Source organism: Coregonus clupeaformis, chromosome 20 (genome assembly GCF_020615455.1).
Source record: "Coregonus clupeaformis isolate EN_2021a chromosome 20, ASM2061545v1, whole genome shotgun sequence".
Taxonomy (NCBI): Eukaryota; Metazoa; Chordata; class Actinopteri; order Salmoniformes; family Salmonidae; genus Coregonus; species Coregonus clupeaformis.
In genome coordinates this window covers 4,818,575-5,068,484 of record NC_059211.1, presented here as the reverse complement: position 1 = coordinate 5,068,484, position 249,910 = coordinate 4,818,575, and the positions used below count along the sequence as shown (strand labels likewise).

Genomic DNA, 249,910 nt, shown 5'->3' with positions numbered 1-249,910 from the left:
GCTCAGTCCCATCCTATACTCCCTGTTCACCCATGACTGCATGGCCAGGCATGACTCCAACACCATCATTAAGTTTGCCGACGACTCAACAGTGGTAGGCCTGATCACCAAAAATGATGAGACAGCCTATAGGGAGGAGGTCAGAGACCTGGCCATGTGATGCCAGGATAACAACCTCTCCGTCAACGTGATCAAGACAAAGGAGCTGATTGTGGTCTACAGGAAAAAAAGTGGACTGAGCACGGCCCCATTCTCATCGACGGGCTGTAGTGGAACAGGTTGAGAGCTTCAAGTTCCTTGGTGTCAACATCACCAACAAACTATCATGGTCCAAACATACCAAGACAGTCGTGAAGAGGGCACGACAAAGCCTATTCCACCTCAGGAGACTGAAACGATTTGGCATGGGTCCTCAGATCCTCAAAAACTTCTACAGTTGCACCACCGAGAGCATCCTGACTGATTGCATCACTGCCTGGTTTGGCAACTGCTCGCCTCCGACCGCAAGGCACTACAGAGGGTAGTGCGTACGGCCCAATACATCACTGGGGCCAAGCTTCCTGCCATCCAGGTCCTCTATACCAGGCGGTGTCAGAGGAAGGCCCTAAAAATTGTTAGCCATCCTAGTCATAGACTGTTCTCTCTGCTACCGTACGGCAAGCGGTACCGGAGCGCCAAGTCTAGGTCCAAAAGGCTTCTTAACAGCTTCTACCCCCAAGCCATAAGACTCCTGAACAGCTAATCAATGCTACCCAGACTATTTCCATTGTCCCCCCCACCCCACCCCCTCTTTTATGCTGTTGCTACTCTCTGTTTATTATTTATGCATAGTCACTTTAACTCTACCCACATGTACATATTACCTCAATTATCTCGACTGACTTGTGCCCCCGCACATTGACTCTGTAGTCCCGTGTAGCTCAGTTGGTAGAGCATGGCACTTGCAACGCCAGGGTTGTGGGTTCGATCCCCACGGGGGACCAGTATGAAAAAATGTATGCACTCACTAACTGTGAGTCGCTCTGGATAAGAGCGTCTGCTAAAATGTAAAAATGTACCAGGAACCCCTATATATAGCCTCCCTACTGTTACTTTATTTTTTACTTATCTATTTTTAAAACTGCATTGTTGGTTAAGGGCTTGTAAGTAAGCATTTCACTGTAAGGTCTACACCTGTTGTATTTGGCGCATGTGGCAAATAAGATACAATTTGATTTGGGGAATTTCTCCCATTCTTCTCTGCTGATCCCCTCAAACTATGTCAGGTTGGATGGCAGAGCTTGCACAGCTATTTTCAGGTCTCTCCAGAGATGTACGATCAGGTTCAAGTCCAGGCTCTGGCTGGGCCACTCAAGGACATTCAGAGACTTGTCCCGAAGCCACTCCTGCGTTCTCTTGGTGTGTGCTTAGGGTCACTGTCCTGTTGGAAGGTAAACCTGACTGCTCTGGAGCAGGTTCTCATCAAGGATCTCCCTTTACTTTGCTCCGTTCATCTTTCCCTCAATCCTGACTAGTCTCCCAGTCCCTGCCGCTGAAAAACATCCCCACTGCATGATGCTGCCACCACCATGCTTCACCGTAGGGATGGTGCCAGGTTTCCTACAGACGTGACGCTTGGCATTCAGGCCAAAAAGTTCAATCTCGGTTTCATCAGACCAGAGAATCTTGTTTCTCATGGTCTGAGAGTCTTTAGGTGCCTTTTGGCAAACTCCAAGCGGGCTGTCATGTGCCTTTTACTGAGTAGTTGTCACGCCTGCTCCCGCTCCCCCTCCCTGGTGCTCGAGGGCACCAGGCTGCCTATCATTACGCACACCTGTCACCATCCTTCCCCAGATCTGTGCCTCGACACAATCCTGTCTCAGAGTTCTACAGACAATTCCTTCGACCTCATGGCTTAGTTTTAGCTCTGACATGCGCTGTCAACTGTGGGACCTTATATAGACAGGTGTGTGCCATTTTTACTTATTTAATCAATTTTAGAATAAGGCTGTAATGTAACAAAATGTGGGAAAAGTAAAGGGGTCTGAATACTTTACGAGTGCACTGTATAGATTTACTCTACTACTGGTGTCTATGTATATATTCTAATGCTGGTGTCTATAGATATACTCTACTACTGGTGTCTATGTATATATTCTAATGCTGGTGTCTATAGATATACTCTACTACTGGTGTCTATAGGTATATTATAATGCTGGTGTCTATAGATATACCAGCATTAGAATATATACATAGACACCAGTAGTAGAGTATATCTATAGACACCAGCATTAGAATATATACATAGACACCAGTAGTAGAGTAAATCTATAGACACCAGTAGTAGAGTATATCTATAGACACCAGCAGTAGAGTATATCTAGACATCAGTAGTAGAGTATATCTATAGGCACCAGTAGTAGAGTATATCTATAGGCACCAGTAGTAGAGTATATCTATAGGCACCAGTAGTAGAGTATATCTATAGACACCAGTAGTAGAGTATATCTATAGACACCAGTAGTAGAGTATATCTATAGGCACCAGTAGTAGAGTATATCTATAGGCACCAGTAGTAGAGTATATCTATAGACACCAGTAGTAGAGTATATCTATAGACATCAGTAGTAGAGTATATCTATAGACACCAGTAGTAGAGTATATCTATAGACATCAGTAGTAGAGTATATCTATAGACAGCAGTAGTAGAGTATATCTATAGACACCAGTAGTAGAGTATATCTATAGACACCAGTAGTAGAGTATATATATAGACATCAGTAGTAGAGTATATCTATAGGCACCAGTAGTAGAGTATATCTATAGGCACCAGTAGTAGAGTATATCTATAGGCACCAGTAGTAGAGTATATCTATAGACACCAGTAGTAGAGTATATATATAGACATCAGTAGTAGAGTATATCTATAGGCACCAGTAGTAGAGTATATCTATAGGCACCAGTAGTAGAGTATATCTATAGGCACCAGTAGTAGAGTATACCTATAGACACCAGTAGTAGAGTATACCTATAGACACCAGTAGTATCCAACATTCAGCCAACATCAGCCAACTCAAAAGGTTATCAAGGTTATCCAGGTTCCCTATCTCACTAGATTATTAGTGATCAAGTTTAGCTGTTTGAGTATTTCAGTCTGGTTTAGTTCTTTCTCCTCATTTCCTATTCTGGTCACTTCCGAAATGAAGACACGCCATCCAGTGTGGATAAAGCTACTGTAATGTTCCTTGGCGAAGTCACAATCCATTGTGAATGCTAAGGCGCTGTTGTAACTCACCATAGCCCTGCTTCCATAGATAAGAATTATCTCACCGTCTAAAGCTTTGATGTGATGAATATCTCCATCTAGAGATGTGTCACACCCCATTGAGGAAGTCACCCTAGAAAGTTTCTCTCTATCACTTTCAAGATAGCTAACTCTCATATTTGAGGCCTGAAGTATTCTATGGTGTGTGTGTTTTTCCTTTACTAGCTTACAGGCATGACATTGGTGCTATGGTATTGTTGCTATGGGATTATGTGGATGGTATTGCCTTTGTTGAAAATGGACTACAATCTCAAATCTCTGATGAGCTACAAATGGAGTGTTTAAAGTTGCCACCGGGCATCTTAGTAAGATAACTTTTAATGTTCACACACTGTGGCATATCTTCTTTGCTCAAGGGCACACACACATGCGTGATCGCACACACACACACACACACACACACACACACACAGTGTCCTTGATGAGTACTGTTTGCCTGCATAGCTTTTTGATAGGGCCTATTAAAAATATGAAATATGGCTGCTGAAAATCCCCCTGTCTGAGTCCTAAATGGCACACTATTCCTTATTTAGTGTACTACTTTTGACCAGGGCCCATAGGTCTTTTGTCAAAAGTAGTGCACTATATAGAGAATAGGGTGCCATTTGGGATGCAGGCCCTGTCTGAAGAGATGACCCCACTGTATAAACTTTGAAAGGAGGAGAGAGTCTAGGGAGAAGGTCTGAGTGTCCATCATCCATTGTCAAAGCACAACGCCGAAGAGAGGCGGTGACAGGAGAAGGTGATTGACCCAAAGGTGGCATTCCACTCAAAGGTCATGTTTTCTAGGAGTTTGACACATGAAGTGTCACCTGTTATCTCCCCCAGGTCGATTTCTCTATTAACTCCCTGGTCTTGGTGGGTTAAAGTCAAATTGTTTAGATATGAATTATCTTCCGGTGGGTTATTTCCACTAGCTAAGAGTTAGGTAGCAAACATTCAAGTGTGATATCATCTTGACCTTGTCTGCTCTGACTTCCTGCTGGAGTAGCAGGACCACATGGTGAACGGGCATCCTTGTTTCAGAACAGTCTCTCTTTGGCAATTTTGAGGAACCTTGAGGAAACTATCAGCAACTCAGTCCAATTAGAGCAGATGACCCCACTGTATAAACTTTGAAAGTCACCCTATGAGATGGAGGGAGAGAAAGAGACGGGGATAGAGAGAAAAAGAAAGAGTGAACGTGTGTTTATTTTCTCAGATGAATAAATAACGATCGTGATAAATCTCTCTGGCCCATCCTGTTTCAGGGACTCACGTCACGCTCAGAAGTGTGTGTGTGTACCTCCCAAACTAATCCACTCACACACAGTCCTTACACACACACACATTCATTTATGCACACACACACACACACACACACACACAGAGACAAAATAGTTAATTAACCTTTCGTTGTCGGGGGAATAAATCACTGTACTAATTATATAATGACTTAATCACAAGTAATGCTAATAAAATTACATTATAACAGTTCTGTCTGTTGAGCAATGGTGTTATGACCCCTTGGAACAGTGGGATTTAATTCAAATACCTATCTTTCCCCAAAGTACAGATAATTGATTTTGTTATTATTCTTGTATATATCGAGCTCCAAGAGATGAACGCCTGGATAACAATTATTCATTGGCCTATGGGTTATATGAAATTGAAAACACTGAGAGCTTTAAATAATGCTATCTTATTCCCTTTCAGGCCAATGGGGAATTCTGCATGGTCTTCACTCTTATGATGTATATTATTCATTATATTCTACTTCATTCACTGGGATACTGACCAGGAGCAGAAACTGAGCTGTTAACTAATGCTTCAAGCCAATGCTTCAATAGATGTACTGTACACAACAATCAATATTCACTATGAAGATTACACCCACTACTACACACAGTACATCTAGCAGTACATCCAATACCATAGACATCCACAGTTATGGACCACTATCGTCACTACCATAGACGTCCACCTCATAGACGTATCAGAGGAAAACTATTGCACTCTCCCAAAGGATTCCTACTTGGTGTAAAAACAATTAGCCCCAAGACTTGAAAAGTATAATTGTATCTATGTTGCATATTCTGTTTCTTAGTAAAGGCCAGCTACTTTCCTACTATGAGCATTGGACTGGTACATTAAGGGTTATGTTGGATCACCCACTCACTTCCCAAGGTAAGATCCAGTGTTGTGAACGCTGGCCTCAGAAGTGCATGTCTCATCTGGAAATCCAGAAAGCAGAACGGATATCTGATTTCCTCCCCCCTCCAACGCAACATATCGACAGTCTCATCCCTTGCTTCTGGCTCTGGAGGAGTGGAAGATCAAACATCTCTCATATCTCTCATCTCTCATGGATGGATGGGCAGGGGAAGACAGGAGGGAAATGAAAAATGAGCAGCCAGAGATGAAAGAAACCATTAATCCAGAAAGAAAAGAAAATACATTTATGAGTCATGACAAGACCGACAACAAAACGACAGCGATGCTTTGATCTCTTTTTAACTTTCCATTTTTATTTTTTTATTTTCATCACAAAACAGCCGAAAGGTTCTTAAAAATCCTCTGTTCTCACAGTAGCAGAGCTCAAAACGGTCGCTTTATTAAAAAATAATCTTTAATCTTTTTTAGTCCATTTTAGCGCAACAGAGATGATTGCATTGACTCTGTTGGTAGTCAGGGTTATCTTAGTCGCACAAAATAATCAGTTCATCTTTAGAAGGAGGAGAGAGTCTAGGGAGAGTGTCTGAGTGTCCATCATCCATTGTCAAAGCACAGCGCCAAAGAGATAAGGGGAGAGGAGATTGGTTATTGACCCGAAGTTGGCATTCCACTCAAAGGTCACGTTTTCTAGGACTTCTCCCCCGGGTCGATAACTCTCCTGACTCCCTGGTCTTGGAGGGTTAAAGTCAGATTATTTATATTGTAGCAGCAAATCAATGATCTTCCGGTCAGTGGGTCTCCTCTAGGTATTAGTTAGGTAGCTAGCTAGATGGCGATATAGCCGTTTCCCTATTGTGGATTACTGTGTTTTCCTGTGGGCACACTCGTTGGTTACACTCGTTGCAGTATAGTCCAGCATATCTCTCTTGGGAGGGGGGCATCATAACCAGGGCCGGTTAAGCTCATAGTCCATAGTTTATAGTCTACAGTTCATAGGCTATAACTAGAGGGCCTGGAGTTTTTCCTAGCCACCTAGCCAGGTCAGGCGTTCATTGTAAAAACTCTGGGTCCCTCCTCATAAGCAGTCTCGGCAGAGAGCAACCTGGCCGCGGCGGTAGTCCCGGCAGGGGCAGAGGCGGCGGTACTTGGGGCTGTGGCCGGCGCAGCTGTAGAGGAGGGGGTCCTTCTGGAGGCCGCACTCCCGGCGTAGGACGGAGAAGGCCGGGAACACGTGGTTGACCTCCGCCTCCACCACCTCACACTGCACCTCTAACCTGTTTGATGGAGGGAGGGAGATGGGGTGATGCATAGAGGTTGTTTGATTGAGCAATACAGAGAGAAAGAGATAGAAGGAGAGAGTGCGTGAGGGGAGAGGGAGGATAAATAAGGAGGAAGAGATGGAGGGGAAAACCGAGGGAGAAATGTGTAAAAAAAGGAGAGAGAGAGAGAGAGAGAGAGAGAGAGAGAGAGAGAGAGAGAGAGAGAGAGAGAGAGAGAGACACACAGAGAGAGAGACACAGAGAGAGAGAGAGAGAGAGACACACACAGAGAGAGAGACACAGAGAGAGAGACACAGAGAGAGAGACACACACAGAGAGAGACACAGAGAGAGACACAGAGAGAGACACACACACAGAGAGACACACACAGAGAGAGACACAGAGAAAGACACACACACAGAGAGACACACACACAGAGAGACACACACAGAGAGAGACACACACAGAGAGAGACACACACAGAGAGAGACACAGGGAGAGACACAGAGAGAGACACACACAGAGAGAGACACACACAGAGAGAGACACAGAGAGAGACACAGGGAGAGACACAGAGAGAGACACACACAGAGAGAGACACACACACACAGAGAGACACACACAGAGAGAGACACAGAGAGAGAGAGACACAGAGAGACACAGAGAGAGAGAGACACAGAGAAAGACACACACAGAGAGACACACACAGAGAGAGACACAGAGAGAGACACACACAGAGAGACACACACAGAGAGAGACACACACAGAGAGAGACACACACAGAGAGAGACACAGAGAGAGGCATGAAGTAAAACAGTTATATGTCGAGCAGGAGGGGTGATGAAGAGAAATTCAAGGAGAAAGGGAACGATAAAAGAGGAGGAAGACAGTAAGATGAGTTGGCATTGCTATGACACTCTTATCAGCTTCTGCTGTCACTATAGATCTCACCGACAAGACACCTTACATCACTGAGAAGACTTTGAACCTGACATCCTTGCTATAGCTGTTTGATTATTACAACCACAGACATCCCTTAGGGAACTAACCACCATATGGTACCATTTGAGAGAACAGAGAGCATTGTACGTGTTTGTATGATTGTTAGTGACATGTAGTGATTGTGTGTTTCGAATGTGTGTATATGTGTGTCTAGCTGTTTGAAACATATGTCCAATGTGTGTGTGTGTGTGTGCATGAGCACGGCTTCATGTGTGCCAAGGTGCCACTCACCCACGGAGGGCCTCCTTGTTATTGACGAAGCGGAACAGCGCGGGCTCACACACCAGGTTGGCACGCTGGCACGCCTCCACACATGACTTGCCCTCCTGGGATGCCAGCAGCCTCAGGGAGCTGAGAGGGGGCCAGGCAGTGGGGGCGCTGGTGTTGGGGGCCCAGGTTAGGGCACTGGAGTTGGGCAGCAGGACAAATTGAGGCCCAGGGCTAGCCGGACTACTAGACCCCAGCTTGGAGGAGGAGGAGTTGGCCGGAGGGAAGGGGGCCTCGGGGGTGCAGAAGTCCTGGAGGGATGGAGGGAGAGGAGAGAGAGGGGAAGGGGATGTTGAACAACACAACACATAGGTAGTGCCTATTTGTTTCTGGGTGCCGAGATTACATTATACAGCATGTGGTATTCTTTTTGACAGTGCAAACGCACACACAGACACCAAGTAGATACGCACACCCACATGCACACATGGTCACTCCCACACTATACCACAGGAGGTTGGTGGCACCTTAATTGGGGAGGACAGGCTCGTGGTAATGGCCGGAGCGGAATTGGTGGAATGGTATCAAATACATGGTTGTCATGTGTCCGATGCCATTCCATTTGCTCCGTTCCAGCCATTATTATGTGCCGTCCTCCCCTCAGCAGCCTCCACTGCACTATACACACATGAAAGCCAACATTAATCAAAGCCCGCTGACACTTTTGCCTTTAGCTGTAAATAAATCTACATTTCCAAACACTTCAGGGCATCGTGGGACACAAATACAAATAAACAGCCATTTCTCTAACCTCCCCTATACTGCACATCCCTCTAAATAATCTCCCATCAATCCTTTACCTATTCCCTGACAAAACTCATCTGGGTCCAACAGCACCAGAGAGATAACTCGTTTTAAACATGAAAGAGAACCGATTTGACATATCGGTCTATCAAGTCAGCCAGACCATTTTAATAGCAGTTCTGATAGCATTTTTCAGACACATTAAACAGATTAGAGCAGAAATATCAGTTCAGTCTGATAGTGACAATTCAGTTCAGTCTCTGTCTGCCACCCAATAGGAGATGGAGGTAGCAGTGGTTTCCAAGGTCTGAGATGTGTGGAGATGTGTCAGTGATTCTGTAACAGCCAGTCTAGATCACAGATCAACAATTGAGTTGAGTTTGGGGATTATTCTGAATGATTGATCCGGGTGCCCCATTCCTCTCTCCTCAAGTCCTCTCATCCATCCCCCGTCCCCTCATCCTTCCATCCATCCTAAGGCTGGAGTGGTATCTACTAGTCCAGGGTTTCCTAAACCCCCAGGTACACGTTTTGGGTTTGCCCTAGCACTTCACAGCTGTTTCAAATGACGAACTCATCATCATGCTTTGATTATTTGAATCAGCTGTGTAGTGCTAGGGCGAAAACAAAATGTGGGTGGGGGGTCCAGGACCGGGTTTGGGAAACCCTGGTCTAGTTACCTCTCCAGGTTGAGGTGAGTGGTAGGAGGTGAGTGGTAGGAGGTGAGTGAGTGAGTGAGTGAGTGTGTGGTAGGAAGGTAGCATGGGAGGAAGACCTTATGATAATATGTTTTGGGAAAAACAGACACGGTTGAGTGCCTGCATGTACAGTGGGGAGAACAAGTATTTGATACACTGCCGATTTTGCAGGTTTTCCTACTTACAAAGCATGTAGAGGTCTGTACTTTTTATCATAGGTACACTTCAACTGTGAGAGACGGAATCTAAAACAAAAATCCAGAAAATCACATTGTATGATTTTTAAGTAATTAATTTGCATTTTATTGCATGACATAAGTATTTGATACATCAGAAAAGCATAACTTAATATTTGGTACAGAAACCTTTGTTTGCAATTACAGAGATCATATGTTTCCTGTAGGTCTTGACCAGGTTTGCACACACTGCAGCAGGGATTTTGGCCCACTCCTCCATACAAACCTTCTCCAGATCCTTCAGGTTTTGGGGCTGTCGCTGGGCAATATGGACTTTCAGCTCCCTCCAAAGATTTTCTATTGGGTTCAGGTCTGGAGACTGGCTAGGCCACTCCAGGACCTTGAGATGCTTCTTACGGAGCCACTCCTTAGTTGCCCTGGCTGTGTGTTTCGGGTCGTTGTCATGCTGGAAGACCCAGCCACGACCCATCTTCAATGCTCTTACTGAGGGAAGGAAGTTGTTGGCCAAGATCTTGCGATACATGGCCCAATCCATCCTCCCCTCAATACGGTGCAGCCGTCCTGTCCCCTTTGCAGAAAAGCATCCCCAAAGAATGATGTTTTCACCTCCATGCTTCACGGTTGGGATGGTGTTCTTGGGGTTGTACTCATCCTTCTTCTTCCTCCAAACACGGCGAGTGGAGTTTAGACCAAAAAGCTCTATTTTTGTCTCATCAGACCACATGACCTTCTCCCATTCCTCCTCTGGATCATCCAGATGGTCATTGGCAAACTTCAGACGGGCCTGGACATGCGCTGGCTTGAGCAGGGGGACCTTTGCGTGCGCTGCAGGATTTTAATCCATGACGGCGTAGTGTGTTACTAATGGTTTTCTTTGAGACTGTGGTCCCAGCTCTCTTCAGCTCATTGACCAGGTCCTGCCGTGTAGTTCTGGGCTGATCCCTCACCTTCCTCATGATCATTGATGCCCCACAAGGGGAGATCTTGCATGGAGCCCCAGACTGAGGGTGATTGACCGTCATCTTGAACTTCTTCCATTTTCTAATAATTGCGCCAACAGTTGTTGCCTTCTCACCAAGCTGCTTGCCTATTGTTCTGTAGCCCATCCCAGCCTTGTGCAGGTCTACAATTTTATCCCTGATGTCCTTACACAGCTCTCTGGTCTTGGCCATTGTGGAGAGGTTGGAGTCTGTTTGATTGAGTGTGTGGACAGATGTCTTTTATACAGGTAACGAGTTCAAACAGGTGCAGTTAATACAGGTAATGAGTGGAGAACAGGAGGGCTTCTTAAAGAAAAACTAACAGGTCTGTGAGAGCCAGAATTCTTACTGGTTGGTAGGTGATCAAATACTTATGTCATGCAATAACATGCAAATTAATTACTTAAAAATCAAACAATGTGATTTTCTGGATTTTTGTTTTAGATTCTGTCTCTCACAGTTGAAGTGTACCTGTGATAAACATTACAGACCTCTACAAGCTTTGTATGTAGGAAAACCTGCAAAATCTGCAGTGTATCAAATACTTGTTCTCCCCACTGTATGTATGCATGTGTGTGTGTGCACGGTGACCCTACCTGATGCTGTATGTAGGCGTGTACCCTCTCCAGCATTCCCTCGCAGGTGTACTCATACGGTAGGTATGGCTCGACCTGCAAAGACACATACACACAAATTCCCACAGATCAGAACCTTTCCTCAGAATGCGTTGCTAGGCAATCAGCATAAAAATACTAAATTACCATATTTTCCTCATTTAAATATTGTTTTGCCTGTTTCCCCATCGTTCATCCTAATTGCAATAAATAGCCAATTCTACCCATTAATCACAACAAATAAACGTGAGTTGCGTCACAAATGGCACCTAACTCCCTACATAGTGCACTACTTTTGACCAGGGCCTATAGAGCTCTGGTTAAAAGTAGTGCACTATACTGTATAGAGAATAGGGTGCCATTTGGGACGCAACCGTGGCCATTTTGAAGTGGGTTTGGCTTAATTGCAGTGTGTGACTTGTGTGTAAGTAACTTGGCAGCATATTCCCTACATAGTGCACTGTTTTTGACCAGAGCCCTATGGGTCCTTCTGGAGGCATGTAGGGAATAGGATGTAATTTGGGATGCACTCAGGCTTTGATTTAATTTGCATAGCTGTTCAATATGCAACAAACGGCTCACCTTTGATTTGTCTGATTAGAGAATAGCTATATTGCTGTAATTCATCAAAATAAAAAATATTTATCTCTCTAGCCAAGGCAAAACACACCCACATACAGACTGGAAACTGTAAATGAACTGGACAGTTACTTCCTGATCTAAATGGAAATGGAAATGACAAAAATGATCTGAAAACGGAAACAGATTGTCTTAGATTATAGTCCCCCATTGTAATTAATTAGGACCCTGTAACAATGTGGATTCAACGGCTCAGTTGGTTGAAGTATTTTGCTTATAATACCAGAATTGTGTGTTTTCTTTTTAGCATGAGTGACTGAATACATTCTGACTTACAGTATGACACTTGGTTCCCTTTCGAACCAAGTGTCTCTGATAATGTAACAATGTCATATTTCAAGATTAAACACAAATGGTTATGTTAAACTTTTCCATTAGGAATACATGGAGCCTGAACGTACAGACTTCATATTAATTATGGATTCCCTCCAGCTTTAAGAGTAGATCACATATCTAATGTTCTAAATCTCACTTGTAAATGATACATCACTCAGTAAATCATTTTTTAAATACAAAATCATAGCCGGAAAATGTTTAACTGCATGTGAAATCAGACTTTTCCAATTTCAAATAAAGAAAAGCAAATATGTAGAGAGAGGATATACGAAAAAGTTACACATCACAAATCTGATCAAATCATAAAACTTTCTGAATCATGTACAGTATATAAACTAGCACAGAAATATGCCTCACAATATTTGCTTTGGTCTAAGCAGAGAGAGGCACAGTCTCACCCTCCCTCCCTTCCTCCCATTTATTACAGAGGGATAAATATGAAGACAACAGGTCACCTTAATGGGATGGACAGAGTGAGAAAGGGGGAACAGAGTGAGAGTGAATGAGAAAGAGAGAGAACGAGAGAGAAATAGAAAGACAGACAGAGAGAGAGGGAAAGAGAGCAGAGAGCGAGAGAGAGGGAGAGTGAAATAATGAGAGAGACAGAACAAGAGAGAGAAATAGAAAGATAGATGGAGAGGGATTTATGTGAACATGAAGAGGTGTCAGCCAGTAGAGATTTCTTTGGTCTGCATGGCTGAACATGTGGAGCCGCCCAGGACAGAGAGCCAGCCCACAGACACACAGGGGTGAAGTGGCCCATCAGCCATCTATCACTGGAGTGACGGACAGACAGACAGACAGACAGACAGGGCAGCCATCTTTCAGTGGAGTGACAGACAGACAGACAGGGCAGTATCTCACAGTGGAGTGACAGACAGAGAGACAGACAGACAGACAGACAGTGCAGACATCTCTCAGGGGAGTGACAGACAGACAGACAGACAGACAGACAGACAGACAGACAGACAGACAGACAGGGGAGCCATCTTTCAGTGGAGTGACAGACAGGGCAGACAGAGAGTAAGCGCCGGTGCACTGAGCTATGGCATGTCTGACAAGACACAGCAGACAACAGGAGAGTGGAGAGGGGAGAACACACACACACATTTAGAGACACACAGCCATACACACACAGGCATACACATTCAGAGACACAGACACACATGCATGCACGCACACACACACGCGCACACACACGCACACACACACACACACACACACACGCACACACACACGCACACACACACACACACACACACACACAAACAACACAGCTTTATAGAGGCATTTCAATCGGCCTGTTTGACGTCTTACTCAACTTCTTTCAACCTCTCACACTCCCTGCAGCCTCAAGCTGACTGCAGGTTTCCATTAAGCTACATTTACTGCTCATTACTCCTTGGCTGTGCACACACTGCTTCCTAAGGATAGCATAGCATACACCACTAAGTCCTAGGTTAAATCATTGCAGCTAGTGCTTCTCCATACGGAGCTTTCAGAGGTGCATTTGAAGTGCATAGTATTTCCTGGATGGAGCGAGCTGAAACGTCATTTAAAAAAGCAGCGTCACCCGTTCAGTATCAGCGCTGGTTGTACAATCCTTCCCAGATGCAACATAGTGTGTTTGTTCATTATCATGGAAACCAATGAATCAAGAAAGAGATAACTAAAATGTATATAACTGTACCTTGGTACTCATGATCTTTCTGATGGCGGTGTCAAACTCCTGGGAGTTGTTGTAGTCTACTGTCATGACGTGGGGCCGCCCGATGTACTGCTCTGCATACGGGTGCTGGGATGACACCTGAGAGGGATGGAGTATAGAATTAGAATTAGTAGAACATTCCAGTTTAAAGCAATATTCTGTGATGTACAAGTGGCACATTTGGTGTACAATCTGGAATGTAGTTTGTTGAATTTCATTGGTTAATTTTCAATTGAAGAGTGGTACTAGATACGGTGTTGACCAACGGGAGCTCACCTCTCTAGATGTGGGCTTGCCTCTAAAGAACTCGTGATTGAGCGAGCTGTGGGGTGGGTGGAACTTGGGCTGCAGGTAGATGCACCCATTGGCTATGGCCTCCAGAGGGGCGGGCCCTTCGTAGGGGAAACCAAACCCGATGAAGAGCTGTTAGGGGGAGACGAAGATGATACTAGTTAGGATAACCACCAGCTATTTTATTAATGCTTGTCAATTGAAAATCCTGCCATTTACAGATACAGCAGGGACTGGAAGGTAACTGTGTGTTGGCCTTGTGTAGATGCTGTTGTAGTTAGTGCTGGTGCAACAGTACTGTGTGTGGACCTAGTGTGTGAGTGCATGGTGCCTGCATGTGTTTGCGCACGTACAGATGTAGGATCTTAGTTTGAGCCAATTTGCTACAGCAGGAAAATAATCCTGCAGCAACAGAAAATGTGAATTATTATGTGGATTATAATTAATGGACATTGTTTGTAGGGGTTGATACATTTTTCGTAAGGGTAAATCAAGTCTGAATTTCAAAGTGGAAATTACAAACTTCAGAAGCCTTTTTAAACCTCAAATACACTTACATTTCCTTTATTGCAGGAATGTTCTCCTGCAACTGGGTGATCAAATTAAGATCCTACATCTGTAGTGTGTTACCTATTGTGTATGTTGTGTATCATCTAGTGCGTGTGTGTGTTCCAGCACCTTGGCCTTGCGGAGCAGCGTCTGCAGCTCGTGTTGGGGCAGCAGGCCGTGGTTCTTGACGTAGGCAGGCACCTCGGGGGGCCGCTGGGTCTCGTAGTACACTGTCCCGTGGACCTCCATGTACCTGTGGAGGATCTGGAGGAAACCCTCCTTACCCTGCTGATAGACAGGGAGAAGGGAAGAGAGAGAGAGAGAGAAAGCATGTAAGAAAGTGAATGGGGAGTTGGGGATCGAGGGGAGGTGGAAAAATGTCATGAGTGAGGGAGAAAGGAGAGAGGGAAGAGGAGGGAGAGAGGGAAGAGAAGGAGGGAGAGAGGGAAGAGAATGAGGGAGAGAGGGAAGAGAAGGAGGGAGAGAGGGTTGAGTTTGAGGGATAAAGTGGATGAGCAAGTGCGATGGGAGAGGGGGAGGGAGCGGGACGGAGAGGGAAGGAGGGAGAGGGGGAAGAGAAGGAGGGAGAGAGAGATGGAGAGGGAAGGAGGGAGAAAGAGATGGAGAGGGAAGGAGGGAGAGAGAGATGGAGAGGGAAGGAAGGAGGGAGAGAAGGAGAGGGACGGAAGGAGGGAGAGATGGAGAGGGAAGGAAGGAGGGAGAGATGGAGGGAAGGAAGGAAGGAGAGAGAGATGGAGAGGGAAGGAGGGACAGAGGGAATGACGTGATTAGAGGTGATGTGTTAATGGCTGTGTGTGTGTTTATGAGTATACCCATGTGGCAATGAGTGTGTGTGTACGCGTGATAATACAGTATGAGTGTTTGTGTGTGTGTGTATGAGTGGTTGTGCATTCACTGAGTGTGTGTGTGCTGTGTGAACGTCAGCATCTTCACACAGAGCGAGGCAGAGCCATGACCTGTTAGTGAGCGCGGGAAGTTTAATGTGACAGGCCCCTTTAGGAATCCAAAAGAGACACACAGTGTCACACTGCCGTGAGCCATCAATATGAATGAGGTGAGGTGCTAGGGATCTGGCAGGGCTTCCTACACACACGCACGTGCGCACACGCACACACACACGTGCGCACACTGTCATGTGTACGTGTACGCACACAAACACCCTCTCTCTCCATCCCTCTCTTTCTCATTACACACATTTGGCCTCTAGCATTTCTTTCCAGTGCCAGAGAGCGAGGAGCGAGTCATCCATGTAAGGACGCAGGGCAAAAATGCTGGCAGACTGCCAGTGCCACTCCAGGCACCCAGAGGGCAGCAGAAGCAGAGCACAGCATTAGCCAGCCAGCACCACCCAGTTCCACTCATCTCCTTACTGGCTGATATGACATCCCTGTCTCTGACCCATCTATGGAGCTCTCATACTTCTACTTATCTGGTTGGTTTATTCAGTGGTTTAGTCGGATGCCCATTAGCTTTTACCGAAGCATCAGCTACTCTTCCTGGGGTACACATAAAACATGATACAGATACACTGATAGACAAGGACAGTCACACACATTTCAAATACAACAATACGCAAACAACAATACAAAATAAACAATAATAACAGTACGAATGTGTGTGTTAGAGTGTGTCTGTGTGTGTCTGTGTGTTCTCACAGTCCCTGCCGTTCCATCATGCAGTAATGGGGCCTTAGGAGTAAAGATTTTGTAAAACAGCAAGCCTGCCCATACATTGAAATGAATAGATTATGCCCATACATTGAAATGAGTAGATTATGCCCATACTTTGAAATGAATAGATTATGCCCATACATTGAAATGAGTAGATTATGCCCATACTTTGAAATGGATAGATTATGCCCATACATTGAAATGAATAGATTATGCCCATACATTGAAATGAGTAGATCATGCCCATTCATTGAAATTAATAGATTATGCCCATACATTGAAATGAGTAGATTATGTCCATACATTGAAATTAATAGATTATGCCCATACATTGAAATGAGTAGATTATGCCCATACATTGAAATGAATAGATTATGCCCATACATTGAAATGAGTAGATTATGCCCATACTTTGAAATGGATAGATTATGCCCATACATTGAAATGAATAGATTATGCCCATACATTGAAATGAGTAGATCATGCCCATTCATTGAAATTAATAGATTATGCCCATACATTGAAATGAGTAGATTATGTCCATACATTGAAATGGATAGATTATGCCCATACATTGAAATTAATAGATTATGCCCATACATTGAAATGGATAGATTATGCCCATACATTGAAATTAATAGATTATGCCCATACATTGAAATGGATATATTATGCCCATACATTGACATTAATAGATTATGCCCATACATTGAAATTAATAGATTATGCCCATACATTGAAATTAATAGATTATGAATAGGGAGTACACATATCTATTGAGGCATACAAGCAAACCACATCAACACACAATAACAGATGTGCTTTCTGGCTGATTCTATACAGTGCATTCATGTGCCCGAGCAACAGTACATCTTTCTTCTGAGAGGCACAACCTTTCAACACAAAGTGCATCTTCAGTGGATATGGAGGCTTTGTGTTGTTCGTGTGGGTGTGAGAAGTGCAAAGATGTTGATAATAAAGGGGATGCATTTTGAGGTGGGAGATGTGTGAGAGTGTGTGTGAGCGCGCTTGTGTGTGTATATGTGTGTGTGTTCATCCACGCGCTTTGCCTGTGTGTGTGTAAGCATGGGCACCCTTTTATTGCTAGCCTCATAGCTACCCTCCACATCTGAAAAACAAAACAAGCCCCCCAATGTGAACCAACCACAGCTCAGGTCTCCTTATTGACTTCCTGCTTCCTGGATGTTAAGAAGCTTACTGTATCCCTGTTCTATTGTGTGCTCCCCATGTAGGCTGTACTGTAATTGTTAGCCTGCTGCGATCAATGGTTTCCTCTGAGGATTTTCCCAGCCAATTAGGAGATTAGCCAACGCTTGGAGTGCACCAGACACTATGAATTAGAGCCAATGAAACAGAAAGAGAACAACACACACACACACAGATGCACACACACAGATGTAACTCAGGCTTAGCTCAGGCTAGCTAACCCTTGACCTGGCTTGACTGGGCCAGACCCGGGCCACGTTAGTAATGCTAATTATCTAACCTGGACTCTATTCTAAGGAATCAGTTCAAATAGAGCAAGGTTGGGTTACGAGAGTGTGAGAAACGTCCGGGACTCAGGGACGATGAAAGGTTGATTTATACAATATAAGTCAACCTGAACTTTGTGTGGTAGGTTTGAGTTTGTTTGACTGGGTTTGACGGCTCATAATAATGGCTGCAACGGAGCGAATGGAATGGCATCAAACACATAGAAAATATGTGTTTGATACCATTCCACTAATTCTGCTCCAGCCATTACCACGAGCCCGTCCTCCCCAATTAAGGTGCCACAAACCTCATGTGACATACAGGTATGAGCATCTCCCCTGTGGGTTTACCAGGAAAAAGCCCTTGAATCTCATCATCACACTGCAGTGTGTACATAGAGCCAGCAGGTAGCCCACATGCATCAATAAACACAGCAAGCGAGAATTGACACAGGCCAGCATGGGCAAGTGTGTGTGGGGGGGAGGCATGAACATAATGGCTCCAAAAACACACTGCACCTGCAGACCTCTATAACTATCTTACTCTCTAAATACTTCTCTCAATTTCACTCTAACCGTTACCATCTCTCTTTCTACCTCTTCAACTCACTCCCCATCTCTCCGTCTCCAACACTTCTGATTTTGAGGAGGCTGGTTGCCAAGACAAGGAGCGGTATCCTTGACAACAAGCACAAGAAGCCCCCCTATGCCCATTGGAATACAAGATGGAGTCATGACAATATTGTTTATGGCTTTAGCCTGCCTTACAGGCCCGACTCCCGAGGTTAACATTTCAGAAATCAATACTAGTACTATCCTTTAAAACCCAGCACACACCTCTCCTCTACTCATGTCTCCATGATACGACTAAGCCCAATACCACATAGTGCAAGCAAGAACTATCGATTTGTTCAACAAATTGTCTCAAGCGACAGAAAGAGAGCGCTGGAGTCAACGCCCCAAAAAACAACTGTTTAGAGAGCGTTGAGATAGATAGAACCACTACTTCATAAAATGAGCATGTGAAGTCTGGGTACGCTTCAGTATATTTGATTGGACCAGATGTCCTAGTCTCTCGCCCAGTATTCAATATTCAGAAAGACATCTGTGGCACCACACAGCTTCCCAGTCGAATAATTCATTTATCTCTCTCTCTATCTTTTTCTCTCTCTCTCTCATCACAGACAGCTGCAGGCTAAGATTAGCAGTGGAGTATTCAAACCACTTATGTCTTGTCAATTTACCATTATCTCTAAATAAAACATTTCTCGAAGGAAAGGGAAAGGAAGCAACAGTGACATTTTGATAGCAACTTTATGCTAGGTCAAACTGACATTCACAAGAGTCTGTATTGTGTATTAGTAGGTGTGTGATCATGGAGGAAATGATGAACGGAATGTGTGAAAGGAGGTTTAAAAGAGAGGGAACGGGGCTGGTGTGTTCGACTGAGAAGAGTCTTACCTGGAGCTGTAGTAGAATATATGATCCATCAAGATGCAATGGAGAGACGCATGGGGGAAGAGAGGAGGGGATATGAGAGAAGAGAAGTGTTGAAGAAGTGTCAAAGAAGAGAGTAGAGAAGAATACGGAAGGGAATCGAGTTAAGGAAAGACAAGAGAAAGAGAAAATAAACATTCAACTCTGTCATGTATCACATTTCCTCCTTCTGTTCCTATAAAGCGGCAATTGCTCAATATTCACACGCAATTTCTAAAACATCTTCTGTCTCGTCTCGCGATACAAGACTCTACTATTGAATAAAAATCCATGGGAATTGCCGCTCCAAACAGAAGCAGAGAGGAAAAAAAGCTACAGCTAAGCTACGTCTTCATAATGCTTGAAACAAAATCCAGTTCGAGTCTCTCCCTCATCGAATATGCACTGTGAACAACCAGTCTGCCTTTGAAGGGAAAATTGGCTGCGAATTAAAGCTGTATGATTCCGTCAAATGTATCCACATGCGGCTATGTGTGCCAAATGTAATATCCTCTCTAGATAGTAGATACATGGCATGTCGATCGTTTTATCTGTTATGCAGTTAACAGCTCTGTTCTATTGGTTACATCTCTGTAGTGTACACACAGTTAGAAGTGTGTGTGTGTTTATAGGGGTGTGATAACATAGTGTGGATGAGAATGTGAATGTGGATGAGATTGTAACTCCTCTAGTAGTTTATATGAATTGAACCTCTTGTTCTTGACCGTAGCAAATGGAAATGGGCTGGTTTAACAGGGTATGATTCTCATCCATCTTGAGGTGTCTCTATCTATCTATTGGCTGGTCTGTGTGACTTGAATTGCCAAGTGAATTGATTCCCCCAAAAATATGTAACCTTTATCTTGACAGGGAAGACATATTGAGACCTAGGTCTCTTTTCCAAATGTGGCCTTTATAATACAATATAAACACAAAATATAATATATATATATGTGGTCCTCTGTAGCTCAGCTGGTAGAGCACGGCGCTTGTAACGCCAAGGTAGTGGGTTCCATCCCCGGGACCACCCCATACACAAAAAAAAATTATGCACGCACGACTGTAAGTCGTCTGCTAAATGGCATATTATTATATATATATTATTCTGAACAAAAATATAAATGCAACAATTTCAACGATTTTACTGAGTTACAGTTCATATAAGGAAATCAGTCAATTGAAATAAATAAAGCCCTAATCTATGGATTTCACATGAATGGGCACCCACTTGGGAGCCAGGCCCAGCCAATCAGAATGAGTTTTTCCCCACAAAAGGGCTTTATTACAGAAATACTCCTCAGTTTCATAAGCTGTCCGGGTGGCTGATCTCATACGATCCTGCAGGTAAAGAAGACGGATGTGGAGGTCCTGGGCTGACGTGGTTACACGTGGTCTGCAGTTGAGAGGCCGGTTGGACATACTGCCAAATTCTCTAAAACAACGTTGGAGGCGACTTATGGGAGATAAATGAACATTAAATTATCTGGCAACAGCTCTGGTGGTCATTCCTGCAGTCAGCATGCCAATGTCATGCTCCCTCAAAACTTGAGACATCTGTGGAATTGTGTTTTGTGACAACACTACATATTTTAGAGGGGCCTTTTATTGTCGCCAGCACAAGGTGCACCTGTGTAATGATCATGCTGTTTAATCAGCTTCTTGATATGCCACACCTGTTAGGTGAATGGATTATCTTGGCAAAGGAGAAATGCTCACTAATAGGGATGTAAACAAAATTGTGCACAAAATGTGAGAGAAATAAGCTTTTTGTCGTATGGAACATTTCTGTGATCTTTTATTTCAGCTAATAAAACATAGGACCAACACTTTACATGTTGTGTTTATATTTTTGTTCAGTATATATATTGCATATACACACATTAAAATAGAAAAACACAGTCATGCTAAGCACAAATAAAACATCACAAATCACCTAGAAAAACAGTTGCATTCCTCCATAAATAAATCCCCAATACTTTAAATTGCCCGAACGGCACCAGAACATCAAGATGAAATGTATTTAGAATTTTGTTCCAGCAATACAGTGCATTAAAACTAAAAGCAGATTTAGCTAGCTCGGTGGAGACCCTAGGAACCTCAAGAGTTAACCAATCCTGTGAACGGATTAGGCAACTCAGGTGTCTATACTTCACACAGCAAAGTTAGATAAGACGAAAGTTTATGAAGTATGGCCTTGGAAAGAAAAAGGGAGTAATGTAAGATCTACGGGTCTTTAGCAAAGTCCAGCCAACCTTTTGATACAGGATACAGTGACGAGTATCAAAACTGTCACCTGTAACAAAACAAAGGGCACTATGGTAGATGGCAGCCAAAGGTTTAAGAGAAGTAGCAGCTGCTCTTTGATAAATAATACCATCGTATTCAAGAACAGATAAAAAGGTTGACTGAATAATCTGATTCCTACTGCTTAGAGAAAGGCAAAATCTGTTTCTGTAGAAAAAGCCAACTTTAAATCTTAGCTTCTTAACCAGCTCATCTATATGTTTTTTAAACGTCAAATCCATATTAATACAAATGCCTAAGTATTAATTCTAAGAGCACATGGATGTTAAGGGTGCAATTTAAAGTATGAGCTGGACAACATAAAACATCTCTAGATTAAAGATCAGATATGCTTTATTCATGAAGGGAATTTTAATGATTCTACTCAAATCTAAAAAGATTTGACCCCCCGGCACTTTACCCAACTACTTATAACTTTCTATTCGAGTGGGATAATTATCTCTCTGCACGCAGACCTGGGTTCAAATAGTATTGGAAATCTTTCAAGTACGTTAAGTGTTTGCTTGAACCTGCCTGGATCGCCAGGTGGGCGGGGTTTGCACTTTTGGGACTATCCCATTGCATCGGGCAAGCTAAATCAAGTACAGCTAAAGTATTTGAAATAATACATATTATTTGAACCCAGGCCTCTCTGTGAGCGGACTGTGTGTGTGTGTGTGTTTGTGTGTGTGTGTTATGCGTACTTTCCACATGCTGGCCTCCTTGCCGTAAACCACGGCCATGTTGTTGACCTTGTTCTGCATGATGCTCCTCTTCTCCGTGTTGTTCAGCTCCTCAGACACAAAGCCCATGAACGAGTTGTCTGGAGTGTGGGCTGAGGAGAGGAGGAGAGAAGGGCGAGAGAGAGGGAGGAGGGGAAGGGCAGAGTGAGGGGAAGGGCAGAGTGAGGGGGGGGGAAGAGTGAGACAGATACAGCAGGGAGAGAAGAGATAGAAAACCCAGGTATAGACCCTCATCTCATTTGAACTTGAGCTAAACAATATCCTCAGTGAAATGTGAAGAGGTGCCACTGATATTGATATGACCTGTGCCTCGGTCTGATTATAATATGCTAATTCAAAAAGGTAGTGTAAGTGTGGCTATTCAAAAAGCTGTCTGTATGCTAAAGTACTGCATTACAATGGTAAGTGGTTCCATTTCTATAGCAGGTGTGCTAAAGCTAGGTGGATTCGGAAGGTATCCATAGCATTACAATGCTGAGTGTTTTGGCTTGTATTGTGGGTGTATTATAGCCAGGTGGATAGGTACAGATTTGTATACATATTGATGTATACTTACGGAACATAGTCATGTACTGTCTGGAGTTGAGGTTCCAGTAGCCCCAGTTGGTCCTGTAGCCGTGCAGGGTGGCGTAGTCCTCGTGGTTGTAGGCCGGCTCTGTCCCGAAGGTGTCAATCACACGGATGTGGCACCTGAAATGAGGAGCACATTTTAACACCATACCACAGAGCAATTTACACAACTGACATTTCCTGTCAAAAGTGGGTACTGGCATAAAATGTGAGATTAATTTAATCATCATTTAAATATCTGTACATGCTGAAAACTGATGGAACTTGTCAGAACAGCCAAAGCCCGACTTCTGAATGCTTGTTTTTGACATTAATGTTTCGTGTGAATGTAAATAATTAAATAAATTACATATCACAATTGATTTTTGGACAGCATTTATTATTTCAATAATGGCCACAATGCATCACAACCGCTCTTTGTCCCCCAAAGCTTTTGTGTTTTCTCAAAGGCCGTAATCACAAGTGGAGAGACAGGGATAGAAGACGGACTTGGTGTTGGTTAATCGTTTTTTCCTTTCATCCACTGTACCGCACGTCATTCACTCATTCAAAAAGTGTGTGTGTGTATGTGTGTGTGTGTATTTGTCTGTTCGATATGCAGTGTGTGTGTCTGTTTGACAAGCATTGTGTATGTGTCTGTCAAGAGAGAACACAGAAAAGCAACAAAGGTTCAATCCCATCAATACCAGTCTTCAAGACACACAATGCTGAACATACTATCAACACTATGGAGACAAAAGCTCCCTATGGAACAGTAGTTAAGTAGAAGTTAATAGCTAGCTGTGGCTCTGTTGATGGGAGAGGAGTAGCAATCATTTCTGTTGTTCCAAAGGCTACCAAGTGTTCTTTGGGAGCTGAGATGGAAAACCAAGTAAAATAAGCAGAATTAAACCCAGTTTACCCTCTCAGCAATTTAAGGGCAGGTAAATGGTAAGGTAATGGCTATGGGGAATACTGAGAAATGGGGTAATAATGTATACTTGGAAATTTGCACCAAACTATCTCTTGGAATCAAAGAAACATGGTAACATGGTAACTCATGGTAACTCACTGATTCCCTACACACACTCTAAAGCCCTGACAGTTCTACTCTGGGCTTTGCCAGTCTAGTGAGTGTTAAATTATGCCACTGTCTGAGCTCAGGGAGGATTAGTAGAAGACCTGAAGACCTGTGAGAGCCCAGGGCATTTCCATCGAAAAGGACCCACGAGCACCAACATGTGAAGTTCATTAGAGCATATCAAATTGCGTGTCAAATGAAAGCTAAGAGTATATATTTAGGGGAAATTATGGCATAAATTCATTTTTCAACCATTTTCCATCTTAAAAATCAGACATAAGTAAAGGCTTTTATTTATGGATAAACAGATGGAAAAGGGGTCTTAGAAGATATACCAGAAAAAGTCTTAAAAGGTATCCGAAATACATCAAAACACAAACATGTTGACATAAATACCCATGCCAACTGATATCAAAATGTCTATTTAGTTTTGGAGATATTGTTTACCTTCTGCACGTTTAAGAAATATTGCCTTGTGCCTTGTATCATGGCTCAAGCTAAGACCCAGATGCAGACACAGGAGGCGGATAGTACGAGTCTCAGAGTTTATTACAGTACAAGGGGCAGACAATTGGTAGGTCAAGGCAGGCAAAGAGTCATAATCCAAATCAGAGTCAGGCAGGTATAGGACGGCAGGCAGGCAGGATCAGGGTCAGGACAGGCAGAAAGATAAGAACTGGGAAGACTAGAAAAAGTAGGACTTGACGGGAGAAGACGAACTGGCAACAGACAAACAGAAAACGCAGGTATATATACACGAGGTAATGGGAGACACCTGGTGGGGGTTGGGGACAATCACAAGACAGGTGAAATAGATCACCACCTGGCGTCCTACCCTGGGACATACCTGGTTGACCGGGGTGTCGAAGGTAGATGAGGGCTGGGTCCAGGATATTCCTGGCGGGGACCCAAAACCTCTCCTCCGGGCCATAACCCTCCCAGTCAACCAGGTACTGGAATCCCTGCCTTGAGGTTGAACACTCAGGAGGCGCCTCACCGTGTACGCCAGATGGCCGTCGATGAGACGGGGGCTGATATCCCAGGGAACGCTCAAAAGACGAGAGACCAGTAGCAGAACAGGGAAGGGTGTTGCGGGCATATTCCACCCACAGGAGTTGCTGGCTCCAGGTGGTGGGATTGGTGGAGACAAGGCAACGAAGAGGCGTCTCCAGGTCCTGATTGGCTCGCTCCGACTGGGGATGAAAACCAGAGGACAGGCTGGCCTGACGGAGGGAGACCCGAGATTAAGTCCAGGGATATTTGGGTACTCTACTGTACTGTATTGTACTATAATCTACTGTGCTCTACTGTTGTCACGGATTCTGCCGAGGCTGCCCCTCCTCCTTGCTCGGGCAGGTTTTGTCGTTCGTCGTCACCGGAGTACTATGGATGTTCTACCTGTTGTGTCAGATTGTTTCACACCTGTTGCCCATCTTGTGATTACTCCGCCCCTATTTAACCCTGTGGCTCCCATTGTGTTCTGTGCGTGTTTGTTGTTTGTTCGCTGATGTCGTTGGTGAGCGGGTTTATTCCTCCCTGCGTGGAGGCTTCTTGTTTCTTTACGTGTATTAGTAAAGATACGTTTTTTCATTGAGTTCTGTGTCCTGCGCCTGACTTCAGTCTACCACATACACTGACATCGTGACAACTGTGCTCTGCTGTGCTGTGCTGTGCTGTCCAAACTTGTGAAACAGAGAATGACATCATATCCATAATTATGCATTTCGGTGTAGTATAGATCAAGGACCCATGATGTAATTCCGTTACCGTAATTCTGTTACCGGGCGTAAATCCACTTCACTTACTTACCATGTCATAGCTGACACCCATTTTTTCTGCAGACATCTTTGGAGCAGATATTTATTACGGTTGCATCTGCACAGTTCTTCCACTCAATCATTTTTGCATAGTTGTATAGTTTGTTAAACTTTGAAATCAATGGTTTTTGTTTGGCATACATTTGAAAGTGAAAAAACAGAGTCAAAGCGTAATTCCGTTACCGTGGGATTGCCCCCCACTCTATCTGCCCTGAGCCATGAACCTACCAAGCAGTGTGCGCGTGTGGATGGATGGATGGACCCATGGTTTCTCCTAGTTTGAGACAGTGCTGAAATGTTATGCTAGAATCAGTTTCAGTTTTTCAAGTAAACACATTAGCACTTGAAGCAAAGCTGCAGTCTATCGATAACATATTTTCCAGAAAAAGTTAGAATCTTATATTTCCATGTATAGCTCATAACTCATCTGTATTCCTGACTAGTTGTCACCAAGGCCCCCTTGACAGAGTGTGTTTCCCTTGGATTTTTTTCAGCAGCGGTGGCAGAGTTGGTTTTTCTTTCAGTGGTGGTCACGATTTAGCAGCGGCGTGTGTGTGCGTATGTGTGCCTAACTTCCCCTTCTAACACTGTGTTCCAGATTCACTGGCTCCATTTCAAAGTACATAATATTCACTGCGTTAAGACAACAGCCTGCACCGTGGCCACTGTGACTCATACCATGTAATCACTGGGTATTGTTCCGCAACGTTGTTCGGACGTTATTACTGTTTTGTTATTGTGTCAACACGACAGCAAAGCTTGCTAGGCCTATATTCGGAGAGTGTTTACTGTGTGTGTATTCAAGGCGTTGTGATGCTAATTGGCTATTTTCAAGCACATAAACATGATTTATACACATTTCACTGTAGGCATAATATCTTTACCATACTGCACAAGGTGATGCAGGTATTTCTGTGACACAGAGAATTAGATCGTCAGCGATATATCTCGAAGGGAGCGTCTGAAGACGGCACCTCATCTGCACCGGAGTGTCTTAAAAAGTGGCATGCTTATTTGAGCAGCTGTAAATCAAGGGGGCCGCTTTCACAGAGAGAGGGGTGTCATGAAACATTGATGAGAGATGTAACTTTCAGTTCCGCCTCGCTCCCTCCCTCCATCTCTCTCTTTCTCCCTCATCGTCTCCAAAATGGGAGAATTTTCCGGCAACTGATAAGATTACCCTGGAGGTGTGGAGGGATGGAGAGAAGAAGGAGGAGGGAAAGGCTTTGGAGTTACTGGGTGGAATATCTGGTAGCATATCTAGCAGAGGATCAGAGAAGAGACTAATCTTGGTTAAATTGCTGCTTGTAGAGGGAACGGTCCATAGGGGAAGACAGGGTGAGAGGCTGTCACCCACCACTGTTCCCGTTTATGTTTAAAGCACTGACATAGATAAATATGTGTTCTACATCACAAACCACTGACATAGATAAATATGTGTTCTACATCACAAACCACTGACATAGATAAATATAGTGCAAAAACTATTAAGAACACCTGCTCTTTCCATGACAGACTGACTAGGTGGATCCAGGTGAAAGCTATGATCCCTTATTGATGTCACTTGTTAAATCCACTTCAATCAGTGTAGATGAAGGGGAGGAGACAGGTTAAAGAAGGATGTTTACGCCTTGAGACAATTGAGACATGGATTGCGTATGTGTGCCATTCAGACGGTAAATGGGCAAGACCAACGATTTAAATGCCTTTGAACGGGGTATGGTAGTAGGTGTCAGGAGCACCGGTTTGAGTGTGTCAAGAACTACAACGCTGCTGGGTTTTTCACACTCAACAGTTTCCTGTATCAAGAATAATCCACCACCCAAAGGAAATACAGCCAACTTGACACAACTGTGGGAAGCATTGGAGTCAACATGTGCCAGCATCCCTGTGGAAAGCTTTCCATGCCACAACGAATTGAGGCTGTTCTGAGGGCAAAAGAGGATGCAACTCAATATTATGAAAGGTGTTCCTAATGTTTTGTACACTCAGTGGACGTTACACTATCTGGGTCAAAAAGGAGAAAAAGGTAACTGTGGTTTGTAAATACTGTGATCAGTGCTCCCAGTAGCTGTTTATGAGGTGAGTAAGTTTGTGAGGTGAGAAATGGCCTGGGTTGCTGAGTAAGTGTGTGTGCTTACGTAACATTGTGTGTGTGTACACGCACGTGTGTTTGCGTGCATGTATACCCTTGTAGTCCTCTTCTAGCTCTGCTCTATCAGAGCAGTAAATTCACCATGCGTATGTAAAGGACGTCACACTGCTTGCTTAGCGAGTACCACTTCCTCCCGATTCGACCCATACCTGGCGCGAACTCAGGACCTCTGCCTTGCTAGCACACGTGACCGCCCTCCTGAAGCGTCTTACCAAGCTAGCTGGCCCAAGTGGGGACACTTCAGGCTGAGGAGTAAGTTTCACACATCCCCATGTTCTACACGGACATAGTGATCAATAGCGTAGCCCCCGTTATCAGTTGGGTGTGTGTGATTTAAAGCCGCACACTATCAGCTTTCAGCATCTTTACCAGACCTCTGCCCCATTCCTATCATTGAACCTCCTCTTCCTCCCCTGAACGCACACACACACCCACACCTCCCCCTCCCTCCCCCAGGAAATGAGCGTATTGGCTGGCCAGGCATTATTAATGCATCTGGACGTTGGAAGCAATATAAAACTAAAGTAATTAAACAGAGACTGAAGGGCCCAGGAGCTCTGCACTTGATTAATGATATGCCTTTCAGCTGATAGGGCTGATAAAAGGCTCGTATCTCATTCTTGTGCACAAAACCTCTAAGGATTGTGGGAAAAGTACTACATCTGGGGTTAAAGTAGAGGGGAAAATCCAGTGTCTAAAGGCTACTTCATCCTTTAAAGCGTACGAGGCTCCAATAAGGTGTGGACTAGACTGATAAGTTATTAATGTTTGTAGTATAATAGCTTTGTAATATGATGTACCGTGCGGAAGAAAGCTCTGGAGAATGTTCTTCTTACAAATCAATACTGAGCTTTATACAGTACATGTCATGTATCATATAGTGAGTACATTTCATAGTGATGTCCATTTCCTGTGTGTTGCAGAGAGATTTATGATGTGAGCTCACATATCGGTTCTCATTAAATAATAATAAGGTTGTTTACCATAGCTACATCTGAATATGTTTAGGACTTACTTTTCAAAACGTTATGATATAAATTACTTTTCGAAACCTCAAATCACACAGCACTCAAAAATGTAGTTGATTTATACACCACAAACCCTCAATTGATCGGGAGAGATTGACATGTGCTGCATTGCCTCACAACACTAAAACTCACATCCGATTAGGGCAGGCAGAAATCAACATGGCTCCATAACCATTGAGCCACTCACTGTCTGGGAGAGCTGCTGCTAGTGCTGACCTCAGCAAACTATTACGACCAGTTGGGCAAAGTTGTTTGGTCACACACACACGCAAGCACGCACGCACACACACACTCACACACACACACACACACACACAGTCTTCTACAACTAACCTTGTGGGGACACACAATTCAGTCCCATTCAAAATCCTATTTTCCCTAACCTTAACCCTAACCCTAACTTTAACCCCAAAACCTAACTTTAACCCTAACCCTAAACCTAACCCTAGCTCCTAACCCTAACACTAAAACTAACCCTAAACCTAAATCTAATTCTAACCTTAACCCTAATCCCCACAAGTATAGTTAAACACGTCCACACACACACACACACACACACACACACACACACACACACACACACACACACACACACACACACACACACACACACACACACACACACACAGCCAGAGAGGCTGCTGGGTGGATTTCAGGGTTCAGTCACTATGCTCTTGCACTCAAACACACACACACACACACACATGCACGTATACATACATATACACACACATACACACACAGAGAGAGCTGCTGGGATAATTTAACTGGAGCATTGGGCCCACTTATCGTGCTCTTACCTCATGCCAAAATGCATACACACACGCACGCATACCAAAACTCTCTCATCCCTCATTCATAATTGGATTTTAAAAATACATGGCATGGGCATCGGCTGTTATCTGGTGCCAGTTTGAGTCAAGAGGCCTGCCACTCTTCCATTTGCACTCTCCCCCTCTCCCTCTATCTTTCTTCCCCTCTAACTCGCTCCATCGTTCTCTCAGCGCCTCGCTACGATCGATAGTTAACCTCACAGCAAAACCCAACCAGTACAACAGTAATAATAAGCTGTTGACAGCTGGGCTGGCTTATACTGTATATAGAAGATGGGCTGGTATGGGTGTTGTGCTGTCAATATGCGTTCTAGTTGGTGCTGTTTGTTGCCGAGCAGAAAAGTCCCTGATAGAAACAGGAAAATCTGCCAATGGTGTGTGTCAGATAGACGGTACTGAACATGTGTGTGTATATCTGTATGTGTCTGTGTCTGTGTGTGTGTGCCTCTAAACGTGTGTGTCAAATCAAATACATGTTTATTTCTCACATGCGCCGAATACAACAAGTGTAGACTTCACTATGAAATGCTTACTTACGAGCCTTTTCCCAACAATGCAGTTAAAAAGTACGAAAAGTACTTGTATGTGTGTTTTTTTGTGTATGTGTATGTGTGTGTGTTTGTGTGTTTCTCTGAATGCATTTATGCGTGTGTGGACTTCAAAAGGAAGACCTGTCATGTAATTCTCAGTGGATGGAGAGAGTGTTTATTGTTACTGCTGTGGTGCTGTCCTTCTGTATTGATGCCTCCCCCTCCCCTTCCATCATAGGAATAGACAGGACTGCCAGTCTGGCCTGAGACAGAGAGGTTTTACTGACCTATAAGGGATGAACTAACTGTGTGAATTACGAGCAGAGACACGCCAGTAGCACTGCACCTAATAAGCAGCCATAATGGACTCATAAACACAGACCGTAAACCTTAGCTATGACAACACACTGACACATGTATATTATACACACTGACACGTACACGCGCATGCACACACACACACACACACACACACACACACACACACACACACACACACACACACACACACACACACACACACACACACAGACAGACACTTACTTGTGTCTCTTGAGCGAGAGCCCCATGTGCTGCTTCATCTGCTGCATGCCGTGGTAGTCCGTGTAGATGAGGTCAAAGGGCAGAGGTCCTGTCAGGGGGCAGCTCCCTCTGCCTGGGGGCACCCCGAGAAACCTATGAGACAGAAACACACAGAGCAGAGGTTACATGAACTACTGTATGGTTCAAACACACAGAGCAGAGGCTACATGAACTACTGTATAGTTAAAACACAGAGCAGAGGTTACATTAACTACTGTATGGTTCAAACACACAGAGCAGAGGTTACATGAACTACTGTGTGGTTCAAACACACAGAGCAGAGGCTACATGAACTACTGTATAGTTAAAACACAGAGCAGAGGTTACATTAACTACTGTATGGTTCAAACACACAGAGCAGAGGTTACATGAACTACTGTGTGGTTCAAACACACAGAGCAGAGGTTACATGAACTACTGTATGGTTCAAACACACAGAGCAGAGTTTACATTAACTACTGTATGGTTCAAACACAGAGCAGAGGTTACATTAACTACTGTATGGTTCAAACACACAGAGCAGAGGTTACATGAACTACTGTGTGGTTCAAACACACAGAGCAGAGGTTACATGAACTACTGTATGGTTCAAACACACAGAGCAGAGTTTACATTAACTACTGTATGGTTCAAACACACATAGCAGAGTTTACATTAACTACTGTATGGTTCAAACACACATAGCAGAGGTTACATGAACTACTGTATGGTTCAAACACACATAGCAGAGGTTACATGAACTACTATATGGTTCAAACACACAGAGCAGAGGTTACATGAACTACTGTATGGTTCAAACACACAGAGCAGAGGTTACATGAATAGTGTATAGTTAAAACACACAGAGCAGAGGTTACATTAACTACTGTATGGTTCAAACACACAGAGCAGAGGTTACATGAACTACTGTATGGTTCAAACACACATAGCAGAGGTTACATGAACTACTGTATGGTTCAAACACACATAGCAGAGGTTACATGAACTACTGTATGGTTCAAACACACATAGCAGAGGTTACATGAACTACTGTATGGTTCAAACACACAGAGCAGAGGTTACATGAACTACTGTATGGTTCAAACACACAGAGCAGAGGTTACATGAACTACTGTATGGTTCAAACACACATAGCAGAGGTTACATGAACTACTATATGGTTCAAACACACATAGCAGAGGTTACATTAACTACTGTATGGTTCAAACACACAGAGCAGAGGTTACATGAACTACTGTGTGGTTCAAACACACAGAGCAGAGGCTACATGAACTACTGTATAGTTAAAACACAGAGCAGAGGTTACATTAACTACTGTATGGTTCAAACACACAGAGCAGAGGTTACATGAACTACTGTGTGGTTCAAACACACAGAGCAGAGGTTACATGAACTACTGTATGGTTCAAACACACAGAGCAGAGTTTACATTAACTACTGTATGGTTCAAACACAGAGCAGAGGTTACATTAACTACTGTATGGTTCAAACACACAGAGCAGAGGTTACATGAACTACTGTGTGGTTCAAACACACAGAGCAGAGGTTACATGAACTACTGTATGGTTCAAACACACAGAGCAGAGTTTACATTAACTACTGTATGGTTCAAACACACATAGCAGAGTTTACATTAACTACTGTATGGTTCAAACACACATAGCAGAGGTTACATGAACTACTGTATGGTTCAAACACACATAGCAGAGGTTACATGAACTACTATATGGTTCAAACACACAGAGCAGAGGTTACATGAACTACTGTATGGTTCAAACACACAGAGCAGAGGTTACATGAATAGTGTATAGTTAAAACACACAGAGCAGAGGTTACATTAACTACTGTATGGTTCAAACACACAGAGCAGAGGTTACATGAACTACTGTATGGTTCAAACACACATAGCAGAGGTTACATGAACTACTGTATGGTTCAAACACACATAGCAGAGGTTACATGAACTACTGTATGGTTCAAACACACATAGCAGAGGTTACATGAACTACTGTATGGTTCAAACACACAGAGCAGAGGTTACATGAACTACTGTATGGTTCAAACACACAGAGCAGAGGTTACATGAACTACTGTATGGTTCAAACACACATAGCAGAGGTTACATGAACTACTATATGGTTCAAACACACATAGCAGAGGTTGCATGAACTACTGTATGGTTCAAACACACATAGCAGAGGTTACATGAACTACTGTATGGTTCAAACACACATAGCAGAGGTTACATGAACTACTGTATGGTTCAAACACACAGAGCAGAGGTTACATGAACTACTGTGTGGTTCAAACACACAGAGCAGAGGTTACATGAACTACTGTATGGTTCAAACACACAGAGCAGAGTTTACATTAACTACTGTATGGTTCAAACACAGAGCAGAGGTTACATTAACTACTGTATGGTTCAAACACACAGAGCAGAGGTTACATGAACTACTGTGTGGTTCAAACACACAGAGCAGAGGTTACATGAACTACTGTATGGTTCAAACACACAGAGCAGAGTTTACATTAACTACTGTATGGTTCAAACACAGAGCAGAGGTTACATTAACTACTGTATGGTTCAAACACACATAGCAGAGGTTACATGAACTACTATATGGTTCAAACACACAGAGCAGAGGTTACATGAACTACTGTATGGTTCAAACACACATAGCAGAGGTTACATGAACTACTGTATGGTTCAAACACACAGAGCAGAGGTTACATGAATAGTGTATAGTTAAAACACACAGAGCAGAGGTTACATTAACTACTGTATGGTTCAAACACACAGAGCAGAGGTTACATGAACTACTGTATGGTTCAAACACACATAGCAGAGGTTACATGAACTACTGTATGGTTCAAACACACATAGCAGAGGTTACATGAACTACTGTATGGTTCAAACACACAGAGCAGAGGTTACATGAACTACTGTATGGTTCAAACACACAGAGCAGAGGTTACATGAACTACTGTATGGTTCAAACACACAGAGCAGAGGTTACATGAACTACTGTATGGTTCAAACACACATAGCAGAGGTTACATTAACTACTGTATGGTTCAAACACACATAGCAGAGGTTACATTAACTACTGTATGGTTCAAACACACAGAGCAGAGGTTACATGAACTACTTTATGGTTCAAACACACAGAGCAGAGGTTACATTAACTACTGTATGGTTCAAACACACAGCACACAGACAGAGCAGAGGTTACATTAACTATGATTTCCATGGATCAGTTGGTTGGAGAAGGTTACGAGATAAAAATGTGTTATTGTCACATACGGATAGGTGCAGTGAAATGTGTTGTTTTACAGGGTCAGCCATAGTAGTACGGCGACCCCTGGAGAAAATTAGAGTGAAGTGCCTTGCTCAAGGGCACATCGACCGATCTTTCACCTTGTCAGCTCAGGGATTCGAACCAGCTTTAACCGCAAGGCTACTTGCTGCCCTGTTTGATGCCTGCATGGGGACCTGTTGTATACTTAGAACCAGGTCACCACAACCCTGACCAGGAAACACTGTGCCCTGGACTGTAGGGTCAAAAGTCAATCCTGGTCAGGTCAAAACACCTTTGGTTCTGTACTGCATTCACTGTAAGTCACTTTGAATAAACCACCATCTCATTAGTGTACTATGACAAGACAAACGTTGAAGCCGCTTGTAAGCCACCGAGCAATAGAGAAACACAATAAAACATCAATCAAACAACTAGATAATTGATGATGAGGGTGAAGCACTGTTCACTAGTGTGATCCAAACTGTATGAGTAGCAGATGGTTAGAACAGTGAGTGGGAAACAGCATCAAAAAAGAGCGAGATCTACACATCAAACGGTCAAAGGGGCACCGACCGGGGAGAAATGTGTCCGTTTCAGAGATGAGAGGAGAGAGGGAGAGGGAGAGGACGAAAGAGGAGTGTGTGTCAGAGAGAGAGAGAGATGCAGAGAGACTCCCTGCCAGTGGATGGTTTCGTGTTTTTGCATTATTAAGGAAGAGTGAGTGATAGCTGGAGCCTGTGAGAGAGAGAATGTGTGTGTGTGTGTGTGTGTGTGTGTGGGTCTACATCTGTGTGTCAGTGTGTGTGTGTGTGTGTGTGTGTGTGTGTGTGTGTGTGTGTGTGTGTGTGTGTGTGTGGTCTACATCTGTGTGTCAGTGTGTGTGTGTGTGCGGTCTACATCTGTGTGTCAGTGTGTGTGTGTGTGTGTGTGTGTGTGTGTGTGTGTGTGTGTGCGGTCTACATCTGTGTGTCAGTGTGTGTGTCTCTCATTACTCTCTCCACAGTAGAGTGATCCTCCCATTGATTCCCCCATGACATTCCAAACTCCTTACCATCTAAAAATAAAAGGAATCTACTGCAACCCAAAACCCTTGCCTTCACTGATTTCTACTATACCCCACTAGGCAGAAGGATTCTCCCTTTCCTATGTTTCTCATGTATTTTCACTCATCAATTTACACTGTATCAATTTCCTCCTACTAGAAGAGGAAGAAGTAGAGACCACTCCTGAGACCACAGGGCTGTGTCTGCTTTCACTCCCCACACTTGACTCCATTTTCTTTCGTATCGATTGGCTAAAACCTTGGAGTTACCGTGCCGACCGAGTCCCTATTGGATACCTGACCTGTGAGTGGTCTGGATGAGCATGTGTGTGTGTTGGCCAACCGTGACAGATGGAGACACAAGGCTAATGGACATGGTGGTAAAGGTGGACTACAGTCAATTTCCTCTCTCTACAGAACACACGTTTTATATTTGATCTGAGCAGACCCTCTTATCCCGAGGGACTTACAATAATGGCATTTGGAAAAGGAAGTTGATATGAATGACCGCATACTGTAATACGAGCAAATAAAACACAAACTAATTTTAAGTAACAATCACAACGCTAGAATGAAGGAGAGAAAGGGAGAGAGAGAGAGAGAGAGAGAGAAAGAGAAAGAGAAAGAGAAAGAGAGAGAGAAAGAGAGAGAGACAGTGTGTCTCCATGCATGTGTGTTTTGGAGCTCAGACAGCGAACACTACACACACACACACTCACACACAGAGACACACACACACACACACACTTATTACCGAAACACACACATGATACAGACACAACATGTTCCTCTGGCTAGCTCATCTATTTCTCTACAGACTAAAAGACACCACTGTTGAATATACTATAAACACTGAAGCCTTCAACAAGCCTCTCACGCAATGCACAGCCTAACAGCATGTCATGTGTTGGGATGAGAGGGACGTTTGTATGGAGTGAGACAGGATGCTGTTCTACTGTCTATAACCTACTATCTCGAGATCCTGTTATACAGTAGATATAGTTCTGAGAGCACTTGTTAGAAAGAGGAGAGGATGTTCGTCTAATACTGTAAGTCTATGTCTGACTCTCATCCTTGAGAGTGAGAGGAGATAAGGTTGGCTGACGTCTGTGTGTGTGTGCGTGTGTGTGTTTGTGTATGCCTCTGCAATTTGATGGGAATTCTGAAGGAGGTTTCACCGTAGACAAGCTGCCACTGACTCCCTCCTCCACCTCTTCACCCACGGCCCTGACTGGCAGGATTGAGCCCTTCTCCCATCAAGAATCCCACTCCCCATCCAACCAACATATCCCCCAACTCTCTCTGTCCTTCACATCACTCACACTCCCATGTAGCCCACTTCACACAACAACCAAAGAAAAACAAACGTACAATTCTTTACTGTGCTGACAATAAAACACAACATTCCTGCAGTACTGCATGTACTGTATGTATAAAAATAAACTGTACTGTATGTATATTCTTTTTTAGAGTATGTGCCTAATGGAAATCTCTAGGGGAGGCTTTTACTGTAAAGTATTAAGACATGAAAGAGCATAAGCTTTAAGCTTTAATAATACATTATATAAGGCTGGTAGTACTGAGTCCAATAGGAGCGTCTGTACGTAGCAAGGTACACTTTGTTGAACATACTGTGTGGTGTGTGTTGGAGGCGGCTGTTTGTGTGGGGGAAGGCTGTGTGTGTGTTTACAGTGTGCGTGTTTACAGTGTGTGTGTGTGTGTGTGTGTGTGTGCAGGTCTCTTCTTGTTATTGGTGTCCTTTAGTAGTGGTTTCTTTGCAGCAATTCGACCATGAAGGCCTGATTCACAAAGTCCCCTCTGAACAGTTGATGTTGAGATGTGTCTGTTACTTGAAATCTGTGAAGCATTTATTTGGGCTGCAATTTCTGAGGCTGGTAACTCTAATGAACGTATCCTCTGCAGCAGAGGTAATTCTGGGTCTTCCATTCCTGTGGCAGTCCTCATGACACCCAGTTTCATCATAGCGCTTGATGGTTTTTGCAACTGCACTTGAAGAAACTTTCAAAGTTCTTGAAAATGTCCGTATTGACTGACCTTCATGTCTTAAAGTAATGATGGACTGTCGTTTCTCTTTGCTTATTTGAGCTGTTCTTGCCATAATATGGACTTTGATCTTTAACCAAATAGGGCTATCTTCTGTATACCTTGTCACAACACAACTGATTGGCTCAAACGCATTGGCTCCACAAATTAACTTTTAAGAAATGCATTCCAGGTGACTACCCAATGAAGCTGGTTGAGAGAATGCCAAGAGTGTGCAAAGCTTTCATCAAAGCAAAGGGTGGCTATTTGAAGAATCTCAAATATTAAATATATTTTGATTTGTTTAACACTTTTTTTTGGTTACTACATGATTCCATTAGTGTTATTTCATAGTTTTGATGTCTTCACTATTATTCTACAATGTAAATGTTTTTGTAAAAATAAAGAAAAGCCCTTGAATGAGTAGGTGTGTCCAAACTTTTCACTGGTAGTGTATAAAATATCTGATGGCTATGGGCTGAGTTAATAAGCATCTGCACCTGTTCTTTTGAGGGAATAAAAGACAAAACATTGCAGAAAACATTTCACTTCGACTGTCTTCAGACGTCACCTTGAAATTGTATGCCTCTCCCTTTGAGTTGTATTGCCTCAACATTAAAGTAATAGGTGAAAACATCGCAGCACATCAGACGCTAAGTAAGTGGCATAGGAAATACAGGGTCTGCATCCCAAATGGCACCGTATTCCTTACATTGTGCACTACTTTTGACCAGAGCCCTATGGGCCCAGGTCAAAAGTAGCGCACTAAAAAGAAAATACGGTGCCATTTGGGACACATACTGGGAGATTTACAGGAAGCAGAGTAGACAGCGTGTGAGGGCGGCGGGCCTCAATCAAACTAGATGATTTATGAATCAAATAAATCCTGCATAACACTCTGATTCCATTTCCTATCGTCTGCATTATTGGAACCTGAACAAACTGTTAATTATGAATATCATATATCATAATATGAATATCATAATATGACACATCCACAATGCATTGAGAAACGGCACCTCTTGGGTCCAGACCTGTGATCCTTTCTCATTGCGCTCCGCAGCACTTCAGTCAAGCTTTTGTTTGCCCTAAGATGGCTATCCGTCTCTGATATCTCCCATGTGTAACCACCTGGGAAACTGGAGACGTGTGACGGAGACAAAATGGCCGCCGTTGCGCTAATCACGCTAACACTAACTGCCCTCAGAACCAATGCAAACCAATGCAATCCAGTCCACGTTGTTAGCCATCACTTTAATACTTGTTTTTCATTTAGAAAGCCTAGCTTTTTTTCTTATTTTATTCCCTCCTTTCTTGGCAGCCGTTCAGCCCGTCAACGCCACTGCTGCGTGACTAGCATTGTCAGAATCGTGCAAGAGAGGAAAACGAGGGAGTAATTTGATTAATTGATCCCCTCCCCCCCTCCTCCCCCCTCCCCCCTCCCCCCTCCCCCCTACCACACCCCTCTGCCCCATCACGACTAAAAAATAACTCCTCCCAGATGAAATTGCATTAGTTACTGGCCCGAGCATGGGTTTTTACAAAGCCCTCTGCTGTCCTCCGTTGGCCAATTTAACCTCTCCTAGCGCAAAGAACTCTTAACTAAATTGGGAAATTGGGTAACCCCCTTACCCATACCCATTATGATTCCAGAACCCCTTACCCATAACCATTATGATTCCAGGGTGGCACAGTGAATGACTGTCATTGCCAGTGTTGTTTGTGTAGAGCGGGCATGTTGGTGGGCATGTGGTTTCAGTTACGACATGCAAGGGAAACAAACGCTCTTGTTTAAAATGAAATGGCAGGGGGCCAGGACACACACGCTCAATGACACACAGGGGCACAAAGGCGCCCAATTCCCCAGCGTTCTCCTTGTCTCTGGGCTGGCGTCCAATCAGCAAGACCCTATGAACGCACACTGTGGCCACATAGTGGACCTATGTGAATAAGGTGAGTTAGGCTTTGGTGAATACAGATATAGGGGTAATATAAAGAAGTGTACTGATGCTGATCATTATTCTGTGAGAAAGTACATGTAACATTTTGGATAATATCTACATTATGTGAATTAAGATGGGGGTCTCTCTCTCTCTCTCTCTCTCTCTCTCTCTCTCTCTCTCTCTCTCTCTCTCTCTCTCTCTCTCTCTCTCTCTCCCTCTCCCCCTCCCTCTCTCTCTCCCTCTCAAAGTGGCCTATTCCCCTCTTCCTCTGTACTCAGAGAAGAAAGGGATACGGGGGATGTGTGTGTGTCCAGCTGTGTGTGTGAGGTTGTCAGCTGGCTAAGCGTCTGTGCAGGGTGAAGGGTCTCCTCCGCAGTGACAGCAGCTCAGGGAGATGAGATGAGTCATGGGTGTGCATGTGTGTGTGTGTGACTGTTTGTGTGAGTGACTGTGTCTGTGTGTGTGCATGTGTGAGTAGCAGCAGGGGCGAGGGGCGAAGGGCGCTCCCATCAGGCCTGTCAGCAGGCTGTCATATCGTCCCCTCGGCTGACTAGAGGACAGGGTCACGAAGAGGGGGAGGAATGGATGAAGTAAAGGGGGGGCAAGAAAGTCTGGCTGTGACAGCACTGTGGTATACAGGGCTTTAATGTATATACTGTGATGTCACGAGAGGCTGTGTCCTGGAGGGACGTTACATCCCCCTGAGGTGGCTGCAAACCCAGACAGCTATGGCTCCATCTGCTGGTATGGTCGGGAACTCCACCCCTCTATGGCCAATCTTCCCACGCAGCTGAAACAAATGAGGAGCTGATGAGCTGAAGGTTTGGGAAGGGAAGAGACAGTCTCCAACCTGGGCTCTCTGGAGGACAAGAGTGCTGCACGTCCACTTCCATGAGGAATATAAGGATTTGGAGATACTTACCTTTGGGAAATACTCACCTTTGGATATATGCACCTGTGGAAATACGTGAGAGACATTTGGAAGGACTTTTTGCTGGGTTGGCCACTAGCTGCAACGTGGACTACAGTAAGGCTGGGGAAAAGTTATCTGAGCGAGTGAGAATTATGATTTTGGATGTGGAAGAGACATCCCTGAACTGTTAACCCTTAAAGAGCCACAAGAGAACAGAATTTTGTTATATTTTCGTTAATTTCCCAAGACCTATAATAAAATCCTTGTTTTGTTTGAACCTTGTCTCCTTGCACTACTTGAGCAATCCCGCTGAAAGCTGTGTAGCCTCTCGTGACGTCACAGATGGTGGAGAATACAGGCACGCTCAAGCGTTAATAGTGCATGTCAGAGGAGGATACCGAAGGTTTGATCACCCAGTTTTCCAAGTTGGCCGTAGGCTCCCCGCCGACTGAAATGGAGGACATATTGAAAGCCCTTGTTGCTGGCCAGCAAGCCCAGATGCAAGCAAACGTGGCTCTCTTGGAGGAGCAAAAGAAAGCCAACCTTCTGAAGGCAGAGGAATTGCAGTTGCAGAGACAGAGGGTGGTCCAAAATACCCGCCCAATAAAGGCAAGTGACTTTATATCTAAGATGGGAGCTACCGATGACATTGAGGCATACCTGCATGCATTTGAGGCCACGGCCACTAGGGAAGCCTGGCCCAAGCAACAGTGGGTTGGTCTGTTAGCCCCTTTTCTAACCGGGGAATCGCTGAATGCTGTCCGGGACCTGGGCCCTGACCAGGTTACTGACTATGATGCCCTGAAGTCTGAGATCCTCAGCAGATATGGACTCACAAAGTTTGGTATGGCCCAAGCGCTTTCACAGCTGGACCTTCCAACCAGACCAACCTCCTCGGGCGCAGATGCATGAACTTGTCCGAATCGCAAGGAAATGGCTGGATCCGCAGAGGAATACAGCAGCGGCGGTGGTGGAGGCCGTTGTGGTGGATCGTTACCTACGCGCCCTGCCTTATGAGGCAAAACGGTTCATCAGTCAACAGGCCTTGACCACGGCTGATCTGACCGTGGAAGCTGTGGAAAAGTACCAGGCCACAGCGGAGATGCTGAATGCTTCCCGAAAAGACCCCAGGAGGGGGCGGCCCCACCACAAATGGGAAGAACCCGTCCAAAGGACCCCAAGGTCTCGAACCCAGCCACGTCAGGACTTATCCCGGCTCCAGGGGGAGCCAGAAACCAGGCGGGTCCAAGAAGAGTACACCAGGAGGGGGGAAACTCGACAGTGTTACCGGTGTGGGGAGATGGGACATATCTCCTGGCAGTGTGGGAAACCAGCCGATGAACCTATGCCCACTGCGGAGTCCTCCAGCTCAGCACCCACACACCGTTTTGCCTCGCTCTTGGGAGTCGTAGATGGCGGCCCAGATCGACCCCCCCACCTGCCCGGTAACTGTGAATCACCATGATGTGGAGGCCTTACTGGATTCTGGTAGCCGGGCCACCCCTGGTGCGTAAGGATTTGGTGGGCCCAACGTGTCTGACCCCGGGGAAAGTCCTCCCAGTTTCCTGTGTCCATGGGGACACCAGAGAATACCCCATTACTGAACTTACAATGACCAGCACACGGGGAACCATACACACGACGGCGGGGGTGGTTGATTCCCTCCCCGTCCCTGTCCCTAATTGGACGAGACTGCCCAGCCTTTACCCACTCTGGAGAGAGTCTCAGGAGAGGATAACCCGAGTACCTCGGAAACGGAGAGGCAAGACTCATCCTGGGAAGGCTCCGGTGCAATCCTCCGAATTACTCACTCCCGCCCGGGCTCTGATAGGGATGGCAGGTGCCCAGACCGACACAGAGACGGAGCTACAGAATCTGGACAAAGAACTGTCTGGTCTGAAGGGGACCGCTGAGAGGTATCGTTTGTTAAAGCAACAGTTAGACATGAAGACAGAAGAGTTAGATATCCTCCAGGCTAAACTCCAACAGAGCTCCTTCCCTAAGCAACAGGAGGAGCTGGAGAGGCTGCGCAGGACCATCGAGGAGTGTGAGGAGACCCTGCGCAGTAGTAAGGAGGTCCAGAAGAAGGCAGAGGAGAAGTACAAGGTGTTGGAGAACAAGATGAAGAATGCGGAGGCAGAGAGAGAGAAGGAACTGAAAGCTGCTCAACAGAAGCTAAACTCTGCTAAAACCAAGGCTGATGCGTTCAGTAAGAAACTCAAGGAGAGACAACAGGAGGCTGAGTCCCTGGTCCTAGAGTTGGAGGAGTTGAAGAGAGAGCAGTCTGGCAAGCACCACGGCAATGCGGACGCCCTCTCCCGGCGTGATGCCTTCTTCGCTGCCTTTACCCGACGAGGACGTCGGTCCCGAGGAGGGGGATGTGTGATGTCACGAGAGGCTGTGTCCTGGAGGGACGTTACATCCCCCTGAGGTGGCTGCAAACCCAGACAGCTATGGCTCCATCTGCTGGTATGGTCGGGAACTCCACCCCTCTATGGCCAATCTTCCCACGCAGCTGAAACAAATGAGGAGCTGATGAGCTGAAGGTTTGGGAAGGGAAGAGACAGTCTCCAACCTGGGCTCTCTGGAGGACAAGAGTGCTGCACGTCCACTTCCATGAGGAATATAAGGATTTGGAGATACTTACCTTTGGGAAATACTCACCTTTGGATATATGCACCTGTGGAAATACGTGAGAGACATTTGGAAGGACTTTTTGCTGGGTTGGCCACTAGCTGCAACGTGGACTACAGTAAGGCTGGGGAAAAGTTATCTGAGCGAGTGAGAATTATGATTTTGGATGTGGAAGAGACATCCCTGAACTGTTAACCCTTAAAGAGCCACAAGAGAACAGAATTTTGTTATATTTTCGTTAATTTCCCAAGACCTATAATAAAATCCTTGTTTTGTTTGAACCTTGTCTCCTTGCACTACTTGAGCAATCCCGCTGAAAGCTGTGTAGCCTCTCGTGACGTCACAATACATACATACATTAAAGCCCTGTCACAGCCAGACTTGTGTGTGTGTGTGTGTGTGTATGTGTGTGCGCTTGCGTATGTTTATCGCGTGTTCCCTCTCTCTCTCACGCACACACACACACGCAGGCCCTATAGGGGCAATCAGGCGTATGCTGGAGCAGATGATTAGATGATTACATAGATGGTTTGAGTGTCTGATTGCTGATTGCTGGGGCGGCAGGTAGCTTAGTGGTTAAGAGCGTTGTGCCAGTAACCGAAAGGTCGCTGGTTCTAATCCCCAAGCCGACTAGGTGAAAAATCTGTCGATGTGCCCTTGAGCAAGGCACTTAACCCTAATTGCTCCTGTAAGTCGCTCTGGATAAGAGCGTCTGCTAAATGACTAAAATGTAAAAAAATGTAAAAATGATTTGCTGTCTTTACTCCCCTGATGGAGGGTGTGATGAAACGGGATGTTGTGTAACAAATCAGTGAAATGACATGCTGCTAATTAGTACTAGTTTATGGTGTGTGTGTGTGTGTGTGTGTGTGTGTGTATGTGTGTGCAGCTGTGCATGCGTGTATGTTTATGTGTGTGAGTGGATGCATGTGTGTGTATTTCTCACACAGCCCCAAACATCCAGTAAATCCCAGCTCTGAGCCATGGCAGTGTGTGTGAGATAGGGAGCTGCTAGAGCCATTAAATCCAGCCAGAGGAGGAAGAGAGGAGCGCTTGATGAATCAAAGAGAGGAAAAGAGGAGAGGAAAGAGAGGGACAACCTACTCCGCCTCCTCTGTCAGAGTGAGTGAAGGGATAAACTGTCTGCCTGGTTCCTAGAGTAACAGAGAGGGGGAGAGAAAGAGGGGGAGGGAGGAGAGAATGAGAATGGTGGAGACAGCAATACAGAGAGAAAGAGAGAAAGAGAGGGGAAAAGGAACGGGGGATACCTAGTCAGTTGCACAACTGAATGCATTCAACTGAAATGTGTCTTCCACATTTAACCCAAACCCTCTGAATCAGAGAGGTGCGGGGGGCTGCCTTAATCGACATCCACGTAATTGAGAAAGAGCGATGGAAATAAGATAAGTTGGATTAATGCTGACGGCAAGTGAGGTGGAGAGAGAGAGAGGTAGAGCGAGGGTGCGATGGAAAGGAAAAAGTTAAAGAGACATCTTTCTCGCCTGCTGGGGTTCCGGTCGGGCCTCTTGGCATGTGATTCTCTCTCGCTTTTCCACACTCTGTCTCACCCCTCCAACACTCCTCCTCCACACACAGACTTCTTCTCTCTCTCCTCTGACAGTTTACTAATGAGAGCCCTGATACACTGAGACAGAGAGAGGGAGACTGTTCTGACTGAGCTCAGCGTTCCTCCTGCATATGCATCTACCTATAATGATCCTGCTTCTGCTTTGTCTCCACTTTGGCTAAGCACTGTTTAACACGTCAGCAAATACAGTTGTATCACTAGAATTCCCCTTAAATGATGATGAATAAGCCTCTCCATTGGTTGTGAAGGGAGCCAAAGAGGAGAGAACACACACACACACACACATTGGTGTATATATGCATGTGCAGATACCACACACACACACACACACACACACACACACACACACACACACACACACACACACACACACACACACACACACACACACACACAGCTCAGCTGCTGACAGGGCAGTGCACAAACACAAGAGTGATAATTACAATATATTGATTGGTGATGTAGAGAGGGTGATGTTTAATAGAGTGGACTGGTTGGGGAGTGGATTTATACTGGCCTGGGGGACCGGGCTGAGGTAAGCCCTCTAGAATCCTCTGTAGACACACAACTGGTGAACAAGCCTAGGGTGAGGATGAAAGATTTGTGGAATGGCTATGTACTTTAGCTAGCAAGTATAGGGATGGTGGTGGAACACAGTTAGGTTTAATACATAAAGAAGTTGAGATCTGGACAGAGATAATAAGGGAGAGCAGAGAGAGAGAGAGCGAGAGAGCGAGAGGGCGCAGAGAGAGAGAGAGAGAGAGAGAGAGAGAGAGAGAGAGAGCGAGAGAGAGAGAGAGAGAGAGTCATAGTACAGTACTTCAAGATTCACACTATGTATTTGGTAATATATTGGTGAAGAACAGACACAACATACAAAACACCTTGGTATTCTATTACTAGGGGGACGGGAGTTATTCCTGAACACGAGCATGAGCAGGAAAAACTCTGGGTCATTAGATATTTCACACAGCACATTCTGACACAGACAGATACATCCAACGTGGTAAACGCGTTAATGTCCCTCTTAGGTTATCTAAAGAGTGGAGAGAGATTACAGCACCAATCTAATACAAAAGCACAAACAACTACCATTATGTTCTGCATCTTCATCTCATATGATTCAATTACAGCCTCCTCAGTTAGCTGCACGAACAAGAGAGAGAAAAAGATTGAGAGCGATAAATAGGGAAATAGAGAGTGAAAGAAAGACAGAGACACACAGACACAGTTTGAAAAAAGAGAGAGAAAGAGAGAGAGATAGAGATAGAGAGAGAGAGAGAGAGAGAGAGAGAGAGAGAGAGAGAGAGAGAGAGAGAGAGAGAGAGAGAGAGAGAGAGAAATAATGGGAAAGCTAGAGAGGGAGATGTATTTCCTCTTAGTAAAATCAACTGCTCATCCCACTCAACTTAATTTCAAGCCTGGCTGCACCAAAATGGGCAAATTTGCCCTTAGTGAGGATATAGAAACCTGATTTTGAGGGACTTTTTCTCTCCAAGCCAATGGAAAAGATGGAACATCGTCTTTGTCCATCATTCGTTTTTAGAAGTCAAAAAAGGTGAAAATGAGATGAGAATATTTCCATTTTCGTGGCGGTGAGCAGAAAGGATGGAACGACCCTCCAGGAGGGACGGGAAGGAACGCAATATTCCAGACGCGGTATTCCGGAGGTAATAGTATGTCAAATTAAGTGCCATTACTCAGTTATTATCTGCCATAGGGCAGTCATCTGAATGGATGGTTATGGGGCTATCATGCTAGCTCACATTGAGGTCTGTGATGGTTTAACATATTCAGAATCAGCTCGAGGTAGAAGTTGTCTATAAGGACATATCTAGGACCAGTTTACACTTCCTAATCCTAACTTTGGCAATTTGGAAGAAAATCTTACCTGATCTCAGATCAGTGTCTATTGGGCAACTTCAGCCAACTCAGAATGAGAGTGTATGTGATGGTGTTGACAGCAAGGCAGCCTTTACTTCTCTGTCCCCAATTAGTGTCTAGAGCCAGCTGTAGCAGCAGTTGCACTGTCTGAGCTTTTAAATGAGTGGGGTTTGATGTAACTAGCCTTTAGGAGGGATCTCTGTTCCCTTTAGCCTTGGCTTTAGATCTAGCACAGCACCACAGGGCTCCACAGAAGCACTTTACACATAACTCACCATTGATTGGGCAGGACTGAAATCTCATCCTTTCTTGCTCTATCTTATTGTATTTCTTTCTCACCAGCTCACCCTTTATGTCCTTCTCGCTATACCTCTGTTTGTCTTCTTCCATCCTCTATTTCTCTCCCTTTTTCTTTTGATCCCCCCTCTCTCTCGTCTACGTTCAGTCTGCATGGCTTTTTCGCTCGCCCTCTCCTTCTTCTCTCTCTCGTGTGCGCTCTCTCTCCTCCCTCCGGCCCCCTCTCTTTTCCGTCAGAGGAGAAATACAGCTCTGTGAGAAGCAGGCGTTTGATGAATGGCACTACTACTGATCTCCCTGGTTTCTGCAGAGCTCGTCATGTCTGCAGGCACCTGGAACCCATTCACCACCAGGCTCTCGCTGCCCCAGTCTGAGAGAGATGAGAAAGAGACAAAGACAGAGCGAGAGAGAGAGAGAGAGAGAGAGAGAGAGAGAGAGAGAGAGAGAGAGAGAGAGAGAGAGAGAGAGAGAGAGAGAGAGAGAGAGAGAGAGAGAGAGGCGCCCCTGCCCAGTCATGTGAAATCCATAGATTAGGGCCTAATTTATTTATTTCAAATGACTGATTTCCTTATATTCCTTATATAAACTGTAACATTGAAATTGTTGCATGTTGCGTTTATAGTTTTGTTCAGTGTAGTTTCTGAACTCTGATAGGAAGGATTATGAGAGAGAGAGAGTGAAAGGAAGAAGGACAAATAAATAATGATAATAATATAATAATATATATCAATCGATCCCAGCCAACAACTAGCCCATGAAACCACAATAAAGCCACCTTACCTTCCCCTAGCGTGACTGCAGCCAGCCAACCACTATAACTTCACCAGCCTGAAGCCAGCCATTAAGCTGCCCCAGCTCTGCCCTCCTCAGCAGTAAGGCCACTCCATCATAGCGTACCATACCTGCCTGCTCTTTCCATTTAAACCCCATGTGTGTCGACTCCGCCGGGCACTCTGACACTCTGACAATGGCATCCAGGGGCTCTGGTTTTATACCTTTCTCCAAATCCATGGCTAGGAGGAGGGAAGTCATTATTGGCTTTCGTAAGGTAGAGTGAAGGTGTGTGGGTGTGTTTGTGTGTGTTTGTGTCAGAAGTCAATGCAGCTGTGGGGTTGGTGGAAGGTGGCTGGCTGATAAAAAGCAGTAAAAAGCTGGGAGGTTGTTAACAAGCGCATTGATTTGAGCATCAAGGTTCTGACAGCAAAGAAGGATGGGGGAGAGAGAGAGAGATACAGAGAGGGAGAGAGAGAGAGATACAGAGAGAGAGAGAGAGAAAGAGATACAGAGCAAGGGAGAGAGAGAGAGAGAGATACACAGAGAGAGAGAGAGAGAGATACAGAGAGAGTGAGAGCGAGAGAGATACAGAGATAGAGAGAGAGAGATACAGAGATAGAGAGAGCGAGAGCGAGAGAGATACAGAGAGAGATACAGAGAGAGAGTTACAGAGACAGATACAGAGAGAGATACAGAGATAGAGAGAAAGAGAGAGAGATACAGAGATAGAGAGAAAGAGAGAGAGAGCGAGAGAGATACAAAGAGAGATACAGAGAGAGAGAGAGATACAGAGAGAGATACAGAGATAGAGAGAAGAGAGATAAAATAGAAGAGAGAGAGAGCGAGAGATACAAAGAGAGATACAGAGAGAGAGAGAGATACAGAGAGAGATACAGAGAGAAATACAGAGAGAGAGAGATACAGAGAGAAAGATACAGAGAGCGATACACAGAGATAGAGATACAGAGAGAGATACAGAGAGAGAGATACAGAGAGAAATATACAGAGAGAGAGCTACAGAGAGAGAGATACAGAGAGAGAGAGATACAGAGAGAGAGATACAGAGAGAGAGATACAGAGAGAGCGATACAGAGAGAGCGATACAGAGAGAGAGATACAGAGCGAGATATACAGAGAGAGAGATGAAGGGAGAGAGATACAGAGAGAGAGATACAGAGAGAGATATACAGAGAGAGAGATGGAGGGAGAGAGATACAGAGAGAGAGATACAGAGAGAGAGATGGAGGGAGAGAGATACAGAGAGAGATACAGAGATAGAGATACAGAGAGAGAGATGGAGGGAGAGAGATACAGAGAGAGAGAGGAGGGAAAGGACATAATCCAGGCACCTTGTTTCTGCTAACTCACACACTTTAACCAGACAGAATGTTGCTTTGCGCTTGAGCGTTCTCCCTCATTAGGTTCAGAAGGCGCACCATACATACATACACACACACACACACACACACACACACACACTGATTAATGTGACAGTGATGTTATTTCAGAGTTTGCAACAAAGATGCCGCAGTCATGAATGATATTCTAAATAATGCAGATTTGCAAACCTTTAATATGCCATGCAAAAAAAAAACACAAATCTCACAAATGGGTATTTTTAAAACAGTCTTTTATATCGCGGTCACAAACAGGTAGTCATCAATTCTACAGTAAGCTGCTTTCCAAGCTCTTTCCCAAAAGTCTTCAAATGAGTTCCCTGTCATCACAAAAGAAAAGTACAGCTGCTGTAGAAACTAGAAATAGTATTGCAAGTGAGGCAATAACAGCTGATTTTTCATGTGTGCATTTATTGAAGTTAGCTAACTCCTCCATTTTGTATCCTGACTCAGTGTGTGTGTGTGTGTGTGTGTGTGTGTGTGTGTGTGTGTGTGTGTGTGTGTCTGTGTGTGTGTGTGTGTGTGTTAACCCCGTAGGGAAGGTGCATTCGAAAAGTATTCAGACCCCTTTACTTTTTGCACATTTTGTTACGTTACAGCCCCATTCTAAAATGGATACAATTATTTGGATACAATTATTTTCCCTCATCAATCTACACACAATACCCCATTATGACAAAGCAAAAACAGGTTTTTAGAAATGTTTGCACATTTATAAAAAATAAAACAGAAATACCTTATTTATATAAGTATACAGACCCTTTGCTATGAGACTCAAAATTGAGCTCAGGTGCATCCTGTTTCCATTGATCATCCTTGAGATGTTTCTACAACTTGATTTGGTCAACTTGGTAAATTAAATTGATTGGACATGATTTGGAAAGACACACAACTGTCTATAAGGTCCGCAGTTGACAGTGCATGTCAGATCAAAAACCAAGCCATGAGGTCGAAGGAATTGTCCATAGAGCTCCGAGACAGGATTGTATCGAGGCACAGATCAGGGTAAGGATACCAAAAAAATTCTGCAGCATTGAAGGTCCCCAAGAACACAGTGGCCTCCATCATTCTTAAATGTAAGAAGTTTGGAACCACCAAGACTCTTTCTAGAGCTGGCTGCCCTGCCAAACTGAGCAATCGGGGGAGAAGTGCCTTGGTCAGGGAGGTGACCAAGAACCTGATGGTCACTCTGACAGAGCTCCAGAGTTCCTCTGTGGAGATGGGAGAACCTTCCAGAGGGACAACCATCTCTGCAGCACTACATCAATCAGGCCTTTATTGTAGTGGCCAGACGGAAGCCACTCCTCAGTAAAAGGCACATGACAGCCCACTTGGAGTTTGCCAAAAGGCACCTAAAGTACTCTCAGACAGGGACGGCTTGTTCAATAGGGCGATATGGGCGACGCACTGCCAAACGGGAAAAGGAAGGGATTTTTTTTCTAATCAATTATATCACGGCAACAGCAGTTATCAGTGTTCACGTCTGATCTGCCAGCCACTAAATGTCAAATCAGGCTAAAGTCGTGCTTCAAATGGCCCCCGCTGATTTTTGGGGCGATTTCAGTCAAGTTGAAAATCGCCCAGAAGTCTCTCATAGCCTGTCATGTAAAATCTATTTTTTCACATTTCAAAGCTTTCAATACATTCTCTATGGGTGTCTGTGGGCTTGCACTTACGCGCTTTCGTCATACGTGACGTAACGTTGAACGTAACTAAGACAATGGCGGCTAGAAGCGTCTCTGTTGCGACCTGCAGTGCGGCGTTATTTTATGTTTTTAATTTGTAGACTTAGTTTACAAACATTCTGCCAACCATGGATTTCCAGTGGTTGGTTTTGGACTGATCTTGTTGATCGTGTACATACCCGCTACGAACGGACTAAATAATGAAAACGCTGCTGGCAGCTGAATCCCAATACAGCTGGGAGACTTGGCTGGATGAGTCCCGGACAGAGAAGTGGAGCCGGCCACCTTCACCCTGGTCAGAGCGGACCGCGATCCTGGTAAGAGAGCGACTCTGTACCCCGACATTGAACTGCTTTCTGTGTCATTGCGACCTTACTATCAATTCAATTCAATTTAAGGGCTTTATTGGCATGGGAAACGTGTGTTAACATTGCCAAAGCAAGGGAAGTAGATAGTAAACAAAAGTGAAATAAACAATAAATATTAACAGTAAACATTACACTCAGAAGTTTCAAAAGAATAAAGACATTTCAAATGTCATATTATGTATATATACAGTGTTGTTACAATGTGCAAATAGTTAAAGTACAAATGGGAAAATAAATAAACATAAATATGGGTTGTATTTACAATGGTGTTTGTTCTTCACTGGTTGCCCTTTTCTTGTGGCAACAGGTCACAAATCTTGCAGCTGTGATGGCACACTGTGGTTTTTCACCCAGTAGATAAGGGAGTTTATCAAAATTGGGTTTGTTTTCGAATTCTTTGTGGATCGCTGTAATCTGAGGGAAATATGTGTCTCTAATATGGTCATACATTTGGCAGGAGGTTAGGAAGTGCAGCTCAGTTTCCACCTCATTTTGTGGGCAGTGTGCACATAGCCTGTCTTCTCTTGAGAGCCAGGTCTGCCTACGGCGGCCTTTCTCAATAGCAAGGCTATGGTCACTGAGTCTGTACATAGTCAAAGCTTTCATTAAGTTTGGGTCAGTCACAGTGGTCAGGTATTCTGCCACTGTGTACTCTCTGTTTAGGGCCAAATAGCATTCTAGTTTGCTCTGTTTTTTTGTTTGTTCTTTCCAATGTGTCAAGTAATTCTCTTTTTTGTTTTCTCATGATTTGGTTGGGTCTAATTGTGTTGTTGTTGTTGTTGTTGTTGTTGTTGTCCTGGGGCTGTGTGGGGTCTGTTTGTGTTTGTGAACAGAGGCCCAGGACAAGCTTACTTAGGGGACTCTTCTCCAAGTTCATCTCTCTGTAGGTGATGGCTTTGTTATGGAAGGTTTGGGAATCGCTTCCTTTTAAGTGGTTACTATCTGCCCCGTGAGTTCCCCCAATTGTTTGTTACCGTTGTGTACTGTTGATAATCACAAGTTTACTGGAGAACTGAGACCAAGTAGAGACTTTGGACAGGGTGGATATGGTATAATAAAGGCAGTTTATTCAGAGGTAAAGATATCTGGAATCGCGTGCACGGACTCGTGCACGTGTGTAGGTCACCTAAATCATCAGAAAAATTGCCCCTCCTGAGAATTTTTTCAGGAGCCGCCACTGCTCTCAGACCATGAGAAACAAGATTCTCTGGTCTGATGAAACCAAGATTGAACTCTTTGGCCTGAATGCCAAGAGTCATGTCTGGAGGAAACCTGGCACCATCTCTACGGTGAAGCATGGTGGTGGCAGCATCATGCTGTGAGTATGTTTTTCAGCGGCAGGGACTGGGAGACTAGTCAGGATCAAGGGAAAGATGAACGGAGCAAAGTACAGACAGATCCTTGATGAAAACCTGCTCCAGAGTGCTCAGGACCACAGACTGGGGTGAAGGTTCACCTTCCAACAGGACAATGACCCTAAACACACAGCCAAGACAACGCAGGAGTGGCTTCGGGACAAGTCTCTGAATGTCCTTGAGTGGCCCAGCCAGAGCCCGGACTTGGAGAGACCTGAAAATAGCTGTGCAGCAACGCTCCCCATCCAACCTGACAGAGCTTGACAGAATCGGCAGAGAATAATGGGAGAAACACCCCAAATACAGGTGTGCCAAGCTTGTAGCATAATACCCAAGAAGACTCGAGGCTGTAATCACTTCCAAAGGTGCTTCAACAAAGTACTGAGTTAAAGGGTCTGAATACTTACGTAAATGTGATATTTCAGTTATTAATTTTTTTAGTTGTGCAAACAATTCTAAAAACCAGTTTTTGCTTTGCCATTATGGGGTATTTTTTTTTATAAGGCTGTAACGTAACAAAATGTGGAAGAAGTCAAGGGGTCTGAATACTTTCCAAAGGTATGTACAGTACCTGTCAAAAGTTTGGACACACCTACTCATTCAAGGGTTTTTCTTTATTTGTACTATTTTCTACATTGTAGAATAATAGCGAAGACATCATAACTATGAAATAACACATATGGAATCATGTAGTAACCATAAAAGTGTTAAACAAATCAAAATATATTTTATATTTGAGATTCTTCAAAGTAGCCACCCTTTGCCTTGATGACAGCTTTGCACACTCTTGGCATTCTTTCAACCAGCTTCACCTGGAATGCTTTTCCAACAGTCTTGAAGGAGTTCCCACATACGCTGAGCACTTGTTGGCTGCTTTTCCTTCACTCTGCGGTCCAACTCATCCCAAACCATCTCAATTGGGTTGAGGTCGGGGGATTGTGGAGGCCAGGTCATCTAATGCAGCACTCCATCACTTTCCTTCTTGGTCAAGTAGCCCTTGCACAGCCTGGAGGTGTGTTGGGTCTTTGTCCTGTTGAAAAACAAATGATAGTCCCACTAAGCGCAAACCAGATGGGATGGCGTATCGCTGCAGAATGCTGTGGTAACCATGCTTGTTAAGTGTGCCTTGAATTCTAAATAAATCACTGACAGTGTCACCAGCAAAGCACCCCCACACCATCACACCTCCTCCTCCATGCTTCACGTTGGGAACCACACATGTGGAGATCATCCGTTCTCCTACTCTGCGTCTCACAAAAACACGGCGGTTGTAACAAAAAATCTCAAATGTGGACTTATCAGACCAAAGGACAGATTTCCACCGGTCTAATGCCCATGCCTCGTGTTTCTTGGCCCAAGCAAATCTCTTCTTCTTATTGGTCTCCTTTAGTAGTGGTTTCTTTGCAGCAATTTGATCATGAAGGCCTGATTCACGCAGTCTCCTCTGAACAGTTGATGTTGAGATGTGTCTGTTACTTGAACTCTGTGAAGCATTTATTTGGGCTGCAATCTGAGGCTGGTAACTCTAATGAACTTATCCTCTGCAGCAGAGGTAACTCTGGGTCATCCTTTCCTGTGGCGGTCCTCATGAGAGCCAGTTTCATCATAGCGATTGATGGTTTTTGTGACTGCACTTGAAGAAACTTTAAAAGTTCTTCAAATTTTACAGATTGACTGACCTTCATGTCTTAAAGCAATGATGGACTGTCGTTTGTCTTTACCTATGTGAACTGTTCTTGTCATAATATGCACTTGGTCTTTTACCAAATAGGGCTATCTTCTGTATACCAACCCTACCTTGTCACAACACAACTGATTGGCTCAAACGTATTAAGAAGGAAATAAATTCCACAAATTAACTTTTAAGAAGGCATACCTGTTAATTTAAATGCATTCCAGGTGACTACCTCATGAAGCTGGTTGAGAGAATGGCAAGAGTGTGCAAAGCTGTCATCAAGGCAAAGGGTGGTTACTTTGAAGAATCTCAATTATAATATAGATTTTGATTTGTTTAACACTTTATTTGGTTACTATATGATTCCATGTGTGTTATTTCATAGTGTTGATGTCTTCACTATTATTCTACAATGTAGAAAATAGTACAAATAAAGAAAAACCCTTGAATGAGTAGGTGTGTCCAAAATTTTGACTGGTGCTGTATATTATTCTGAAAAAAATATAAACGCAACAAGTTACTGAGTTACAGTTCATATAAGGAAATCAGTCAACTGAAATAAATAAATTAGGCCCTAATCTATGGATTTCACGAATGCACTGTACGTAATAGGAATGCTCACAGTGAGGCGTCGAAGCAGAGAGGAGGTGAACCAGGGTCTGAGGAGTCTCTACTCACTGTAGGGAACACATTAACGAATGGAGGATGGAGAGAGAGGGAATGAGAGAGAGCAATCAAAATAAAGTGTGGTAGAGTGAAACAGCAAAAGAAAAGCAGAGAGACTGAGAGAAAGAGAGACAGAAAGGGAGGGAGCGAGTGAGCAAAAGAAAGAGAGATGGCGCCAGATTAACGAAGACATATTGAGAGAACGAAATGGCTAGCTTTATTTACATTAAATCCCTAAATACTTATATAACAGTAAGACCATGGTCCTTAAAATGGAAGTTATTTACAGTAGTAAGAGACTGGGTAAACAGCCTAAGGCTGTTCCTCCTGACTTCCTGTAAAGGTCTCCTCTGCCTTTAAATATTAACACGGAGGACCGAAAGCAATGCTTTCTAACACTGAGGTTTCCTGAGGGAGAAATTGAGATGTTTTCACCCAGACTTGTTCTAAGTCGTATTTAGAGATGGGAGATGATGAGCCTGGATGTCTGGACGGAAGAGGGATGGTAGTGAACACATGTTGCAGTGTGTGGAGGGATAGAGGAGAGGAGAGGAGAGGGGGATGGAGGGATAGAGGGGAGGAGAGGAGAGGGGGACGAGGGATAGAGCAGAGGAGGATGGAGGGATAGAGGAGAGGAGAGGGGAAGAGAGGGGGATGGAGGGATAGAGGAGAGGAGAGGAGAGAGGGATGGAGGAGAGGAGAGGAGGATGGAGGGATGGAGGAGAGGAGAGGAGAGAGGGATGGAGGGATAGAGGAGAGAGGGATGGAGGGATGAGGAGAGGAGAGGAGGATGGAGGGATAGAGGAGAGGAGAGAGGGATGGAGGGATAGAGGAGAGGAGAGGAGAGGAGAGGAGAGAGGGATGGAGGGATAGAGGAGAGGAGAGGAGAGGAGAGAGGGATGGAGGGATAGAGGAGAGGAGAGAGGACATCTAGACAGCAGAGGGGTGTGAGAGTGTGAGTAATGAAAGTGTGTGTGTCAGGTGAACAGGGAATTATCCAGCCACCAGGTCAGCTACCACCACCACCGCCTCAGACACACACACAGCCCAGAACCTAGACCCTATAGGCAGAGGCAGAGCTAGAAGGCACCAATGATTGTAAACAGTTGAAGTCGGAAGTTTACATACACCTTAGCCAAATACATTTAAACTCAGTTTTTCAGTTCTGCCCACAAATGTTCTATAGGATTGAGGTCAGGGCTTTGTGATGGCCACTCCAATACCTTGACTTTGTTGTCCTTAAGCCACTTTGCCACAACTTTGGAAGTATGCTTGGGGTTATTGTCCATTTGGAAGACCATTTGCGAACAAGCTTTAACTTCCTGACTGATGTTTTGAGATGTTGCTTCAATATATCCACACAATTTTCCTTCCGCTTGATGCCATCCATTTTGTGAAGTGCACCAGTCCCTCCTGCAGCAAAGCACCACCACAGCATGATGCTGCCACCCCCGTGCTTCAGGGTTGGGATGGTGTTCTTCGGCTTGCAAGCGTTCCCATTTTTCCTCCAAACATAACGATGGTCATTATGGCCAAACAGTTCTATTTTTGTTTCATCAGACCAGAGGACATTTCTCCAAAAAGTACGACCTTTGACCCCATGTGCAGTTGCAAACCGTAGTCTGGCTTTTTTATGGTGGTTTTGGAGCAGTGGCTTCTTCCTTGCTGAGTGGCCTTTCAGGTTATGTCGATATAGGACTTGTTTTACTGTGGATATAGATACTTTTGTACCTGTTTCCTCCAGCATCTTCACGAGGTCCTTTGCTGTTGTTCTGGGATTGATTTGCACTTTTCGCACCAAAGTACATTCATCTCTAGGAGACAGAACACATCTCCTTCCTGAGCGGTATGACGGCTGCGTGGTCCCATGGTGTTTATACTTGCGTACTATTGTTTGTACAGATGAACGTGGTACCTTCAGGCGTTTGGAAATTGCTCCCAAGGATGAACCAGACTTGTGGAGGTCTACAATTGTTTTTCTGAGGTCTTGGCTGATTTCTTTTGATTCTCCCATGATGTCAAGCAAAGAGGCACTGAGTTTGAAGGTAGGCCTTGAAATACAGCCACAAGTACACCTCCAATTGACTCAAATGATGTCAATTAGCCTATCAGAAGCTTCTAAAGCCATGACATCATTTTCTGGAATTTTCAAAGCTGTTTAAAGGCACAGTCAACTTAGTGTATGTAAACTTCTGACCCACTGGAATTGTGATACAGTGAATTATAAGTTAAATAAACTGCCTGTAAACAATTGTTGGAAAGTTGACTTGTGTCATACACAAAGTAGATATCCTAACGGACTTGCCAAAACTATAGTTTGTTAACAATACATTTGTGGAGTGGTTGAAAAATGAGTTTTAATGACTCCAACCTAAGTGTATGTAAACTTCCGACTTCAACTGTATTGTAATGACCTGACTAGATCATAAAAGAACAACTGTCCAGACAGAGGATTGAGTTTACGAATGGACGGTTTATTAAACCAACTTTACACAGGCTACTGTTTGGCCGTAGCCCACGCCAAATAAATGAAAGATAACCCACAAGCCAATCGTGACCTTCTCTTGTGAAGCCCAGACATAAAAAGAGAGAGAACAAAGGCTAAACCTGGTCTTAACTTCCAATGCTCCATCCCCCTGCCCAACCCCCCTCCACGCCACTCCGCCAACCGCCAGGATGCCCGGCATCAGAACATTCCAGGCATTCCCGTGATTGGCAGATAGCAGGTTGATTGACATGTCGGACCCCGCGAACACTGGTACTGGTAGGTACAACACAACCATCTACTAGCCTAACACATAACACACAGCTGTCTGTGCGGGTCGCTACACAGCCCTCCCACCACAAAGTCCCTCGTCCCCGAGGGAACAAACAAAGTCTCTGAAGCGACCCGGAGGTCTCCTTTGCCTGCGTGGCTGTGATGGCCGCAGAGTGCCCCTCTGGGAACCAGGGGATGAAGGCAAGGACATGGGGGACAAGGAAGCGGGAACGGGTAATACAGTCCGTGGCTCTGGGGAACCACGCGGTGACACAGGGGGAGTGGGCTGTCTGGAGCCTTGTCTGCGGCACCTGGGGTTGGGTGCCTGGAGAATGTCATTGCCAGAGAGGGGAATTGTGGGGGTTCCTGGGGTTTGGGGAGAAGAGGCCCCTCTATATGGGGCTAACCTGTCCCGGTGCAGTGTCACCTTTCTCCCCCTGGGAGGAAGCTGCACCCGGTAAACAACCTCCCCTACCCTCTCCAGGACACTGCAGGGTCCCACCCAGTGACTGTCCAACTTGGGGCATCTGCCTTTTTTTCTTAGCGGGCTGTAGACCCAGCTGCTGTCCAAGCGTTTTGTTGAAGTGCTCCACAAGGCCATCACTTTGAGGATGGAGAGGAGTAGTGCGGGTCTTGTGCATACCCAGCCTCTCACACATGGTGGCGAACACACGGGACTCAAAGTTTCTGCCTTGGTCGCTGTGGATGGACTCTGCAGCTCCAAACCTGCTGAACATCCCCGCTGTCAGGGCATCGACGATGGTCTCTGCCTCCTGGTCAGGCAGAGCATAGGCCTCGGGCCATTTTGTGAAATAGTCCATGGCCGTGAGCACCCAGCGGTTTCCACTGTCTGTGGTGGGGAACGGCCCCACTACATCCACTCCCACCCTCTCCATGGGAGCCCCCCACTGGGAACTGTTGGAGCTGAGCATGAGAGCGGCCTGGGGGCCCTTTCTCGCTGTGCAGTTGTCACAGCGGCGGCAAAAGTCTTCCACATCCCTCTTGTGCTGCCCCCAGTAAAAGCCCTGACGGAGGCGGCGCAGTGTTTTGTGACCCCAAAGTGTCCAGTCCCCACCCCCCATGAGTACTCTGGAGCACAGCCTCCCGCAATGCTTTTGGGACCACCACCTGCCACCTCTCCTCCCCGTAGCTGACTCCTTCCATGCCCGCTGTAACACGCCATCAGCCAGCCGCAGTCGCTCAAACTTTGACCACAACCCTTTGGTCGCGAGTGAGAGCGCTGTCACCTCTTCCCATGGTGGCCTCACCTGCGCCTCTACCCACTGTAGCACTGGCTGTAGGTCTGTGTCCCGTCCCTGCTGCTGCCCCCCATTCAGCCACGTCGACAGTCTGCAGCTCACAGCAGACAGGCCCGCTCGCCCGACACACTGTGGCACAGACCCCCTCCTCTGCACACAGCTCTCTCCCCGTCCCTCTCTCCGTTCAGCAGTGGCGGCAGCCGTCTGCAGTACAGGGCCGACGGGACATGGCGTCGGCGTTGGAGTGGTGTGCCCCTGCCCTGTGCACCACCGTGAAGTCATACGGCTGAAGCTCCTCCAACCAGCGTGCCACCTGCCCCTCTGGCTCTCTGAAAGACATGAGCCACTGGAGATTAGAGTGGTCAGTCCTTACAGTAAAGGGCAGACCACCCAGGTAGTACTTGAAGTGTTTGACGGAAGCCACAACAGCCAAGAGCTCCCGCCGGGTACACAGTAGCTGGCGCTCATGTTTGTCAAATGTTTTGCTGAAGTACGCCACCGCTCTCTCCCCCTCTGGCCCCACCTGGGCCAGCACCCCACCATGCCCACATTGCTCGCGTCTGTGTCCAGGATAAAGGGCAATGTGAGGTCAGGGGGCGAGCACGGGGCCTCGATCAGTGCACGTTTGAGGGTGTTGAACGCCTCCTCCACTCCACTGTCCAAGTGAAAGCCTTGTCCTTCGGCAGCAGGCGGTTCAGTGGAGCAGCAACGCTTGAGAAGCCCCGTACAAACCTCCTGTAGTACGAGGCCAGGCCCAGGAAGCTCTTCAGCTGACGCTGGTTGGTGGGGTGGGCCAGTCTCTGACAGCCGCTACCTTGTCCTCCATGGTGCTGATCCCCTCCTTCCCCACTCGGTGGCCCAAGAAGGACACCTCTCTCCTCATGAAGTGGCACTTCTCGGGGTGGAGCTTCAGACCTGCGGCAGCCACCCTCTCCAGCACACACCGTAGCGCCCCCCAGGGCTGACTGGAAGGAGCTGCCATGGGCCAGGATGTCATCGAGGTATACCAGACACTGCTGTCGGGGATGCCATCCAGCACCCTGTCCATCAAATGCTCAAAAGTAGCTGGAGCGTTGCACAGGCCAAAGCACAGGACCTTGAACTGCCAGTGTCCTCTGTTAGTGGAGAACGCAGTTTTGGCTCTGGCCTCTGGGGAGAGGGGCACCTGCCAGTAGCCACTGCGGAGGTCTAGTGAGGAGAACCAGGAGGACCCCCTAACCAGGTCCAGCGACTCATCGATACGTGGTATGGGGTATGAGTCCTTCCTGGTTACCTCATTCAGCCGCCTGTAGTCCGCACAGAACCTCAGCTTGCCCCCCTTCTTTGGAACCATGACGACTGGCGCCGCCCAGGGGCTGTCTGAGGGCTCAATGAAGTCTGCCCGCTGCATCTCCAACACAGCCTTGTCTGCCGCCTCCTGGCGTGCCAGCGGGATACGGCGGGGACGCATCTTGATAGGTCGAGCATCACCTGTGTCGATCTCATGCTGCACCAGATGAGTCTGACCCACCTCTTCCTCACTCAGCGCAAAGCTGTCTCTGAATTCAAACAGCAACTGCCTCAACCGTTCCTGCTGCTCGGGGTCAAGACCAACACAGTTCCTCCCCCCATATCTCCCTCACTGCAGACAGTGTCCTCTCCCCTCCCATCTGGGGTAGCTGGGCTGGGGGCGCGGCCCGGGCTCACAGAGGGCTGTGTCGTGGAGGTAGCTGGGGGAATGTAACACAACGCCGTAGGTGACAGGGGAGCTGGGGAAAAAGTCACACCCAGAGGTGGGGGAGGGGGGCAGCCATGAGTCTCTGCTGCTTTAACTGTTAGAGTAAAGGGTTTGTTGGGTTGAGTGAATGTGACATTAGGGGCCATGGTGACCTCCGGCCCTCCCTGGAAGCTCAGTGTGCCCCTATTTAGGTCTAACTGGCAGCCTGTGCTCCTAAGAAAGTCCAACCCCAGGATACAAGGGTCCTGCACAGCCGCCACCCACACAGGATGACGCACAGTCCTTCCCCCTACTGTCAGAGTCATTATTCCCTTCCCTTTCATGGGTGCCAGCTCACCTGTGACTGTGCGGAGCTGCACAGTTGTAGGCTCACACTGAGTCCAACCTGGCACAATATCTGGCCTCACCAGGGTTACTGTGGACCCAGTGTCCACCAGGGCGGAGCAGGGCACCCCCTCCACAGTGACAGGGACATGACAAAGTCCCCAACACAGGTCCGGCCCACCACAACAACAGGCTCCATCCGCTTGCCCTCGTCTGCTTCTGGGGAAGTGGAGCCTTGCTTCCCCGTCTGTGCCGGTGGGCTCCTCCTGAAGAAGATGGTGGTTGGGATAGAAAGCCAGGGGTCCGCACTACCCGGTCTATGCGGACCCCGAGCCGTTTCCCTGAGCTCTGGGGGACATGGGGCAATCTCGGCACAGATGGCCTGGCTGGCCACAACCCCAGCAGACCCTGGGACCAGGGCGTGTGTTTCGTGCCGCCTGTAGCGACACAGCACGAATGAGTTCTGTCATTTCAGCCACCCATGCAGGCTTTTCCGGCTCCCGGGCTGCTCTGCCCCCAGCTCGCACAGAGGGTCTGTCTCCCTGCACCCCCACCAAAGCCCCAGCTGAAGCCCCAGCCCACACCAGCTCCCTCTCCAAAGCCATCTCCAAGGCTACCTGCAATGACTCAGGATGAGCCAGCTGGGTCTGTATGCGCAGCTCCGTAGGAGAGAGCGCCTGTATGAACTGGTCCCGTGCTAGCTCGCTCTGCACGGAGGGGGCATGTGAGCATATGCCCGCCGAGAGAGGCTCTCAATGTCATTAGCTAGCACCCGTAGAGGCTCTCCAGGCTGCCTCGTCTATTACTCAGTTCGGAGCGCAGTAGCCGGGCTGTACACACTGTCCATAGCGCCTCCTCAGTGCTCCCACTAAAGCACCATAATCACGTCTGTCCTCGGGGCTAATCAATATCAAACAGGCCAGAGCTTCATCCGTGAGGCATAAAGCCAACTGCAGTGCCCTATCTTCATCCGACCACCCCCTAAAATGAGCTAACAGTTCAAACTGAGCATGAAAAGCTTCCCAATCCGCCTTACCGGAATACTTCGGGGTCTTAACGGATACGGACGCAGCCGGAGAACTGGGCGCCGCCATGTTTGTTTACATCCTGAGCCCCAGATTCCTCGTCCCGCCGCGTCGACGTCACCCCTTCGGTCCGCCCACCAGAATCCGCGCGAAACACAGTCGACGAAGCACTCATGCCCGCTTCAGCCGCCATCACTCTAACGTCCTCCCTCAAGCCGGCCTCTGGGCTCCGGTGCCCTGGCGATCTCCTCAGCCAGAACCCCCGACGTCCATGCACACGCACCTCCTTGGCCATAATCGTCCCCTACCTCCACCTTCACTTTCGGATTCCTCGAAGCATCTTCAACCCCCGTTCTCACCTACGGTAGCTAGCCACAGAAGTCAGCTAGCTAGCTGGCTAACTTTTATCAACGTTTTTACTTCTGACACCAATGTAATGACCTGACTAGATCATAAAAGAACAACTGTCCAGACAGAGGATTGAGTTTACGAATGGACGGTTTATTAAACCAACTTTACACAGGCTACTGTTTGGCCGTAGCCCACGCCAAATAAATGAAAGATAACCCACAAGCCAATCGTGACCTTCTCTTGTGAAGCCCAGACGTAAAAAGAGAGAGAACAAAGGCTAAACCTGGTCTTAACTTCCAATGCTCCATCCCCCTGCCCAACCCCCCTCCACGCCACTCCGCCAACCGCCAGGATGCCCGGCATCAGAACATTCCAGGCATTCCCGTGATTGGCAGATAGCAGGTTGATTGACATGTCGGACCCCGCGAACACTGGTACTGGTAGGTACAACACAACCATCTACTAGCCTAACACATAACACACAGCTGTCTGTGCGGGTCGCTACAGTATGTTCACAGCCATCTTGGTCACATTAGAGGAGCGGAGTTGTGGGAATTGTCAAAGTCTGGTTAGACAAATATAACAAAATGAGGATCAGAACACTTTCATAGGCCCAGCAGCATTATCTAACCCCCAATCCACCTGATGCCATCACTCCCCTTCTGCTTGAAATGATGATCCCCTGTGACCTATCTGGTGACCTGTGTCTGTCTCCATGGAGATGGTAGACCACCAGGTGGTGGTGACAGAAATGCATATCACTGGGCTGACCCCCAAACCACACTGACAGAGAGAGAGAGAGAGAGAGAGAGAGAGAGAGAGAGAGAGAGAGAGAGAGAGAGAGAGAGAGAGAGAGAGAGAGAGAGAGAGGCCTAACAGGGCGTGAGATGTCTTAGACAAATCTGCTGTCACTCAATCTACCAATCTCCATCCCTCACTGAATCTTCCTTTCTCCCTTTCTCACTCCACTCTCCCAGCTTCTCTAGCGTCCTGCCTTACGGCTCAATAGTCCTTCTCTCTCTTTCACCTGACTGCCTTCCTTCATTGGACAGTCTCTGTCTAACAACATCTTTGTTAGAGTAAGCACTGAGCCAATACTGTCAACTCAGATAAGTGCAAACTCAAATCAGTCTTGAATATCAGGAGTTGATTGTATAAGTGATGTAAGTTCACAAGGTTTACCAGGGAAATCAAACATCTCTCCAATTATCTTGTCACGCCCTGGCTCTGGGGACTCTAGTATGTTGAGCCAGGGTGTGAGTTTTCATTTGTTTTCGTTCTAGTTTAGTATTTCTATGTTGGCCAGTGTGGTTCTCAATCAGAGGCAACGTGTATCAGCTGTTGCTTGTTGTCTCTGATTGGGAACCATACTTAAGCAGCCAGTTTTCCCACAGTGTTTGTGGGATCTTGTTCCTGTATAGGTTTGTGTTGTGCACCTTTGGACGTCACGTTATCGGTGGTTGTTTTTTGTTCGTGTAATCATTATTTTAATAAATATGTTCACCTTCCACGCTGCGCCTTGGTCCTCTGTATACGACGAACGTGACAGAAGATCCCACCAACACTGGACCAAGCAGCGTGTCCAGGAGCCAGCGCCAGAGGTATCGCTAAAGGACATCAACCTCGACTGGGCCTGGCCCACGGGGAGGAGAGACCCCCAGAATTTTTAGGGGGGGGCTCACGCCGTGGACGACGGGGCAGCAGGAGGCCGCGATAGAGCAGTCCAGCGGGTTTGCAGAGGAGGCCGCCAGGTTAAGGGGGCCACTGGTCACAGAGGAGAGGGAACGTGTAGAGGCATGGCGAGAGGTACTGGGGTGTGTTACCAGTCCGGTCCGGCCCGTTCCTGATCCCTGCGTAGGGCCAGTGGTGTGTGTCCCCAGTACGGTCCGGCCTGTTCCTGTTCCTCGCATCGAGCCTGTGGTGCGCGCCGTCAGCCCGGCCCGGCCTGTTCCTGCTCCACGCACCAAGCCTATGGTGCGCATCGTCAGCCCGGCCTGTTCCTGCTCCACGCACCAAGCCTATGGTGCGCATCGTCAGCCCGGTTCGGCCCGCTCCTGCTCCCCGCAACAAGTCAGTGGTGCGCTCGTCCAGCCGGTCCGGCCGCTCCTGCTCCCCGCACCAAGTCAGTGGTGCGCTCCGTCAGCCCGGTCCGGCCCGTTCCTGCTCCCGCAACAAGTCAGTGGTGCGCCCGTCAGCCGGTCCGGCGCTCCTGCTCCCGCACCAAGTCGGTGGTGCGCCCGTCCAGCCGGTCCGGCCCGTTCCTGCTCCCGCACCAAGTCAGTGGTGCGCCGTCAGCCGGTCCGGCCCGTTCCTGCTCCCCGCACCAAGTCAGTGGTGCGCTCGTCAACCGGTCCGGCCCGCTCCTGCTCCCGCACCAAGTCAGGGGTGCGTTTCGTCAGCCCGGCTCGGCCCGTTCCTGCTCCCCACACCAAGCCAGTGGTGGGCGTGCCGTCAGTCCGGCACAGCCGTGCCTGTTCCACCGGTGCCTGGTTCGGCACGGGTCAGCTGCTTCACGCCGGAGCTAGAGCAATCCGCTCCACCAGTGTGTAGTCCAGCTCCGGTCAGCAGGGCCAGACCGGACCAGGGGTACTTTGGGGGGGTTAGAGAGGAGTGGGGATCATGCCCGGGCCGGATCCGCCACCAAGGCGGAGTGCCCACCCGGTCCCTCCCCTGTGGTGTTTGGTTGGCGCGGTCGGAGTCCGCGCCTTAGGGGGGGGGTACTGTCACGCCCTGGCTCTGGGGACTCTAGTATGTTGAGCCAGGGTGTGAGTTTTCATTTGTTTTCGTTCTAGTTTAGTATTTCTATGTTGGCCAGTGTGGTTCTCAATCAGAGGCAACGTGTATCAGCTGTTGCTTGTTGTCTCTGATTGGGAACCATACTTAAGCAGCCAGTTTTCCCACAGTGTTTGTGGGATCTTGTTCCTGTATAGGTTTGTGTTGTGCACCTTTGGACGTCACGTTATCGTTTGTTGTTTTTTGTTCGTGTAATCATTATTTTAATAAATATGTTCACCTTCCACGCTGCGCCTTGGTCCTCTATATACGACGAACGTGACATATCTGAGTGAATCTCTAAGGAGAATATCTAGCTTCTGCAAAGTGTCTTAAACTGCTGCTGACTCATACAGGAGATTTAAAGTAGAAATAGAGAGGGGAGAGAGGGAACATGAGGAATAGGGGAAAATACTTATCTGAATAATGTACTGGTCAGTAGAGGAGTGGGAAGTGAATGAACAGATCCAGTGGATGAGAGGAGAGTAGTCCTTCCTCCAATGTGATTGTGAATAAAGGAGGTAGAAAATGAGAGCCTCTCCCTCCTCTGTCCTTCCTCTTTTCATGACCAACAGCTGCCCAAAGGGACCTATAAAGCCTACTTTTCACAGATTGAACCACATGCAGTATGAGTTACAAAACACAGAGTTACAAAACACTGAGTTACAAAACAAAATATGTATGCATCAACAACCATGTAATATGTAGATAGTATTGCTGTGGGCTACCATGGAGACACAACTATGACTCAACTGTTTAATATCAGATTTAGTTTAGAGAGGGGTTATTATGCAGTGTTGTCATCTAATATAAAGACCCCACCCTTTTTCCTCCATACCCAGACACTTATACACTACATGGCCAAAAGTATGTGGACACCTGCTTGTCGAACATCTCATTCCAAAAGCATGGGCATTAATATGGAGTTGGTCCCCCATTTGCTGCTTTAACAGCCTCCACACTTCTGGGAAGGCTTTCCACTAGATGTTGGAACATTGCTGCAGGGACTTCCTTCCATTCAGCCACAAGAGCATTAGTGAGGTCGGGCACTGATGTTGGGCGATTAGGCCTGGCTCGCAGTCGGCGTTCCAATTCATCCCAAAGGTGTTCGATGGGGTTGAGGTCAGGGCTCTGTGCAGGTCAGTCGTTTTCTTCCACCCCGATCTCGACAAACCATTTCTGTATGGACCTCGCTTTGTGCACGGGGGCATTGTCATGCTGAAACAGGAAAGCGCCTTCCCCAAACAGTTGCCACAAAGTTGGAAGTACAGAATCGTCTAGAATGGCTTTGTATGCTGTAGCATTAAGATTTCCCTTCACTGGAACTAAGGGGCCTAGCTCGAACCATGAAAAACAGCCCCAGACTATTATTCCTCCTCCAACAAATTTTGCAATTGGCACATGGCATTGGGGCAGATAGCGATCTCCTGGCATCCGCCAAACCCAGATTCGTCCGTCGGACTGCCAGATGGTGAAGTGTGATTCATCACTCCAGAGAACGCGTTTCCACTGCTCCAGAGTCCAATGGCGGCGAGCTTTATACCACTCCAGCCGACGCTTGGCATTGCGCATGGTGATCTTAGGCTTATGTGCGGCTGCTCGGCCATGGAAACCCATTTCATGAAGCTCCCGACGAACAGTTCTTATGCTGACGTTGCTTCCAGAGGCAGTTTGGAACTCAGTAGTGAGTGTTGCAACCAAGGACAGACCATTTTTCAACGCTTCGCTTCAGAACTCAACGGTCCCGTTCTGTTAGCTTGTGTGGCCTACCACTTCACGGCTGAGCCATTGTTGCTCTTAGACGTTTCCACTTCACAATAACAGCACTTACAGTTGACCGGGGTAGCTCTAGCAGGGCAGAAGTTTGCCGAACTGACTTTTTGGAAAGGTGGCATCATATGACGGTGCCACGTTGAAAGTCACTGAGCTCTTCAGTAAGGCCATTCTACTGCCAATGTTTGTCTATGGAGATTGCATGGCTGTGTGCTTGATTTTATACACCTGTCAGCAACGGGTGTGGCTGAAATAGCCGAATCCACTCATTTGAAGTGGATTGTACATATGTAAATTAGGTGTATAAGATGGACAGCAGCCCTGTCCTCTCCAGTAGTGCTGGTAATCAAATCAAATCAAATTGTCACATGCTTCGTAAATAACAGGTGTAGTCTAACAGTGAAACGCTTACTTACTTCCCAACAATGCATAGAGAAAAATATAAACATTATATAAAAATAATAACGCGAGGAATAAATACACAATGAGTAATGATAACTTGGCTATATACATGGGGTACCAGTACAGAGTAGTTGTGCAGGGGTACGAGGTAATTGAGGTAGATATGTACATATATGTAGAGGTAAGGTAACTAGGCAACAGGATAGATAATAAGCAGTAGCAGCAGTGTATGTGATGAGTCAAAAGAGTTAGTGCAAAAAGGGGTCAAATGCAGGTAGCTATTTGGTTAACAGTCTATGACTTGGGTGGCTGTGACAATTGTTGTTGTAATATATCTGGGCTGTGGTCTATCTAATTGTCTGTAAATTGGGTCTCATCTCCATTGTGCAATTCTTTATAGGCCCATAGAGGAGAATGCAGACTCAGCAGAATACACAGGCACTGGCTATATTCAATGTGTGTGTGTGTGTGTGTGTGTGTGTGTGTGTGTACAGTAGCTACCACAACCAGAATAATGGATTAGTAGTACTAGATAACACTGGACCCTGCTGTGATTCCACATTCATAGCTTTAACAATAGAATGGACAACAGATAGGATTATATTAGCCTCTTTGTTCACAGTAAATACAATCAAAACCCACACACACACACTGGTGCTGAAGCAGTGCTATAGTACCTCCCCCCTCCTCCCTATAGGCTCACCCTGTCCACTTATTCATCTATCAATTCTAATAGAATCATCTATCCATCCATCTACCTCATTGACAGACAGGGACCGTGGGGATATGGCAAAACTTTCAAGCCTTCTTTATGTGGGCTGTTGTTCTATATTTATTTATTTATTTGATTTCACCTTTATTTAACCAGGTAAGCCAGTTGAGAACACGTTCTCATTTACAACTGCAACCTGGCCAAGATAAAGCAAAGCAGTGCGATAAAAACAACAACAACACAGAGTTACATATGGGATAAACACAACGTACAGTCAAAAACACAATAGAAAATCTATATACAGTGTGTGCAAATGTAGTAAGTTATGGAGGTAAGTCAATAAATAGGCCATAGTGCAAAAATAATTACAATTTAGTATTAACACTGGAGTGATAGATGTGCAGAAGATGATGTGCAAATAGAGATACTGGGGTGCAAATGAGCAAAATAAATAACAATATGGGGATGAGGTAGTTGGGTGGGCTAATTACAGATGGGCTGTGTACAGGTGCAGTCATCGGTAAGCTGCTCTGACAACTGATGCTTAAAGTTAGTGAGGGAGATAAGAGTATATAGTGTACATTGTTTATCTGAGCTGATTTCAAAACCAGATGATGTGCTAAATGTAATGCAATCAAATCTGTAAAAGTAGTATCTGAAAGACAAATTATTTGTTGTTTTCTCTGCCTCATTTGATTACTGACAAAAGCGCTGATTGCAATTTGTCAGCAGAAAAACAGTGAGATACGTGCAAAACAAACATTTCAGATGAGCCTCAATGATAAGTGGCTTTTGTTTTCTTCTGGGATAGAAGAAAAATAAATAAACAAGAAAAGCTGTTCAAAACAATGCCTTGGGATGTTTGCGACTTGACGGCGAAACGAAACATCTTTCATGTCGTTGTGTCGCACTTGGCTGCCAACAAAAATCAATAGTTACTCTTCAAACAGCAAATCTGCCATCTTAAAGGGGCACGCTTGTCTGTGTCCTCACTTAGGCAGAGAGAGCTACAGCAAACATGTGTAAAGGGGCAACAACACCTTTAAATAAAATGACCCCATACTAATAAAGGACGACCCTTCACGCTCTGTTGCGCTGACATCGTGAGAGCGTTCTCTCCTTCTTCTTGATGTCAACCTCTTGTACGTCCCAATTATTTTGTCCAGTGATGTGTTAACCAAAAAATGATCGATAGAACCATTTCTGTTTATCAAAGCCAAATCAAAAGACAGACCGATAGAGGGGGAATAACAAAAATTATTGCTTTTCCCCCAGTGACAGCTAAATTGCTTGTAATATCACATCTGTCGAATCGAAAAGGCCAATGTTCTTTGTCCTGGTGAAAGCAGGGGGTCATGGGAAATAAGGGAGTAGGTGCAGAGTTTCAAGTCAACAATGGTAAACTGGTTTATAGAAAACAACTTCGTTCGATAGCACTTGAAGCGAGAAAGGTGGAGAATGCAATGAAAGATAGATAGAGAGAGACAGAGAGAGAGACAGAGAGAGAGACAGAGAGAGAGACAGAGAGAGAGAGAGAGCGAGAGAGAGAGCGAGAGAGCGAGAGAGCGAGAGAGAGAGAGAGAGAGAGAGAGAGAGAGAGAGAGAGAGAGAGGGGTGTAAACAGAGACAGAGAACACAAGATATGAAAGAGAGAAAACAAAAGAGACAGACAAGAGGATATACAAGGACATAGAGAGAAACAAAGGGAATGTTTGGAAATTAGAAGTAGAGAAAGAGACAGACAGAGAGTGGGATTGAGTGGGGCACTTCACTTAGTCAGAAGCTCACAAAACAGTGAAAACATCTCCTTATATCAAAGAAGCGAAAAAAAAGTCCAAGACAACTCAATTCATAATCCCCAACACAGGTTTGGCAGCCAACCACACTACCCAATCCATCTCCATATGACTAACTCTGGCTGGTGTTGTTTGACGATCTCTTGTGATTTACAGAGTCTTTAGTCCTGCTTTTAGTAGCCAAACACTGGACACCGGCCCTGGAGCGTCTTAATCAATGAGACAGATTTACATCTAGTCCACCCAGAGACCGCAAGGAGACGGCGACTACTGTATCCATCATCACATAAAGGGAATACATGAAGAGGTGCTGACTGGACGAGGGGAGCGGAAAGAGACACAGCATTGCACCATTGACAGGAGACTGGAGAGGAGGTTGATGGCGATCGATGGGGTCACTAAATAACTCAATAAGAAGACTGCAGGGCTGTGTCCCAATCCAAAGGCAGCTGCCTGCTGCCTATCTGCCTCCAAAGGCACCTACCTTAGTAGGTAGCACTTTTCCAGAATGTACTGTTACTGCCATTTGGGACGGGCGTCGAAGGCTGCATCATGTGACAACGCATTCGCATTCCACCGAGCGCGAGACGTTTGTTTACATTGTAGCCATTGGTTTTCCTGTATATGTGCATTAGTCCTTGAAACACAGTCCATTGTACAAAATAGGTCATTCCCAAGTGAGGGAAATCTCAAGGAGATTAACCTCCAACATTCATAAGCTTGTTCAGTATATGAGGGCAAATTTAGTCATGACCGGGACAGGTTTTTTATACACAGGACAGGAGTTTACAAGTTTTTTTCCCAGCCCTTTACTAATACCTAATTTCAACTAATTGTGCTCTAAATTCAAAACTTGCCCACAGTGCAATCCCGTGGGACAGAAAATCATGTCTTTATTTTAGAATGAATCTGCATGATAAACAATAACATGGGTGAATCTATTTATATCTAACATTGTGATGTTTCACACTCCTTAATAAAATCCTGGGATATGGTGATTATCCTGGTGGCTGGGATGTTCCCAACAAGTTCTTTGCATCTGCAGGGTGTCAGGGTGAGATGTCCTTCAAGCTGGAACAAGCAGAGACAAGGGGGGAGAAATGAACCTCACTGCTCAAATTTCAGCTGGTTCAAGTCACTGAAGCCACAACTACCTTTATTAATGTGCAATCGTTTGGTTAACAGTTTTGCATATTTTTAGGCTTGTTCAGTTGTTTACAGTAAGAGTAGAATAACTTAGCCTATCATTTTTACTAGTAACAACAAACCCAATGTGCAACAATAGGGGAAGGGAAAGTGACAAGAGAAAGTTAGCTAATGTTAATGTTAGGTAAACAGACACTGCATGCTGCAAGCTAGCAAGCAAACTTGTTAAACAGACTCATCACCAGAATGCACAAATAACTTGGCTGGCTAGCAAGCCTAGAATGAACAGAACACAGCTGGCTGTATTTCCTATGTTTTTCATCAGATGTTGTTAAAAAAATTGACCTCCAAGTGAGTCGGGCAGGACTGTTTTCTCCTGCCAAGCCAATGCAATGGAGTAATACGCGATCAGGTGCCCACTTTAGTCCCTGAAAACAAATTTGCTACATGTTTTTAGCTGGCTAGCAAGTTCACCAATTAATTGATATAAAATTGACACATTGTTGAATCTACGATTAGGCCTAGTTAGTTTAGTTGTGCATCTCTAAAAAGCCGATAAGCAGGACAAGATCGCCTCCTAACGTTAGCTAGCTATCACGTATGATGTGTTAGCTAGCTAGCTAGCTAGCTTGGCAACGGGCTGATAAACAACAGTTACTCAACATTTGAATTCAAAATTCATATGAAAGTAATTTGTTGAACATTTTAACATAATTTTGTGAATAAATCAACGTTATACTTACATTTCGCCAAGTTATTCCTTATTCTTCTGGGACATCTTCTCCCAAGCGGGGACTTGTGTCCACCATTAATTCAGAATTGTTTTGAATTTTCGATGCGCCGCAAGGGGTTATGAGATAGCCTCCCCAGCGAAGGACACATGGGATGTTGCCTTCAAAACCGCCCAATGAAGGCACCTTAGAAAGCAGCATTTTAAGGTACCTTGGGATTGGGACATACCAATTTTGACGTCCTGCCTAGAAATGCTGCCTCAAAAGGCAGCATCCTTGTCGATTGAGACACAGCCCAGGTCTGTGGTTCTGATCGGCTGATGTATTGGGTTAACTGGGGAGGTAGAGCAGGTATATTGATGTGGTTAAAAAGATATTAACTGTTTAAGGGGAATAGTGGCCAAGTGATAATTCACTTGCTTTCTACAGCTTTCTACCTGAAAATTGGTCCTTTATCTAAAATACAGTGGCTATAGAAAGTCTACAACCCCTTTAACTTTTTTTTCCACATTTTCCTGCCTTCAAATTTAATCTAAAAGGGATTCCATTCGATTTTTGTTCCTACAGATCTACACAACTTACTCCACAAGTGCAAGAAAGTTATAGAAAACTTTTCTGACAGGGACTCGGGAGTTTGTTAGGATCAAAAGAAATATGAAAGGAGCAAAGCCCAGGTAAAACGTTTGAGGAGAACCCACCTCAGTCTTCTGAAAACCTAACCCTGGGATAGGGTTGTATTTTTCTGTGGGACAATTACACAAATGTTTATGCAAAAGACACACCCAATTGGCTGTCCAAGAGCTGTTGAGTGTTCCTGAGTGGTCTAGTCTCAGTCTTGACTTAAATCTGCTTTAAAAAAATCTGAGACAAGGTTTAAATATCGCTGTCCATCAATGATCCCCAAACAAATTAGCTGAGTCTGAGCAATTTTGACAAAAACGATGTATATATGTTGCCCTAAGAGTTGTGCAAAGATGGTAAATCCTTAATGAAAATTATTCACAACTGTAATGGCTGACAAAGGTGCTTCCACCAAGTATTAACTCAGGGGGTAGAGACTTAAAATTTGATCTAAAAAGGTATTCAAATAGATTTTCAAAGTGAAAGAAAGTTATAAAAAATTGCCCAACTAAAACAAAAACAAAAACTGAAATATCATAATTGGATATTTCAGTTTTTGTTTTTGTTTTAGTTGGGCAATTTTTTATAACTTTCTTTCACTTTGAAAATCTATTTGAATAGCGGAAGTGCCATGCAGATGGTGGCCCCTATGTACTTACCACAAATGCCTTGTTTGCGCATTTTGCCGCATTGTACATTGCTCTTAGTTACTCTTTTTTTGTATCATCATTAGCGCAGTATACATGGTCCCAATTGAAGCTCCAAGAAGCAATTTTTTGGGGGCAATTTTTTATAACTTTCTTTCACTTTGAAAATCTATTTGAATACCTTTTTAGATCAAATTTTAAGGCAGCAAAATGTGAAAGTTCAAGGGGGTGTAGACTTTCTATAGGCACTGTAAGTGTTCCCATTGTAATTCTATGGATCAACCTGAGGGATAGGTCAAAGTGCTATAATGGACAGCAATCAAATACAAATGATCACCGTCTGTCTATTGATCACAAAGTGCTTTTTAACACCATCACCTTAGAGGATCTGTTAGTCGCTTTGGATAAAAGCCCCTGCTAATTGCCACACTGTGTATTGGCCAATAGTTGACTCATCAAAATGTCTGTGGTCAGATCAATGAAGTTGCTTCCAATCCACCACACAATAAAACACCCAAACAAATCCAATCAATCAAAAGATGATCAAATCAAGATACAGCCAAAACAAAGTTTATATGCTGACTCACCCCTGCAGTTCTTTAAGAGACATGGAGATCTTGAGGTTGTGTCCCAGGACATGGAGGGCTGTGAGGATGTCTGCCCACTGGACCATCTCCCCCAGGGGACCACCCTTCAGGACCTTGGGGCTGAACACATCCCCTGACTCCTCTGTCAGGAAGCCCACGTGCACCAGGATCTGGGGGAAAATAGAAATGTTTATTTATGTTTATTTACATCATAATTTTTTATTTTCTTAAAGAAGAATAATACATCCTGAGATAATACATAAAGATAATGAATAAAAAATACTGTGTAGGAGAGATCAGTGGTAAAGCCTACATGTTACAGTTGGAGAATTTCCATAATGGTGCATAATGTACACAAAATAGACGCTGAACATCTGCATACATGACATTACATATCATCATGTTGTCATCATTAACAGAGCTTTAGTGCTCATCAGACGTCAAACGTCCAACTCCAGCTGTAATACGGGTTTTTATAAGTATCAGACATGAACACGTGTTCAATCTCACAGTCTACTAGACGTCGCCAGTCAGTCATTGCGAGCATACACAGAATAGACACTGAACATCTGCATACATTAGACCAGTGTTTCCCAACTCCTCGAGTACCCCCAACAGCACACGTTGTTGTAGCCCGGGACAAGCACACCTGATTACACTTTTCAACTAATCATCAAGCCCGCAATGAGTTGAATCAGGTGAGTTTGTCTGGGTTTACAACAAACGTGTACTTTTGGGGTTACTTGAGAGAGAGCTTTAGTGATCATCAGCTATCCAACTAGCCTTAATAATACAGTAGGCATGGTTCTCTAAGTATCAGCCATGAACACATGTTCATCCACCTAGCAGGGTTGGGGTCAATTATGAATAGCGGAAGTGCCATGCAGATGGTGGCCCCTATGTACTTACCACAAATGCCTTGTTTGCGCATTTTGCCGTATTGTACATTGCTCTTAGTTACTCTTTTTTTGTATCATCATTAGCGCAGTATACATGGTCCCAATTGAAGCTCCAAGAAGCAGGCAATTTGAAAAAACGATAAAAGTAGATAGTGCTGATTTATTGGCACATTGAACTATGTAGCGCGCCGTCGTTAAAAAACTCTATGGATAGTGGTAACACCTGAATTATATCTGAATTTCAACATCTTTATGCACCTTCGCCATTTAGTTGCAAATTGTCCTTTAATTCCATTTCAATTGTAGAATTTGAATTTAATTTGAATTGACCACACCCTACAGGAAGCAGAATTTGAATTGAATTTGAATTGACCACACCCCACAGGAATGATAATTTTTATTCCATAAAATTCAAATGGTTTTGGCTATTCAAATGGATATTATTTATGTGAACACAACACTATACAATGTTAATTTTGACATAATGTATGGTAACCAATACTATGTTTAACATATGATTGAAACATTTCATTCTCATAAAACAATAAATATTCTATAATAATTCATATTTCACTAACATGTTATAAAAAACGAAACAGAAAAAGTACATTTCCCAGAATGCATTAGATCAAACCAAACACTCCAGAATGGAAGGGAACAACCTAATATCTCATGACAAAAATAAATAAATAAAATACTGTTTGACATCTATGAGTGATAATCAATTTGATATTTTAAATGGTATCTGTATTTCTTATGTATTAATTGACAGAATATTTTGGTAAAACGTGTCAAAGGAATGACTTTTCATGTTTCACTTCCAGTTGAATTTCTTTGAATTGCTTTGAATTAAATTCGACTTCCTTTCATTCAAATATAATTTAAATTCTGCTTTCGGTGGGGTGTGTCCAATTCAAATTTGAATTTCAATTCCTGGGTTGAATTGAATTAAATTAACCCCAACCCTGCCTCCTAGAAATCAAGAAAACATTTATATCAGTTCAGAATCCAACTGTAGCTGTAATAATACAGTAATTAGCATCAGACACACAAGAGCACATGGTCATCCTCAATCAATCAAATATTTTCCAGATAATTTCTATTGTGTTCCATAGACAATAGACATCTGCCTACATTACTGTTAATCATACATCCGACTCTTGCTGTAATAAAATATGTTTCTGTAACAATACACTATGGAATCAAAGACAGAACACATGTTCATCCCTACTGTGTATTAGACAGAGGCCACATTCCAAATGGCTCCCTATTCCCTGCATAGTGCACTACTTTTGACCAGAACCCTATAGGCCCTGGTCAAAAGTAGTGCACTTTGTAGGGAATAGGGCACCATTTGGGAAGCAAACAGAGTCAGTCATGTCAGAGAGGTACTGTGCAGAGTAATCCTGATGAGCTAACACAGCATGAAAAGCCCCTCTGCCCCAGATAGACACAATGAGACAAACTTTCACTGGCTTTTACATAATGAGGTTATGAGAGTGGTGAGTTTGTGTGTGTGAATGTGTATGTGTGTGTATGTGGTGTGAGAGTGTGTGTGTATATGTGAAACAGAGTGTGTGTGTGTGTGTGTGAGTATGTATGTGCGTGTATGTGTGATAGTGAGAGTGTGTGTGTGTGTGAGAAGAGAGAGTGTGTGTAAGAGTGTGTGTGTGTGTGAGCAGTGTGTCTCGATGAGTGTCTGTGTGTCAGTCTGAACTGTTGTGGAAGTGATTAACAGCCCTTTCTCCACTCAGTGGGGCACACTCATTAAGTTCCTGGAGGCTGTTTTACCCTCTTCTCTCTCTCTCTCTCTCTCTCTCTCTCTCTCTCTCTCTCTCTCTCTCTCTCTCTCTCTCTCTCTCTCTCTCTCTCTCTCTCTCTCTCTCTCTCTCTCTCTCTCTCTCTCTCTCTCTCTCTCTCTCTCTCTCTCTCTCTCTCCTCTATCTCTCTCCCTCTCTCTCTCTCTCTCTCTCTCTCTCTCTCTCTCTCTTCTCTATCTCTCTCTTCTCTCTCTCTCTCCCTCTTTCTCTCCCTCTCCATCTGCCACCCCTCTTTCCCTCCTCTCATCCTCCCTCTCCCTCTCTCTCTGTCCTGTGTGTGATGCCTGAGTCACTGTCTAATCATGTGCTAAAAGTCACAGTCAGCGGCCGGCAGGATGCTAAACAACAACACTGGCACGCACCACCACCTCCTCCTCCTCCTCCTCCTCTAGTCATCTTCCGACAGATTGTACAAGCGCCAGAACGGAGGGAATGAAATTCAAAAGAGTGGAATTTATGATCATGATGAGATTGATTTGTTTCATTAATAAGCAAACTATTTAACACTCCTGGTCGCCCAAATCGAATTAAAAAGTAATGAGGATGAAAACAAGAATACACAGTGGCCCTCAAGGACTGGAGATAGAAATAGATTTGGAAACAGACACACAGAAATACCCAGACCCATAGAAACATCCCTGCCACAGACAAACTTCAAAACCAGCTCATACCAGTTCTCCATGTCTCATCTCTGCTGACTTCTAAGCCCTCTACATGAGTGTGTGTGTGTGTGTGTGTGTATGTGTGTGTGTGTGTCTGTGTATCGAGAGAGTGTCTATGGGATACAGAGTCGAGCGAATCGAGCGCCAGCAAAACGCGACTGGCATGAAATGAAATATCACACTGATTTAATAAGCTTGCTATATTAGACTTGTGCTTCATAAAAAAGATAAGTGAAATTAAATTACAGTTTGGGTGGCAGATGGCTCTGGCCACGAGAACACCTTTGGCCAAAAAGGGGGATATCACGCAAATCTGGAAACCACGCACTAACGCAGAAACACTAGTGTGAGATTGAACACACACAAAAACACGCACGCACACACACACACACACACACACACACACACACACACACACACACACACACACACACACACACACACACACACACACACACACACACACACACACACACAGAGCGGTGGAGTGGAGCGCAGTATGAGGAAGATACGTCATCTGTGAAGCTGCAGAGAGAGGAAATAGGGGAACAGCACTGTGTACCAGTCTTGATCTGCAGCCGATGTGTATCACTGACAGTTGGTGACCTTGATGTTTGTATGTGTGTGTGTGTGTGTGTGTGTGTGTATGTGTGTGTCAAAATAAGTGTGTGTCAAATGAAGTGTGTGTCGCAGTATGTGACTGTCTAAACTAATGGAGGTGTTAAAAGTGTGTGTGTGTGAGTCTAAACTTTGTGTTTTAAGTGTGTGTGTGTGTGTATGTGTATGTGTGTGAGTGTGTGCGTGTGGTAGATGTAGAAGTGACATTCCAGTGAAGAGGTCTCTATAATACTGTGTCTCTCCAGTGCTCACCTCCACTCATCGCTAACGCGCTAACCACAGCAGAATCCTAATGTTTAATCTGGTGCCCGTTAGCAGGGTGGTGTGTAGGGTGGTGTGGTAGCTTGAGTACCTGTGTGAGTGTGTATGTGTGTGTGTAAGGGCATCTGTTGCGCTCTAACAACCCTGCATGCCCACATACTGCCCTTCCGCCAGCCGGTCTGAAGGGCACAGATGTCTGAGTGAGGGGGTTGGGGGGAGTTAGGGTGGCACACAAGCTGGCACTGCCAACTACAGCCTCTGCCCTCCCCTTTACCCCCTTTCCATCACGGCTGCATACTGTTTCTTACCCGCTACTGTAGGTTGTAGGTCAGTCTATTCTCCAAGTAACACCGAGAGTGATGGGGTAATCATCACACGCTCGCAAACACACACACATAATTGGTCTTTAGTTGCTAGGATTGTTTTGAAAAAAACAGCATACATAAACTCAGCCACTGCTCAGCTAATAGCCTGGGATTGAAGGGAGAAATGCAGCTAATGCTGAAGGTCTCCCATAGCTCTCCTATACGCTCCTAGAAAAAGGGTTCAAAAAGGGTTCTTCGGCTGCCCCCAGAGGAGAACCAATTTTTTTGGTTCCAGGCACAACCCTTTTTGGTTCCAGCTAGAACCCTCTGTGGAAAGGGTTCTACATGGAACCCAAAACGGTTCTACTTGGAACCAAAAGGGTTCTACCTGGAACCAACAAGGGTTCTTCAAAGGGTTCTCCTATGGGGACAGCCGAAGAACCCTTTAGGTTCTAGACAGCACATTCTTTGCTAAGAGTGTAGCTCAGGCTGTGACTGCATAGCTGAGATTCCCATTCCTCCATCGTTAGAAACATATTTCTATTCAGTTTGTTTATCACTGCTTTTGAGCTTTAATGCTCTATTTTTTGTCAAGAAATACAAGCTCAATGTTGGACTATGCTTTTGTGTTTGAGTATTTCAGTGGAACTGAACAAAGTGTGTTGCAGTATATGGTGGTGGATGAGGTGAGTTCCTTCTTACAATTCAGATCACTTTGAGACTAAAACTCTGTATAAAAGTAAGTCATTATTATTATTAATAAGGGTTGTTACAATTTGCCTCACAGATGTTCTAGTTTAAAGAACTAGGTTAAGATGGCAGTTTTAAAAACTCCTCAGGTTTTATATAGCTATCAGGAAAGGTTCAAACTGACTTGACAGGGAAATGATTGAAATTCAGTAGGAGGCCTTTGTGGCGTCCCACAGTCAGTCAGTCAGTCAAGATTTCGCTCCTCTCTAACTAACACACATGCACGCACACACACACACATACACACATGCTCTCACACACACACACACACATACACACATGCTCTCACACACACACACACACACACACACACACACACACACACACGCACACACTCTGACTCTGCGGTCTAGAGGTTCGACAGAGCAGGAATGGAACTTTTTTAAACCCCACTCTTTCCAGAGGTAGTGGGTTCAATTCCCTCAGGGATCACATACATGAAATAGAAATATATGCAGTCAATATGCACTCACTCCACTGTAAGTCTCTTTGGATAACAGCCTCTGTTGAGTGGCATATATTATAGAAAATATAAAAAACACAGACAAAGACTCCTCTATTCCATGCTCCCCTGGGATCCGTTCCCTGTCCCTGTTTCTGCCACTGACAGGTAAAATAATGGTTATTCTCTCTCTCTCTATGTCTCTTTCCCTCTCCCTCTCTCTTCCTCTCCCTCTCCCTTTGTCTCTCTCTCCTTCCCTCTCTCTATGTATATTTCTCTCTCTCTCTCTCTCTCTCTCTCTCTCTCTCTCTCTCTCTCTCTCTCTCTCTCTCTCTCTCTCTCTCTCTCTCTCTCTCTCTCTCTCTCTCTCTCTCTCTCTCTCTCTCTCAATTCAATTCAATTCAATTTGCTTTATTGGCATGACGTAACAATGTACATATTGCCAAAGCTTGTTTACAATGTAAAAAAAAAAAAATGAGAATCAAAATTGTCAACGGGACAACAGTAACAACAATAACCAAGGGTCAAAATAACCATACATTCAACAATAACAATAAATATACAGTAAAGGACATGTGCAGGTTGATTGGTCTGTCAGACACTGTCCCTCAACTTATGGCAGGCAGCAATGTAGTGCGCTGCCAACCCACAGCTCTCTGCGTCCTCCCCCAACAGGACGGGTAGCCTATCCTCATCAGAGAGGTCTTTGAAACCTTGAATAAGAGTTTCAAATTTGGGGAAATGACACTCTCTAATTGTTTTATATTTTTGACATTTTGTCAGGAAATGCAGCTCCGTCTCAGGTTCTGCTATTGTGCAGTGGTTGCACAGCCTTTCCTCTACAGGGAGCCAGGTTTTCCTGTGTCTACCCTTCTCAATGGCAAGGCTGTGCTCACTGAGCTCTGTACTTTGTCAAGGTTTTTCTAAAGTTTTGATCAGTAACCATGGTCAAATATTTAGCCACGGTGTACTGTCGATTTAGGGCCAATAGCACTGCATTTGCTCTGTGCTTGTGCTTGTGTTTCCCAATAAGCAATATAGTTTTGTTTTGACTGTGTTGTAATTTGGTTTATCCTGATTGATTGGATGTTCTGGTCCTGAGGCTTCAGTGTGTTAGTAGAACAGGTTTGTGAACTCAGCCCCAGGACCAGCTGGATGAGGGGACTCTTTTTCTTTGTTCAGCTCTTGGTATTGCAGGGCTTGGTAATGATATGAGAGGGGGTCACTGTATTTTTAGATGTTTCCAAAAACTTAATTGCTCTTTTTTTGAGTTTTTTATTATTAGTGGGTATTTGCCTAATTCTGCCCCTGCATGCATTGTTTGTAGTTTTCCTCTGGACATGTAGGAGAATCTTACAGAACTCTGCATGCAGGGTTTCAATGGGATGTTTGTCCCATTTGATGAAATCTTGTTTTGCAAGTGGACCCCACACCTCGCTGCCATAAAGTGCAATTGGTTCAATGACATATTCAATTAGTTTTAGCCAAATTTTAATAGGTATTTCAATTTGAATTTGCTTTTTTAATTGCGTAGGAATGCCCTGCGTGCTTTCTCTCTCAGTTCATTCACTGCTTCATTAAGGTGTCCAGTTGAGCTTATTTTTTAAAACCTAAGTAATTGTAGTGTGTGCAGTGCTCTATATATTTTGTACCAATTGAGAACTTTGGTCTAATTCCCTGAGATCTGGATCTTCTCTGGAAAATCATTATTTTAGTCTTTTTGGGGTTTACTGTCAGGGCCCAGGTCTGGCAGTACTGCTCTAGCAGGTCCAGGCTCTGCTGTAGGCCATGTGCTGTGGGTGACAGCAGGCATAGGTCATCGGCGAAGAGTAGGCATTTAACCTCTGAATTATGGAGACTAACACCAGGGGGCTGAGGATTTTTCTAGAATAGTGGCCAATTCGTTGATGTAAATATTGAAGAGTGCTGGGCTCAGATTACAACCCTGACGAAGGCCCCGCCCCTGGTTAAAGAATTCTGTTCTTTTCTTGTCAATTTTAATGCTGCACGTATTGCCAGTATACATTGATTTAATTATTTCATATGTTTTACCCCCTACACCACTTTCAATAACTTTGTAGAACAGTCCTGTGTGCCAAATAGAATCAAATGCTTTTTGGAAGTCGATAAAGCAAGCGTATATTTTGGTATTATTTTGGTGGACATGTTTATCTATCAGGGTGTGTGGGGTGTAAATATGATCGGTCGTGCGATGTTTTGGTATAAATCCAATTTGGCTTTTACTCAAGACATTGTGCTTATTAAGGAAGTTTAGAACTCTTACATTTATAATACTACAGAAAACCTTCCCCAGGTTACTGTTCACACAAATGCCTCTGTAATTGTTAGGGTCAAATTTGTCTCCGTTTTTAAAGATTGGGGTTATGAGTCCTTGATTCCAGATGTCAGGGAAATAACCTACACTCAGGATCAAATTAAACAGTTTTAATATAGCCAATTGAAATTTTGCACTAGTGAGTTTGAGCATCTCATTTAGGATGCCATCAGGTCCGCATGCCTTTTTAAATTTGAGAGCCTGAAGTTTCTTATAGAGCTCCTGGTCAGTAATTGGGGAGTCCAGTGGATTTTGATTGTCCTTTATAGCTCTTTCTAATCCATTCAACTTCTCATGAATTTGGCGTTGTTCTGCGTTTGTGTCAATTTGAACGGTGTTGTAGAGTGTTTTAAAATGGGTTGTCCAAATGTCACCATTTTGTATCGCTAATTCCTCTTGTTTAGATTTTTTAATTTTTTTCCAATTTTGCCAGAAGTTGTTTGTGTTTATGGACTCCTCAATTAGCGTCAGCTGCTTTCTGTTGTACTGTGCTTTTTTGGTTCTGAGTGTACGTTTATAGAGTTTAAAGTCTCACAGTAATGAAGGCGTAATTCACCATTATTTGGGTCTCTGTGCTTTTGGTTGGATAGTGTTCTAAGTTTTTTCCTTATAATTTTACAATCTGCATCAAACCAGTTGTCATCTGTGAGCTTTTTTGTTTTGTTTTTTATCAATTTCAATTGTGCTTCTTTTGCCGTTTGCCTGAATATATAGTTGATGTTTTGTACTGCTAGATTGATGCCTTCTTTACTGTGAGTGAATGTGGTATCCAGAAAGTTATCTAAGAGTGTTTGGATATTTTGGTTCCAGGTTGCTTTCTGGTATTCTTCTGTGCTGTTTTGGGCCCATCTGTATGAATGTCTGATGTTGTACAGCTTACTGGGCTGTGAATGTGTGGTTGTTTCCATGTCTGTTCTTTTGAGGAACAATGTAATTTGGCTGTGATCAGACAGAGGTGTTAGTGGCTTGACAGTGAATGAGCTGAGAGAGAAGGGGTCAATGTCTGTGATCATATAGTCTACTGTACTGTGGCCAAGAGGTGAGCAGTAGGTGAATCTCCCCAAAGAGTCCCCCCGTAACCTACCATTGACAAAGTACAGACCCAAGCTTCTACAGAGCTGCAACAGATCCCTTCCGTTTTTGTTGACGGTGCTGTCACTGTTGTTTCTATTGGGGGAGATTAAGACAGTTAGAAACATTATGGCCTGTAATAAAGCTGTCCCTCGTGTGCTCGTTAGGATCAGGTAGTGTTCCTGTGCGCGCATTTGTGTCCCCACAGATGAGCACATCTCCCTGGGCCTGGAAATGGCACGTCTCTTCCTCAAGGGTGGGGAAGATCTCCTCTGAGTAATATGGGGATTCTGAGGGGGGATATAAATTGCGCAAAAGGAACACATCTTTTTCTGTCAGTACAAGTTCTTTTTTCAGTTTTAACCAAATGTGATATTTGCCAATTTTGAGGGGGATCAATTAGATGTTGTAGGGTCGGATTTGTACCAAATGATCAGTCCTCCAGAGTCTCTGCCTCTATTGACAGAGCTGTGTTTTTTGTGACGGCACAATTACCTCTCTGTAACCTGTGGGACAGTGAGTGACAATGTCAGCCTTACACCATGTCTCCTGCAGAATGATGACGTCAACATCTTTAAGATTTTTGTTGAACTCCAGTGCTAAACTCTTCAGTCCAAAGGTTGATGAGTTTAGGCCCTGAATGTTCCACATGCTAACTGACAGTGATTTCATAGTCAGAAATACAGTAATTAACTATTAAGTTGTTAAGAGCGAGATAAACAGGATAACAGCTAACATTTTTTCTGTTATATATATAAACATTCCTATTCATTGAACAAGTACATTTTAGTACGATAGGTGTGTGTGTGTGTGTGTGTGTGTGTGTGTGTGTGTGTGTGTGTGTGTGTGTGTGTGTGTTACATGCGTCCGTGTGTGTTTAGTGCAGTTTGGTGCAGATGTATTGGAGGAGCTGTTTAATCTCACCCAATCCCACAGGGTTCTCCTGTCCTCTGACGACCTCTGCGTAGCTGCGCTGGTCCTGCTGTTGGGCCCTGTGGAGTGGAGGGGGCCAGGTCTGGGCCGTGGGGCTTCCTCTCTGGTCTGGTAGGGGTGGTGGTCTGGTGCGGGGTAGTAGGCTGGGCCCGGTCCGGTCTGGCTAAGCCGATGGAAGTGGTGATGGTCTGGTGGTGGGTGGGGCCTGTGGGGGCTGCGCTGGGTCTGGTGTGGCGTTGAAGGGGCCTGGGGCTCCTTGTTGGTGCAGTGGTCTGGTAGGGGTCTCTGGGTGGTCCTCTGTCCAGTGCGGCATGGGGTGTTTGTCTACCAAGTGCCACGTCCTTTAGAGACTTGACAAACATCCCTACTGTCTGCTTCCTCAGGTGGGAGTAGTCGTGCAGATGCTCTGGGGTGATTGTTGTGTGGTGAGCAACGTGTAATCGTTTGGGAGTAGGCCACACCCTCTGGTGATGTCATCGTTGACTTTCTGAATGGTACGGTGATGGAAGTCTTTGCGGGGCAGCAGAGTGGAGATGGTGATGTGGGAGTTGGGGAACCGCTCAGAGGCCCTCTCTCTGCTACTCTGTTGACCAGCCTGCCTACTCTCCCTGCTCCTCTCGTAGGTTGTTGGTGCGGTGTGAATAATAATGTGGCCTGGTGTGCCAAAGTCAGGCTGGGACAGGATGTGGAGTGCATCCCTGTGTTTTTGGGCACCATATTTTGCACCTTGTGTTGGGGGAAGAGTTTATCTTCTTGGATGAATTTCCCATTTGAGTCAATGAGGATGGCCACCTCAGTGGGTTTTACCAGATTAGTGTGTTTACGGTCTGGGGCTGGAGTACACAGGGCCTGTGTACATGGAGGGGTGTGTGGGGGTGTGTCAGGGGGGCCAGAGAGCTTCTCTCTGTCGTAGGTGTCTCCATGTGAGCCTCCTTGTTGACTGGGTGTGTGGGTAAAGTGTTGTCGGTATGGGGGGGTTGTGGGTAAAGGTGGGTCGGTGGGGGTGTTAGGGGTGGTGAGGGGCTGCAGCTTCTCTCTAGGAGTCTCTACAGTCTGTTCTCTGTGCTGCAGCACCCTCTTGATGCCAGACAACTCCTTTGCCATCTCCTCTTTACCTGCACCAGCTCTCTCCTCATGGTGGCCTTTACCTCCTCCAGCGCTGTGGTAAGGCTCTCTCTCAGCTCCTGGACAGAGTTCTTCAGCTGGGTCCTGCACTGGTTGATCTGGTCCTGTAGAAGCTCTGTGTCTGGACTGGTGGTGGTGTAGCTGGGGAGCTGCTCCTTCAGCTCAGTAACCCATACCTCTATCACTGCCAGCCTGTCTCCAACAGGCTGATGGTAGTGGGGTCTTGGCTCTGGTGGTTGTAGGCAGGCAGGGGGAGGATGGTCCTGCTTCTGGGGTGCCTGGGGTGAGGGGAGAGGTCGGGGTGCTGTCCTTTTCTTTTTGCTTTCCGCTATCTTCGTTAGGGTGGGAAGTCCTGCACAACAGAGCTGAGTGCAGCCTCACTGCCCTGGACCATGACAGTGCCGTTCTGATACATATTTACTGTCAGAAACCTGTTTTCCTGGTCCTTATCGCTGTCCTCAAAAATGTGGATTTGCCTTCCCTTGCAGATGCCTTTCTTCGTGGTATAGCTGAAATGCCTGGTTACAGCTGTATGCCAGGCAGTAGTGTGGTCTGTGTAAAATAACAGGTTTGTAACAGTCCTGTTTGTGAGCAGTCGGCAAACAAAGTTTCTGGGTTCTCCCTCAGAATTCTGTGTTTAAAATTGATTCTTCCTTTCTCTGATTTGATTTCTGCTGGGTATTCAAAAAAAAAGCGGGGAAAGTCTCTCAGTTTCTGTCGCTGCTAACGCTGCTAGCGCTGCCTCAGTGGCCATGTTGCTATGGTTACCACCAGTAAACAGTTAGAGCTAGACGTTAAGCTAACTGACCGATTTGAATTTGGCTAGCTACCACGATGAAGATTGGTCTTTTAACTCACTCTCTGTCGATTTTTTTCCTCCTTTGTTGATCTTCAGTTGTACAATTTGATTACCTATACATTTTACTAATTGAATCGTGTCAATCTCGCTCTTAGCAAACAAAAAGTTATAACAAGTCAGGAGCTGTTCCTCTGCATGACCTCTCTCTCTCGCTCTCTCTCTCTCTCTCTCTCTCTCTCTCTCTCTCTCTCTCTCTCTCTCTCTCTCTCTCTCTCTCTCTCTCTCTCCCTTACTCCTTTTCTCTCTCTCTCTCCGCTTCATCAAGTTATTCCTTTTCCGGGAGCACACACAAACCAAACAAACTCAATCAAGGGAAACAGAATTGAATCCCCAGAACATATTGGAATGTTAAAAAGTGAACGGGAGAGTTTGGATTGCATCAGTGGAGAGAGTAAGAGACAGAGGCAGAGAGGGAGGAAGAGACAGAGGCAGAGAGGGAGGAAGAGACAGAGGCAGAGAGGGAGGAAGAGACAGAGGCAGAGAGGGAGGAAGAGACAGAGGCAGAAAGGGAGGAAGAGACAGAGGCAGAGAGGGAGGAAGAGACAGAGGCAGAGAGGGAGGAAGAGACAGAGGCAGAGAGGGAGGAAGAGACAGAGGCAGAGAGGGAGGAAGAGACAGAGGCAGAGAGGGAGGAAGAGACAGAGGCAGAGAGGGAGGAAGAGACAGAGGCAGAGAGGGAGGAAGAGAAGGATAGAGGAAAATATAGGAAGCACAAGGGTCAGAGTTAAATGATGGCAGACTGCTTTTCCTCAGTCCGCTGTAGAGGACTCCCAAGTATATTATTCTTTAGTTCTTGACATGTCGTCTACTGGTGGGGTAGACACACAAGCATACCAGAGAATGACAGTCAATACCTGATCTGAGATCAGATATTATCCACATATTAAGCACTCCCTCACAGGCTGTACACTGATCCCCTATCAGTATTAATTAGGTAATGATAAACAGCATTGGACCGGCTGGTGTAGAGATAGCACAGTATCACACAGCCGGAGAGATGAGAGGACAGATCTAAAATAACAAATCCATTTCATGCGTTTGAGGCACGAGACGGCTCCATCAATCAAGACTGGGGAGGGTCTGTGTGGATGGACAGCCATTTTAGGCCTGTTGGTTTATTTTAGAGAGAGAGAGACGGGCAGAGAGAGATGTGAGGAGAGAAGTATGAGGCCTGTTATTTTATTACTGTTACATTGTATAAAGATTTGAAGACAGGCACAGGAATAAGTCTTAGGGGTTTTATTTACTCCTCCCAACACAAACACGTCTATATATACAAAAGGGATGTAACCCTAACAATGAGTGAGGTGTAACCTCAGCACAATACACGGGACGAGACCCGTAAACAACAAGACCACAATACATGGTACTCACGAAACCAACGGACATGGGACAATAATCGACAAGAACAATTGGGAACAGAGGGCACATACTGTATATACACATACTAATCAGGGGGAATGGGAATCAGGTGTTCGTAATGAGACAAGACAGTCCGGGGTTGGTGGTAATGATCCATGTCAGTGATGCCTATAAAGCCAGTGACGTAGACCTCCGGAACTGGTGACTGGAATGAGCAGCAGTACCAGGAGGATTCGTGACAATTACCTCTTGATCTCTCCATCTTTCGATTTTTCCGGTCCTCCCTCTCTCTCTTATCCCTTCTCTCCATCTCTCCATCTCTCTCTCTACCCCTTCTCTCCATCTCTCCCTCCCTCTCTCTCTCTACCCCTTCTCTCCATCCCTCCATCTCTCTCTCTACCCCTTCTCTCCATCTCTCCCTCCCTCTCTCTCTCTCTACCCCTTCTCTCCATCTCTCCTTCTCTCTCCATCTCTCCATCTCTCCATCTCTCCATCTCTCCATTTCACTTTCGTTTACCTTCACTCTTTACTTCATCATGTTGCTGAGAGTGAATAACACAATAATAGAATCACACAGGAAAAAGCGGCATTCATTGAAGGTTGTAACAATTGGGAGGGAAAGAGAGAACTCACTTTCAGTCTGTCTTTCATGTACTGGGTGGTATTCCCTGACTGAATGTGGAAACAAGCAAAGGCAATAACAAAACAAGACAACCCACCCCCTCCCTCCCTCCCCTCCCTCCCTCCCTCCCTCCCTCCCTCCCTCCCTCCCTCCCTCCTCCCTCCCTCCCTCCCTCCCTCCCTCCCTCCCTCCCTCCCTCCCTCTCCCTCTCCCTCTCCCTCTCCCTCTCCCTCTCCCTCTCCCTCTCCCTCTCCCTCTCTCCCTCTCTCTCTCTCTCTCTCTCTCTCTCTCTCTCTCTCTCTACCTCTCTGTCTTTCTTCCTCTCTCTCTCTCATCTCTACCTTCTTCTGTTCCCTCCAGCGTTGGCGCAGCTTGGCGTGGAGGCGCTGGGCGGCCGTGCCCCACTGTGATGCCAGCCTCCTCATGCGGCGCTTCATGAAGCTCAGGGACTCTTTGCCCGTGCCAACCTGGTCCAGCAGAGATGACAGGTCTGTACGGAACGCAGCCTATAGGGAGGGGGAGGGAGAGAGAGAGAGAGAGAGACAGAGAGAGACAGAGGTCCATTCGTTTTTCCAGTTTTATCTTGTCTTAAAATGTTTTATATGATCTAAAATCCAAAACAATAAAAGCCTATAACTTTACAGAGATGCAGATAGAGTGTAAGTAGTGAAGAAAGACATAAGAAGAGGGTGAGAGATGGAGAGAGTGTGGGAGGAAGGATGAGAAGAGGGGAGGTCAATTGGAGCGAGCCTACAGATATTTATGGCATTAAATGATAGCTACCCATACAGGCTCCTCTCCCACTTTCCCTCTGCAATAGGAACACAGTGGTTCAGAGGAGTGTGTGCAGACTGTGTTCTCTGGGGAGATAGTACTACAAGCTAAGTCTCTAGAGAAACCTGTGCTAGTTAAACGGCTATGACTGTGTAGTCTAAAAGTCTCTCTCTCTGTCCATCACACACACGCACATGCAAACACACACACGACGCACTTACACACACACACACACACACACACACACACACACACACACACACACACACACACACACACACACACACACACACACACATATACAAACATACACACCTATATGCTCACTCAAAGACTTCTTAAAAGAGCTGACCCTGCTACAAATGGCCTAGATTATCTGGCTAACAGAGACACTACTGTAATTAGGAATGTTGCCAAACACTAATAAGCTATTCAATACTAAAGTACAGCAGAGAATTCAAGTAAACATATCCAGCATTCACACTCACACTCACACACACAGATCACACACACAGAGACACATACAGGCACACACACACTCGCACACACACACACTTTGTGATCAGGGATCTCTCTCTGTGTGTAGGTCTCTTTGAACCTGGTCAATAGCTGTGCAGGTATTGTTTTGAAAAAATAGCACACATTGACTCAGCCTTGAACTCCGTTCTGCAAAGAGAATCAGGGACTGAGGTGTGTTTGAGTGTAAAGAATTAATTTGTGCTGCGTGTGGCGTTGGCTATACTGCAGTACAATGAGAGAGGGAGGAAAGAGATGAACACAGTAAAACAATTAGCAGAGAATGGGGTCATGTGTTCATACGAATGTGTTTTCATATCTACCATGCAAGCTTATACAGCGGAAGTATGAAGATTAATTTGTCTACTGGCTGTGCTCTTTTGAGTGTGAATTTGTGTGTGTAAGTGCTTCTACATGTAGGCTTTTGCCCCGCATCTCTTAGCAGGGCTCGTGTGTATATGGGCATCTGCTTTTGTGAGTGTGTGTGTATGTGGGTGTGTCCCTCTTACCAGTCTCTTGACGGTGGTGGTCTGGTGTCTGTGTGTGTATGGATGGTGGAATGGGTTCTGTGTGTCTCACCTGTCTCCTGGGGGTGGTGGTGTGGTGTGTGTGTGTATGGACGGTGGGGGGGCTGCTGTGGTTCCTCCAGGCCAGAGGGGGGCAGAACCACTCCACCTCGCTCAGATAGATGAGGAAGGAGCAGTCGGAGCCGTCCACCCCGTAGAAGGCATAGCACGGGTCTGACGTCCAGCGGGCACGCATCCACTGGTGATACACGGGTCAAAGTTTAATGTTCAGGTTACTTTGACTTTGTTAAACACAAATTAAAATAATAAAATAATTGCCACAGGTCATATGAAAACTATAGGGAGTTCTCTACTCCTTGATCATAGATTAGATGTACTTAAGTTCAAATGTTCAGTTAGATGGAATTGCAGGTGATAAGTAATGTCCCTCTAATCTTTTTCATCACTGAGCTAATTTCAGGTCTGCTGAGCGCAAACTTGAGCACAAACTTGAATGTTGTGAAAATTCTGTGCAACTTCCAGCACGTGTTTACTGTGAACACTGAGGCTGTAACTGCTTTAACTTAGAGTTATTTAGGCTACTGTGGCTATTTGATTATAATGAAGGCCTACCAGAATGGCCTACCATCAAAAACAATGGAGAAAATGCATCCCAAAACAGTTTAACATGGAAATAGCTGTTATATCATTCATCCTACTGTAGTAGTCAATGAGACTTTTGAAAAAAACATGTAGGGCTTGACATTAACCCGTTTATCCACTTGTCCTTCAGACAATTATACTACCCTCTGCCTATTGGCTACTTAGCTTATTCAAGCTCTCAAAATACAAAACTGCCCCTTTAAGACAAAAAAATGCTCTTTACCCAACTCGCTTTTCAAATATGTCTAGAAATGTACACGTTTTGTGCTCTTGTAGGAAACAATCACTCCCTCATTGCTGACTACAAATTATCTATAACTGGGCTAATAACTCACTAACTAGCAAAGGATATGAACAAATGTTCACTCATGGCTATATGCAGCTCTCTCTTTAATCCCAAAACAAGTGCATCTACTCACATTTTACATTTACATTTACGTCATTTAGCAGACGCTCTTATCCAGAGCGACTTACAAATTGGTGCATTCACCTTACAGCCAGTGGGATAACCACTTTACAATATTTTTTAAATATTTTTTTTTGGGGGGGGTGGGGTAAGGGGGGGTAGAAGGATTACTTTATCCTATCCCAGGTATTCCTTAAAGAGGTGGGGTTTCAAGTGTCTCCGGAAGGTGGTGAGTGACTCCGCTGTCCTAGCGTCGTGAGGGAGCTTGTTCCACCATTGGGGTGCCAGAGCAGCGAACAGTTTTGACTGGGCTGAGCGGGAACTGTGCTTCCACAGAGGTAGGGGGGCCAGCAGGCCAGATGTGGATGAACGCAATATCCTCGTTTGGGTGTAGGGACTGATCAGAGACTGAAGGTACGGAGGTGCCGTTCCCCTCACAGCTCCGTAGGCAAGCACCATGGTCTTGTAGCAGATGCGAGCTTCAACTGGAAGCTCACGACCGCTCATGCTGTAAACACAGTCCAGTTTAAAGTGAACGGCACAGATCCATATCTGGCAATGGTCTATTTGCATATAGGCCTACTCCAGCTCTGATTGGTTATGTCTCACAAGTCTGTGTAGAGTACGGGCTGAGTCATGCGTGTCAATGCACTAGAATCCTACTCCGATGCGTTCTACCTAGAACAAAATCTCTTCATTTGTTTTGGTATGTTGCATATAGTGGCTAATATTGTGTTGATTCGATCACAATTCCCACAGTATAGGGAAACGTTGATGGTGTTAACTAAGGGGGAAAACTCTAGAAATTTGAGTGAAGTTCAATCTCTTGCTTCTCTGCGTGGGCTGATATTTATTCTGCACGGCAGTCCTGGGGGAGCTTAGAGGGAAGCTTAGAGGGAATATTGGTTATAAGATATCAGGAGAATCTCTTATAGCCTAGCTAGATAGACAGAGAGAAACTCACATCCACTTTTCCAGGGCAGTCTGGGTAGTGGGGGTCTCTGGGTACCTCACACTGGCCTGACGAGCCATCTCTCACTGTGGAGATATAGAACACACACATCATAGTTACACACTGTGGAGACATAGAACACACACATCATAGTTACACACTGTGGAGATATAGAACACACACATCATAGTTACACACTGTGGAGATATAGAACACACACATCATAGTTACACACTGTGGAGATATAGAACACACACATCATAGTTACACACTGTGGAGATATAGAACACACACATCATAGTTACACACTGTGGAGATATAGAACACACACATCATAGTTACACACTGTGGAGATATAGAACACACACCATAGTCATTCAGACTCTTTAAGCCTTATATCTATGCCTACATCACCTTGAATAGCAACAGAATACTTATTCTGTGAAGAGAATAGAGATCCTTAAAACAGACAATCAACAACATTTTCAGCAAACCATATGTCCCATCAGGCCTGTTTTGGTGCACACTGTTCACCGTGGGGTACAGAAATAGAACCCCTCGCCACTGCTGCCACCCCTCCCGGGCTAACGGTACAATATGTATCCGCTCACTCACGCTGCACTCACTGCATTAATTGGTCCATTGAGTTAGCTAACTGCCTCCCTGCAGCTGGGGGCCTACAGCCAGGAAGAGAGACTGGAGTTGAAACTCGAAGTTCCAGCAGTATGGATGGGAGAAGACGGGAAGTTAGATTGATGAGGTCTTGGACTCTCCCCCCCCCTCTCTCTCTCTCTCTCTCTCTCTCTCTCTCTCTCTCTCTCTCTCTCTCTCTCTCTCTCTCTCTCTCTCTCTCTCTCTCTCTCTCTCTCTCTCTCTCTCTCTCTCTCTCTCTCTCTCTCTCTCTCTCTCTCTCTCACTCTCTCTCTCTCTCTCTCTCTCTCTGACCAAAACATTATCTGACTGCTTCCATGTGTCTAATGAAAGCTTTGTCTCTCTCTATCTCAGTCACTCCATCCCTCAAGCTTCTCTGCTCACTAACACGTCACATATTTCCCAGTGACACAAAAGATTTCAGCGCCTTCCATTTTATTACAATAATAATAACCATCGCCATGGCCACTATTAAATGTGCAGAGGACTAATTAGATAAAAACTCGAGGACCCTGCGAGACAAAAATAAAATAGCGTGTGGTGGCTGGGAGGGAGGCTCGAAAACCAACTTCCGACCACGTCGTCTTGTGTCTCTCTCTCTCAGCCACGAGATGAATCACCGATGCGCTCGAGTCGAAACGCACAATAAAGTCCACCGAGTGTGGTTTGTATTCATCTGTGATTAATAAAAGCGTTTGCGGTTCTGCCATCACGTCTTCACCGTGAAAACAAAGGGAGATAAGACTAATTGCCTCTGATAATGACTTTGCTGTTGGTTGAGGAGAGGGAGACGGAAAGAAAAATTGTTGATTAAGGACTGTCAATTGAGTTCCCTTGATAACCGTCTGTGTGTGTGTGTGTGTGTGTGTGTGTGTGTGTGTGTCTTCCTGTGTGTATGTTTCCAACACAATCGGCATTATTTGTGCCGGTAGCAGAATTATTTATGATTTGATTAAAAAATGTGTGGATGGACAGAAGAGTCAACAGCAGAGAGAGAAAGCAATAAAATGGAGATGGGTATAAAAAATTAAAGACTCTACGGCTGGCTGTACTGTTGATTTTATTTTATTAGAGTAGATCTTGCTTTTATTTCCCACATCAATTCATTTAATATACGAATCACTTGTCATGCTGCACTTTGAATGGCTGCTGTATTTTAGATCTGAGGTGTAAAAGTCTGACGTGTATTGCAGTTCCAAAGTTTTGAATTGATGTTCTGAGTACCTGTCGAGGATTACAATTTTTAGTGTTTTCATAGAGTGGTAAGAACCTTTTCACACTGCTGAGCCACACCGAACAGAGGCAAGCCAAGATGGACTAAGCTGGCCTAGTTAACGCATCCACCATAGTTGCCATCATAGTTGCTGGAACCGCGCTGGAAAGGACAATGTTCATAGAAAGTAAGGTTTGGACCACCCCAATGATGTAAAGAAGGCATGGGCAGTTCCATATGTATTGCACAGCAATAACACAGTGTGTAATGTTAGTGTTATAATATTGTACCTCTGCCGGCGGCCATGCTGTTCTGGAGGATCTGTTCCACTCTGACCGCCATGTTGGACATGTTCTGAGCTATAGCCTGGATCCTCTCTACCAGGCCTGCTGGCTGGAATCTGCACACACACAGACCAAAAAGACACAATCATACAAAGTGAGAAACACACTTTGGACTGCTCTTTAATCCCATACTGTGCAGAGACAGACAGAGAACAACATCAGTGTCACCTCAAACAACCTGAGGGTAAAACTCCTTACCGTAACATCTGACTGGATGATTTAACAATGCTAATAAAAGTCAGAATAACGAGCTTGTACTTATACACTCTCTCTCTCTCTCTCTCTCTCTCTCTCTCTCTTCTCTCTCTCTTCTCTCTCTCGCTCTCGCTCTCGTTCTCTCTGTCTCTCTCTTGTTATCGCTTTCTCGCTCTCTTGCTCTCTCGCTTTCTCTCTCTCTCTCTTGTTCTCTCTGTCTCTCTCTTGTTCTCTCTGTCTCTCTCTTGTTCTCTCTGTCTCAGTCTCTCTCTCACTCACTCGCTCTCTCCTCTCTCTCTCTCTCTCTCTCTCTCTCTCTCTCTCTCTTGTTCTCTCTGTCTCTCTCTTGTTCTCTCTCTCTCTCTCTCTCTCTCCCTCTCTCTCTCTCTCTCTCTCTCTCTCTCTCTCTCTCTCTCTCTCTATCTCTCCTACAGATGTAAGACAGTGTTAACAGGCTGCGGAGAGGCTAATTGTGAGGCACTTGGTTGGAGCGTGAAATAGAAAAAGCCCTATACTGCCTGCTGTAACCACCAATACAATTTCCTCTGTAGGATAAGACGGCTCCCCTGCATATTTAACACCAGTCCCCAGTTCAGATGAGATAGTAAAGGGAGAAGGGAGGGGCGGTTTGAGAAGGAGTTTTAGTGTAATACCCTCTAACTGTGTTGCCTAGTCAGCAGGCAGCATTAACCCCCACTAAAAGATAGTGATCAGAGAGAGGATCAGGGAGACTGAGTGTGTGTGCTTTCTGTAAATGAGGTAGAGGATAGATTGCTGAGCTGCCTAATTGACTAACTATCTGTCCACAGTGATGGGGAGTTAGATACAGAAAGAGAGATGGTCTCAGGGGAGGAAATTAAACTCATTCTAGACTGGTGTTGTCAGACTGTGGCTGGCTTAAAGTACAATCTGTAGACAGCTGTAAAGGATACAAGAAGAAGAGACCTAATTTAGTGTATAATAGTACTAATACGTTTTTGACTTTATTGTGTTTATCCTTGCGCATGTAAAAAAAAATATAAATTGATTTTCATTTTAATGAGGGAAATAAGTATTTGACCACTCTGCAAAACATGACTTAGTACTTGGTGGCAAAACTCTTGTTGGCAATCACAGAGGTCAGACGTTTCTTGTAGTTGGCCACCAGGTTTGCACACATCTCAGGAGGGATTTTGTCCCACTCCTCTTTGCTGATCTTCTCCAAGTCATTAAGTTTTCGAGGCTGACGTTTGGCAACTCGAACCTTCAGCTCCCTCCACAGATTTTCTATGGGATTAAGGTCTGGAGACTGGCTAGAACACTCCAGGACCTTAATGTGCTTCTTCTTGAGCCACTCCTTTGTTGCCTTGGCCGTGTGTTTTCGGTCATTGTCATGCTGGAATACCCATCCACGACCCATTTTCAATGCCCTGGCTGAGGGAAGGAGGTTCTCACCCAAGATTTGACGGTACATGGCCCCGCCCATCGTCCCTTTGATGCGGTGAAGTTGTCCTGTCCCTTAGCAGAAAAAACACCCCAAAGCATAATGTTTCCACCTCCATGTTTGACGGTGGGGATGGTGTTCTTGGGGTCATAGGCAGCATTCCTCCTCCTTCAAACACGGCGAGTTGAGTTGATGCCAAAGAGCTCGATTTTGGTCTCATCTGACCACAACACTTTCACCCAGTTCTCCTCGGAATCATTCAGATGGTCTTGTAGCCCATTCCAGCCTTGTGTATGTCTATAATCTTGTCCCTGACATCCTTGGAGAGCTCTTTGGTCTTGGCCATGGTGGAGTGTTTGGAATCTGATTGATTGATTGCTTCTGTGGACAGGTGTCTTTTATACAGGTAACAAGCTGAGATTAGGAGCACCCCCTTTAAGATTGTGCTCCTAATCTCAGCTCGTTACCTGTATAAAAGACACCTGGGAGCCAGAAATATTTCTGATTGAGAGGGGGTCAAATACTTATTTCCCTCATTAAAATGCAAATCAATTTATAACATTTTTGACATGCGTTTTTCTGGATTTTGTTGTTGTTATTCTGTCTCTCACTGTTCAAATAAACCTACCATTAAAATTATAGACTGATCATTCTTTGTCAGTGGGCAAACGTACAAAATCAGCAGGGGATCAAATACTTTTTTCCCTCACTGTACGTATTGATGTTTCAATGTGGTGACTTCATATACAGTACCAGTCAAAGGTTTGTACACACCTACTCATTCTAGGGTTTTTCTTTATTTGTACTATTTTCTACATTGTAGAATAATAGTGAAGACATCAAAACTATGAAATAACACATATGGAATCATGTAGTAAACAAAAGTGTTAAACAAATCAAAATTGTATATTTTTTATTTGAGATTCTTCAAAGTAGCCATCCTTTGCCTTCAAGACTGTTGGAAAAGCATTCCTCATGAGAGAATGCCAAGAGTGTGCAAAGCTGTCATCAAGGCAAAGGGTGGCTACTTTGAAGAATCTCAAATATAAAATATATTTTGATTTGTTTAACACTTTTTTTGGTTACTACATGATTCCATATGTGTTATTTCATAGTTTTTATGTCTTCACTACTATTCTACAATGTAGAAAATAGTAAAAATACAGACAAACCCATGAATGAGTAGGTGTTTCCAAACTTTTGACTGGTACTGTATATAATATGACGTTATATATACATAACTGTCACGATCGTCGGATACAGAGAACCAAGGCGCAGCGTGGAAGGTGAACATACTTATTTATTAAATGATACACGAACAAAATAACAAATCGATACGTGACGTCCAAAGGTGCAAAACACAAACCTACACAGGAACAAGATCCCGCAAACACTGTGGGAAAACAGCCTGTCTAAATATGGTTCCCAATCAGAGACAACCAGCAACAGCTGACACTCGTTGCCTCTGATTGAGAACCACTCTGGCCAACATAGATAGACACGAACTAGAATAAACAAAGAACACTCACACCCTGGCTCAACATACAAGCGTCCCCAGAGCCAGGGCGTGACAATAACGTCATATTTATTTTTAAATGGCCAAATGAATAAGTCAGTTAATCAATTATGCATTTCCATCTACTGTATAGTCAATGCATCTTTAATTACTAGAGGTAGTGTGAGTACAGTTACTCTGTACAGTTAGTCCCTGTTGAGTTGTCATGGTGACCTTCTAAAGAGCTGAGCTGTCATTGGACCAGATCCCCAGGTGTCCCTATGGCCCCTAGGGCTTAGACCTCTGTGACTTGATGATATGCCCTCTAAAACACTTGACCTGCTGTGTGCTTAGCACACATATACACCGCCCTATGTGTCTGTCACTATGGGACTGTGCTAACAGACATGAGTAAGAAAGGGAGAGAAAGAGAGATATAGGAGAGAGGGGAAGGGAGACTGAAAGAGAAGAAACAGACTGAGGAGACTGAGGAGAGAGAGAGTGGAGGGGGCAGAGAGCAGAGAGAGGAAAGGGGGAAAGAGAGAGGGATTGGGAGAAAGAGAGAGAGAGAGGAGGGTGAAAAAAAAGAAAGAAGAGCAAAACTGTTGTGGGGCAAAAGACGGAGTGAGAGAGGAAGAACCAGAGAGAGTTCTCCTCTATTACGTAACATCACGCTATCAAGCAATATCCCATCGTCTTTGGCCCATGCCTTATGAGGAGGGAAACCAAAATTGTTACAGAGACACATTAAAGGATAATTATGATGAAAGATTACAGGTGTATACATATTTGATGTACTGGGATGGCACGCTCTTCAGAATAACATATTTCTCTGGATTGAACGGAGGCAGGGGCCTCCTTTACTATTAAATGGACAAGCTAGAGAAGAGAGGGAGAAAAGGTGATAAAAAGAGAGAGCCATAGAAAGCAACATGGAGTAGGGTGAGGAAATAGGTTTTGGTGATTCAATCATTCAATTCTGTTTCCCCTGTTTGGGTTTGTTTGTTTTGTTTATTGTGTGTTCCCGGAATAGGAATAACTTGACGGAGTGGAGAGAGAGGGTGAGAGAAAAAGAGAGAGAACTAGAGGGAGAGAGAGAGAGAGAAAGAGACGGGAGAGTGGAATCTGACAGTGAATGATCAAGTAATAGAAAGTAAAATAAGGAAAGACAGGGAGAGGGAGATTAGAAGTAGAGATGAGTGATGTAATAGGAATCACAGTCCACTGGAGCAGAGAGAGACGTGGCTTGTCCCCTCCGCGGCAGTCGCTGACTGTAAATGTGTGTGTTCCTCTGCGTATGTGTGTGTGTACTTTGTGCATTCTATGTGTGTGTGTGAGCGTGCATGTGTGTGTGTGTCCCTCTCCGTGTGCTTTGTGCACAGCCATTAATCCTAGAGTGTGCTCCGTCAGAGGGCTGTGCTCTGTGCTTTGGTCCTGTGCCCAGCCTAGCTGGCTTTAACCAGCTCAGTTGAACCATATAACCCCCTCAATGAGACTGTCCAACAACCCCACTCCCTCCAAAACCACTCTCCAAGACAAAGTGATTCCAAATCATCTCCGCAACCTTTGACCTCCTCCTCCGGGAGAGACTGTCCTGCTGTTGGACGCCAATGTAACTGGGCTTCTGGCTTTAATTATTAAAGACACCTCAGGAAATCCATCTATTCTAGCCCAAGACAAAGACAGCTGTTCAGCCACTAAGGTGGGCCACTAAGCTCCAGCAATTGTATTTTGCCCATAGATAACGAATCATGGCCGTTCTATGCCCTCTGTTTCTTTCTGAATATAGAATATTCCACCTAGCTGATTTGGTCTAGTAAGGCCCTGCTTAGAGCCCCTGGCTGTACCTGTGTTGAACAGAGTCAGTACGAAGATGTAGGATCTTAATTTGATCACTCTTTTGTTGCTGAGAATATTCCTAAATATTGATTTTGGCCTTTACTACTAAAGCACATAGAAATGCATTGAATAACACATTCATAAATGGCAAATAGGACAGTCAAAAAATAAATCATAAGAAACAAGGTTTTGAAGTGTCTGTCCTAAATCTAGGAGATAGTTTTAAAAAATCTGGAAATATATATGTATATACAGTATGTATATATAGAATACCAGTCATAAGTTTGGACACACCTACTCATTCAAGAGTTTTTCTATATTTTTACTATTTTCTACATTGTACAATAATAGTGAACACATCAAAACGATGAAATAACACATATGGAATCATGTAGTAACCAAAAAAGTGTTAAACAAATCAAAATATATTTTAAATTTGAGATTCTTCAAATAGCCACCCTTTGCCTTGATGACAGCTTTGCACACTCTTGGCATTCTCACAACCAGCTTCATGAGGTAGTCACCTGGAATGCATTTCAATTAACAGGTGTACCTTGCTGGTGACACGGTCTGTGATTTATTTAGAATTCAGTTTTTATTGCTATCTATCTATTCTGTTAGAACTTCTATTTCCTTTGTTAGTATGGACTCTTTTGACCTAAATTGCTTTTGTTTAAGAGATGAGTACTGAATTTCATGGCCTCTAAAGGCACATTTAAAAGTGTCCCATACAATAGGGGGTTTGCTGTACCTATGTTATGTCGGAAACATTCAGTAAAAAATTCCTCTTTCCTAGTTAAAAACAAGTTATCATCCAATAGGCTTTGATATCCTCGCCCAATATAGGTCCAATATCCTCGCCCACGTGGAAATTCAGTAAGAGTAATGTATATGCCAATTATCTGATGGTCCGACCGCATTCTGTCCCCTATCAACACTTTTTAAACTTTTGGTGCCAACGAGAATGACACAAGAAAATAGTCAAGACGATTAGCTTGATTGAGCCTCTGCCATGTATATCTCACTAGGTCAGGATATTTAAGCCTCCATATATCCAGCAGTTCCAATATATCCATCACATTCATGATTTCCTTAAGAGCACGAGGGTGATAGTTTGTAGTGTGATTTCCTTAAGAGCACGAGGGTGATAGTTTGTAGTGTGATTTCCTTAAGAGCACGAGGGTGATAGTTTGTAGTCTGATTTCCTTAAGAGCACGAGGGTGATAGTTTGTAGTGTGATTTCCTTAAGAGCACGAGGGTGATAGTTTGTAGTCTGATTTCCTTAAGAGCACGAGGGTGATAGTTTGTAGTCTGATTTCCTTAAGAGCATGAGGGTGATAGTTTGTAGTCTGATTTCCTTAAGAGCATGAGGGTGATAGTTTGTAGTCTGATTTCCTTAAGAGCACGAGGGTGATAGTTTGTAGTCTGATTTCCTTAAGAGCACGAGGGTGATAGTTTGTAGTCTGATTTCCTTAAGAGCATGAGGGTGATAGTTTGTAGTGTGATTTCCTTAAGAGCATGAGGGTGATAGTTTGTAGTGTGATTTCCTTAAGAGCATGAGGTTGATAGTTTGTAGTGTGATTTCCTTTACGGTCCATTGAAGTATTTAAAAAAGTATTAAAATCTCCCACTATAATAATCGAGTTTTGTATTGCTTGCAGGGTTGATAGTATGAAAAATGTATGCACTCACTAACTGTAAGTCGCTCTGTATAAGAGTGTCTGCTAAATGACTAAAATGTAAATGTAAAATATATATTTTCAAAGAAGCGTGGATTATCATTATTTGGTCCGTAAAGGTTAATGAGCCATATCTGTTTATGGTCCAATATCATATTTAAAATCATCCACCTACCTTGCGGATCTGTTTGGACAATTTGCAGATTCGGATCAAAATTACTGTTCATTAATATAATCAACCTTTTGAGTTTCTTTGCCCATGGGAGAAGTATATTTCCACACAACTTTATCTAGAATTGTTGAATGAGTTTCCTGTAAACAATAGATATTATATTCCTTCTCTTTTAGCCAGGTAAATATTGTTCTTCTTTTCTTATTATCTGCTAAGCCATTACAATTATAACTGGCTATACTTATTTCACCATTTACCATAATGAGATACAAGTTTCAAATCTATTTCTTATAATATATGTTTGTAAATGTACCATTAAAAAGTACCATAGTGATCGAGTGTCCATATAGCTGTACCAAGATATTTGCATTGCTACTAAGTAACCCTCCAATTGTTCTCCACTATTCCACCCGCTAAAGTTGGGTTGTCATCCCAGTGACTGGCAGACCACCCCCGTCTCGCCGGATCCCTAGGTCCCCCGAGTGGCCAAGACCCATCCTTCAAAACAGCACACAGTGCCACCCACAGAACAGAAGCAGATCAACCGCTAAAAGTATTTCCAATGCTCTCACCTCCATTTGCTTTATATATAGCTATTAAAAATATTTATCTATTCAAATATCTTGCGTGTCTTGATTTCCATCATTAACAATTTATATGCGTAATAAAGTTGGCAGTACATGCGAAGGATTGTTACCTACAGTATAAGCAGGATTGTCATTGCATTACATTTTATTTTTGTCAAGCAATTATTATTTAAGCAAACAATTATTGTGATTCATCCTATATTGTCCCTAACATCCTTACCCCCTTGCAACAGATGTGGGATACATACACAAACACACACACACACACACACACACTCTTACACACTCAACCCCTTTCCCCCACAATCAACCATAAGCTCAGATGCTCAACGGTTGTTACATCCCAGAGCCCAACTCAAGAAAGGACCTGATTTACGAATGCAAATACAGTTACAGTTGTTTGAGAAAGAATGCAAGTTTGAGCAAAAATTTACACAAATTTGAGATTTGATTAACCAATGTCAAGTCCTAGGTGATGGAGATGAGATCCACCCCCTTCCCCTGAAACACACACACGCTGGTCCCTTGTTGTGACCATTTTCCCAAGCATCTCTGTGCAGTCAGACATTTGATTATTTTGTGCCACCAGGGCCACAGTAATATGCCCCCTCTCTGATTGTCAGAGTGTGATCCCCTCCCCATGGGTTAATACAGCCAGTGTTGCCAGCACTGCCACTACCTGGATGGGGGTACCCCACCAGAATCCCCACCGGCTAGGTACAAGGTCGTCAAGGTTCTCATCAGCAGCTTTGACAATTTCCTTGTATATTATGCTCTCCCATCAGGGGGCTCTGGCTTTGTAGGACCAACCCTGCCGGGCAGGCTCAGAATCTTGAGGGGGCGGTGCTGCTCTAGTAGGTCTCTGACCGCATTTATCTTTCTGTTTTGGCTGCATATAGGCAACTTACAGCAGGAACATAAAACAGATAGGAACTTCTCTTTTGTGTATGGGTCGCTCAGGTGTGTGTCTAGGGTATAGGGTTTGGGACCGTTCCAACATGATAGGACAATAAAAACATTAATTAGATGTATACTTTCTTTTAAAATGTATATCCCTCATCTGCACAAAATTGAAAGCTCTCTCTCACAACCCCTGCTCACAGACACACATTGGTTCTGGGATATGCAACCATTTCCTTTCTCACTCACTTAATGCCACACTTTGTCTTCTGTTTGCTATGTTTTTATCCCCACCATGTTGATAGAGTACTTTTGTGTTCCAATTAGTTATATTTGAAGATGTATAATTTTGCTAGTTATCCTTTCTTCTAATGCCGTCTTATCTATTTATAAAATACTATAAATGGAAAATGGAATACTAATTATTTTACATCATTCCCTATCTTGAACGGTACAGTGTAGTGGAACTATATTTATTTAACAATTGTTTTATTTTATTGTACACTACAGACGTTTACGTGAGAAGATTTGATGTCTCATGGTCTGACAAACACCGCTCTAGCTCTGTCACCTTTCACCGCAGATGTGGAAGTGCGACACTGGCGGATGCGGTGGATTGAGACGCATCCAATGAAAACCCCCCAGATATCTTTAGCTCAAACTGACAGACTTAGATTTTTTTGTTATGTAATTTAGGTTCTGGTGCGTCAATCGACTCTAGGGGGTTAATTATAATCCACATAATAACTCACATTTCTTGTTGCTGCAGGAATATTTTCCTGTTGTAGAAATCTGGCTGAAATGTAAATCCTACATCTGTAGGTAGAGTGACACAGTCTTTATGCCAGAGAAGAACATTACCAGCAATTGATTCAAGTTAACACCTGCGCCAGACAATATTAATCACACCTTCCTCTCCCATTTTCACATGCAGGGCTGAACAGAAGCGTTCGTTTGGCATTATTTAACGAGGCCTGGTTCTGGTGGCTATAGAAATGAGGGATTCTAGTGCCGGAGTCTGATCGAGCGGTAACACTCCCGGCTCCCGGACCACATGCATGCATGACCCATGGCAACAGGGTTCGAGCTTTGGTTCAGCCCACTGTATGTGCCCTTGGCCTTCCAACCTGTCATTCCTCTTTCATTGTCTGTCCTGTCACTGTCCTATCGAAAAACCAATACAAGTATGAAAGGATGTTCAAATCTCCTTTAAAAAAAGAAAATAAATGATCGATTCTTTGCATGTTACGTCTTGTATGTGTATCTTTCTGTATCTTCCACAGAGTTTAACCTGACCCTTAGAAGTTCAATGTGAAATGCAGTACAAGGGATTGAATGGAGAGTACAGACAGTCAAATTGGATATTGGCGGTACGGAGGGACTGAAAGAGGATCTGTGCTGGGAAGATGGTAGAGACAAGGTCAAAAAACCCTGTTTCCTCTATCAAATAGTAAAGCTGCTGAGAGCAGACAGGACTACCTGGCAGCCAAAAGAGGAGAGAAGGAGATATGAGGAGAGCGACAAGAGAGAAGGAAAAATAAAAAAATAAAAGGAGGAAGAAGAGGAGAAAAAACAGATGAGGAAAACAAACAAGAGCATAGAGGAGGATGGGCAAGAAGAGAGGAGGAAAGAGTGAATGACAAAAAGGGTAGACAAGGAAGGTACATGCGAGAAGAGCCCGTCCTACGCCCACCACTCTATCCAGACCGTACCTGTTGATGGCCGAGCTGAGTTCATCCAGGCGGCGGGTGTCGCTGGTGGTGCTGTTGTCCAGTTTGGAGAGGCTGTCCATCCTCTTCAGGATCACCTCCAGCATGTCACTGATCTTCCTAAGCACCCCACGAGACTCCACTCCACCCATCACTACAGAGAGAGAGAGAGAGAGAGAGAGAGAGAGAGAGAGAGAGAGAGAGAGAGAGAGAGAGCGAGCAACCCCCATCTTAATTCACATAATGTAGATATTATCCAAAATGTTACATGTACTTTCTCACAGAATAATGATCAGCATCAGTACACTTCTTTATATTACCCCTATATCTGTGTGTGTAAGGTCAGGCTCTTTATCCTCTTGATGCTTTGATTGTTCCACTTCTCTTTATAGGATTATGTGGTGGTTGCTGGCTAGACAACCCAAGGTCATATACACAATACATCTACTTAGACCACAGCTCTATATACAGCCAGACAATACATTGGGCCAGACTAACTGATAAACCATTTCCAGGATTACAATGCAATGAATATATTCAGAAGATGAGCAAACCTTCACTGACACAATGTGCAATAAAACATCTTGAGGGATTTAAAAGGCTATAGAAATGGGAAATGTATAATAATAATGATTTAGCAGGTGGGTGAAATACAGAAAATATATCATTAATATTCACAGTATGTGGTCCTTGCAGGGAGTCAAACCCACAACCCTGGTGTTGCAAGTGTAAAGGACATCACGCTGCTTGCTTAGCGAGTACCACCTCCTGATTCAGCTCACACAGAGGACCTCTGCCTTGCTAGCACACGTGACCGCCTTGTCTTACTAGTCGGCGCAACGCGAAAAGTTAGCTATTTATACACCATGCTCTAACTAACTGGACCATTGGAACTATATACACTGAACAAAAATATAAATGCAACATGTAAAGTGTTGGTCCTATGTTTCATGAGCTGAAATAAAAAATCCCCTACATTTTCCATACACACAAAAAGCTTATTTCTCGCAAATTTGGTGCACAAATTTGTTTACATCCCTGTTAGTGATAATCCATCCACCTAACAGGTGTGGCATATCAAGAAGCTGATTAAACAGCATGATCATTACACAGGTGCACCTTGTGCTGGGGCCAATAAAAGGCCACTTTAAAATGTGTGGTTTTGTCACACAACACAATACCACAGATGTCTCAAGTTTTGAGGGAGTGTGCAATTGGCATGCTGACTGCAGGAATGTCAATTCTCCAACGTTGTTTTAGAGAATTTGGCAGTACGTCCAACCGACCTCACAACCACAGACCACGTGTAACCACGCCATCCCAGGACCTCCACATCCGGCTTCTTCACCTGCAGGATCGTTTCAGCGGGGGGTTGCTGAGGAGTATTTCTGTCTGTAATAACGCCCTTTTGTGGGGAAAAACTCTTTCTGATTGGCTGGGCCTGGCTCCCCAGTGGGTGGGCCTGGCTGCCAAGTGAAAGGGCCTATGCCCTCCAAGGCCCACCCATGGCTGCACCCCTGCCCAGTCATATGAAATCCATAGACTAGGCCTAATTAATTTATTTGAATTTACTGATTTGCTTATATGAACTGTAACTCAGTAAAATCTTTGAAATTGCTCATTGTTGCATTTATATTTTTGTTCAGTATATATATATACTGAGTGTACAAAACATTAGGAAGACCTTCCTAATATTTAGTTGCACCTCCTTTTGCCCTCAGAACAGCCTCAATTTGTTGGGGAATGGACTCTACAAGGTGCCAAAAACATTACACAGGGATGCTGGCCCATGTTGACTCCAATGCTTCCCACAGTGTCAAGTTGGCTGGATGTCCTTTGGGTGGTGGACAATTCTTGATATACAAGGGAAACTGTTAAGCGTGAAAAACCCAGCAGTGTTGCAGTTACACTCAAACCGGTGCACCTGGCATCTACAACCATACCCCACACGTACACAATCCATGTCTCAATTGTCTCAAGGCTTAAAAATCCTTCTTTAACCTGTCTCCTCCCCTTCATTTACACTGATTGAAGTGGATTTAACAAGTGACATCAATAAGGGATCATAACTTTCATCTGGAGTCACATGGTCAGTTTTTGTCATGGAAAGAGCAGGTGTTCCTAAAGTTTATATACTGTATATATACAGTGGGGGAAAAAAGTATTTAGTCAGCCACCAATTGTGCAAGTTCTCCCACTTAAAAAGATGAGAGAGGCCTGTAATTTTCATCATAGGTACACGTCAACTATGACAGACAAAATGAGGAAAAAAAATCCAGAAAATCACATTGTACGATTTGTAATGAATTTTTTAGCAAATTATGGTGGAAAATAAGTATTTGGTCAATAACAAAAGTTTCTCAATACTTTGTTACATACCCTTTGTTGGCAATGACACAGGTCAAACGTTTTCTGTAAGTCTTCACAAGGTTTTCACACACTGTTGCTGGTATTTTGGCCCATTCCTCCATGCAGATCTCCTCTAGAGCAGTGATGTTTTGGGGCTGTCGCTGGGCAACACAGACTTTCAACTCCCTCCAAAGATTTTCTATGGGGTTGAGATCTGGAGACTGGCTAGGCCACTCCAGGACCTTGAAATGCTTCTTACGAAGCCACTCCTTCGTTGCCCGGGCGGTGTGTTTGGGATCATTGTCATGCTGAAAAGACCCAGCCACGTTTCATCTTCAATGCCCTTGCTGATGGAAGGAGGTTTTCACTCAAAATCTCACGATACATGGCCCCATTCATTCTTTCCTTTACACGGATCAGTCGTCCTGGTCCCTTTGCAGAAAAACAGCCCCAAAGCATGATGTTTCCACCCCCATGCTTCACAGTAGGTATGGTGTTCTTTGGATGCAACTCAGCATTCTTTGTCCTCCAAACACGACGAGTTGAGTTTTTACCAAAAAAGTTCTATTTTGGTTTCATCTGACCATATGACATTCTCCCAATCCTCTTCTGGATCATCCAAATGCACTCTAGCAAACTTCAGACGGGCCTGGACATGTACTGGCTTAAGCAGGGGGACACGTCTGGCACTGCAGGATTTGAGTCCCTGGCGGCGTAGTGTGTTACTGATGGTAGGCTTTATTACTTTGGTCCCAGCTCTCTGCAGGTCATTCACTAGGTCCCCCGTTTGGTTCTGGAATTTTTGCTCACCGTTCTTGTGATCATTTTGACCCCACGGGGTGAGATCTTGCGTGGAGCCCCAGATCGAGGGAGATTATCAGTGGTTTTGTATGTCTTCCATTTCCTAATAATTGCTCCCACAGTTGATTTCTTCAAACCAAGCTGCTTACCTATTGCAGATTCAGTCTTCCCAGCCTGGTGCAGGTCTACAATTTTGTTTCTGGTGTCCTTTGACAGCTCTTTGGTCTTGGCCATAGTGGAGTTTGGAGTGTGACTGTTTGAGGTTGTGGACAGGTGTCTTTTATACTGATAACAAGTTCAAACAGGTGCCATTAATAAAGGTAACGAGTGGAGGACAGAGGAGCCTCTTAAAGAAGAAGTTACAGGTCTGTGAGAGCCAGAAATCTTGCTTGTTTGTAGGTGACCAAATACTTATTTTCCACCATAATTTGCAAATAAATTAATTAAAAATCCTATAATGTGATTTTCTGGAATTTTGTTTCTCATTTTGTCTGTCATAGTTGACGTGTACCTATGATGAAAATTACAGGCCTCTCTCATCTTTTTAAGTGGGAGAACTTGCACAATTGGTGGCTGACTAAATACTTTTTTCCCCCACTGTATGTATATATAAATAAACTAAAATGAACATTGAACTGTTTCCAAGATACCAGACTGTAGCTTTGAAAACCATAAAGGGCTGGTCACTGAAAGGTGAGAGAAAGTCATAGCTCAGATACAGCACTGGACCCTTCCCTTTAAGGCAGAGAGGTCACAGTATATTCTTCTCCATCATAATGTCAGTGGGTATGACGTGTGATTGTCATGGTAATCACCTGGTGTGAGGCCTCTCCTCCATCACACTCCAGTCCGATTGACTTGACAGGTAATTACAGCAGATGAAGTCTGTGGGAGAAGGTCACACGTTTCTCTTTCCATGGCAACCTATTAAACTATTATCTCTCTCTCTCACTTTTCTCTTCGCCGTCTCTCTCTCTTTCTCCCTCTCTCCATACTCTCTCTCTCCTCTCCCTACTCTCCTTTCTCTCTTTCTCCCTACAATCTCTCCCTCTCTCACTCCGTCTCTTCCCAACTCTCTTTGGACTCTCACTACTCTCTTCTATGATCTGTCTCATTGCCTCTGTCTCTTTCTCTACTCTCTTCTCTCTCCCTCTCTCTCCTTCTCTCTCACTCTCTCTCCTTTTCTCTCCCTTTCTCCCCCCACGCAATCTGCTAGTTATCTCCCCCACAGTGACAGATGAGGCCCCTGTGTGACTGTGAGTGACATAGTGTCCTTGGGGTCCTAACGCATCGCCGTGTCAACCCATCACCGTGTGACGGGTTACCTTGACGACCGTCCTAGCTGTCATTGACTCCTGATGAACCCTAATGATCGCGATGGCCATTTGGACACGGAAATGTCTCCCTGCGATCTTACTGGCACATGGAAACACTCCCTTTGATCTCATTGGCTGCTGTGTTAAAAGGGCTGTTATAACAATGTAATTTAGGTAATTTAGGTTGTCTCGTTAACTAATATATTTGTATTAACAAAATGCCAATTAAAAAGGCATTTGTGATCCAGCCAGAAGCTTAGTTCAACGGTCTAGTGGTTAAATAGAAGATGACTGTCAATGGGTAGGCTACCAGTTAACAGTAGCATTAAGAGCAAACCACAAACTGACCCTGGATCAGTTAGTAAAGTGGTGATTAAATGCCTTGTGCCGACGAAGACTGCGGCCTCACGACTAGCTCTTAGGAAACTTTGCAGTATTTTGTTTTTTTATGTATTATTCTTTACATTATTAGCTCAAAAAGTGTTTTGTATCATTACATACAGCCGGGGAAAACTATTGGATATCAGAGCGGCGGTAACTCACCAGCATTACGACCAGGAATACGACTTTTGAGAAGCAGATCCTTTGTTTCAGGGCAACTGAACTGATTTCAGCGGCTGACCCAAAACATCGCCGGTGGAGGAGAGGCACTCAGAACGGCCTGCTGGTTCGACTTAGGAGACGCGCACACCACCCACCGCTTCCAAGTATACTACTCGCTAATGTTCAGTCTTTGGTTAACAAGATCGACGAACTCCTGGCAAGGATTTCTTTCCAGAGACACATCAAGGCCTGTAACATACTTTGTTTCACGGAAACATGGCTCTCTTGGGATATTCTGTCGAAATCGGTCCAGTCAGAGGGGTTCTCAGTTCATCGCACAGACAGGAATAAATATCTCTCCAGGAAGCAGAAGGGCGGAGGTGTGTGTTTCATGATTAACAACTCATGGTGTAATTGTAGTAACATACAGGAACTCAAGTCCTTTTGTTCACCCGACCTAGAATATCTCACAATCAAATGCCGACCGCATTATCTCCCAAGATAATTTTCTCTGGTTATAGTCACGGCCGTGTATATCCCCCCTCAAGCCGATCCCACGACGGCCCTCAAAGAACTTCACTGGACTTTATGTAAACTGGAAACCACATATCCTGAGGCTGCATTTATTGTAGCCGGGGATTTTAACAAAGCAAATTTGAGGACTAGGCTGCCGAAGTTCTATCAACATATCGACTGTTGTACTCGCGCTGCCAAAATCCTCAACCATTGCTATTCGAACTTCTGGGGTGGTTATAAGGCCCTCCCCCGCCCTCCTTTCGGTAAATCTGACCACGACTCAATTTTGCTCCTCCCTTCCTATAGGCAGAAACTCAAACAGGAAATACCCATGCTAAGGACTATTCAACGCTGGTCTGACCAATCGAAATCCACTCTTCAAGATTGTTTTGATCACGCGGACTGGGATGCACAAATACCCTGGTTTTCAGGAAGTGTTAGGTGGATTAAAAAACCAGCATCTGAAACCGCATTCACTGCGCGGCTCATCACGGCTACAAAAGGACCGCCACGTCGCCGACACCGACGTCTCGCTTCCAGACACGCTAAACACATTCTTTGCCCGCTTTGAGGATAACACAGTGCACTGACGAGGCCCACTACCAAGGACTGTGGCCTCTCCTTCTCTGTGGCCGACGTGATTAAGACATTTAAGCATGTTAACCCCCGCTAGGCGGCCGGCCCAGACGCATCCCTAGCCGCGTCCTCAGAGCATGCACATCCCTTTCCCAGTCTGCTGTTCCCACATGCTTCAAGATGGCCACCATTGTTCCTGTACCCAAGAATGCAAAGGTAACTGAACTAAATGACTATCGCCCTGTAGCACTCACCTCTGTCATCATGAAGTGCTTTGAGAGACTAGTCAAGGATCATATCACCTCTACCTTACCTGTCACCCTAGACACACTTCAATTTGCTTACCGCCCCAATAGAACCACAGACGATGCAATCACCATCACACTGCACACTGCCCTATCCCATCTGGACAAGAGGAATACCTATGTAAGAATGCTGTTCATTGACTATAGCTCAGCATTCAACACCATAGTACCCTCCAAGCTCATCATCAAGCTCGAGGCCCTGGGTCTGAACCCCGCCCTGTGCAACTTGGTCCTGGACTTCCTGATGGGCCGCCCCCAGGTGGTGAAGGTAGGAAACAACATTTCCACTTCGCTAATCCTCAACAAGGTTGCGTGCTCAGCCCCCTCCTGTACTCCCTGTTCACCCATGACTGCGTGGCCAAGCACGCCTCCAACTCAATCATCAAGTTTGCAGACAACACAACAGTAGTAGGCTTGATTACCAACAATGACGAGACCGCCTACAGGGAGGAGGTGAGTGCTCTGGGAGTGTGCTGCCAGGAAAATAACCTCTCACTCAACGTCAACAAAACAAAGGAGATGATCGTGGACTTCAGGAAACAGCAGAGGGTGCACCCCCCTATCCACATCGACAGGACCGCAGCGGAGAAGGTGGAAAGCTTCAAGTTCCTTGGCGTACACATCACCGACAAACTGAAATGGTCCACCCACGCAGACAGTGTGGTGAAGAAGGCGCAACAGAGCCTCTTCAACCTCAGGAGGCTGAAGAAATTCGGCTTGGAAACTAAAACCCTCACAAACTTTTACAGATGCACAATTGAGAGCATCCTGTTGGGCTGTTTCACCACCTGGTATGGCAACTGCACCGCCCGCAACCGAAGGGCTCTCCAGAGGGTGGTGCGGTCTGCCGAACGCATTATCGGGGGCAAACTACCTGCCCTCCAAGACACATACAGCACCCGATGTCACAGGAAGGCAAAAAATAAGCACAAGCATTTCGCTACACCCGCTATAACATCTGCTAAACACGTGTATGTGACAAATAAAATTTGATTTGATTTGATTTGGGAGCGGAAAATATTTTTGGTACTGTATCTCAGATTGTTCTGGCAATTCTCACATAGAAACTTCATTGGGAGGAAGGATGTTTAACATGGTTTTTACATTTGTATCACAAACCATTTTTGAAAAAGTCATGATGAAATTGGTAATATAAGCCCTTTTTAGACCTACAGTATACAGTACATATCTCCTGTAAGACCCTATCTTTTTAGACCTACAGTTTATGTTTACATTTACATTTAAGTCATTTAGCAGACACTCTTATCCAGAGCGACTTACAAATAGGTGCATTCAACTTAGGATAGCCAGTGGAACAACCACCCTTTTTATTTTTTTATGGGGTGGTGGTGGGGGGAGGTCAGTGACTCCGCTGTCCTGGCGTCGTGGGGGAGCTTGTTCCACCATTGGGGTGCCAGAGCAGCGAATAGCTTTGACTGGGCTGAGTGGGAACTGTGCTTCCGTAGAGGTAGGGGGGCTAGCAGGCCAGAGGTGGATGAACGTAGTGCCCTCGTTTGGGTGTAGGGTCTGATCAGAGCCTGAAGGTAAGGAGGTGCCGTTCCCCTCACAGCTCCATAGGCAAGCACCATGGTTTTGTAGTAGATGCGAGCTTCAACTGGAAGCCAGTGGAGTGTGCGGAGGAGCAGGGTGACATGAGAGAAGTTGGGAAGGTTGAACACCAGACGGGCTGCAGCGTTCTGGATAAGTTGTAAGGGTTTAATGGCACAGCCAACAGCGAGTTGCAGTAATCCAGACGGGAGATGACAAGTGCCTGGATTAGGACCTGTGCCGCTTACTGTGTACGTGCCTCCTGTAAGACCCTATGATCTGTGAACCATACATGATACAGACAACATATTGGTGTCATTATACTCCTTGTAGTGTTCTCTCAAATATGTATGTCTAGATTCTGAAATACAAATTTCCACATTCATTCATTCAACATAAAAAATATGAATATCTCAAAACTACCCTTTTGGATTTAGCTTAGTTTGAGACACATTGTTTGGAACAATATACTCTTCAAACACGTCAAATTTCCAGAGTGGGCTCTCTGGTACTTTTAATGATATTACCCATTTTATACATAGAAATTGACATTATAGGTAATTAACCAATCACAGCCCTCCTTTAGGATTGGACATTCAGCAAGTCAAGTTTCCCTTTGAATCCATTTTCCCATTTACTGTGTGGTGGTGCTCATAAAATTGATCATACCTTTAGAATTAGCAGAGAGCCCACTATGGGAATGGTATGTACTTGTAGAGTATAGTTTTCCAAACAATATGTCTTAAAGTGAACAAAATCAAAAAGGGTCATTTTGAGATATTAATATTTACAATATTGAATAAATGAATATGACTTTGTTTGTTTTTCAGAATCTAGACATACTTCTTATGTTAGAGCACACTATAAAGGAGTTTAATGACACCAAGACGTTGTCTGTATCATGTACGGTTCACAGATCATAGTGTCTTACAGGAGGCATGTACTGTATAGGTCTAAAAAGGGCCTAAAAAAGCCACTTTCATCATGATTTTCTCAAAAATGGTTTGTGAAACAAATGTAAAAAACATTTCTAACATTCCTCCCAATGAAGTTTCTATGTGAGAATTGCCAGAACAGTCTGAGATACCAAAAATATTTTCCACTCCCGCTGGCGTGGAATCGCCCAAAGGCACAATGTGACCACACAGGCTGAAGGGAATTACCTCACATATTAGAGGTCAAATCATTAACATGAACATGACTCTAGGCAGTCTGAATGCATTAGCTCCACAGTCAACTACAGTATAGGTCATCGACATGATGTAGGGTCAGTTACAAGTCAATCCACTGTACTTGCTGCATCCCCAGACAGACATCAACAATCAGTCAATTCCGTCAGAGTCAGCTACAGGTCAGTCCACTCCACTTCCTATAGCTCTTAGAGCTAGCTGCATGTCAGTGTAGTTGTTATAGCTCTACACTCATAGAAAAAAAGGTGCTATCTAGAACCTTAAAAGGTTCTTCGGCTCTCCCCATAGGAGAACCCTTTGAAGAAACCTATTCGGTTTCAGGTAGAAACCTTTTGGTTCCAGGTAGAAAGCTTTTTCGTTCCATTTACAACCCTTTCCACAGAGGGTTCTACATGGAACCCAAAAGGGTTCTACCTGAATCCAAAAATGGTTATCCTATGGAAACAGCCGAAAACACCTTTTGGAACCCTTTTTTCTAAGAGTGTATCCAGATTCAGCTACAGGCCAGTCTACTGAGCCCTAGGACCATGCCTCAGGACTACCTGGCCTGATAACTCCTGGCTGTCCCTGTCCCCAGTCCACCTGGTCGTGCTGCTGATCCAGTTTCTGCTGTTTTGGCTGCGGCTATGGAACCCAGACCTGTTCACTGGACGTGGTACCTTGTCCCAGACCTGCTGTTTTCGACCCTCTCTCTTCCTCCTTCTCTCTCTCTCTCTACCACACCTGCTGTCTCGACCTCGGAATGCTCGGCTATGAAAAGCCAACTTACATTTACTCCTGAGGTGCTGACCTGTTGCACCCTCTACAACCACTGTGATTATTATTTGACCCTGCTGGTCATCTATGAACGTTTGAACATCTTGAAGACCGATCTGGCCTTAACCTCTTAAGGATCTGACCCTTTTTTTCAATTTTCGCCTAAAATTACATACACAAATCTAACTGCCTGTAGCTCAGGACCTGAAGCAAGGACATGCATATTCTTGATACCATTTGAAAGGAAACACTTTGAAATTTGTGGAAAAGTGAAATTAATGAAGGAGAATATAACACATTATATCTGGTAAAAGATAATACAAACAAAAAAACATGCGTTTTCTATTTATTTTTTTGTTCTATCATCTTTGAAATGCAAGAGAAAGGCCACAATATAATATTGCAGTTTAGGTGCAATTTAGATTTTGGCCACTAGATGACAGCAGTGTGTGTGCAAAGTTTCAGATTGATCCAGTGAAACGTTGCAATACTGAACTATTTTGTATCAAATCTGCCCAAATGTGGCGAATTGGTCAATTGATACATTTTCAAGTACATAATGTCATGATGTGCCCTCATGAGCTGAGGATCAAAGATGCCGGCTAGGCAAAGGTTTGAACACCCCCTTTCCTGGGGGCCAGTTTTATGACCGGTCGTAAATTCCTTGCAGACTTTCTTTTCCGTGCCATGCAGTATTGGGAGAGGGAATTTCCATGTGAGACAAAGGAATTCTTCCCGCCAAGACTCCAACATCCAAAAGTGGATAATGAAACAATATTCCTACTTAAAAGAATGTGGGAAATGGTCGGTGGCAACTTAAAGAACAATCATGTCAAATTCGTTAATATGTTGTGATGTCATTAAAGATGGTGGAACAACATAACTGTATCTCTGGGGGTGTACACTTCCCAGTGATGAGGTTTGCATCTAATTGTTGTATAAAACTAATGATTAAGTATAATAATACATTTGTGAAGATAACAATGTGATTTTAGCATTCTAGATGAGATGTTTGTTTTCCATATTGATTTGTTCTCAGTCAGTGGCCACGCCCAGATGAGCACAAACATGATGAAACGCCCCCTTTTCTACTCAAGTATAAAACCCCTCCTGACAAAATTCACCTCAGACCAAACATACTACGCTAACTGATCAACTCTACAAACTACAGGGTACGCTGAAGTATCCATTCTAACCACCACTACAACCAGAAACTCTACCAAGGACATTGGGATCTCTGGTGGGCAAACCAGAGTCCTACATCATCAACTCAACTATTGAGGACAGCTACACGTAAATACATGTTGCATTTCTAATCCGAATGAGCGATTTTTAGGGTGCATAAGTATTTTGATTACTGTGAGCGTAGTTTCCAAAGTAACTACGATAGTTTGAATCTCTGTCTCTCCCTTCCATTCTGACCCCTCCTTCTACCCAAGCATTCATGCTATTGTTAGTCCAGTCCACTAGGGACCTGTTCTCATTGTATTACGTTAGTAATCAATAACCTGTGTGTGTGTGTTTGTATTCTGTGTTATTATTTAGTTAGTTAGTAAATAAATAATTCAGCCAATTTGTGTATTGATGATTCATCAATAAGGTTAGGGTTCTTGCAGGTTCAAGGATTATGCGATGTTCAGAATGAGACTGATAAGTGGTAATTATTTAATAAGTGACTGTTATCGATATATAACATATATCTTCGAAGAGTTTCATTCGGGAGATGGTAACTCGTTAAACAACTTCTTCCGTGGTGCCCCAAATTACTAATGAGTTAATTGTTACATGAGGGAGGTAGCTCAGTTGGTAGAGCATGGCGTTTGCAACGCCAGGGTAGTGGGTTCGATTCCCACGGGGGGCCAGTATGAATTATTTTATTTTTTTAAATAAAATAATGTATGCACTAACTGTAAGTCACTCTGGATAAGAGCGTCTGCTAAATGACATAAAATGTAAAATGTAATTAATTTAATCGAGTGACAATTAAACATAGTTAGGTGATTCGATAAATAACAGTCATATATTAAAGTAAGTCACGTCACGACAATAACTATAGAGAACATACAAAAAATATATGGTAATACAAAATGTAAGTGTACACACTCCCAGGAATGTCATACATGATGGATCATTAGCTTATACACTAACTTTCACACATCTAGATGGCCGGGCGGGGTGGGTGTGGAGCCAGAGACAGCAAGGGTTCAAACTGTAGAACCCAGTTCCTACATTTGAATATAAAAATGGATTTTATCAAACAGAACTATGCTACATTTTATCTCTGGGACCCTTAGGATGACAAATCAGAGCAAGATTTCTGAATGTAAGTACATTATTTACCTTCAGAGGTGAATGTATCAAACCAGTTGCCGTGATACGTTTTTTGTTGTTGTGCACTCTCCTCAAACAATAGCATGGTATTTTTTTTCACTGTAATAGCTACTGTAAATTGGACAGTGCAGTTAGATGAACAATAATTTAAGCTTTCTGCCCATATAAGACATGTCTATGTCCTGGAAAGTTTGCTGTTACTTACAACAGTCATGCTAATCACATTAGCGCATGTTAGCTCAACCGTCCCGTATACGGGACACCAATCCCGTAGAGGTTAATGGCCATGTACTCTTATAATCTCCACCCGGTACAGCCAGAAGAGGACTGACCATTCCTCAGAGCCTGGTTCCTCTCTAGGTTTCTTCCTAGGTTCCTGCCTTTCTAATGAGTTTTTCCTAGCCACTGTGCTTCTACATCTGCATTGCTTGCTGTTTGGGGTTTTAGGCTGGGTTTCTGTATAAGCACTTTGTGACATCTGCTGATGTAGAAAGGGCTTTATAAATACATTTGATTTGATTCTTGCTGTATCTCTATTGAGCCAGCTACAGGCCAATCTACTTGTTATTGTCATGAGCCCTCTCACTCCACCGGGTTACCACCTTAATGTGTTTCCACTATCTTCCACTCTGCTCATCTCTCTCTCTCTACTCAGCCTAACGAGCTCCACCTGTCCTGCTCTACTCGGCTCTCATTACTCTGCCAGCTGCGCTGCATTACCCACTAACCTCTCCCAGTATTTAAAGTCCCGTCTTTCAGCTCTCCTTTGTCAGATCGTCTGCAAAGCTCACACCCGAACCTGTGTGCTCACGCTTCTGGCTCACCCCTGTTTTGTGACCCCCGGACCTGCCTGATTCTTGGATACTCTTCTGCCCCAGGAAAACCAGACCTGCTTTCTGCCATTACGACTCCTGACTACTCTTCGAGGTAACTCTGACCAGCCTTCTGCCTTGCTACAACGTATTTGGTTTCCCTTGAACTGTACTTCTGCCTGTTTTCATCCGCCCCGTTGTGTCTGTGTTTCCTCCCCCCAGGACTTCTGGACCACCAACCACCGGCGTCATCGACGCACTCGCTGCCACTGGGGGAGGCACAGACCCAGCCCATCGCGGATAACCCCTGGACCTTCACTCACTCCCTACATCCCTTTTCCCCTTAGTTTAAATAAACTTTCTGGTGTACGCAATTGTGGTCCTCTTGTCGTCTGTCTGAACCGTGATAGTACGATCTGACCATCATGGACTCAGCGCACACTTCCCCCGACATGGAAACCAAGAACCTGAGCAACCCACCGCCATGCTACGCCTGGACCACTGAGAGGCTAGCCGCATGAGCGGCGACATCACCTCTCTGTTCAGTCGCTACCAACAGCATCAGCAGTTCCAGCAGCACCAGCAGCAGTCCCAGCAGCAACAACAACACTCGCCAGGATCATCAACTCCTCACCAACCTTACCCCAGCCAGTCTGCCCACCAGCCCTGCCTCCCGAGTTACCTGCCCGGTCATTTCAGCCGCTGCCCAACCCAAGATTGAAACCCCGAGCGGTTCAACGCGATTCTACCCAGGTCCGGCCATTCCTGACTAGCTGCCGACTTCAGTTCTCCTTGCAGCCAAGGACCTTCGCCACGGAGGGGGCTAGGGTCGGGTATGCCATCACTCACCTGACGGGCCGAGCTCGACTCTGGGGAACAGCAGAGTTCGAACGTCAAACCCCCGCATGTGCAACCTTCGACCTGTTTGCTGAGGAGATGCTGAAGGTGTTACCTGGATTCACCAACCGCGGGCGTCTCGTGAACTGTTCAGTATTCGACAAGGCAGACGTAAATGCAACCATTCCATCGACTTCAACCCTGGCAAGGCGAAGTTCTTGGAAACACACCATCGTTGGTGGCCAGCGTTCTTCCATAGCTTGGCAGACTATATCAGGGCGAGTTGGTCTCCCATGAACTGCCTTCCACTCTTGATGAAGCCATCGCGACTGACTGTCCGGATCGACAGAAGGATACAGACCGTCGTCGTGAGAGGCGCCAAGGTCCACCAACTACCGGCATTCGGAGAGATCCGACTGGGCTCCTGTCAGCTACTGCCACTCACCCAAGTCAGCTTGTCAGTCTGAGTATGGAGTTGGGAGCCTCTCTCACTCCTGCAGAGCGCCACGCGCCGCCACCTCAAACCTCTGCCTCTATTGTGGAGGTGATGGACATCGTGTGGTAACCTGCCCTTTAAAGCCGAAGCTCACCGGGCATAGGGAGTCCGGTTGAGCTCAATGACCACCCAGTCCTCCGACCGCAAACCCTTGCTGCAAGTTCACCTCCGCCTCTCTGACTCTACTCACACCCTGGCTGCTCTGGTGGATTCTGGCGCCGAAGCCAACATAATGGACATCAGCTGGCCGCCAACTGGGACTGAGAACCTCCGTTTGACACCTCCTATTCCTGCCCGGGCACTGGACGACACTTACTCGGATCGGTCACTCATGTCACGCCCCGGTCTTGATGGGTCTGTCCGGAAACCATCAGGAAACTATCCAGTTTCACCTGCTCCCCCTCTCAGGCCAACCCCTCATCCTGGGTTACCCATGGCTCCGCCGGCACAACCCCTCAGCTCGACTGGGTGACCGGGGTGATCAGGGGAGTGGGGAGAGGACTGCCACCAACCTGCCTGCTTGCTGCCGCACTACCCCCTCGGCCAGTACCTACTAACTCCGCCCCTGACCTCTCCCATGTCCCAGAATGCTACCATGGTCTCAGAGAAGTGTTTAACAAAGCAAGAGCCACATCTCTGCCCCCTCACCGACTTCTGCGAGCTGTGCCATCGGCCTCCTCCCTGGAACAAGCCCTCCAAGGGCCGTCTTTGTCGTTGTCTGCTCCTGAAAGAAGGTCCATGGAGGACTACATCAATGACTCTCTGTCCACAGGATTGATCCGTTCATCTTCATCTCCGCTGGTGCTGGCTTCTTCTTTGTGGGGAAGAGGGACGGATCTCTTCGCCCCTGCATCGACTACAGGGGACTCAACGACATCACAGTGAAAACCGTTACCCTCTCCCTCTGCTCACCTCTGCTTTTGAGTTGCTCCAGGGAGCCACTGTTTTTGCCAAGTTGGATCTCAGAAACGCTTACCACCTAGTGCGGATCCGGGAGGAGATGAATGGAAGACCGCATTCAATACACCAACAGGCCACTACGAGTATCTGGTTATGCCTTTTGGCCTCACCAATGCTCCTGCTGTATTCCAGGCTCTAGTGAATGATGTACTGCAGGGACATGTTAAACAAGTTTGTCTTCGTTTACCTGGATGACATCTTAATCTACTCCAGAACCTGTCTGAACACACCCGCCATGTCCAGCAAGTCCTTCATCGTCTTCTGGAGAATTCCCTCTCGCCAAGGCAGAGAAATGTGAGTTTCACGTCAAGACAGTGGCCTTCCTGGGGTACATAGTGGCAGAGGGATATCCAAATGGATCCTGCCAAAGTATCAGCAGTCACGTCATGGCCAGTTCCGGAGAACAGAAAGAAGCTGCAACAGTTTCTGGGGTTTGCTAACTTCTATAGAAAGTTTATCCGGAACTACGTACCGTTGCTGCCCCTCTCACTGCTCTAACCAGCACCAAGCAACCCTTCACCTGGACCCCAGCAGCCGACAAGGCCTTCAGTACCCTCAATGGTTCACCTCCGCTCCCATCCTCCAGATGCCTGACGTGGACCGGCAATTCATTGTGGAGGTGGACGCCTCGGATGTGGGAGTTGGTGCTGTGATTTCTCCCAGTGGGCTGCGGAGGATGGGAAGCTCCATCCCTGTGCCTTTTTCTCACGTCGGTTGTCCCCCTCTGAGTGCAATTCGACAAGGAACCGAGAGCTGCTGGCTGTAAGCTTGCCTTGGAGGAGTGGCGTCACTGGCTGGAGGGTCCACCATTCCATTTCTCGTTTGGACCCGATCATAACTTGGAGTCATCCGCGGCCAAGCGGTTGAACTCCAGGCAGTCCCGCTGGGCCCTGTTCTTCACCAGGTTTAATTTCACTCTGTCATACCGGCCTGGATCACGCAACACCGCCAGACGCCCTCTCCCGTCAATTCCAGAAGGATGACAACCCCTCCAAGGATCCTGTGTCGATTCTGCCAAGTCCCTGCATCGTAGCAGCTCTGACCTGGGCTGTTGAGGAACAGGTGCTGGAAGCTCTCCGTAACCAGCCCGGTCCCAGCACTTGCCCAGCTGACCGCCTTTTTGTCCCCAAAACCCTAAGGTCCCAGGTCGTTCAGTGGGGACATGACTCCCGCTCTAGCTTGTCACCCTGGCTCCACCCGCACTTCCAACCTGCTCGCCCAGAGGTTTCTGGTGGCCCGCTCTGAGAGGATGTACGGGAATTCGTCCAAGCCTGCCCCATCTGCAACCAACACAGTCGTCCTGCCAGCCCCCAGCCGGATTGCTGCAGCCCTGCCTGTGCCCGCGTCCCTGGTCTCACATCGCCCTTGACTTTGTCACGGGCTGCCCCCTTCAAGGGGCAAGACCGTCATTCTCACCATAGTTGACCGATTCAGCAAGATGGCACACTTCATTCCCCTCCCCAACTCCCAACCGCCAAGGAGACCGCCCAGGTGGTCCTGGAACACGTCTTCCGGATCCACGGACTGCCAAAGGATGTAGTTTCTGACCGTGGTCCACAATTCTCCTCCGCTTTTTGGAAGGAGTTCTGTCACCTGCTGGGAGCCACAGTCAGTCTGACTTCGGTTCCATCCCCAATCCAATGGGCAGTCAGAGCGGGCAAATCAGGAGCTCGAGAAGGCACTGCGATGCATGACTTCACGCAACCCCCACTCCTGGTCGCAGCAATTGACATGGGTGAGTCGCACACAATTCTCTGACCTGCTCTGCCATCGGTATGTCCCCTTTCCAATGTGTTTATGGATACCAGCCTCCTCCTATTTGCCAGTCAGGAAGGGGAGGTTACTTGCCCATCTGCACTTGCGTTTGCCCGTCGATGTCGCCGCACCTGGTCACAGGCCCGAGCCACACTTCTCTGATCCGTTGCCAGCTACACTACGGGGCCAACCGTCGGAGAATCCCTGCTCCCACCTACCATGTTGGTCAAAGGGTGTGGTTGTCGTCAAGGAACCTGCCACTCAGGGTGGAGTCGCGAAGTTGGCACCTCGGTTCATTGGCCCATTCCCTATCATAAGAGTGATTACCCAACTGCTGTCCGGCTCCAACTGCCTAATTCCATGAGGTGCACCCCACTTTCCATGTGTCTAAGATTAAGCCCATTCATGAGAGTCCGCTGGTCCCTGCTGCGCCTTGTCCTCCTCCTCCACGGCTCGTCGATGGTGGTCTGGTTTACACCGTCCGCCGCCTGCTTCGGTCCAGACGGAGGGTAGGGGTCTCCAGTACCTCATTGACTGGGAGGGCTATGGACCTGAGGGAAAGGACCTGGGTGCCAGCTAGTCGGATTGTGGATAGGACTCTCATCCGCCTTCCACCAACGGCATCCTGATCAACCTGCAATCCGTGGGGGCCGCCCCAGAGGATCCCTAACCGTCCTGCCCGCTCGGCTTCCTGTCCTGTGCCTGATCCTGTCTCGGGACCTGTCCCATCTCCCGACCACGGCCCTCCGGCTTCCTCCGAGGATGGGCGTTCGCTCGACCGTTCGGAGGAGTTCTAGCCCTCCTCCGGCTCCCCTCCTCCCGCCCGGCGTGGTGTTGCTCTTGGACTTCTGGGGCCGTCCCTTCGGAGGGGTTCTGTCATGAGCCCTCTCCACTCCACCGGGTTACCACCTTAATGTGTTTCCACTATCTTCCCTCTGCTCATCTCTCTCTCTCTACTCAGCCTACCGAGCTCCACCTGTCCCTGCTCTGCTCGGCTCTAATTACTCTGCCAGCTGCGCTGCATTACCCACTAACCTCTCCCAGTATTTAAAGTCCCGTCTTTCAGCTCTCCTTTGTCAGATCGTCTGCAAAGCTCACACCCGAACCTGTGCTCGCTTCTGGCTCACCCCTGTTTTGTGACCCCCGGACCTGCCTGATTCTTGGATACTCTTCTGCCCCAGGAAAACCAGACCTGCTTTCCTGCCATTACGACTCCTGACTACTCTTCGACCCGGTAACTCTGACCAGCCTTCTGCCTTGCTACAACGTATTTGGATTTCCCTTGAACTGTACTTCTGCCTGTTTTCATCCGCCCCGTTGTGTCTGTGTTTCCTCCCCCCAGGACTTCTGGACCACCAACCACCGGCGTCATCGGACGCATCGCTGCCACTGGGGGAGGCACAGACCCAGCCCATCGGACGGGATAACCCCTGGAGCCTTCACTCACTCCCTACATCCCTTTCCCCTTAAGTTTAAATAAACTTTCTGGTGTGACGCAATTGTGGTCCTCTTGTCGTCTGTCTGAACCGTGACAGTTATAGCTCTATCTAGAGATGTACTATAGAGCGGTCACTCTACTTCCTATAGCTCTATTGAGCCAGTCAGCCATAGCTTTGTCTCTGTGCTGATTCTCATTAAGCCCTCAGTGATCACAGATTACATCAGTATTAGCATGAGCTCTCCCAGGGGGACCCTAGTATCTCATACGGAGGTTCCTTGTTTGCGAGGGATATTGACATGCTCTGACAAGCTCAATACCAACACAGTACTCCACTAGAAAAGCAGTGTCTTAGTCTTAGTGCTACAACAAGAAAGGGGAAGAACGAGGCTCTGAGAGCTTAAAGGCGTTAAAGTACACCTGTCTGCCCTCCTTCAAGATAAAATAACAGAAGAACGTTGGGCCAGTAAGCGAAAGGTCACTGATTCAAATCACCGAGCCGACTAGGTGAAAAATCTGTCGATGTGCCCTTGAGTCGCTCTGGATAAGAGCGTCTGCTAAATGACTTAAATGTAAATGTAAATGAGCAAGGCACTTAACCCTAATTGCTCCAAGGGCGCTGTCAATAATGGCTGATCCCTGGCTCTGACCCAACTCTCTTAGGGTATGTCTCAGGGGGAGTGGGAAAAATCTAATTTCCAATTCACATGTGTGAAATATGACAAATATAAGCACCCACCTAATTATTATAGATGAATGAACATAGGATAGAAACAGTTGTTTATCCATAAAGCATACAGTACTGTTACCGCTGTAAATATACCTCCTTTCTCTCCAGGAGAAGATGGATAAAACCAAGTGAAAAAGTATGAATAGCAACTATCTAATCTAAAAGTCTAATTGACTATGCACTGTGTGAATCAATACATTCTCAAATACATTCTTCAAAAGTATTTATTAATCGATTCTTGTCATCGTCTTATGAATAACCCTGCATGCTTCTTACACTTAAATCTGAGGTGAAAATAAATATCAGATTCAGTAGTGGGTGAGCGAACAGGACCATCTGTTCTTTCTCTTGGCTGGTAATATGTCACAGTGTGTTGGGGTACTCCAGTTAGTGTGGGGTGGCATGGCATACATCACTGCAACACCACTATCCTCCCCAGCTTCAACCACCATTTTGCCCTGAATATTTAGTGTCACGACACATCGTATTTCACCCCAGGTCTGAGAGCGGGTGAGGCGTGAAAGGAATATTCCTGTTAGTGTCTCTAACCGGGCTACTGAACAGAGTGTGTGGGGTGGGGTGGGGGGGTTGTGTGTGTGTGTGTGTGTGTGTGGATGTGTGTGAGGGTGTTGCTCCAAGGATTATTGACTAGCCCGTATTCCCTCTCAGTATGTAAGAGGCTAACTCTAAGCGGGAGAAAACTTTTGTCTGCTTTTATATTGGTCACAAACTGTGTTTTAGACAGAATGCCAATTCTGTTTCTCTCAGCTAGAGTTCACTTCTACAATACCTGCTGAGATACAAAGGCAGGACTGTGTCGACTTGCCCAGTGTGTGTGTGTGTGTGTGTGTGTGTGTGTGTGTGTGTGTGTGTGTGTGTGTGTTAACTTTCATGGATTGGCCTCTCACTAACCTCTGGCCCTTTTAACCCTCTAACATGTGAACAGTCCAACTACACACCCCTCAAAGCTCAACGTCCCAGTCCTACTGTTATGGACGCACACCCACACCCACACCCACACACACCTCAGGGCACAATGACCCAGTGCCACTGTTCAACAACACACCCTTAATGGAAGGACATGTAATTGAATTCCAGTTTGGAAATGGAGATGAGATGGAGAGGAGATTGCAGGCTTTACCTTCTGGGCAAAAACTGGTTCAATCAACATTGTTTCCACGTAACTTAAACTTTAAAATCTATGTGATGACATTGAATCAACGTGGCAAACTATTTAATTTACAAAAAGTAATAAACGTAAGGGCATTCTGTCTTTTTTTTACACCCCGTCGTTGAATTTACGTTGAATTCACATTAGTTGAAAACTTAACCAAATGTAAATCAATACTAGACGTTGAACTGACGTCTGTGCCCAGTGGGTAGGCACACATCTAGGATCAGAGCATTCTCAGCAAATCCTGACCTTAACCTGGACAGACTATAAACACCCATTGGCCTATAATATACACTGGCCAGAAACCCTGACTCTGTGTCCACATCATCCTATAACACATATGCACACCAGGAGTTGTCAGTTGTGAAGTTCCTCTGTCTCTCCTGCTAGCATGAAAAAATATGAAAATAGAATATAGTGGATTTCTTTCTGATCTATGTCAGTTTTGGATGTTCCACCACTAACAGGTTAAGGTCAGGATTTGCTGAGAATGCTCTGATCCTAGATGTGTGCCTACCCACTGGGCACAGACGTCAGTTCAACGTCTAGTATTGATTTACATTTGGTTAAGTTTTCAACTAATGTGAATTCAACGTAAATTCAATGACGGGGTGTAAAAAAAGACAGAATGTCCCTTACGTTATTACTTTTTGTAAATTAAATAGTTTGCCACGTTGATTCAATGTCATCACATAGATTTTAAAGTTTAAGTTACGTGGAAACAATGTTGATTGAACCAGTTTTTGCCCAGAAGGTAAAGCCTGCAATCTCCTCTCCATCTCATCTCCATTTCCAAACTGGAATTCAAATTACATGTAATTAGATGCAGTTTAATTATCATAGCTACCATGGGGGATTTATACTCATTAGTTGACAGAGTGAAAAAAATGATTGATTGCAAAATGTGGACAGGAAGCCAGCTTTCTCTAGGGTTGCAGATTTTCATGCTACACTGGATCAGGATGGTGGGGGATGTGTGCTTTGAGCCAATCAGAATAAGGTAAATAAGCACTGATTCAGGAAGTAGCAGTAATTGTAGAGGTACACAAGACAATACAGCACAGAGGCCCCATAAATAATGTCATAGTGTGGTAAAAGAGTATGTCAATACACAGTATACTCTTAGAAAAAAAGGTGCTATCTAGAACCTTAAAGGGTTCTTCAGCTGTCTTTGAAGAACCTTTTTAGTTGCAGGTACAACCTTTTTGTTTGTCCTATGGGGACACCCAAAGATCCCTTTTGGAACCCTTTTTTCTAAGAGTGTAGTGCTGATGACATGAAAACAAGCAATAATGCATGAAAATGTTTTCTAAGAACAAACCTAACCTCGTTTGCCAGGCTTATAGCTGTAAGATACACAAAGGCTAAAGACACACAACTGTTAGTGTGAGACAAGTGAAAAACCTGACGATTCCTTTCTCAGTTTCCCTCTTTCAGTTTCACTTTTGACCTTCATTAGTGCCGTCTCCGAAACGGCCATAATGTCCTGACGGGTTTCATTTGGGGATACTCACTATTCGCGAGACAAGATAGTATTCCAAACTCAAAGCTGTAGAGGGGGAGAGAGATGGAGGGAGATAAGCGAGCTCTCAGTCTATTAGAGCTGACAACTTCTGTCACTTCTCCTTTGTGTCTGTCTCTCAAACCGAAGAACGAGGGATGAGAGATAAAATACGACAGAGAGAGAGTGTATGTGTACAGTACTGGCTGTATCTCTCTCTTTGTGGCTCCACTGCATGGCTTCAATTAAAGCTTCTCCACCCCTCCTCTTCCTCCCTCCTCCTCTCTTCATCCCCCATTTCCCCACTTTGTTCCGTTAGCACATCCTTTCAAAACCCATTCTTTGATTTCTACTTCTCTGAAGCTGCGGTGCTCAGTTTGGATCAGCACTCTCCCCCTCTCTCTCCCTTTCTCTCTCTGTTTTTCTCTCTCTCACACAGACACAGACACACTGCCTTCCTCTCTCTCTCTTTCATCCTATGTCTTTCACCAGCAGTAGGGTAATTTTTGCATCGTGTCTTGTATGCTGTTGTGCATGATGTCAGACTCTGAAACTCAGTGGAGCCTTGAAGCCCACTCCCACTCACATGACAGCCAGTCAGCGCTCGGGAGAACAGCCCAATTAGGACGAGAAATGGGCACAGATAAAAACAATGCGTGAATAGGGACCAAATTGCATACAAATATATGAAAAGGTAATGGGTGAATAGGGACCAAATTGCTTACAAATATAATTAATGGAAAAGGGGAAATAATAGGTACAGAAAGATCCAGAAGAGTACATATTTGATCTATTCGTCTATTTTAAAGGACCATGCAAAACTTGAATGTTATACACAAAGCTACCTGTTATTGGCATCTGCAGTCCCTGGGAAGGGTAACATAGCAGTAGATGCATTGTGAGTGACATTTAATGTCAACATTACTTTCTATGCTGTCAATGACAAGGACGACCTAAAGCTAAAGCATAGAGCGCCAATCCCAGCTCAAGGCAAAGCAGCACACTGTGTGAGCAGACAGGGAAGAAGAGAATGACTGAGGCTGCTGTAAGTCAAGCTAGGGCTGCAGCTATGGGAGCCTGGCACTTACCTGGCAGGAGGCGCAGCTACCTCTGTCAATGTCTTTACATTCAGACACACGTGGGTACGCACATGCATGCACTCTCAGTGTCCCCTCTGGGCTGACAGTGTACTGTCCCCTGACACGTATCCCTGTGCATGTACTGGGAAAAGGCTAACAGCCTTACAATGTTAACCCTCCACATCCCATGCCAAGGTTAACAGAGTGTTCTTGGGCACACACGTATGTCCTTAGACTAATAAGTCCATAGTGCCTATAGTCAAGTACGGCGCTTCCTCTTGTCTTAATGACTCCCTTATGTAAACATATCTGTCCCTCAGCCTGCATTCGCTTTGCCGACTGCCATTAGGTCACAGGGCTTAGTGGCTTTGTGGACAACTGAGACAGGGCTTCAGGGGGCACTTTCCACTACGAGGCAGGACCCTGGACGTCACTGTGTCTTAGTGTGACAGGGCACTACGCTGCCCTGGGAGAGAGACGGGGAGACAGAGTATTGGAGGAAAGTAGAGAGGAGATGGAGAGTGAGAGAGAGGGGATGGAGAGTGAGCGAGAGGACGGAGAGTGAGAGAGGGGATGGAGAGTGAGAGAGTGAATGGAGAGTGAGAGAGGGGATGCAGAGTGAGAGAGGGGATGGAGAGTGAGAGAGAGGGGATGGAGACTGAGAGAGGGGATGGAGAGTAAGAGAGAGGGGATGGAAAGTGAGCGAGAGGGGATGGAGAGTGAGAGAGAGGGGATGGAGAGTGAGAGAGAGGGGATGGAGAGTGAGGGAAGGGATGGAGAGTGAGAGAGGGGATGGAGAGTGAAAGTCTGACCGGGGTTTACGCTACCTTGGGAGAGCAGTGGGAGAGACGGAGAGGGAGAGAGGGAAAGCTAGAGAGAGAAGGGTAGAATGTAAGAGAGAGAAATAGAGATGGGGAAGTGTTACTCTTAAAAGACTGAAATATGATGGTATCGCCCCCTATTGGCCAACCCCCACAATAGGCTATTGATATTGTTGGTTCTCTCTTATTATTAGTCCCCTGGCTACCTTATATTTTTAGGCCATTCTAACAACTAAAAAAGTATTAGGCTTAGGCTATAAGGCCAATGCATGAGAGAGAGAGGGAGAGAGAGAGAGAGAGAGAGAGAGAGAGAGAGAGAGAGAGAGAGAGAGAGAGAGAGAGAGAGAGAGAGAGAGAGAGAGAGAGAGAGAGAGAGAGAGAGAGTATTTTCTGACTGGACATTTTGCGCTGCTTTGGTGGTATTCTCTGCTCTGTCTAGCCTACATTCCTCTCTTGTGTTCTGTATAAACATATTTATTGAAATAGGCTATAGCAAATAGGAATAGGAGAATTACTCGGAATGTCACTCGAGAGATGGAGAGCTTGCTGCTAATGACACCGTGGGCTGTGAAATAGAAAACAAAAACTTCATCTCATCTCGCTTTGGAGAGAAAAACCAGTAAACCATCAAAAAGAGAGAGAAAAGAGAGAGGGTTGGAGACTGGAGAATAGCTACTCAACCAGACATCTGGTCTCTCAATGCTCTCTCTCTCTCTCTCTCTCTCTCTCTCTCTCTCTTCCTCTCTCTTTCTCCCCCCTCTCTATTTCTTATTTAATAGCCTCTGTTTTCCCTCCTGCTCTCTCTCTGTCTCCCCCCCTCCTTCTCTCTCTCTGTCACTCTCTCTCTCTCTCTCTCTCTCTCTCTCTCTCTCTCTCTCTCGGTTTGTCTGCATCCGTCTCTATAATTCACCCCTCAGCAGATATATTAGCAGCTGGCAGCCTCCGGTCTACACTAAAAGGCAGAGCCAGGCGCATGATGCTTGATGGCACACTTCATTGGCCTGGCACCATTCATTCATCCTGTTATTTACTCTTGACGTACAGGTAATGAAGCAAGCGACTGGTGAAACAGCAGCGTGGACATATGGGGCAACAGACCTACGCTGAGCCAAAATGGATGCCTGGTGTGGTGAAACTGCAGGAGGTCGTGGTGAAACTGCAGGTAGTCGTGAGGGGCTATATTAATGAGTTGAGCCAAAATGTTCACCGAAATTGGTGAAACTACAAGGGGTCATGGGGGATAAATAATCGTATTGAGCCAAAATAGACGCCTAAATTGGTGAAACCGCAATGGGTCATGGGGGATAAATAAACGTGATGAGCTGAAATGGACGTCTGAACTGGTGAAAATGCAGGGAGTTAGACATTCATACTTATTCATATACAACCTTACTGTGTGTTAGCTGACTGCTAACGAAATAGCTACCGGGTAAAGTGGAGTTCTTTGCTGAGCTAGGCAGAGAATTACAATTCCAGAGCCACCAAACATCACTGCCTTTGCTATGACCTCCAGAATGTTAAAGTAGTTGATGTTTTGTTCGTAGCAGGAAGTCACAGTGGGAAGCAGAAGGCATTGTTAAAATGTTCAGTAAGCACAGCAGTTGCTACTAAACTGAATCCTTCCACAGTACATGTAATGCTTTGCTTCCAAAAGCACAGCACTCACCTCCATACACAGTAACAATGTGACCTGAATGTGCAGATCATTGTGTAAGAATGGCAAGCTGCAACTGAAAATGGCCGGGAGTCATTGTACTGTACAACCATGAAACTCAGTTGAACATGGAAAAACATTTCTGATAGCGCTCAAAAACAAAAATGTTAGCCTGGTTGGCTGTAATCAAAATGTTAGCCTGGTTGACTGTAGTCAAAATGTTAGCCTGGTTGGTTATAGTCTACAACAAATGAGCCAGCATCAACTATGTGAGAAAGCGAGCCATGTGATTCTTTGAATAACTCAAAGGACAGGCCTTGCAATGGCCAGGAACACAGCTAGCTATACACAGCAGTGGAGGCTGCTGAGGGGAGGATGGCTCATAATAATGTCTGGGATGGAGCTAATGTTATTTGATACCATTCCACTCATTCAGCTCCAGCAATTACCATGGGCCAATCCTCCCCAATGAAGGTGCCACCAGTCTCCTGTGATACACAGTATATATGACTGTCATTACAAGACAGGCCTTACTATGGCAGTACTAGATAGTGTGTTTAGCTGGAGTAAGACACAGTTGATATCTACTCCCCTCTCCTCGTCTCTCTAACACACTGAGGGTAATCTGTATGAGGTCCCTCTGGACCAGTCAGTGCTGGCTCTCACCCAGTCTAATCTCACAGCCATGTCGGCTCCAATGAGCTCCCGTCCGGGGCAGAGGCATCGCAGTAGCAGGCAGAGCTTGCTTAATCACATTACCTGAGACTGAACTGGCTGATGATGCGTGTTGTATTCGTTCTAATGATGTAGTGATGGGTTGTAAATTTAGTCTATCGGTCCCTTTGATCAAATAGTTTACCTGTGCTGACAGCATAAGTGAGTCAGAAGATTTAATCACCAGAAGATTTAATCACCAGAAGATTTCATCACCAGAAGATTTCATCACCAGAAGATTTCATCCCAGATAAAGGAGTCGATTTAGAATTTTATTCCATCAAACTTGCACACATGCAAATGTACACACATACTTACAAGTATATGCATTCATACCCTCTCTTGTGCACACACAGTCACACAGTACGCCCGCACACACACACAAGCACACACACACACACACTCAATAGACCTATCTAGAAAATAAACTATTGACTAATTTCTCTCCCCTGCAGAGTGATTGTCTGATTAATGATTAATAACAGCGACTAGACAGGAGACCAGACAGGAGAGATCAGACAGGAGAGACCAGACAGGAGAGATCAGACAGGAGAGATCAGACAGGAGAGATCAGACAGGAGAGATCAGACAGGAGAGATCAGACAAGAGACCAGACAGGAGAGATCAGACAGGAGACCAGACAGGAGACCAGACAGGAGAGATCAGATAGGAGAGACCAGACAGGAGAGATCAGACAGGAGAGATCAGACAGGAGAGATCAGACAGGAGAGACCAGACAGGAGAGATCAGACAGGAGAGATCAGACAAGAGACCAGACAGGAGAGATCAGACAGGAGACCAGACAGGAGACCAGATAGGAGAGATCAGACAGGAGAGACCAGACAGGAGAGACCAGACAGGAGAGATCAGACAGGAGAGATCAGACAGGAGAGATCAGACAGGAGACCAGACAGGAGAGATCAGACAGGAGAGACCAGACAGGAGATCAGACAGGAGAGATCAGACAGGAGAGATCAGACCTGTCTAGCCTGTCCTCTATATATCTGTCTTACTCCTCCACCTCTGGCCAACTCAAGCCCAGTGAGTCTGGAATAACTTGTCCATGTTTTTACTTCGATTAAATGTTGGGCATTTCATTATTTATATTGGATTGCATTTACATTAAGTTGTTTTCTCAGTCACTACTAACAGGAGAGGTTCTTCAGGATGCAAGTATAGAATCCATTTAAAAAACAGTCAACAAGGAAAAGACAATGTGTTTACTGTATGAAAAGACAATGTGTTTACTGTATGAAAAGACAATGTGTTTACTGTATGAAAAGACAATGTGTTTACTGTATGAAAAGACAATGTGTTTACTGTATGAAAAGACAATGTGTTTACTGAATGAGAAGACAATGTGTTTACTGTATGAAAATACAATGTTGTTAATTCATGAAAGGACAATGTGTTTTCTGTATGACTTTTGTAGATCAATAGATCAACCAAGGCAGCTAGCTAACAACATTGGCTAGTTTACCTTACACTGCACTAACAAACCAGTCATCCACTCAGTAGTACGTTGTCAACTAGTCAATAGTCAGTTGATAGTCAATAGTCAACATAGACTAGTCAATAGTCAACATTCTCCCTGTTAATGTCTGTGACTTAGGCCTAGTTATTGGCAGCACCTATTAGTAAGACATTGACTGTACTGTACACTATCAATCTGTTCAACTTGTAGCAGATCTTTGGAGAGCTACTAGGCTTCTGTTTGGTTGTGAGTCATCATGAATATTCCAACTGAAATAACCTTTGAACATGGCTATTGAAAGAATCTAGTTGTTCAAAGCCAAAGCCTGAGTGTAAATATGACAAATATTTATATTTTTTATAATGCAAAGGATTTATAATGCATACATTGCCTAGGCAGAACTGCTCATCTAGACAGGGGAAAAAGGCCTCACAGCAGGATGCATTTCAATATGGATATAAAACACACATTAGTACTCAAAAATGCAATTATCCACATAGAACATAAGTAGTTCTACTATTTTAGAGTAACAGCTGACTGAGTTTAATTAATTAATCATTTAATTGAATGTAATAGAGTGGGGAGCTGGAGGCAACGATCATAAACAGCATCCTGGAGTAAGGTCCAATGTGTCTGTGCTGTGGTGTGTGGGGGTTCAGCTGTTCCTAGTTCCCAATGCTGTGACGTGGAGAGAATGAGTGTGTGTGTGTGTGTGTACATGGGTAACCATGCCCGTGCATGCATCTGGGGCATGTAAGAGTCTGCATGTATCTGTGTGTGTGTCTCAGTCTACTGTAAGCACATGCACATACTGTCTGCATCCAGAGTTGAACAGATTCACTATGAGAAAGTCCAACCAACCACCTCAGTCTCCTCCAACTCCTACTCCTCCGAGCCACTGAGACTGCTGCTGATGTGAAACGACTCCTTTTTACTCCATTAGGAACATTAAACAAATCAGTCAGACAGAAGAATAAAGACGCCAACCCAACACAATCCATCAGATGACGAACGAGTTCTACTGAACCAGGCCTTGGCTGCGTCTCAAGTGGCACCCTATTCCCTATATGGTGCACTACATTTGACCAGGGGCTCTGGGAATAGGGTGCCACTTGGGACACACCCTGGAGATCACCACAGTGAATAATGTGTACATGACACTTCACTTAGTACTGTGTGGTGTAGCTCCAACATTGCCCTGAGTATGAAGAAAGTATGAAAATGTATGCACTCCCTAGTTACTGTAAGTTGCTCTGGATAAGAGCGTCTAATACCTTTTACATTTTACATTTGCATTTTAGTCATTTAGCAGACGCTCTTATCCAGAGCGACTTACAGTTAGTGAGTGCATACATTTTTCATACTGGCCCCCCGTGGGAATCGAACCCACAACCCTGGCGTTGCAAGCGCCATGCTCTACCAACTGAGCTACATGTAAAAAAGAAATGTAAGCTAACCTGGCTACTCTATATCTCTCTATAATCTCTACTACACCATCACCATCAGAAAACACTTAGAGGAATATTTTGACAGTGGTGAAAAAATCACAGCTGCTGTCAAAACAAATATTTTCCCTTTAAATACAGTCAACATTTTTATTTCATAAGGGATTAGGAATATCGTTTCCAGCAACGGTTACACGAATGTACTCTGTGTTTTGAATCTGCATAGTTACATTGTACAGCCATTGAGTATATAAAACATTAAGAGCACCTGCTCTTTCCACAACATAGACTGACCAGGTGAATCCAGGTGAAAGCTATGATCCCTTATTGATGTTACTTGTTAAATCCACTTCAATCAGTGTAGATGAAGTGGAGGAGAACGGTTAAAGAAGGATTTTTAAGCCTTGAGACAACTGAGACATGGATTGTGTGTGTGCCATTCAGAGGGTGAATGGGAAAGACACAACATGTAAGTATTTTTGATCGGGGTATGGTAACAGGTGCCAGGCGCACTGTCAAGAACTGCAATGCTGCTGGGTTTTTCACGCTCAACAGTTTCCCGTGTGTATCAAGAATGGTCCACCACCCAAAGGACATCCAGCCAACTTGACACAACTGTGGGAAGCATTGGAGTCAACATGGGCCAGCATCCCTGTGGAACGCTTTCGACACCTTGTAGAGTCCATGCCCCGACGAATTGAGGCTGTTCTGAGGGTGTTCCTAATGTTTGGTATACTCTGTGTAAATATTGTTATGTACGGTGTCCATGTTAGGACAGCCTCAGTCCTAACAGTTTGTCCTAATATGGACACCGTATCCTATGGATGGATGTTATACAGCGACATGTTTTGAAAAGCATGTTTTGTCCTAATGGGCCATTTTAGAGTAAGAGGGCCACTTTAAAGTATGTGAAGGCTCCCACGTCCAAACCCAAGGCTTGTGCTCCAAGGCCCACAAAGTAGGCAAAATAGAGAAACAGCCTTGGATGAATCAATAAGAATGTATTTTTCCAATACCTTTGCATTATCACAGATTCTTACCTTGCAGACCATTTTGATTGATTGAAGTTATTTTTACTCTGTGTGTGTGTGTGTGTGTGTATTCTACAGTATTCTACAGCTACAGTACTATTGTTATGTTCATGGTTACATTCTTTCATGCTGTTCCGTATCAGAAAATAGTTTCTACAGCATAGCAAGTTGGTAGTGGGAGGTCAAAATGTGTCTGTGTCAAAATACTCTTTAACTAAAAGGCCTAGCCTATCACGCCCTCTTTTCTGGCTCTGCTTCCCCAAGCACTCCAAATTAGGGGGGATAAATTCTTAATGTTGATCTCTCTCATTAATTTCACAAGGGCAAATCAAAGACACAACCATATGGCACCCACTTCAGGCATTCCCTTTGCTTATTCCAAAACTCACACTGCCCATAAGAAGAGAGGACTCCTCTTGAAGAACCAATGAAAGACGCACCTGGTAATTACTGATCAGGGGTAGACTAAAAGTGAAATGCTTACTTAGTGGTCATTTTCCAACAATGCAGAATTAATTATAAAGATTTAAAAAGACTAAATAAATAGTGACACGAGGAATAAATAAGTACACAGTAACGAGTAAAAATAACATGGCTATATACAGGGAGTACCAGGTAATAACATGGCTATATACAGGGAGTACCATGTAATAACATGGCTATATACAGGGAGTACCATGTAATAACATGGCTATATACAGGGAGTACCAGGTAATAACATGGATATATACAGGGAGTACCATGTAATAACATGGCTATATACAGGGAGTACCAGGTAATAACATGGCTATATACAGGGAGTACCATGTAATAAAATGGCTATATACAGGAAGTACCAGGTAATAACATGGCTATATACAGGGAGTACCAGGTAATAACATGGCTATATACAGGGAGTACCAGGTAATAACATGGCTATATACAGAGAGTACCGGGTAATAACATGGCTATATACAAGGAATCCCAGGTAATAACATGGCTATATACAAGGAATCCCAGGTAATAACATGGCTATATACAGGAAGTACCAAGGTCGATGTGCAGGGGTACGAGGTAATTGAGGTAGATATGTACATATAGGTAGGGATAAAGAGACTAGGCAACAGGATAGATAATGGACAGAAGCAGAAGCGTATGTGGTGAGTGTGAAAGTGAGTGTGTGTGTGGCGTCAGTATGCATGTGTGCTCGTGTAATGTGTGCGTGCGCTTATATAGTGTGTGTGTGTGTGTGTGTGTGTGTGTGTGTGTGTGTGTGTGTGTGTATGTGTGTGTGTGTGTTGGGGTGTCAGTGTAAGTATTTGTGAGTGTGTGGGTAGAGTCTAGAGAGTGTGCATAGATTCAGTGCAAGAGACTTAGTGCAAAAAAGGGTCAATGCAGGTAGTCCGGGTAGCCATTTGATTAGCTATTTGGCAGTCTTGTCTAGCAGTCTTATGGCTTGGGGGTAGAAGCTGTTCAGGGTCCTGTTGGTTCCAGACTAGGTGCATCGGTACCGCTTGCCGTGCAGTAGCAGAGAGAACAGTCTATGGCTTGGGTGGCTGGAGTCTTTGAAAATGTTTAGGGCATTCCTCTGATACCACCTGGTATAGAGGTCCTGGATGGCAGGGAGCTTGGCTCCAGTGATGTACTGGGCCGTGCTCACCACCCTCTGTAGTGCCTTGTGATTCGGTGTCTTGTAGTTGCTGTACCAAGCGGTGATGCAGCCAGTCAAGATGCTCTCAGTGGTGCAGCTGTAGAACTTTTGAGGATCTGAGGGCCCATGCCAAATATTTTCAGCCTCCTAGGGGGAAGAGGCGCTGTCGTGCCCACTTCACAACTGTGTGGGTGTGTATGGACCATGTTAATTCCTTAGTGATGTGGACACCAAGAAACTTGAAGCTCTCGACCCGCTCCAACTACAGCCCCATGGATGTGGATGGGGGCGTGCTCGCCCCTCCATTTCCTGTAGTCCACGATCAGCTCCTTTGTCTTGCTGACGTTGACAGTGTTCCAGAAGGGAGGTATGGTGTGTTGTGGAGGCTGGGAGATAAGAGCATTAGGCATTAGGGGCTGTTATTGTTGTGAGTGACAGCTCAACCACAGTGAGACGTTGTAAACACTGGAGGCGACAGCGGGATGCGTTAAGGCGTTATCACGCCGCCGTGAGAAATGCAAAACATGACAGCTAATATTGGCGGTGCATGTGATGAGCGGGGGCGACGCCGATTGTTGGCAGTGGAGGTGTGTGTGTGAGAGAGAAAGAGAGAGAAGAGAGACAGAGAGAGAGAGTGTGTGTGTGCGCATGTTTGTGTGGGAGAGAGACAGAGAGAGATGGAGGGTGTGTGTTCGTGTTTGCACACACTCTCGCCTGCACACTCTCACATGTCCCGTGCACTACTTGAGAACGACCCAGCTGCATATTTCTACTTCTCTCCTCGAAAGCAGGTCTTCCAATTCCCAACAATCGTCCTCTCTCCCCCTGAGAGAAAAGCTTCACAGGAGCTCAGTGACAGTCTCGCCTGGCAAACGCTCCAACTGAGGCCTTGAAACGCATCTCACACCCAAATCAACCTGTCTAACTGCTTCACAAGGCTCAGAGAGACTCATTTTTCCCTCTATTCACAGGTCTGTATTTCTGTCATTCTTTTGCTTTTCTAATTCACGTTGGAATCAGATGTCATGGCTGGGTTTGGTTGTCTGTACATCCTCCAGGTGATAAATGATTCATTGGGAATTAACAGACAATAAACAAAGCCTGACAGAGAGAGCGAGAGAGAGAGAGAGAGAGAGAGAGAGAGAGAGAGAGAGAGAGAGAGAGAGAGAGAGAGAGAGAGAGAGAGAGAGAGAGAGAGAGAGACAGAGGATGAGTCATCAAACTCTCCCTATAGCACTGGGGCTTACCATCTTCTCTAGTTTTTTCATTCGCTCCACTAAATTCAACATTGTTGACTGTCCATCCAGTGACATTACTCTTTGACAGTGTGTATACTGAGGGATGAGTTTGTATGAAATGAGAGGTGGAGAGAGATAGAGAGAGAGAGATGTGAAAGAGATTAGAGAGGTATGGAGGATGGAGAGTGAAGAGACAGCAGAGAGGTGATCGAGTGTGAGATATGGAGCTGAAGGACGCTGAAGGCAAGAGAGAGAGAGAGAGGGGGAGAGGAGAGAGAGGTGCAAATCCTCCAGCTTGAATGTAGTGCATTAAAGATGAAATGGGAAATGAGGGCAGGGAGAGAGGAGAGAGAGGAGTCACAGCTCCAGTAGTAGTTGTCTGGATCATGTCTTCTCTCTCCCTATGCTGCCCTGAGGGGCACCCATGTCATATCCTGTCCTCCTTAGCGCCAGCTTCCTGAAATAGCACTGGAGAGTACTGGGCGAAGCCTCCCAGCAGTGTACTACTGTATGAATGAGCACTGCTTGCTAGTCTCCCGGAGACTAGGCCTACATGCTGTGAATATATCAGGTGCTAACATCTTAGCATACTGTTTATCAGGCGCTAACATCTTAGCATATTGTGTATCAGGTGCTAACATCTTATCATACTGTATATCAGGCGCTAACATCTTAGCATACTGTGTATCAGGCGCTAACATCTTAGCATACTGTATATTAGGCGCTAACATCTTAGCATACCGTGTATCAGGTGCTAACATCTTAGCATACTGTATATCAGGCGCTAACATGTTAGCATACGGTATATCAGGCGCTAACATGTTAGCATATTGTGTATCATGCGCAACTATTTAGCATGCTGTATATCTGCCAATCCCTAGCATTGCAGCATTAGCATCCTCCTATCTACTACTGTATATATATTGGATGTTTCCCAGTGACTAGGCCCAGGCCCGGTTCTGTCCGTTCTACTGCCCTTGGCGAGACCAGTTGTGAGTAAATTGATTGTCCATTCCCTATTGTCCATTTTACTTTGACCTGTCCTGATTTTAGAATATATTGTTTGTTAATATGTCATATTCACATCGAAGCTAATTTTTTATTTGATTGTACCAATGGGGTTAGGCTATATGATCGGAGAAACGTACATGATGTAGCCTAAAAAGTGTTTGTCTCATGACATTGTCATACATTTCTTCTCCAGCCTGTAGGCTACAGAACACGCCACATACTCTTTCTACCAATGCTATAGGCTACATTATTTATTTTAGATATTATTTTTTCCTGAACTTTGGTGGAGCACTGCAGCGGTGCGTCACTCAAACAGCACCCTGGAGAGGCGTGCTGGGCATGGACAAGCTAAATATTTTGCACCCCTGCCTTTGACAAAATGGAAACTGCTTATCACGGGGCAGCATCAGAGCTCACCTAAATAGCCCATATGCCACCGGGTCAGAGAAATTGTCATTGTTTTTGGGCACAATTATGTGAGGTGTTATGTGTTGTTGGATGTGCGTCTTGGTCAGTTTAGCTCGGAAAATGCAGCCCCCGTCAATCTGCCACACCATGCGTTGCCTAATTCTGCATAATGGGCGGGCCAGCCCTGACTAGGCCTACATACTGGCACAACCTAGCGTTAGCAGTAGCATTCCCCGTATCTACTTTAATTGGGAGAGTTCCGCAAAACAGCGAGCGGTTGCAGAGGCTAAATGAGAGGGTTGCTTTTGACACTGCCTCTCGCTGAGTGGGCATATTCTAACCCTTGAAACGGAGAGTCTCCTTTGTTTGGGAGCTGGCTCTGCCGCGTTAAAGATAGCGGGGCCTGGTTAAAACGCTAGCTTTAATATTTTTATTTTCCCTCCTTTTTTCAGTGTCAAATAAATTAATTCCTCTCGCCTCAGAGCGATCATTACTGTCACTTTCAAACAAAGGCAGGGAGCATTCTTCCGGCTGCGAGGGCCCGCGGTGAACAATCTTCGACAACGACAGTGAAAGAAAGAAAGAAAGATAAGAAAGGGAAAAAAGTAATAATAAATACCTCAGCAGTGCTAGCAGCTGTAGCTGTTCGCCTCACAATTAGTATTCAGTCTCACTCCAGGCAATTGATTAATGTATTCATCTCAGAGGGAAAGAGAGGGAGGGAGAGAAGAGAGGGAGGGAGAGAAGAGAGGGAGGGAGAGAAGAGAGGGTGAACAACTAATCTGAGTTATGTCTCAGTAGGTAAGCTCCCGGCCTTTATCAGCCCAGGCCAGTAACGACAACCAAGAATGGATTACTTTTTCTTGAAAACACGATACAGTGTAACTTCCCACCGTCAGCCATCAGAGAAGTCTGTGAAGACTACTAGCGTATCCGTGGTAAGCCCTGTAGTGAATACTACGGGGTATCAGGACTCGGGGGGGGGGGAATAACCGGCTTAGGTTGAGAAGCGATGAGCTAGCAACCTATGGACAAAGCCGGATGCGCGTCGTGCAGTTGACAAGGTTATAGCATTGCAGTCACCTTGCTTGTACAGAACGAATATGAGATAAGGTTTTGCATGGAAATTCCTCATTAAGAGCGTGAATGGTGCTTATGCCACAGGAGCATAAGCCTGTTGAGAGAGGATATATTTTTCCCATTAATATGCACCTTCTGGCATTGTGGATGGGCTGCGGTTTCAGGGAAACAGATTGGGGGCAAATGTTGGCAAGCTGGTGATTGCAAAGAGAGGCAATAGGTTTACTGTAGTTACACAGCGAGGAATTGGTGTACATGTCGAGATAGAAGTGCTCAGCTGAAGTGTAGAACATTTTGCTCTTGGCAGAACGCACTAACTTTCCGGAGTCTACATCCCAATTGTCCACCGAACGGGTTAGTAATAGCTCACAGGATGCAGACATCTGCAGAGTATGGAAGAACTCTAGGTTATCTTCATTATCTATATTACATAGTGCAATCAGACACATACTATGTAGCCTGTGGATCTGCACATTACGAATATAATTAGTATTCAACCAAATGCCTCCAGAGTCTCTATCCAATCTACTTTATTACAATTCACCTGCAAATATATACAGGTATGTACCGTACACTCCATGCAAGCTAAACTGGCCTGAAACAAAGCAGGAAGTGCCCCTGATGGTGCTCTCCCCGTGTGATTGTACTTCCTGTGGAGGCTATAGCACGAGATTGTCATGCTAGATTTGCTCGACACACGCTGATGAGGAAAGGCGTTAGGGGGGATAGGCAATCGCACTGATAAACAACATGTATGAAACATGTAGAGAGCACGGAGGGCGAGTGGAATCGTGGGCAAATGGTGCGTGCCAATCATCACCTTGTCAAGAGTAGAGGATGGCTTTCAAATGGCTCCGCTCACTATTATACATTTACATTTTAGTCATTTAGCAGACGCTCTTATCCAGAGCGACCTACAGTTAGTGAATACATATTTTTTTTATACTGGCCCCCCGTGGGAATTGAACCCACAACCCTGGCGTTGCAAACGCCATGCTCTATCAACTGAGCTACATCCCTGCCGGCCATTCCCTCCCCTACCCTGGACGACACTGGGCCAATTGTGCGCCGCCCATGAGTCTCCCGGTCGCGGCCGGCTGCGACAGAGCCTGGATTCGAACCAGGATCTCTAGTGGCACAGTTAGCACTGCGATGCAATGCCTTAGACCACTGCGCCACTTAGGAGCATTATAATGTACTAATGATGATTATGGTTCTGATAATGGGCTAGAGCTTTACATTTCTAGTGTACTAACACCGACTATGGTTCTGATAATGGGCTAGAGCTTCTATATACTTTTTTTTTATCACAACTGTATTCTCAAATGGTAGAGCAACATTTTCGTGGCCTTCAATTGTCTCTCAATGTGCAATATGGACGACCGGTGATAATGGTTACTGATAATGGACTACAGTATCCTTCCTCACAGTCTTCAAACGTTAAAGCAGCACCTTTTCACTTTTCCATTGACAGTTGACAATGATCTCTCCACCTCCGGGGTGGCGCAGCGGTCTAAAGCACTGCATCTCAGCGCTAGAGGCGCCACTACAGACTGTGGTTCGATTCCAGGCTGTATCACAATCCAGCTGTGATTTGGAGTCCCATAGGGCGGCGTACAATTGGCCCAGCGTCGTCTGGGTTTGGCCGGGGTAGGCTGTCATTGTAAATAAGAATTATTTCTTAACTGACTTGCGTAGTTAAATAAAGGTAAAAAATAAATATTGGTCAGCTCCACAATATGTGTCATCCCCTTGTCCCACATGACAAGCAAATTGCTGGAAGCCCTGTCATAACAATGATACTGAGAAATGATCTTCTACAGTGTGCTGTTCTCAGCAGACTCTTTAGTTAAACAGCTGTGGTTATGGCCTGTGCTGGGACCCGCTCCATCTCCATAGCCACATAGGGAGCTACTACATTAATCTGTCGAGACAGAGTCTGCATCCCAAATGGCACCCTATTCCCTATATAGTCCACTACTTTTGACCAGAGCCGCATATGCCCTGGACAAAAGTAGTGCACTAAATAGGGAATAGGGTGCTATTTGGGACACGGGCAGGAACTCAGGGAGGCGGGCTGTAGCTCTCTGTCCCACTAGGGAGACAATACACACTGAGATAGCTCTTAGACAAATATAGCACTCAAAGTGAAACATAGCGGTTTGGGGCATGAGAGACTGTCGCCTTGCTATCACTGTAAACTGCAGGGCAGAAATGGGTTCTATAGGGAACTGCCTGTGATCCAGTAGTCCCCAAACAGTATCTTACTGAAATTCAGGAAATATTTCTATTTTTTCTTCTTCCTCTCTCTCTGTCATTTGAGTCTAATTATTCCTTTTTCTTTATGCAATCTCCATCCTCTCTTCTATGGTTCTCGTAGAAACTCACTTTAAATGCAGATCTCTCAATTATACCTTCTACTTCCTCTCAATCCTTCCCTCTTACAGTCTACTGTAATTCCACCTTTCTCTATCCCTCCTCCATTCTCTCGTTTTCTCATTCACTTGATTGGCTCCTCCGTCTGTAACACGCAGGGCTGGTTGACTCAGTGCGGAGAGAGCGGATTCCAGCAGAGCCTAGTGAGGCAAGGCCCACAGTGAAAACTGATAATCCATGGAAGGGAGAAGAGGAGAGGAGAAGAGACCCTGTCGGTGTAACAACACAAGGGAATAGGAATTCTACTAATACCCCCATATTGAGAACATTTGATATCAGTGCCGCTAGCTCTTGTAACAAAGCTCTCCTAAGCACAAAAATCGTTTGAGTAGGTAAATATCTGTGTACAACACCTGACTATCAGCATATATGAGGATATACTCGAGGGTTCACAAGGTTTCTCTATGTACTATGTGAAAACCAAAGCTTATTCTGGAGTGAGTACACTTCCATCCTCAGCTCTGGTGTCGAGATAATAGCATCTTCTTACCGCTCTTCCTGAGGGGATTCAAGGTGACAGACTTATGCTAGTCACACTCTGTAATGGTATTTTTGTAGAAAGATCTCGAAGCTCCGATGTTTTGGACTAGCACTTTCTGTCACCTTGAAACCCCTCAGGAACAGCAGTAACAAGGCACTATTTTCTCGACACCAGAGCTGAGGATGGAAGTGTACTCAGTCAAAATTAAGCTTTGAGGTCTTTCAACAAAGATAACATTACAGAGACCACTGACACAAAGTGTGTGTGAGTGCATGTGCCTGTGTGTGAGCGTGTGTTGGTGTGTGAGTGTGTGTTTGTGTGCATGTGTGCATGTGTGCACCAGTGTGTGTGTGTGTGTGTGTGTGTGTGTGTGTGTGTGTGTGTGTGTGTGTGTGTGTGTGTGTGTGTGTGTGTGTGTGTGTGTCTGCGTGCATGTGTGTCTTAGCTAGACCAGTGGTTCTGCAGGTGTTGCTCGCTGGCAGAATGAAAGGGCCACTTGTTTCCAGGGCTGACTTAGAGAGAGCAGATGGAACCAGCTCTCCAGCTCTCTGTTCTCAATCTTGTCCCACATTTCTGCTGTCGCCCCATTCATTTTCTGCCAATTCATCTTACACACACACACACACACACACAGAGACAGGGGTTTCACACGCACAAACACACACACACAAACTCCTGTGGTAAACTTCTAGGTTGGACACTCGGCAGCTCTTAATGAGCTCAGTCCAGATGTCTCCGCAGACATCAGCGCATGAGTGGTTAATTAATCATGTGTGCTCACACACACACTCACACACCACACACACCTCAACACTACAACATCCTCTCTCAGAGTTAGAAGGGCTTTACATCAGATTATCCTCCCTTATGAGTTGTTTATCCTCTGCTAAAGGACCTAAATCGACTCTTGTTTTTTATTCAGGCAGTGGCAGGGACAGCTGCTCGCCAGAGAGGACCCGTCCCTGACTTCACAGTTCACACCTCGTAGAGTAGGAGACAGGGGGGGGATTAGACACAGCTCTTCCCCGTCCCGTCATTGGCCTGCGGCCTCAGTCGAGGTCATGTGATGTCTGCAGTCGGCAAATGTGATAATGAGATTTCTGTGGTGAGATATCAAGCGGCAGTATGCGGCCTTCAGAGCCTCAGCCCCTCACAACAGCCTTCAGAAGACTCTTACCAGACCCCTGATGACTCACCAGGGTTACTGTACATACAGTAAGTATTGATAGAGTCAAACCAGCCAGAGTGAGTCTGCCTTCAATGCTCCTGCAGTGTGTATGCAGACCAATGCCCCCTTAGAAGCTATGCAGTATACTGCACTGCACTCATACAGGGATATGTCTCTTTTCTGTGCAGTGCCACAGGGTAGGAGTAATGGAGTTTCTATGTGACATACTGTGACACCACACACAGCTCCCTCTAGACAACCCCCAATAGACAAACCCCCATAGCTCCACTTAGATAGGGCCAACGACACACACGCGCTCACACACACAAATAATGTTTTCTCTACCTTCTGTCCGGATGGTGAAGGGGGAGTCCCCAAGCCTCTTGGCTGAGAACTGGCCCCCCAGGGAGGTCATTAGAAAACACAGGCTGAAGAAGCCGATCCCCACCACGAATATCCTGGATGGAGGGATGGGAGGGAAGGGAAGAGAGACGGAGAGGAGAGAGAACGCATGGACGAGGAGAGGGAGGAGAAGGAGAGACGGAGTGGGAGAGAAGTGATGAAGAGTTAAGAGGAAGAGAGGAAGAGGAGAAAGTAACAGTCAGAAAACAGATCAAGTACAGCAGCACAGTAAAGAACATACAGTAGGAAACACAGGCAGTTAGACAGGCCCAGCTGAGGAAATTAAAGTCAAAATGTCAGGGGGCATTTTAGTTCCTGTCTCCATCACCCTGCTAACTGGCACCCTATCCAGGTCTCCTCACGTTCCCCAATTAGGTACAAGCAGCTCGTCCCAAAACACCTATAATTTATGTATTCTGTCACGCACACCAGAGATAGAGAGGAGGCTTCCTCCTTCATTCCCCATGGGGCTAAACGACTGCTGCTGGCTGGCTGGCACATTCTATATCGGATTCTGATAGTGAGGAGAGGAGAGGAGAGGAGAGGAGAGGAGAGGAGAGGAGAGGAGAGGAGAGGAGAGGAGAGGAGAGGAGGGAGGGGGAGAGGAGAGGAGAGGAGAGGAGAGGAGAGGGAGAGAGGAAGGGAGGAGAGGAGAGGAGAGAGGAGAGGAGAGAGGAAGGGAGGAGATGGGAGGAGAGGAGAGGAGTATACTTCACCCACGCTTCATTCTACCTTGACTTCCCTGTAGTAGGGTACGCTAAAGTAGATAAACAACGGGCTCTACCCACCACTACTTTACAATTTGCATGCTTACACAGCCAGATACCTCTATAATAATGTATACTCATAGCAAGTGCATTGGACCATTATAGTATGTACAGTAGCAACTTATGCTAGCTATGTATACCTTTGTTATTGTGCCAGCAGTGGAAAGTTAGGGCCCACAATAGCGGGACAAATGACTGAATCATTCATAGCTTGACTCTGAAGCCGAGCGAGTGGAGTTTGCTAGAATGCTGGATTCTGTGAAAGTTTTGACACTCCATGAACAGTAAACAGCTTTGTCATGCGAGTTCAGATTTAACATACTGGGATAATTGCAGGATATTGAATGTAGAACTATGCTGTCAAGCGTGATAAGGAACAGCCGGTTAGATAGAATAGTGACTGACGTTAATGATAGTGACGGTGCTCATAATAATCTCAGAAGGACAGAGCGCGGTGGTTTGGCATGCAGACAAAGTGACTCTATATCCCAACACTGAGACAATAAGATGGGGCTCTAGTCATTACAAGTGTCATTACCGGATCCTTCAGTCATTCGCTGTAAGAGGTGACAGCACATTTACCAACATGAGTCGGGTTGCTGACGATGATCTCTGTAACATTATATAAAATAGGTCTAAATCTCAGAGATTTTTACAAACATGCATTTGTATTGAGTTAGTCATCGGAATGCTCAGCCTTTTGGGTCGCAACATCGATAAAGATATCAGTTTTGAAAACAAGCAAATTGTGTAATCGTCTGAGATGTACTTACAGAAATAGAATTGTCATTATGTGTGCCTATCTTCTACAACATTCTTCAGTCATTTAGAGCAGTGGTTCCCAAACCCGGCTATCAACTTACTCTTGAAAGTTGTAATAGTAGAATGCAAAAGGTATCATTTTGAAATTGGGTATTGCATCATCAGTTTTCCTCGTCATGTCAGTCATTGCATACCTTAGAGAGCTATTTATAACTTGTCAGAAATGCCCAGATCATCTAGCCCATGTCAGCTACATGTTTTTGCTACGTCTTTTAGCCCATAGATTTTGTAGTAATGTTCAAGTCACTCAAATAACACATGAATACACATTAGGCATGGCAAAATGTATAGAATTGAAAGAAAATTAGCTTTAGAAATTCTATATTTTCTCTGCACCCCATGACAAAATGTTCTCTCCGCCAACAAGAGGTGTATGAACAGTTTGTGTCATGAACAGTGCTTGTGCCCATAGAAATAGATGTGGTGCGCGCCCGCAGGGGGGGCTCAGGATGTTCCCCAATGCTGGAAGGGGGGCCTGAGCGAAAAGGTTTAGGAACCCCTGATTTAGACAGAGAGTATAATGAAAGCATAAGAACCTGAGGGAGGGAAACCATTAAAATATCAGCCTATCTAGAAGGAACAGCAGGGCGACATTCATTACTGCCTTAGCTATCTTATTTTTCCAGGAAACTGGAACATTGTGAAATATTGAAATATTACATCCATCTGCTCCAGCATACTTTGCAGTACGTCTGGATAATTCAATCGCTGTCTGGGGGAGCGCAGAGCCGAATCCTGTAACAGATTTGAATCCTATAACATATTTTTTATCTGTCGAGGGGGATGGAGGAACGTTTGATTACAGCAGGGTGTATCTTGGATTATTGTCCAGCAGTCCTAACTGGGATTGGGATTATTTACCTGGCTATGACCATCTGGTCACAAAGCTATTTGATAAAGTCACGGGGTGCATCCTAGTACTGTTGAATGGCTTCCTTTTCTGTTCCCTTTCCTTTGGGCCACTGACCATAGATAGGTACAGTAGTTAAGTAATATTTTAAAAGCATTCCGACCATACTGCTTCTACCAATCCATCTCATTCAGTTCAGTGGGGGAAAATAAGGAAAATAAGGAGATAAGGAAAGCCATGTAAGACTATGTGGACACAGTTAACCTCAGAGGGAACAGGAGCTGATTAAACGGAAAAAGCAAAGGGCTAAAGTCAACTTCTCATTCTAATCCCTCCTTTCCCAAACTTCTCCCTGTGACCTTTGGGCTTCTTTGGGCTCTATAATCCTGAACCAGGCCATATGGAGTGTATGTGTGTTTCTGTGTGTAACGTGTATGTGTGTGCATGTGTGTGTGTGTGTATGCATACGTATGCTTTGCATGGGCGCGTGTACGTGTCCCCAATGCTTCTGTGTAGAGATGCAGTGTTCTTTTCAATGATGTGTGCTTCGGAGTGCATGTTTGTCAAAGCGCAGCGCCCCGGTCCAGTCTCAGGGGGATCGTTTCCACCTTTCCTCCCTTATCGTTCATCCCTATATCAAGGCCCCTCCATGATGGGGATAGAGGGCATTGGGGTGATAGAGGGGTGATAGTAAAGGAGGATTAGACACAGGGCCTGCCTGACTCCTCTCTAATTAAAACGCTTAAAGTAAATGCTTTGGTCGGGTAATTGGATCAGACACACAGATCCGCTATCTCCTAATTGGCTTGCCACACGTACCGGAGCTTATCAGATCTCGCCCCCAGGTTGATTGAAGTGAACCGGCGGTTGGGTTGTTCGGTGCGCAGCAGAATGTTTTCTAATCATTTGGTAGGCTCTGTTTTTTCTGCAGTCTTCCGCTTACACTCATTGGTACTGATGTTAATGGGACAATTAGGATTGCCCTCTGTATAATGATTTTGTAATGATTTGTTTTGAATGTAGACTAGTTCACACAGGCAGACCAATTTGGATATTTCTTCCACTAATGGGGCTTTTGAGGGTCGTGTGTTTCCAATGGTTTATATTCACTCTTCTGCTCGTATTTTGTCTATAACCAATGGCTTAACTTACTTTTGATATTACCCTAATAAAGTTTAGAAACCAAACATTGTGAAGGTTTGGTATGGTGTGGCTATTTTTAAGCTTTAGCTACTGCAGGCCTATGATATGAAGGCAGTGTGCCCCGGCACTCCAACTGACTCCGACAGTTGAACTTGAGGTGAGGAAGACTGTTTCAGGCCTACCAGAGTTACTCCTATAATCTAACAATATATAATGCTTATCTTTATACAAAATATTCGGATCGAAAATGAACTAATTACCCTAACGTTTTGCATATGCTACACAATGAAAGGTGTTTTTGTAATTTGCTATAGGGTGCTTTTAAGGACACATAAATGTGGCTCATTTGGCCAACATCCCTCGTTTATTGATGGTGCTGGCTGCGCCAGGTTGGATCTGAATGCATATGGATGTCCATTACATTTCCGGTAAATTAAAATCTTCCCTGTCATGTTGTTCCTTACGGAAACTTTGAAATGGCATATTGTTTTTATGAAGATTTGAGAATATTCACATGAAAATCTGTCGCCAATTGGATGGAAACCTAGCTATAGACTCCCTAAAGACTCTGGTAAGGGCTCTAGTCCAGTTTCACTTTGATTATGCCTGATTCACCAGCAGCCCCAAACATCTAAAGAATAAGCTACAGACTAGCCAAACAAGCTTGTAAGATTTGTACTTAAACTCCCCCCTCAGACTCATCTGGAGGTTGAGTATTTTTTTGTCTGTATCTCTGTAATGTGTCTGTATCTATGTAAGTATCTATGTATGTGTATGTACTGTATATATCTATGTAAGTATCTATGTATGTGTATGTACTGTATGTATCTATGTAAGTATCTATGTATGTGTATGTACTGTATGTATCTATGTAAGTATCTATGTATGTGTATGTACTGTATGTATCTATGTATGTGTATGTACTGTATGTATCTATGTATGTACTGTATGTATGTATATATTTCTTTATGTATTTATGTTAAAAATAGGGACCACAATGGAAATACATTTTAACTGACAAATCAAATCAATCAATCAATCCAAACTGTGCAGCGGCCAATTGATGAATGGAAAGAGACATCTGTTACAAAACACCAAAAAGTTTAATGACATTCGGAGATTGTCAAACCAAGCCTTCGATACTGGGTAGGCCTACAAGGTAGGGAGGGATGTATTTTCTGTTTGTCGGGATTGACATGGTCTATTTATTGTGGTGTTGAACTGATATTAAAGTGCCCGAAGTCGGTATGCTTTGTTTATTGGTTGTGTGGTGCATTGGCACAAAAACCTGTTGGTGGAAAATTAGTTGCATATATTTTATCTAATTATAACTATAGCATCAAAATGTTGAAAATCAGATTTTCCCCTAGCTGACTATTGTCTGTAGTCGGCTCTGATCGTAGTGTACTGAAACAGGCAGGGAGAGTGAGCTGGTCTGTGGTGGTTGGCGTACCCTCAACCTTCTGGCCAGTAGCCCTGCGTGGCATCGACTGTGCATACTGAATTGGCAAAGTCGATATCCACGTTTATAAACACAGGGTCACTACAGTTATTGTTATTTGTGGTCATATACATACATTTTGAGTTAATTCTATGAGGGGGGAGTTTGTTCAATTTATGTACAGTACAAGGGGAGGGTCATGTGTAACTTTGGGGAGGGGGGGTGCATTTTTTTTATGACACCTTGAGTTGGAAAAGCGTCTCCCCCCCAGTAAATTTAGACCTGTCACTAACATCGAAACTTTTCACATCAGATATTTTTCAGAGCCAATTAGTGAAAAAAAATATCAGAATTGGGTTGCCATATCTAAATGCAGCCTGATTGCACCTCAAATCTGCACACTAGGATTTGAGGTCAACACCTTTGAACCAGAGAAAATTCTAGGGGTTTATAAAAAATACAAAGAAATGTACAGAGTAGAGAATTTAGATCAATGTTAACCCCATGGGGGACAGGTCGAGACAATGAAGAAAATCCGGATGCACTACAGGGGGCCATCAGACCGTGACAGATTGACTTGTTCTTCCAGTGGTTAATGTGTATAAAATCCACCTTCATATCTACAGTGCCTTCAGAAAGTATTCATACCCCTTGACTTATTCCACATTTTTTTGTGCTACAGCCTGAATTCAAAATTGATTAGATATACTTTTTTCACCCATCTACACACAATACCCAATAATGACAAAGTGAAAACATGACCCTCACATGTTTTTAGAAATGTTTGCAAATTAAATACAGAAATGACTCATTTACAAAAGTATTCACACCCCTCAGTCAATACTTTGTAGAAGCATCTTTGGCAATGATTACAGCTGTGAGTCTTTCTGGGTAAGTCTCTAAGAGCGTTCCACACCTGGATTGTGCAACATTTGCCCATTATTCTTTTCAAAATTCTTCAAGCTCTGTCAAATTGGTTGTTGATCATTACTAGACAACCATTTTCTGGTCTTGCCATAGATTTTCAAGTAGATTTAAGTCTAAACTGTAACTCAGCCACTCAGGAACATTCACTGTCTTCTTTTTAAGCAATTTCAGTATAGATTTGGCCTTGTGTTTTAGGTTATTGTCCTTCTGAAAAATTAATTAATCTCCCAGTGTCTGGTGTAAAGCAGACTGAACCAGGTTTTCCTCTAGGATTTTGTCTGTGCTTAGCTCCATTCCGTTTCTTTTTTATCCTGAGAAACTCCCCAGTTCTTAACCATTACGAGCTTTCCCATAATATTACACAGCCACCACTATGCTTGAAAATATGGAGAGTGGTACTCAGTAATGTGTTGTATTGGATTTGCCCCAAACATAACACTTTGTTTTCAGGACAACAAGAAAATTGCTTTGCCAAATGTTTTGCAGTATTACTTTAGTGCCTTGTTGCAAACAGGATACCTTCTTTTCACTCTGTCAATTAGGTTCGTATTGTGGAGTAACTACAATATTGTTGATCCATCCTCCGTTTTCTCCTATCACAGCCATAAACTCTGTAACTGTTTTAAAGTCACCATTGGCCTCATGGTGAAATCCCTGAACGGTTTATTTCCTCTCTCTGGCAACTGAGTTAGGAAAGACGCTTGTGTCTTTGTAGTGACTGGGTGTATTGATACAGCATCCACAGAGTAATTAATAACTTCACCATGCTCAAAGGGATATTCAATGTCTGTTTTTTGTTTTTTTACCCATCTACCAACAGGTGCCCTTCTTTGCGAGGCATTGGAAAACCCTGATCTTCGTGGTTGAATCTGTGTTTGAAATTCACTGCTCGACTGAGGGACCTTACAGATAATTGTATGTGTGGGGTACAGAGATGAGGTAGACATCGAAAAATCATGTTAAACACTATTATTGCACACAGAGTGCAATTTATTATGTGACTTATTATGTTTACTCGTGAACTTATTTAGGCTTGCCATAACAAAGGGGTGAATATTTATTGACTCAATACATTTCAGCTTTTCATTTTCTAATTAATTTGTAAACATTTCGAAAAACATTATTCCACTTTGACATTATGGGGTATTGTGTGTAGGCCCTGGTCAAAAGTAGTGCACTAAATAGGGAATATGGTGCTATGCTAATGAAGCAAATCAAGCAATAAGCATCTCAAACGGTTCGTTAGCTTGCTTGGTTGATAATGCGCTTTACTTTTTTTACTGTTGACATACGGATCCAGCTGGGAACACTGGAATGTAATCTCTAACTTAATCTCGTTTCTCTGTTAGAGGAGAAAAAACAGCTGGTGTTGTCGGTAAACTCGGTCACATATTACCAAACACACTCAAGCGCATGCAGGATGGTGGATGAAAACACACATGCAGGCACACGTACTGGTGCCAGTTTATCTATTTATAGAGGGTGGTGCGGGCTCTCCAGAGGGTGGTGCGGTCTGCCGAACGCATTACCGGGGGCAAACTACCCGCCCTCCAAGACACCTACAGCACCCGATGTCACAGGAAGGCCAAAAAGATAATCAAGGACATCAACCACCCGAGCCACTACCTGTTCACCCCGCTATCATCCAGAAGGCGATGTCAGTACAGGTGCATCAAAGCTGGGACCGAGAGAATGAAAAACAGCTTCTATCTCAAGGCCATCAGACTGTTAAATAGCCATCACTAGCACATTAGAGGCTGCTGCTGCCTATTGCAATGACTGGCCACTTTAAGAAATGGAACACCAGTCACTTTAATAATGTTTACATATCTTGCACTACTCATCTCATATGTATATACTGCATTCTATTCTATAATATTCTACTGTATCTTAGTCCATGCCGCTCTGTCATTGCTTGTCCATATATGTATATATTCTTAAATTCCATTCCTTACTAGATTTATGTGTATTGGGTATATGTTGTGAAATTGTTAGATATTACTGCACTGTCGTAGCTAGAAGCACAAGCATTTCGCTACACCCGTAATAACATCTGCTAAACACGTGTGTGTGACAAATACAATTTTATTTTATTTTATTTTATTTTAATTGTGGTCAGGGATTAGGTGTAGCCTATAGACGTGCTGGTCATTCAAGACATTAAATCTCTGCATTGATTAGGTTAAATGACAAATAGCCTGTAAGTTAAATAACAATTATAGGCTGTGCTTTAAAAAATACATGTGCCATTCCATGACAATCTATTCATTTGTACCACGTGCCGGGTGTTTTAAATGAATACCAAAGCCTAGAGTGGAAATATTAGGCTACACATTTTTTGTCTCTTACCTGAACGGTTTGAACGTCACAAGGCATCTTCTAACCATTATTTTACCGTCGATGTTTCCAGTAATCATTTCCCAAAACACTCAACCAAACAAGCGACCCCCGACATCGTTAACCTCGCAACCTGGGACTCGACTAGGTGCTGAAACTGCTGCATGCCGCTTGCGTCTTAGGGCTGGCCGACAGACCGCGGTTAATACTCCGAGAAAATAGTCAGATGTAAGATTGTATCCATGAGTTTTCGTTGAATTGAATCCACGAACAGTAACTTAAACCAGAGTTCTGACTTTAAATTTGAGCGAAATCTGTGTTTTTATCCTACAATTTAGATTTAATTATGTCACTTTGCAAATTAAATAAATAATCTCGATTTAGTCGCTGCAGGTTGTCCGGATAACTGGAACGATATGGTCCGGTTTTTCGCGTATTAGAATAGCGTTCCTCAAAGCAGATGGGGAAGAAAATATAGACCGAATCAGTTGTTTTCCCTGCAACTTGGCATCCAATATCCCTGTCCCCAATATGTATTGCTGGACTCCCAGAGAACGTCTATTGGGTGCCTTTCCTCTCTGAAGAAAGCAACGAACTAATGCGCGTTAGAGCGTTTGTCATCTCGTATCCAATGGGGGCTCTACTCAACCTCCTCTCCCCACGAGTGCTTTTGGGTGTCTGGCGCGGTAGGGTTGAGCAACTGAATTGCGTTTGTTAGTTAGGCTGCTATCTTAAGCACGCATTTCGTTATAGCGCCATCTACAGTTTTTGTTCAAGCCACATTGTGCCACCAGTGCCATTTATATCAATTAAAGTTTTGCTGACTTAGATAATTATTGTGCAAAAATAGACAATTTAGTTACCATGCCTTGCGTTATCATTGGTCCTTTTATAATATTGCATATTGTAAAAACGATTTGTCCGGTAGCTCTTTCAAACAAATATATTGCAAGCTACTCATATTCCCCTGTCTCTTCAAAGAAATACCACGCTGGCAGCCCATCCAGCGGCTGAGATATTCACCCTCTCCATTATATCTGTCGCTGTCTCTTTCAGGACCATGGACAGCGACCAAACTCTGCATCGATAAGGATGCAACAGTGACACCCAGCGGTCACTTGTTGAACAGTGAATATGGATTCGCTTCATAATGACGACATTCCCTTATATTATACTGCAATGTTGCTTCATTAGTAAAGGCAAGAAGTCAGTGGTTTGATGAACTATAAACCTACAAACCGACACTGAATGTGTGGCATTTCATCTAGGGAAGATACAGCAAGTCATTGAGCTGCTCAAATCGCTGAATGTGAAACTATCATCCCAATTGAATCTGACACACAATAAGCTATAAGACTACTCTGCACATTCCCTGTGGGCCCAGAATGGGCTGAGGTATATAAAAAAAGAAGCACTAAAAAGGAGAGAAAATCATATTCATCACACTTTCCAGCTTTCTGAATCACTGGTGCGGTGGAGCAGAAATCAGCACAGAGCGAGTCAGTGCGAGAGCAGATCTATAGGGGCCCAAATGGAGATGACAGAAAATAGAAATCTCCAGCCCAGTCATGCATGAGAGAGAGACACTGATGTGTCATTTTGACTGACAGGCAGCGCATTGGCCCTCCCAATGAAGGTACAGTATCACTGGTTCAGGGACTCTCTGTCTCGTTCTGTTCTCAGTCTATCGGGAGTAAACACTATTGTGAATTAGGGAGACCTGTTATTATGATTTTACACTCTCTACCGAAACGCACAGGAAGGGAATTTACTTTCCATATTGGGCGGCAAACTCCTGTGGCTGACCATGTGCTGCTTCCAGCCTGTCATAAATGGATACAAATATAATTATATTCTATCATTTTAATGTCCGCTGCAAATTCTCCATGAATGAGAAAAGAGATCAACGCAGTCTAAAGATCCTTCTGTCATAGACAGACCCTTGTTTGCTCTGCAGCGGCATGGGCCTCCACTCCTCACAGTGGGCACAAATAAGCCTTAACACTACTGACGGTTTACTCAGGCACGTAGTGTTATGGCTAAACCTGCTCTATTTACAGATCTGCACCATAGGGGATCCAACCCAAATGTTCCGTACCTGCTGTCAGCATGACTTGTAGTTTATGGATGTTGTAGTGATTAAACTACAGACAATGTCCCACTCATTCTGGTACTCAACGCTCAATGGCAACCATCATTATAGCTGCAGACTGTGCTAGAGTGCATAAAGCCCTGGTCCTTGTCAGAGTGTTATACTTAGCATGAGGGATGTATAACATTGTGAAATCAGCATAACTGGTGTCATCCATTAACCATTCCAATTGACACTAACAGTAGGCTGAGACTGACAGACATAGGGGTATGGCGCCAGCATCAGTGACAGCGACAGAGAAAGAAGCCATTTAATTTCTCTAGTTTCAAAAAAAGTTATTTTCAGATTTCCGACGACACAAGTCGTCTGTGTTCTATTACCAAGGGGAACAAAGCCTATGAAATAATATTAGTCTGGTGGTGGATGGTAAATCACTAGCTTGCAGTTGGCTACCTTGTAGGATTCTGGACAAGGCTGATAACATAACCCTGTGTTGAAAAGGAGAAGCTGTTTGTGTGTGCGAAAAAGGAGAGCGAATTGATTTGTGTCAAAGGCTTCCTCTCTTCTTGTTTGGTTTGATTTGAACAAAGAGCAAGAACACAGGCCTTCCAAAATGTAATTTTAAATCAGTTGTTTTACCATCCAAAGAGGACAGTTGAGGTAAGGTCAATGTTGTTGGCTGGGGATACTTCCTCTGTTTTGAATAATGCACAGTGATCACATACTTTACTGCCAATGTTACTGATCTAATTTAATTCACAATGGCACCTTGAGGAACTCTACAGCTAGAAATTTGCTGTCACTGCTGAAATGCTTTTTCCATGGTATCGTCACACCCTGATTTGTTTCACCTGTCTTTGTGATTGTCTCCACCCCCCTCCAAGTGTCGCCCATCTTTCCCATTATCCCCAGTGTATTTATACCTGTGTTCTCTGTTTGTCTGTTGCCAGTTCGTTTTGTTTAGTCAAGCCTGCCAGTCATTTTCCCCTTGCTCCTGTTGTTCTCAAGTTCCTGTTTTCCCGGTTTTTACCATTCTGCCTGCCCTGAGCCTGCCTGCCGTTCTGTATCCTGTCACACCACCCTGGATTATTGACCTCTGCCTGCCCTGACCCTGAGACTGCCTGCCGTTCTGTACCTTTTGGACTCTGATCTGGATTACTGACCTCTGCCTGCCCTTGACCTGTCGTTTGCCTGCCCCCTGTTTTTGTAATAAACTTTTGTTACTTCGACACTGTCTGCATCTGTGTCTTCTCCTGAAATGTGATAGGTATGTTAGTCCTGTAAATAGAAACCATACAGGAGAGTGGAATTATGAGAAGCAGATTGTGATCTAGTATAGCAATGGTAGACAGAGTAGACACATGATCCATATGTTGATCCATATGTCCATGTTTGGCTTGGGAGCTAGCTAGTTGACACAAGGAGCACTTCAAATAAGCTTTGATTCTGGTCTCAATGCAAAGCCTAACCTAGCCCAACTCAGCCCAGCTCACCCGATCTTAGGACTCCTCACCCAAAACAGGACACCAATACGATTCAGGCTGCATCTCAATAGTCTTCTACTTTTGTCTTTCACATTTACCTGCACTAATCTGAACAGAGGATGAAAGCAATATGGATCTTAGCAGGTGAGTACTGTTACCTGTCCAGTCCTTTGTGATTGGGGAAAGTTTACACAGGAAGAGCAAAAGGAAGGCTATTTAAATGATCAGTTTCACTTTCCTCATCTTCCTCTTCTCCTTGCTCCCCTAACAAAGACTGGCTAATTGGGTGTCTGAGAGTCGAGATAAACAAGCAAAAACAATTAATTAAGGCTGAACTGTAATTGAAAAAAGAAGCTAATGGCTAATCGTCAATCACTCTGCCTGCGTCCCAAATGGCATCGTATTCCCTATACAGTGCACTATTTTGACTAGGACCTATAGGGCTCTGTCTGAAGTAGTGCACTAAATAGTGAATAGGGTGCTATTTGGGATGCAACCTGTGTTCCCTCCTAACCGACCGTTCTATCGATTCTCATTCCAACAGCTTTTTATTCCAATTAGCAAATCCCTTTCTTTGGACTAACGGAGGTAAAAAGAGGGGGAGCGATGCAGACCAATGGATGGATGAAGGGAATCAACGGAGGAGTGGAGAAGAGACGTAACAGTAACGGACATTGATCTATCCGTAATGAATGAGGGAAATCAGTGCGAGGAGTGATTTTACGGTGTCTTGGAGGTTTCATTTTGTGTGTGTGTGTATACATGAACATTCAAGAGGTGTTCTCAATCTCAGGTGTAATAGAAATGTGAATAAATACTTCCCTCTCATCTCAATCTCACACTTTTACACAGCCTACTGCTACAATAACACGTGCACACACACACACACACACACACACACACACACACACACACACACACACACACACACACACACACACACACACACACACACACACACACACACACACACACACACGGTGGTCCCAGCATGGCAGAATTCAGCTCTCTCATAGGCTGAGTAGTATGTTGTATGAGTGACAGTCACACACAGGTGTCCTGTCGTCTCCATGCTGTGAGTGTGACACTCACAGATGGCAGGGGAAGACAGGGGATGACAACTCTACATCTCCCCTGAAATGAACCAACCAAAGCCAATCTCCTCTGTAATTCAGATTTCACCATGCAGGTGAGGGTTGGAATAATAAAAAGGTTGGGATATGACACTAAGGTAGGCCTGTTTCAACACCTCCTGCTGTGATTGTGTCGATGAGTGTGATGATTGCCCACCTCTCTAACTACAGTCCACACACCTTCGAAACTCTTTCTCACTCAAACAAACACACACACACACACCAATCAAATCAAAATCTTTCTCAGGCACTGGCTCTGCTCACCTCTCATACACCTAATGATAGATGTATTTTATATAGCGCTTTTCTTTACAACCAGAATCTCAAAGATTCTTAATACATGTGATGCAGGAAGTCTTTTAACAGGAAGTTAAACTTAGTGCAGCACGGTAACATTGTGCACTCTGCAACAGGTGTTTATTTGCCTGTAGTTCAACACTAGAACAAGGTACACGACACAGGACCTTTAATTAATGTCAACATCTCAGAGCAGATACTGGAGGAGATAAGGACATTCCACTAAACTGTATAGCTCTGTTAACAAAGAGAGTGAGTCTTTAAAAGTGAAAGTAAACTCTGCTTGCCATTCCAGTGGAGCGAGGCAAGTGTGAAAATGGCTTGCAAATTGTCTCTCCCCGTCGAGGATTTCTCCTGTCCTGTGTGCTGTGACATCTTCAGAGATCCTGTTGTCATGTCGTGGAGCCACAGCCTGTCTGCAGGAATTCTGGAAAGAGAGCGGATCTCAAGAGTGTCCAGTCTGCAGGAGAAGAACCTCACCAAGGTCTGAGCCTCCTAATAACCTGTCTCTAAAGAACCTGTGTGAGGCCTTCTTAAAGGAAAGGAGTCAGAGAGCTTCAGGAGGGTCTGAGGTGCTCTGCAGTCTGCACGGTGAGAAACTCAAGCTCTTCTGTGTGAAGGATGAACAGCCTATCTGTCATGACTGCATAATATCATAAGGTAAGCAACGTGGTCATTTTAAAAGTCTGTCCCAACATTTCGATTTTTGGAACAATTAATTACTTATTAAACTATGGATTTAGGGCTCTATTCAAATCAAATCAAATCAAATCAAATTTTATTGGTCACATGCGCCGAATACAACAAGTGCAGACATTACAGTGAAATGCTTACTTACAGCCCTTAACCAACAGTGCGTTTATTTTAAACAAAAAAAGTAAGAATAAAACAACAACAAAAAAAGTGTTGAGAAAAACAAAGAGCAGAAGTAAAATAAAGTGACAGTAGGGAGGCTATATATACAGGGGGTAACGGTGCAGAGTCAATGTCGGGGGCACCGACTAGTTGAGGAGTAGTTGAGGTAATATGTACATGTGGGTAGAGTTAAAGTGACTGTGCATAAATACTTAACAGAGTAGCAGCAGCGTAAAAAGGATGGGGTGGGGGGGCAGTGCAAATAGTCCGGGTAGCCATGATTAGCTGTTCAGAGTGCTTATGGCTTGTGGGTAGAAGCTGTTGAGAAGTCTTTTGGACCTAGACTTGGCACTCCGGTGCCGCTTGCCGTGCGGTAGCAGAGAGAACAGTCTATGACTAGGGTGGCTGGAGTCTTTGACAATTTTGAGGGCCTTCCTCTGACACCGCCTGGTATAGAGGTCTTGGATGGCAGGGAGCTTTGCCCCAGTGATGTACTGGGCAGTACGCACTACCCTCTGTAGTGCCTTGCGGTCAGAGGCCAAGCAGTTGCCATACCAGGCGGTGATGCAACCAGTCAGGATGCTCTCGATGGTGCAGCTGTAGAATTTTTTGAGGATCTGAGGACCCATGCCAAATCTTTTTAGTCTCCTGAGGGGGAATAGGCTTTGTCGTTCCCTCTTCACGACTGTCTTGGTGTGTTTGGACCATGATAGTTCGTTGGTGATGTGGACACCAAGGAACTTGAAGCTCTCAACCTGTTCCACTACAGCCCGTCGATGAGAATGGGGGCGTGCTCAGTCCTCTTTTTTTCCTGCTTAGTCCACAATCATCTCCTTTGTCTTGGTCACGTTGAGGGAGAGGTTGTTGTCCTGGCACCACACGGCCAGATCTCTGACCTCCTCCCTATAGGCTGTCTCATCGTTGTCGGTGATCAGGCCTACCACTGTTGTGTCGTCGGCAAACTTAATGATGGTGTTGGAGTCGTGCCTGGCCATGCAGTCATGGGTGAACAGAGAGTACAGGAGGGGACTGAGCACGCACCCCTGATTCAATCTGTATTCAATCTGTATCGCAAGGTTTCAGATTGCGCAATAGAAATGTAAAGGTCATTTCCGATTGAGTGTCCGTTAACACCTTTAAATTTCAATCATGCTGTAATGCTGAACTTCCTCGATACAGATTGAATAGAGCCTTTGGTCTAATCTGTACGCTTGGGTACGCTGATATGCTTTACTTAAATTATAGAAGGAAGTCCAGAGTGCACTGAAGCCCTTGCAGGAGAAACTGAAAGTCTTTAAAGAAGTCAAGCTCACCTGTGATAAAACAGCACAGTATATCAAGGTGAGAATCATGAGTGCCACAACAGACCCACCCAGAAGCGGGAACTATGGAATTTTCATTCCAAATTATCCCACTCACTCTTTAACAACGACATTACTGCCCCTTCGAGCCAGAGCTAACGCTAGAGGTTTTTTGTGGGCTGTGAGAGGAGATAGCTTTTGAAATCAAATCAAACGTTATTAGTCACATGCACCGAATACAACAGGTGTAGACCTTACCGTGAAATGCTTATTTACAAGCCCTTAACCAACACTGCTGTTTCTTTTTAAGTAAGTAAGAAAATGTTTGCTAAAAAACTAAATAAAAAACTAAATAAACTAAAGTAAAAAAAAACAAATTACACAATAAAATAACAATAACGAGGCTATATACAGGGGGTACCGGTACCGAGTCAATGTGCGGGGGTACAGGTTAGTCGAGGTCATTGAGGTAGTATGTACATGTAGGTAGGGGTAAAGTGACTGCATAGATAATAAACAGAAAGTAGCAGCAGCATAAAAAAGGTGGTCAATGCAAATAGTCCGGGTAGCCATTTGATTAACTGTTTAGCAGTCTTATGGCTTGTGGGTAGAAGCTGTTAAGGAGCCTTTTGGACCTAGACTTGGCGCTCTCCGGTACCGCTTGCCGTGCGGTAGCAGAGAGCGCAGTCTATGACTTGGGTGGCTGGAGTCTTTGACATTCTTTAGGGCCTTCCTCTGACATCGCCTGGTATAGAGGTCCTGGATGGCAGGAAGCTTGGCCCCAGTGATGTACTGGACTGTACGCAATACCCTCTGTAGTGCCTTGCGGTTGGATTTCGAGCAGTTGCCTTATCAAACGGTGATGCAGCCAGTCAGGATGTTCTCGATGGTGCAGCTGTAAAACCTTTTGAAGATCTGAGGTCCCATGCCAAATATTTTCAGTCTCCTGAGGGGGAATAGGCGTTGTCGTGCCCTCTTCACAACTGTCTTGGTGTGTTTGGACCATAATAGTTTGTTAGTGATGTGGACACCAAGGAACTTGAAGCTCTCGACCCGCTCCACTACAACCCCATCGACGTGAATGGGGGTGTGCTCGGCCCTCCTTTTCCTGTAGTCCACGATCAGCTCCTTGGTCTTGCTCACCTAGAGGGAGAGGTTGTTGTCCTGGTACCACACTGCCAGGTTTCTGACGACCTCCCTATTGTCGGTGATCAGGCCTACCACCGTTGTCGTCGGCAAACTTAATGATGGTGTTTGAGTCGTGCGCGATCACACATTCGTGGGTGAACAGGGAGTACAGGAGGGGACTAAGCACGCACCCCTGAGGGGCCCCCGTATTGAGGATCAGCGTTGCAGATGTTGTTGCCTACCCTTACCACCTGGGGGCGGCCCGTCAGGAAGTTCAGGATCCAGTTGCTGAGGGAAGTGTCACGATTCTCTAAAGCAGAACCCAGAAGCAGACCAGGACAAGGTGAGTAGAACGAAGGTGAGTATTTATTTACTGACTCAATGTGGAAACAGAATAATCCAGGAGACGGAGTGGGCAGCGGAGGTGAGTTGGTGGGAGTGAATAGGCAGATCCAATAGTGTCACAGAAGCCACCGACGACCAGGCAGGGGTGGGGTGAATGTTCCGGGAGAATGACTGTAGACAGAGTAAACGGAGGTGAGTACACGGCAAGCAAAAAGTACAGAACAACAAAACTAACTCTAGTAAACTTGAGGCTGATACGCTGACACAACATACTGTTCATGGCTAACGATCCAGCAGGGAATGGATGTCAGGTCAGCAGGGGCGGCCTGTTCAATAGGGCGATATGGGCGACGCACTGCCAAACGGGAAAAGGAAGGGATTTTTTTTCTAATCAATTACATCACGGCAACAGTAGTTATCAGTGTTGTAATCTATACGTCTGATCTGCCACAGTGCCACACTGCCACTAAATGTCGAATCAGGCTAAAGTCGTGCTTCAAATGGCTCCCCCCCCTTTTGGGGCGATTTCAGTCAGGTTGAAAATCGCCCAGAAGTCTCTCATAGCCTCTAATGTAAAATCTATTTTTTTCAAATTTCAGAGCCTTCAATACAATCTCTATGGGTGTCTGAGGGCTTGCACTTACGCGCTTTCGTCATACGTAACGTAACGTAACCATGAACGTAACTGAGAAAAGAGCGGATTGTGTCTTTGAAAGAAGTTCCTTTTTGTCGGCGAACAAATGAAGATAAATTGGCAACGAAACAGGTTTCTACGAATTTAATAATTCAACAGGTTTCTACTAAAGGCGGAAAGTCCTACACCCGAGGATTTTCCAAAAATTGGTACGAACGGAAAAATAACATTGCCACTCAACTTGATGAGGGATACAGGCTAGCTGTCCGCCGCCACAACGATGAGGTTAGTGTTGATAATCACAAGTTTACTGGAGAACTGAGACCAAGTAGAGACTTTGGACAGGGTGGATATGGTATAATAAAGGCAGTTTATTCAGAGGTAAAGATATCTGGAATCGCGTGCACGGACCCGTTCGTCAAACTCTTAGGGAGCTATAAATTAAGCCCCATTACTTACCATATCAGATAAGAGAAATTGCTGCAGCTACATATATTTTACATCCTGGCCCTACATTGTTCACTATTTGCATCACTTACCAAAATATTACATGTGGTCATATATGCTTGGAAAGTGGAGATGCCATAGAACGTCAAAAAAGTAAACATTGCTGGAGACACATTGCCGTTTTGGAGAAGACATCGCGTTTGCTAGCGAAGAGATTTGTTGTGGCAAATGAACTTGGGCTGGGAATTGCCAGGAACCTCACGATAAGATATATGCATCAGCATTGCGAGTCTCATGATTCTATACGTATTGCGATTCGATACTGTGATTTTATTGCGCACCATATGTCTGTTGCAGAGGGATCAGAAAGCCATGAGAACGAGTTTTGATCAGTCATGGAAATAAAAGTGCTGAAAACAAATTGGCTCCCAATGTGAAAAGATTGAGAACAAGCTATGAAGGAACAATAATGGTGTTTTGGTGCAGGTACAGCCAACTAGCGCTAAAATATTGCGATATTGTCAATACAGTATATCGTAAAGTATCACTATGTAACTCGATTTCTTTCACCCCAATCCCTCAAATTAACGGTAAATAACTGAATTGTTTGCCCCACATTTAGCTAAGATGATTAGCTAGCCAGCTAAAATGTTTTATTTAGTTAGCAGTCGCATCTACAATAGTTTACTGTCAATAACATGTCTCCAAAAATGACGTGGTGTCTCCAATTGTGTTGACATTTTACAATTGCGATGCGCATCCATGAGTATCCACTTTCTGTAGCTCAGCTGGTAGAGCACGGCGCTTGTAACGCCAAGGTAGTGGGTTCGATCCCGGGACCACCCATACACAAAAATGTATGCACGCATGACTGTAAGTCGCTTTGGATAAAAGCGTCTGCTAAATGGCATATTATTATTATTATTATTATTATCTGAAGAGAGCCCCGAAACATTGTGTGCTGACATTTTATGCAATAAATGAAGTAGGTTGAATCTAGTAGTTCTGATCTTCTGATTGGTCCTGATGAGTTGGGCGAGGTCCCCTCCAGGCTACTGTCACTGTTGCATTGGCTCTGAGTCGGGTTCTCTGTCTTCAAATGTTCAGCCTAAGAGAGGGGATTTTTTTGTGTGTGTGTGTGTGTGTGTGTTTAACAGTGATGATGTGTGTGTGTGTGTGTGTGTGTGTGTTTAACAGTGATGATGTGTGTGTGTGTGTTTGTGTGTGTGTGTGTGTGTGTCCTCAGAGCAAGAACTCGTGAGTTGGAAGAACTGAGAGGCCTATGGCGTGGGTGTTGTCCTTGGCCACCTGCTGACAAGGCTGACAAGATAGGACCCTTTTGTCCATTGTTATTGGATAGGAACAGAACTTATAACCAGCTCCTGACCTAAATAGATCTTAGCACAACATTTTACTCAACATATCATATTCCATATTCACTATAACAAATATATTTACTACGACATTAGCAAGAACCGCCACATCCTCAGCCGGCTAATCCAGTGTGTGAAGTTTTGCGGAGTGTTTGAGTTAGCTTTGCGAGGCAAAGATGAAACTGAGGGCTCCACCAACCCTGGTAAGCCAACACTTTTGAGATCAGTCAATAAATGCTTCTGGTATTGACTTATATGCTGCCCCTGTCTTCATGTTGTTGCTGGACATATCTTTTTTAAAATGTGTGTAGGTCACCTAAATCATCAGAAAAATTGCCCCCCCTGAGAATTTTTTCAGGAGCCGCCACTGCAGGTCAGAGCTTATGAAGTGGAGAGGTGATGATCAGGACCAGGTGTGCAGATAGCTGATGAGATGCAGGTGCGGGTAATAGAGAGATCTCCCGCCTAGCTTCGTCGCCTGGCAACCAGACAGGGTGCGTTCAGGAACCTCAGGAAACAGACTTCAGAACAGAAAACAGGCAACACAGGCAGGAACAGACTCAGGAAGCGGGATTCATGACAGAAAGTGTTTAGTCCCAGGGTCCTTAGCTTAGTGATGAGCTTTGAGGGCACTATGGTGTTGAACGATGAGGTGTAGTCAACGAACAGCATCCTCACGTAGGTGTTCCTTTTATCCATGTGGGAAAGGGCAGTGTGGAGTGCAATAGAGATTGCGTCATCTGTGGATCTGTTGGGGCGGTATGAGAATTTTAGTGGGTCTAGGGTTTCTGGGATGATGGTGTTGATGTGAGCCATGACCAGCTGTTCAAAGCACTTCATGGCTACAGACGTTAGTGCTATGGGGCGGTAGTCATTTAGGCTGGTTACCTTGGCATTCTTGGGCACAGCAACTATGGTGGTCTGCTTGAAACATGTAGGTATTATAGACTCGGTCAGGGAGAGGTTGAAAATGTCAGTGAAGACACTTGCCAGTTGGTCAAGGCATGCTCTGTGTACGCGTCCTGGTAATCCGTCTGGCCCTGCGGCCTTGTGAATGTTGACCGGTTTAATGGTCTTACTCACATCGGCTACGGAGAGCGTGATCACACAGTCGTCTGGAACAGCTTAATGCATAGAAGGCATTAAGCTTTTCCTTCTAACACAAATAATACTTTAGAAAATATAGAACGTTTATTTTAGAATGGTAACCATCAGAGTAATACAAATACATAATTTCAGTCAGTAGTCAATCAATAGTACATTACAAAATACAATGTTTCCTTCTAGTAAGCTGTAGCAACAATTAATCTTGTGCTAACGGCAGTTCAACTACACAGTAGCAGCATGAAACAGCTTGAGTAAAGACAGACATGCATAACTAGTTCCACAGCTTTTAAGTAAAACTGCCTAAGAATACTCACAAGCAGTGGAGGCTGGTGGGAGGAGCTATAGGAGGACAGGCTCATTGTAATGGTTGTAATGGAATAAATGGAACAGTATCAAACATATGGACACCACGTTTAACTCCGTTCCTTTTATACCATTCCAGCCATTACAATGAGCTCCTCCTCCTATAGCTCCTCCTACCAGCCTCCACTGCTCACAAGTCTAGCAGATCTTCAGCATCCAGAAGAAGAAGAATGAATGATCTCTGTTATCCTATTCCTCCCTTTTATAATCAAATTGGGCCGCCTCTTATGGAAACACCCTTCAGTGCTAGCCACACTCCATCACTATTTTCGAAGTGATTAAGTGTGATATAACACTAACCACACTCCATTGTCTCCACTAAATTTAAAGTAATTGAGTGTGGATATAACACCAACCAAACCTCCATTGACTTCACAATGGTCAGAACATGCCAAAACAGAACCCCCCGAACTTAGACAATAAGCCAAGGTCAACTTCAAGTAACAAGACACTTTTCAATCTCAGTCAACGTTCCCTTTCAGTTCAGTCTCTTAGCAACATTCAACATTAAAAAGGTCATTGGCAGGAAGCAGTGTAGCTCGCTTGAACAGGAAGCTATGTAACAAGCCAGCTCGCCTCCACACTCTTGCTCTCTTCTTTAGCCTTAGCAGGTTAACTCAGATGGTGCAGATGATGATGATGGCACCAAAACAGCGCCCATCTTCCGTCCGTCTTCAACTGTTACACCAACATGGTCTAAACACCACGAGTTTGGAATCTGATTGATTGATTGCTTCTGTGGACAGGTGTCTTTTATACTGGTAACAAGCTGAGATTAGGAGCACTCACTTTAAGAGTGTGCTCCTAATCTCAGCTCGTTACCTGTATAAAAGACACCTGGGAGCCAGAAATCTTTCTGATTGAGAGGGGGTCAAATACCTATTTCCCTCATTAAAATGCAAATCAATTTATAACATTTTTGACATGCGTTTTTCTGGAATTTTTTGTTGTTATTCTGTCTTTCACTGTTCAAATAAACCTACCATTAAAATGATAGACTGATCATTTCTTTGTCAGTGGGCAAACGTACAAAATCAGCAGGGGATCAAATAGTTTTTTCCCTCACTGTATATGGGATTACATTTTGCATAAAGTTTGGACACACCTACTCCTTGAAGGGTTTGTCTTTATTTTTACTAGTTTCTACATTGTAGAATAATAGTGAAGACATCAAAACTACAAAATAACACATATGGAATCATGTAGTAACCAAAAGAAGTGTTAAACAAATGAGATTGAGATTCTTCAAAGTAGCCACCTTTTGCCTTGATGACAGCTTTGCACACTCTTGGCATTCTCTCAACCAGCTTCATGAGGTAGTCACCTGGAATGCATTTCAATTAATAGGTGTGCCTTGTTTTGAGTTAATTTGTGGAATTTCTTTCCTTCTTAATGTGTTTGAGCCAATCAGTTGTGTTGTGACAAGGTAGGGGTGGTATACAGAAGATAGCCCTATTTGGTAAAAGACCAAGCCCATATTATGGCAAGAACAGCTCAAATAAGCAAAGAGAAATGACAGTCCATCATTACTTTAAGACATGAAGGTCGGTCAATCCGGAAAATTTCAAGAACTTTTAAAGTTTCTTCAAGCACAGTCGCAAAAACCATCAAGTGCTATGATGAAACTGGCTCTCATGAGGACCGCCACAGGAAAGGAAGACCCAGAGTTACCTCTGCTGCAGAGGATAAGTTCATTAGAATTACCAGCCTCAGAAATTGCAGCCCAAATAAATGCTTCACAGAGTTCAAGTAACAGACACATCTCAACATCAACTGTTCAGAAGAGACTGCGTGAATCAGGCCTTCATGGTCGAATTGCTGCAAAGAAACCACTACTAAAGGACACCAATAATAAGAAGAGACTTGCTTGGGCCAAGAAACACAAGCAATGGACATTAGACCGGTGGAAATCTGTCCTTTGGTCTGATGATTTCAAATTGGAGATTTTTGGTTCCAACCGCCATGTCTTTGTGAGACGCAGAGTAGATGAACGGATGATCTCCCCATGTGTGGTTCCCACCATGAAGCATGGAGGAGGAGGTGTGATGGTGTGGGTGTGCTTTGCTGGTGACACTGTCTGTGATTTATTTAGAATTCAAGGCACACTTAACCAGCATGGCTACCACAGCATTCTGCAGTGATACGCCATCCCATCTGGTTTGCGCTTAGTGGGACTATCATTTGACCCAAAACACACCTCCATGCTGTGTAAGGGATATTTGACCAAGAAGGAGAGTGATAGAGTGCTGCATCAGATGACCTAGCCTCCACAATCCCCCGACCTCAACCCAATTGAGATGGTTTGGGATGAGTTGGACCGCAGAGTGAAGGAAAAGCAGCCAACAAGTGCTCAGCATATGTGGAAACTCCTTCAAGACTGTTGGAAAAGCATTCCTCATGAAGCTGGTTGTGAGAATGCCAAGAGTGTTCAAAGCTGTCATCATGGCAAAGGGTGGCTACTTTGAAGAATCTCAATTATAAAATATATTTTGATATGTTTAACACTTTTTTGGTTACTACATGATTCCATATGTGTTATTTCATAGTTTTGATGGCTTCACTATTATTCTACAATGTAAAAAATAGTCAAAATAAAGAAAAACCCTGACATTCTCTGATCCTGATAATAACACACACCTACTTACAATGCCACTCGTTTTCACTGAGCCGGTCGTTCCAGTATTTCGTACATTTGAGAGCAAGCTAAAGATCCTACCAGTGAAAGCTTCTGTGACAGTGGAACATCACAGTTAAAGTTGACACCATCTCAGTCTGTAATTATATACAGTAATATTATCACTATCTCTAACTGTTGAAAAATCTTACTTCAAGGAATCTTTAATACATCCATCGAATTTCAAATGGAATGTTTTTTTTACATTTCCAACACTGTTAATTAACACACACACACACACACACACACACACACACACACACACACACACACACACACACACACACACACACACACACACACACACACACACACACACACACACAAACTGCTGCGGTGCTGCATTATACAGAATACAGCGATGGTGCAGTCAGTGTGTTGACAGCTGGCAGCCTTCTATGGGAGTGGAGCAGCTCTGAACAGGGCTTCACTGGAAGGCTGAGGGGAGAAGGGACCAGAGGTGCCACACAGGCCCCAGGATGAGACTGTGACTGATGGGTCCACAGACCCACAGCGTAACAGAGAGTCAGAAGGGAAACACATTAGGGGGAAAGTCCCCTTGGAAAGACCAAATCTATCTAATACACAATTTGATCTAAAGACATACACACACACAAAAAAAAAAGAAAAGTAACTAGCTGACCTTCACACTCTCACACAGATACATAAGCAGACAGCCCTTTTCCAACCATGCTTGCACACACTCTCTCAAATCCAAATCTTCCTCTGTAACAGCAATTGCTCATTTATTGCAGTCCAACAGTGGGCCAGCCAGGCAGCCTGAGACTCCAGTCTAGAAGGAGGAGTAGCATCACCAGGTGGACAGCCTCTCACATCCCACTGTTTATTCAGAGCTCCATCTCCCTTCTAATCCAATCCCACTCACAGTCAGATGAATAATGAGATGAATGCCGGGCTACGCTGCGGTGAGGCCAACATGGTGGAAGCATGGGGATTTCCTGTGTCAATCAAAGACTTTAATGACTAATGGAAAGCAAATGAGTTTTTGTTTCGTGTCTGCAGTGCATGTTGGTTTTTGGTGAGTATTCCTCTGTGAGTGCCTGTACTCTATCCATCCATGTTCTGTTGCTGTGGACATCCCCTGACACTGTACCACACCAAATAAAAACGACATCTCCTTCAAAATGGCTGAGTCTTGCCTGCTGTTGCATGAGGGCTCAGTGCAATTACCAAAGGGCAGAAGAGGAGAGGGATAAGGAGAGAGAGAGTGAGAGAGAGGAAGAGAGTGTGAGTGAGAGAGGTAGAGAAAGATAGCGAGAGAGATGGAGAAAGAGAGGAGGAGAGAGAAATGTGGATAGAGAGAGATGAGACGTGGGGAGTAACAGCGTTTGGAGCCAGAGCAATCTGAGCTGAAAATGAGCCTTTTACCTCACATTGAGATGATTCCTTCTTTCTCATGCTGGGCCCAAACATCCTTATCTTTCAGCTTCAAAACTCCAGCTTGGAAAACGCTTCCTCTACTCTTCTTCCTGCTCAACTGTATCGTCATGCCCCCTCTGTGTTTCTCTTCGTTCCCTGTTGGGACAGTAAAGTAATATTTAAGACATGTTAAATAGCTTATTTAGCATAGCTCTAGCCTGGTTCCAGATCCATTTGTGCTACCATAGGAGTTAACAATACCATAGAAATAGAATCTATAGAAGGGGCTTGGGACCTCTAACCCTGGCAATTTGACTGGTACACTCACAATGGCTGCCAGCCCACCGCATTACAGCATAATTGGCTTGAATGATCTGCAAAAATGATCTGGGATCAGACAACCCTTAGCCAGGCCGGAGGTGTAAATGGAAATAGGAGGACACTGATGCTATCTGGTTTTCAACTTATGTAGCAATAAAAAGCCACAGCAAAATCAATTGAGGTTTATTGAGGCCGGTGTTGTACTTAAGGTCAAAGAGGGACGATGGAATAGTACTCTTTACACTGCAATGTCCTGTAGAGAGAGATGCTGTTTAGTTCCAGGTCAGAGAGGCAGAAAAACTCATGTTATTTTCTTTTCTAACTAGCTTTGATTTGTGATGATATAGGTTGTTGAATAACAATATACTTAAACTACACTATACAACCTCGTTTTAAAAAGTAATTGGAGGTGGTAGCATCCCATGTTATGCTCTATGTCTTAGATGACGGGGTTGCCTGCCAGCAGAGCGAGACACTGCGGCTGAATTGTCTCGGAATATCAGCGGGGATGAATGTGTAATAAATAGGACAAATGGTTGGATGGGTTGATGTTGTGGAAAATCAATCACTTCTACTTTCAAAATCAAAATTCTTACAGAGTCATTATTGCAATGAGAATGGCTTTATTCACAGTTTCAACAAAGCCAGGTCAATCTGCAGATTGGAGCCCCCCTCTTCTCCTCTTCCTCCATCTTATATAGTCCCCTCTTCAGTTTCCCGCTCTTTTATTGCTCCGCCCACTTCCTTTGTCTCTGAGGGCGGCTAAATTCGACTTTCATTAAGTTCAGAGTACTACAATCAATCAATCCTTATCTTGCAAAAACACTAATGTTTAGTTTAAACTCTTTTCACTGTGTTTGAAGATAGAAACAAAAGGCCCAAGCCAGTTTCAATCAATTTGACCCTGGGTCAGCTTCCCTCCTTTACCCACACACACAGTGAAATGACCCAATTCAGTTAGCCACAAAGAATGTTAACTATATGTTGATGATTAACTCAGTTTCACCTAAAAGTCTATTAAAAATACACATCAGTCCCGCAGAGGCAGTGATGTGTTAAGCTCAGGCAGCGTTGGTGGGAGGGTGTGGGGCAGACTAGATTAAACCCATGAATCATAATTGGGGAGGTCTAGGCTGCGTCCCAAATGGCACCCTGTTCCCTTTATAGGGCACTACTTTTGACCAGGGCCCATCACAACCGGTGTACTAAATGTGAGTGTGATTGTGTTATGGCTCATCCTGGACACTCGCTCTCTCTCTGAGTCACACCTCTGTTTGTTTATACTACAGTGTATAAATGGGACAATTTCATCCTGGCCTTAGCCACACAGTCAGAAGGACACTAATGAATCTCTATAGCCGCAAACAGCTCTTTCAGTTTAGGATTCACATTCACAATGAGGTGGTGGGAAAATGACTTAAGGTGTCACATTCAAGTGGAAACAAACAGGGTTGTGAAATATATAGATATACTCCATGACAGAGTAATTGTCAGGTGTTTTGGTAATTAGAAGACAATGGAGAGAGAGAGAGAAAGAGAGAGAGAGAGAGAGAGAGAGAGAGAGTAGCCTGTATAGCTCCCATAAAGATGATAGCACCCCCCAGCCCTCTTTTCCCATCTCCCTCAGCCCACACCATCACTTATTTAGTCACCACCAGTTTGTCACTTTGAACGTGATTGGCTATGACATGCGCAGGCTGCCGCGCCACTGTTGCCACCATGCCAGCTGAATACTTATGAACCCCCTAATTGCCTGTAACAACACAAACAGGGAAATAACAGAATGTCATAGAGTTCCCAGCATCTGGGAGAGTTAGCGGGAATGAGTCAGCGGCGTTGCCCTGATCACGTGCTCGCTCACGCTGGGAATGTGTGATCTCATGTCAAAGCGGCACAGCAGTAAGTGAATTGGAAAGACGGACAAGAGAGGAGATGGCGACACACGACCCTAGAAGAACACCAACAAGATTCCCCAACAAGAGTCAGCCTTTAAAGTAGCGGGGTGTCTGTGAGTTTGGCTGAATCAAAGCCTTTATTAAAGGCCCACTCTGTGATATTTACAGCTGTTTTAGATCATTTAAATTACGTGTCAAACTCATTCCATGGAGGGCCGAGTGTCTGCGGGTTTTTGCTCCACCCTTGTACTTGATTGATGAATTAAGGTCACTAATTAGTAAGGAACTCCCCTCACCTGGTTGTCTAGGTCTTAATTGAAAGGAAAAACCAAAAACCTGCAGACACACGGCCCTTAGTGGAATGAGTTTGACACCCCTGATTTAAATGAATAGTATATAAGCCTACCCATTTAGGAGTGGGTTTTTAAAAGGCGGGTGTCAGAAGTATCAAAAATAAGATAAGTGACTTTTAATTGACATGTCAGGAAAAAGCCTTAAACAGGTTGTCAGGGTGACACCATTGGAAGGGCATTTCTTACATTGCTGTCTCCAAGCGCATGGCGGGCTGGCTGCCAATCATTTGGCAGGCGTTTGGGTTGGTCGTAATGATCAGCCTTGTGGGAGGGGGTATTCAAGCAGAGGAGATGTGGTGAATCGAAGCCAAATCGATTTCATTTTGGGTGTCACCATGGCAAGCATGGAGCTCAAAGTCAAAGTCAAACTTAACTCAACATAACGACTTCAAATGAACATATTGTGAACACACACTTGCAGAAATTATTCAGTAAAATTCACAAAATGGATGGATGGACATGTTATTAAACTTAAGCAAAGCATGGAAATAACAGTATAGATTATTAATGCAAGTTTGTTGAACAACTTTATGGAAGCCCATTTTCACTAGAGTAGCTATTTCCCGAGCAAGGGCAAGTACTAACCACTTGTCTGGGGAAGAGGTTCCAGTGGGCGAGTTCATTTTGTGTTACCCGGTGCCCCTGGAGGGCAGGGTTTGCTCATTTTCTACCATTCCATTGGTCCTCCTAAGGAGAGGTCTCTGACCACCTGGGGCACCGGGCCATGCAAAGCGAACTCGCCCAATCTTTTCCCAGAAAAAACGGTGCCATGATGTGTTAACAGGCAAAAATGGGGATGAATTGTTGAGATAATTGTAATCCAAACCAAACCCTCAAGTAAATCTGACACAGTCACATACCAAACTCCATTTTGGAAGAGACTGACTTTATGACCAAAATTATCCTATTTTACACAATTTTGACACTAGAATTAACGTTTCTGACTCATTTTCGATTCCACATAGGCAGTTTAAAACCAGAGAAGTTGGTTTTAAGGGGCAGTTTATCTTTAATGAATTCACCTTGGTGAGAGCGGTGGGTTCTGACGTGCGGTGAAGCTGTGAGTTGCACCGCACGGGCATGATGGCTGGCGATAGTGCTAGCTGTACCAGTCAGGGCTGGCGGGCTCTCACGCTGTGCTAATGTGCCTTTCACACCCTACTGCCAACAGCCACGGGTCCCCTCCATTAAACACCCGTCCATCAGTTGTCAGGGGAGAGGACGTCAAAAAGGCGACATTGACAAGTGCATTTTGTTATCTCGCTTTGTATTATCCCAGGTGCTGCATGGATTATGTAAAAATGGCGCCGACAGAGAGGGCTGCCTTGCTTCTAGTTCTAAGGAAACTTTGCAGTATTTTGTTTTTTTATGTATTATTTCTTATGTTATTAGTCCAGAAAATTGTTTGTGTTATTATATACAGCCGGGAAGAACTATTGGATATCAGAGTAGCGGTAACTCACCAGCACTACCAGCATTACGACCAGGAATACGACTTTCACGAAGCGGATCCTTTGTTCGCACCCACCAGGGCAATTTAACTGATTCCAGAGGCCGACCCAAAACAACGCCGGAGGAGAGGTACTCGGAGTGGTCTTCTAGTCCGACTAGGAGGCGTGCACACCACCCACCGCTTCAGAGTATATTATTCGCTAATGTTCAGTCTCTGGATAATAAAGTTGACGAGCTCAAGGTGAGGGATTCTTTTCAGAGAGACATCAGGGATTGTAACATACTCTGTTTCACGGAAACATGGCTCTCTCGGGATATACTGTCTGAGTCGGTCCAGCCAGTTAGGTTCTCAGTTCATTGCGCAGAAAGGAATAAATATCTCTCCAGGAAGCAGAAGGGCGGAGGTGTATGTTTTATGATTAACGACTCATGGTGTAATTGTGATAACCTACAGGAACTCAAGTCCTTTTGTTCACCTGACCTAGAATACCTCACAATCAAATGCAGACCATATTATCTCCCAAGATAAAGCCGATACCACGATGGCCCTCAAATAACTTCACTGGGCTTTATGCAAAATTGAAACCACATATCCTGAGGCTGCATTTATTGTAGCTGGAGATTTTAACAAAGCAAATTTGAGGGAAAGGCTGCCGAAGTTCTATCAACACATCGACTGTAGTACTCATGCTGCTAAAACACTCGACCACTGATAATCCAACTTCCGGGATGCATACAAGGCCCTCCCCTGCCCTCCTTTCAGCAAATCTGACCACGACTCCATTTTGCTCCTCCCTTCCTATGGGCAGAAACTCAAACAAGAAGTACCGTGCTGAAGACTATTCAACGCTGATCAGACTAATCGGAATCCACGCTTCAAAATTGTTTTGATCACGCGGACTGGGATATGTTCTGGGAAGCTTCAGAGAATAATATCGACGTATATACTGATACGGTGACTGAGTTTATCAGGAAGTGTATAGGATATGTTGTACCCACTGTGATTATTAAAACCTACCCTAACCAGAAACAGCGGATAGATGGCAGCATTCGTGCAAAACTGAAAACGTGAACCACCACATTTAACCAGTGTAGTTATTCCTTCTGCAAGGCAATCAAACAGGCAAAACGTCAGCATAGGCACAAAGTGGAGTCTCAATTCAACGACTCAGACATGAGACGTATGTGGCAGGGTCTACAGACAATCACGGACTACAAAAGGAAAACCAGCCACGTCGCGGACACTGACATCTTGCTTCCGGACAAGCTAAACACCTTCTTTGCCTGCTTTGAGGATAATACAGTGCCACCGACGTGACCCGCTACCAAGGACTGTGGGCTCTCCTTCTCCATGGCTGACGTGAGTAAGACATTTAAGCGTGTTAACCCTCGTAAGGCTGCCGGCCTAGATGGTATCCCTAGCCACGTCCTCAGAGCATGTGCAGACCAGCTGGTTGGTGTGTTTACGGACATATTCAATCTCTCCCTATCCCAGTCTGTCACCATTGTCCCTGTACCCAAGAAAGCAAAGGTAACTGAACTAAATGACTATCGCCCGTAGCACTCACTTCTGTCATCATGAAGTGCTTTGAGAGACTAGTCAAGGATCATATCACCTCTACCTTACCTGTCACCCTAGACCCACTTTAATTTGCTTACCGCCCCAATAGATCCACAGATGATATAATTGCCATCACACTGCACACTGCCCTATCCCATCTGGACAAGAGGAATACCTATGTAAGAATGCTGTTCATTGACTACAGCTCAGCATTAAACACAATAGTACCCTCCAAGCTCATCATTAGGCTTGAGGCCCTGGGTCTGAACCCCGCCCTGTGCAACTGGGTCCTGGACTTCCTGACGGGCCGCCCCCAGGTGGTGAAGGTAGGAAACAACACCTCCACTTCGCTGATCCTCAACACTGGGGCCCCACTATGGTGTGTGCCCAGCCCCCTCCTGTCCTCCCTGTTCACCCATGACTGTGTGGCCAAGCACACCTCCAACTCAATCATCAATTTTGTAGGCTTGATTACCAACAATGACGAGACAGCCTACAGGGAGGAGATGAGGGCTCTGGGAGTATGGTGCCAGGAAAATAACCTCTCACTCAACATCAACAAAACAAAGGAGATTATCGTGGATTTCAGGAAACAGCAGAGGGAGCACCCCACCCCTATCCACATCGACGGGACCGCAGTGGAGAAGGTGGAAAGCTTCAAGTTCCTCAGTGTACACATGTGTGGTGAAGAGGGTGCGACAGCGCCTCTTCAACCTCAGGAGGCTGAAGAAATGTTGCTTGGCACTAAAAACCCTCACAAACTTTTACAGATGCACAATTGAGAGCATCCTGTCGGGCTGTATCACCACCTGGTACGGCAACTGCACCGCCCGCAACTGCTGGGCTCTCCAGAGGGTGGTACGGTCTGCCCAACGCATCACCTGGGCAAACTACCAGCCCTCCAGGACACCTACGGCATCCGACGTCACAAGAAGGCCAAAAAGATCAAGGACAACAACCACCCGAGCCACTGCCTGTTCACCCCGCTATCATCCAGAAGGCGAGGTCAGTACAGGTGCATCAAAGCTGGGACCGAGAGACTGAAAAACAGCTTCTATCTCAAGGCCATCAGACTGTTAAATAGGCTTCACTAGCACATTAGAGGCTGCTGCCTATGTATTTAGATTAGAAGTTACTGGCCACTTCAATAGATGGAACACTAGTCACTTAAATAATGTTTACTTATCTTGCATTACTCATCTCATATGTACAGTGGGGAGAACAAGTATTTGATACACTGCCAATTTTGCAGGTTTTCCTACTTACAAAGCATGTAGAGGTCTGTAATTTTTGCAAAATGCAAAGTAATTACTTAAAAATCATACAATTTGATTTTCTGGATTTTTGTTTTAGATTCCGTCTCTCACAGTTGAAGTGTACCTATGATAAAAATTACAGACCTCTACATGCTTTATAAGTAGGAAAACCTGAAAAATCGGCAGTGTATCAAATACTTGTTCTCCCCACTGTATATACTTTATTCTATACTATTCTACTGTATCTTAGTCTATGCCACTCTGACATTGCTCCTCCATACAGTGGGGGAAAAAAGTATTTAGTCAGCCACCAATTGTGCAAGTTCTCCCACTTAAAAAGATGAGAGAGGCCTGTCATTTTTATTTTCCACCATAATTTGCAAATAAATTCATAAAAAATACTACAATCTGATTTTCTGGATTTTTTTCTCATTTTGTCTGTCATAGTTGACGTGTACCTATGATGAAAATTACAGGCCTCTCTCATCTTTTTAAGTGGGAGAACTTGCACAATTGGTGGCTGACTAAATACTTTTTTCCCCCACTGTATATTTATTTATATATTCTTAATTCCATTGCTTTACTTAGATTTTTGTGTATTGGGTATATGTTGTGAAATTGTTAGATATTACTTGTTAGATATTACTGCACTGCCAGAGCTAGAAACAAGCATTTCGCTACACCCGTTGTAATGAATACTCAGGGAGAAAAAGGTGTAGAGTCACGCGCAGAGCGCGGCAGGTGTTTATTTCGCCTTCGCAGAAGGCAGGAATCGTGGTCACAGGCAGGCAATGGTCATACACAGGTAGGCAAACAGGCAGGTGAATCAAAAACTAGGACTGAAGGCTTTAACTGGTTCTCACAAATGAGCTAGGAAAAGGCTTAGTAGAGTCAAAACTAACAATACCTCACAAGGCACAAACAGAATGAACTGAACTAAAGAAGGAGCTGATGAGACCAGGTGAGTAACTAACACAGGTGAAATCAATGAACAAAAATGAAAGACAGGGCTACGTTCAAGAACACAAGGTTGACTTAGAAAATAAATACAGAACCTTACACCCACAATAACATCTGCTAAACACGTGTATGTGACCAATACAATTTGATTTGATTTGATTATCAAGTTTATGTCAACCATTTGGAAGTGTCTTACTTAGAATCTATGGACCTTGGGAATGTCCTTGGTGAGGAAAGTCAGTGGTCGTTTTTTCTTGCAGTGGCTGTGGTATCTGTGTTAACAACAGTTTAGTGATTAATTTAGCTTCTGCCACAGTTCAATATCAGTATATTGAAGACAAAGGGGTTTGCTGTAGACAGGATAGGATGGCATTCTATTTTCAGACAGGCTAGACAGTCTGGATACAACAGAATAACTCAATACTTTACCTGATGTATTGGTGGTGGCAACAGTTACAGACAGTAGCTAGTGGCAGTCTAGTCTGTTTAACACAGTTTTCTTAGTGTTTCAAAGACATTTGCAAAGCTATAGGCAGATCATAACAAAAACATAGTGTGAACCACAGGAGGCTGCTGAGGGGAGAATGGCTCATAATAATGGTTGGAATGGAGCAAATGGAATGACATCAAACACCTGGAAACCATGTTTTTGATGCATTTGATACCATTCCACCTACTCCGATCCAGTCATTACTACGAGCCTGTTCTCCCCAATTAAGGTGCTAACCTCCTGTGGGGTGAACTGATGACCCAATATTTCTAAACAAAATCACTAAAGACTTCCTGTTTCTACTCAGCCTGTAATCCTTTGCATATTACTGAAACACCATTGACTCCAAAGGGATCTGCATCATGACGAAGAGTGCACTGAGGGTCTTTGCCTTGCCTGCCTGTTTCTGTATCCTGTTTAAACAGACATTAGAGCATTAACACTTAATGGCCGTGGCATTTCAGACGATTTAAGGCCCTCTCCCAGAGAAAGGACAGAGCGTGCGACGGAGCGTGGCGGAGAGCTAATTGAAGTCTCCTGACACCATTAGCACACTGCCATTGATTCAGGGAGATAGCAGAGTAATATAAAAGAAGCAGAACATGGGATGCCAGAGAGAATGCAGATGGATAACGGTTTATTTTTTAACGCACTTTCCTTTTCACGGGTCAGGCCATGCATTTCAAAGCATACAGAAAAGGACGCATTTATTAGACACTCAGGGAGAATATAATTAAATGGGTCTTTGGATTGTTGTTGTGCTCTTTAACAAATTGTAAATATAAGCCTATAGAGAATACATTATTGACTCCTTGAAATCTGCCCAGATAACCGCAGTGTCAAAGCCATCTTTGGCAATCAATTTGATTGATCAAATAGGAAGAATAGACCTATTGGTCAAAGAGATAGCGTTGGTCAAAGAGATGAATCTGGCTTGGCTCAAAGGTTATTGAATAAAGACTGTGGTCCGATAATGGAGAAGCAGCCTCAGCCCGGCGCAGTACTGACTGGTTAAGAATTACATTATTGATTGGCTGACGGGCCAGGAGGCAATGGGATGCAAAACAAAGAGAAAAGATTCTACTCTCCGAGTACACAGTTCATCAGCCTGCACTGCTCCTATCAAGGCCAAGGCACGTACAGACAGACAGTCACACAGTATCACACACACACACACACAGAGTATCACACACACACAGTATCACAAACATGCACACGTGCATACACACTTACGCATAGATACTGGCACAAACGTGCGCACACACAGTCTTTCCTTAATACACACACAAGCGCGCACACACACACACACACACACACACACACACACACACACACACACACACACACACACACACACACACACAAACACTCCAGCTGGGCACTGGGGGAAATGAGACAAGTCCATTATGCCCTAATATGCTTGTCTACAGATGGCTGCAGTGATGCGGCTGTGTACTGACCCAGGTTGGGCCACCCAGGGAATTCTCAGGATGCTACAAACTTTGAACACATATGAGGGTCAGTGTAGACATTAGGTTTCATGGGGTGGAAAGTTGGGGGCTGAAGGGGAGTAATTTGCAGGCTCAGCCCCTTGTTGTCCAGCAAACGGATGAACAGCCACACTCTTAAAACGTCTCTATTCACAATAAATGATCCAGAGTGAAGAAAGCGGGAAGCGCTCATCGATTGATGTGATTTTAGTTTTCACCAACTACCATATGAAAGGAACAGCGAATCTATTGATTTGGGGTTCTGTTTACTTTACAAGCAGTAGGTATGATCGATCAATAAATCTGGTCTCTGTCTGTACAGGCAGGAGAGGAAAGGAGAGGAGGTTTTTACTGCAGTGTCTCTACTGATCCATCACCACTGTTCCACAGCCGACTCTCTCTTCTCTACCTAGAGACTCCTCCCCCCTCTTTCGTTGTCTTAGCCCCCCTCATTCCCTTCCTCCCTCCCTCCCTCCATCGATTCCGTCTCACCCGCCAGCTTGTAAGACATTAGGTTTCCTACTGTTTTTCCCATTTCTCCAACCTGCGTGTTGGCGTGTAAGTTTTATTAGCCATCTCTCACTACAGAACTAGCCCCTGCACGCACGCACACACACACATGCCACCAGCATGGGTTTGAGCCACAGTCCCCTGACATTCACACATAAATCTCCCATTCAGCCGTGAGACATGGGCCTCATGTTAAATGCCAAAGGGATTCCTCCACAGCACAGGTAATTATGTACCTGGATCTGTCTTCTCTGTCCGCTCTGAATGTGTGTGTGTGTGTGTGTGTGTGTGTGTGTGTGTGTGTGTGTAAGTTCTAAGAGGCTTTAGCTCTCATTAAAACAGAAGGCCCTGTAGCAGGCCAGTGTTGTGTATACACAGCATGATGCTGCCACCCCCGTGCTTCACGGTTGGGATGGTGTTCTTCGGCTTGCAAGCTACCCCCTTTCTCCTCCAAACATAACGATAGTCATTATGGCCAAACTGTTCTATTTTTGTTTCATCAGACCAGAGGACATTTCTCCAAAAAGTACGATCTTTGTCCCAATGTGCAGTTGCAAACCGTAGTCTGGCGTTTTTATGGCAGTTTTGGAGCAGTGGCTTCTTCCTTGCTGAGCGGCCTTTCAGGTTATGTCGATATAGGACTGTGGATACTTTTGTACCTGTTTCCTCCAGCATCTTCACAAGGTCCTTTGCTGTTGTTCTGGGATTGATTTGCACTTTTCGCACAAAAGTACGTTCATCTCTAGGAGACAGAACGCGTCTCCTTCCTGAGCGGTATGACGGCTGCGTGGTCCCATGGTGTTTATACTTGCGTACTATTGTTTGTACAGATGAACGTGGTATTTCTTTTTCTGAGGTCTTGGCTGATTTCTTTTGATTTTCCCATGATGTCAAGCAAAGAGGCACTGAGTTTGAAGGTAGGCCTTGAACTACATCCACAGGTACACCTCCAATTGAATCAAATGATGTCAATTAGCCTATCAGATGCTTCTAAAGCCATGACATCGTTTTCTGGAATTTTACAAATTGTTTAAAGGCACAGTCAACTTAGTTTATGTAAACTTCTGACCCACTTGAATTGTGATACAGTGAATTATAAGTGAAATAATCTGTCTGTAAACAATTGTTGGAAAAATTACTTGTGTCATGCACAAAGTAGATGTCCTAACCGACTTGCCTAAACTATAGTTTGTTAACAAGAAATTTGTGGAGTGGTTGAAAAACGAGTTTTAATGACTCCAACTTAAGTGTATGTAAACTTCCGACTTCAACTGTACATATAACTAGGAATAAAGTGACAGATAATAAACAGTAGCAGCAGTGTATGTGATGATTCAAAAAAGTTAGTGCAAAAAGGGTCAATGCAGATAGTCCGGGTAGCTATTTGGTTAACTATTTAACTCACTATTTAGCAGTCTTATGGCTTGGGGGTAGAAGCTGTTCAGGGTCCTGTTGGTTCCAGATTCGCTGCATCGGTACCGCTTGCTGTGCGGTAGTAGAGAGAACAGTCTATGACTTTGGTGGCTGGAGTCTTTGACAATTTTTAAGGCCCGCCGATCAATGGACCAAGATCAATGGACCAAGATGGGGAAGGAGGGAGGGAGGGTTGAGGGACAGAAAGAGAGAGAGAGAGAGAGACAGAGAGGGAGACCGAGACAGAAGGGGAGAGGGAGTGAAACAGACAGGGATGGAGGAGCATGGCTAAAAGGATTGATAACAAAACGCGGCCACCGAGAAATCCCCTTATTTCAGTCGGGTGCCGGAGGGAAAAGCGGAATGACAGCAGAGGTGTGGAGAGGAGGAGGAGAGAGGTGGAGAGAGGAATACAGAGTAGAGAAGTGGTTTTCAGAGAGCACCGTCTCTTTTACCGGTGTCCCTGAGGTTCTGTCACTCCACCTCCACACATAGAGCACTGATGAAATGCTGGTTTGTCACTATATAATCATTCTAGGGTTCCTATCTAACAAACTATAGATCTACGTGCAAAATTGATAATATCCATTCATCAGCGTTGAATGCTAAGCATTCATCTGTGACTAATGGCTTTGTAAAGCAGAATAGAAATGTAGCTCTATAGAAATGCTGTATGACTGACTGATTGATTTGAGCCGGGTTGTGGCATCAATACAGTGAGGGAAAAAAGTATTTGATCCCCTGCTGATTTTGTACGTTTTCCCACTGACAAAGACATGATCAGTCTATAATTTTAATGGTTGGTTTATTTGAACAGTGAGAGACAGAATAACAACAAAATAATCCAGAAAAACGCATGTCAAAAATGTTATAAATTGATTTGCATTTTAATGAGGGAAATAAGTATTTGACCCCTCTGCAAAACATGACTTAGTACTTGGTGGCAAAACCCTTGTTGGCAATCACAGAGGTCAGACGTTTCTTGTAGTTGGCCACCAGGTTTGCACACATCTCAGGAGGGATTTTGTCCCACTCCTCTTTGCAGATCTTTTCCAAGTCATTAAGGTTTTGAGGCTGACGTTTGGCAACTCGAACCTTCAGCTCCCTCCACAGATGTTCTATGGGATTAAGGTCTGGAGACTGGCTAGGCCACTCCAGGACCTTAATGTGCTTCTTCTTGAGCCAATCCTTTGTTACCTTGGCCGTGTGTTTTGGGTCATTGTCATGCTGGAATACCCATCCACGACCCATTTTCAATGCCCTGGCTGAGGGAAGGAGGTTCTCACCCAAGATTTGACGGTACATGGCCCCGTCCATCGTCCCTTTGATGCGGTGAAGTTGTCCTGTCCCCTTAGCAGAAAAACACCCCCAAAGGATAATGTTTCCACTTCCATGTTTGACGGTGGGGATGGTGTTCTTGGGGTCATAGGCAGAATTCCTCCTCCTCCAAACACAGCGAGTTGAGTTGATGCCAAAGAGCTCCCTTTTGGTCTCATCTGACCACAACACTTTCACCCAGTTCTCCTCTGAATCATTCAGATGTTCATTGGCAAACTTCAGACGGGCCTGTATATGTTCTTTCTTGAGCAGGGGGACCATGCGGGCGCTGCAGGATTTCAGTCCTTCACGGCGTAGTGTGTTACCAATTGTTTTCTTGGTGACTATGGTCCCAGCTGCCTTGAGATCATTGACAAGATATTCCCGTGTAGTTCTGGGCTGATTCCTCACCGTTCTCATGATCATTGCAACTCCACGAGGTGAGATCTTGCATGGAGCCCCAGGCCGAGGGAGATTGACAGTTATTTTGTGTTTCTTCCATTTGCGAATAATCGCACCAACTGTTGTCACCTTCTCAAAAAGCTGCTTGGCGATGGTCTTGTAGCCCATTCCAGCCTTGTGTAGGTCTACAATCTTGTCCCTGACATCCTTGGAGAGCTCTTTGGTCTTGGCCATGGTGGAGAGTTTGGAATCTGATTGATTGATTGCTTCTGAGGACAGGTGTATTTTATACAGGTAAGAAGCTGAGATTAGGAGCACTCCCTTTAAGAGTGTGCTCCTAATCTCAGCTCGTTACCTGTATAAAAGACACCTGGGAGCCAGAAATATTTCTGATTGAGAGGAGGTCAAACACTTATTTCCCTCATTAAAATGCAAATCAATTTATAAAATTTTTGACATGCGTTTTTCTGGATTTTTGTTGTTGTTATTCTGTCTCTCACTGTTCAAATAAACCTACCATTAAAGTTATAGACTGATCATTTCTTTGTCAGTGGGCAAACGTACAAAATCAGCAGGGGATCAAATACTTTTTTCCCTCACTGTAAATTGTCCTCGTTGAAGCATGACATATTACTCTCTTCTTTACATTTGACATTTTAGTCATTTAGCAGACGCTCTTATCCAGAGCGACTTACAGTTAGTGAGTGCATTCATTAAAAAAAAATATATACTTTTTTTTTCATACTGGCCCCCGTGGGAATCGAATCCACAACCCTGGCGTTGCAAGCGCCATGCTCTATCAACTGAACTACACGGGGCCGAGGTTCCAATATTTCTCATATTTCAAGCAGCTGCACAGCACTCCACAACAACTACGCCACTAAAGCATGGTTGTGCCCCAAATAGCACCCTATTCACTATGTAGTGCACTACTTTTGACCAGAACCCTATGGATCCAGATCCCTACTATATAGGGATTGAGGACCATTTGGGAAGCAGTCCATGTCTCAGCTAGACCACTGAAAGAAAAGCCTCTATGTGCCCCTCAGTGAAGTAGATCGATAAGAGTTTCTATTAAATATTTAGGGGGCACTTATCAGAGACAAATAATGCTCTTGGAAATAACAAAAGCTTACTTCAGCTCACTGAGTTGCTATGAGAAGGAATTAGTACATAGACATACGGCTATCCTCAAGTTATCCTTTACGGTTCTATCTCTAGGGTGTTGTGATTTCATGGGGTAATGTGAGAAGTAGAATTCTCAGATCTCCAATGGCTTTTGTCAATGCCAAACAACCTTATACAGGACAAATATTTATATATTTATATACAGGATATAATCACAAGGAGGGTGACGTAAGTAACAGGGAAAGTCCACTTTTCAATAGAGACATGACTTCATGTTAAGATGTTCTTACACAACCTCCTGTGAATGACAGTGAAACAGGCGCCATGGAAAGGGTTACAGGAAATACCCTATTGAACAGGAAATACCCTTTTGAAATAGCAGCTTGTTAAATAAGGAAAGCAAAACTGAGAAGCAATCATTTCATATTTCACAAGCAGCCAAGGTATGTAAGTATACTGCTATTTTCAATATTGATGGTGATGATGATGATGGCTGAACGGTTCTAAGTGTACAGTAGATCAACAGTAAGTTGATCTTTATAGTTGCTGTACTTGATGCAGTGTGCTGTATGGACTTAATAATGGCTGAATGTTTGATTGCTATCAAGAACCGAGAATCATCTGTGGATACATTGGTTTCAGTGCTTGGGTGACCGCTCTGTTGCGCTGAGAAGGGGGATTATGAGAATATGCATTGTTATAATACTGTTTTACCACAGTTATAGATACTTGTATGTCTGCACTGTAGCAAAGAGAGAGTAAGAGTATAGTTGCAAAACTCCCCTTTCCCAAAATTCCCAGGTTTTCCAGAACTCCTTTAAGGAAAGTTACTAAAATGTTGCAACCCTAAGCAAGAGGTTTAGCCACCATATGAAAATCCCCACCCCATCTCCTGCAAGGTTAAAGTGATGTCTTTGCTGCGTCTTTAAAAAAATAAATAAAACAATTAAGGGGCTAAGCCTCCGGGATGCTGACCTTCTAGGCAGAGTTGCAAAGAAAAAGCCATATCTCAGACTGCCCATCTTAATCTTTTATTTTTATTGGCCATTCTGAGGTATGGCTTTTTTTTTGCAACTCTGCCTAGAAGGTCAGCATCCCGGAGTCGCCTCTTCACTGTTGACGTTGAGACTTGTGTTTTGCGGGTACTATTTAATGAAGCTGCCAGTTGATGACCTGTGAGGCGTCTGTTTCTCAAACTAGACACTCTAATGTATTTGTCCTCTTGCTCAGTTGTGCACCGGGGTCTCCCGCTCCTCTTTCTATTCTGGTTAGAGCCAGTTTGCGCTGTTCTGTGATGGGAGTAGTACACAGCGTTGTACGAGATCTTCAGTTTCTTGGCAATTTCTCGCATGGAATAGCCTTAATTTCTCAGAACAAGAATAGACTGACGAGTTTCAGAAGAAAGTTATTTGTTTCTGGCCATTTTGAGCATGTAATCGAACCCACAATTGCTGATGCTCCAGATACTCAACTAGTCTCAAGAAGGCCAGTTTTATTGCTTCTTTAATCAGCACAACAGTTTTCAGCTGTGCTAACATAATTGCAAAAGGGTTTTCTAATGATCAATTAGCCTTTTAAAATGATAAACTTGGATTAGCAAACACAACGTGCCATTGGAACACAGGACGGATGGTTGCTGATAATGGGCCTCCGTACGCCTATGTAGATATTCCATAAAAAATCAGCAGTTTCCAGCTACAATAGCCATTTACAACATTAACAATGTCTACACTGTATTTCTGATCTATTTTATTTTATTTTAATGGACAAAAAAATTGCTTTTCTTTCGAAAACAAGGACATTTCGAAGTTACCCTAAACTTTTGAACGGCAGTGTACATGATTCTATATGCATTATTTCATAGTTCTGATGTCTTCACTATTACTCTACAATGTAGAAAATAGTAAAAATATAGAAAAACCCTTGAATGAGTAGGTATGATCAAACTTTTAACTGGTACTGTATATAGACATACACATATTTTTCAAAATATATTTCCTTTATTATTTTCCGCTAATCCTACCACCCCTCCCCTAATTGGAGTAAACTAATAAACAACAATACTTTGGCATTAATTTCCAACTTATACACACTATGTAACTTTTACGGACAATATCTATTTTACAATAGTTATATTATGTTTGTTTCTATTCCTGTCCTTCCACTACCCTCAACCTCTCCCATCTATTTCTGATGTGCATCTACTTTGATTTCTATTTGCCATATATTTTTTACTGTGCTGTTTCACAAAAGTTCTGAACCTATATATCTTTGCTGCGTCTTTGCCTTTGCTGTGTTGGTGGTGTATGTTTATATGTTGTGTAGCTTCAGGCCATCATACTGAGCAAAACTGTCAAAGATGGAGGTGTTACTTTGTTGCCTTTATTTTCTGGGGTAAACTTTCCCCATAGTAACTTTCCCTGGTTGCCCAACAGTGATTGGGCAATCAGGCCATGTGAGTAATGTCATTACAAAACGGCCGCCTCAGCACCCCAGATGTGGGCCCAATGCGGGCTAAAATATTGGCCCCATGTAGGCTGCCCACATTGGGCCGATGCGCTTTTTCTATTTAATAGGAATTTATTTAAATTATTTCTTACAATTTAATTAAATGTCTGTATCAGAAACATGACCAAGTTGTTGCTATCATACATATATTTTTACAAGAGAAACTGTTCAGTTTTTCATACGGGTCTTTATAAATAATGGGGCCAATATGTGACATTGGGTTCAACATTTCAATATGGTTTCAAACAAAAAAAGTAATTATTTTTATGTAGTTCCACATATGTACTTAGAGGAATAAAAGTGAATACATGCAAATTGGCCCATTTATTTATTTTACCAGGGAAGTCAGTTAAGGTCAAATTCTTATTTACAATGACGGCCTACACCGGCCAAACACGGACGACGCTGGGCCAATTGTGCGCCGCCATATGGGACTCCCAATCACGGCCGGTTGTGATACAGCCTGGAATCGAACCAGGGGTCTGTAGTGACGCCTCAAACACTGAGATGCAGTGCTTTAGACCGCTGCGCCACTCGGGAGCCCGAAACTCCACCTATACAACAACATATGCCTAGGACTATACACCCTTTAAGCAGGGTTCATAAAGGCATTGCCAAGTCAGGGACTTTTTCGAGCAATTAATTGTAATTCTCAAGGACCTCAGTGTTATACATTTGTATAATTTATATAATTGTAGCCTACATATAGGGCCTAATATAGAAAAGCATGTAGGTACCACTTTAAGAATAATAGCATTTTTAGGCCTTGCCAATGCATTGATATTCAAATTATTATTACATTTTAAAATATGTGAGAATAATAGGAACATTGCCTGACTATACAGTGGGGAAAAATAGTATTTAGTCAGCCACCAATTGTGCAAGTTCTCCCACTTAAAAAGATGAGAGAGGCCTGTAATTTTCATCATAGGTACACGTCAACTATGACAGACAAATTGAGAAAAAAATCCAGAAAATCACATTGTAGGATTTTTTATGAATTTATTTGCAAATGATGGTGGAAAATAAGTATTTGGTCACCTACAAACAAGCAAGATTTCTGGCTCTCACAGACCTGTAACTTCTTCTTTAAGAGGCTCCTCTGTCCTCCACTCGTTACCTGTATTAATGGCACCTGTTTGAACTTGTTATCAGTATAAAAGACACCTGTCCACAACCTCAAACAGTCACACTCCAAACTCCACTATGGCCAAGACCAAAGAGCTGTCAAAGGACACCAGAAACAAAATTGTAGACCTGCACCAGGCTGGGAAGACTGAATCTGCAATAGGTAAGCAGCTTGGTTTGAAGAAATCAACTGTGGGAGCAATTATTAGGAAATGGAAGACATACAAGACCACTGATAATCTCCCTCGATCTGGGGCTCCACGCAAGATCTCACCCCGTGGGGTCAAAATGATCACAAGAACGGTGAGCAAAAATCCCAGAACCACACGGGGGACCTAGTGAATGACCTGCAGAGAGCTGGGACCAAAGTAACAAAGCCTACCATCAGTAACACACTACGCCGCCAGGCACTCAAATCCTGCAGTGAAAGACGTGTCCCCCTGCTTAAGCCATTACATGTCCAGGCCCATCTGAAGTTTGCTAGAGTGCATTTGGATGATCCAGAAGAGGATTGGGAGAATGTCATATGGTCAGATGAAACCAAAATATAACTTTTTGGTAAAAACTCAACTCGTCGTGTTTGGAGGACAAAGAATGCTGAGTTGCATCCAAAGAACACCATATCTACTGTGAAGCATGGGGGTGGAAACATCATGCTTTGGGGCTGTTTTTCTGCAAAGGGACCAGGACGACTGATCCGTGTAAAGGAAAGAATGAATGGGGCCATGTATCGTGAGATTTTGAGTGAAAACCTCCTTCCATCAGCAAGGGCATTGAAGATGAAACGTGGCTGGGTCTTTCAGCATGACAATGATCCCAAACACACCGCCCGGGCAACGAAGGAGTGGCTTCGTAAGAAGCACTTCAAGGTCCTGGAGTGGCCTAGCCAGTCTCCAGATCTCAACCCCATAGAAAATCTTTGGAGGGACAGCCCCAAAACATCACTGCTCTAGAGGAGATATGCATGGAGGAATGGGCCAAAATACCAGCAAAAGTGTGTGAAAACCTTGTGAAGACTTACAGAAAACGTTTGACCTGTGTCATTGCCAACAAAGGGTATATAACAAAGTATTGAGAAACTTTTGTTATTGACCAAATACTTATTTTCCACCATAATTTGCAAATACATTCATTAAAAATCCTACAATGTGATTTTCTGGAATTTTTTTCCTCATTTTGTCTGTCATAGTTGACGTGTACCTATGATGAAAATTACAGGCCTCTCTCATCTTTTTAAGTGGGAGAACTTGCACAACTGGTGGCTGACTAAATACTTTTTTTCCCCACTGTATATACTGAACAAAAATATAAACGCAACATGCGACATTTTAAAAGATTTTACTGAGTTACAGTTCATATGAGGAAATCAGTCAATTGAAATAAATTCCTTAGGCCCTAATCTATGGATTTCACATGACTGGGAATACAGATATGCATCTGTTGGTCACAGATACCTTGAAATAAATGGGCCTCACAATGGGCTCAGGATCTCATCATTGTATTTCTGTGCATTAAAATTGCCATCGATAAAATGCAATTTTGTTCGTTGTCCGCAGCCCATACCATAACCCCACCATGTTCACAATGTTGGCATCAGCAATCAGCTCGCCCACATGACGCCATACACGTGGTCTGCAGTTGTGAGGCTGGTTGGATGTACTGCCAAATTCTCTAAAACGACATTGGAGGCAGCTTATGGTAGAGAAATTAACTTTCAATTCTCTGGTAACAACTCTGGTGGACATTCCTGCAGTCAGCATGCCAATTGCACGCTCCCTCAAAACCTGAGACATCAATGGCATTGTGTTGTGTGACAGAACTGCACATTTTAGAGTGGCCTTTTATTGTCCCCAGCACAAGGTGCACCTGTGTAATGATCATGCTGTTTAATCAGCTTCTTGATATGCCACACCTGTCAGGTGGATGGATTATGCTCACTAACAGGGATGTACACAACATTTAAGAGAAATAAGCTTTTTGTGCGTATGGAACATTTCTGGGATCTTTTATTTCAGCTCATAAAACATGGGACCAACACTTTACATGCTGAGTTTATATTTTTGTTCATTGTAGATTGGATTGTTATAATAAAGCCATAAATAGCGGTAGCGTTAATCTCACCATTTGAATCTCACCATCGCTGTTTTAATAATGAGAAAGTGACCAAAAACTAAGTTCCTTTTTTAATGGAAGGATTTGTATGGAAAGCCAAGTTGAAGCCAACATTAGATGTTGTTGTCCTCATAATAACCGCATGTGGTTTTACCGCAACAGAAGCGGCACGAAACAAACAAAAGTGTATATGGAAGCAGAATACCTTATAAATTGGCTACAATAATTGCTAGGCCTTTTCAAGCACCAAATTGAGGATATGTCTGATTTTCAAGGTAGACCTATACCAGAACTTGAATTTCTGAGCTCCAAATTGAAGTAAGCTATTGTTTAAAATTACAGGTGTAACATGGAAAACAAAATGTACTTATCATATTATTTCATTACCAGATCATATTGGGAATAAGCCCACTTGGTTATGTAATTTGTTGTCATTATATACAGAATAATTAATAGGAATAGCATTGGGTGTTGCGCAATAGTCTAACCTACAGAATTGTGTACAGTAGACTTGGTGTCTAATCCAAAGGCACAAAAGCATATGAAAACATGAACTCACATTACCTTGATGCTTTCTCTGTTAAATCTAACGAGACCCTGCTGTAAATAAAGCAGATAACAACAGATGATTAACATCAATTCGCTAGGGATATTATATTAGAGCCAATGTGGATCCAGTCTTCGACCGGAATAGCAAATGAGACACCAACATATTCTGGACTATTCTCGTGAACACCTGTTTTCCAGCACTTGTTCATCACATGACTGTCATACGGAAAATTCCTTTCTGGATCAAATGATGATGTGTGAAAATATCATGGCATAACTAATCAGCTGGACACCAAATGCGCATCCAGCAAGTAGTATGCATAATTATTGAAGAACCACGTTAATAACAGTATTGATTTTGGTTTTAAGTATCAAGGTAAAGTGACTCTTTAGTTTAGAAGCATTAGATTTTGCAATCGCATACATCATTTTGGATGTGTGCGCCGATTAAAACTGTTTTCACTATGTAACATAAGGAGACACGAAATGTTACATAGTTACACTGCATTTCAGAGATCTCTAAACAAAAAAACTGTCTGACAGCTAGATCCAGGGTTCTTACAGGTTTCAAGCTCAATGTCTAATTTAACTGATATAATGCTTAAAATATGATATAACGACAATTTACGCTGCCATAAATGCAAGGACAGAAAAATAATGTTTTATGTCACACGATTTTGGACAAATCCGTCAAAACACCAACCATGATAAAGGGTTTTAAATCAACTTGTGAATTTTATTTAGCTTTTTTTTTTTTTTTTTTTTTCACCTTTATTTAACCAGGTAAGCCAGTTGAGAACAGGTTCTCATTTACAACTGCGACCTGGCAGTTTAGCATAGCTATAGCATAGCTATAATCCCCCGTTATATTTTAATATAATGACATTGGCAGATTATTATCAATGATTTATCAACAGCTGTAACAAGTTGTCCAGTGTAGGAAATCCTCACTGGTACCCAAGTATATAGAAAGACCCTTATGTCACATGCACTCATTGGCAGTGTACAGAAAAATTGGCCATCACACAATAGGAAACGTAATGGTTGCACAAAACGAATGTCTACAAGACACACACCCAAATATGCTAATGAGCCCCCGCCTCTAACTGGGCTTAGTGTGGGCTATACCAAACTGGGCTTGCAGGCTAGCCCATGTTGGGTTTATGTGGGATTGCTGTGGGCTAGCCTGTGTTGGGCTGGTGTGGGCTTGGTGTGGGCTAGCCTGTGCCCACCGAATAACCACACGGGGCCAAGTTCATACATGAAATAGGTAACTCATACTGTGCCAACATTGTAGAAAAGAGGGATTGAGAGGAGAATTCAAAAAGTTGGGCAGTGTGGGCGTCCTTTATCTGTCATTGTCGGTAAATAGACAGATTAGACAGGTCAAAACAGGTCAAAAGGAAGCAGTCATATTGTTGAATTAGCCTATCCTCCCTTTGTTCTCTGGAATGTACTGTGCAGTAGGTATGATCTTCTTGACAAGTACAAGAGACTCCCTGCAGCTGCATCCTTACTTAACCAGGCACTATTGTATAAGAGAAACAGGAAAGGAAAGGAGAGGAGAGGAGAGGAGAGGAGAGGAGAGGAAAGGAAAGGAGAAGGTAGCACTTAAACAAGCAAAATTCCTCCATATATATATATATATATATATATATATATATATATATATATACAGTTGAAGTCGGAAGTTTACATACACTTAGGTTGGAGTCATTAAAACTCATTTTTCAACCACTCCACAAATTTCTTAACAAACTATAGTTTTGGCAAGTCGGTTAGGACATCTTCTTTGTGCATGACTCAAGTAATTTTTCCAACAATTGTTTACAGACAGATCATTTCACTTGTAATTCACTGTATCACAATTCCAATGGGTCAGAAGTTAACATACACTAAGTTGACTCTGCCTTTAAACAGCTTGGAAAATTCCAGAAAATGATGTAATGGCTTTAGAAGCTTCTGATAGGCTAATTGACATCATTTGAGTCAATTGGAGGTGTACCTGTGGATGTATTTCAAGGCCTACCTTCAAACTCAGTGCCTCTTTGCTTGACATCATGGGAAAATCAAAAGAAATCAGCCAAGACCTCAGAAAAAATTGTAGACCTCCACAAGTCTGGGTCATTCTTGGGAGCAATTTCCAAACGCCTGAAGGTACCATGTTCATCTGTACAAACAATAGTACGCAAGTATAAACACCATGGGACCACGCAGCCGTCATACCGCTCAGGAAGGAGATGCGTTCTGTCTCCTAGAGATGAACGTACTTTGGTGCGAAAAGTGCAAATCAATCCCAGAACAACAGCAAAGGACCTTGTGAAGATGCTGGAGAAAACTAAGTCATATATCGACATAACCTGAAAGGCCGCTCAGCAAGGAAGAAGCCACTGCTCCAAAACAGCCATAAAAAAGCCAGACTACGGTTTGCAACTGCACATTGGGACAAAGATCGTACTCTTTGGAGAAATGTCCTCTGGTCTGATGAAACAAAAATAGAACTGTTTGGCCATAATGACCATCGTTATGTTTGGAGGAAAAAGGGGAACTTGCAAGCTGAAGAACACCATCCCAACCGTGAAGCACGGGGGTGGCAGCATCATGCTGTGGGGGTGCTTTGCTGCAGGAGGGACTGGTGCACTTCACAAAATAGATGGAATCACGAGGAAAGAAAATGATGTGGATATATTGAAGCAACATCTCAAGACATCAGTCAGGAAGTTAAAGCTTGGTCGCAAATGGGTCTTCCAAATGGACAATGACCCCAAGCATAGTTACACCAGCTCTGTCAGGAGGAATGGGCCAAAATTCACCCAACTTATTGTGGGAAGCTTGTGGAAGGCTACCCAAAACGTTTGACCCAAGTTAAACAATTTAAAAGGCAACGCTACCAAATACTAATTGAGTGTATGTAAACTTCTGACCCACTGGGAATGTGATGAAATAAATAAAAGCTTAAATAAATAATTCTCTCTATTATTATTCTGACATTTCACATTCTTAAAATAAAGTGGTGATCCTAACTGACCTAAGACAGGGAATTTTTACTAGGATTAAATATCAGGAATTGTGAAAAGCTGAGTTTAACTGTATTTGGCTAAGGTGTATGTAAACTTCCGACTTCAACTGTATATATATATATATATATATATTTGTAGCAGTATGCACATGGTGAAACACACACATACACACACTCAGTTCCCATATACAATTACCTGAAGTGCAGTGCAGGCTGCGACCTTGGTAAATGGATCTGTTCCATTTGTTTGAGCACAGCATGAGACTGTGATAGGGAACATAGATCTGTCTGTATGTCTGTCTCTCGCTCTCCCGATATCTACGTTCAAGCCTCTCTAAACATAAACCTACAGTTTGCAGAGGTTTGTGGTATTTCTAATATCAACCCAGCAGCAGCCTGTTGGTGTTTATCTCACTACAGCCATGTGAATAGCTCTGTGGATGGCCTTGGCGGCCGCCCAACGCAGAGCTCTGTTGATGAGTGTTGCTCAGACTGTCGCCTAGAGCTCCATTCAGCAACAAACCTTGTTCTGACAGGGAGACAAGTCCCGCTGGCTGCTGTTGAGCTTGTTGAAACCAGTTTCGGACAGGTTGTGTAAGTCAATAACACACTTTGAAGTTGAGCTAATGCGTGTGCCGCGTGGAACAACAGAGTGGAAGAATGTTTCATGTTTAATATTAGCAGCATGACTCTCGATGCCTGTTAGAAAGGATGTTTAATGTACTCCAACTACTTCCTAAGAACTCAAAGACATGTAAGACAATGGTGGCACAGTCACCAGATAAAGAGTGTGTGCTTTGAGTTGTGTCTAGGAATGGAGCGAAAACTTCCTCTAGGCCATTTACTTACACCAATGTAACGGACTTTGACTAAGGGTTATTCCCGAGTCAACTGACACGGTGCTTATGGTCCTACTGGTCAGGTTGAGGTACATGTTTGTGTGTTCAAATCACATTTTATTGGTCACGTACTCAGATTTGCAGGTGTTATAGCAGGTGTAGTGAAATGCCTATGTTACTAGCTCCAACAGTGCAGTAGAATTTCTTGCAAATACAATACAAATAGACAAATAATCAAACAAATCTAAACAAGCAATCAAGAAATAATCCAAAATACACTGAACAAGAATATAAACAATATGTGAAGTGTTTCATGAGCTGAAATAAAAGATCCAGAAATGTTTAATACACACAAAATGTTGTGCACAAATTTGTTTACATCCCTGTTTGTGAGTATTTCTCCTTTCCCAAGATAATCCATCCATCTGACAGGTGTGGCATATCAAGAAGCTGATTAAATAGCATGATAATTACACAGGTGCACCTTGTGCTGGGGACAATAAAAGGCCACTCTAAAATGTGCAGTTTTGTCACAACACAATGTCACAGATGTCTCAAGTTGAGGGAGCATGCAATTGGCATGCTGACTGCAGGAATGTCCACCAGAGCTGTTGCCAGAGAATTTAATGCTATTTTTTTTAAAAAATGGCGTTTTCGTCTTTTGAGCTTCTAGTCATGAAATCTATGCAGCCTACTCAATCACTTTTTATAGCTACTGTTTACAGGCCTCCTGGGCCATATACAGCGTTCCTCTCTGAGTTTCCTGAATTCCTATCAGACCTTGTAGTCATAGCAGATCATATTCTAATTTTTGGTGATTTTAATATTCACATGGAGAAGTCCACAGACCCACTCCAAAAGTCTTTCGGAGCCATCATCGACTCAGTGGGTTTTGTCCAACATGTCTCTGGACCTACTCACTGCCACAGTCATACTCTGGACCTAGTTTTGTCCCATGGAATAAATGTTGTAGATCTTAATGTTTTTCCACAAAATCCTGGACTATCGGACCACCATTTTATTACGTTTGCAATCGCAACAAATAATCTGCTCAGACCCCAACCAAGGAGCATCAAAAGTCGTGCTATAAATTCTCAGACAACACAAAAATTCCTTGATGCCCTTCCAGACTCCTTCTGCCTACCCAAGGACGTCAGAGGACAAAAATCAGTTAACCACTTAACTGAGGAACTCAATTTAACCTTGCGCAATACCCTAGATGCAGTTGCACCCCTAAAAACGAAAAACATTTGTCATAAGAAACTAGCTCCCTGGTATACAGAAAATACCCGAGCTTTGGAAGCAAGCTTCCAGGAAATTGGAACGGAAATGGCGCCACACCAAACTGGAAGTCTTCCGACTAGCTTGGAAAGACAGTACCGTGCAGTACCGAAGAGCCCTCACTGCTGCTCGATCATCCTACTTTTCCAACTTAATCGAGGAAAATAAGAACAATCCAAAATTTCTTTTTGATACTGTTGCAAAGCTAACTAAAAAGCAGCATTCCCCAAGAGAGGATGGCTTTCACTTCAGCAGTAATAAATTCATGAACTTCTTTGAGGAAAAGATCATGACCATTAGAAAGCAAATTACGGACTCCTCTTTGAATCTGCGTATTCCTCCAGGGCTTAGCTGTCCTGGATCTGCACAGCTCTGCGAGGGCCTGGGATCGGGAGAGACACTTAAGTGTTTTAGTACTATATCTCTTGACACAATGATGAAAATAATCATGGCCTCTAAACCTTCAAGCTGCATACTGGATCCTATTCCTACTAAACTGCTGAAGGAGCTGCTTCCTGTGCTTGGCCCTCCTATGTTGAACATAATAAACAGCTCTCTATCCACCGGATGTGTACCAAACTCACTAAAAGTGGCAGTGATAAAGCCTCTCTTGAAAAAGCCAAACCTTGACCCGGAAAATATAAAAAACTATCGGCCTATATCGAATCTTCCATTCCTCTCAAAATTTTAGAAAAAGCTGTTGCGCAGCAACTCACTGCCTTTCTGAAGACAAACAATGTATACGAAATGCTTCAGTCTGGTTTTAGACCCCATCATAGCACTGAGACTGCACTTGTGAAGGTGGTAAATGACCTTTTAATGGCGTCAGACCGAGGCTCTGCATCTGTCCTCGTGCTACTAGACCTTAGTGCTGCCTTTGACACCATCGATCACCACATTCTTTTGGAGAGACTGGAAACCCAAATTGGTCTACACGGACAAGTTCTGGCCTGGTTTAGATCTTACCTGTCGGAAAGATATCAGTTTGTCTCTGTGAATGGTCTGTCCTCCGACAAATCAACTGTACATTTCGGTGTTCCTCAAGGTTCCGTTTTAGGACCACTATTGTTTTCACTATATATTTTACCTCTTGGGGATGTTATTCGAAAACATAATGTTAACTTTCACTGCTATGCGGATGACACACAGCTGTACATTTCAATGAAACATGGTGAAGCCCCAAAATTGCCCTCGCTAGAAGCCTGTGTTTCAGACATAAGGAAGTGGATGGCTGAAAACTTTCTACTTTTAAACTCGGACAAAACAGAGATGCTTGTTCTAGGTCCCAAGAAACAAAGAGATCTTCTGTTAAATCTGACAATTCATCTTGATGGTTGTAAAGTCGTCTCAAATAAAACTGTGAAGGACCTCGGCGTTACTCTTGACCCTGATCTCTCTTTTTGCGAACATATCAAGACTGTTTCAAGGACAGCTTTTTTCCATCTACGTAACATTGCAAAAATCAGAAATTTTCTGTCCAAAAATGATGCAGAAAAATTAATCCATGCATTTGTTACTTCTAGGTTAGACTACTGCAATGCTCTACTTTCCGGCTACCGGATAAAGCACTAAATAAACTTCAGTTAGTGCTAAATACGGCTGCTAGAATCCTGACTAGAACCAAGAAATTTGATCATATTACTCCAGTGCTAGCTTCCCTACACTGGCTTCCTGTTAAGGCAAGGGCTGATTTCAAGGTTTTACTGTTAACCTATAAAGCGTTACATGGGCTTGCTCCTACCTATCTTTCCGAGTTGGTCCTGCCGTACATACCAATACGTACGCTACGGTCACAAGGCATGAGGCCTCCTAATTGTCCCTAGAATTTCCTAAGCAAACAGCGGGAGGCAAGGCTTTCTCCTATAGATCTCCATTTTTATGGAACAGTCTGCCTACCCATGTGAGAGACGCAGACTCGGTCTCAACCTTTAAGTCTTTACTGAAGACTTATCTCTTCAGTAGGTCATATGATTGAGTGTAGTCTGGCCCAGGAGTGTGAAGGTGAACGGAAAGGCTCTGGAGCAACGAACAGCCCTTGCTGTCTCTGCCGGGCCGGTTCCCCTCTCTCCACTGGGGTTCTCTGCCTCTAACCCTGTTACAGGGGCTGAGTCACTGGCTTGCTGGTGCTCTTTCATGCCGTCCCTAGGAGGGGTGCGTCACTTGAGTGGGTTGAGTTACTGACGTGATCTTCCTGTCTGGGTTGGCGCCCCCTTGGTTTGTGCTGTGGTGGAGACCTCTGTGGGCTATACTCGGCCTTGTCTCAGGATTGTAAGTTGGTGGTTGAGGATATCCCTCTAGTGGTGCGGGGGCTGTGCTTTGGCAGAGTGGGTGGGGTTATATCCTTCCTGTTTGGCCCTGTCCGGGGTCTCTTCGGATGGGGCCACAGTGTCTCCGGACCGCTCCTGTCTCAGCCTCCAGTATTTATGCTGCAGTAGTTTATGTGTCGGGGGGCTGGGGTTAGTTGGTTATACCTGGAGTACTTCTCCTGTCTTATCCAGTGTCCTGTGTGAATTTAAGTATGCTCTCTCTAATTCTCTCGTTCTCTCTTCTCTCTGAGAACCTGAGCCCTAGGACCATACGTCAGGACTACCGGGCATGCTGACACCTTGCTGTCCCCAGTCCGCCTGGCCTTGCTGCTATTCCAGTTTCAACTGTTCTGCCTGCGATTACGGAAACCCCTACCTGTCCCAGACCTGCTGTTTTCAACTCTTAATGATCGGCTATGAAAAGCCAACTGAGAGACCTGAGCCCTAGGACCATACGTCGGGACTACCGGCCGTGGTGACTCCTTGCTGTCCCCAGTCCGCCTGGCCTTGCTGCTATTCCAGTTTCAACTGTTCTGCCTGCGGTTATGGAACCCCTACCTGTCCCAGACCTGCTGTTTTCAACTCTTAATGATCGGCTATGAAAAGCCAACTGAGATTTATTCCTGATTATTATTTGACCATGCTTGTCACTTATGAACATTTTTGAACATCTTGGTATGGTTCTGTTATAATCTCCACCCGGCACAGCCAGAAGAGGACTGGCCACCCCTCATAGCCTGGTTCCTCTCTAGGTTTCTTCCTAGGTTTTGGCCTTTCTAGGGAGTTTTTCCTAGCCACCGTGCTTCTACACCTGCATTACTAGCTGTTTGGGGTTTTAGGCTGGGTTTCTGTACAGCACTTCGAGATATTAGCTGATGTACGAAGGGCTATATAAAATAAAATAAAATAAAAATTGATTTTCTCTACCATAAGCCACATCCAACATTGTATTAGAGAATTGGGCAGTACGTCCAACCGGCCTCAGTAATGAGGAGTATTTCTGGCTGTAATAAAGCCCTTTGTTGGAAAAACTCATTCTGATTGGCTGGGCCTGACTCCCCAGTGGTTGCGAAGGAAGAAATCACATGGAAAAAGTGGTAAGCAAATGAGGTAAAAAAAACAGATTTTCACCAAGTCAAATTAATTTGTGTAAGAGGTTTCATGATGCTTGTATCTAAACCAAAGTAGATCATTTAAAGATAAGCTTCATTATGAAGTTCTAAACCTAGCATGAAAGTGCATGCTTGTAGCTGTGTGGGCTAATATATCAAAATGTTTGCCTTGGGGTAAGTTGAGCCAATGGCAAGTTGAGTATAAAGTGTTTTCTTCCCAGGTGTAATGCAAGGCATTTTCACTGGGATATGAGGTAACAACAGGGCCTGGCTTATGTTAAGTGTTTTAAAAAAAGTACAAAGTGTTTGTTAAGACAAATCAAATCAAATAGTATTTGTCACATACACGTGTTTAGCAGATGTTATAGCGGGTGTAGCGAAATGCTTGTACTTCTAGCTCCGACAGTTTAGGTGTTAGGTGTTAGGGTCCTGTGTAGCTCAGTTGGTAGAGCATGGCGCTTGCAACGCCAGGGTTGTGGGTTCGATTCCCATGTGGGGCCAGTATGAAAAACGTGTGTACTCACTAACTGTAAGTTGCTCTGGATAAGAGTGTCTGCTAAATGACTTCAATGTAAATGTGTTAAGCCTCTGCTAAAAGATGGTTAAAAAGCCATTGTGTTGGGGAAATAAAGATAGACATGGTTTTAAAAAGGTAGTGGTAATATTTAATTCAGTACATACATTTTTAAGTTATAAGTTGTGCCAAGAGACCACTTTTTTTGGACAAGCTATGTTTTCAAAACTACTGTTTATATGAATTCTGATTATTTCCATGGATACACAACACCCTGAAATATATGTAGATATATTTGTTAGAAAGAATACTATATTTTCCTTGATGGAATGATGCTGAATGTAAAAATGTCTCAACTTACCCCACTCTCCCCTATGTACCGTAGTAGGTATATTAGGAGGAGCTATGTCAATAATATAGTATGCACATAAACAGTGAGGAAACAACAGTATATAAACCAAATGTGAGGTGACCAGGGTTCAATGACTATATACTTGGGGCATTAGTCTCAAGGTGCAGGGCTGAGTACCGTGCAGGTGATGGCTGTTCAACAGTCTGACTGAACAGTCCAATCCATTAGAGTGAACGAGTACACACTTTGTGGAGAAGGGTAGAGAATTGTGTCACTCTTTTTACTTTCCCTCTTCAGGAACCGTTCTGAGTTCAAAACGAGAACGGCACACTTTTAAACCCTAGTGGAGTGCCATTGTCATCAGGCGGAATTGATGTTTGTCCTGGCGTATTTGTTTTGGTTGCCTACGTCAGGGAGATATTCCTAGATAATAAACGACACTGCTGATGCGAGCAGCCAGCCGCTGTCCTGGGAGATGGCTTCAGTCTCAGGGTCACAAATGGTGTGGGAACATTGATGGAGCAGGGCGGCCATTTTCTCATCAGCAGCATCCCTGGGTGGAAACAGCTCATCATAATGTGATGTTCTTTCTAATGGACAACTTCATCAATCCTGAAGGGTAATGCTTTTATTAGGTGCTATGAAAGAGGCTAACGATCTGACCGGCGCTTTTTTAAATGGAATCTTGTGTGCGAGGTGACCCTGTCATCTTGCCTCACCGCCATAACGAGCTACTTTGCAGTGGTGACTGGTGGAGATGATCAGAGTGGCGTATTCGTGGAGTGAGTAGTGCTGAAAGTCATTTGCGAGTGGCTGGCTTGGGGAGTATTTGAGAGAGGCAACACATGGTCGCTATTCAATCAAAGTTGGTATCCAGATTTCCGGAATAAGTCAACCACTGTTCTTCAACAACATTAGACTCAACTGCATATCAATTAAATAAGACAGTGTAGACCCACTCCAGACACATATTGACCAAACACCAACACCTAATTGGACTGTTAGCTTTTCTTGGCAAAGCAAACCCTTCCTTCTGGAAGTTTTTTTGCAAAAAAGCTGTGTTGCCTGTGGTGATACAGTACTTTGATACAGAGAAGAAGAGAGGCTGTCTGTCTCAGTAGTCCTTGGTCATGATTACACTTGACACTTACATGTGACTTCTGCTATCAGAATACGAAGACCGCATTGAAAAGACTGGTCTAGACGTTTTGTGGTCTGATTGTGATCAGATCTGGCTGACCACTTCAGGAGGTGGTCAGGGATGAATTGTGTACGGATTTCTCCTCAGTCTGGATGCAATCAGGCTACCGAAAGCACATACAGTGGGCGACGTCATCAGCACTCCTCCCACAAATCTCAGAAAACGTGTTTTGGGACTGAGAGGCACCTTTTCATCATAACATTGGAGGAAATACATTCTTAGCCTGTGAGGAACGTGTTTGCTGGCCTCATAAATGCTTGCCAGTTAGCTAATATTTAGAAAAACGAATTAGTTTTTGGCTAGAGTTATGCTAACCCGTTTGCAATCCCTTTAGCGTTGCTTGCTAGCTTGATACAGAGGTTAGTTGGCTAGTTAGCTACAGTAGTTAGCTGCTGCCATCAGTTGTGTTACCATATTTAGCCTATTCCACAGTTTGTAGAATGCATACTGGCATTTGAATATAGTGTGGGAAAGTCGGCACACGGTAGACACATTTAGATGTAGACGCATGACGCGTTCAGAATGCCAAGATCAGAACTCTAACAGAATACTAAAGCTGAATGAACGGTCAAGTCTCGACACAGCCTTTGTTCTTTCTTTTTTTAAAGTAAAAGTGAACGTCTTCTGCACTCACTCCTTCCCCTGTAGTGTAGACTCATCCAGCTCTGCAGATGTTCACATTCCCTCTAAATCGCCCTTTCTCCTCCCTAACAACATCTGCAGAGGCAAAATCAGTGTTGCGAACAGACAGCCTCGAGGAGTATCATGGAGGAGTGTTATCTTTACTGCACCATTTGGCCATATTTCATGGGTGAGACAATGGCTGCGTCTGAAATGGCAGTCATCTTCCCAGGTTAATCATTTCTAGATTGTGTGTGTGATGCCAGCAAACAAGCGTTGACACAGATTGCGGGCACTGTTTCAAATGAATTGCCAAATGATATTTGTAATTGGGAGTAACGTTTGTCAATAGCTCTCCTTCCTGCCAAATGTTTACTGTACCATAAGAAGATGGCTTCTTATCTTACCATTCTATTGGTAAGATACATTTTTTTTTTTTTTTATTTAGGGGGTAGATCAGCTTTAATATTGCAGATAGATTTTAACTTCTATCAATGTAATTGTCTGCATCAATTCCAATCTCCCATTTGTTTATTTTTTCTCGCATATATATCATATATTTTTCCCTTTATTACTTTCCAACCCCACCACCCCTTCCATAATTGGAGTAAACTAGTGAACAACAATGCTTAGGCCTCTACTTCCAGCTTATACATACTATATACAGTGGGGGAAAAAGGTATTTAGTCAGCCACCAATTGTGCAAGTACTCCCACTTAAAAAGATGAGAGAGGCCTGTAATTTTCATCAACTATGACAGACAAAATGAGGAAAAGAAATCCAGAAAATCACATTGTAGGATTTTTAATGAATTTATTTGCAAATTATGGTGGAAAATAAGTATTTGGTCAATAACAAAAGTTTCTCAATACTTTGTTATATACCCTTTGTTGGCAATGACACAGGTCAAACGTTTTCTGTAAGTCTTCACAAGGTTTTCACACACTGTTGCTGGTATTTTGGCCCATTCCTCCATGCAGATCTCCTCTAGAGCAGTGATGTTTTGGGGCTGTTGCTGCGCAACACGGACTTTCAACTCCCTCCAAAGATTTTCTATGGGGTTGAGATCTGGAGACTGGCTAGGCCACTCCAGGACCTTGAAATGCTTGTTACGAAGCCACTCCTTCGTTGCCCGGGCGGTGTGTTTGGGATCATTGTCATGCTGAAAGACCCAGCCACGTTTCATCTTCAATGCCCTTGCTGATGGAAGGAGGTTTTCACTCAAAATCTCACAATACATGGCCCCATTCATTCTTTCCTTTACACGGATCAGTCGTCCTGGTCCCTTTGCAGAAAAACAGCCCCAAAGCATGTTTCCACCCTAATGCTTCACAGTAGGTATGGTGTTCTTTGGATGCAACTCAGCATTCTTTGTCCTCCAAACACGACGAGTTGAGTTTTTACCAAAAAGTTCTATTTTGGTTTCATCTGACCATATGACATTCTCCCAATCCTCTTCTGGATCATCCAAATGCACTCTAGCAAACTTCAGACGGGCCTGGACATGTACTGGCTTAAGCAGGGGGACACGTCTGGCACTGCAGGATTTGAGTCCCTGGCGCGTAGTGTGTTACTGATGGTAGGCTTTGTTACTTTGGTCCCAGCTCTCTGCAGGTCATTCACTAGGTCCCCCCGTGTGGTTCTGGGATTTTTGCTCACCGTTCTTGTGATCATTTTGACCCCCACAGGGTGAGATCTTGCGTGGAGCCCCAGATTGAGGGAGATTATCAGTGGTCTTGTATGTCTTCCATTTCCTAATAATTGCTCCCACAGTTGATTTCTTCAAACCAAGCTGCTTACCTATTGCAGATTCAGTCTTCCCAGCCTGGTGCAGGTCTACAATTTTGTTTCTGGTGTCCTTTGACAGCTCTTTGGTCTTGGCCATAGTGGAGTTTGGAGTGTGACTGTTTGAGGTTGTGGACAGATGTATTTTATACTGATAACAAGTTCAAACAGGTGCCATTAATACAGGTAACGAGTGGAGGACAGAGGAGCCTCTTAAAGAAGAAATCTTGCTTGTTTGTAGGTGACCAAATACTTATTTTCCACCATAATTTGCAAATAAATTCATAAAAAATCCTACAATGTGATTTTCTGGAATTTTTTTCCTCAATTTGTCTGTCATAGTTGATGTGTACCTATGATGAAAATTACAGGCCTCTCTCAACTTTTTAAGTGGGAGAACTTGCACAATTGGCGGCTGACTAAATACTTTTTTTCCCCACTGTACATTTTATGGACACAGTCAATTTTACAATAATTATATTTTGTTTGTTTTTACTCCTGAACTTCCTCTACCCTCAACCTCTCCGATCATTTTCATAATGTCCATCCGGTTTGCTTCTATATGCAATATCTTCCTAACTGTGCTCTTTCACAAAAGCACTCAACCTATATACCTATTATAGACACAGTATGCTTAGATTATTAGTTATCTTGTTGTTAGTTGTTATTAGTTCCATCTTTCAACTCCATTCAACACCACCCATCTATCTCTTAACACCATCCATATTGGATTTCTATTTGCCATATATTTTTCAACTGTACTGTGATGTTTTACAAAAGTTCTGAACCTTTCTATTCTCATGGTTTCTACAGATTGTAAATTGAAAATATTTTTTTTTGCTAAAAGTATTATTATATTATTGATCAATTGACTATGACTTTTCAGATCACCCAGTAATGCTATCTGCAGGGTTAGCTCCATGGTAATATTGCAATCCTTTAGCCATTCCTGGACCTGTGTCCAAAAACAAGCTACAAATGGACAGTACCAAAACAAATTATCTAATGATTCTGTCTCTTCGCAGCAAAATCTGCAGAGCTGGGAAGATTTTATCCCCCATATAAATAACATTCTATTGGTAGCAAGAATTGTATATAATTATTTAAATTGAAAAATTCAGTTCATAAACACTATGCCATGGGATCGGTACGTCAAAAATCTCTTCCCAACTATTTTGTAATCTATATGGGATGGCTGTCAATCCTTTGGTCCTTAAATTAAACTGGTATACTTTTTTATTTATCACAGTTTTCTTTAACCAATTATGTTCTTTAATGCAAGGCCGACAGACAAGTTCCTTACTTTTTCCCCCTTCCTCGTCCATTTTTGCGGTAATGCTGCAATTATTTGGTTGTAATTTTGGGTAGAGCAGACATTTCCCTATGTTTTTGTTAGCTGCATGTGCGACATAACTCCACCAGTCCTACCGATGATATCATTTATGAAGATTATATATTTTTTAAAACATTTTGTCCCAAAAAAATTTTTTAGCAATTAGTATATTTGAGCTTAACCACAATATTTGTTGCATTATTTGTTCTGTCGTATCTGGAGGATTAAATTGAAACCAACTTTCTATGGCTTGTTTTAGAAATAGTGATATTTGAGAGATGATTTCCTTTTCAAATAACTGAAAGTGAGAGGTTGTAATCTGAATAAAGGGAAAAAGGCCATTCTTGAACATTGGGTGAGACAATCTTACTAATTTGCTAGAGAACCAGTTTGGATTTAAGTATAACTTTTGCATTACTGAAGCTTTTAGTGATAGGTCTAATGCTTTAATATTTAATCATTTCTGTCCTCCGAATTCATATTCATTATATACATAGGCCCATTTAATTTAGTCTGGCTTGCCGTTCCAAATAAAATGGAATATTTTTTCTCATATAATTAAAAAAAACTGTTCGCTAGGCGTAGGCAAGACCATAAGCAAATAGGTAAACTGGGATATTACTAAAGAGTTAAATCAGGGTGATTTTTCCACAAATTGAGAGCTATTTACCTTTCCATGGTAGCAAGATCTTATTTATTTTTGTTAACTTTCTATTAAAATGTATTGGAGTGAGAACATTTATTTCATTTGGGATATGTAATCCGAGTATATCCACATCACCATCAGACCATTTTATTGGTGAACTACATGGTAATGTATTTATTTTTATTTTTTAGTGATCCAATACGTAATATAGTACATTTATCATAATTTGGTTGTAATCCAGAGAGGTTAGAAAATGTATCAAGATCCTCTATGAGGCTGTGGAGGGATTCAAGTTGTGGATTTAAAAGAAAACATGAATCATCAGTGTACAATGACACCTTTGTTTTTAAGCCCTCGATTTCTAATCCCTTGATATTAATAGCTAACATCTCGATGGCTATAATAAATAGATATGCCGATAGTGGACAACCTTGTTTCACTCCCCTTGACAGTTTAAAACGTTCTGAGAAATAGCCATTATTTACTATTTTACACCTAGGGTTACTATACATGATTTTAACCCATTTTATAAGAGAGATTCTCCAAAATTGAAATGCTCCAGGCATTTATATATAAACCCCAGTCGTACTTTATCAAATGCCTTTTCGAAGTCTGCTATGAATAGCAGGCCTGGTTTCCCAGATTTTTCATAGTGTTCTATTGTTTCCAGTACTTGCCTTATATTATCTCCAATGTATCTTCCATGTAAGAAACCTGTCTGATTAGAATGAATAATGTCCGACAATACCTTTTTAATTCAATGCGCTATACATTTTGCTAGAATTTTTGGGTTAGGAGTTGTGGCTTGTAATGCCTTGGTGATTGGATGTGGTGGTCTGGAAGGGAGATACAAAAGGGAAACATTAGGAACACAACATTAAAAAGGTGCAGAGATGACAAAGTAGTGCCAGGTGACTATTACAGGAAATGGACTTAACATAACTACAAACTAAGGAGGCTGCCAGGACTAAACATAAAAAGGGCATTAGCATAGCATTATCAAACTGAGGACATAGATAAAAGAAAGACATAACGTAGGGCAATGTTAAGGCAGCATATAGTATTTACTAACGTCGCAAACAACATAATAACTAGGCACTTACTTAAAATGGCCTCCCTGTGACATCACCAAGCATGAACCATTGCTAGTGCTCAGGTAGAAGCATGCTGCTAATATGGGGAAACAGAGGAGTGAAAAAGGTAGAGGAGAGGTGATTAAGGGAGTGGGAACGGGCATGGCCTGGGGTAATTGGAAGCAATTGGAGTCCTGTAGAGTGCCATGATCCTTCACAACATTAATAAAGTAATTAAAATGATCAATTAGAAAACATCAGTTTGAAAATGGCTGTTGTTTTGACCATGGAGATGTCTCCTAGCTGTGAGTACACTTTTGTGTAGCGCTGACAGCTGATGAGGGGGTGTAAACTAAAGCATTTAAGAGGAAAATACATTTCATGCCCAGGGATACCCTTGCCTAATTGTTATAATTATCATAATCTTATAATTGAGGATAAATATCCACTTTAGAGCTTGGGCAATAAAAATACCACTTTCTCCTATTAGCTCTGATTATGTGAAGTGGACATTGAGTGTTGCTCATCGCCCCCCGGTCAGTCTTTTAGCCGTGGGAGTTTGCTCTGTAATAAATCATAATATCATGAAACCACCTCCAACCGTCATCTGAACAGCATTTTTATCCAGGAATGAAGCCAGAACTAGGGCTATGGCTGTGACCGATATGGCACCCTATTACCTATATGAAATCAAATCAAATCAAATCAAATCAAATTTTATTGGTCACATGCGCCGAATACAACAGGTGCAGACATTACAGTGAAATGCTTACTTACAGCCCTTAACCAACAGTGCATTTATTTTAAACAAAAAAAGTAAGAATAAAACAACAACAAAAAAAGTGTTGAGAAAAAAAGAGCAGAAGTAAAATAAAGTGACAGTAGGGAGGCTATATATACAGTAAAATAAAGTGACAGTAGGGAGGCTATATACAGGGGGGTACCGTTGCAGAGTCAATGTGCGGGGGGCACCCCGGCTAGTTGAGGTAGTTGAGGTAATATGTACATGTGGGTAGAGTTAAAAGTGACTATGCATAAATACTTAACAGAGTAGCAGCAGCGTAAAAAGGATGGGGTGGGGGGCAGTGCAAATAGTCCGGGTAGCCATGATTAGCTGTTCAGAGTCTTATGGCTTGGGGGTAGAAGCTGTTGAGAAGTCTTTTGGACCTAGACTTGGCACTCCGGGTACCGCTTGCCGTGCGGTAGCAGAGAGAACAGTCTATGACTAGGGTGGCTGGAGTCTTTGACAATTTTGAGGGCCTTCCTCTGACACCGCCTGGTATAGAGGTCCTGAATGGCAGGGAGCTTTGCCCCAGTGATGTACTGGGCGTACGCACTACCCTCTGTAGTGCCTTGCGGTCAGAGGCCAGGCAGTTGCCATACCAAGGCGGTGATGCAACCAGTCAGGATGCTCTCGATGGTGCAGCTGTAGACTTTTTGAGGATCTGAGGACCCATGCCAAATCTTTTTAGTCTCCTGAGGGGGGAATAGGCTTTGTCGTGCCCTCTTCACGACTGTCTTGGTGTGTTTGGACCATGATAGTTCGTTGGTGATGTGGACACCAAGGAACTTGAAGCTCTCAACCTGTTCCACTACAGCCCCGTCGATGAGAATGGGGCGTGCTCAGTCCTCTTTTTTTTTCCTGTAGTCCACAATCATCTCCTTTGTCTTGGTCACGTTGAGGGAGAGGTTGTTGTCCTGGCACCACACGGCCAGATCTCTGACCTCCTCCCTATAGGCTGTCTCATCGTTGTCGGTGATCAGGCCTACCACTGTTGTGTCGTCGGCAAACTTAATGATGGTGTTGGAGTCGTGCCTGGCCATGCAGTCATGGGTGAACAGAGAGTACAGGAGGGGGACTGAGCACGCACCCCTGAGGGGCCCCCGTGTTCAGGATCAGTGTGGCAGATGTGTTGTTACCTACCCTTACCACCTGGGGCGGCCCGTCAGGAAGTCCAGGATCCAGTTGCAGAGGGAGGTGTTTAGTCCCAGGATCCTTAGCTTAGTGATGAGCTTAGAGGGCACTATGGTGTTGAATGCTGAGCTGTAGTCAATGAATAGCATTCTCACGTAGGTGTTCCTCTTGTCCAGGTGGGAAAGGGCAGTGTGGGTGCGATAGAGATTGCATCATCTGTGGATCTGTTGGGGCGGTATGCAAATTGGAGTGGGTCTAGGGTTTCTGGGATTATGCTGTTGATGTGAGCCATGACCAGTCTTTCAAAGCACTTCATGGCTACAGGCGTCAGTGCTGCGGGTCGGTAGTCATTTAGGCAGGTTATCTTAGAGTTCTTGGGCACGGGGACTATGGTGGTCTGCTTGAAACATGTTGGTATTACAGACTCAGTCAGGGACATGTTGAAAATGTCAGTGAAGACACTTGCCAGTTGGTCAGCACATGCTCGGAGTACACGTCCTGGTAATCCGTCTGGCCCTGCGGCCTTGTGAATGTTGACCTGTTAAAAGTCTTACTCACATCGGCTACGGAGAGCGTGATCACATAGTCATCCGGAACAGCTGGAGCTCTCATGCATGCTTCAGTGTTGCTTGCCTCGAAGCGAGCATAGAAGTGGTTTAGCTCGTCTGGTAGGCTTGTGTCACTGGGCAGCTCGCGGCTGTGCTTCCCTTTGTAGTCTGTAATAGTTTTCAAGCCCTGCCACATCCGGCGAGCGTCAGAGCCAGTGTAGTATGATTCAATCTTAGACCTGTATTGACTCTTTGCCTGTTTGATGGTTCGTCGGAGGTCATAAGCGGGATTTCTTATAAGCGTCCGGGTTAGAGTCCCGTTCCTTGAAAGCGGCAGCTCTACCCTTTAGCTCAGTGCGGATGTTTCCTGTAATCCATGGCTTCTGGTTGGGGTATGTACGTACGGTCACTGTGGGACGACATCCTCGATGCACTTATTGATGAAGCCAGTGACTGATGTGGTGTACTCCTCAATGCTGTCTGAAGAATCCCGGAACATGTTCCAGTCTGTGCTAGCAAAACAGTCCTGTAGCTTAGCATCTGCGTCATCTGACCACTTTTTTATTAACCGAATCACTGGTGCTTCCTGCTTCAGTTTTTGCTTATAAGCAGGAATCGGAGGATAGAGTTATAGTCAGATTTGCCAAATGGAGGCGAGGGAGAGCTTTGTATGCGTCTCTGTGTGTGGAGTAAAGGTGGTCTAGAGTTTTTTCCCTCTGGTTGCACATTTAACATGCTTGTAGAAATTAGGTAGAGCGTTTAAGCTTCCCTGCATTAAAGTCCCCCATAGGAGCACTGCATCTGGATGAGCGTTTTCCTGTTGATTAATGGCCTTGTACAACTCTTCAGAGCAATCTTAATGCCAGCATTGGTTTGTGGTGGTAAATAGACAGCTATGAAAAAATATAGATGAAAACTCTCTTGGTAAATAGTGTGGTCTACAGCTTATCATAAGATACTCTACCTCAGGCAGCAAAACCTCGAGACTTCCTTAGTATTTGATTTTGTGCACCAGCTGTTGTTTACAAATATACACAGACCGCCCCCCTTGTCTTACCAGAGTCAGGCGTTCTGTCCTGCCGATGTAGCGTATAGCCTGCTAGCTGAATGTTATCATTGTTTGTCGTTCAGCCACGACTCCGTGAAACATAAGATATTACAGTTTTTAATGTCCCGTTGGTAGGATAACCGTAATCTTAACTTTCGTCCATTTTATTCTCAAAAGATTGAGCGTTGGCTAGTAGGATTGATGGGAGAGGCAGTTTACTCGCTGCGCCGTCGGATCCTTACAAGGCACCGGATCTCGTCCGCGATATCTCCGTCTCTTCCTCCTCGCGAATGGCGGGATCTGGGCCTTATCGGGTGTCTGTAGGATATCCTTCGCGACCGCCTCGTTGAAGAAAAAATCTTCGTCCAATGCGAGGTGAGTAATCCTGTCCTGATATCCAGAAGCTCTTTTTGGTTATAAGAGACGATGGCAGAAACATTATGTACAAAATAAGTTACAAATAACGCGGAAAAACACACATAATAGTACAATTGGTTAGAGGGCTGTAAAACGGCAGCCATCTTCCCGGCGCTGTTCTGTTCTGTTAGGTTTGTCCCGTGTGGCTCAGTTGGTAGAGCATGGCGCTTGCAACGCCAGGGTTGTGGGTTTGATTCCCACGGCGGACCAGTCTGAAAAAATTATGAAAATTTATGAACTCACTACTGTAAATCGCTCTGGATAAGAGCATCTGCTAAATTACTAAAATGTAAAATAGTGCACTACTTTTGAGAGCCCTATGGTCAAATAGTGAATTGGGTGCTATTTCCGACACACCTATGTTTGACACAGACCAGAGGGACCAACATATCAAGCCAGCAGGTAGATAAAACAAAGTGCAGTCAAACACTATGGGCTATAATCCTCTACCTCAGCAAACACTGGCCCTGGGTTTGGGCATGGCTGTGCATCTTAGCAGGTAGCTAATGTTGTTTTTGAGCCAGATTAGTGCCCCTGATCCAACAGAACATGTCCCTGATCTCCGGCGAGCTCATTTTCCAAGGGATAACCCTCCTTCAAACACGAGTTTAACACTGGTATCCTACATCAAATCTTCACTATGGGGATTATGATGTGTGTGTGTGTGTGCTTGCATGCGTGTATGGATGCGTGCGTCGGGAATAATCTGTGGGCAAACAGGAAGCCATTTACAATCTAGAGCGGAGACAAAGGACAACAAGCGTCTCTGAGCTGGCCGCTCCTCCATAGATTAGAGGGGATTACAACGAGGGAGCTAATTCTGATTAGAGAGAAAGAGGGATGACTTCAGTGGGATGAGTACAGCCTGGTTAGAATCGACGAGGCCTCCTCACATCACTTCAATGCTGGAGAGCCAAAGTGAAGTGGCCACAATGACGATAATTATATCGCTCTTGGATTTCTCAAGTCTAGTGGCAAAACTTTGAAGTGATAGTTCACTCCAATGTACGCCCTCAAACGTGGTCAAATGTCGAGTTGAGTCCACGTCCCGGACCGTCTGTTGTGTTGGTCCAGCTATGTTTTTCAATTTCAAATGAGTTGGAAAGATCGGATTCACCTTAATCATATGAAGGTTGAGGCATGTAGCTGGTTCTACACACCAGATGGCATGGGATGTGCGCCAATATCAACATTGGACTGCTTCTGAGGTCTGAAAGTATCTCGCAAACTTAGATTTTGGAGCGAACTATCCACTTTAACATGTGGTCACCCTCTCCATACGGACAACATTGTGCAGAACGACACATCAGTGCATCAACGGCAGAAAATGCCAGCCACCTCTAGGCGAGAGCCATCTAGATTTCCATGAACTGTCATGATTAGAAAATCAATACAGTGGCATTTCAAACATGAGGCCTGATGCACTCAGCAATTAGTCAGCTGATAAAAGAGAGACAGCAATTTGAGCCTGTTACTTGGTCCTAGCAACATTTATTAGCCCATCTTTCTTGTCAACAATCATTCCAAAGCTCTATCTAACTACAAGTAGATAGGCAATCCGTATAGGCAGATAAGTCTCTTGTCTGCTGTGTCGGCTAAGGCTATGGTCCAACTAATCATCATTGTGTGTGACTGAGGGCTTTGTTATTACAGTGATGGTTAGCTGTAAATGGTTTGATGAAACCATTGATGAAACCATTATGATGAGGCCACAGATGGTGGGGTTAACTTAATCGAGCACCGTTCAGTCCCTTTATGGTCGTACAGCATCTGTAGCATCGCTAACGGCACTAGGCTAACTGCTGTGACATTGCTGCTTTTATATCAAACAATATATCGGCATCCAGTTTCTGACAACAGTGTTTATTCCAATCAGAAATGTGTTAAGTGGAGCGATTTGACCTTCAATGACAGCTAGAGACTAAGAATGGATCAATGGTCCTATGGACAGATATCAATGGGGATTTTACATTGATTATGAAACTCTATGCATTGTATATCCACAGAAGAATCAAATGTATACTGAACAAAAATAGAAACGCAACGATTTTACTGAGTTACAGTTCATAAGGAAATCAGTCAATTGGAATAAATTCATTAGGCCCTAATCTATGGATTTCACATGACTGGGCAGGGGTGCATGTCACGCCCTGACTCAGAGGACGCTTGTATGTTGAGTCAGGGTGTGTATTTTCCTTGCTGTGTTTTGTTCTATGTTGTGAATCTAGTATTTCTAGATCTATGTTGGCCGGTGTGGTTCCCAATGAGAGGCAGCTGTCGCTCGTTGTCTCTGATTGGGGACCATACTTAGGCAGCCTATTGGCACTAGTGGGTTGTGGGATCTTGTTCCGTGTGAGGTTTGTTGTGTGTACCTTAGGACGTCACGTATCGTTAGTTTATTGTTTTGTTGTTGTGTTTATTCGTTAAATAAACATGTTGGCATATCACGCTGCGCCTTGGTCCTTCTCGTTCATCAACGATCGTGACAGTGCAGCCATGGGTGGGCCTTGGGAGCCAGGCCCAGCCAATCAGAATGAGCTTTTCCCCCCAAAAGGGCTTTATTACAGACAGAAATACTCCTAAATTTCATCAGCTGTCCGGGTGGCTGGTCTAAGACAATCTCGCAGGTGAAGAAGTAGGATGTGGAGGTCCTGAGCTTGTGTGGTTAAATGTGGTCTCCAGTTGTGAGGCCGGTTGGACGTACTGCCAAATTCTCTAAAACGACTTGGAGGCGGCTTATGGTAGAGAAATTAACATTCAATTCTCTGGCAACAGCTCTGGTGGACATTCCTGCAGTCAGCATGCCAATTGCACGCTCCCTCAAAACCTGAGACATCTATGGCATTGTGTTGTGTGACAGAACTGCACATTTTTGAGTGGCCTTTTATTGTCCCCAGCACAAGGTGTAACTGTGTAATGATCATGCTGTTTAATCAGCTTCTTGATATGCCACACCTGTCAGGTGGAAGGATTATCTTGGCAAAGGAGAAATGTTCACTAACAGGGATGTCAACAAATTTGTGCACACATTTTTGGAAACTAAGCTTTTTGTGCATATGGAAAATTTCTGGGATCTTTTATTTCAGCTCATAAAACATGGGACCAACACTTTACATGTACCTTTTATATTTCTGTTCAGTATAATATGTAATGAAGTCTAAGGTCAACTGTAAGTGACTTGGATAGACATGATTATGATCCTAATTCATATATCGAAAGAAGGATGTAAGTGTAAATTCAATAGCAAGTGACATGGACAGAATGTTTTAAGGCTGCCCCCTGTTTGCCAGTAGGCCTCTCCTGTCGAAATGTTTTCACGGTTCATGTTTACCCCAACCCTTAGTGGGACATGTCCCCTTCTCCTTTGTCAGGAGAGACAGGAAAGTCTGAATCATAAATATTCATTAATCTCTCTTATACACTTTCAAGGATTCAGGTCCCCTAAGAAAAAGTGACAGACTACTTGATCGAATGTAGAGTAGAAGGCATTTTAGATGAAAAGAGGAAAATAAAACTTCATGAAGGATATTTCACTAGGTCTTGAAAATAGATCCAAACAAAGAGCCCAATATTAACCTATGGGCATTTAGCAGGACATCAAGAGAGAAACAACATCAAGAGAGGGTTTATGGTCCAAACAAGCTCACAAAGTCAATCAATACCAACATGTAAGGGCATTTGCCTTTACAAGTTCTGACAAAGACTGCATAATGCAGAAGTACATCGACCCAGACTACCATTTTACCACCCCACTTTAATAACAGGAGAAAGAAATAGAGTCTTGCTGTTATACATGACAGAATGACAGAAAATACACTATCTGGCATGATAGAAATAACACAAGTCCTATACTTTTAATGTGATTTTGTCCATTCAAGCATGGCCATCTAGTGACGATCAAATGAGAGGGAGCTCAGGCTAAAACACACTACTTCCTCTTCTACTCAACCCCCCTCTATGTCTGATCTGATTGTGTGATCTCTGTCTTTATGGACTGTGGTACAGGGGCGATGATGCGGCGGATGGCTCGTGAAGTGGATTAATGACTGTCGCAATCAGACATTAAGGTGTCCTCAAAGTTTAGGGGCTTAGAGACGGAGGGGCCTAAAGTTAGGGCCGATTGTCCCTTGGGGTTGTACGTGGTCGGCAAGCGCATTAGTGGTCCATACGAGCTCTGGAGGCCTGGTCTATTAGACCTGTGTCGCTAATGTATTTGTGTCCCTAGTTATCAAATGTTATTTCTCAGTGAAGGGTGTGTGCGTGCATGCACAAAATGTACAGTATGTGTCTCTGTGTTTGCATGCATGTATGGGCACACACGTCTCCACAACCACAGTCCATACCCTCTAGTGAATAAGAGATGGACCGGCAGGTAGCTTAGTGGTTAAGAGCGTAGTGCCAGTAACTGAAAGGTCGCTGGTTCTAATCCCCGAGCCGACTAGGTGAAAAATCTGTCGATGTGCCCTTGAGCAAGGCACTTAACCCTAATTGCTCCTGTAAGTTGCTCTGGATAAGAGCGTCTGCTAAAATGTAAATGTATCAATACTTTCTGAAGGCACTGTATATGAATGGACAAAGCCATCGATCACGTGACACAATTCATTCCTATGTGAAGATTCAATAGCACATTGAAGCCAAATGAAGTTGGTTAAAGGTGAACTGCACTCACCTATTATGCACAAGTTTCTTCCGGTGCTCATTAAGAAATGCAGTGTCCATTACGCACGTGTCTTTAATGTGGGTGTTTATTGGTTGTGTCTTTGCCATTCAATCACAACAAACAAACAAGGGCAGTAGTCAGAAACTTAGTGACAGCGAGGTAAGCTAAGCTAGCTTTGCTATGGAGAGAAGTTTTGAAGTTGAGGACGTCTCCCCCCCTGACTGACTCGCCATCTCAAGATGATCTGCTAATTCAGTTCTATATGTAGGTTAAAGCCTTCGCAGACCTTGTGTTTAGCCAACCTGACAGCAGCTATCTAGCTAGCATAGCTTGGGGATACCTAAAGATGGCTAGCCAATCTAGCTAGCTGATATTTCTCTGTCAAATCACAGTTATGCCAAGATAGCAAGAAGTACAAGTGTCTGGAATGTGTTTCATGAGCCACTCGTTATACAACAGCTTACTACGAAAGTAGCTTGCAACTTGAAATTGTATTACGTCATGTAAAGCCATTTTACAGTGGAAATGATATCAACAACTCTCCATATGTCCACTGTTAGATACTTCCCAGGGGACAAGTCCCATAACTAATATCCCTACTGGTGTAGGCTACATGTGGACATTGCACAAACATGGCTAGCTTGAATGTAGCTACATTTATCAACAACAACAAAATTGATGGGTGTGTTTGTGTTACAAAGACAAAACATTTTCTGCTGTAAATAGGCTATCATATTGATTTGCTTATAAAGACAGTATGCCTAAACTACTTTTCATTTGCTAGGTAAAGTGATGTGTAGAGTACAACCACAGATAGAACAAGGAGCATACAAATATTTGCTACAACTTCAGCTGTCCCAGAACTAACATGGCATTCTATACTATTTCTATGGTCTATTCTAAGGATTTGGCTGTCTAACCACACACTGACATGCACAGCTCTCTGGGTGAGGCTCTGTCTTAAAGTCCCTGTGAGTGATGAAGTCCCTTTCATCTATGTGATGTATTACAGGTTACAGACAGGTGCAGTCAGGTGGCAAGAGGGGTGGAGTACATGAGACTATATCCTTGATATGACAGAGTTTGCCTCAACCCATGGGTCCAGCAGGCAGAGTTCAATAGATACAGGCAGATGTGAGATGCAGCAAGATGGCACTCTTCTCATACCACCCTGTATCTACTGACCTAGCTTCCTCCAGGAGGAAACGTTGGATCGGTCAGTAGCCTACAGAGTAATATGAGAAGAGTGCAATTGCTGAACTTATGTAGATATTCTAAACAAAGTGTTTTGATAACTTTCAAGTGTAACAGTTCCAAGTAGAATAAACCATCCTTCACATAATACTGTAGAAGCAGTGTCCTGCTAGTATAACAATGTGAAAATATTATACGTCTTTCATCTTCTATTGTCATTCACAGCCGATATCAGCATTTTGTCTTAGTCATCATCCCTTCGTATGGTGTCCCATATAAGACAGTCCCCCCCCCCCCACCCCATTCAATTCAATAAAATCACTGTCTGATTTATTTAGAATTTAAGGCACACTTAACCAGCATGGCTACCACAGTATTCTACAGTGATACGCCATCCCATCTGGTTTGGGCTTAGTGGGACTATCATTACCTCCAGGCTGTGTAAGGGCTATTTTGCCAAGAAGGAGAGTGATGGAGTGCTGCATCAGATGACCTGGTCTCCACAATCCCCCGACCTCAACCCTTTTGAGATGGTTTGGGATGAGTCGGACGAAAGAGTGAAGGAAAAGCAGCCAACAAGTGCTCTGCATATGTGGGAACTCCTTCAAGATTGTTGGAAAATAATTCCAGGTGAAGCTGGTTGAGTGAATGCCAAGAGTGTGCAAAGCTGTCATCAAGGCAAAGGGTGGCTATTCAAAGAATCTCAAATATAAAATATGTTTTGATTTGTTTAACACGTTTTTGGTTACTAATGATTCCATATGTGTTATTTCATAGTTTTGATGTCTTCACTATTATTCAACAGAGTCAAACATAGTAAAAATAAAGAAGAACCCTTGAATGAGTAGGTGGGACCAAACTTTTGACTGGTACTGTAAGTATTCAGACTCTTTGCTATGAGACTCGAAAATTGAGCTCAGGTGCAACCTGTTTCCATTGATCATCCTTGAGATGTTTCTACAACTTGATTGGAGTCCACCTTTGGTAAATTCAATTGATTGGACATGATTTTAAAGGCACACACCTGTCTATATAAGGTCCCACAGTTGACATTGCATGTCAGAGCAAAAACCAAGCCAAATGTGGAAAAAGTCAAGGGGTCTGAATACTTTCCAAATGCACTGTATGTAATACATTCCTTGCCATCTTGCGCAACATTGTTGAACGTATTAGAAGTTTGCACCAACGTTATGGAAGCCAATTTTCACTCCTATGCTGAGCAAGTTTGCATGCGTTGCAGACTTGACAACATGTCCACAACACATGGAAGCTGGGGGCGGACCACACCTTGTTGTCTCTTTGCAATTGGACATCATTAGCAAAAGTGGGCATGTACATGTAAGTAATCCATAGCCAACCAATCCATACCCGTCATGACGCACTCACTTCCAAATCTCGTTTCGGACGAGACTGACTTTATGACCAAAATTATCTTATTTATATTTTCAAATCAAATCAAATCAAATTGTATTGGTCACATGCGCCAAATACAACAGGTGCAGACATTACAGTGAAATGCTTACTTACAGCCCTTAACCAACAGTGCATTTATTTTTAACCAAAAAAAAGTAAAAATAAAACAACAACAAAAAAAGTGTTGAGAAAAAAAATGAGCAGAAGTAAAATAAAATAACAGTAGGGAGGCTATATATACAGGGGGGTACCGTTGCAGAGTCAATGTGCGGGCACCCGGCTAGTTGAGGTAGTTGAGGTAATATGTACATGTGGGTAGAGTTAAAGTGACTATGCATAAATAATTAACAGAGTAGCAGCAGCGTAAAAAGGATGGGGCGGGGGGGCAGTGCAAATAGTCCGGGTAGCCATGATTAGCTGTTCAGGAGTCTTATGGCTTGGGGGTAGAAGCTGTTGAGAAGTCTTTTGGACCTAGACTTGGCACTCCGGTACCGCTTGCCGTGCGGTAGCAGAGAGAACAGTCTATGACTAGGGTGGCTGGAGTCTTTGACAATTTTGAGGGCCTTCTTCTGACACCGCCTGGTATAGAGGTCCTGGATGGCAGGAAGCTTGGCCCCAGTGATGTACTGGGCCGTACGCACTACCCTCTGTAGTGCCTTGCGGTCGGAGGCCAAGCAGTTGCCATAACAGGCGGTGATGTAACCAGTCAGGATGCTCTCGATGGTGCAGCTGTATAATTTTTTGAGGATCTGAGGACCCATGCCAAATCTTTTTCAGTCTCCTGAGGGGGAATAGGCTTTGTCGTGCCCTCTTCACGACTGTCTTGGTGTGTTTGGACCATGATAGTTCGTTGGTGATGTGGACAGCAAGGAACTTGAAGCTCTCAACCTGTTCCACTACAGCCCCGTCGATGAGAATGGGGGCGTGCTCAGTCCTCTTTTTTTTCCTGTAGTCCACAATCATCTCCTTTGTCTTGGTCACGTTGAGGGAGAGGTTGTTGTCCTGGCACCACACGGCCAGGTCTCTGACCTCCTCCCTATAGGCTGTCTCATCATTGTCGGTGATCAGGCCTACCACTGTTGTGTCGTCGGCAAACTTAATGATGGTGTTGGAGTCGTGCCTGGCCATGCAGTCATGGGTGAACAGAGAGTACAGGAGGGGACTGAGCAGGCACCCCTGAGGGCCCCGTGTTCAGGATCAGTGTGGCAGATGTGTTGTTACCTACCCTTACCACCTGGGCGGCCCGTCAGGAAGTCCAGGATCCAGTTGCAGAGGGAGGTGTTTAGTCCCAGGATCCTTAGCTTAGTGATGAGCTTAGAGGGCACTATGGTGTTGAATGCTGAGCTGTAGTCAATGAATAGCATTCTCACGTAGGTGTTCCTCTTGTCCAGGTGGGAAAGGGCAGTGTGGAGTGCAATAGAGATTGCATCATCTGTGGTCAATTTTGATACTATAATTAATGTTTCTGACTCACATCGATGCCACATAGGCCGTTTATAACCAGAGACGTTGGTTATAGGAGGCAGTTCCCCTTTATTACATAACGTGCAATATGAGCTACTCCAGGAAGTGACGTTTCAGGCTAGCTCAGTGCTGCCCCCTCATTGTGTAACTCAAGCTGAAGGCCGACAGGGGCACTGCAGGCTGCCATTAGCGACTAAATTATCCTTATAACTTCTTCTGTGAGTGATTTTAAAATTATCGGTTCAAGGACATACATCTGTTGTATTAGAAGTAGTTATTGCTGCCATGATTGTCTTTGATTTTGTATTTTATTTACACAAAGATTTACCCCGAAGATCGCCATCTTTTCATTCACTATAATGGGGGATCCTGTTTTCTGCAAACAATGCCTGCAGTACCACGGTCGGCCTTGAATTTACGTGGCGTCAATGAGAGAGGGCAGAGGCCAAATCAAGCTCCATACCGCATCGCTGTGTGCCTCTCAAATGTTGTAACAATGCGGAGGGCTCCGTATAGCACCGCATTGACATGACTGATTGACGGTAGGTGGGGGCGGGAGGTCCTGTATAAACACAAACTCACTTCCTTGACTACTTCCTTCACAACAGCTCTGCGCTGCTCCACAGAGGCCTTATCACCATAAATGCTGCACGGCCAGTGCAGACATCGGATTGACCATGCAGCTCCTTCTAGTGGCACTGAGTGCTGCTGTTGCTTACTGTGAGTGAAGGAGCCTGTACAGAACTTTGGGTACATCTCAATAGTCTAAAGTGGCTTCCTCTTATGTGCACTAAGATGAAAATACAGCATAGGATATGCTTTCACCAGTGGAGTGGGTGAGGGAAAGGAAACGAGGAAAGAGAGAGAGTATTGAGATGCATCTTCTATGAGAGAAAACCAAAGCCAGGTGGCCATCTATGAATGTCAGTTCGTCTGTGTTACTTTGTGTAACAGTCGGACCAGCATGCCCATTCTTCCACCAGGTGTCAATGGCTGCCATCCAAAATATATAATATTGTCTGTTGTTGGGTTATTGTCATCGCAGGTGGCAGCTGATAAGTGAAAGAGAAAGCCACAAAGTCTGATGGCGTGTCAAATGGCTTTTCAATGGTCTTGTGGTTAATACAGGCAGGAGAAAAGTCCCCAATAGTTCTCATTCGTAATGTCTCACACATGATGTCTTCATGACAATGTTACATTTCGATGTTAGATGTTGTGGTGTAGCTAAATATTCGATGCACAAGAGAGTTCAACCTTACTGTGACTGGTGTGCAGAAGTTGCAACCATGCATGAAATGATAAATGAGAATTCATTTCTGGGGGGAAAGTTTATAAGGCTGTGCCAAACCCTGGCACATGCAACAGGAATGTTCTGTCAAGTCATTGCAAGCCATTGATTTAACGGCCTATTCATGGGAAAAGGGGAATGTCCCAAATGTTCCCTCGTTGTTTCCTTTGAATAGAACCCATTTCCTTTAAATTAGCTTTCTTCTTTGAAGGTCTAAAAACATCCCAGAGTACAGTAACCTGCTGAGGAACTACTTTAGAAAGGGGAATACAACGCATATAAAGGAGAAATGGTGAGAGGTACAACCAACTTTTTCTTGCCCAACCACTCACTCCATCACTTCTCCATTAAACAACAAAAAAAGTCAATTTTCTCTTCTTGTAGCCGTGCAGGCTTGAGTGGGTAGGAAATGTGGTGGGAGTTGGTCAACATTCCATCTCATTTCGAAGATGCCCCAGTGCCCCTAAAGTGGACAAAGCACTAGTAAAAGCTCCATGGAGAGGGAGAACAGTTCCTCGCTTGTCCTTTAGTTAATGGACCAGGCCTAAAAGCTCCTTCCCCTTTCAACCTCTCAGAGGCAGCCAGAGTAAAGAGGTCTGGCAGCTCTGCAGGTCCCCTGTAACAGCTCTCTGGCTGTGTAAGCTAACCATCCCCTTTATTCTTGCTTTGTCCGGTCCTAAGAGAGAGAGAGAGAGAGAAAGGGGACAAATATTAGAAGAAGACCACTTTAAAAAATTCAGCCAGAGAGAATGACCAAAATCTCATTCATTGACATTTCACTGCTCAGAGGAGCTGAGCTGGTCTGGTTTAAGAGCAAAACTGTAGTTACACAGAGTTTGGAAAACTATCCTCCAAACGATTGGTGCCAACTTAGTGCCCATTAGAATTCTACATCTCAAACCAAGTTTGCTGAACTTTGCAGAAGATTTGTATGGCTTTGGCTTTAGTCGCAATAGTCAGGGCCTAAGGAGTTGAATTACGATTGGTACTTTGGAGTGTACTTTTGACTTTGTCTCTTAGGACTCTGGCTCATGATATATTGGAGAAGTGAGATTCATACAGTAAGCTGACCTGGTACAAGCTTAAAACAGCCAGGCAGTGATATGTCCAAAATGCCAAGAGGGGAGAAGGATGAGGCGGAAGGGCATAACGTATGCGCTCGGTACCGATAGGCCACTGTCGCCTCTGGTCTAGGATTACCACGGAAATGTGATCGTAAATCCACCTGACTAATCACCATGACAACGGCCCAGAGTGCAGGAACTCAAGCCATAGCCTCTCTCACAGTGAGGAATTAGTGTCAACTTTTGAAAATGTAAACTTAATGACTTTGCAAACTACCTCGGCAAAGTCGCATGAGTCACCCACATTAGAGCTGGATCATTTTAGACACCTTTATGGGGATAGAAACTCCACGTTTTGGGGTAATCTGGCCCAACAGAAATTAAGTACCTGATGAGTGTCGACAAGCTGTGAAAATAAACTGTAACGCAGTGTGTCGTGCCAGGGCGAGAGACAGAGATAGAAAGAGTCACCACATTCTGTCATTTGAAGGGAAATGGTTGGCTGAAAGTGTGAAATGCAGTGTGGCATCGTTGGGAAAGGTTTCCCGTTGTCGGTGGCGACAACACTATTATTATTAGACTTCATGTTTTATTCAAAGTTGCTCTTAGCATATGGCTTGTTTCCCATCACATAAGGTTGCTATGCTGGTGGCAGACCAAACTATGGAGTATTAAAATGCAGATGCACTGAGGAATATACACACCTATCAGAGCAGAGGCATCCAAGCAGCACATTTCTATATCAACACGGCCTAATGGGGGGTACAGCACAAAAGGTCAGAGCACGTTACCACCATGTTCAATCTCAAATTTAAGCATGGTAGTGGGCTGGTGATGAAACAGCCAGAGGCTCTCTGTTCTGTAGCGGTGTATTGTATTGTTTTAGCCTTCATGTTATTAGAGCCTGCAGCGTGTTCTATGTCTTCGTTGTTGGCAGCTACTGCAGTGCTGATGTGGGAGGAGAACTGATGCCCCTAGAGCTGAGACAGTCAGCCTGAACACCCACACACACACGTATACAGAGTAGACATACATCCACACACACACACACACACACACACACAAGAGTACACCATACACAGTACATACACAGACAGAAGACCTGCAACACACACACACTTCCACACAGCAGACCACAGAGGTCCAACAGAGAGGCCAGGCCTGTGGGTCAGCCATCAGTGAGACCCTGCCAGGCTCCTCTCTCTTTGCTGTTGTCTCTCACCCTGGGGTGTTCCACTAGAGGTTATCCACAACTGAGGGGTCAAGGTATAGTCAGAAGTCAGAATTCTACATGCATATTGAGTTGCCTCACACCCACAACACTCAAGGAACACTTTGGGGGATCTGACCTATGTATGTATAAATGTTACAGCTTAAATACAAGCTCGGAGCTGGGGAAAGGCTTGTCAGGTAAAGTGATTAGTGAAAACGTCCAAGGACAAGCTGAAGGGCACTTTAGTTTTTTTTTTACTCAGGAAACAAAGTGGCATGAACACTCACTAAAGATATCTTATCTGTCTAACTGTGTGATCAAATATTATTCAAGCTAAAAGGGTTCAATTATGTTTTTGAACTTCGCAAACTCGAAAAACCTTATAACATACATTCTCAAAGATCCAGTTTCTACAGGATCATTTACACTGCATCTGTGTTTTTCACCCTTGTTCTACAACATTAATACATTTATGACAAACTGAAGATACTTGAATATGTTGTCTATGAGTGGCTATAAAGATTAAGATACCAGTCAAAACACCGTCATAAACTTTTATTACCAGATATACAGAAAAATTATATATATTTGATCATGTCTAAGTGATGACAATACGAAGGTTAACACTGAAACATATCAAGTGAAGCACTTTCTTCTTATGAATGAGACAATCACATGAGTGGGAGTGATTTCTGCAACAACACTCTCACCCCTTGATGTTGGCACCCAATCAGAGCAACATCTCCCATTACAACTTCATTGGACAGTTTCACTTGACTTATCATTAACCTATCACTCTCTATACCTCTCTCTGTAACACACACCTTCTCTCACTATCTTTCAGATCAGCAGCAAGAGGTAGTTATGAGACACACCCTTCTCAGAGATAAGTACAGCAGCCCCACAAAGCCTCCTTACTTAAGCATTAACTACCCACCCCTTGCTGAAGGAACCTACAAGGAAATATGGGAGGATTTATTTGAGAAGGAGCTCAGAAGTTATCAGAAACAGTTACTCAAAGAAGCAAGGGACAAGCAATTCTTCACATTGAGGTGAGTCAAGTTTGCTTCGGTATCTGTCAGACCTATGTCACCAGCAATATAACTTATCTAGCTGTACTTTTAAAGGCCCAGTGCAGTCAAAAACGTAATTGTCCTGTGTTTTATATAGACTGAGTGTACAAAACACCTGCTCTTTCCATGACAAACTGACCAGGTGAATACAGGTGAAAGCTATGATCACTTATTGATGTCACCCTCCTGCAAGAGGGTGATCAAATTAAGATCCTACATCTGTACTTCTCTTGTAAGGCTCAATCAGTTACATGAATGAGTGCACTGTGTTTGCAACAGGTGAAGGTGAATATCAGGTACACTGGGTGAGAGTGACATACTAGTGTAACATGACCAAGATGAAGCTGTTCACCGAGCGAACTGTGATACTTTGGCTCTGTGTTGCCGTCGCACTCACAACAGCAGGTAAGCAAATCAAGTTGAAACTTTACTTTTAAAGACACTCTTTCTTTGTCTACCGCAGTGTTTCCCAACCCTGGTCCTCGTACCTCCACAGTACATATTTTGATTGTAGCCCTGGACGAGCACAACCAGTCAATCATCATTTCTTTACAAGCTGAAGCTTGTGACTTCCAGGACTAATACACAGCCGACCATAACTACATGGTTACTGTAACAATATTTGTATTTCATGTGGCTGAGTGTCAGTCTGATTCTGCATGTCTTTGGTACTTGCCAATACAACAATGTAGCTTTGGCCCCAAACTAGTAGGCTCATAACGCAAATGGTTCAAGTCAGGAACAAGCATTAGTTGAGCACAGTCATTCCAAGAGAGCTAAGTGAAGAAACTAACTCCAATATCTCCTTAATCCACAGAGCTGGTGAAGCTAAACACTGTTGACTCTCTGATCGTGCCATGTCACCAGAGTGTCACGCTGCAATGCAGCATCTCCACCTCCCAGGAGGGGCTGTCAGTCACACACATGGCCTGGGTCCGCCAGGATGGGAAGTGCCTGTGTGATGTTAACGAGACTGGGGTGACCGGGACCCACCCAGGGAACACACCTAGTGTAATGGAGTGTAGTTATACCCCACAGACACAGCTGACCCTGACCCTGCTGCAGGTACAGCCACTGGAGCAGGGAAAGTACTTGTGCAAGCTGCGCTCCAATAAAGGGGTAAAGATGTCCACCACAACGGTGAAGCTGCAAGGTGAGTGTCCTAGCCCATTCTCACTCATGTAATACTGTCATAACCTAGACGTCTATCATGCATGTATTCCGAAGCCATTGACCAGAAGCTGGTGGAAGAAGCTATAGGAGGACTGGCTCATTGTAATGTAATGGCTGGAATGGAATAAATGAAACGGTAGTCTTGTTTGACTCCGTTCCATTAATTCCATTCCAGCCATTACATTACAATGAGCCAGACCTCCTATAGCTCCTCCCACCATTCTCCTCTGCCATTGGCATTGTGCACTGTTCGTCAATATTGCATATAGGTCAGTGGGAGCTGATGGCCATTGCTTAACTACATGGGAATTTACAGTGCCTCCACTGAGCAAAATGTATGACTAATGGTGTCAGGGGGCTTACGGAAGCACATTGCACCATTTCTCAAGAACTCTCCAACCTCAGCCATAATAATTGTGTTAAAAAAAAACTTGCTCTGTTTCCATTCAGAGTGCTACAGGACGGTCCAGCCCAGCATCAGTGATGAGGGCCCAACCTGCACCTTCACTGGGGTCTACCCTGACGGAAAGGTGCACTGGTTCCAGGGACCCAACAACGTGACTGGGGAATCTAAAATCAACACTAAACAAGTGGAGGATGGAGGGTCGTTGACTGTGACTAGTTCCCTGAAAAGAAAGACCGTCTCTGGGGAAGGGTCCTACAACTGCTCCCTGTGGATCCCCAGTACTGGAGCCTACCTGACCAGCAGTTTAGTGGTGCCAGAGCATGGTGAAGCCAGGGTTAATGTGCTCAATGCCAGCGGGGCAGGGGCCATTGGTCCTATGTGGAAACCCTGGGTGTTTCTAGTCCCCCTGAGTACTCTCTTCCTGGTGTGACGTCTTGAAAACAAACATTACTTTACTGAATCATTAACTCAAATGGACCAGGAAGCGCCAGGATCATTTAATGAATATGGAAGAGCCATTGTGTGAGGTTCCTTTCATGGTCCAAAGGTTTCCTTGGCTGCGGAGAACAAGGAAATGATGGCCAGATGAGAGAGGCTGATAACCTGGCGCAAATCAGTGTATATATAACGGGTGGAACTGTCAAACTATTGTGAATGCACCCTTGTTGGTCTGCCAGTGCCAGGTGTATTAGATTGTTAATTAAAAATGGCAAACAGCAGTAGAAACAATAACAAAGTTTACTTCCCGCCCATTTTGGTAAAAACCTGAGGGATGGGCCTGGAGAAATGTAACCACTCTCAAATTCATAGACAGAGCTGTGGATGCAAGGATTGACCATCCATGATATCAAAATGATAGTTTTAACCATGTTTTGAGGCTATATGGTGTTTTATTAAATTTACTTTGTTTACCAATATTGGTGCAAAATAAGCTTATATTTTGGGTTCTGATGGGGTACGACAGTTGAACTAAGCTCATGAGGCATTTATAAGTTATATTCTTCAAGAATTAATGGGTACATATTTTTAAAAATGGATGCAGCAACTGCTGAGTGCCCCTTTAAGGGCGTGGCCTTTTGTATAAAAGCCTTCCTATTTGTGTCAATCAGGGAGATCCCCTTACTGGTTGGCCTGCTATGGGAGGACAGGAGTGGTGGTTTAATTGACCTGATTTATTTTTTAAGCTTGAGAAATAGGAATGATTGTAAATGTAGTGTTTATTGGCGCCCATAGTCCACCTAGACACTCTCCTTCGCCCTGGGCACACCGTCTGTGAGTGTTACAACACCAATGTTTGATTGAATATGAATTGTGTGAGAAACTTCATGTTAGTAGTAATGTTTGTTTGAGAGCTCTGGCATTGCTGCTAACCATTGAAGTGTGACAGATGTGGGGAACTCTTAGAGCTGAGGATAATGTATGGAAATTGTGCATTGTGATGCTGAAACAAAAATAAATTATTGTCTGAGTCCCACGCTCCACTCCTTTTTAACCACCCTCCTGTGATCCACTAACTATGCTCTTTCATTGCAGTTCACGCCCTCTGTCTCCTTTACAACCCGTGGTGCACCTGTGTTCAGGGTCAAGCACCTCTGGCAGCACGTCCATGGCGCTGGAGTACAAGATTCAAGCTGTCGGGCCATACTAGAGTGTCTGAAGCTAGCTCACAGTGGCGTCCGTCCTAAACATTGTTTGCCCTGCGTTCAGGGTTGTCGGCTCTTTTTTGTTGTAGTTCTTGCTCTAAGCGCCACTCCCCGCTCCAGGTAGATTCCTTATAAGAATGAAATGATGTACGATGTAACTTATTCCTCTTAAAGAGACAGTAATGTGATTGTAGTCCTAGGTATTCTAATTGTCTGGTAGTGCACAAGTCACCTTCCGGGTATTTATTACTATTTATACTGGTAAACAGTTGGTTTTTGAATCTTGAAACTGAAGAATCTTGTTATTTTTTTATAGTATTGCCTCGTCCATTGCATTGCTCAATAGGTGGCCTGTCACAAACCTACCTTATACTGGTTAAGGTGTTCCCCCTCATTAACAGGAACTGTATTAGTCTGGTAGTTGCGCCATTTTAGGTATCCCTAGTCAGCAGGTGTTGCATATACACTGAGTGTACAAAACATTACGAACATGACATGGACTGACAAGGTGAAAGCTATGATCCCTTATTGATGTCACTTGTTAAATCCACTTCAATCAGTGTAGATTAATGGGAGGAGACCGGTTAAAGGCCTTTTTATGTCTTGAGACATGGATTGTGTATGTGTGCCATTCAGAGGGTGAATGGGTAAGACAAAAGATTGAAGTGCCTTTGAACCGGGTATGGTAGTAGGTGCCAGGCTCACTGGTTTGAGTGTCAAGAACTGCAACGCTGCTGGGTTTTTCACGCTCAAGTTTCCCGTGTGTATCAAGAATGGTCCACCACCCAAAGAACATTCAGCCAACTTGACACAAATGTGGAATGCTCTTGACACCTTGTTGAGTCCATGCCTTGATGAATTGAGGCTGTTCTGATGGCAAAAGGTGTACAACTCAATATTAGGAAGGTGTTCCGAATGTTTTGTACACTCAGTATACTGCACAGGTGATTTCTGAGCAAGGCTCGCTGTGTGTGTGTGCATACGATAAATTACCTTGTTTGGATCTAAAACACAATAGATGTTTAGGAGATATCGAATGCAAATACTTCAACTGGACAAAGAAATACAGGGAATACCACTGGGCAAACCGGAAAATTGTGTGTTGAATGTCGATCTCTCTTGTTGGCAAAATGTGCCCTCTGCTGGAGTTTGTCTGCTGCTGCAATTGTGGCCAACCTCACTTTCAGTATGAGTGATCAAAATACACTGACTAAATAAGAGGCTACTGTAAGAAGGGAAATGGATGCTCTGAGATATGCCCCTAAATAAGAACCTCTCTCCACATCTCATCTGGCCCTTATGGCACGTTCACATGCTAGTCGAAACTAGGAAACAAGAAAATGTCAGACTTGCCAACTGGTTATATTTATACACGTGCAGCATTCAACCAGTTAGCAAGTCGAAAATATATGTGAAAGCACCATTAGGATGGGGTCCAGGGGTTATCTACACACAGTGACCCATCTCACCCTCTTGGGCTAAGTGCATCGTTTCTCCTAACCTTTGCGCCAAAACACTTCTTCATTCATTTAAGCAAGGTTTTTGGGAGGCTTTTCAAGTCTGCCCACTTTGCTCAAATAGTCCAGCTAAAGTCAGCGCTAGATGGGGTCTGGCTTTGCTTTTAGTGAGAGGTTAAAAATGCCCTCTGTCAAGACTGGAAAATGACTTGGTCATGCTGTACTTGGAAAATTCTGTCAATGTCCTGTTAACACACACCACACCTTATCGTCACTGAGGAACCTAATAGTTCCTCATGAGCGGTGCAATGTGTACTTGGGTGTAATCATCAGTCCAAACTGTTTTGCAAGACGTTAATCAAATGCCACCACCGACTGCTTCGTTGTTGAGATTCAATGGGCACATGCACATTGTTGCCATCTTAGAGCAACAGCAATGAGCAGTCAGCGGTTGTATTTAATTAATGTTTTGCAAAACGGTTTGGACCAGTGGAGGCTCCTCAGCGGAGGAAGGGGAGGACCATCCTCAGTGAATTTCATAAAAATTGTAAAACATTGAAAAACTATACTAAATATATTCACGTCACCAAATAATTGATTATAACACACTGTTTTGCGATCAAGGTCTACAGTAGCCTCAACAGCACTCTGTAGGATAGCACCATGGTGTAGCTGGACAGCTAGATTCCGTCCTCCTCTTGGTATATTGACTTCAATACAAAACCTAGGAGGCTCTTGGTTCTCAACCGCTTCCATAGACTTACACAGTAATTATGACAACTTCCGGAGGATGTCCTCCAACCTATCAGAGCTCTTGCAGCATGAACTGACATGTTGTCCACCCAATCAAAGGATTGGAGAATGAATCTAGTACTGAAAGCATAAGCTACAGCTAGCTAGCACTGCAGTGCATAAAATGTGGTGAGTAGTTGACTCAAAGAGAGAGAAAGACAATAGTTAAACAGTTTTCTACAAATTAATTTATTCAAAAATGAAGGAGAAGCAAGAGAGAGATTTTGTCCTTTTTTTTCACTTTCTGTTTCACTTACTTAGCTAGCAAATGCAGCTGGCAAATTTAGTTACTCAAACACCCGGGCTCAAACAGAGGGATGCTATGTTAGCTAGCTGGTGATGACTATCCAACACAACACTGGAACTTTTCCAAGTCAAGGTAAGCTTTTGGTTTTATTAATTTATTGCCACAGGGGCCCGCCGGTATAACTGCTTACTGACTATACACTGTAACGTTACTGCATGATTGTAGCAGGTTTACTAACGCATTAGTTCTATTAGCTATGTTGACTAGGACGTTACTTTAGCTAATATGGGGACAACGATGTAGGATGTGTGTAGAGGTTATGACATGGTTTGGCTTGGAAACGAGACGGGGAGAAAATACCTGAATTTGTCCAATAGAAACTCTTGTTTGCATCTGTTGGGCTAATGATTACACCCTAGATAAGCTAGATGCAGGCAAGAGTGTGCAAGGTGGTATTGAATATGTCACTGTCTGTCATCTCACATTTTCCTCTCGACCTGTGTGCACCTACGTTGTAAACTTTTATTCATAGGCTAGGTTGCAGCAACCTCATGATGGGTATAGGGCAAATTTGAGTATCATGTAGTAGCCTAAACCTATCGTTGTTACATTGAACTGGTTGAATGGAATAAGAATGACAGTCATCCAACATGTAATAGAAATAAGGCCATGCTCATGAAAAAAAAATGGTCATCCCTCATCATAAACAGCACTGATCGCCACTGGTTTGGACTGATGATTACACCCAAGTACACATTGCACCGCTCATGAGGAACTATTAGGTTCCTCAATATAAAAAGTATGGATTTAAGCAAACAAAGAACTACAGAGGACAAACATTGGCGTTTCATAATTCTATTTTTTTGAAGTATTGACCTTGGGCGAATCAATGTAGTCGGAGCTAGATTCCACAAAGCCTGGTCTCGGCTCCACGCCTTTAATGAAGGTTATAAACTTCATTCACCGTGGAGTTTAGTCCGCTACTGAAATGTCTGTCTTTCTGGTTGATTTCTGTTCAGAGTAAGAGCAGCATTTCAACCACCTCCACTTTCCACCACAAGAGGGGGAGAGTGACGCACTGATCATGAGAGAGCGTGAGTATCGGTTTGCCTGAGTAAATTCAACCATATACAGTATACCAGGACTACAATCCTCTATAAAGTGCTATGTAGTGCGCTAGTGAATAGGGTGCCATTTGGGACACACAAATATTCCCCATATCATCTCTTAGCCGTGATTACAAAATGCCTCAGGAGTGTAGGGAGAGATGGAAACTTACATACCACAGAGGAATAACTTCAGGCAGTGTGTCACACACCCACATAGTGGATCCCCACCAGTGGCGGCTGGTGGGAGGAGCTTTAGGAGGACATGCTCATTGTAATGGCTGAAATGGAATAAATGGAACGGTATCAAACACATCAAACATATGGGACCACATGACTCAGTTCCGTTTATTCCACTCCAACCATTACAATGAGCCAGTCCTCCTATAGCTCCTCCCACCAGCCTCCACTGATCCCCACAGTACCATGGGGGGCCTATTCAATCAAAACTGTTTAAAGATAACATTTTCTTGAGTGCATCAGAACACATTTGCAGGATGCTGTAAGAAGAATTACATGCTTGACTTTGTGGTTACTTACAGAGTTTGATTGAAAAGAGCTCCTGTGGATGCATGTCATCCTACAGTCTGTTACCATGAAAAACCACACTGTGATTCGACACTAGATAACCCCCTTCCTCTCTATCTGAAATGTCTTGCTTGTCTTGTTACATCACCACACTAGTGTCTGTTTGAAGATGTTCCGGATCCCTCTCTTGAAAACACTACAAACCCAAGCCAGCAGAAAAAAGTAGGGGGATTGAAAGAGTTCAGTGAAGTGGTTAGCCATAGCAACTTTGATCTCTGTCTCAATACACACACACACACACACACACTTTACATCCATCACACACAGACCCAACTCAGAGAACACAGTGGGGAATGCAGCACCGTTGCCATGGGGACTGGAAGCCTTCCGATGCCTCTCTGCCACACACACACACACTGAGAGGGGCCTGGCTGTGTGTTCCTCTCGCTGGCCAATTAGCCTAGCCACTGTTATCTCCCCTCAGAGTGGTTTACATTACAACCCTGACAGCCTGCTAGCCAATGGTCAGGTGAGCTGTCCTATCCACAGCTGGCCATGTCAACATGGTGAGGAGGGCCATTCTGTCAACACAGGCCTGGGATTTATGTAAAGAGCAGGTAAGTGGGTTTCCTAACGCTAAAATGGCAGTTGGCTTTGAGACTAATTGACTTGGGAGGGATGAGGAAAGGAGAATAAAAGTGAGAAGTGACATTGATTTGTTATTGAAAATGGGCATACAATTATTATGACACTGTTTCTCTCCAGATTATTATGGCCTTCAAATGGCAAAGAAAAATAAGTACAAGTTCAATGAAAGGGCATAATGGGAATCGGGAATCTTTTCTGTTGTGAATCTCATGGAGACAGACTTTATTATGTGTACTCTATGCAGACAGAAGGATAATCATATATTCTGTGCTTATATAGCCCAGGAAATCAATAATGTGAATAACATCGCTGAACGGCGTCTTGCTGGAGCTACTTTGATGTAAACAGCAAGGCGTTGAGATGCTAGCTCTGCTTGACACTGGAGGTTACAGTGTCAGAATGGGGAAGAAAATCTTCCATCAAAGCAAAAAGCTTCAATGTACTGAACCCTCCGTGCTCTGTTGACACCATTCTTCTTCGTATCGTTTGATATAGTCTAGGATTAGCAAGAGAGCAGAGGCAAAGTCTTTTGAAGATAAAGAAACAAGACCAAAACAATTGCATAAGACTTGTATAACTGACACAGATGGCTACATCTCCACACAACAAGCGGAGCTACCAGCTTTATGAGTGAGGACAGAGGACAGGTGTGCTCTGCCCTAGCATCCCCATGAGCATGCACGCATCCACACATCCTCCCTTTCCAATTCTCCCTTGAAAAAAGATAATCTAATTTTTAATGGGAAAGTGGTCCATTCTAAAGAAGACCGATCAGGCACGACAGAGTGTCCAAACACTGTGCAGCTGTACCATAGGGCCAGAAACAGGAGACCTGGGTCGTATTCGTTAGGACAAAATGAGCATTTCTTATTGGACCAAATCCAAGTAGTCCCTCCCTGTTTCAGTCTGTTTCCTTCCGTTTGGTACCTAATGAATACCACCCAGAGGGACTGTCAACAACATTTGCCACAAGCTGTTCAACCCCCTGAATGTCACCTCAACTCAACTCCCAGAATAGGTGGATGTACCAATGCACCAAGTCACACCTTAAACCCCCATTCACACCAAGCTGTCTGAGATTGTCCATGTTCTCATTCCCTCATTGGAACAGAGATGTTTGTTCTAATCTGGTTGCCACGCCCATTTATGTCCATCCACATCATTTGGATCAGAGTGTTAGGCGATAGAAGTAGAACTGGAGTTCTGTGGTGTGAGTGAGCTGTCAGGTAGTAGAGGCACAGCATGTACATTTGGGCTTTGTTGCCACGGGAGACCACACACGGTTGGCCATACTGAAAATCAGTGTTGATGAATACTGCTCTGTCTGCATTTTTCATCTGATATGTAACATGCATATCCTTCTAAAAGCATTGTTTTGTCATGTGACTGTTTAAAGCCCCCATGCAGTCTTTGTAATTGTATTTTTAAATCATCCCTGTCTGTCTAATAAATCACTGTGTGTGTTTATTTAATGAAAATAACGTACTTCCCTGAGCCTCCTTTGGCCATTGATTGTGTGGGCATTAGGAAACAAATTTGAAGATATTTACATAAGCAGCCCTGATTGGCTGATAGGATGGTCTAGAGCCCATCCTCTTATTCAGATGAACAGTCATTGGTCAATTATATTCAGATCACATGATGATGTGGGCCAAACGTTCATCCCACCTGAACAGGCTAAAATTCCAGGCATTTGTTTTTCAAACAGCTCTTACACAAAAAGGGCATTAATAATAATTTGTGTTATTTCGACCTCATAGTGTGGAAATATCAATAAAAAAACAGGACATTTTAAGAATGACACCAATTAATTGTCTGACTATTGACAATATAGTGCATTAGCTACAGTATAGTTCTATGATTGTGTTATTATATTGGAGCTTCTTATCTACGGTGACTAACACGTCAACACCACAGCGTGCCTTGCAACGTGTTATGATTCATTTCTGCAGCAGCTGGGCACACATGGCATAATTCAGGTTAAGTGCCAGGCTGAAGGATGCCCATCATGCTTATGAGTGCCAGTAGGCCAACACCGGTGTCCACACTGTCTACACTTTAAAAACTCACACTAAAACACGGACAAAGTAGACTAAACACTGTGTCCACAATAACACAAACACAATAACACTCCCATGAGTGCAAGTAGGGCAACACCAGTATACGCAGTGTCCACACGGACACTACCACTAACCTACTTACACAATAACACACTGGTACACAGAAGCACAGAATCCACTGCAGTTTACTGGGTTGATATTGGATGGGTTGACAGCTGTCCAGTGTGTATGCCTCTCTGCTGTTCTGGGTCATAAACATATGGAAATGGGAGCAAGTCATCCCTCAAATCCGTTTTTAGATAGTTATATATCTTGTGGTAATCAAGGAAAGATTTGTTTTTAAAATACAGGATTTATATCTGTTGTCCTTGGATAAGAACCAATTTGTCATGTACTCAAACCCACCATGAGAGAATCATATCCAAATCCCTGTTTATGTCCAACTGTGGCATTCCACGTGTACCCCACCTGCTAATGCAATGAACGCTCCTGTCTTTTCTGTTGAATATCAAACTGTTTTGATCAATGCCATACAGATCACAGGTTGGTGGCACCTTAATTGGGGAGAAGGGGCTCGTGGTAATGACTAGAGCGGAATCAGTGGAATGGTATCAACTACATCAAACACATGGTTTCCAGGTTTTTGATGCCATTCCATTTACTCTGTTCTGGCCATTATTATGAGCCGTTCTCCCCTCAGCAGCCTCCACTGATACAAATATATTATTTAATATAAATAACGAAGTAGCTTATTGCAGAATTGTGCAGAATGCACATGGCAATGACTGAGTCCTGCTCAATTGCACCAATAAACAGCAAGCCTCATGGGTACAATCTCTATATATGGATTAACCAAGGCTGAATCAAGCACCATTAAAATAAAATACTTAGGCTGCATTGATCCCGTATGAATCGATACACCTGCTCTGCACACTAACTGTTACCTAACACACAGACCCATGAGAACACACGCACACACGCTCTCACAGCAAGATACACAATGAATGAGCTCATATCAAACAGCATCTCTCTCTACCTCTCCATTAAAGAGCAAACTTCTAGATTAATCTTGCCTCAACAATTCCTAGTTCCAAGAAAAATGGACCAAACTATGAAGAATCTACAGTAATGTATGTCTGTGGCTTTCTGCTCCTTCAAATCAAAGACCCAACCGCCGTCCTCTTCATGTGGGCAGATGAGTCAATAGCCCTGCCGGTGCTGGCTTGAATGGTGACATGTGGTCAATGTATACACAGAGTACACAGAGAATAGGCCTGCAGATGGATCTCATTAGGGAAGACCCCCACACCTTTCCCATGCACCACTGCGACGGCCATTTCCTCCTCATCAAAGGGGGAGGCGGTTAAGTAACCTATGTTGCTGTGTTTATGTAACACCAGGCAACCCAGCCCTCCTCCCCCTCCTCACATTCTGGGTTGTCTTGAGAGCACTGAGAGCATATTTCTCTGGTATTGTTGTATTGATGCGCCTAGTCTCCTCCATTAGGCCTGAGTGCTCTGCAGCGAGAGAGAGAGAGAGAGAGAGAGAAGAAAGAGAGAGAGAGAGAGAGAGAGAGAGAGAGACAGAGACAGAGACAGAGACAGAGACAGAGACAGAGACAGAGACAGAGACAGAGAGAGAGAGACAGAGAGAGAAGTGCCAGTCACTATTATAAAGAGTAAGGTGGACAGGCTTAGATAGATAGACTTCAGCCAGTTTAGAAACAGTCATCCGACTGTGAAGCCAGTTATCAGACTGATGGGGCCAACCCTTCAGACTCTGGCCCATGGGCTGAGGGCGACACACATACACACACGCTCACACACAGTGTGTGTGGTGTTTGGGACTACTGTATGGTAAATACAGTGGGAGGCCCATTGAAGAGTAGAGAGTCCCTGAAATGGAGTGGAAGGGCGTGAAGGAGGAAGGATTGTTGGGTGTTTACCCTCATATTCAACCCCTTCTTAGGCCTGGGCTCCTCTATCTTGCTGGGCAAATGTGGGGGAAGAGGCAGCAACAGTCACTTAGAGTTTCTCAACCTCTGAGTGCTCCAATGGTTGCATAATTGCGTTCCAGCCCAGCACTAACACACGTGATTCAAATAGAAATCCAATATGGATGGTGTTAAGAGATAGATGGGGGGTTGAATGGAGTTGAAGGATGGGACTAATAACAACTAACAATAACTAATAATAACAAGATAACTAATAATGTAAGCATACTGTGTCCCTAATAAGTATATAGGTTATAGGTTGAGAGCTTTTGTGAAAGAGCACAGTTAGAAAGATATGGCATATAGAAGCAAACCAGATGGACATCATGAAAATGATCGGAGAGGTTGAGGGTAGAGGAAGTTCAGGAGTAAAAACAAACAAAATATAATTATTGTAAAATTGACTGTGTCCATACAATGTATATAGTATGTATAAGCTGGAAGTAGAGGCCTAAGCATTGTTGTTCACTAGTTTACTCTAATTAGGGAAGGGGTGGTGGGGTTGGAAATAATAAAGGGAAACATATTTTTAAAAAAGGATATGTATATGTATGTATATATGTATATATGTATGTATGTGTATATATATATATATATATATATATATATATATACACAGTATCTCACGAAAGTGAGTACACCCCTCACATTTTTGTAAATATTTGAGTTTATCTTTTCATGTGACAACACAGAAGAAATGACACTTTGCTACAATGTAAAGTAGTGACTGTACAGCTTGTATAACAATATAAATTTGCTGTCCCCTCAAAATAACTCAACACACAGCCATTAATGTCTAAACCGCTGGCAACAAAAGTCAGTACACCCCTAAGTGAAAATGTCCATATTGGGCCCAAAGTGTCAATATCTTGTGTGGCCACCATCATTTTCCAGCACTGCCTTAACCCTCTTGGGCATGGAGTTCACCAGAGCTTCACAGGTTGCCACTGGATTCCTCTTCCACTCCTCCATGACGACATCATGAAGCTGGTGGATGTTAGAGACCTTGCACTCCTCCACCTTCAGTTTGAGGATGCCCCACAGATGCTCAATAGGGTTTATGTCTGGAGACATGCTTGGCCAGTCCATCACCGTTACCCTCAGCTTCTTTAGCAAGCCAGTGGTCGTCTTGTAGGTGTGTTTGGGGTCGTTATCATGTTGGAATACTGCCCTGCGGCCCAGTCTCCGAAGGGAGGGGATCATGCTCTGCTTCAGTATGTCACAGTACATGTTGGCATTCATGGTTCCCTCAATGAACTGTAGCTCCCCAGTGCCATGACACTCCCACCACCATGCTTGACTGTAGGCAAGACACACTTGTCTTTGTACTCCTCACCTGGTTGGCGCCACACATGCTTGACACCATCTGAACCAAATAAGTTTATCTTGGTCTCATCAGACCACAGGACATGGTTCCAGTAATCCATGTCCTTAGTCTGCTTGTCTTCAGCAAACTGTTTGCGGGCAATCTTGTGCATCATCTTTAGAAGAGGCTTCCTTCTGGGACGACAGCCATGCAGACCAATTTGATGCAGTGTGCGGCGTATGGTCTGAGCACTGACAGGCTGACCCCCCACCCCTTCAACCTCTGCAGCAATGCTGGCAGCACTCATACGTCTATTTCCCAAAGACAACCTCTGGATATGACGCTGAGCACGTGCACTCAACTTCTTTGGTCGACCATGGCGAGGCCTGTTCTGAGTGGAACCTGTCCTGTTAAACCGCTGTATGGTCTTGGCCACCGTGCTGCAGCTCAGTTTCAGGGTCTTGGCAATCTTCTTATAGCCCAGGCCATCTTTATGTAGAGCAACAATAATTTTTTTCAGATCCTCAGAGAGTTTTTTGCCATGAGGTGCCATGTTGAACTTCCAGTGACCAGTATGAGGGAGTGTGAGAGCGATGACACCAAATTTAACACACCTGCTCCCCATTCACACCTGAGACCTTGTAACACTAACGAGTCACATGACACCGGGGGAGGGAAAATGGCTAATTGGGCCCAATTTGGACATTTTCACTTAGAGTGATACTCACTTTTGTTGCCAGCGGAGACATTAATGGCTGTGTGTTGAGTTATTTTGAGGGGACAGCAAATTTACACTGTTATACAAGCTGTACACTCACTACTTTACATTGTAGCAAAGTGTCATTTCTTCAGTGAAAAGATATACTCAAATATTTAAAAAAAGTGAGCGGTGTACTCACTTTTGTGAGATACTGTATATATATATATATATATATTATATATATATATATATATATATATATATATATATATATATATATATTTGAGAGAAAAAAAACATATGGGGGATTGGAAGTGATGCAGACAATTACACTGATGGAAGTTACAATCTATCTGCAATATTAAAGCTGATCTACCCCCTAAATAATAATAATACGTTTTAAAAAATGCACGTGATTCAATTAATCAAAGGCTTGAAGATTAGTTGAGTAGTAGAATCGGGCGTGATATTGCTGGGATATTGCTGGGCGGCTGGTAGCCTAGCTGTGAAGAGCGTTGGGCCAGAAACCAAAAAGTTGCTGGTTTGAATCCCCGAGCCGACTAGGTGAAAAATCTGTCAATGTGCCCCTGAGCAAGGCACTTAACCCTAATTGCACCTGTAAGTTGCTCTGGATAAGAGCATCTACTAAAATGTAAATGTAACTAAAAAGGTGCAACTCTGGGATACACCAAGGCTGGATTTCAAATTAACTGCCTCAGATGTTAATGAAGTGTTCATAAGTTGTCAGTGCAGCATGTCACATTCAAGGGGATAACCTGTGATGATGTTAGTCAAGTGTTGACAGTCACAAGTCTATTTCTGTATGCATATCTAAAGTGTGGATACCTAAAGTGTGCTACAATATAGTCCACAATATTAGGCTGGGTATCTGTATAGCACTTTGTGACAACTGCTAATGTAAAAGGGCTTTATAAAATACATTTGATTGATTGAGTAAACTGCTCTGTAACTAGTGTTTAATTTGGAAGCAACCAGTGTTCCCTCTAATTTTTTTCACCACTGAGCAAATTTCAGGTCTGCTGAGCGCAAACTTTAACATGAAAATTCTGTGCAACTTCCAGCGCGCGTTTACTGTGCACACTGAGGCTGTACCAGCTTTAAGTTATAGTTTTAACAGTGGCCAAGTAGGCTGTTGTGGCTACTTGATCATAATGTAGGCCTACCAGAGTGGCCTACCATCAAAAACAACGGATAAAATGCATCCCATAACATTTTAACATTGAAAAAGCTGTTCTATCATTTAGCCTACAGTAGCAGCCAATGTGTGGTGTTCAATGTAGGCCTACATTCCATGAGACCTTTGAAAAAAACATGCAGGACTTGACATTAACCTGTTTATCCACTTGTCCTTCAGACAAGGAGGTGACTGAAAATGTTGTTGTGTTGTTTGATGCAATAAACCACTTTACAAAATAAAATGCATTATTATTCCCATACCATTATTACAGAGAATCAGACAAATTATGCTAACCTCTGCCTATTGGCTACTTAGATTATTCAAGCCTGTCTCAAAATACAACACTGCCCCTTTAAGACATAAAAAAGCTCTTTACCTGACTTGCTTTTTGAAGATGTCTAGAAATGTACACGTTTTGTGCTTTTGTAGGAAGCATTCACTCCCCCATTGCTGACTACAAATTATCTATAACTGGGCTAATAACTCACTAACTAGCAAAGGATATGAACAAAATGTGCACACATCTACTCACGACCACATCTGTAAACACAGTCCAGTTCAAAGTAAATGGCACAGATCCATATATGACAATGGTCTATTTGCATGTAGGCCTACTGCACCTCTGATTGGTTATGCCGCACAGGCCTGTGTAGAGTATGGGCTGAGTTGTGCACAATAGAATCCTACTCCGATGCGTTCTGCCTACAACAAAATCTCTTGCATAGTTCGTTTTGTTTTGGTATGTTGCATTGAAATTGGCTAATATTGTTCATTCAGTCACAATTGCCACAGTAAAGAGAAATGTTGATAATGTTAACTAACAGGGAAAACTAGAAAGTTGAGTGAAGTTCAATCTCATGCTTCTCTCAGTGGGCTGATAGTTGTTCTGTGCTCTGCACAGAGCTGCACGGCAGTCTCGGGCTACTGCGCGCCCGCCCACAGTTTAGAGGGAACATTGGAAGCAACTACCTGTTATGTACCCAGAACACAGACACCGTCTGTTCATTTTGACACTGGACTTGTGGAAACACACCCACATTAAGCCTTCCGACTGTCTGCAAACACAGACTAAAAACCCACAATGCATTTGGAAAGAGAGACAGCATGAGCCAGCAAGACGCCTGGAACCCAAATCTGGTTAAATCAATATTGGACAGAGAGAACAGCTGAAGGTCTGTATCTCAAGCCTTTGTCTCAACTGTTAGTCAGTTCCTGTCACGGTCGTTGAAGAACGGGTCAGACCAAGGCGCAGCGTGAAAAGCATACATGTTTATTAAACAATAAACATACAACAAAACAATAAACAACGAAACTTGACGTCGGAAGGCTATACACTAACAAGCCAAACACCGAACACAAACAAGATCCCACAACACAGACAGGAAAACTGGCTGCCTAAGTATGATCCCCAATCAGAGACAACGAGCGACAGTTGCCTCTGATTGGGAATCACACCCGGCCAAACATAGAAATACAAACATAGAATCCCCCACATTGAAAAACACACACACATATTCACACCCTGACCAAACTAAAGGTCAGGGTGTGACAGTCCCCCAAAAGGTGCGGACTCCGGCCGCCAAAACCTGACTTAACAGGGAGGGTCCGGGTGGGCTTCCAGCCTCGGTGGCGGCTCCGGCTCGGGCTTGACGTCTCCTCCCTTACTGACTCCGCGTTGCACCCCTGGACCGGTCTGGACCTCAACGCGGAGCTTCCCCTCTCAGTCCTCCCACGATGCACCGATCCCTGTCTGGACCCTGGTGTGGGAGACTCCGAACCTAGAGAGGGGCTGACGTCTGGACCCGGTGGAGCCACTGACCGGAGCTGGCTTGGGCACCGGTGGAGCGGACTGCTCTGGCTCCAGAGTGGAATCGTTGACCGGAGCTGGACTAGGCAACGGTGGAGCAGACTGCTCTGGCTCCGGAGTGGAGCAGCTGTCCGGTGCTGGACCAGGCACCGGTGGAACAGGCACAGGCCGTGCCGGACTGGAAACACGCACCACAGGTCTGGTGCGAGGAGCAGGCATGGGCCAGACCAGACTGGGAATACGCACCACTGGTCTGGTGCGAGGAGCAGGAACGGGCCGGGCCGGACTGGGAACCAGCGCTGGAGGTCTACGACTGTATCCGTCCTTTACACTCTGCGCCCCGTCCTCCTCCAGTGAGGACTCCTCCTTGAGCCCCCACGAGTGCAGTGGTCGGGGCTCCTCTCTGTCGATCCCCGACCACCCTTTTAGACCACCCAACATTTTTTATTGGGGCTGTCTCTCCTTCTCCACCCTGATCCCTTTCAGGGCCTCCATCTGCTTGGCCAGATCCTCTCTTATCTCCCTCCAAGTCCATAATCTCTGCTTCTCCTGGGCACGCTGCTTGGTCCATTGGTGGTGGGATCTTCTGTCACTGTCGTTGAAGAACGGATCAGACCAAGGCGCAGCGTGAAATGCATACATGTTTATTAAACAATAAACATACAACAAAACAATAAATAACGAAACGTGACGTCGGAAGACTATACACTAACAAGCCAAACACCGAACACAAACAAGATCCCACAACACAGGCAGGAAAACTGGCTGCCTAAGTATGATCCCCAATCAGAGACAACGAGCAACAGCTGCCTCTGATTGGGAATCACACCCGGCCAAACATAGAAATACAAACATAGAATCCCCCACATAGAAAAACACAAACACATATTCACACCCTGACCAAACTAACTAGAGTCTATAGGTCAGGGTGTGACAGTTCCAGTGTTATTTTGTTATCTCATGTGCTGACTGAGAAGAAGTATGTATAAACATTGTACAACAAAAGTAACATTTATACATCAATAAATATGTTAATCCAAAAGGTGTGAATACATCTTGATGATACCTGAGCATATGTTGGATTAAAAGAGATATCATATATAGTACTAGTATTATCAACATCCACTAAGGATTGAATAGCTATAGCTTCAGCATGTTTATTAATTATCTCTACCACAGTACCAGGCATTGTACTGGGAGTTAAAACGCAGGCACACAGTCAGGAAAGTTAAGGACTGCTTAATCCTGCATTAGCTGAAGCCTTACATGGATAGATACATTGTGTGTGTCTCAAGTGGCACCCTATTCCCTATATAGTGCACTACTTTTGTCCAGGGTCCATAGGGAATAGGGTGCCATTTAGGACACCATCAATGTCCTAAAAGGAATCAAAGCAATACAGCCCCAATTGATTAGAATAAATAAGGACCTGTGGTGCCGTTGGGAACATGCATGTTGGGCGACAGCTAAGGACAGCTAAAGGAGAGCTGAAGGGGGTTTCTTGTTATTGGGTCACAGTGACCCTCTTCATAAACATTTGAGGCACAATCAATCAATCAACACCCCGCTCCTCTTCCCCAAAATAGTTTGAAGCTATCAGATTGAATTAGAGAGGCCTCGGAAAGGAGGGCATAGTGAAAAGATCGTAGCAACGACAAGTGGTTCCTTCATCATTTTTTCGGAGAGATCTCAGCAGTGCTCACTATTGAGTTTTATTGACATTCATCTCAGCAGTCAAATTTGATTGATGTTTTTAGAACATGCACAGTGATGGTGGGTGGATAGTGGTGTGCGAGTGCATGAGTACATGTGTACCCATGTAACAGGGTGCATTCCGTTCTGCCCCGAGCTGGAATCAAACCAGCAACCTTCTGCACAACAACACACAACTCAAGGCCAATTGCTTAGCCAAGAGAGCAAGTGATTTGTCCATCACTTTGTGAGCGACCGTTGGCTTTAGAGCACAGGGAAGGTGGCTTTAGATCACGTGAACACATGCATTACCAGCTCACAGCTCATGACTCATTCTTTCGTAAGAGTCATTAACATAATTAATGTAACATGTTTACTAACTCTAAAAACAGAGGGCAACAGTGGTCAACCACAGGAGGTTGGTGGCACCTTAATTGGGGAGGATGGGCTCGTGGTAATGGCTGGTACAGAATTATTGGAATAGTATCAAATACATCAAACACATGGTTTCCATGTGTTTGATACCATTCCATTTGCTCCGTTCCAGCCATTATAATGAGCCGTCCTCCCATCAGCAGCCTCCACTGTGGTCAACCCACACATGCTGATGGCCTTTCACCCTGGATGAGGGATGGTATGGGGTGGATGATTGGTATGGACCTGCTTCAGTAATCCATACACTCAATCTCCCTTGCATGGCATTGGGGACAGGTGGGTAGAAGGGGAACAGGTGCAGCTTCTGTAGATGGGCACGGTAGAGTGGTGGTAGAGGCTTTTGTCTGACTCCTGGGCTGATGACAGATGTGCAGTGTTTTGGCACGAGAGAAAGGCAGGACAGACACACTCTGAACCTCACCCCAGACTCACCCCTGACTCAAAGCCAGGTTAGTCCCACAGGGATAACAAACACACAGCACTATTCCAACTGCTAAAAACTGTACACACCATTAAGACACCATTAGGCAGCAATAGCATGAATGTGGATGGAAGGAGATGAACTGCACAATGTGCATCAGGTATTGTATCTTGGCCCAAACTTGGCATTGTAAACTTGGCATGGTAACCTCCTCTTAATTAACCGTCAACTGGCTGGAGGTAAAAGTTGCCCCTAACCACATACCTAAAAAGCCCTCTAATAGACATCACTGCTCTCACTGCAACATAACAACCAGGCAATTACATGCAATTCTGGTAATAACACGTTGTGATGGCACAGCACGAGCAGCAAATATACAGAACAAATAAATGATAATCATTTGTAAACCCAGGCTGCTTTCAAAGGTCAAGTAAGGGAGGAGGACATATGAAAGTGTAGCACAAGAGTTATTCCTTAGTCCATTTTCAGAGTGGTGCCCCGGTCAGCTATGCTCTGTACATAGAAACAGTGTTGTTTACTCTGCCTCTACTCTCTATTCAATCATCATTTGAGCTAATGAAGGGGTTGTGCTCCAGGTCTCTCTGGCCAGATGGGTTTGTGTTTCACTTTGCCAATCCACTTGCCCGTTTAAGGAGCTGGCTTGGTGCTCCTGGTATCGCCATGGAGACTGGCAGTAGTGGTGAGAGAGAGTTGAGATGAAAGGATAAAGGAGGGACAGTGCCGGTCAGTAGAGCCAAATGTGGTGTCAAAGCCTGAATCAAAACACACATTGACTTGGACACTATGAACACAACTAAGACAAAACTTTGAATTTTCATTGATTTAAAAGGAGTAACCAGATTTCCAGGTCAAAAATAGCGTTGTTCTTGCACTACAATAATGTTTGAATGACTGTGCAATGTTTTAGTTTAACAAGACAATTGTCTAATTGGCTGTATTTCTACACAAAACATGATTCAAGGGCCTTGCGAGTGGCACAGCGGTCTAAGGCACTGCATCGCAGTGCTTGAGGCATCACTACAGACCCAGGTTTGACCGGGAGACCCATGAGGTGGCGCACAATTGGCCCTGCGTCGTCCAGGTTAGGGGAGGGGTTGGTCGGCCGGGATGTCCTTGTCCCATCGTGCTCCAGCGACTCCTGTGGCGGGATGGGCGCATGCACACTGACACAGTAGCCAGTTGGACGGTGTTTCCTCCGACACATTGGTGCGGCTGGCTTCCGGGTTAAGTGAGCAGTGTGTCAAGAAGCAGTGCGGCTTGGCAGGGTCGTGTGTGAGTTGCAGCGATGGGACAAGACTGTAACTACCAATTGGGGAGAAAAAGGGGTGAGAAATAAATAAATATATGATTCAAAAACAACAAATACTATAGCAAACAGTAGGGAATAACAATCCTGTACTCGCAAGTCTGACACACGACCTCAATCCGATAAATCAATTTCTTGGATGTATGCCATGGTATGCTTTCCAATGATTATATAGCGACAATATAGCTGGACTCGGCTATTTCTGAAGCGACAGTTAAAAGATCCTCTGGTCAACGACCGACAGAAAGCTATTCAAAGTCAACCGACATTAAGTTTGAAACTCTTCACCAGTATCCTTGAGCATCCATTACCTGCACTCACGACCCTTGTTTCAAAAGCCACTGTAACTCAATCATTCCACAAAGCCGCCATTCCAGCCCACATTGTCCTTTGAGTCTTTAGCAGAGGGTTTAAATGGAATTTATCTTTGAAGGTGTCTCCTATTTGTCTCAATTCATCCCTGACCTGTCGAGTATGGGTTATATGGTAATATACACTACATTACCAAAAGTATGTGGACGGCTTTCCACTAGATGTTGGAACATTGCTGCGGGGTCTTGCTTCCATTCAGCCACAAGAGCATTAGTGAGGTTGGGCACTGATGTTGGGCGATTAGGCCTGGCTCGCAGTCAGCATTCCAATTAATCCCAAAGGTGTTCGAAGGGGTTGAGGTCAGGGCTCTGTGCAGGCCAGTCAAGTTCTTCCACACCGATCTCGACAAACCATTTCTGTATGGACCTTGCTTTGTGCACGGGGGCATTGTCATGCTGAAACAGGAAAAGGCCTTCCCCAAACGGTTGCCACAAAGTTGGAAGCACAGAATCGTCAAAAATGTCATTGTATGATGTAGCGTTGTGATTTCCCTTCACTGTAACTCAGGGGCCTAGCCTGAACCATGAAAAACAGCCCCAGACCATTATTCTTCCTCCACTAAACTTTACAGTTGACATCAGTGGCGGCTCCTGAAAAAATTCTCAGGGTGGGGCAATTTTTCTGATGATTTAGGTGACCTACACACATTTTAAAAAATATATGTCCAGCAACAACATGAAGACAGGGGCAGCATATAAGTCAATACCAGAAGCATTTATTGACTGATCTCAAAAGTGTTGGCTTACAAAAGCAAAATAAGTTATCACAGTAAAAATAATCAAGGGTGTTCTTTCACATTCCTCAACACTGCATAAACAATATGCATTTCCATAAAACACCTGTAACCCTCTCACCAGGCTCGAATTTGACTCTCAAGATATTACCTTATTTAGAATATCTGAACAGCATGGGATATTAGGTGAGAAGGACATCTCCAATAAGAATCCCTATTGTAAACTTGCTAGGGTGAATGACAAATAGGGTATTAACTTCAGATAGAATGATTATAGACTTGGTTATTGGTATAAGGATATGCTTTCCCATGCATTAAATGAAACTGAAACAGTAAATGACTCCACCAATACAACAGACATAAGGTTCAATATCTATATTAATGAAATGTTCAATATATCACATCAAAAGAAATACAAATTATAAACCCCAATGATTTTCCCACAACCCATGTCCAAATTATTTGCAAGCTTGCTTAAACCCTGGGCGCGCGTTGGAGCTCATAAAAAAAATGACGACATGCATAAAGTCCTGAAGTCCACCACACATTTGTAGTTACTCACTACTTGTAGATAATGCCTCAGCAAATATAGTAGTTCCGTGCAGGTGTCCTCACAAGATCCACAGCGAACACAGCTATCAATGCAGCCAGTAATCCGTAGCAGCAACAGACATCCGTTGGAAACCCGAACTCGTTGGTCGTCACAAGCAATTCTCTCCAAGTCTTGCACGATGCTAGGCTAACCTCTAGAATGTCGAGTGTCTCCACAATGTGACGGCAGCTTCAGTCTCTACTAGGTCTTTCTTAACGAACTAATAAACACTTTCTTATAGAAATAAAATCAGGATTTCCCTTTAAAACAAACTCTGTAGGTATAGTTTTGTTTTATCTTTATCGTTTCCTTGGGTCGTTTTTTCTTCCCCAACGCCACTAACGTCTCTCCTCTTTCTCCTCTCAACTTTTCCCTCTCTTTTCTTCCCCAGCAACCAGTCCACTCTCCCATTGGCCACAACTTAACAAGTTACCTCATTGGTCAAAACTTTAACAAGATACGTGGGAAATTTAAACTTAAAAAAATAAACCAACCTATTACTTGTACATTTTTTTTAAACATTGCTTCAAAGAAATGCATTAATGACATTACAAATCAGGAGCTATTCGATCACCTTTTAAATCTAATACCAATGAATTATAACAAATAAACTCTATACTTGGTTTTAGCAAGGTATTACCTCTCCCCACCAAAATAGGCATGTCCTCATGACTTGTGAACATAAGTGAAATGTAATGACAAGTAAATGTGTCAACTCTTAACTACAACCTACAGCTGAGACAAAACTTGTTAGATAATTGAAAATGAGATACATTTGTGTTTCCCTTATCCAATCCACTTGTACAATGTGGAACAATATCTGACAACTGGGGCTATACTTGGAAATCCGGGTTTATCATAGGTAAGTAATACAGGTGCTTTCTTTACTCTCTGAGATCTTCTTATCCCTGGTCCTTCCATTTCCTCCGAAGTTTCCACTTCTCCCTGAACTTCTCGTTTCCTCTTCTGTAATCTCTTCAACTGAGTTAGATGCCTCATTATCATCTACTTCAACTCCAGTTGCGACCTCAGCTTCTTGACTGGACTCTTTTACTTCCAGAACTTGGTCTGCTCTTTCAGGTTCCCCTGTCATTTGATTCCAAACTATGTCTAAGTCCAAGCTAAATGGTTCCGACATCTCTTCCACTTCTCGGCTTATACAGTTTGTATTTGGCACTTCATACCATACTCCGATGTCTTCATCTTCTGAGTCAAAATCCTTCTCATCTTCTGGATTCTCAACCTCTTCAACTTTCTCATCATTCTGAGGAGTACAGTTTCCAGGCAACTTTTCATTTCTCTTTCTCTTCCTCCTTCTTTGCAGGGTCCTTCTACCAGGTGTTGGTTCTATGTTAACCACAGGTTCTATGCGCACTTTCTGCCCCAGTGGTAGCAGGTGGTTTCGATGAAGAATCTTAATGGGTCCATCTCCAATTTCAGGCTTCAAACGAAACACAGGTAAGTTTGACATCTGACTTTCCACCACATATGGCGTAGAGGCCCAGCGATCTGCCAGCTTATGTTTTCCTTGCAGTCCTAGATTCCGTATGAGGACTCTGTCTCCAGGCATAAGTTGCGTGTAGCGGATCTTCTTATCATATCGCTGTTTGTTTTCTTGGTTTTGCTTTCCAGCAGTGCTCTCAGCAAGTTTGTAAGTAGCTTGTAACTGTTTCTTCATATCAGATACATACTTGAGATAAGTTCTCTCTGAAGAGCTATCACTCGAGACTCCAAAACAAATATCAACAGGCAATCTAGCTTCACGTCCAAACATCAAAAATATGGCGAATAGCCAGTCGCTTCATTCCGACTACAGTTATACGAGTGCACTAGATGCCCAACATACTGACTCCATTTGTTCTTTCGTGTAGGATCAAGAGTTCCAAGCATGTTCAACAAGGTTCGGTTGAATCTCTCGGGTTGCGGATCTCCCTGAGGATGATATGGTGTTGTCCTTGACTTCTCCACTCCAAGCATATTCAGTAGCTCATGGATGAGTCGACTTTCAAAATCTCTACCTTGATCACTATGCATCCTCTTGGGCAGACCATAATGGATGAAGTACCTCTCCCCACAATACCTTGGCGACCGTGGATGCTTTCTGATCCTTCGTAGGAAAAGCTTGAGCGTATCTTGTGTAATGATCCGTAATGACAAGAACATTCGCTGTGTTACTGGAGTCTGGCTCAATGGACAGGAAATCCATACACACAAGGTCCATAGGTCCATCGCTTTGCATATGACCAAGCGGCGCAACTATCTTTGGAAGTGTTTTTCCTCTGTACACAGCGAGCACAGGACTTACAGTACTCTTCTACTTCCATCTTCATGCGTGGCCAGTAGAACCGGTCTCTGACAAGTCCATATGTCTTGTCAAATCCTAAATGACCTGAGTCATCATGCAGCGACGTGAGAACCATAGTTCTGAACTTCTCTGGAAGAAGTAACTGAGCACCACGAGTCTTGTTTGGCGGATGTGTGATCCTGTACATAACTCCATCTTCCATCTTTAGCTTCTCCCACTCTCTCAGGAGCAAAGAGATGAGTGGATGTTTTGTCTTGGTCACCCTGGTGATATCATGTTTATTAAGAGCAACCCACATCTCTCCTAAGCAAGGATCTTCTTGTTACGATGCAGAAAGTTCCATAGTGCTCAATCTGGGCATGTTAGACTTCAGCATGCTCAGGTTACAGTATGCTTGAGGCACAGCATGCATAGAGGCTCCCAACTGATCAATCACTCTACTATGAGATGATCCAGGAGTTATTCTAACAACATTAGACATCTGGCACATGGCTCTAACACCGGATGCAGGAATGTCTCTCCAATCTTGTTCCATTGCATATTGCTGATGAGGGCGGCGAGATAAAGCATCGGCATCTATGTTCTGCCTGCCTGGCCTGTACTTGAGACTAAAGTCATAGGTAGACAACGCAGCCAGCCAACGATGACCAGTGGCATCCAGTTTTGCGGACGTGAGGACATATGTCAATGGGTTGTTGTCTGTTCTAACCTCGAACTTGACCCCATACAGGTAATCATGTAGTTTATCAACCACGGCCCACTTCAACGTAAGAAACTCTAACTTGTGAGCTGGGTAGTTGCGTTCAGAAGCGGTCAGGCTTCGACTCACAAATGCCACAGGACGCAGACCCTCACCTTGGTCTTGGTACAGTACTCCACCTAACCCTTCGCGGCTAGCATCTACATGTAGAACGTATGGTAACTGAGGATCAGCAAAAGCTAACACAGGAGCTTTTGTGAGGCTTTCCTTCAATGTCTCGAATGCCAATTCACACTTCTCATTCCACCTTGATCCAAATGGTTCTGAGTTGTTGAAGTAGGCTTTCACCTCTTCCTTTGGGCTTTCTCCCTTTCTTGCCTGCGGGAAGATATCCACATAAGAGCTGATTCAGGGGTAACTCACTTTAGAGTAGTCTTTCACAAATCTCCTGTAATATCCACAGAATCCTAGGAAAGAACGCAGAGCAGTCACAGTTTCAGGCCTTGGCCACGTGGTGACAGCTTCAATTTTGATGGGTCTGTGGCCACTCCATTCTGGGATATGATATGTCCAACATAGTTGACAGATGTGCGGCAAAACTGACACTTGTCAAGGGACAGTTTTAGGCCTTCACTTTTCAAGCGGTCCAACACCTTGAGCAACCTCTGCTCGTGTTCTTCCAGCGTCCTTCCAAACACGATTAAGTCGTCAAGGTAAACAAGAACTTCGAGTAGATTCATGTCTCCAACTGTCTGTTCCATGACACGTTGAAATGTTGCAGGTGCTCGGACACACCCTGTGGCATCCTCTCAAATTGGTAAAATCCAACTGGACAGATAAATGCAGTCTTCTCTTTATCTGTGTCACCCATTGGGATTTGATAGTATCCGCTTCGGAGATCTAACACACTGAACCATTTGCTCCCACTCAAACATGTCAGAGCATCCTCCACACGTGGGACTGTGTACTGGTCGGGAACAGTGCGCTTGTTGAGGGTCCTGTAATCAACACACATGCGTATGGTGCCATTCTTTTTCCTCACCACCACAATAGGAGATGCATAGGGGCTTCTCGACTCAGATATGATCCCAGAACTTTTCAAGTTATTTAGATGCTTCCTTACATCTTCAACATCAGCTGGAGCCAAGCGGCGAGATCTCTCCCTAAACGGTTTGTCTTCAGTAACTCTGATGGTGTGATGAGTACTCTTTGAACAACCCACATCAAACTCATGTGTTGAGAACACTTCTTTCCGTTCCATCATCTTTTCACATAACCTCTTCTTCCATCCCTCAGGCACTGGAGAATCTCCAAAGTTGAATGAAGAAGACGTCAACTTCTCAGATGAATCCTGCTCTCGTTTCAATGGAAACCCAGGAGCAATATCTACAGGAAACAGATGAGCAATAGGCATACCTCGTTTCAGAGTGATCTCCTTTGTCGAGACATTCCTGACAGTAAGGGTGATTCTTCTAGACGACACAACTGCAACCGTCTGGATTTCAGGCCTCACTAGTAGTTCTTCAGGGAACCGGGGTTCTTCAGGCCTCTCTACCAGAAGGGTTTGAGTAGAAGGTATCCCAGGAAACTTTGGAATTCCAGTAACTCTCGCCTGCCCACCAGGTGGCAGGGTGACAGGTTTTGTCTGTGCAAACCAGACCGTTCCTCTCTTCTCATCATCATCAGTTGAGCTTTCTCTCATCCTCTCATATGCCTCCTTGATAGCAGGATGAACTTGTAGTGTGCTAAGGAAACCTTCACCTTCCTTTTCTCTGCAAGCAGTCATAAGTCTCTTCACTACAGACGTATTTGTGCCGACCAGAATAGACACGTCACCTTTCATGGCCGGATCTGGACATAC

At 44.3% G+C, this 249,910-nt stretch overlaps 2 protein-coding genes and 1 long non-coding RNA gene across 5 annotated transcripts; 1 reads left to right on the top strand and 2 right to left on the bottom strand.

The window, feature by feature from the left end:
* Nucleotides 1-6,392: 6,392 nt before the first annotated feature.
* Nucleotides 6,393-152,257, bottom strand: LOC121533263 (alpha-1,6-mannosylglycoprotein 6-beta-N-acetylglucosaminyltransferase B). Of its 3 annotated transcripts, none has more exons than XM_041839076.2 (18): nucleotides 151,584-152,257; nucleotides 143,228-143,340; nucleotides 103,282-103,432; nucleotides 93,226-93,335; nucleotides 91,084-91,157; nucleotides 89,124-89,309; nucleotides 87,596-87,760; nucleotides 73,191-73,360; nucleotides 30,965-31,096; nucleotides 22,985-23,118; nucleotides 22,390-22,520; nucleotides 19,388-19,393; nucleotides 14,872-15,030; nucleotides 14,179-14,325; nucleotides 13,885-14,001; nucleotides 11,202-11,276; nucleotides 7,951-8,237; nucleotides 6,393-6,732 (listed from the first exon to the last, which is right to left on the bottom strand). In XM_041839076.2, the coding sequence occupies exons 1-18, from the start codon at nucleotides 151,649-151,651 to the stop codon at nucleotides 6,534-6,536; spliced, it is 2,424 nt and encodes an 807-aa protein (XP_041695010.1). In that variant the 5' UTR covers nucleotides 151,652-152,257; the 3' UTR covers nucleotides 6,393-6,533. The 3 variants fall into 3 exon arrangements, with proteins under 3 accessions (XP_041695010.1, XP_041695011.1, XP_041695012.1); XM_041839077.2 differs by having other exon boundaries at nucleotides 14,872-15,027; XM_041839078.2 differs by lacking the exon at nucleotides 19,388-19,393.
* On the bottom strand, nucleotides 70,332-71,551 carry LOC121533280. Its single transcript, XR_005994444.1, has 2 exons — nucleotides 71,348-71,551; nucleotides 70,332-70,529 (listed from the first exon to the last, which is right to left on the bottom strand). It is a non-coding gene; the product is annotated as an uncharacterized LOC121533280 (long non-coding RNA).
* A 69,928-nt stretch (nucleotides 152,258-222,185) lies between the features above and the next one.
* Nucleotides 222,186-225,456, top strand: LOC121533272 (programmed cell death 1 ligand 1). Its single transcript, XM_041839092.2, has 4 exons — nucleotides 222,186-222,387; nucleotides 222,688-222,813; nucleotides 223,226-223,561; nucleotides 224,032-225,456. The coding sequence occupies exons 2-4, from the start codon at nucleotides 222,738-222,740 to the stop codon at nucleotides 224,415-224,417; spliced, it is 798 nt and encodes a 265-aa protein (XP_041695026.2). The 5' UTR covers nucleotides 222,186-222,387; nucleotides 222,688-222,737; the 3' UTR covers nucleotides 224,418-225,456.
* Nucleotides 225,457-249,910: the final 24,454 nt, after the last annotated feature.

Excerpts from the sequence above, each read along its gene's own strand:
- LOC121533263 (XM_041839076.2), bottom strand. The coding sequence starts at position 151,651 with ATGATTACTGGAAACATCGACGGTAAAATAATGGTTAGAAGATGCCTT. Across the intron at positions 143,341-151,583 it reads GTGACGTTCAAACCGTTCAG|GATATTCGTGGTGGGGATCG; the intron begins GTAAGAGACAAA and ends CCCTCCATCCAG. Across the intron at positions 103,433-143,227 it reads CTTCACCATCCGGACAGAAG|TGATGGGTGGAGTGGAGTCT; the intron begins GTAGAGAAAACA and ends CTCTCTCTGTAG.
- LOC121533272 (XM_041839092.2), top strand. The coding sequence starts at position 222,738 with ATGACCAAGATGAAGCTGTTCACCGAGCGAACTGTGATACTTTGGCTC. Across the intron at positions 222,814-223,225 it reads CGTCGCACTCACAACAGCAG|AGCTGGTGAAGCTAAACACT; the intron begins GTAAGCAAATCA and ends CTTAATCCACAG. Across the intron at positions 223,562-224,031 it reads CACAACGGTGAAGCTGCAAG|AGTGCTACAGGACGGTCCAG; the intron begins GTGAGTGTCCTA and ends GTTTCCATTCAG.